This window comes from Lagenorhynchus albirostris, chromosome 11 (genome assembly GCF_949774975.1).
Source record: "Lagenorhynchus albirostris chromosome 11, mLagAlb1.1, whole genome shotgun sequence".
Taxonomy (NCBI): domain Eukaryota; kingdom Metazoa; phylum Chordata; class Mammalia; order Artiodactyla; family Delphinidae; genus Lagenorhynchus; species Lagenorhynchus albirostris.
This window is the reverse complement of record NC_083105.1, coordinates 15,808,118-16,096,475: the sequence shown is the minus strand read 5'-3', so window position 1 is coordinate 16,096,475 and position 288,358 is coordinate 15,808,118. Positions and strand designations below refer to the sequence as shown.

The window sequence follows — 288,358 nt, the reverse complement described above, 5'->3', positions numbered from 1 at the left end:
CCAGCCACTCCGTGGCATGTGGGATCTTCCCGGACCGGGGCACGAACCCATGTCCCCTCAACCACTGCGCCACCAGGGAAGCCCGGTCCTGCTTTCTTAAACCAGGCCATCGCCATACCAATTAAAAACATGCAGTTGTAATGAAGGTGTTGGTGGTTTCCCTTCCACACAGAGCTCTGACTGTCTTAACTTTGCCTCACAGTGCTCTTATCCACGTGGGCCTGAAGTGCACATACTTCCAATCCTCGTTTTCATTGTTTACTTGATGCTTCTTCCTTTGTTTCTCAAGATTTCCACCTGTGTCATTATTCTCTGTGCTTAGCACAGTGCAAAGCATCTTCCAGAGTGTCTCACACAAGTCAGTGCTTGATGAGTATTTACTTAAGATATAAATCAATTCCTCCTTCATATTCTGAGGAATGCTGCATCTCTTCCCCTGCTTTCTAGGAAGCCTGGCTCAAGACTCCATGCAAGCAAGTACTTGATAGATTAACTGCAGATGAACTGACACTCTTGAGCCCCTGTGAGCCAGGCATGGTGCTGGTGCCTCATTCATTTCTTTCTTACCCTCTCTCCTCTCAGCCCTTCCTCTTCTCTCCTCATTGATCTGCTCTTCTGTGCCAGGCACCGTCCTAAGTGTGGGGAATAAGGTACAGTCAGCTCTTAAGGAGCTTATATTATTTTTCCTAATCCTCACAGTAACCTCATGGGGTAAGTATTTTTAATATAGGAAGAAAATTGAGGTCCATGAGGTTAAGTAATTTGCCCAGGGTTGCAGAATTTACTTGGTCCCTTGTAAGGGGAGGATTAGAATTAGTGTCCTGCCGGCTCCCAAAGCCATACACCAAGAGATCCAAGAATCAAACAGAAAGAATGATAACAGGAAGGAACTAAAGAGTAATTCCTGGGAGGTGGGCATGATATAAAACTTACAATAGCTAAGACTTATTTAGTGCTTACCATGTAAACATTCTCTGTGCCTTATTCGCTTAATTCTCATAAAAACCCCATGAGGTGCTATTATTACCACTCCCATTTTGCAGATGAAAAAAAATTGAGGCTCAAGGAGGCTGAGTTGCTCACCCAAGGTCATACTTAAAGGAAGTCAGACTTGAACCTGGCAGTTGAGCTCCACGGTCTGTGTCCTTAACGACTACATTGTTATTCAAACAAACCAAAAAAGTGCCTTAGTCATAAACAGGTGCCTGGGACTCACGGCGGTTCCGTGTATGTAGAACGTGCTCTGTGCCAGGCACTGTGCTCTAAGTACTTTCCATGCATTTGTTCACTGCAATCACACCCCACTAAGATGAGGTAGGCACATCATTATTACTCACATTTTACACAAGGGGACACTGAGGTTTAGAGAATTTGCCTAAAGTCATTTCACTAGTAAGTACTAAGGCTGTAATTCAGACCATTCGTCTGTAGCTAGTTACGAAGCCCACATGCTTACTTTTCCTTCTCCTAGGTGATTCTCAGGAAATGATCCAAATGAAAGAAAACATTACATGCACCAAGTTGTCCATTAAAACATTGTAAAAAATAGGAACATTAGCTCAGTGGAACACAGGGCATGTATTAAACAATGATGAACGTGAGGACTGTAGCAACAGAGGGGAAGTCTCCATGATAGAATGGTGAGAGGAAAAGGAATAGAAATTGTACATTCCCTGAGATTACAGTTCACATATGTGCACAGGTGCGCATGAGGCTGGGGAGCAATGCAGAAAAAGGACAAGTAGTTCACACGTTAGAGGGGTGGGATTGTGGGTCAATATGTTTCTCTTTTCAACATTAAAAAGTATAATTTATTCGATAGATTAACACAGGAAAGAAAAAAGCGCTTTGCTTAAGAGAGGATATTTTGTTGATTTATCTCAAAAGTGCAGGCTAGTTTGAAGTTTCTTTGGGTCCGGCAGCCAGGAGTGCCTGACTCTTGAGTTTTCGGAGGGGGAATCCACATCCTCTAATACAGGGGGTGAGAAGAAATGCAGAAGAAGTAAACAAACAAACAAAAACCTAGGAAAGGCAGTGACGTCAAGAATCAAATAATACCAGATGATGTGCGCAGCGAGTAGCCTTGGCTCCAGTAATCTTTTTCAGATTTTCTGTGTTTTAATAATATTGTAATAATAGCAATAGAAAGAAAGAAAAAGTCTGCCAACATTGGGTAAGGGTAGGTATGCCCCCCCCACCCCGAGAAGTGGAGGGGGAATGAAATTTTTACAACCTGGTTATGCAATTATGTACATTAACTCTGGTGTTCCCAGAGATATTTTCAGAGCAGAGATTTCCTTTCACATTGAATTTATATTCGACAGGAGATGGCACTGAACACCTTAGCTTTAATTTTCTCTAGTCTCTGGAGACTGTTGGTGAGTTCATGATCTGTGAAATATCAGCACTGGTGCACCTTCAGGGTTCCCTCGCTAATTCTTGTATATTGCAAACAATGACACCTTAATTAATCTCTTTGCCCACTTTAGAGCTTTCTATATCGAGTTTTCCTGAAGTAAGAAGGAGCAGTAACATTCCTGAGCACATATTGTGTGTTTGGTGTTATTTTAGACACAGCTTAGTGCTCACAATGAGACTTTAAGGCATGTGTAATTGTGGGTATTACAGTATAAGTTAATGGTTAGGTCAGAGTCAGATTCAAACCCTGGCTCAGCTGCTTACTGGCTGTGTGATCTCGGGCAAGTCATGGCTCCCATGATGATGTTGACGAGGATGATGGTACTTCATTGAGAGGCCACGTTCCAGGGTATGTCATTAGTGGACTCACTTGCATCATGCAGTGATTGAGACCCCAGCTGATGAAGAAGAGACATGGGGGCACTGGTCACATGGATCGGCCAGAGGAGTGGATACAGTTAGCTAGAAGGAGGGCAGAGTTCTTATCTTTTCTCATCTCACTCATCTGTTCTGGTTCAAGCATCGAAGACTTAGACTCTTGCAGTGGCCTCCTACTAGGGGGACATTAAGTCCCAGTTTTGCCTGGGACAATCCTGGTTTACACATATGGTCCTGGCAAAATTATTACTCACACTGCTTTTCAGTCTCAGAAATGTCCAGGTTTAGATGATAAATGATATGGTCTCCTGCTTCCCTTTCCCTCCCCACTAAAATTGTGTTTAGTAGCCCCGGATGGAGCTGCCCACAGAGCTAATTTGTTTATGCCACACTCTACCCAAAAACTTTTAGAGGTTCTCAACAATCTACTGAATAGAATCCAGACTCCTTAACCCAGCCCTGAGTACAGAGGCAGGGCTTTTACGTGCACATGCCCCTTAGCATGTTCCAGAGTGCTAGTTATACAGGATAGTCTCAGTAAACACATGTTGAATTAACACCTGAATGAATGTGTCCATTCACGCTCAGGCTGCCTGTCAATTTCTTGGGTGTGTCATTCTTCTGCCAGCTTCAGGGACTTTGCATATGCCATTCCTTCTGCCAGGAACACTCCTCCCTCTTTTCCCTGGGGTAGTAGCACATGTCTTCTTACTCTTTAGCTGTCAGTTTAATGCTGCCTCCTCTGAGAAGCTTCCTTGACTCTCACAGATTAGGTCAGACCTTTCTTTTTTTTTCTCTCCCCTGGCTTTCTTGGTAATTATGTCTCTATTTGTGTGATTATTGAACAGCTGACTTCTGCACTAAACTCTGACCTTCCATGAAGACAGAAACTGTCTTGTTCCCTGCTATGTCCCTACTGTGTAGCTCAGTGCCTGCAACACGCTACCACATAAATAGTTGATACACGGACAGTGGGATGAATGAATGTAAGTCCCCTCACAGGCTGCCCTTTCTGAGCCAGTGCAGTTCATGTCACCTGGTTAAAGCCTTCCAATCGCGTCTTGGCACACTTGGAATAGATGTGAAGTTCTTACTCCAGCCAGCAAACTTCGGGCCCTTCCTAACTTTCTGACCTCAGTTCGCACTGCCCTCCCCCTTCCTTCCTCTCCTCCACCATACTGGTTTCCTGGCTCTTCCTCACACCCTCCAAGCCCACTCCCACCTTGGGCCTTTGCAGTTGCCTCAACATCACCTCCTCCGAGAGGCCCTCAGTGTCCCTGCCACCTAAAACAGCGCCCCAATCTCTATCCCATTCCAGGGCTTCGTTTCTTTGGAACACTCATCATGCTCTAAGTCATCTTGCTTATTTGTTTTTGTCTGTCTCCACCACAGAATATAAGCTCCCTGAGAGCAGGGACCTTGCCTGCCGTGTTCATCACTAGATCCTCAGAGCCTGGCAAACAGTTGGCGCTAAATCACGGTTTGGTGGGCGAGGGAAGGAATAAAAGCAGCGGCAGCGTAGGGCTGCCCCTTGGAGGCAGGGCAGGGACCCCTTCCTGGAACCCAGCAGCCCCTAGGGCGGGGCCTGTGGTGTCGCCATGGCAACCCACTGACCTGAGGTACCTCCTGGAGAGGCCACAGCTACCCGCCTCCTGGGCCCACTTTCCACAGCATCCTGTGTGTCACCACCACGGGGAGTCCCGGGGAGAGAGGAGAAGCAGCATCCTGGTGCATGGGGGGACGGGAGCAGGCCCCAGTGGCGTGGTTCTCCTGATAATGACCAGGGCCTGGGGGAGGGGACACCGGGGTGTGCTCCGGCACCTCCGGAGGGACCTGGGGCCCCGTCCTCCCTTGGTAGCTGCGAGTGTGGCATGTCAGCTCTTTCATGTAGCATTTCTAAAGCTGCAGGTTCCTAAAATAGGCCTCAGCACAGCGCCCCAAAAGACTGTTGATGTAAAGAGGATGAATAACGCCTTCTATTAAAACCCAGTGACACTTTGTAAGTCAGGCGGCGTTTTCTTCAGGTATTGCGTAAGTCAGAACTCCCTGTTCTCATCCAGTTCCTCAGAAACAAAGCTCATCGTGTTACTCCCCCACTGCTTAAAAATCATGGCTGGCTCCCAGCTGCCTGCAGGCTTCTTGGCCTGGTGGGTGAGGCCTTTGCAATCTGCTCCTAATGGACTCTCCCACTTGTCTCCCACCACTCTTTGGGTCACGGGTCAGTGGGCTCTTCACCTTTCTCAGAACCCATTTTGTGCCTTTGTCTGCGACGGTGGCCCTCTTCCCCAGAATGCCCTTCTCTCCTCCTTGGTCTGGCAGATGCCGACTCCTTTAAGGACCAGCTGAAATGCCTCCCCCCCACCCTCTGTGAAGCAGCCAGGCCGAGCTGGAAGCACCTTACTGTAATCTAGACGTACTCCTGGTTACCTGCTGGCTTAGCAAGGCAGGGTGCCGTGGTGACAGCAAACAGCTTTGGGGTCAGACAGACCTGTGGTGGTGACATCACCTAGCTTCTCTGAGACTTTCCTCTTCACAGATCGGAGTTGTTCAGGTCTCTGTTTCAGAGCTGCTGGAGGTGAGCAGAGGTGAAGCAGAGTGACCAGCATGGAGAGGACACTCAATAAATGCTAGATGTCACCATTGCCGTCTGTCCCCATCATGGCTGTGAGCACCTGCTGGAGAGAGACCATGCTTTCCTCATCTTCCCACAAAGCCAAGCATGCTAAGTGCCTCACCCGTATCATTTCAGTTAATCTTTGGAGAAACCTGGGAGGCAGGGCTTCAGGAAGGTTCCAGAACCATCTCAGTGTTACATAGCTAGTGAGTAGCAGGTCTGGGATTTGAAATCCAGTTGTCCTAACCCCAGGCCCCATATTCTTCCTGGCCTGTGTCTCTCTTCTCTTTCATCTTGTACTGTCTACCCCATGGCCACTCCACATCAGCCCCCGGGCCTTCTTCCAGTTCCTTAAATAGGTCACACATGACCCCACCTCAGAGCCTTTGTCTTTGTGGTCCCCGCTGTCAGAACTTTCGAAGGCCTTTTTTGCTCCCTCACCACACTCGGTCTCTGCTCAAATGCTGTTTCTTCCCAGAGGCCTTCCTGGGTAGGATCCCCCGTCCACCATTCCCTGTTCCTTCATTCTGCTTCACTTCATCACAGCCATCACCGCCAGCTCTGTGCCCAACACTGCTCCAGGCTCTTGGGAACTAAGTGCTGAACAAGATACTCCAGATTGTTAGAACTTACAGTTTTAAGAGTGGGGGAAATCAATAATAAAAAAAGAATACATAAGCAACCAGGATACTTTCAGGTCCTGAGACCCTGGTCCATCAGAGATATCCTGCTGTACTGTATTGGCTTCCTGTTAAATAGCTTTTGTCCATCTCTTCTGTTAGAACTTTGCACTGAAGACACTTGATAACTATATATTTGCAAAATGAATGGATAGAGGGATGAGAGAGAACAACTAACCTGTGCCCAGTAGGATGCAGCAGGAAGAATAAGCATAGGCTTTGGAGACTGAAGATCTGGGTTTGAATTCTGACTTTAGCACCTTTGAACTGGGTGACCTTGGCCACACCACTGCCAACAAGCCACTGCCATGTTCAGTATCCTTATCTGTAAAGTGGTGTACATTTCTGTCTCATGAGGTAGACTGTGAAGCTCAGATCAGGTTCTCCGTGTCAGTGTGCTCTGTAAACTTCAAGGATTACCTGCCTTTTGACAACTAAGTTGTCTCCTCCTGCCAGGCCAATATATGTTCATGAAGCACTGCTCTGAGTCTTGGACTGCCTTGGATATGCCATGCCTCCGATACAGCTACTTCCTGGTTGTTTTTGCTGCTGGAAAGGGAACCAAGTCTCCTAGGAAACCCAACAACCATTTATGGCTCATTCTATGAACTTGAGAAAGTCACTTCAAATTGGGGTTTCCAAATCTCCGATACGAAGTGGGGAGGAGTGAAGATTTGCCTCTGGGGAATGTGGGTTAAACTCCTTATAAGATGAAAATCTATAAGGCATTATCTGCATCCTCCTTCCTGCCCATGATCCCAGATGAGTCAGATGAGGAATGCCTCGCAGCCCAGGAGCCTATGCTCACAGCCGTCAGTAAATCCTGTTGGGCACTTAGAGCAAGCTTGGCCCTTACTAAAAGGTCAGGTGGTTTTTATGGATCAAGAATGAGGCAGTTGGGGGGCTTCCCTGGTGGCGCAGTGGTTGGGAGTCCGCCTGCCGATGCAGGGGAGACGGGTTCGTGCGCCGATCCGGGAAGATCCCACATGCCGCGGAGCGGCTGGGCCCGTGAGCCATGGCCGCTGGGCCTGCGCGTCCGGAGCCTGTGCTTCACAGTGGGAGAGGCCACAACAGTGAGAGGCCCGCGTACCGCAAAAAAAAAAAAAAAGAATGAGGCAGTTGGGAGCAGGAAGTTATCCAAGTGTGAACTGAGCTCTCTTTCTCCCGTGTTCCAGAGCACAGCGCCAATACTGCCACACGGATCACGGTATTAGAACTTTTGCTTCAAGCCTAAGTTTTCATATCAGTAAATAGAGATATTAAGACATACCACATTATATTGTTCTGAGGTTTAATTCAGACTGCATGTGCGAAAACTTGCGTGGTACCTGGCACACAGTAGGAACTTACTGTTGTTTTTTGAAGAAAGTAATACATTCAACAAACATGTCTTTACTGCACAATATCTGTGGGGCTAGGCACAGTGCCAGACACTGGGGACAGATGAACAAAGATGACAGGGTGCCTGCACTCATGAGCTGACGGAGTAGCACCTGCCTTGCTGTCTTGACGGCAACTAGAGGGCAGAAACCAGTCTTACTCATGTTTGTATCAGACTCACTTTACTACAGCTTCTTGTATCTAGACAGTACAAAATAAATTTTTGTTCAATTTTCCTTTATTTGGAAAATTGCCTTCGATGTGTTGTCCTTTTTCATGCCTTATGTGGTAAAAAAGAAAATGATTAGGAAATTCTGTAGATACGTGAATGTACCTCCTTACATGCTGTGCATTCTTTGATATCATGCGTGTCAATAAAGTAACGTCCATTGAGGCCAGACTATAGGAGAAACTTCATACCAGGCACTAGTGGAGAGTCAAAAGAAATAGAATAAAATGGACAGCATTCTTAAGATGTTTATGTTCTGAACTGAAGAGCCTGTTATGTATAACGAAGGCTTGCAAAGAAATATGTAAGTGAATTTAGCAAAAATTGTAATATGTAAGTTGAGTTTTAGCAAAAGTTGTAATGCAAGGCAGACTGTGATCAGTGCTGCAGTATTGGCACCATGTTTTGGAGATCATATGCGACACAGGACAAGGAGAGCTCAGGGTGCACTTGGAGACAGCGTTGTGGTTATGACCCGAGACTGAATGCTTGTCCTAACCCTACCTCTTACTAGCTGGGTGACTTTGGACAAGTCACCTAATCTTTCTGAGCCTTAGTTTTCTCATCTCTAAAATGTGCATATTAATAGAACCTACCTTATAGGGCTGTTATGAGGATTAAGTATGATGGTGTATGGAATGCATCTGCATAATGCTTATAAGGGCTCAGTATATGGTGGCCTTTATTAAGTCACTTAATGTATGTAATAAGTAAGATAGATGAACACAGTGCTTTATTAAAAATTCAGTATACCTGTCATTCTGGTTGAGTAATTCTTGATCTTTGCAAGACAAAAATCCATTATTAGTAGTTTTAAAGTATATAAAGTTTACTTCAGGTGACCTAAATAGAGGCCTTCCAATCCTGTGGAGCAACCTAACTTATGGGACACGAGTTTCAGATGCCACTGTTGAGGGTCCCCCTAGGGAAGAAGACAAACGTCAAAGGGCTCCAAGGCCCATGGCCTGTAGAGATATTTCAGAGTGTTGCATCCATGCAGTCTGGAATGCAAGACCTTTGAATGCACTGGAAACCCCCATGTCCAGAGCAATAGATGTGATGGTTCTGCTGTATTTGGCACTGCTCAGACCCCATCTGAACCCTCAGAGCTCATCCTGAGTGCCACATGTTCAAACAGACATAGAAGACAGCCAGAAATAGATGAACAGGATGGCAAAGAAGTGGGAACAATTTCTCCCAAGAAAGGGCTGAAACAAGTGGAGTACTTTGACTAGAAAAATGGAGACAGGGACTTCCCTGGCAGTCCAGTGGTTGGGAGTTCGCCATCCGGTGCAGGGGGTGTGGGTTCGATCCCTGGTCGGGGAGCTAGGATCCCACATGCCTCGGGGCCAAGGGACCAAAACATAGAGCAGAAGCAGTGTTGTGACAAATTCAGTAAAGACTTTAAAAATGGTCCACATCAAGGGCTTCCCTGGTGGCACAGTGGTTAAGAATCCGCCTGGTAGTTCAGGGGACACGGGTTTGAGCCCTGGTCCAGGAAGATCCCACATGCCACGGAGAAGCTAAGCCTGTGAGCCACAACTACTGAACCTGCGCTCTAGAGCCCGTGAGCCACACCTACTGAGCCCTTGTGCCACAACTACTGAAGCCCGCGCGCCTAGAGCCCGTGCTCCGCCACAAGAGAAGCCACCGCCTGCGCACCGCAACAAAGAGTAGCTCCCGCTCGCCACAACTAGAGAGAAGCCTGCGCACAGCAACAAAGACCCAACGCAGCCAAAAATAAATAAATTAAAAATAAATAAATAAATAAAAAGGAAAAAGAAAGAAAAATGGAGACATGGTGGCTTCTCCCTATATCTGCCGTCTGCAACAGAGACCAAACTTACTCTGTATTGCTCCTGGGAGCAGAGCTGGGTAGCAGAGTGGCTACGGGCATAAGCCAGGAGTCAGAGAGCCCTATGTGGGGGCAGTGGGTGGGGGAAGGGAGTACTTGGTGAGATTTCTTCTCTCTACCCTCTTTCCCTTCTGTAACCTTGCTTTCACCTTTCTCCAGGGTCGTGGCTGGGCAGTGGGGGGAGAGGTGCAGCCATCAGCAAAATTCTTTGACTTGAACTCTCGTGGGTGGGTGTTGCCTCTCTTGGCCCACATGGTGCTCAGAGCCAGCTCTTCTCTGGAATGTTGCCATGGGTTCTTCAGAGCGTGTGCCCCACCAATCGCTGGGAACTCTCACCTGCAACAGTAGGCCCTTCCAGGACTCCAGCGATGGCAGGCCTGATCTTGGCACTGGCAGATGGGTGAGAGGGAGAGTGTTGCCTTAGTTCCCTGTTTCTGATGAAAGAGGGTGGTGGTGTATGTGTGAATGTTGTGTGCCTACATGCACGTGAGAGTGCGAAGGTGTGCATACCTAGCTGGGAAGACCAGGGACTGGCCCAGAACAATAGACATTGCTTTTGGTGGTGTGCTTTGGTGGAGGGAGGGACCGCAGATTTCAGGGGACGCCATCCAAAATCAGCCATGGCTGTTGCCAGGGAAAATGTGCCAGGACTTGAAAGGGTTAGAAGATCTGAGTAGAGACATTCTAGAGAGTTCTGAAAAGAATCCCGGAGATTTGTATCCAGATGTGGTTTTGCATAAGATGTGATGAGAAACACCCATCCTGTGCCATCACAGCTTTGAAAACATTACAGACCATTTGTTTCTATGTTGTGCATTTGAAATCTGGAAGGGGGTAGCGTTTTAATGTTTTGAATCTCTCTGCAGCTCAGTGTTTCCTTAAAATACCAGATTTCCATATACTCTTTAACAATCTGGCTCCTGTTCCTCTCCTGATATTTCTCTCCTACTTATTTACAATTTTGGAAGCAGCTTTTAAAAGAGCAGTTTGTTGGGACATAAAATACAAACCGAAACCCTAACATTTCTCCTTGCTGTTGATGTTTGCTTTCCCCTCACTACACAGCTTACTCGCCAGCGTTAGCATGGCTTCCTTTTACAATATGTTACTAAGAGCCAAGGAAAAGTAATGATCTTTTCCTTGGCTGTTTGAATTACGAGGCGTCACATTACTCGATTAAGCTTCAGTTGCTCTCTAGGGAAACTGGAGATGAAAATCCTTACTTCAGAGAATTGTCCAAATTCAATGAGATAACATATGTAAAGGGCCTGGCGTGTTAAAATAAGGGTTCAGTAGATGCTAGCTCCCATATTATAAAGAAGGCAGGGGGAGACAGCACTGTTCAAAGCACACATCCATAGGTATAGTCAGTTCTGCTATAATACCACATATGCATTCCCCCAAATCACCAGCATTCTACAAAATTGCACAATAAAAAGTACAGAGATCACTGGAATAATAAGCTAGGGGCACAACACTCAAAAACTTTGTCAGTGACGCATGGGAAAAAAGATAGGAACCTAATAGAAAGGATAGCACAGTTTTACACATGTTAAATGGTTAAGAGGCGCATAAATACAATAAATATGACACTTCACCTTGGACTTGAAGTTGCTTCTGAAGCTCTACGAATCCTTAATAGTTTTTTTTTATAATACGTTTTTTAAAATTTGTTTATTTTTGGCTGTGTTGGGTCTTTGTTGCTGCACGCGGGCTTTCTCTAGTTGCAGCGAGCGGGGGCTACACTTCGTTGCGGTGCACGGGCTTCTCATTGTGGTGGCTTCTCTTGTTGCGGAGCATGGGCTCTAGGTGCGTGGGCTTCAGTAGTTGTGCCTCGTGGGTTCCAGAGTGCAGGCTCAGTAGTTGTGGTGCACGGGCTTAGTTGCTCCGCAGCACATGGGATCTTCCCGGACCAAGGCTCGAACCCGTGTCCCCTGCATTAGCCGGCGGATTCTTAACCATTCTGCCACTAGGGAAGCCCTGAAGTTTGCTTTTGGAAGTGGACTTCAGAAGGGCTGCAGCTTGTGTGTTATTGTGAAATGTTAGAACGTGGGTTATCTGGGCAGGTGTGGCTCACAACCCACACTGTAAACTCAAGTAGCTGGTAGATGTTTGAGGTGTGAACACGTGTGCATTTTTGCATATTCCTACAGGGCTCAGTTCAGCTATGTGCAGTTTTCTGCATTCATTTGATGTTTTTTAAGGAAGAAATCAAGCATAAGCAAACAGAAAGTTTGTGCTAGGCACAAATTGTTCCCTAATGTATCACTTGCATTGAACGCATTGGTGTTTTCAAAACAAGCATTATAGCAGAAATGATGTACTTAGCTGATGCTGTTGAATAAGTGAATGAATAGTGGGTGGTCTAGATCAGTGATCCCCAACCTTTTCGGCACCAGGGACCGGTTTCGTGGAAGACAGTTTTTCCACTGATGGGGGTGGCGGGGGGGTGAGGGCTGGTTTCGGGATGATTCAAGCGCATTACATTTACTGTGCTCTTTATTTCTATTATTATTACATTGTAATATATAATGAAATAATTATACAACTCACCATAATGCTGACAGGAGGCAGAGCTCAGGCCGTAATGTGAGCAACCGGGAGCAGCTGTAAATACAGATGAAGCGTCGCTCGCTTGCCCGCCTCTCACCTCCTGCTGTGCGGCCCGGTTCCTAACAGGCCATGGACCGGTACTGGTCCTTCGGCCCAGGGGTTGGGGACCCCTGGTCTAGATGATAGAATAAGCATTATGCTACATTGTGGAAAGTACATTTGTAGCCTTTGGAACTGGATTTTAAAAAATCCATGGTCTTCTGGATTTCAAAAGTAATGGATAACTATTACACAGCTTTTGATGCCTCCTCCTGCAGTGACCTTCAGTCTATGCTTGGAAGAGCCCCTTCAGGGGTCGCTGGCAAAGGGTGGGAAGCTGCAAGGTTCCCTGCCCTCTGCTTCTTCAACCAGGGCCCTCAGGGTTGTATCTGCTTTTCTTTTTTGTTTTCTTTGGAAGAAAGGGTTCTGCTGCTAATTTACAAGTCTCCAAACCACCACTAGTGATTCAGTTGACCAAATTTTGTTTTACAAACTAGTTCTCAGGAATGTATCTTCTTTTGAAAAAACATAATCCTCAGTTGGTACTATTGGGCTATGAATACTCCAGAATTAGTAGAATTTGACCAAGAAATATTCAAGTGGGGCTTCAAATTGCCATTTTGCCTCCAAACTACTCAGCCAAGTCTCATCAGCAATGGTGCACGCGGGGCTTCCTGTCAAATCCAACGCCAGTCTGGGCAGATCTCAGATGAAAGTTGATGGGCATTTAAATCTAGTGCATTGATGATGTTCTCTTCTCTTCACAGACACCAACGACATGATTTTCTTTCTTTTCATTTTTAGAGAGCTGGATTGAAAGATGTCTCAATGAAAGTGAAAACAAACGTTATTCTAGCCACACATCTCTGGGGAATGTTTCTAATGATGAAAGTAAGTGCTTGAAACTCATTCTTCCATGGTGTCCTGGATGCGGACTGTGTCCTGATGAGGAATGGTGCTTCTAGAATGCTAGACTGGGGCAAGTTACCTGAAACAAGAGGCTCTCCAGCCATTTATGAAATACCCCAGGCCCTCCCTGTAATATCCTGCAGTAAGGAGTGCAATGCAGTCAGGTGAACGTGGAAACTGAGGCCACGGCAAAAACTTGCCATTTACACATTTTTATTGTCTGAGTCCCTAAAGACCCCATCTCAGTGATGCTCCAGTGGGAAAATGTGGACCTTGAATGGGAAAGGCCGTTCCACGTAGATGTGGGTTTAAAGCGTGTCATGGGACTGTTGTTTTAGAGTCACAAATGTCCTTGGTGTTTGAAAGTAACAATTTCTCCTGGATCTTGATCTAGAGAATTGGTATTAATGGAAAGATACAAACTGCTCTGTTTACACCTTTCCCTGTGTTATGTCAGACTGGGGCTGTGGGTGCCTTATATTAAGAGCAGAAGACTACTTGGGACTTGTAATTGCTCCTAAAGCACTGCAAAAAGGGGGCAGCTTATTATAAAAGTCATTTCCAGCAGGGACAGAGTGTTTCTCTTGGTTGGTAAAGAGCATCTCCTTAGTTCAATTTTCTTGAAGATTCAGGGAATCTTCGTGGAAGATTTAGCCATACTGTTGTATGTCACAGTAGTTTTTCTTTTTCATTGCTGCATAGTACTCCACTGTATGCATATATCACAGTATACATATCAGTATAAACGTTGATGGATATTTAAATTGTTTCGAGTTTTTGACTGTTTCTTAAGCATCTCTGAACATTCTTTTTTAAGTGTATTTTATTGTGGTGGAATATACCTAACATAAAATGTATCATTTTAACCGTGTTAAGTATATAGTTCAGTGGCATTCAGTACATTCCCCTTGTTTTGCAACCATCACCACCATCCACCTCCAGAACTTTTTACATCTCCCAAACTAAAATTCTGTACCCATTAAACAATAACTCTCCATTCCCCTTTCCCCCTAGTCCCTAGCAACTACTCTTCTACTTTCTGCCTCTATGAATTTGACTACTGTAAGAATCTCATATAAGTGCAATCACATAGTATTTGTCCTTTTGTGACTGGCTAATTTCATTTAGCTTAATGTCTCCAGGGTTCATCCATGTTGTAGCATGTATCAGAATTTCCTTCCTTTTTAAGGTTGAATGACACACGCTTGTATGTATATACCACATTTTGTTTATCTGTTCATCCACTGATGGACATTTGGGCTGTTTCTACCTTTTGGCTATTGTGAATAATGCTGCTATAAACATGGGTATACAAATATCTGGTCGATTTCTGCTTTCAGTTCTTTTGGATATATAACCAGACGTGGAATTGCTGGATCATGTGGTAATTCTATGTTTAATATTTTGAGGAACTGCCATATTTTCATGGTGGCTGCACCATTTTACATTCTCACCAGCAATGTGCTAGAGTTCCAGTTTCTCGACATCCTTGCCAATACTTGTTATTTTCTGTTTTTCTGGGGGTTTTTTGTAATAGTCATTCCAGTGTATAAGGTAGTATCTAATTGTGGTTTTGATTTGTATTTCCCTAATGATTAGTGATGTTGAGCATCTTTTCATGTGCTTATTGACCATTTGTATATACACTTTGGAGAAATGCCTATTCAAGTCTTTTGACCATTTGTTAATCAGACTGTTTATTTTTGTTGTTGTTGAATTGTAGGTATTTCCCTAATGATTAGTGATGTTGAACATCTTTTCATGTGCTTATTGATTATTTGTATATATTCTTTTTAGAAATGTCTATTCAAGTCTTTTGACTGCTTTTAAATCAGATTGTTTACTTTTTTCTTGGTAAATTGTAGTTCTTTATATATTTTGCATATTAACCCCTTATCAGATATATGTTGTGCATATATTTTTTTCTCATTCTGTGGGTTGCCTTTTACTCTATTGATTGTGTTCTTTATCACAGAAGTTTTCAATTTTGATGTAGTCTAATTTATTTATTTTTTCTTTTGTTGCCTGTGCTTTGGTGTCATATCCAAGAAATCATTGACAAATCCAATGTCATGAAGGTTTTCCTCTATGTTTTTTTTCAAAAGTTTTATAGTTTTAGATCTTATGTTTTGTGCTTTGGTGTCATATCCAAGAAATCATTGACAAATCCAATGTCATGAAGATTTTCCTCTATGTTTTTTTTCAAAAGTTTTATAGTTTTAGCTGTTATGTTTAGTTCTTTGATCCATTTTGAGTTAATTTTTATACATGGTGTAAGGTAAGGATTCACATTCATTCTTTTGTTTCTGGATATCCATTTTTCCCAACACCATTTGTTGAAAAGACTGTGCTTTCCCCATTGAATGTTGACACCCTTGTCAAAAGTCATTTGACCGTGTATGTATCTGGAATCTCTATTCTGTTCATTGGTCTATATGTCTGTCTCTATGCCAGTACCACACTGTTTTAATTACTGTAGCTTTGTACTGAGTTTTGAAATCAGGAAATGTGAGATCTTTAATGTTGTTCTTTTTCAAGATTGTTTTGGCTATTCGGAGTCCCTTGAGATTCCATATGAATTTTAGGATGGATTTTTCTATTTCTGCAAAAAAGTTTGTTAGGATTTTTATAGGGATTGCATCGAATCTATAGATCTCTTTGGATAGTATTGACATCTTAACAATATTAAGTCTTCCAGTCCATAAACACAGGATGTCTTCACATTTACTGATGTTTTCTTTAATTCTTTCAGCAATGTTTTATAGTTTCAGTGTACAAGCCTTTTGCTTCCTTGGTTAAGTTTATTTCTAAGTATTTTATTCCTTTTGGTGCTATTGTAAATAGAATTGTTTTCTTTCTTTTTTAAAATATTTATTTATTTGGCTGTGTCAGGTCTTTGTTGTGGCACGCAGGCTCTTCGTTGCAGTGCGCAGGCTTCTCTCTACTTGTGGAGTGCGGGTTTTCTCTTCTCTAGTTGTGGCATGGGCTCTAGAGCATGTAGGCTCTGTAGTTTGTGGCACATGGGCTCTCTAGTTGAGGCGCGCGAGCTCAATAGTTGTGGCACTCGGGCTTTGTTGCCCCCCAGCATGTGGGATCTTAGTTCCCCGACCAGGGATCGAACCCATGTCCCCTGCATTGGAAGGCGGATTCTTTACCACTGGACCACGAGGGAAGTCCTTAGAGTTGTTTTCTTAATTTCCTTTTTGGATTGTTCATTGGTAGTGCAGAAAAATGCAGCAGACTTTGTATGTTGATTCTGTATCTTGCAACTTTGCTCAATTCATTATTAGTTCTAGCAGTGTGTGTGTGTGTTTGTGTGTGTGTGTTCTTCTTCTGGCAGTATGTTGAATAGAAGTGGCAAAAGTGTTCCTCATCTTAGAGGAAAAGCTTGTAGTCTTTCCACCGAGTATGACGTTTGCTGTGGGTTTTTCATATAGGCTTTACTCTGTTAAAATAGTTTTCTTCTCTTCCTATTTTGTTGAGTATTTTTATCATGAAAAGATTTTGAATTTTATCAAATGCTATTTCTGCATCAATTGAGATGATCATGTGGTTGTTCTGTTAATGTGGTTTATTATATGGATTGCTTTTTGTATGTTGAACTATCCTAGCATTCAAGTAATAATCCCACTTGGTCATAGTGTATAATCCTTTTAATACACTGTTGAATTATGTTAACTAGCATTTTCTTGGGGATTTTTGCATCACTGTACATAAAGGATATTGATCTGTAGTTTTCTTATAGTGTCTTCATCTGGCTTTGGTATCAGGGTAATGCTGGGCTTGTAGAATGAGTTTGGAAGTGTTCACTCCTCTTCCATCTTTTGAGTTTGAGGAGGATTGGTGCTCTGAATATTCTTGTGGACATCCTCTTTTGTGAACTACCTGTTCAGGATTTTACTTGTCAGGTTTTGTTGTTGTTGTTTGTTGTTGTTTTTTGATTGTGCTATTTGTCTTTCCCTTAATGATTTGTAAGAGTTGTTTTTATATTTTGAATAGGAGATATTTGTTAGATAAAAGTATTGAAGTTTGTGGTCTGCCTTTTCATTCTTTTAGTGGTATCTTTTGATGAACAGAAGTTCTGACTTCTAATAAAACCCAGTTATCAGTGTTTTTCTTTTATAGTTAGTGCTTTTGTGTCATATTCAGAAAATTTTGCCTACCTAAGGTCGTAAAGGTTTTCTTCATTTTATTATCTAGAATTTTTATTATTTTACTTTTTACTTTTCTGTCAACAGACATCTGGAATTTTTGTAAATGGTGTGAGGGAGGAGTCAAAATTCTTTTTTTTATTTTTAATTTTGACTGATAGAGCACCACTTTTTCTGAAAAGAATGCCCTTTACCCACTGGTCATAAATCAGGAGATCATATACATGTGGATCTATGTCTTGATCTTTATTCTGAATCATTGGTCTGATTGTTTTAGAGCCAGTACAATAACCTTTATTACTGTACCTTTTATGGTACATTGTAATACATGGTGGCATAAGACCTCTTTTTCAAGATGGTTTTGGTTAAGTTCTTAATATTTCTATATAGATTTTAGAATCAGCTTATCTATTTTCACATGCACAAAAAAAATCTGCTAGAATTTTGATTGGGATTACATTGTATCCACAGTTAATTTCAGAAGAATAACATCTTGCCGACATCAAATTTCTAATCTGTGTATGTGCTTTAAACCTCCATGTATTAGATGGCCTTTAGTTTCTCTCAACAGTATTTTGCAGATTTCAGTGTAGAGATTTTGCACATCTTTCATTAGATTTATTCCTAGGTAATTGATATTTTTCAGTACTATTGTAAGTAGTGTTATTTTTAAATGTTTTCTAATTGTCAGTTGCTAGTATATGAATATGCAATTTATTTTTTAGATAATGACTGTAACCAGGCACTTTGCTAAATTTGCCTATTATTTATGAGTTTACTATGAACATAATCATGTCACCGGATAATGATAGTTTTGCATTTTCTTTTATAGTCTTTATATTTTTATTTCTTTTCTGTGCCTTAGTGCACCTGCTGGGACCTCTACTGCAACGCTGAGTTGAAGTGGTGATAGCAGACATTCTTGCCTTGTTCCTTACCTAGGGGAAAACATTTAATGTTTCACCACTAAGCATGATGGTTGTTATGAACTTCTTGTAGGTATCATTATTGAATCCCTGGTTTGCTGAGAGACTTTTCTTAAATGAGTGTTGAACTTTATCAAATAGTTTACTGAGCTGAACATATGAGCTGATCATATGTTTTTCTCCTTTATTCTGTTAATGTTGTGAATTACATTGATTAAATTTTTGAAGTTAAACCAATCTTGCATTCCTAGAAGACACTGAACTTGGTCAAAAGTTTGATTTTTTGTATTTTTCTAGGTTAGATTGACAACTATTTTGTTAAGAATTTTGACATCTCTGTTTATTAGATTTATTGACCAATGATTTTCCTTTTATCCTCGTCAGGTTTTGGCATCAAGATTATACAGTCCTTATAAAAACATGTGGAAACTTTCTTTTTTTTCTGTTCTTTTGAAAAGTTTGTGTAAGATTGGCTTCATTTATTTCTTAAATATTAGGAAAAACTTAACACTGAAGTCATCTGGGTTTGGAGTTTTCCTTGAGGGAAAGTTTTTAATGATGGATTCAGTTTTTAAAATAGCAATAGAATTATTCATATTTTTCTATTTCTTGTTTTGTTACTTTAAGCAAATTGTTATTTTTAAGGAATTCATTTCATCTAAATTTTCAAATTTATTTACATGATATTGTTTAAACGTTCCTTTTATTACTTTTTGTCGTGCTTTTAGCATCTACAATAATGTCCTCCTTTCATTTCTGATATGTTTTCTCTATTTTTCTTGATCAGTTTTGCCAGAGTTTATCAATTGTATTAGTCTTTTCAGGTATCCAACTTTTGGCTTTTTTTTTTCCCCCTCAATTTACATCTTTTAAAAATTTCATTTACTTTTGCTCTTTTCTCTAGTTTTTCCTTCCTTATGCTTTCTTTGAGTTTAATTTTTTATCTTTTTCTATTGTGAGATAGACACCTAGATCATTGATTTTCAACCTTTTCTAAGATAGGCATTTAAAGTTATAAAATTTCCTCTAAGTACTACTTAACTGTTTCACATAATTCTTCTGGTGTCATACTTTCATTACCATACAAACTTATTTTCTAATTCCTATTGTGATTTCTTATTTTACCTATGATTCATTTAGAAATCTATTGCTTAATTTCTAAAAAGTTGGGGATTTCCTAGTTGCCTTTCTGTTACTGATTTATATTATAATCCACTGCGGTCAGAGAACATATTCTGTATGACTTCAATATTTAAAATTAGTGAGACTTGTTTTTTTGTCCAAACATATGGTCTATTGGGCAAATGCTCATGTATGCTTGTAAAGAATGTGTATTCTGCTGTTTTGGATGGAATGTTCTGTAACTATCAATTAGGTCAGGTTGGTTAATCATGTTATTCAGATGTGCCATATCCTTATGGATTTTGTTGTTGTCTATAAGGTACTGAAAGAGGTGTTATATTGTGGTTATCTATCTCTTCAGTTTTGTTAATTGCTGCTTTATGTGTTTTGAAGTGTTAATTTCTTAGAAATTTAGTATTGTTGTATCCTCTTGTTGAAATGATCCTTTTTATCATTATTAGATGTCCCTCCTTATTTCTAGTAATACTTTTTGCCTTCAAGTCTATTTTGTCTGATGTTAATATAACTACACCAGCTTTCTTTTTTTTTTTTTCTTTTGCGGTACGTGGGCCTCTCACTGTTGCGGCCTCTCCCGCTGTGGAGCACAGGCTCCGGATGCGCAGGCTCAGCGGCCATGGCTCACGGTCCCAGCCGCTCCACAGCATGTGGGATCTTCCCGGACCGGGGCACGAACCTGTGTCCTCTGCATCGGCAGGTGGACTCTCAACCACTGCACCACCAAGGAAGCCCTAGCTTTCTTTTTTATTGGGGTTGTTACGGTGTATCTTTGTCTTTTAATTTTCAACCTTTCTGAATTCAATATTAAGATTTTTATATAGTTGTTAAAAGCTAGTCAAATAATCTTTACCTTTAATTGGAATATTTAGATCATTTAAATTTAATATAGTTACTTACATTGTTGGGCTTAAAGCAACAAACTTGGTACTGTATTTAATTTTTATTTCTCCCATCTGACTTTATTTCCTTATTCCTCCCTTGTTCCTTTTTTGGGAAGGATTAATGCAATTAAATATTTTTAATGTTTTTCTCTGCTAGCTTTCCAATTAGATATTCTTTTAGAGTGTTTTCAGGGATTACACTATGTACCCTTCCTTTCACGTCTGCCTCACGTTAATCCTTCCCCCACTTCAAATACAGTGCACGAACGCTCTCATAGTTTAACCTCATTTACCGCCTTCCCACCCTCTGTGCTATTGCTTTAATGTATTTTACATCTACGTATGTTATAAGCTCTATAAGACATTATTATTATTATTATTGTTTTAAATATTAGTCATTCACATATTTTACTATGTGAATATATGTATTCACATATTTGCCCTTTCCAGGGCTCATCATTCTTGTCAGCAAGTCCATGCTTCCATCTGGGATCATTATTTCTTTAACCCAAAGAAACTCCTTTACTATTTCTGGTAGTGCAGTATAGGGTAGTGTAGATCATGAAAAACAGTATTATTTCACCTACATTTTTGAAGGACGTTTTTGCTGGATATAGAATTCTAGTCTGGTAAGATTTTTTTCCTTTCAACCCTTTAAAATTTTTATTGCATTGTCTTCTGGCTTCTAGAAGTTAGTCATCAGACTTGTTTTTTTATTTTTATTTTTTATTTTTGTGGTACACGGGCCTCTCACTGTTGTGGCCTCTCCCGCTGCGGAGCACAGGCTCCGGATGCGCAGGCTCAGTGGCCATGGCTCATGGGCCCAGCCGCTCTGCGGCATGTGGGATCTTCCCGGACCGGGGCACGAACGCGTGTCCCCTGCATCGGCAGGTGGACTCTCAACCACTGCGCCACCAGGGAAGCCCCATCAGACTTATTTTTACTCCTTTGAATACAATGTCTTTTTGTCTCAGGCAAAAGATTTTTTTCTTTCTCTTTAGTTTACAGCAGTTTGACTGTGATGTACATAAATATGGTTTTCTTATATTTTTCCTTCTTGGGGTTCACTGAGCTGCTAGCATCTGTGGGTTGTCATTCATGAAATTTGTAAAATTGTTCACCATTGTCTCTTCAGATATCTTTTCTGCCCCATTCTCCCTTATCTCCTGAATTCCAGTTACATGAATACTAGACCTTTGACTGTACCCCATATGTTTCTTAACACTCTGCTCTGGTTTGTCCATTTTTCTCTCTTCATTCTTCAGTTTGGTGTTTCCTGTTGACATCATTTTCAGTTGTCAATTCCCATGAATTGACAATTCCATGTCATGTCTAGAGTCTGCTATTAAGCCCATCCAAGTTACCTTTTTTTTAATATAGTTTTGTGGTCTATTTTCATTTATTTATTCATTCATTCATTCATCTATCTATTTATTTGGCTGCACTGGGTCTTAGTTGTGGCACGCGGGGTCTTCGTTGTGGCATAAGGGATCTTTCTTTAGTTGCAGCGTGCAGGATCTTTTAGTTGCAGCATGAGGGATCTTTAGTTGTGGCATGTGAACTCTTAACTGTGGCACATGGTATCTAGTTCCCTGACCACGGATCAATCCCGGACCCCCTGCATTAGGAGCTTGGAGTCCTAGCCACTGGACCACCAGGGAAGTCCCCTACCCAAGTTATCTTAATTTCGGATATTGTTTTCTTTCTTTTATGGTAGATGCTCAGTTGATTCTTTTTTTTTTTTTCCAAATCTCAGTTGATATTCTACATTTTTCGTCTGTTTTGTCCATCACTTCATCTAGTTTGACTGTCCTTTCCTCTATCTCCTTAATCTTATTAACCATAGTTATTTTAAAGTCCCTGTCTGATAACTCTAATATCTCAATCATCTCTGGGTCTATTTCTATTATCTGTTTTTTCCTTGGATTTCAGTGTTTTGGTCTTGTTTTTCAATGTACCTTATAGTTTTCGATTCAGTGCTCGACATTATGAATGCAAAGTTGGAGAGGTTTTGGGTGAATGATGTTAATAACATCCTCCACAGAGTGTTAAATTTTGTTCTAGCAGGCAGATAGAGAACCAGCAAGTCTCCTTGATCCTGTCAAGCCTTGGTTAAGTCCAGTCTATTTCAATTTTGTCCATACTACCAGAGTGTGGTCTTTACTCCTAGGTCATAGCTTTTCTGGGTCCACAACTGAAAGCCCTGGGTATTTACCAAGTTCCTTCTACCTTGACCCAGCTTGAACTCCAACTTCTGACACCCTAGCTAATCAATGACCAGCTCTTTAGCCTCTAAGCTGATGTTTTCTCTTTGGTTTTTTTGGTTTCTCACTCTCTGCATGTGCAGCATAGGAATGGGCTAAAGACTTGAGGGGAGTTTGAATGCAGGCATGTCTGTCTTCTTCTCTTCTTTCTGGAATGTTGCTCCTTATATCTTAGCCACTCTGTCATCTACAAACTCTGACTTCAGTCTCATCAGCCCAATAGACTACACTCTTTGCTTAGGTTCCAGTGTAGCAATTTAGAAATATCCTCAGGAACAAATCTAGGGTTGATGTGGAGCTCATGTTGGTGCCAATGCTAGATCTAAAACGTGGGCCACCTGACTTCTATCAGTCCATATTTTGTTTTTGCTTTCAAAACGCAAAAATACTACATTAAAGAAATATACCCCCTGGCTATATGAGTCATGCATGTATATATTTGAAAAATATAGGGGAAAAGATATGAGGAAGAAAAATAATTGCCTCTATCCTGCTATCCAGAGGTAACCACTCTTGATGTTTTTGTATTTCTTTCTGGTTGTTCTTCTAAGCATATATTGTTAAACAAAGTTGTATATATGTATATATTTATAGTTAATATGTATATATGGCTATCGTCTGTTAAGCAATGAGAAGTGCTTTAATTCCAATATCTCTCATTCAATTATCACAGTGGTCCTAGGAGGTAACTTATTCTTATGAGCTTCATTTTATACATAGGAAAACTGAGGCTCAAAGGTGTTACATAATTTGCCCAAAGTTACACGGCTGGTAAGTGGTAGAGCTAGGATTTCAGCCCAGGTCTGTATGTCTGCCTTTGAACATTAGGCAGTTAGTCTTTGCACTGTTCTGCCTCTCAGAAGGTAATGCTTCAAAGACTTTTGAGGATTTCATACCTTGTCCATAGGGATACCAAGGCCAGAGCTAGGAAGGCCCACCACTCCCTCTCAGTGGCTTATTGGTATGTTAATACTCGTCTGTGCCTTGTCATCTTTCACCTCGACTGAAAGCCCCATGAGGGCGGGAATGTTGTGTGGTTCACTGTTGTAACCCCAGGTCTTGGCACATAGTGGGGGCCTTAGAATATGGCTGAAGTTTCAAAAATTAATTTTTCTCTTAATTTTAGTACTTTAAGAGTGTTTTGGATTGTAAAAGAGAGTAACCTGACAGTGGTTTAAACTGTGTAAATATTTACTATCTTATTTAGCCAAAAGACGAGCGGTAGAAAGTTCCTAGGTTTATTCAAGAGCTCAGCATCATCCGGGACCCAGGCTCTGTATGTATTTCTGCTAAGTCTTCCAAAGTTGTTGGCGTTTTGTCCTCATGTTGGCTTGTGACCTCATGGTCACAAGATTGCTGCTTCAGGTCCAGGATTCAGGTCCACATTTAAAACAGCTTGATGGGGCAAGAGAAGGCACCAGGTAGCTTACCTCTTATGTGTTTTCCTTTTATCAGAAAACAAGAACAGGGACTTCCCTGGTGGTCCAGTGGTTAAGACACTGCATTTCCATTGCAGGGGCATGGGTTCAATCCCTGGTCGGGGAACTGAGATCCCTCATGGAATGCAGAGCAGCCAAATAAACAAACAAACAAACAAACAAATAAATAAAAAGAAGAATAAAACAGCTTTCCCAGAAGCCCTCTGTAGACATTTTTCTTTTACTTTGTTTATGTCCAGAACTTTATCTAATCTGTAGCTGAGAGGGAAAATAGGAGAGTGAATATGTGTCAAAATAATAGAAAAGAGTAGAATTACGATGGTTGGATTGCCACCACTTCAAATCTAGCCTGTCTCTTGTTTTTATACAGCCCATGATCTTAAAATGTTCTTTTGTTTTGTTTTTTCTTTTTCTTTTATTTTTTAAATTTTCTTTTATTTATTTATTTTTTTATACAGCAGGTTCTTATTAGTTATCCATTTTATACATATTAGTGTATACATGTTAATCCCGATCTCTCAATTCATCACACCACCCCTTCCCCCGCCACTTTCCCCCCTTGGTGTCCATACGTTTGTTCTCTACATCTGTGTCTCAGTTGCTGCTCTGCAAACCAGTTCATCTGTACCATTTTTCTAGGTTCCACATACATGCGTTAATATACGATATTTGTTTTTCTGACTTACTTCACTCTGTATGACAGTCTCTAGATCCATCCACGTCTCTACAGATGACCCAATTTCATTCCTTTTTATGGCTGAGTAATATTCCGTTGTATATATGTACCACATCTTCTTTATCCATTCATCTGTTGATGGGTATTTAGGTTGCTTCCATGACCTGGCTATTGTAAATAGTGCTGCAGTGAACACTGGGGTACATGTGACTTTTTGAATTATGGTTTTCTTTGGGTATATGCCCAGTAGTGGGATTGCAGGGTCATATGGTAATTCTATTCTTAGTTTTTTAAGGAACCTCCATACTGTTTTCCATAGTGGCTGTATCAATTTACAATCCCACCAACAGTGCAAGAGGGTTCCCTTTTCTCCACAACCTCTCCAGCATTTGTTGTTTATAGATTTCCTGATGATGCCCATTCTAACTGGTGTGAGGTGATAACTCACTGCAGTTTTGATTTGCATTTCTCTAATAATTAGTGATGTTGAGCAGTTTTTCATGTGCTTCTTGGCCATCTGTATGTCTTCTTTGGAGAAATGTCTATTTAGGTCCTCTGCCCATTTTTTGATTGGGTTGTTTGTTTTTTTAATATTGAGCTGCATGAGCTGTTTATATATTTTGGAGATTAATTCTTTCTCTGTTCATTCATTTGCAAATATTTTCTCCCATTCTGAGGGTTATCTTTTCATCTTGTTTGTAGTTTCCTTTGCTGTGCAAAAGCTTTTAAGTTTCATTAGGTCCCATTTGTTTATTTTTGTTTTTATTTACATTACTACAGGAGGTGGATCAAAGATCTTGCTGTGATTTATGTCAAAGAGTGTTCTTCCTATGTTTTCCTCTAAGAGTTTTTTAGTGTCCAGGCTTACATTTAGGTCTCTAGTCCATTTTGAGTTTATTTTTGTGTATGGTGTTAGGGAGTATTCTAAATTCATTCTTTTACATGCCTCTGTCCACCTTTTCCAGCACCACTTATTGAAGAGACTGTAGTTTCTCCATTGTATATCCTTGCCTCCTTCTTATAGATTAGTTGACCATAGGTGTGTGGGTTTATCTCTGTGATTTCTATCCTGTTCCATTGATCTGTATTTCTGTTTTTGTGTCAGTACCATACTGTCTTGATTATGGTAGCTTTGTAGTATAGTGTGAAGTCAGGGAGTCTTATTTCTCCAGCTCTGTTTCTTTCCCTCAAGACTGGTTTGGCTATTCAGGGTCTTTAGTGTCTTCATAAAAATTTTAGGATTTTTTGCTGTAGTTCTGTAAAAAAGGCCATTGGTAATTTGATAGGGATTGCACTGAATCTGTAGATTGCAGTGGGTAGTATAGTCATTTTCACAATGTTGATTCTTCCAATCCAAGAACATGGTATATCTCTCCATCTGTTGGTATCATCTTCAATTTCTTTCATCAGTGTCTTATGGTTTTCTGTATACAGGTCTTTTGTCTCCCTCAGTAGGTTTATTCTTAGGTATTTTATTCTTTTTGTTGCAATGGTAAATGGGAATGTTTCCTTAATATCTCTTTCAGATTTTTCATCATTAGTTTATAGGAATGCAAGAGATTTCTGTGCTTTAATTTTGTATCCTGCAACTTTACCAAATTCATTGATTAGCTCTAGTAGTTTTCTGCTGGCATCTTTAGGATTCTTTACGTATAGTGTCATGTCATCTGCAAACAGTGACAGTTTTGCTTCTTCTTTTCCAATTCGTATTCCATTTCTTTCTTTTTCTTTTCTGATTGCCGTAGCTCAGACTTCCAAAACTATGTTGAATAACAGTGGTGAGAGTGGTCATCCTTGTCTTTTTCCTGATCTTAGAGGAAATGCTTTCAGGTTTTCACCATTGAGAATGATGTTTGCTGTGGGTTTGTCATATATGGCCTTTATTATGTTGAAGTAGGTTCCCTCTATGCCCACTTTCTGGAGAGTCGTTTTCATAAATGGGTGTTGAATTTTGTCAAAAGCTTTTTCTGCATCTATTGAGATGATCATATGGTTTTTCTCCTTCAATTTTTTAATATGGTGTATCACATTGATTGATTTGTGTATATTGAAGAATCCTTCCATCCCTGGGATAAATCCCACTTGATCATGGTGTATGATCCTTTTAATGTGTTGTTGGATTCGGTTTGTCAGTATTTTGTTGAGGATTTTTGCATCTATATTCATCAGTGATATTGGTCTGTAATTTTCTTTTTTTTGTAGTATCTTTGTCTGGTTTTGGTATCAGGGTGATGGTGGCCTCATAGAATGAGTTTTGGAGTGTTCCTTCCTCTGCAGTTTTTTGGAAGAGTTTGAGAATGATGGGTGTTAACTCTTCTCTAAATGTTTGATAGAATTCACCTGTGAAGCCATCTGGTCCTGGACTTTTGTTTGTTGGAAGATTTTTAATCACAGTTTCAGTTTCATGCCTTGTGATTGGTCTGTTCATATTTTCTATTTCTTCCTGGTTCAGTCTTGGAAGCTTATACCTTTTTAAGAATTTGTCCATATCTTCCGGATTGTCCATTTTATTGGCATAGAGTTGCTTGTAGTAGTCTCTTAGGATGCTTTGTATTTCTGCGGTGTCTTTTGTAACTTCTCCTTTTTCATTTCTATTTTTATTGATTTGAATCCTCTCCCTCTTTTTCTTGATGAGTCTGGCCAATGGTTTATCAATTTTGTTTACCTTCTCAAAGAACCAGCTTTTACTTCTATTTATCTTTGCTATTGTTTTCTTTGTTTCTGTTTCATTTATTTCTGCTCTAATCTTTATGATTTCTCTCCTTCTGCTAACCTTGGGCTTTGTTTGTTCTTCTTTCTCCAGTTCATTTATGCGTAAGGTTAGAATGTTTATTTGAGAATTTTCTTGTTTCTTGAGGTAGGCTTGTATAGCTATAAACTTCCCTCTTAGAACTGCTTTTGCTGCATCCCATAGGTTTTTGTTTGTTTGTTTGTTTTGTGGTACGTGGGCCTCTCACTGCTGCAGCCTCTCTCATTGTGGAGCACAGGCTCCGGATGCGCAGCCCCAACAGTAATGGCTCACTGGCCCAGCCATTCTGCGGCATGTATGATCCTCCTGGACCGGGGCACGAACCCGTGTCCCCTGCAGCGGCAGGCGGACTCTCAACCACTGCGCCACCAGGGAAGCCCAATCACATAGGTTTTGGATTGTCGTGTTTTCATTGTCATTTGTCTCTAGGTATTTCCTGATTTCCTCTTTGATTTCTTCAGTGATCTCTTGGTTATTTGATAAAGTATTGTTTAGCCTCCATGTGTTTGTGTTTTTTACATTTTTCCCCTGTAATTGATTCCTAGTCTCATAGCATTGTGGTCAGAAAAGATGCTTGATATGATTTCAGTTTTCTTAAATTTACTGAGGCTTGATTTGTGACCCAAGATGTGATCTATCCTGGAGAATGTTCCGTGCACACTTGAGAAGAAAGTGTAATCTGCTGTTTTTGAATGGAATGTCCTATAAATATCCATTAAATCTATCTGGTCTGTTGTGTCATTTAAAGTTTGTGTTTCATTATTAATTTTCTGTTTGGATGATCTGTCCATTGGTGTAAGTGAGGTGTTAAAGTCCCCCACTATTATTGTGTTGCTGTCGATTTCCTCTTTTATAGCTGTTAGCATTTGCCTTATGTATTCAGGTGCTCCTATTGTTGGGTGCATATATATTTATAATTGTATATCTTCTTTTTGGATTGATCCCTTGATCATTATTTAGTGTCCTTCTTTGTCCCTTGTAACATTCTTTATTTTAAAGTCTAGTTTATATGTTATGAGTATTGCTACTCCACCTTTCTTTTGATTTCCATTTGCACAGAATATCTTTTTCCATCCCTTCACTTTCAGTCTGTATGTGTCCCTAGGTCTGAAGTGGGTCTCTTGTAGACAGCAAATATATGGGTCTTGTTTTTGTATCCATTCAATGAGCCTTTGTCTTTTGGTTGGATCATTCAATGCATTCACATTTAAGGTAATTATCGATATGTATGTTCCTATTACCATTTTCTTACTTGTAATGGGTTTGTTTTTGTAGGTCCTTTTCTTCTCTTGTTTTTCCCACTTAGAAAAGTTCCTTTAGCATTTGTTGTAGTGCTGGTTTGGTGGTGCTGAATTCCCTTAGCTTTGCTTGTCTGTAAAGCTTTTGATTTCTCTATCAAATCTGAATGAGTTCCTTGCTGGGTAGCATAATCTTGGTTGTAGGTTCTTTCCTTTCATCACTTTGTATATGTCATGCAACTCCCTTCTGGCTTGTAGAGTTTCTGCTGAGATATCAGCTCTTAACCTTATGGGAGTTCCCTTGTATGTTATTTATTGTTTTTCCCTTGTTGCTTTCAATAATTTTTCTTTGTCTTTAATTTTTATCCATTTGATTACTATGTGTCTTGGCATGTTTCTCCCTGGGTTTATCATGCCTGGTACTCTCTGGGCTTCCTGGACTTGGGTGGCTATTTCCATTCCCATGTTTGGGAAGTTTTCGACTATAATCTCTTCAAATATTTTCTTGGGTCATTTCTCTCTCTTTTCTCCTTCTGGGACCCCCTATAATGTGAATTTTGTTGCGTTTAATGTTGTCCCAGAGATCTCTTAGGCTGTCTTCATTTCTTTTCATTCTTTTTTCTTTATTCTGTTCTGCGGCAGTGAATTCCACCATTTTGTCTTACAGGTCACTTATCCATTCTTCTGCCTCAGTTATTCTGCTACTGATTCCTTCTGGTGTATTTTTCATTTCAGTTATTGTATTGTTCGTCTCTGTTTGTTTGTTCTTTAATTCTTCTAGGTGTTTGTTCTTTAATTCTTCTAGGTCTTTGTTAAACATTTCTTGCATCTTCTTGATCTTTGCCTCCATTCTTTTTCCGAGGTCCTGGATCATCTTCACTATGATTATTCTGAATTCGTTTTCTGGAATGTTGCCTATCTCCACTTCATTTAGTTATTTTTCTGGGGTTTTATCTTTTTCCTTCATCTGGTACATAGCCCTCTGCCTTTTCATCTTGTCTATGTTTCTGTGAATGTGGTTTTTGTTCCACAGGCTGCAGGATTGTAGTTCTTCTTGCTTCTGCTGTCTGCCCTCTGGTGGATGAGGCTATCTAAGAGGCTTGTGCAACTTTCCTGATGGGAGGGACTGGTGGTCGGTAGAGCTGGGTGTTACTCTGGTGGGCAGAGCTCAGTAAAACTTTAATCCACTTGTCTGCTGATTGGTGGGACTGAGTTTCCTCCCTGTTGATTGTTTGGCCTGAGGCGACCCAACAGTGGAGCCTACCCAGGCTCTTTGGTGGGCTAATGGCAGACTGTGGGAGGGCTCATGCCAAGGAGTACTTCCCTGAACTTCTGCTGCCAGTGTCCTTGTCCTCATCGTGAGCCACAGACACCCCCGCCTCTGTAGGAGACCCTCTAACACTAGTAAGTAGGTCTGGTTCAGTCTCCTATGGGGTCACCGCTCCTTCCCCTGGGTCTCGATGCGTACACTTTGTCTGTGCCCTCCAAGAGTGGAGTCTCTGTTTCCCTAGTCCTGTCGAAATCCTGCAATCAAATCCTGCTAGCCTTTAAAGTCTAATTCTCTGGGAATTCCTCCTCCCAATGCTGGACCCCAGGTTAGGAAGCCTGACGTGGGGCTCAGAACCTTCACTCCAGTGGGTGGACTTCTGTGGTATAAGTGTTCTCCAGTTTGTGAGTCACCCACCCTGCAGTTATGGGATTTGATTTTATTGTGATTGTGCTCCTCTTACTGTCTCACTGTGGCTTCTCCTTTGTCTTTGGATTTGGAGTATCTTTTCTGGTGAGTTCCAGTGTCTTCCTGTCAATGATTGTTCAGCAGTTAGTTGTGATTCTGGTGCTCTAGCAAGAGGGGGCGAGAGCACATCCTTCTACTCTGCCATCTTGCTCTCTCTTGTTTTTTATTATTATTTATTTATTTATTTATTTTGTGGTACGCGGGCCTCTCACTGTTGTTGCCTCTCCCGTTGTGGATCACAGGCTCCGGACGCGCAGGCTCAGCGGCCATGGCTCACGGGCCCAGCCGCTCTGCTGCATGTGGGATCTTCCCGGACCAGGGCACGAACCTGTGTCCCCTGCATCGGCAGGCGGACTCTCTACCACTGCGCCACCAGGGAAGCCCTCTTGTTTTTTAAAGAGTAGAGAAGAAAAGGAGAAGCATATGTGACAGTGACCATATGCCTGCAATATTTACTCTTTGGATCTTTACAGAACTTGTTTGCTGACCCCTGGAAGAGACGAATCATGAGTCCCTCTTAGGCTGTCACGTTACTACCTTGAATAAAACTGGTGTTTGATTAGCAAGCAGAAAAAATGGAATACTAGCTATTGAGTTGCAAGCTAAATGGTGTGCTGTAGAGTTTATCTCTGAGCCACACCAAGGAGGTAAAAATGCCTTCGCAGGGTGATTTGAGAGAGGTCAAAATTCCAGCTGCTGAAAAATATTTCTTCCACAGGCCTGAGTAAGAGCTGAGCATTAGCACCAGGAGGGTGCTGGTTCTAATGAAGTCGAGTGGGAGGATAATCAGTTTATTAGCCTAGAAGAGACTGTGAGCCTTTATAGATCATGTTAGCCCACTCTCCAGTTTTATGGATGAGGAAACTGAGGCTCAGAGAAGGGAAGTATTTGTCTAAAATCATACTCTTGGATACTGCTAAAATCAAAATTGTAAACCCAGGTCTTCTGATTTCTATCTAATGGTCTTCCTGTTATGTCCCTTTTAGCAGCTCAGAAAAGATCAGTTTAATTGAGTAACTAGAGCTTCAGGGAGCATGAAAAAAATGGGACATGGGACATTTTGATGGAATACAGTTGGGAAGAAAACCTTGGACCAGTGAGGTCAAGCCCTGAATGCCTGATGAGTGGGAGTCTGAACAAGAGTGGATGGGTTATTTACCATAGTTAGGGTCAAATAAATTTTCATTCCCAACCTGAATAAGTTGCAGTTTATCCCTGGCAGATGTCAGCAGGTCTTTATGTTTAGAAACATATGGCATGCCTACCAACAAATAGGGAGACTGTGACTGTAAAATATTATCAGGTTCATGACTGGTTAGAGCATTCTGTCTAGAGAGGAAAGCTTAGCAGTGTGGATTGACAAGAATTGTACAGGTTAGAACAGAAGTTTCTGCAGAAATTGGGCCCAGAAGATTCCCTGCGCACTTACTGCATATAAGACTCTGTGGAAAGCCCAAAGTTATACATGCAAGGAAAGAGCAGGGAGCCAAAATTAAAATATATTCAGCGTCAGGCAGCGTGCTAGGCATAAGCACAGCCACTCTTTCCTCTAATACTCTGGGAGGAAGGTTTTTTTTAATCTCCATTTTACAGATGAGGAAACTGAGAATCAGAGGTTATATAACTTATAGCCTAGCAAGTAAGTGGTAAAGAGTCAAACTTAGAGCTGTCTGATTTTATAGCTGGTTCTCTGTCTACTGTATAAACTCTCTCTTCTGTGGGTCCCTGCTCTCAAAGAATTTTCATTCCAGAAGGGAAGCTAAGGCACATGCTTGAGTATTAATAATGCAAGACTGTATGTGATAAATTCAACTTGAATTATGCAAGGTGTTCTACCTTGCCATACCAGGTATGTTCCTGGACTCCAGCACGACCTCACTGGAACCTTGTTAGACATGCAGAATCTTGGGCCCACTGCAGACCCACTGAGGCACACTCTGCATTGAACAAACTCCCATGTGATCAGATTGCTTGCTAAAGTTTGGGAGCAGTCACAAGGTTGGAAGGTGACCAGGGAAGGCATCTCAGAGAAGGTGGCATTTGCATTGGGCCTCATAGGATCCATGTGGTTCCTTTAAGTAAAGGGCTGGGAGGCAAAAGGCCACAAGGCAGGTTTTGAGCTTGGAGAGTTTTCTACATTGTCTGGAGCAGAGAGATTGAAGAATCATGGGAAACAGGGCTGAGAAGGGGAGTTTGGGCCATATTGTTGAGGGATTTGGATTCCCACAAGTGGTTTGGAGTTTGATAGTTAAGGTGCCACTCAAGGAGTTGGGTGGAAGAGTGACAGGTCAAAGTGGAGTTTTCAGGAGGCTAGTGTGGAGGTTCTCTGCAGGTGGGTTAAAGCCATGAAGGCACTTAAGGGGCTTCCGCCTGGTCCAGGTGAGGAGATGAGGCTGTAGACCAGCATGGTATCAGTGGGATGGAGAGAATTGGAGATACTGGGGTGATAGGATGGGTCCAAAGAGCAGGAACCCCGTGGGATTCCTTGGGATTCCTGTTTCCCTCCTTGGGAAACAGAACAAATTAAATGTAAGCCCAAGCCCGCTAGTCTTCAGGTCATCGTTTCCTTAATATCTAAATCAAATGACTTCAGCCTCTATCTTATATCCTAGGCAGGAGTCCAGAGTTTTCCCTTTATCATCAAGAGTTATCAGGCTCCGTGTGTGTGTGTGTGTGTGTGTGTGTGTGTGTGTGAGAGAGAGAGAGAGAGAGAGTGTGAGTGACAGTCCATACTGAGTCCCGTTCCCTCTGTTCTTTGACAGCTCCTAACAACTGCCTGCCTGCCCCACTGGAATGTCCCTGCTTCCTTTATTGTCCCCAACCCTTCACCAGCTCATCGTGGCACTTACTGATAGACTGGTGGTGACAGAGGATATTTATAACACAGGGACAGGAAAAGTTGGAATTCATCAGCACGGTGGCATAGAACTGGGGTCACAGTGAGTCACAACCTAATGTGACTCATCATTAACATATTAAAATCTCATCACATTTCAGGGCGATATATGTGAAAGTCACATATCTCTCTCACTCCACTGAGCATGTCAGGTTATTATTCCAGTTTGGGATCTTATAACTCCATAAGAAGGGGTTCCAGAGAAATGTGGTTAAACTCATCCATAGTCCCGTCAAGTTGTGGACAAAAGCCTCCATCCCCGCCAACAGCAGAAAGGTTCTCAGACAGCTCCTAGAGCAAGGGCAGTGCCTTAGAGTGGGAAGTCTGGGGTGGGGAAGTTCACAGAGAGTCCTCCCATGATGGCTTTTAAAAGCTGAATTGTCCTCGTGGGGTGAACGCTGCAGTTTTAGTCGTGGCTGGGAACTGAGGTAAAACAGTGCTGGAGAGCTCAGGAGGCCCAGTGGTTAGGTTATGATTTAAGACAACCCACCGACTCTTCCCCTTTCTCAGCCTCCATATCTATCACGGGCTGCCCTTCCTGCTCCCTGAGTATCTATCTGTCCCCTCCTTGAGGAGAATTAGGCTCCCTCCTCTGTGTGTGGAGCACACTGCCAGGGCCCTTCTGCACCTCCCCTCCCTCCCTCCACGGGCCCTCAATCCCTGAGGGGAAGGGAGCCTGTCTGATTGACTGTGTCTTGCCAGCACTTAATATGGAAGGCCTGGTACATAGTAGGTGCTCAGTGAGTGTTTATTAAGTAATGGATGTTAGCAAAGCAAAATACTATAAAGCCACGCTAGATTACAAGTAATAGTTGTAATTCACTTTCAGTTTTTGGCACTCCAGGACCATTTAACCATTTGAAGAGGTTCTTCCTTCTGACGTTCCCTCCTTAATAGAGTCTTTTAATTTGTTCAAAATTAGAGTATTTTTGAATGGATAATACGTTCATACAGTCCAAAAATCAAAATGCTGTAAAGGTACTCACTGAGAAGTCTTGCTCTGTCCTTGCCCTGTCGTCCCTCCTGAGCTCCCTAGTGGGAAGCATTTTTATTTGTTTTTTATGCATTCTTTGAGTATTTCCAATGTTTATTGTGTATTCTTCCAGCATTTGACTTTTTTATGCAAATAAAAATTCAAATATATGTTCTTTTTCTGCCACTTTCTTACACAAAAAAAGTAGCACCCTATATGCATTTTACTGTGACTTGCTTTTTTCACTTAATAATAAACCCTGGCGTGTTCCATATGAGTAAGAACAGAGAGAGCATTCTCATTCTTTTCTTGCTTTTAATCTTCTTTTTTCACAGCTGTGTAGTATTCCACTGTGAGCATGTATTGTAATTTAGTTAACTAGATGAGCGCTGGGCTGTTTCCAACACTTTTGCTGTTACAGCCAAGTTGCAGTGAATAACCTCGTGTGCGGTTGTTTCCCATGTTTCCGGGAGTAGCGGTAGGATCTGTTCACAGACATGGGACTGCTGGATAAAGGGCATATAGGATTTCAGTAGATTCTGTGAAATGTCTTTCCATGTGGGGAGGCACCATTTTGCACTCCCCCTGCAAGATAGGAGGCACCTGTTTCCCTATGGCAGAAAACTTCAGGGCAGAGTTGTGTCGTTGTGGTTTGGATTTTTGCCCATCCGATACGTGAGAAATGGTACTGTAGTGTAGCTTTCATTTTCATTGATTGAGATTGTCTTTTCACATTTCAGGAACATTTGCATTTTTTCCACCGTGTATCTTGGTCTTTTTCCTTATGGTTTTATTGTAGCTGTTTCTACAGCGGGGAGGTGAGACCATTGTCTGTGGTTGCAGTTTTCCCAAGCGGGTCATTTTATTTGTACTTACAGTGTGTTTTTTTCCCCCACATAGAAGCTTTAGATTTTTTTATGTAGCAAAATTTCTCAATATTTTCTTGTATGGCTTTGGGTTTTGTATCAAAGTTAGAAAGGCCCCTTCCTACTCCAAGATTATGAAGGAATTCACCCAGAGGAGGTGAAAGGAAGCAGGTGTGGGCCCCCTCAGAGCAATGCTGCCAACATCACAGTTTTGTTTGGGACTTAGCCCTGTTCCCACGGAGAGAAGGGTTTGCTGCCAGGGGCTGATGCACACTGCCAAAGGCCTAGTCCAGGCACCCTGAGCATCAGCTGATGCTCTTTGCAGGGGCTGGAAAGGAGGTAGATAAGGGGAAATGAAATGTTTGGCAGCCCCGTGTTCCCAACAGGTGAGGTCTGGCCAGGTGCAGCCTTGATTAGGATAATGAAAGGAAATAGAATTAGAACTTTGAAGTGAAACTTGAGATTCACATAAATTTGAACCGTTCTTGGGATTTGAAAAGAAGTAATTAATTTAGAAATGTTCCCCGTCAATGTTAAACTCTGCCACATTGGCTCTAGGCAGGAAATATTCTAGAATAGGTTACCAAATATCACGAATTCAATCAGCATAGAGGCAGAAAATAAATGATTAGGTAGATAGTTCCCTAAAAATCTCTAGCTCAGTGCCACAGGTTTAAAGAGAGAATGAGGCTCGTAAGTGTTTGGATTCGGGGAGGTTGAGCTGTCAACTAGCCTGGGTCCCTTTCCTGGCTCCATTGCTAAACTGTGTGACCTCAGACAAATTGCTTCCCTTCTCTGAGCCTCAGTTTCTTCCTCTATGAAAGGGGATAATACTCATAATTAAACCTAACATTGATTAAGCACTAAGTATATATCAAGCACCATATTTGATGTCTCAGGAAGCTATGAAAATGAAATGCAGTAATGTGAAGAGCTTTGCCCAGTGCCTAGCACTTTATAAGACCCCAATGAACGTTCCCTGATGGTGTTGTTATTTTATATGCTTACTGCAATCAGATGGGTAGGCTCAGCATTTGACTGCGGTTTTGTCTTAGCCATTCATTCATTCCACAAATACTTTCATGTGTGGGTGCTGGAGACACAATGGCAAATGTGGTCTATGCCCTACAGAGCTTACAAACCAGCAAGGCTGATGCACTGGTCAGCACATAGCGACCACACGCCGTGACGAGGGCTTCGCCAGGGACCAGCCAAGGTGCTGTGGGAGCACAGGAGAGGAGTGGATGACTCTGGCCCAGGTGCAGGACTTGACAAACCCAGGCCTACGGGCAGGACAGGGATCCAGGTACACGACCTCTCTGGAGGAATGATGACTGTCGCGAACACTTAGATAGCACATGCCTTGTGCCAGGAGTGGTTTAGTTAACCCTCACGATTAGGGCTTGGTACTATTATTACCCCTGTTTTACAAATAAGTGAACTAAGACACCAAAAGTTTGTTTGAGGTCACACAGCCAGCAAGTGAAGGATCCAGGATTTGAGCCTGGAAATGTGGCCCCAAAGTTAATATTAGGAAACAGATCCAGAAAAGGGAGTAGAGATGCTCACCACTGGGAATTGGACCAGGATTCCCTGGGCGGGGGCGTATTAGGAATCATAATTGAAAAGTGGGAGGGAACAGAGCGTCAGGGAGAAGTCCAGGCACTGGGCAGCATCTCGGTGGGAGGAATTTTAAACAGATGCTGCTTTGGTAGGACGAGCAGGGTGGGCCTGGAGGATGGATGGCTCAGTGTGTGCCGTGAATGGCTCCAGGAGTCTTGTCAGCCTGGAATTCGGCCTTACAGGATGATTCTTGTTTGGTTTGAGGCATTTCCGCCTGTTAAAATGAAGAGGCATTTGGGAAGGCCAATTCCTAAAGTCTCTGTCAACCATGTCTATTTCCATCTTCCTAACACGTGCCCTCCTGTCCTCTTTGTCTAGCTGGCTTCTGCCTCTCCTTCACATCCCAAGCCTGGGCTCGCACCCCACACTTGGTGCTGCCATAGCATCTTGGGCCTGCCCTTCTCAGCTCTTGCCCAGGACTTGCATTTTATTTGCTGACAATTTGAGCTCAAGAGAGCAGAGACCATGTCTGCTTTTTCTCCCCTATTAGCCCCTGGCATAGGGCTGGAACATACTAGACACTCAATAAATATTTGATGAATGAGTGCATGAGTTACCAGCACTTCTGGTGAATTAGGATGGAGAGCCATCAGACAGGAGGGTCAGGTCTGGGTGTGACACACAGCCTCTTTGGGGAAAAAAGGCTGGGAATGAAGTCACCAGTGTCTGGAGGGAGGCGCCTGTTTGATGACTCAGTGGAGGGTCCCTGTTGGCTCCGGGTAGACCAGTTCTTATCTAAATACTATCAGTAGCTGCCACATGCCCATCACTGAGTGAGGTCCAGCCTCCACTCACGGGCCGCATGGCTTCCTGCAGATTTTTTAGCCTCACGCAAAGCTCGATTTCCTTACTTATAAAATAGGGATATAGGAGACTTCTCTGGTGGCTCAGTGGTTAAGAATCTGCCTGCCAATGCAGGGGACACGGGTTCGAGCCCTGGTCCGGGAAGATCCCACATGCTGCAGAGCAACTAAGCCCGTGCGCCACAGCTACTGAAGCCCACATGCCTAGAGCCTGTGCTTCGCAAGAGAAGCCACCACAATGAGAAGACCACGCACCACAACGAAGAGTAGCCCCTGCTCACCGCAACTAGAGAAAGCCCATGCACAGCAACAAAGACCCAGCGCAGCCAAATGAAATGAAATGAAATGAAAATAAAACTAATTAATAGCACTGTTGGGAGGAATAAAATGAGATGGCATATGAAAAGTGATGCACAGTGCCTGGCTTAAGTACTTGGCCCGTGAAGGCTATTAGTATTGTTCTGGTATTCTTTTTAAATGTATCTAGTTTTTAACATATTTTATGATATTTAATCTTCAAACCATCCTTGTAACGTAAGTTATGATTCTCATGTTTTAGGTGAGGGCCCTCCAACTTGGATGTGTCAAGTGACTGCTTAGGCTCCCACAGAGTTAGGGGCAAAGCTGGAATTCAAAGCCAGGTCGGCCTGCCCTCAAAGCTAGTTCTCTTACCAGCGGTTGGTAGCAGAAATGGGCCCTAACAAAGTTTCGTTGGGAAAAAAAAATCTGACACAGTAGAGACGGGTATCCCCTGAATGGGAGACACTGTGGTGGAATCCCAGAAGGGGGAACTTTTCTGGCTCCAGGCAACGGACCATTTGCCTTTTCCCTCTGCTAGGAGTTTTCTCATGCTGCTTGCTCCCCCTGGAGTACCCCTGCCCTCAGCATCCTTCTCTCAAAGTCTGACCTGTCCTTGTAAAGGTGACTGAGTAAAACAGGTTACAAGCCAGGATGTGCTATGTGACCCTCACTTATTTTAAGTTAGGGGTGTGTGTGTGTGTGTGCTTGGTTGTGAAAGAGAACATTGAAAAAAAGGCTGGAGGTAAATAGGATAAAGAGTTGACAATAGTTTGTTCTATTGAGAGGGGCTTGTATTTCCAGAGATTTCTATTTTCCCTATGTATACTACTATGTATAAATAGATAATGAGAACCTACTGTATAGCACAGGAACTCTACTCAATGCTCTGTGGTGACCTAAGTGGGAAGTACATCGAAAAAAGAGGGGATGTATGTGTACGTATAGCTGATTCACTTTGCTGTATAGCAGAAACTAACACAACACTGTAAAGCAATTATACTCCAATAAAACTTGAAAAAAATATTTTCCAAATTAAAAAGCAAATGAACATGTATTATCTTTGCAAACAGTAAACAAGGTTGTCTTTTAAATTCTGACCATCTCTTCAAGGCCAGCTCAAATGCCACCTCCTGTTTGGAGCCCTGATGTCCCCTGCTGTGTGTTTGCCTTGCAGAGTCCCTGTCGATGCCGTTGTGTTTGCCCCTGTAAACCTTCCCGAGCAGAGAGGCGGCCTCCCTTGCCTGCTTCCCACAGTAGATCCCAGCTGAACAGAGTCGCTCCAAGGCCTCCCAGCCAGAGCAGCCCAGGGCAGCCTTTGCCATGCAGCTCCTGCACTGATGTTTTCCAGCTCTTAGCTCTTAAGTTCATTTCACTCAATCCTCCCGAATATCTTTCCAGGTAGGCATTATTATTACTGTCAGTTTAGAGACCAGAGACTGTCTTAAAGATTGAACGGGATTACTAGATGTCACACAGCACCGCTTCAGTGCCCTCACTCCACTCCACCGCTTGACCAGGACCCCTGCTGCGGCCACCTTGCTTCTGGGAAGGCTGCCTGATCTTTCAGGTCCCCATGGCTTTATCTGTCCCCCACCTTCTCCACCCTACCCCTGACTTCATCCCACCTTCCTTGACACCTGGTTCCCATCTCTGGCCCACTCAGGGCTCATCTTACTTGTGGCTTCTTCTCGGAAGCCTGTCTTGACAGGCGCTGCTTTTTCATGCAGTCTGGGTTGGCAGGATCCTCCTTGCCTACCCACAGGACAGCATTTATCACTTCTTACTGAACTTGGCCTCTCTCTCTACTGTTTGTCTTTCTCCTTCCCCAACCAGACTAAAGGACAAGAGCTTAATTTCTTTAGTCTCAGTGTCTAGCTGGCATACATTAGGTATTCAATGAATTTTTGTTGAATTAATTAATATGATCCCTTCAATAGCCCTTTAAAATGACCAGTTTTACAAGTGAAGAAACATGAAGCTCAGACGTTGAGGGGTTTTCTCAGTCATGGCCAGTAAGGTTTTAAATTGATTTTAGAATATAGATCTTCTGACATGTAGCCCACGTTGACTGATGTGTTGAAATTTGAAAAAGCAGAGAAAAAAAATAACCTGCCAATTCTGGGGGGGGGGACAAAAATATAAATCATGGGCCAGCATAAGCTGGAAAGAGATATATTTAGGTTGTTTATGTGTTTTTCCTTGTTTAAAAAAATGCAATTGATCTTGTTTTTTAACATAGCCTTTCAATTATTTACTTAGTGTAATTCCTAGGAGTTGGGCTTGTTAGGCCAAGTGACTGGATATTGTAGATAGCTCTCAGTATCATTGCAGAATTACTTACCAAACCACTGTAGCAGTTAACACTACCTTCAGAGAAATGAGAGAATGTCAGTTTTTCCATTTACGCACCAGCACTGGAGATGATTATTTAAAATTTTTGTTGTTCTCAGAGGTATAAAGTTGTACCTCATTATTATCTACTTTTTATTTCTTGGTGAAAGCTGAGGTTGAGTATTGTTCTCTGTGTCTGTCTACCTACATTCTTATGGGACTCATGCTCCTTTTCGTGCTTTTATTTTTAAGATTGTTGAAGACAGTTGTGGAAGGCAGACTCAGCTATTTAATTAAGTGTGAATGGAAGGCATTGGCTGGAGGGAACACAAAGATGACTAAGATACCATCCCTGCTTTCTTCTTTTTTTTTAAGTTGAGATATAATTGGCATACAAGACACTATATTAGTTTCAGGTGTACAACATAATAATTTGATATTTGTACGTATAGCAAAATGATCACCACAGTAGTCTAGTTAACATCCATCACCACACATACAGAATTTTTTTTCTGGTGATGAGAACTTGTAAGATCTACTCTCTTAGCAACTTCCAAATATGCGGTTCAGTGTTGTTAACTAGTCACCATGCTGTCTACAGCATTCCCGTGACTTATTTATTTTATAATTGGAAGTATATACCTTTTGACTCCCTTCATCTGTTTCACCCCCACTTCCCCACCCCCTGGCAACCACCAGTCTGTATCTGTTCTTTTTATCTATGAGCTTTTTTTTTTGTTCCACATGTAAATGAAATCATATGGTATTTGTATTTCTCTTACTTAATTTCACTTAGCATAATGCCCTGAATATCCATCATTATTGTTGCAAATGGCAAGATTTCATTCTTTTTTATGGCTGAATAATATTCATATATATATATATAAAATATTTTCTTTATCTATTCATCTGTCATTGGATGCTTAGGTTGTTTCCATATCTTGGCTATTGTAAATAGTGCTACAGTGAACATGGGATGAAGATATCTTTTCTTATTAGTGTTTTCATTTTCTTCAAATAAATACCCAGAAGTGGAATTGCTTGATCATGTAATAGTTCTATTTTGAATTTTTTTTTTTTTATTTGCGGTACGCGGGCCTCTCACTATTGTGGCCTCTCCCATTGCAGAGCACAGGCTCCAGACGCGCAGGCTCAGCGGCCATGGCTCACGGGCCCAGCTGCTCCGCGGCATGTGGGATCTTCCCGGACCGGGGCACGAACCCGTGTCCCCTGCATCGACAGGCGGACTCTCAACCACTGCGCCACCAGGGAAGCCCCTCTATTTTGAATTTTTTTTTTTTTTTTTTTTTGCTGTACATGGGCCTCTCACTGTTGTGGCCTCTCCCGTTGCGGAGCACAGGCTCCGGACACGCAGGCTCAGTGGCCATGGCTCACGGGCCCAGCCACTCCGCGGCATTTGGGATCCTCCCAGGCCGGGGAACGAACCCATGTCCCCTGCATTGACAGGCGGACTCTCAAGCACTGCGCCACCAGGGAAGCCCTATTTTGAATTTTTTGATGAACCTCCATGCTGTTTTCCATAGTGGCTGCACCAATTTACGTTCCCACCAATAGTGCGTGAGGGTTCTCTTTTCTCCTCATCCTCACCAGCACTTATTTCTTGTCTTTTTGATAATAGCCATTCTAAAAAGTGTGAGGTGATATCTCATTGTGGTTTTGATTTGCATTTCCCTGATGATTAGTAATGTTGAGCATCTTTTCATGTACCTATTGGCCATCTGTATAACTTCTTTGGAAAAATGTCTATTCAGATCTTCTGTGCATTTTTCAGTTGGATTATTTGGCGGGGGCAGGGGGTTTGCTATTGAGTTGTATGAGTTCTTTATATATTTTGAATATTAACCCCTCATCAGATACATGATTTGCGAATATTTTCTCCCATTCAGTAGGTTGCCTTTTTGTTGTTGTCGCTGATTTCCTTTGCTGTGCAGAAGATTTTAAGTTTGATGTAATCCCACATGTTTATTTTTTGCTTTTGTTGCCTTTGCTTTTGGTATCAAATCCAAAAAGTCATCACCAAGATGAATGTCAAGGAGCTTACTGCCTGTGTTTTCTTCTAGGACTTTTATGGTTTCAGGTTTTACATTCAAGTCTTTAATTGGTTTTCAGTTAATTTTTGTGTATGGTGTAAGATAGTGGTCCAGCTTAATTGTTTTGCAAGTTGCTGTCCAGTTTTCCCAACACCATTTATTGAAGAGACTGTCCTTTCCCCATTGCATATTCTTGGCTCCTATGTTATAAATTAGTTGACTGTGTGTGGGGGTTTATTTCTGGGCTCTCTATTTTGTTCCATTGATCTATGTGTCTGTTTTTATGCCAGTATTTTACTCTTTTGATTACTATAGCTTTGTAATATAGTTTGAAAACAGGCCTCCTTGCCTTCTTAAGTAGGATCTTCTTAAGTAGGATATGCAAGTCAAAGAGATGGATATGGATATGCATAGAAATAATGATCCAGATGGCTAAACCATTCGACTGAAAGACAAGTAATGGGGTACGGAAGAACAGAGTTAGGATTAATGATTCCTGACTTGGAGGCTTCGAAGAGGTGGTGTTGTATATTCTAAACTGGAAAGGATGACAAACATTTAGAAGTAACTCCAGGTTGACAAAGCAGCATGAACAGGTGTTGAGCCCAATGATGTATTGGGACATTTTGTCCCTGAGAACATTTAGTTTTCGTGTTGTACCAGTTAACATGGTTTTGGAGGCAAGGAAGTGAATACCCAATGAAAAGAGGATTTATTAACTCAGAAAATTGTATTATCTCATAAAGAGGCAGCAGTTTTTAGGGTTGGTTAGTCAGAGGCACATCATGACATTCAGAATCCCCAGGTTTTCCCCCTTTTTCTCTCTGCCTTGCTTGGCATTGACTTTGTCCTCAGGCTGCTCTTTTCCCAGTTGAAAGTTTGCTGCTTCACTCCAATTATCTACTCACAGCTGTGTTCAAAAGCAGACCAGACCAGTGTGTCTCTTCTGTTTCTTCCCCTCCTCCCTGCTCCTTCCTTCCTTCCTTCCTTCCTTCCTTCCTTCCTTCCTTCCTCCCTTCCTCCCTCCCTCCCTCCCTTCCTTCAGTTTTGGAGGCCAGAAATTCGACATCAAGGCCCCCATTCCTTTTTGTTACAGAAAAATAACTTTCCCAGAAGCACCCAGAGGGCTCCTTCTTAATCTGATAGGCCACATCACCATGTCACATGCCCCACCTAATCCATCAGGGGCTAGATGACATAAAATTACCGTGATAGATTTAAATTAATCAACAGTCATCTCTCTAGGATTTGAGAGGGGATAACCCTCCCTGAACACATGGTCCCCTTTAAATTGGGATTCTATTAATAAGGAAGAAGGTGAGTCTGTACAGTTGTTGAATGAGCAACAGCAATATCTTCACAGTTTTTATGAGCAGACATTGTAATCAGACTTATACCAATACAGATAAGCTTTCATCAAGAAAATATTTTCTGAGGGCAACTTTATTAAGCTACTTCATTGGCAGTATATTTTACTTTCTTCCACTTTCATTTTAGTTTTACTTAAATTATTTTCACAAGTACAGATTCTTTCCCATATAAATCTTATACCACAAATTTATTTCGTTGACTGTTTTACATGTTCTTATTAAATTTTGTTGATTATATTTGTAGGTTTTGACATTATTTTCTTTTGAGACTGTTATTTGTACCAGTTTTCTTGGATCAGATTTTGTGGGTCAAGAAATTTTACTATTTTTTAATTTATTATTATTTTTTTGCTGCGCCATGCAGCTTGTAGGATCTTAGTTCCCCTACCAGGAATCAAACCTGCGCCCTTGAGGTGTAAGCATGGAGTCCTAACCACTGGACCATCAGGGAATTCCCTAGAAATTTAATTTTATGTTGATTATTTCTATCAATAATCTTCATTAAGAATTGAATGCAACTAATTAAATCTATTTCTCAGTTAATTCATGAAAAACTGTGAGCAGTTCTTCTTAAGTATGCAAAGATTGATCTGTTGTTCAGATTGCTGTGTTGCAGAGGTCTGCAAACTAGAACCCCACAGACCAAACCTGGCCTGACACCTATTTTCGTAGGGCTGTAAACTAAGAATGATTTTGTAGATGGATATTTGTAATCTGTTGGATGAAAGGGAATGTGAGCTTTGAACCCCAGTTAAGAAAAATGTTACCCGCTCCCCCAAATTAATTTCATTTTTAATTAATAGACCTGTATTACAAAAATTATAATCAACTAGTATTATATTTTGAATTTTGTCAATATGGAAATGGAATTTGTTTTCTCTCTTGTTATATAAATATTACATAATATTTTTGATTTTGCCTCTTGGCTCCCAAATCCTAAAATATTTACTAACTGGCTCTTTACAGGAAAAGTTTGCCAACCCCTGTTCTATTGTATTGCTAACCTGATTCTTCTGAACACTTACACTCTCCGTTCCCTACACTAACTGTCTGTTCCATTGGAGTTACAAGAAACAAATAGTGGCGAAGTCAGTGTGTTCTTAGGGTCAAAATCATCGTATCAAATGTCCAGCTTCAGTTGCGAACATAGCATGTTGGGGGAGTGCAGTCATATTGTTCAGTGATGAAGAGAGATAGCTCTTCAAACTGTAACGTATTATGTCAAATAAAAATACAAATTGATATAAGAGTTTTCCGTAAAAGTCAGTTTCTCCTTTTTTTTTTTATTAAAGTGTGATAAATCTAACATGTTAGAAAAACCAAAATATCATTGCTTTCAAAGCATCAACCTTTGAGGGCAACGTAGTCTTTTGAGACTTGGGAGAGCTGAAAGGCCTTGTATGTTTTCTTACTGAAGTTCACTCCTTTTTCTTTCATTTAACAGATGAGGAAAAAGAAAATAATAGAGCATCCAAGCCCCACTCCACTCCTGCTACTCTGCAATGGTAAGTTCCATTCTGAGCAAGTTCTCTCTTGATGGGAAGCTCATATAACTATGTCTTCCTACAGACAGGACAGCATATTACTTGGGTATTTTGACATTGTCATAATAACTTGACATCCAATAGTCCATATGCAATCAGTTTAATTTGTAATTATGCATAAAATACTCAACTTAGATATAGACAGGAGATTTGAATTTTCATATTTATTTTATTTGGGAATAGATTTTTTTTTCCATCATCAAAACACTGGCAAGGACTGGATTCTACATGGATGTTATTAATTGATTTTAATAGAGTCTATTATTTTAATAAATAATGTTGCAGCCAATTATAGAAACATAGGTCTGTTCACCCCTACCAATGAACTCTTAATAAATTAATAATTTATTGCAACTATACTACATTTATTTTAACATTAATACAAATTATCTACTTGAGTGGCTCTCCCTTTAATATTTGGAATTCCTGGACTTGATGTTATAGTTAATGATGTTGTTTAAGTGTTTGCACCCATGTTTGGTATTTACAGGTAAATTCTCCTCTAAGAGTTTTACTTAGAAATTATGTTGTAGCTTTGAACACCAAAGCTATTCTATACCTGAGACTCACCTCTCAGAAGAACTTGTCAGTTAAGGGCTATTACCACTCTAGTTCAGCCCAGCAAAGCTGAAGGAAGTAAGGAACAAAGGGGAAGGAGAGAGAAGTGGGGAGGGGAAAGGAATGAGTCTACTGTGTGCCAGCCTGCATGCTAGGCACTTTGTATACATGCCTCATTTCATTCTCACAATTCTGTGAAGTTGGTATTGTTATGCCCATTTTACAGATGAGGAAAATAAAGCTTAGACAGTTAAATCATTTGCCTGAATATACACATAGCCATGAAGTGGCAGAGGCAGGAACCTGGCTGGGTCACTTTAATTGCAAAGCCTATGCTTTTGAAGAAAGGAAGAGAAAAATCAGGAAGGATGGAGAAGAGAGACTAGATCAGAAGAGGAAGCAGATTGGCTTTAATGAGCAAATCATATTAGATTCTTCTGACTAATCCACCCACAGGTGAGAGGAAAACAACATTGGGAGAAAGCATTCACAAATGTAACTCAATCTTCTCTAACAAGAGTCTCAGTAGTCAACTTGTTTTGCTACAAGGATAGCAGAGGTTGTGTTCAAGAGCTCCATTTCCAGCCTTTTGGCTTGTTTCCATCAGTTTGTCCCTACATTCTTTTTCTCATTGCATTTGCTGCTTCTTGCTTTATTTAAAATTCTACTTTACTTCCCTGGTCAAATCTCTCCCTGCACTCCTTACCCCCAAATTATGGTCACACAGATTCTCATAATGCTAGCGCATTGAATGAGGCATCAACATAAAAGAGTTTGGGGGTGAGAGTTTCTAGAAATGCTAGGAATCAACAGACACTCTTGCTTTAATAACCTGAACATGTCATACATTTCAGAATAAAAAATTTGAAAGGGACTAGAAGAAAATCACCTTGTTCATGTCTGTTTTTCTGTGATTCTCTGACATTTGCCTGGCAACAGCAAGGCTGTAGATAGAGTAATCTCTTAAATCGCACTGCCAGGAATTAACTCCCAGCTCTGCTTTTCTAGCTGTGTGACCTTGGGCAAGGTCCTTCACCTCTCTGTGCCTCAGTCTACCTGTAAAATAGAGATGGCAGTAGTATTTACCTGATATCAGGGGTCCCCAACACCCGGGCCGTGGACCGGTACTGGTCTGCAGCCTGTTAGGAACCGGGCCACCAAGCAGGAGGTGAGCGGCAGGTGAAGCTTTTTGTGCCGCTCCCATCGCTCGCATTACCACCTGAACCATCCCCCTGCCGCCCGCCCATCCATGCAAAAATTGTCTTCCATGAAACGGGTCCCTGGTGCCAAAAAGGTTGGGGACCACTGCCTTCTGGGGTAGTCACAAAGAGGAAGTGAGTTCGTATATACAGAGTGCTTGAACAGTGTCTGGTGTAGGGTGGGTGCTAGGTAAATCTTAGCCATGGATTGCTCAGCAGACCTCTTCCTTCTGAGTCCCACAAGGACATCCCAGAATAGGGCTTTCCTCCTTCCTGACATATGCATTGCCAGTTCTCCTTCTACTGTACGTAATTCTATACAAAATATCGGTTTTTCTAAATAAAAGGTCACATAGATCATTCAGGAAGAAATTTCATCCTCCAATTCACAGAGTTAGGCAGTGGATTTGTTTTGATGAAAAAAATCTGTTTTCAGAGTCAGATCAGGTTTGAAAATGTATAAATTTGAGTATTATTATCAAAAGGCAACAAGTTGTTCAAACATCAAATTGTCCTCTAATTCCTTTTATATTATATTTTTAAGATAGAATTTTAGTTATTAACTCATTTAAGAAATGTTTACTGAGCACCTACTGTTTGCTAGGCCCTATTCTAGGCCCTGGGAATGCAGTAGTGGATAAGACAGACCAAGAATAGGGGCCGATGAGAGAAAAAGTTGGGTGATAATTTAAAAAATTATTATATTAATGATAAATAAATAAACAAGGAATGTATTAGATACGGATAAGTGCTGTGTGGAGAATTAGAACTGGCTGATATGATCATATCTCAGAGGCTATTTTAGGTTGAATGGTGAGGGAAAGCTTCCTTTAGGAGGTGATATTTAAGTGAATATTTGTATGACAAGAAGCCCTCAGACACCATGACGATGTTAAAATCAGGGAAACGTTCTAGGCAGAGGGAACATTGCAGGTCAAGCTCTCCCAGAGGCAGACTCTGAGCTGTGCCTACAGGTGGCCTATTATGTAAGGCACCCAGTATTGACACCATGAGGGTACGAGGGGATGGGCAGAGGGGGTCTCGGGCTGGGAGGAGGCTACGAGAGGCTTCAGCGATCTCACAGGGAGTTCTGAAGCCAGGGTGGGCCTCAGAGATGAACTGAGGCAATGGATTCAGGTTTTTATTCCCCCATCTTGCTCATCACTGCAGGTAGTTTGCCCCGAGGGAGAGGGGATATAACTTTGGTGTTTTTTTTTTAATTGGAGTATAATTGTTTTACAATGTTGTGTTAGTATCTGCTGTACAGTGAAGTGAATTGGCTATATGTATACCTATATCCCCTCCCTGTTGGACCTCCCTCCCACCCCCCATCCCACCCATCTAGGTCATCACAGAGCACCGAGCTGAGCTCCCCGTGCTACACAGCATGTTCCCACTAGCTATCTGCTTTACACATGGTAGTGCACTTATGTCAAACCTAATCTCCCAGTTCATCCCATCTCCCCTTCCAGCCCTGTGAGGGGGCATAACGTTGGGCGAGGCAGTTCCCATTCTGCTGAGGACAACTCCCCAGGAAGGATTCAGCCTCAGCAATCAACGTCTCAGCGGTGGGGAAGAACGCCTCAGTCCTGAAAGGTAACCTGGGCACAGACCACAGTATCCTCCACTCTCTCCAGGCTGGAAGCAGGCTGGGCTTGTTCAAGGAGCTGCAGAAGGTGGCCCGTGTGGTTGGAGCATAGCCAGCAAGGAAGACAGCAGTACAGATGAGGTGGGGGAAGGAGGCAGGAGAGTATGTAAATAGCAGGGAAGAAAAAGTAGGACATTTCTCTAAACTTAGGGATAGAGCCATGCTTAAAACCATGGTGGAGGACATGTGACATCCTATATCAAGTTCCACATGAGTAAACTTTTTTAGACTAGACTTTCAGTATAAAAACTTTGTCTCTCAACAGGAACTGGATGCACCCTCCACTCTACAAGGGAAAGTGATATAATTTATACCACATGGCCCCTCTTTGCTCTGGCTGCCAGGGAGTTCAGAGCTAAGTCTGATATTTATATACTTTTTTTTGTTTTTGTTTTTGTTTTTGCATTACACGGGCCTCTCACTGTTGTGGCCTCTCCCATTGCGGAGCACAGGCTCCGGACGCGCAGGCTCAGCGGCTATGGCCCATGGGCCCTGCCGCTCCGCGGCATGTGGGATCTTCCTGGACCAGGGCACGAACCTGTGTCCCCTGCATCAGCAGGCAGACTCTCAACCACTGCGCCACCAGGGAAGCCCTATATATTTTTTAATCTCTTTCCTTTGTCTAATTTTCTTCTTTTTGTGTTTATTTTGTTAGCTTTTTAGAAAACGGCAAGGTGCAAATAAATTCAACAAATACACATTTACATTTAAATTTTATTTTATTTACGCAAAATGCATTTCCTTATTTTAAAACGAAAACATTACAGATAAGGTTAAAGTCCACCTCCTCCAGAGCAGCGCTGTTACCAGTGAGAAATATGTATGTGTGTGGGTGTGTATACATGCGTGTGTGTGTGTGTGTGTGTGTGTATATATATATATATATTTTTTTTTTTTTTTTTTTACTGTCCGTTGCCTGTGCATTTACATGCATATGTATTGATAGAAGTTTCTGAATTGTGGTTTTTTATTTAGTATTTTCTCCTTTATAAAAAGAATACAGACATAGAACACTAAAAATATTGTTCCACAACCTGTCACACTATCTTGATCCACAGCTTGCTTTCTCCCCTTAGTCGAATACCCTGAAGCTATACCCAGATTAGTCCCCAGAGAACAACCTCATTTTAACTGCTGCACAGACTTTCATGTAAGACAGCGGCAGAATTCAGTTCGCCATTTCCCTCTTTGACCTACATTTAGGTTGTGTCCAAATCTCATCTTTGCCTTTACACATAAAGTCCCAAAGAACATCTTCATATGTCCCCTCACACACCTGCTGAAGTGTTTCTTCTGTCTGGGTATCAGGCAGTGGAAGTGCTGGGCGCACAGAAAATGTTAACAGGATTGCAAAATCGCCCACTCTAATGGCCTTACCATTTTATATTCAGCCGAAGTATACAAAACGCTGTTTTTTAAAAAATGGGAACCTAGCTCCGCAACATGGCATCTCATCCTCCGAGGCGTCTGTATCCTTCATGTTGTCCCCTCTCTCCAGGGGTAGCAGGCAGCCCCAGGAAAGGACCTTGGCCTCACCGCCAAGGTGGTAGCCACTGGCCTGATAGTGCCCAGTTCTCCCGGGACGCTTGGCTTGTTCCTGGAATTGGTTTAGGAGCTATTTGCCTCTCTGCCTTCTCCCACCTTGCTGAGAGCCCCTCCCCATCACCCTAGAGACCATCCCCACTCTAAGAACAAATAATACAACAGCCAAGCAGCTGAAAATAAGCAGGGCCACGTGATCTGGAGGCAGTTCCCAGCAGAAAACAGGCAAATATTGTCAAATGCCTTGCGCCAAACACTTTCCAGCATCCTTGGTCATGAGGTTAGTAAGGCCCAACCCACTGGGGATGGTGAGCCCTGCTGGAATCCTGGCCACACAATAACCTCTATTCACAAAGAGGATTTCGGCAGGGAAAGCAGCCTGTCTGCTGTCCTGGCCTACTCGCTGCCAGCACGTGTCCACCTCCACTGCCCCGCCCTCTCACACACCTCTCTTGTTGCCAGTGTCACTCTGAGCTCCTGTGTGCCATCAGGGGGGAGACACTTCCCTGTCTGCAGTTTCCAGGGAAAGGGAGGCCCTTCCCCAAAGGAAGAGGATTGAAGACCAAATTGTCACTTTCGTGGGAGACATTTTCCTTTCTTTTGAAAAAATAAAAATGAGGCTTGGGTGATTGCTAGGCTTTCAATATTTCAAATCAATATGAAACAAAATAAATTCGGTGTTTCTCTTTAAAATGTTCTCGGAGGCCAGAGGTAGAAAATTGGGCTGGGTACTGTGCCAAAGAAGTACGGTGACGTTTTAGACCCAGCCACAGCTGCTAGGCCAGACCCATGGGATGTCACCAATACCTGACGTTGTGCACCCATTTCTGATTTAATTCTTTATTCAACGGTGGCATAACCTGATTTGCTTTCATAGTGTGAGTTAGTCCACCTCACTCCAGAAAGGGAGGCTAAACATTTTTAGCTCTGAATGTAACCAGAAGTGACATACAGTGCCAATAGGTGTGACTATGTCCCGCTAGAAGTCCTCAGCCAGAGATGGAGAAAGGTAGCTTAAGCAGGACAACGGGAAGGGTGTAAATGTCTCAGAGAATGAGACGCTATGTTGTAGAGCTAGGTTCTTATTTTTAGAAAATAGTTTGTGCTGTGAGTGAAGGTATAAGATGGTAAAGCCATGTGAATGGGCAATTTTGCATCCCATTAACATTGTAATATGTGCCTCCACTCCTGGATACTGACATGGAGAAACACTCCCCCAGGTGTGCAGGGGGACACACATGAAGATGTTCTTTGCAGCCCTATTTGTAACGGTGAAGTGGAGATGAGTAGAGGCAGGGAAGAGATGGAAAGGGAAGATTGAAGGGGGTGGTTTATGGTAGAGGATGGTGCCAAAATCCCCTCCACTGCCATTCGGGGCCACCAGCGCTCTGGCTGCCAACCTGTAGCCTAGGCCCCGACAGGGGGGTTAGCAGCAGCACAGAACTTGTGACACTCTGCTACTGTACTGCCTAGTTTTTGTCCAAAAAAAAAAGAAAAAAAGAAAAGGACTTGATTAATCAAAAAGTGAACAGAGGAATGCCAGAAGCTGGCTAATCCCAGGCCTTTCTGGAGCACCAGTTTGGTAGCTCGTAGGCAAAGCACAAGATTTGGATTAGACTACTGTAGATTCTGGTCCAGTTGAGTCAATACAATGGCAGAAATAAATCCCTGACTCAGTCCATGGCTGAGCAGGGACCAAACTTACAGGTTGGGCCAATACCCCTGGTGTGCCAGGCTTACCCCAGCTGATGTTGCTGGCTGAGCTCACTGGATCTCACGAAAACCGGGTAGAGGAGGCAGGATTATTACCCCTATTGGAAGAGGGCAACTCAACACAGCAGATGGTCCCAGTCTCACTCCACCCACGTGGGGGAGATGCCTGACTCCTTATAAGAAGACCCTCAAGCAAGGGGAGGCGGGGCCGGCGAGGTCCCAGGAGAAACACCAGGGACCCACCTGAACTCGTGTTTGTCTACCCAGCAGCGAACTGTGGGCTTAATTGTTGCAGTTTAATAAAATAGATTGGGTGGGTTTTGTTTATTTGTTTTGGCCTTCTGTAGAATCCGAGCCCACAGGAGCCAAATGCCACCATTTTGTACTTATTTATCATCTGGTGGTGGTCTCTCCTTGGTTCCCATCTTCCTCCTGAGAAACCGTCGGCTTCCTAAAGGCGACGGTAGGGATTGCGTCTTCTCGTTCACTGCTGTATTCTGCGGTGCCTGGCGCATAGTAGGTGCTCAATAGGTAATGCTGACTCACTGAGCACATGGATGCCGGTCCCTAGCACAGAGTGAGAGCTTTAGAAGCATCGTCCCGGAGTTCATACTCCAAGGCGGGCTTTTCCCAGCCAAGCAGTTTGGGGCAAGTCACTTAGCCTCCCCAACTCTCCATTTCTTCCTCCATGTCATGGAGATAAAGTTACCCATTTGTGGGAGTAGTGATAGCAAATATGAACATCTCTGGCACGAGAGTAGGCGCTTGAAAATATAAATCAGATCTGTTAATATAAACAGGCTTTTCCTTTAACCCCCCAGGTGTTAAGATTTTTTTAAACTTTTTTTTGATCTGTGCAAAAGCCTGCTTTCCTTCCTTGCCCCCAGCCCTTGCCACACACACACACCCCCACCCCGCCTCCTTCCTTCCACACTGTTACTGACTGTGTTCAGGTCACAGTGCTAGGAACTATGCTGGCATAAATAGCAGTGGTCCCTGCCTTCAAAGGACTTTCAGTCTAAGATGTGAAGTGTTACCTGAATATTCTGCGCTAATATAGAATGATACCAATAGTTACCCTCCATTGAGTGATGTGCATATGCCAGCTGGAGGGCTGAGGGCTGTGCTTGGATTCTTGTTTAACCCTCACAGCAACCTTGGGAGATGGGTGTTGGGTATCGTTTCCCTCATTTTACAGATGAAGGAAGCAAGAGTCTGAGAGCTCAGGTAATATACCTGAGACTGTAGTGCTTGCAAGTGGTGGAGGAAGATTCAGACTCAGTGATCCCTGACTGTAAAACCGCTGTCTCTCAGTGAAGCTGTTCGGAAGAGCTGTGGAAATCCCCAGGAGGCAGTGAGAGCTCTAGGAGGAGAAGATGTGTCTGCTCAGTCAAGGTGTTTTCCTCTACAGACATAACTCAGCACTCTACATGTTATCAAATGAATGAATACGTGAATTTGTCAAGGAAGAAATGATTAAGGAGTGATCAGCAGTTGGGGCTGGGTGGAAATTAAGCACAGTTTGGTGGAAGAGAAATTTGAGCTGAGCCTTGAAGGGTGAGGCCCAGCAGAGGGGGTCCCCTACCATGGTGGGAAGGCCAGGGAACGTGTACCGTAGCGGGGAGCGTGGCAAGATATGTTTGAGGAACAGCAGACAGTCCCGCCGGCTGGAGAGAAGTGTATGTGTAGGGGAGTGAGGCCAGAGAAGCCTGGAGAAGGAGAAGTAGTCAGGGTCAGAGAGATAGGGGGCCTTGGGTGCCAAGGTAAGGAATTTGAACTTCTGTGAGAGGCAGAGGGGAGCCACTGAAGGGTTTAGACTATTGTCTGGCTCTGATTGTTTGGCCAGATTTTTTTTTCTCACATATTTTGCAGTCTCAGATCTCTCTGATAACCTCAGTAATAAATTATGATGTTTAGCAAGTAAAAAAAAAAATCCTGTTTTCTTTTCTTTGGGTAAAATAGAAGAAAAAAGTTTCTGTCCCAGACATGTCTACAAGGACTCGAGAAGTGGAGGCTGGACTGAAAACCCATGTGAACATATAAGAAAACATAAGTTTAAAATGAGAGCAGAGGGAGAAATTATGCTACGCGCTGAGACATCTGCTCTTCACCGTAAAGCGCTAATACTAAGCTTCCACCATGTGCCCCCGGACGCTGCATGCTGAAACCTTGCGAGGAGGTCTTTTAAAAACGTATACTGCAGATAATGACTCATGTTGGCTAGTGGACCGAAGTCATTATCTCTCCATAATAGGATAGGCTCAATTCAAATATGATCAGGTTGTTAAATAGAAGATCAGAAAATGGAAGACGTGGAGAATGTTTTGGTGATCATTAAAAAAAATATATCCAGGTATAATGGAGTATTGTTCACCATGTCAGACTAATGATGTCCTGTAAAAGTGAGGAGGAAAAGGGGAAATTTCATCAGATATGAAGAGAAATAATTAACTGCCTTTCTGCCATGCCTTGGTCAGGAAGCTGGCATTTCAATTAGCAACCTCGGTACATGCACGGACCCTCTGGAGTTTGTAAGAAGGTTTGGGGAAAGGTGTCATGATGCTATTCCTGTAGAAACTCATCAAGCATCAAAGTTGCCCTTGACTCCAATTACGTGTCTTCACTCACAGAGCTTATTAAAATGCTTCATAGTCATAAGCCACCTAGATACCTTGAGGCAAAGAAGCTCCAGTAAGAGAAACAAAACGTGGATAAGAATGTAGTTATTTAGAAGGCTCTGGCCTTTGGCAGGTACCTGCTTAATTAGCTCAGCCTGTGTGAACTGTGACTTCCACCCGTACGGCTCAAACATTGATAGTTTGTTGCCGCTATGGATTCATTTAATGGCATGTATTTTAAACTTGACCTTGTAGTTAATCCTGATTTCTTGACCAGATTTAGTGAGCAAACGAACCATACAAACAACAAATAGAAACTGAGGCACAGGGGGCTTAAGTAAAGTAACCAATGAGGGGGGAGCCAGGAATTTATCTGGGAACCCATGCCCTTTAGCACAACATTTGGAAGCATTATTCCCGCCCCTGTAACTCACCTCCTCAGCTTTTCTTAATCGTGGGGATGGAGCCCCTTTGCACCCATTCAACCCAGTTATGAACTTGAGGGCTTCCTTGGTTGCTCCCACCCTCCTCACATCTGGCAGCATGAGACCCACAGCCTAGGGGTTATCTCTGCCCTGACAGCCACTCCTTCAGTCCATGCTCCATCATTTCCTGCCCTGACTATTAACGTGGCTCCAAACCGATCTCATTTGTTCGTTCATTCGCTCATTCATTCTACAAGTACTACCTAGTCAGCCACTACGTGCCAGTCTTCACTAGTACTCCTTGTCCACTCACCATAGAGGTGCCGAGGTGACCTTTCCAGAGAATAAATTTGATCCTGGCACTCCTATGCTTTAAAAACTTAACTGGCTCCCTATAATTTAAAGGATCATATGCTTTTTTTTTTTTTTTTTTTTGCGGTACGCGGGCCTCTCACTGCTGTGGCCTCTCCCGTTGCGGAGCACAGGCTCCGGACGCGCCGGCTCAGCGGCCATGGCTCACGGGCCCAGCCGCTCCGCGGCACGTGGGATCTTCCCGGACTGGGGCACGAACCCACGTCCCCTGCATCAGCAGGGGGACTCTCAACCACTGCGCCACCAGGGAAGCCCCATATGCTTTTTATAAGATGCATTCTGAATGGTTTGAAATGCATGTTTGTTGAATGTGTCCATGGATTTTTCTGGCCAAAATCAATTTTAGAAAATCATTAGTAAATATAAGCAAAAAGCACACAGCTGGTTATGCACAAAGTTCCAGCTTCCCAGATTGTTCTTGTCTATGAATTAAACTGGAAAATATCCCACAACACAGTAGCCTAAAGAGCTGAAGTTAAGCTTTCTAAGGAAATTGCTTAGTGGCACTCTCAGTTGTCTAAGAGGAAACCTATGAGACTTGGGGGTTTTTTTGTTTTTGTTTTCTTTAAACGTTCTTTTAGTCTCAATCCATTGCTGGCAAATACAACATATTAAACTTTAAATTAATGCTAGTTACTGTTGTTGATTACATTCTAAAATTGAAGTATAGTTGATTGACAATGTTGTGTTAGTTTCTGGTGTACAGCAAAGTGATTCAGTTACATATATATTAGTTTTCACATTTTTTCATTATGATTTGTTACAGGACATTGAATATAGTTCCCTGTGCTATACAGTAGGACCTTCTTCTTTATCTACTTTATGTATAGTAGTTAGCATCTGCTAATCCCAAACTCCTAATTTATCTGTCCCTCACCCCCTTACCCCTTTGGTTAACCATAAGTTTTCTATGTCTGTGAGTCTGTTTTGTAAATAAGTTAATTTGTATAATATTTTAGATTCCACATATAAGTGGTATCATATGGTATTTGTCTTTCTCTTTCTGACTTACTTCACTTAGTATGATAATCTCTAGGTCCATCTATGTTGCTGAAAATGGCATTATTTCATTCCTTCTTATGGCTGAGCAGTATTCTATTGTATTTGATTACATTATTATTATTCCTACAGCATCCTGGAAACACTCGGGTCTTCCTGTCTCTGAATATTTTTTTCAATCCTGTCTGAGTAACACTCCATTACCTTCTGAAAATAAGACTTTCATAGTAACTCTTCAACTCTGGAGGTTGCTAAACTCTTAGGCCAAGCCATATTCGCTTATGCGGCATGCCCCTCCCCCATGGTTCTTTCCTTTCAGATACTCCATTACAAGCCCTCTTCTCCACTCAGACCAGTGTCTCCATCATCCAAAGCTCGAGCCACATTTGTCTCTTAGCCTTGCTGTTCTCCTTGCCTGGAACCCCCTCCGTCTCCCATGGCAGAATACCACAGTGGTTCACAGTGAGACAAACTCTCCCATTTACCAGCTGCATGACCATGGGCAAATGAATTTCGCTCTCTGTGCCTCAGTTTCCTCATCTAAAATATGGGCATCAAATGGTTATTGTGAGATAATGTATACCCCATGCCTGGCACCTAGTAAGAGCTCAACAGATGCTAGCTGTTGTTGTTGTTACAAAGTTCTAATTCCAGTTCATCATGAAACCTTAATCATCTGTTCCCATCTACACAGTAATCTCTCTGTCTTCCCACATTCCTCTGCACCTGTGGTTGGGAGTTTGTAGTATTTAAATATTCTTATTTCTGTGCATTATTCTCCCCACAATAAACTGCAAAGTGAACTAGGGCATAGATAGATTGTGTCTTATGTCAACACAAGAGCCTACAGGAGGCAGACAAGGAACAGAAAATAGATTGGGTGTAAGAAAAATAGGGAGGAGTGAGGACTCTGGCCAACCTGAGGGCACATGTAACTCTGCCCAATTGTCACGCGGGAATATGGGCCCAGTGTTGCCAGATCTCAGCCTTTTCAAAAGAAGCCAGAAATCCAGATTCTTATGTGAAATGTCCTGAATTTTAAGAGTTGGGCCAACACTGTTCAGGCCAAACAAAGAATGTTTGTGAGACCCCATTCTGTGAAAGCTGCATTTTTCAGGTGACCCCCACGAGTTTGTGCATAAGCTGGTTATTTGGACCTTTGAACTCACTTTTATAGGGAAACAATACTGTGAATGGCATTTAGGGGTCCAGGCTAAACTAGACGGCTGATCCCCATTCACACCAGCCCCGAGGCTTAGGACAGTCCTAAGAAACCTAATCTCTACGTGAAACCATTTTCCCACAGGGAAATACATTTAGAGTTCCAATGTATGATGTTGGGGACACATAGAATGTAAGCCCTTTCAGGACAGGGCCTTTGTTTTGTTCACCACTGTTTCCTTAAAGTCTAGAACACTGCCTGGCACTCAATAAATATTTGTTGAATTGAAGATTACCTGTGTCTTTATCCACCTGTCCACCATTAATCTGTTCTCCATGTGCAAACAAGGGCTATCTTGCACACCATGGTATCCCCAGCACCTGTTGGGTGATAAGAGATCAGTAAATATTTGTTGAATGAATATATGACTGACACAATCTATCCATCAAACATTTACTGAATACCTGCTGTGTGCCACGGAGGCTGTTGGACTTTAAAAATGCAGAAGTGAATCAGACACCACCCCAGCCTCAAGGAATTAGGCTGCCTAGAATGGGTTGCATAAACTATTTCCTGGCACACTTATAAAAATTGTCAGGCGTTACTCAGTGTTCCCCTTCCCAGAAGAGGGGGGAGTGGGTGCGACTACCTGGGATGGCTCAGCACAGGCATCTTCATTTGTCCGAGCGTTCCTCGGGTTGCTTGGGCGTCATCTGTGGGGTTTGGATATGAAATGATTGAACTGATTTTCTTTCAACCACATGTTGCAATGAGCCGAATGAGCACTGCCCTTTCAAGTGGGCACCTCGGGAGGCCGTGTCCTCATTCCACTTCAGTTACAACAGCGCTGGACCACTTCTTTGGCAAGTGCCCTCAGAGAAAGTTAGAAGCCACTTGAGGACATTCAATTCATTGTTTTAGCATCATGCCTTATTTTTGAACCCCTAGAAAAACAGTTGGGAGAAAAAGGTTATTCCAGTCATTTTAGCCCTCAAACTTGGTTCCAAATGACTTGGGGTTGTTTCCTAATATCCAGTTCACAGTCAGAGGAGAAATATTTTCTATTGGTGAGTTTATTGAACAGTGTGTGCCCCACACTCTGAAGGCAGCGGGGCCCAAAGAGAAGTCCCCAAACTGTCACGTGCCCCAGCAGTTTTGTTAGAAGAGATGTTTAACCTTCCAAAGTGTCCATGACAAAGGAGCCTGATTCTTTTGGACGCCTACATTCTTTTCTTTCTTTTTTTTTTTTTTGTGCAGTACGTGGGCCTCTCACTGTTGTGGCCTCTCCCGTTGTGGAGCACAGGCTCCGGACATGCAGGCCCAGCGGCCATGGCTCACGGGCCCAGCCGCTCCGCAGCATGTAGGATCTTCCTGGACCGGGGCACGAACCCGTGTCCCCTGCATCGGCAGGCAGACTCTCAACCACTGCGCTACCAGAGAAGCCCTCTTTTCTTTTTAACAGTGAAAACTTTTATATTTAGAAGTAGCCAGCTGGACTCAGTGTAGATGATCCCAACTTTGTTGGCAACATCCAAAGCCTCATAGTCAGGCCAGTCAAACATATGCCTTCTTCTCTCCATCAGACCTGATCAGGGCGTTGACCTTAGCCATGTCAATGTCATAGAGCTTCTTCACAGCCTGTTTAATTTGGTGCTTGTTGGCCTTGACATCCACAATGAACACCAGTGTGTTGTTTGTTGTCTTCTGTTTTCTTCACGGCTGACATGGTAGTGAGGGGGAACTTGATGATTGGATGCCTACATTCTGGTGTTTGGGTTAAAGAGGGAAAAAAAAAAAAAACTGTATCAAGTTTACTTTTATGTTCCCAGTATCAAGCACAAATTCTGGACATCTTGAGTGCCCAAAAATGTTTTATGGAGCAGAAAAGTGGATGATAATGAGGTCTAACACCTACTAAGCTCTCACCATGTGCCAGGCCCCATGCTGATGCATGTCACACGTTACATGTGATTGTCATGACAACCTTGAGAGGCGGTTACAGTCAGTACCTCCAAAATGAAACTGAGGGCTGAGGTTAAGTAACCTACTTACCCGAGGTCACCAAGCCATCAAGTAGTAAGGCTGGGATTTGAATCCAGATGGAAAAGTTCCTACCCTGAAACCCTAACCTATAGTCATTAAGAAGATAATGGGTGTAGAATCATATAATCCCAGTACAGCAGGGAAGGTGAGCCTAAAGGAAACAAGCAGTTCAGCTCCCTGCTGTGGTCATATAACCTCCCTCAGCAGTGGGTTAGTGGCCGTCTAGCTGTCCAGCCTGTGCCGGGGCATTTGTTTTCCCAGGCTGTCTCACTCTGCTGCTCTTGTTAGCCAAGAAGCCCCAAGATTCTAACACCTATCAGGAACGGCTACACAGTGGGTACCTAGGCTGAGGGGGGCACCTGCAATATCCTCTATCATTTTTTGGAGTTTGGGGGAATCTGATTCACCCAGAATGTGGTCAGGCCAATGACAACACAGAGGAAAGGGACTGGGAATTTGGACCGGAAAAGTGACCTGAGGTCATACCCAAAGGGACCAGGGGTCTGATCCTGCTAACCTGCTAACTCCGTTCCTGATCTTAGGCAGACTGTTTTGTCTTTGTGGGCCTTGGTTTCCCCATCTGTAAGAAAAGAGTTATTTCTCAGGTCTGCCCAGCTCTGGAGGAGGACTAGAAAGAGCAGATCCTTCTTTCTTGGGTTTATTCACTGGGCTTTTATTTCCCCAGGCTGGAGGAGAACTATGAGATTGCAGAAGGGGTCTGCATCCCTCGCAGTGCCCTCTACATGCATTACCTGGACTTCTGTGAGAAGAATGACACCCAGCCCGTCAACGCTGCCAGCTTTGGAAAGGTGAGTCCAACTTTACCAGGCTTTTTCCTTTTCTTCCCTACTTCTAAGTAATTTATGCACAGTTCCTAATCATGTTTTAAATCATTTAATTTTTTTTTTTAGGTTACCAAAGTAAATACGTTGGTTACTTTGCTGTAAAAATTTCAAACAGTTGTTAACAGAGTAATACCAAACCAAATACCAAAACAGAGTAATACCAAAGTATTAAATATTTCAAACAACTCAGACACGTTGTAAAGTAAAAGTGAATGTCTACCTTGAATTTCCTTGGTACTTAATTTGCAGACAGTAACTTCTTTTCTCTGAGCGGCAAATATTGAACTTGCAAGTGTGTTATGTATACGTCAGTGAGCCTGGGACGGGCTCATCACCATTGGTCATTCACATTCAGCTGGCCAAGGAAGGCTATTGGAACTCAATTTAAGACTCATCATGTGTTTATTTGATAAAGATCTAGATTTTTTTACACCCCAAAAATGTTCAATTTAATTTGAGTCAATACATCTAAACTCTTTCTCCTTTTATTAGCTTCTCTTTCCTGTGTGTAACTATTTTTCCACATTGGCTAATAAAAAATAGGCAAGCTTGTCCTGTACCACTATTCCTTACCAGTTTTCTGAGTGCAAGCGTCACAAGGACTGAAATGGCAGGAAGGGGGTCAATGTTTCAGAAATTCACTTTTCAGATCCTCAACAGATAAATCATCAGCAAGAAAAAACAAAGGGCAATGTTAGCCCTGAGCCAACCACCCCGGAGAGTCTGAAACTGAGTGGCTGAGAATTGGCTCCACTCAGTACATGGGAAGATGCTCTGTGGTGACTTAGGAAGGGAAAAATGCTTGTGTGATGGGTTAGTGTTCCTTCTCCAAAGTGAAAAGAATTTTTAAAAAAATCAGTGGCGAAACCACCTTTGCTGTTTCTTTCGTTCATTTCTTCAGCCGGGCAGTGTTGGCTGAGACTGGCTGTGTGGCGTGCACTGTGTCAGGCAGTGGAGACTCAGAGGGATCCCGGTATGAGTCCTGCTGTGGAGGGGCTCCCAGTCTAGAGAGGGGCACTGAGAGCCTCTCAGCAGTGGGAGAAGGAAGAGCACAGCAGGAGTGCATCCCTGTCCTGTGTCTGGGATCCTGGAACATTCTCTTGCATCTACACGCTCCCTCCCAGAGGCCGAAATGGAGAGTCAGGTTGGGTGAACCAAAAGACCAGGAATCCTAGCTCTCCTGGACTTATCCCTTAACCTCTCTGAGACTCAGTCCTCTCAGCTGTGAAATGGGAATTAACCCCTGCCTTCTTCCTGGGATGTTGCAAGGTTCACCCGAGAGGGTGGCGGGCTGATGTAGGGTACTGTGCACTCAGTCATCTGGTCGCTCAGGTATTTGGTAACACCTACCATGTGCCATTACAACTGTTATTATGACTTTTCCATGAGATGCTTGTGCACAGATACAGATAGCCATTTGTTAACTTAGATTCTGAAACAAAAACAAAACCAAAAAACAAAAAAATCCAGCATTTCTAGAAACTCCAATTTGCCTGTGTAAGGACCTTCTATTCCTTTTTTTCTCAAATTCTTTTGTAACTCTGTTGTCAGCTCAGGGTTTCCTTGACCTTGTGATCTAGGTAAAATCGATTTAACTCTTCCTCTCCTCCCAGCATCCCAGTTCCATTGCTATTTCAAGTCTCAAATCTGCCACCAAGATTTCAGCAAGTCCCAGGGTGTTTGCATCCTCAGGGTCACCTTGACTGGGGACTCCTCTTTCTGCATATACCCCCTCTCTCCACACCTGTGCTATCAGTGCAGTAGCCTCTGGCCACACCCAGTTGTTTAACTTAAACAAAATTAAAATTCAGTTCCTCAGTCACACTAGCCATATTTCAGATGCTCAGTAGCCACATGGAACTAGAGTCTACCATATTGGACAGTGCAAATAAAACATTTCCATCTCCACAGACAGTTCTAGTGGACAGCCCTGTTCTGTACCATCATGAGCTAGGGATGAAACTCGGGGTCCTCTTTGCTTTGCACAAGGCAGTCCACAGAAAGCATCCATGTAGACTAAAGTGTCCTAGGAGACTGAAGTGTGCAGCGGTAGTTTACATCCCAAATGTGGTCCCATGGAACAGACATCCCCATCCCAAAACGCTCCCTGGCCCTCCTGCCAGTTCCCCACAGCTGGTCCTGCCCTCTCTGCTCTGCTGCCTCTCCTGTCCTCCTCTACCGCCTCCTGCTGCCCCCTGCACTCTCCCTCTCCTTCCTTCTTGGGACAACCTCCACCAAATTTCCTCTATTCTCTAGTCCTCGCTTCCTGCTGGCATCTATGCCCACAAGTCTCATTTAATCCAAATGGCTTTTCAGAGTATTTTCCCAAATAATAAGTTTCCTCTCTAAGAAGAATTACAGTGCCAGGTGCTTCCAAAATAGTCATTTAAAAAGGCATCCAAGGGCTTCCCTGGTGGTGCAGCGGTTGAGAGTCCGACTGCCGATGCAGGGGACACGGGTTCGTGCCCCGGTCCGGGAGGATCCCACATGCCACAGGGCGGCTGGGCCCGTGAGCCATGGCCACTGAGCCTGCACGTCTGGAGCCTGTGCTCCGCAATGGGAGAGGCCACAACAGTGAGAGGCCCACGTACCGCAAAAAATAAATAAAAGGCATCCAAGGGTAAGCTGGGACGAAGTGAGAGAGTGGCATGGACATATATACACTACCAAACATAAAACAGATAGCTAGTGGGAAGCAGCCGCGTAGCACAGGGAGATCAGCTGGGTGCTTTGTGACCACCTAGAAGGATGGGTTAGGGAGGGTGGGAGGGAGACGCAAGAGGGAGGGGCTATGGGGATATATGTATATGTATAGCTGATTCACTTTGTGATAAAGCAGAAACGAACACACCATTGTAAAGCAATTATACTCCAACAAAGATGTTAAAAAAAAAAAAAAGCATCTGAACTCTGTCTTATCTCCAGTCCCCAAACAAGGAAATACTCTAACTGAAATTAAAGCACAAATGCAAAAGCTCTCTGCAGCTGCCTTGCCATCAGCTTCAAGTACACTGGAAATTGGGGCTGTCCTTCCAGCCACAGAGGACAGAAGGTGCCTGCTGAGGGTTTTTGCATTGAGCTCGTTGAATTGAAATCCCAGACACATTGCCCCTTCCTGAGGGCTCCTGGCACACTGCCGCTGCCACCTCCTTGAGAGAAAGGGACTAGTTCTGTAAAACCTTGGAGTGCAACCGTGGACAGTCTTCCTTTGAGCCGAGCCGTCCACACTTATGATTCATCTCTGAACTTTTAGCTTAGAGCAGGCGAAGTTCACTATTTCAGCTTAGGTTTTAGAGAAAAATTAGATTGGTGGTCGTCCTCCCACCTGGCTTGCAAGTGGGCTGAGGTGAAACAGACCTCAGTGGTAAAGCTGTCCCCATGTCACCTGGCTGGGATCCTGTTCTTGGTAAAGTGGGTGGCAGCGATCGCTTTGCTGCAATTAAGATCTGAAATAAAAATCCCCTCTCCAACACCGTGGGCAAGCTCCAAAAGCACTAGCTTCCAGTAGTGTATTGACTTCGGGTCCTGGAATTAATTTCGGAACTGCAGAGCGTCCTGAGGCTGCTAGCTGAACGGACTTCTTGTGCCTGCTTTTGCTGTTGGCTGGGGTGATGAAAGGTCATCCAACTTGGAGTCACTTCACTTTTCTGAGCTCCCGTTTCTTTACCTTTAGATGGGAAGTGTCCCAGATTACTCCAGGGATAAAATGAGACAGTGCTTATGAGAATGTTTTTTTAAAACTGTAAAGTTCTCTATCAATGGAAGAAATCACTATTTTCTAAAATTGGCTGCATTCCGTTCTAACTCCTCTATCTTCTTACCATACTTTATTTTTCTTTATAGCACTTATCACTGTCTGAACTACTATATATATATGATGTTACTAATATATATGTATAGTTATCTATATATTGTAGTATTATCTATATATTTTATTACATATAATATATAATTATTAATACATGTAACTAATAAATATGTAACATATATATTTTTTAGTTGCTTGTGTTTTGTCCATCTCTTTTTCTAGAATAGACGCTCCATGAGGACCTTTTTGTTCACTATGCATCCCTAGCCCCCAGAATAGTGCCTGGCACATAATAGATCTTCAGATATTTGAAGATTGAATGATTTACATTATTGCTGTGTGCTAAGAACACCATGAATCGTTTGACATGTGGCAGTTTGCTTAAGCCTTATGGTCACCATACGAAATTGGCATTGTATCCACTTTCCATTAGTCCATTTACTGAGTAGGGATGAACTTGTTGAGGTACCAATGGAAACTGGTTGTATTTTCACTTACTTTAAAGAGCTGCCTTCAGAGTCCTCTGTCCGTCATTCCTGCTCTGCCCTCTGACAGCATTGCAGGGCAATCCCACAGCATCAGCCATCATATCAGTCTTGGCTGGATAATTAAAACTCATTCTCAGCTATGAAAAAGCCCAGTTCTGTCCAATTTAAAACTTCCATCTCACATGGAAGGCAGACCTCCCCCAACGATGCCTCCGAATTTGCTCTGTGAAAGGGAAGGGGGGGACTCTTTCTCTCCTCTTCTGACTCCTCCAGGGTCGGGGGAGGGGGACAGAGGGGGAGGGTATCTAGAGGAAAGGCAACAGGAGTCTTTTTGACCAGCTGGTGCTCTCTGAAGGCTCCTCCCAGCTATCAGTGTCCTGTGCTGTGATTGTCATCCATACGCTGGGGGAAAGGGGTCTGGTGGTGGGTTTGGGGGGAGACCCCCTGGATCTCTGTCCACACTGGCTGAAGGGCTGTGCTCTCCAGCTGACCTCCCACTGCCCACCGCTCTTGCTTCTCCACTGAGGATTCACCCTATGGCTCTGGCCTTATGCTGGAGGGTTCTGACCAGCTCTCTGAATGCCTCGTGTTATGCTTTTATTCTTAGAGAAGCCCAGAGGAGCCCCCACGAGTGTGACGGGTATGGAACAGGCCCACCTTGGTGATGTGCAAACAGAAAATGGCTTTGCTTTGTTTCTCAACCATGTTACGGCCAAACTCCCTTCCCTGACCCCTGATGGTTTTGTGGCAGGTTTAACAGCTTTTCGGTTATTGATTATAAAAACAAGCCTCAGCAGACGTAGAGAATGGACTTGAGGACACGGGGAGGGGGAAGGGTAAGCTGGGACGAAGTGAGAGAGTGGCATGGACATATAGACACTACCAAACGTAAAATCGACAGCTAGTGGGAAGCAGCCGCATCACACGGGGAGATCAGCTCGGTGCTCTGTGACCACCTAGAGGGGTGGGATAGGGAGGGTGGGAGGGAGACGCAAGAGGGAGGAGATATGGGGATATATGTATATGTACAGCTGATTCACTTTATTATACAGCAGAAATTAACACGCCATTGTAAAGCAGTTATACTCCAATATACTGTAAAGCAGTTTATACTCCAATAAAACAAAAAACAAGCCTCTTTTCAATAATTTAGGTGCTCTTGTAGACACTAAAGTCCAGTGCAGTGCTCTACTTGAAACCTACAGTCTCTCATCCATTTGAAAACTCCTCCCCTCCCCCCTCACCTCAGGACTGACCACGTGTGGCCTGGGGACCTGCAGTGGGGGAGGGGAGAGTGGTCTGACCTTCTGCTCTTCCCTAACCTTTCCTTCCTGCTACTGGTGCCTCCAGGCTTGTCAGGGTGAGAAAAAACACTTCCAAAATGATACCCCTAGTTCTCCAGCAAAAGCAGTGAAATAAATGTTTAGAGAGCAACATAACTGTAAATTGAAACAAACACAAGGTAATATCAGAATTGGCCTACACATGACATCATACTCACATAAATTACCCAAGCTTATTAAAGACAATTCTTTTTAACAGATATTAGAAGTGTCTAGCTATATCTAATTATGAATGCAGCATTCACAGATGTTTAATAAAATTAATAAAAATAGCGAACACTTACATAGTGCTTTCTATTACCTGGCACTGTTCTAAGCACTTGACATATGTCAACCTTGTCTAATCCCCCAAACAACTCTATGAGGTAGAAACTATTATCCCCATTTCATACAAGGGTAAACTGAGTCCCAGAGAAGTTAGGTAATTTGCCCAAGGTCAAACAGCCAGTAAGTAGATGTGTGATTCAGAATGTGACCCTGAGAAGTCTGGCTGTAGAGTCCCTGTACTTAACTGTCTCATTTACACAGAGCAACTTATTTTGGGGGTACGGTCCATATGTGTAGAGGCAGGTTTTGTGTAAACAGTTGTCCTTTTGACTTTGGTGTTGTCATTAGCAGTCACTTGGACACCTCCATATGATCAAATTTGGGAGTGAAGTCTCAGCCTGTCTCTCAGGGTCAAGTGCACTGGTCACTGCAATTGAGAAATTTCCCCTCAGATCTTCCCCCCAGGGTGGTCCAGGCACTGGGAACCCCCCTGCCAGTATTTCCCATTCTGCTTCCCCCTCAACACTTGGGTTCACCCAAGTGAACCTTAGGTATGTATTTATTAGGTATGCATTTATCTCAGGAGATGGGAAATGGAGTCCTCTAGGGGAGGAGGCTGCAAACGGACATATGCATGGGAGAAACTGCAAAGCAAGATGGCAGATGTGCCCCCTGAGCTATGAACACCCAGCATCGGAGGGACGCAGAGGAGGAAACTGCTGCCTCCTCGGGGTGGGGAGTGAGGGCAGCCTGAGAACCAGGTCAATCCCGGAGTACCTCTAGGTACCTAGTATTGCCTTCTCCTAACCTGCAGACTTGCGGGATCCATGGAAGCTGAAGCGAGTGTTTCAGTTTCACCAAATGCTTCTTTCTCCTGCTTTTCCACTGGTCTTTTGGAAGCTAAAAACTCCACCTGCCCAGAGATGGAGCATAACTGTGCTTAGCAAGAGCTAAGCTTTTTCGGAAAGAAAAACTGGACCTCAGATTTCTGAGCTAAGAGAATATCTCTTCCTAATTGGATTGCTTTCCACGCATTTGTAACAGGCATTCTGGTGGAGGATTAAAGGCAAAAGAATGTCTTCTTCCACAGACTTTTACTGAGGGTCCACCATGTGCAGTAGGCGAGGAGTTTCCAATAACGCCAGGTTTTGGGCCCTGAATTTGAGGATCTGTCACTCTCACTCTTTGTATTACCCTGGACAGGTCCCATTTCCCTGTCTGAACCTCAGTCCCTCCATCTATCACGTGGGGAAGTTAGTCTACAAAGGTGTGAGGATCTTTACCATATGAACTGGAAACACTTTTCAATGAGAAATCATAATGACAATAACACTGACACTCTTTGCCAGGCACTGGGCCAAGCCCTCTGCACATATTAGCTTATTTAATCCTCACACAGCCCTGTGAACTAGATGCCGGTTTTTGTTCCTGTTTAAAGATGAGATAGCTGATTCCAGGGTCCCTGGAACCTTTCCTATGAGGTAAATCCTGGGTGGAAATCAGAAGGTGTATCAGTTAGGAATTGTATTGGGGCTGTGTGTGAAAGATGCCTCTCCTCATTCCCAAACAATGGCTTAAATAAATTTGTGGTTTTACTTTTCTTCACATAGAATAAGTTTAAAAGAAGGTAACCTATGCTAGTATAACAGCTCTATAAGAGCATCAGGGACCTGGGCTCCTTCTCTCTCTGTGCTCTGCCATTCTTAGCAGATAGCTTCTAATTTCTAGGTCACCTCATGGTCCAAAGTGACTGCTGGACAACAAAGCCTAAATTCCAGGCAAGAAGTAGAAAACAGGGTGTAGGGAGAGAAAGGTCAAAACTCCAGCTGAGTCAGCTGTCTTTAGAAGCTTTCCCAGAGCCCTGCCCAGTGATTTCCCCTTTTGTCTCACTGTCTGCCCTTGGCTGTCAGGGAGGCGGGAGAATGTAGTCCATCGCCTCCTGGAATAAAAAATTAGAGTTTGGTTAGAAAGGGAAAGGGGCAGACAACTAGCCATTTTATCCACATAAGGGCATTTCAGAAATCCATGTATCCTTTTTCTTTTAAAAAAATGAGATCTAATTGACATCTAACATCGTATTAGATTTACGTGTACAACGTAGTGATTTGATGTATGTATGTACTGCAAAATGATCAACGCAATAAATTTAGTTAACATCCATCACCACACAGAGTTACACATTTTTTTTTTCTTGTGATGAGAACTTTTGAGATCTATTCTCCTGACAACTTTCGATCATACGGTACAATAATGTTAACTATAGTCAGCATGCTGTACACGATGGTTGTACATGACAACCCAGGACTTATTTATCTTATAACTGGAAGTTTGTACCTTTTGATCACCTTCACCCATTTCTCTCCATGTGTCCTTTTATGTGTCACGACTATAAAATGGAACCCAGGATCCTAAGAGAGTGCAGGGTGTACTCTCAAATGTGGAGCCCACGGGAGGAAACATAAGTGCACCAAGTGAGTAGCTTAGACTGTGGGGGGTAACATGATTTATGGTCAAAGATTTGTTGAGCTTGTCAGGAAGAGGCTGTTTCATGGATAGGCAACTAGACAGCTGTGACACAGTGCGACTTGAATACGTCGGGAGACCCTTTAACCTCGCAAATACACCTCCCCCGAAGGCTGGCCGATATCTCAATATCCTCAGTTCCTTTCGTTTAAGTCTGTGGAAATGCAACTACAAAAGAGCAGGGTAATTCATTAATACTTACCAGTTACTAACACCTCAATGTAAAGAAGTTTAATCTGTTAAGGGAACTTAAAGATCTATTGGTGAGACCTTCTCATTTTCCAGACAAGGACATTAAAAGTCAAAGAGATTGAGTGGGCTTCCCAAGGTCCGATGTGTAGTGGCAGGGCTGGATCTGAGGGGAAGGGGGGAGACCAGTGGATGCCACCTGCTGGGCAGGGACCCCCCCCCCCACCTCCAGTAAGAGGTAGGGAGACAGGAGGAAGGGAATCTGGGGCGGCAGATGTACTTGTATGAATTGAATTTATTTATATCCTGCCTTTTCCCCGTGAGGGCTTGAGGTACTTAGCCATTTGGGCTGTAGGTGTTGCTTCCTTGAATATGTGGCTTCTTCCTCCCCGCCGCCCATGCTTGAGCAATGCAAGAAACAAACAGACAGACAGACAACAGTGTTCTGGGGACCTATGCTTCTCTCAGCCACATATGCCTGGAACAGAGATAAGGCTAGAGGTTCCTCTCGTTTTACATGACTGCCCTCTTCCTCAAGAGCGCTCACAATCTGCCCTGACCCCAGGTTGCTTGCGCACCTGTGGAGGGACACAGAGGGAGATAAAGGTACTCTTGAGGCATCTTTAGGATTCTTCAGGGATGGTCTTTTTTCAATTTGCAAAGGAAAAAAATTAAGCACATGGACAGTTTTTCTTCTACTTTAAATTCTTGCATATGTTTCTCTTAACCCTTAGTATCTGCTGTGATGTCAGAATGTCTGATTTCACACCAGATTCCGTATTTTGTTATTTCACACGTCTTTACTGATGTGCAGTGTAAAAGCTCAGAAATCAAATTGTGTGGGTTTGAATCCCAGCTCCACCATTTACCAGCTGTGTGAACTCAGGAGCTTTCTTAATAGCTATGAGCCTCAATTTTCTCCTCTGTAAAATGGGGACATGGCACCAACCACCTGAGGACTGTTGAGATAATGACTGTTAAAAGGGCTGCCTTAGCACAGTGCCTGGTAAGTATAAACACTCAGTGCACTTTAGCTCTAATTATGATTTCAGTTTACCATCGCAACATTTCATGAGTTTAATACATCATGTTTTTAATATATCATCACTTAACATATGAATGTTTCAACCTTCCTAGCTGCTCTTCCTTCTGAACAATTTTGAGAACAATTGTTCTAAAAATTTCCCACATCACACACATGCTACCATCACCACCCTCACCCTCTCGTATTATCATCTTCAGAATTATTCCCTTTTTGACTTAACCTCTATCTTATGTAACTCACCACATTCTAGCTAAATGGGTGTATGATGACTGTCTCTTCTCACACTCACAGACATGACACACCATCCCAACATCCCAAGGACAATACTGGGCTCACATATAGATTTTTGGACTTCTTGGAATTGTTACCCACGGTACTTATCACGAGCAACAGATCGTTGCCTCTCTAGCCATGGGTGTTTGCTCGGAATCCTTCATCAATCCGTATGCATAATCTGAAATTCCATTTCTGTCTCATTGCTCTAGATGTAAATTTCTTGTAATTTTTAAAAATTTCTTTTGTGGGATTTCCTGTGGAACCTGCAGCCGGGTAGAACCCACCTCAGCCTCCAGTGCCTGGCACCCAGTAGGTGTTACTCCTCCCAAAATTGTTAAATGGATAGAGTTATCCCAGCATAGTAAAATTACTCTGGCAAGCACCCATTTCAAGATGGTAGCATTGATGGAAAGTGTTTAGGAAAACTTATTCATACTACCAGGCTTAATTATTTTTTCTTCTCTGAAAAAGGCTCAAGGTCTATTGCCAGCAAAGAGAGTACCCCACTTTCAGACTTAAAGTTGTGACAATTAGAATCCCTTTAACCTCTTTCCCTAACCATTTCTCTCTCTTGTTCAAAAAATCGTTGTGTGTGTTTTTTAAGAGAAGGCACAAGTACTTGCCATTGTACTGAATTTATAATTTCTTGCTGCTTGAAAAGCCCCTTTTCTTTTTCCCACACCCAGATGACCTCTGAAATAAGACCGGGAGCTCTTGTTTTAAAACCGTCTTAAGCATACTTGATTCTTTGTACACACGAGTTTGTCTCCCTCGGGGTGGGGGAGAATATCCACTGATTCCATTACACTGGAACTTCTTTTGGATCAGTTCCTGTTGGTGGCAAATCCTTGCCTACTGAGGGTGGATTGAATTTTGGGGAACAACCAAAAGCCTTTTTTCAGAGCGTCCCTGATGACTAAGTTGGGAGATCAAGCTGGATCAAGCAAGACCATAGAACTTGGGGTCAAAGCCAAACAAGGCCTCTCTGTAGAGTAATGAGGCCAAGTGGCTTTGCTATGTGGCTCTGAAGGTGTCTCTTGAGGTGACACCCACAGAGAATGCTGAGGGTTTCGTGCACAGTCAGTGGACCCTTGCTGGCTCCCTTGGGTGTCGGTGAAAGTGATGAACAGGAGACAGTGGAACTGGATCCCTGCTGCTTCTGCTCGCTGGCGTCTGTGAATCCGAGCAGCCTGTATCACCCTAGACCCCGGTTCCTCATTTGTGAAACGAGGACCATCATATTCTCCTCCAGTGTGGTTTTTAGGATAAATTTAATACCGAGAGTAAAATACTTTGTCTAGCGCATGGTGCCTGCTGATGCCCAATGGGTGTCAGTTCCTCTTCTCACTCTTCCCCTTCCTTATCTTAAATGAGGCCTGTGGTTTGAAGATGCCATTTCAGGAACGTTTGCCCCAAACTCACTCATGTTTCTTAAAAAACTACAACCACAAAATTATGTCAGGGTACCCTGCGTGCTGAGTTTCCTTCCACCTGGAGCCATGTGTATAATGGAGAGAAGAACGGACGGAAGAGATGAATAACCTGACCACCACCTAAAAAAGGATGCCAGCAGCCCCGGAGAGACTGGTTCGCCAGAGCTTCTCCGCATCCCACCCCTGCCTGGCCCATGGAGACCCCAGCCCCGTCTGCCCAGGCTGAAAGAGCAGAGGGTGGGATTCCTGAGTAATTAAAGGGAATTTGGAAGGCTGGGATGTTGCGGAATGTTAGATCAGTAGCTAGAACAGCATGTGGTGTTCTTTAGGCAGGCTTCATTGAATCCATACAAAAAAAGAAAGAGGGGCTGCCTGCCGTCTGCCCATTTATCAAACAGTGAAGCTCAACTCTCACAGCTCCACAAAAGTGTTTGACTGTTTGCTGAGTCTTGCTCCAGAAATTAAAAGCTGAACAGCCTTAGCAGGGCTGAACCGACCCTGCATTTTGAGACTCAAACTAAATTGTGCTGGGCTTTCAGATTCAGGGACCAGCTGATTATTTGGTGAAAGGAAAGGAGAATAATTTGTAATTTGCAGCCCATAAGAAACACTTAAAAAAAAAGCAAACTCCCTTCCCACAGGTTTTTGTTGCGGCTGGAAGGAGGAGGTGCTGTCTGCGACAGCTTTCTTTGCTCAGAGTGGGAAAAGTCTTGACCTCCAGTTGGGCAGAGAGCGATGTGGTGCAGCAGGGCCTCCACCCATCCCCCACCCCCAACTCCTAACAGGCTTCCTTTCCTCTTCGTGCTTTATTTGAAATGACCTTTCTCTCTTTTTGGAGGAGGAGGAGAGGATTTGGCCATCACATATTTTTAGAGAAAAAGTATTTTCACAAATGGAATTAAAGATTCTAACCATGCAAATATATTGCTTGGGAGACCATAAGATAACCACAAAAGCCTGGAAACTGGGTTTTCTGAGAATCCTCTGAAGAGCCATCAAAGGATTTGAAGGATACGTCTGTCGATGAAGAGAATGTGCTAGAAAAGGGTGATGCTCCTGGAGGACATCAAGCGGGGGGCAGAGCCTGGACGATAGGTTGAAACAGTGTCGCTATCCCCATTTGATAGATGAAAAAGCCTGATGCTCAAATGGAAGAAAGAGGCACAGGTCATTTTTTGGCTCTCCAATTTAGCACATTTTTAAAAAGTGGTAATACCCTTCAATACTTGATGGGATTGGGAGAGGAAGAGGACGACGAGAGGTGAGCTGGAATGAAGGCAGAACCTGGTGGGTTTGGACTTTGTCTGGAGTCTTCATGAAGGAGTGGTTGAGGTGAGGCATGCCTGGCAGCAGGGGCAGTGAGGCCATTGCAGCAATCCAGGTGTGAGATTATGGCCCTGGGGCCGATGGAGATGGAGATGCGGGGAGAATCAGGATATATTCACAATAGAGGGAGGATGGAACTTGGTCACAGACTGGAAGTAGCAGGTGCACCGGTTTGGAGAAGGAAGAGCTCTTACCTGGTCAGGGGATCAGGAAAGGCTTGGAAGAGGGTGTAAGTGGATCAGTAGAGATTCATCCGCACCTCTGAGAAGGTGCTCATAGTTCGTGCCCTGCCAGTGGGAAATGAGCAGCAGCATCTCTTTTTTTTTTTTTTTTTTTTTTTTTGTGGTACGTGGGCCTCTTACCGCTGTGGCCTCTCCCGCCACGGAGCAACAGGCTCCGGACGCGCAGGCTCAGCGGCCATGGCTCACGGGCCCAGCCGCTCTGCGGCACGTGGGATCTTCCCCGACCGGGGCACGAACCGCGTCCCCTGCATCGGCAGGGGGACTCTCAACCACTGCGCCACCAGGGAAGCCTGTGCAGCAGCATCTCTTATGAAGGACAGTGTGCAGGCTCCCTCTGTCTGACCACACCTGCCTGCTCGATGCTGTATTAGAAGAGAAGGGAGTTAGAAGAAATGTGGCTAGACTTAAACATCCCTGGTAATAAAAGAGAATGAATGAGTCATCAGGATAATCACTGGTCATAATGGGCAATGTTTATTGAACCCTTACTAAGTGCCAGGCACTGTTGCTAATTATTTACATATGTTTACTGTTTAAATTTTCACAAAAATTCTCTGAGGTAGGGGTTGGTATCATTCCCATTTTACAAATGAGGAAGCTGAGTCATTTGAATGTTAAATAACTTGCCCAAGGGCCCCAGAATAACAAATGGCTGAGCTTGGATCTAATCCAGGTAATCTAGCTCCAAAGCCCTTGCACAGAACCCCTCTACGTACTGCCTCTTCACAAACACCATCGCTGTACACACCAAGAAAGAGGCCCATTGGTTGTGTTTTCACCTTGGCAGAAGGCCCCTCCTCCTAGGTTTCTGGCAGATCTATGTGGTTGTCCTGGGAAGCAGCACTTAGCCTCGTCCACTTGTCAAATGAGTAAAGGGTACTCTCCAGGCCAGGGGTCGGGCTTCATGCCTTCATTCGACAAACATGGACTGAGCTCTTCGCATGTGCCCTGGGCCAGGTCCCTGCTCTCGTGGAGCTTATGTTCAAGTGGGGGGAGATGTGAAATAAGCCCTCAGAGAGTAAGCGAGCGAGACAACTGCGGAGAGTGCCGAGAGGAGGACAGAAAGCAGGGTCGCATGCTGGGGTGCTGCATGTGTTACTCTGCACCCGCTGGTCAGAGAAGGCCTCTGGGCAGAGGGACCTTGCCCAGAGGCCCGAATGTTGTAGGAGAAGGAGCTAATCTGGTGACGACCTGGGTGAGATTGCATTCCTGATGGAGAGAGCTGCAGTACAAAGACCCCCAGTGGGGGGAGGAAGCCTGGCATGTTTCAGGAACAGGGAAAAAATAAAATAAAAAGCAAGCCAGTGTGGCTGGGATGCAGTGAGGAAGGGCGAGAGTCGGAGGAGAGGAAGGCCAGGAGGCAAGCAGGGACCGGGTTACAGAGGCTGAGGTGGGGGTGAGTACCAGGTGCAGCGGAAGCCTTTGGAGGGCTGTAAACGGGGGTAACAGGTTCTGGATGAAAGCGTACACTGCCTACGTTGTGAGGAGGGGGGTGAAGCCCAGAGCGGCCAAGTGAGAACCCCCTGAGGATCCAGAGCCCCACCGTCACTCAGGTGCTCCCCCCCCCCGGCGTCCCCAGCACCAGTGGTCTTCTCGGGTTCCTCTTGGACTCCTAATAAGTCATCTCAACCAAGGGTCTGTGTTTTCCTTCATTCTTTAGATTGCTGTTTGTAAACTCCGGCACTGTGCTCCCAGCTTTTCCCAGCGCGTAACTGATTCTTGTGTTGACTTACAGATCATAAGGCAGCAGTTTCCTCAGTTAACCACCAGAAGACTCGGGACCCGAGGACAGTCAAAGTAAGCACCGACAGCCCTTCCACCTGCAGAGTGCATGTCCACGGGCCTCCAGTCAGGTCGGGACCCCAGGCCTTTCATCCTGAGCTCAGTCCACAGGCCTGGGGGGGAAGTCTGTGGCTGGCGGGAGTGGCCCCCTCTCCCAGGAGCCCCGAGAGCAAGGCCGTCCAAAAGTCCAGCTGCTTTAAGGAATCCGACATGGTGCCACCCTGCCTTCAGTTGTTTTTGTGAAAGAGTCTTGGGCGTTCTTTAAAAGGAGCGCCTTGTGGTTTCTTGACCAATCTCCAGGTTACTTGGATTGTTTTGGTCAACAAACTCTCTACTCTGACAGTATCCAGTCTGCCAGAGAAGCAACCCTGTACCAATCCCTGCAAGGGAGATGGGGTGGAAAGCTCCAGCCATGCTGTGGTACCCAGGATGTACTGCTTCCCATTCATCCATTCGGAACCAACCAACCAACCAATGTTTGCTTCACATTTTCTGCATGTCAGATAAATGGTGCTAAGTGCTGGGGACACACGAGCAAACAGGTTTCCGTCCTCCTGGATGGAACATGTATTCTCCAGGGGAAGACAGACAAAAATGATCATCAGATTGTGAAGAGGGTTGTCCTAGAGAATAACAAAAGGTTGGTCTGGTTTAGAGAGGGTAGCCCTGGAAGGGCTTACTGAGGAGGTGACCCGAGGAGTGAGAGGCTGTGTGGATGCCTGTCTGCCAGGTGAGAGTCAACGGGAAGGGACTCTGCCTATTTAGCCCAGGCTTCACTAAAATCTGGATTTATAGAGACTTGCCTCGAAGGGTGTTTCAAAAGACTGTTGTAAGTGACTAGGTGTTCCATGAAGAAGGTCTGTTGGCCATGTAAGTTTGGTAAGCACTGCGCTAAACAGGGTCCTTTATGCAGGACTTGTCAGAACCTTTATTATACTACTGTACACCGTGATTCCACTAGAGGGTGCCTTATTATGCAGCATTTCTAAACGTTTTTACCATGCTGAGTAGCAGATCAACACATACTGACTTATAAAATAATGAAACTTTTTGTTAAAAAACAACCACCACATAGGACTTGTAAGACTTGTCACTAAAAATGTTTCAAAAGCAGCAATGTCCAATACTGCCCCCTGACTCTACCCCTGGCCATCCCCAGGCAGCACATTCCCATCCTCCAAGGGTGGGTTTAACTTTGGAGCCAAATTAGGTAAAGAAAGTGGAAAGTGGACAGTCAAACTGGGGAAAACCCTTTGTAGTAAAGTTCTGAAAATAAACGAGGCTCATTTTTTTCATGTGGCTCAGAAGCTCTGGGGGCAATTTCCAAAGAGACTTACAGAAAATTTTTGAGCAAGGGACATTTTGGAATAAATTTCTAATAATTTTTCAGGGTGACTCCTCTCATGAACAAATCTCATTCATAATGAAAAATTCCAGTATTTGTTTAAAAATGAGCTTTCAGCCCTGGTAAGAGTATAGAGTAGAAAACCCAGATTCTTCCTTATTTGTTTGCTGGTGAGCGCGGTGGTTGGCACACAAGGGCAAATCAATCCACAGAGAAGCGGATGGTTGGAAGACTCTTGAATGAATGGAAAGGAATTATTTTTCTCCAGCTTATGGTCTTTTTAGAGTCACTGGCTCCAATACATTGTTGCCATTTCTGAGATAAAAGTGTACAAATAGATAGTAAAGATAGATAGATAGTAAAGACAGGCAGTAAAAGTAGTAAAGATAGAACAGCATGGTTTCCCATCCTGCATAAGTTTGGAGAAAGTTTCCTTCGGTCTACATGTAAGAGCCTGCTTTTGTTTTTTTGTTTTCTTTTTCTTTAACCTAGAGGTTGGCAAATTGGGCAATATCTTCTTTAAAAATTCAGTTTCATTGTATCCTCTCCATAAGGATCCTCCAAGGTTGGTCTCACCTTCAACCAATTGAAAGGTAATAAGAAGCTCTAGTCTCCAACATGCCATTTGGCCTTTTAGAGAAAATCCCTCAGCAAATTTACTTGGACAGAATAAATTGGGGGGGCAGGGGGCTGATGGAGAGTGTGTTGACGTGCCTTACAGACCTGAAATAGAAACCTGAGAGGTGGTCAGAGCACTAGCTTCGCTGCAGTTGCCAATTCTAGCAACATACAGTCTGAAAAATCAAGAAGCAGTCTGATCTGAACATGTTATTACTAGCTTGATCTTAAGAAAGTGTAAGGGGGGACTTTGTAAAGTTAGGGAGGCGTGTCATAACTGCCCTCCCGCCTGGAGGGGCTTCGAGAGCAAATGGAACCCGCCCCCACCCCCACTACCAAAGGAGTGCCCTCCAGGTGGAAAGGCAGTTATGACAGTTGGGAAGTAGAAGGCGTAGAAGACAGAGATCAGCTCAACACAAAGAGGAACTTTCTGATCACTGCACCAACCTAAAATGAACTGGGCTACCTTCGGAGGGTCTGAGTGCTTCATCCCAGGAGGCATTCAGATAGAGGCGAGATGCCCACTGAGCAGAAGTATCACAGAATGGTATCAGGAGTGAAGGGGGAGCGGGGAAAGGGGAGGTTACCTGTGCTCAGCTCTCCTCTCCCTGGGAAGCCTCTCCCAGAACTCAGACTGCTTTCTCTGTTGTATTATCTCGTGACTGTCACCACCATATCTCCATGAGTAGAAAAGAGTAGTTAATACGTTGTACAGCATTTCTGAAAGTGAGGTCCATGAATTACTTACATTAGTATTGCCATGTGATCGTAAAAATCCACTCTGGATCTGCTAAATCAGAATCTTTGGAAGCAGGGCCTGGGGGTCTGTATTTTAATATGTTTTGTAGGTGATTCTTAGTAGTAGTAAAATTTGACAGTCACTGGCTCAGCGCTTAAAAGCACTTTTAGAGGTTCAAATCCTGCCTCTACTGCTTACTCACTATATGATCTTGGGTGTGTTACTTAAATTCTCTGGGTCTTAGTTTCCTAGTCTGTAATATGGGGATAATAATTAGTTCTAGCCTCCCAGGGGTTTTGTGAGATGAAACCGGGCAATGTGTGTAAAGCACTTAGTACCTTGTTAGCTGCTGTGTTAGAATAGTAGGTAATGGCGGTCTCATAGAGCCAGGAACGTACTGCAGGGGCCTAACCCAGCAGGCTTGCTGATCTCAAATGGATGTGCCTCAGAATTATCTGTGGTGCTCATTTCAGTGCTGATTCTCAGCCCTTATTCCCTGTCCTGAATCCTTAGGTCTGGGAAGGGGCCTTGGAATCTGTATTTTTATTACAGTCCATAAGTGGCTCTGACAAACATTAAAGTTTGTAACACCACCATGTGGTGTGTTTTCTTAGTGTAGCACAGTGGCTCTGTAGTCAAACCTGCTTCCTCCCCTAAACAGCTGTATGACCTTGAACAAATTACTTAAGCTTTCTTGCCTCCATTTTCTCATCTGTAGAAAGATTATAATAATCCCCGTTTCATAGAATTATTTTACAAATTAATGTATGTAAAGCACTTTCCAAAGTGCCCAGCACATAGCAAGTGTTCAATAGATTGTAGCTAAAACCCAAACAAAATGCAACCTCCATCCCTCATTAGTCTTAATTGAAAACATTGCTGTTATTAAGCCCATTCTGAGTTAATAAAAGGTCCTGGTCTTTGTCTTACATTCAGTGTCAACTGAGACACTGAGTTTATCCTTTTTAAGATATAGTTCTTTAAGACTGCCATTTATTGATTAAGAAAAACATAGACCAAATGAATTTTTGTTGGTGGTACAGTTAACAGTCATAAACACACTCTTCTTCTTGGGTCCGTGTATATAAGAGATTAAGTACAAATGGAAATTTTTTTATCCCACTTTCTGCTTTGCAAAGTATTTGACTTAACATTTTCTGTAGGAGGCAATTTTGGTTATTTTTACCTGTCTGATTGATGGCTGGCAACACGGAACTTTGGTTTAATTCTAGACTTCCAACATGTTGAGCCTTGCAGAGGAGTTAACTCTTCTAGCTCAGGGAGGATGGGTCCAGCCGTCTTTGGCCTTGGGCTCCCGCGGCTCAGGAACCTCCACCTGATGAGGGTGCATGTGGGTCTCTCTCTCTTCCTTTGTGGCCCAGGTATCATTACTACGGCATTGCGGTGAAGGAAAGCTCCCAATATTATGATGTGATGTATTCCAAGAAAGGAGCCGCCTGGGTGAGCGAGACGGGCAAGAAAGAAGTGAGCAAACAGACGGTGGCATATTCACCCCGGTCCAAACTTGGAACATTGCTGCCAGAGTTTCCAAATGTCAAAGATCTAAATCTGCCGGCCAGTCTGCCAGAGGAGAAGGTGACCACGTCTGAAGTGTTGCTGGGAGTGGGTGGTTTCTCTCTCTCTCTCTCTCTCTCTCTCTCTCTTTTTCTCTCACACACCACAGCACACACACACACACACACACACACACACACACACACACTTTTATTACAAAATGGTGAGTTTAAAAATATAAAGATAGAAATCAGATTCAAGTATGGACTTTAGTTGACAATAACAATGTATCCGTGTTGGTCCATTAGTTGTGACAAATGTTCCATCCTAATGCAAGATGTTAACGGTAGCGGTAACTGGGTTTGAGCTATAAGGGAACTGCCTGAACTATCTTCAAAACTGTACTACAACCCAGTACTATTCTAAAATTAAAAGTTTCTATCTCTCTACCTATCTATCTTACTTACCTTCCTGCCCATCAATGATGTTGCACTGTCTCATTTCACAAAGGGCCCCCTCCTCTGGATTGCTTTTATATAGGATAAAGTTTATTTTCCCATGTGCTGCAGAGGATGTGGTGAAATTATAGTCCCATAGACAAAGAAGATTTTATAGGTATAGTGAATCGGATAGTTTGGGCCATAGGGTATTGGGAAGAAATAATTGGAAACACAAATTTGGAGACTTTCCCCTGGGTGGTCACATCCTAATGCACCTACCTTGTGCTGCCCAGTGTGCCGGTAGGTGACGACTTTCTACGTATCGCACTGGGTTGCAGTGGTGAATGAGACTTGAGTCCTGCTCTCAGGAAGCTTACAGTTGAGCAGGGAGACAGATGCTTGCACGAGCAAACTAAGTTTATAGAAAGCATATATCTGGGTTCTAAAACAAAAAGAATACCTGAAAAGAATGCTTTAAATCTAAGAACTAGATAAATCCTTATTTTTTCTCAAATTTGCTTTCTTGCTCAACAAACTGCCTGTACCATTGCTTTAAAATTCTTAGTTAAATGGAGCTGGAGATGCAATTCTTCTGCTAAGCAGATGCTAGAGAATTTCCAAATGTCTTTTTGTGATTTGGGCAAAAGCACCTCTTCTTATGAGTACATGCTGGGTTTTAACTTTTCAGTATCTCAGCTGATGAGAATTTAATTCGGTAGGCCTCTGCTATGTGCCAGGTACTGTACTAAATGCTGGATACACAAGCATGAATAATACGCTATTTTTATTTTCCCAGAGTCCACAGTTTCAGGGGGTGGAGATGGGGCAGAGAGAGAAACCCATGCTTTCCATACCACAGGGTGAGTGCTCTGAGGGAGAAACACACTCAGGTGTTATGGGAGCACAGAGGAGGGAGCTGAGAGTCAGCAGGCCCCACCTAGTGAAAATGAGTTTTGTCTGGGTCTTGCAGGATGAGTAGGAATTAGGCGAATTTCCTCCCCTCCACATAGAATAAATGACTTGAAATTGAAATTCCAAGGGCAGAAGTAACACGTATTAATGTATGCCTTTATTGTTGATCCCTCCTCACCCCTCACAGGTTTCTACCTTTATTATGATGTACAGAACACACTGTCAGAGAATACTGGACACTGTAATAAGAGCCAACTTTGATGAGGTAGGTCAACAAGTGTTGAGCTGTGAATACTCTGCATTAAAATATTATGATAACACGAACTTCTATTTCATGAGCTCCCTGCTAGTTGCCAGGCCTCTGGAAGCCCTTGATGTACATTAGCTCATTTAATCCTCACAGTGATCCTAGGAAGCAGGCATTGTTACTATCCCATTTTACAGATTCTCTGTGTGAACAGCAGTTGGCATGGCTTTTTACTTGCTCTGTCTAGTGAACTGCATCCTGCCCAGTTGGCCTCCTGGGAACACAGTTTTGCCAAGGTATCATTACACCCAGAATTATACATTCAGAAAAACGAAAGGAAAGCTGTTCTTTATTTTTGATTTAACCTTTTCCTGAGGCTCTTCCGCTTCAGTGCATTTGGAGCTGGTTACCCTCCATTCTCAAGGTCTGGTCCCCGTGTCCATCTCACACTGCCGGTAGGGCCATCTTTGAATACAAACAATCTAAGAATTTCATTTCATATTTAGTTAAAAATATTACAGTTAAGGAATGGGGAGGAGAAATAAGGGAGGATTGAAGCACTGGTTATATAACCAAAGAGACAATAAAATCTTCTTGCCTAAAATGCCATCCAAAAGAATCTTCCAACAGGATGGCAGGAAACCGCACATTTCACCCCATAAACCTGAGGCCTTTCTGTTGAAAGAAAATGGCTTTCAGGCAGGAAAAAAAAAAAACTAAACTAAACCAAAGACACCACCCTGAGATCAGGTGTGGGCATTCAATTTCAGGGAAGATAACCCAGGCTCTACAGGGGCTATAAAAATCAGTAGTTATTGGTGAAAAAGATGCTGGAGATTCCCTTTTTGTGTGTTTTAGGGGGGCATGTGCTGTTGGAGATGGAGGGGAAGAGGATGAGGTAAGGCAGTGAATGCTTGTTGAGCACTTGCCGGTACTTGCGCACCTTGTTTACTGTTCCCTCAGGAGCCCAGTGTAGCAGCGGTACCACCGTATGTGAGCTGTCGCTTGGTTCTTAGACATGGCTCCAGGAGAGGTGGCAGCGTGTTGGCAGAGAAGGACTATTCTTCCTGCTCTTGACTTTCATCCACTAGATTCTTAAATTCCCCAAATTCCTTGAGTGACCGTTTACGTGGAATTATTTTCTTTTTAAAGAAAGCAAACTCACTGCTTTCTCTCGTATTGTAGTTTGGCTATGTCTCACAAATCAAAGACAGTGCACTGAGATCTGGGCAAACCATGACTCATGTCTGGTTAAGACAACACTGGCTTCTGTAACAGATAAGCCCCAAGTCTTAACACAGTGAGACAATACGTGTCACAATCCAACGTGGACGCCCTTGGTTGGAAGGCTGGTTTCTGGGGGTGGTTCAGGGACCCAGGCTTCTTCTACCTTGTGGCCACACCCTGCCCTAGAGCCTTGGAGTCCCCTGTTCAGCTGATGGATGGGGAAAAGGATTACAGGGACGACATCCCCTTTCTTAACCTTGTCAGCCCAGAAATAAAATGCATCACTTTTGCCCATAGTCTATTGGCAAGAGCTGGTCTCACAGCCCCACCTTGAGGTAAGGGGAGCTGGGAAGTGTGGCCCCTCACTGGGCGGCAGCTTACACTACTGGAGAAGAGGAGCTCTGGTGGATAGCTGTCCCTCTCTGCCACAAAAGTACTAACAACAAAACTGGTGACAGTCCTCCCTTATGTTCATATCTAGCTTTATACATCTCAAAACTTGATCATCATCTCACTTCACTGAATTCCATTCATCAGTTCCAACACTTGTTGGGCATCTAATGGTGCCATATGCTGCTCTAGCCCCCAGAAATGGGGTGACAGGACACGGTCTTGAGGGAAAAAAAAGGCACGCACACCAGCAATTAGGATGCAGAATACATGGTCCAGAAACCTTGTGAGGGCTTGAGTGCTCCTGCAGGAAAAGTGCTAGACTCGGAGCTTAGGCTTGGATTCAAGACGTGGCTCAATTCCTCATCCTAGAAACGAAGATAAAAATATCATCCCTGCCTATCCAGTTCACAGGATTACTGGAAGGAGGAGATGAGACAATGCCTGGTAAAAGGTCATACAAATGCTTGCTCTCGTCAGATACGTCAACCAGAGAGTTAAGAGAGGTCGCACAGTTGGTTAGATCTTTGTCACCTAACACTGCTGGTCCAGTATTTCTTTCTACCCCTGGGCAGGGGTATTTGGTGGCCGTTTTTGAGATGGCTGATCGAGATGTTGTTCATTCTACCCAAACACGAAAGAATGAAGGGGGGTATTTTACCTCTGATGGGCATGGCTTTCTCTTACAGCTGAGAAAAGTCATTGGTAAATAAATGGTGGATGCATCTGGTACACTTTGATGGTGTAGTTTGTTTCAGGTCTTCAAGATCTTTAATATCCATTGAGGTCACAATGTAGACTAGTATTACAATCTTACATTATCTTATTGTTTGCTTGTTCATTGTTTGTCTCCTACCACCACCATGGAAGCCCTTGAGGGCAGGGACCTTGTTTGTCTTGCTTACTACTGTATCCAGGTCAATTATACTCTCAGGCTCTCAGTAAATGTTTCTTGGGTGGGTGAGTGGATGGATGGATGGATGGATGGGTGGATGGGTGGATGGATGGAAAACCGCCACAGACTTATAGCATTGTCAGGCAAGCACAAAGAGTCCAAGTCTGCATGTAGGGGACTTGCTGCAAAGCCTTCTCCAAACTACATTGCACAGAGAGCTGTAAAATCCAGATAGTCCTGTGTTTGATCCCAAATTCACCACTTTCTAGCCTGTGACCTTGAGCAAGGTACTTAACCTCTCTGAGCCTCAATTTCTTTTTCTGTAAAATGGAGATAATAACTATATCTACCTCACAGTAAAATTGTGATGATTACATGGAAATTGTATAGATAAAGTGTCTGATTTCAAACTCAGAGCATAATACGTGGTAGGTATTTTGGTAGTTATTGTTTTGTCAAGTTCCTTTTAACACTGTAGCAATTAAGTACCCATGACTGGAAGTCATCAGATATGTTTCCACAAGGTGCCAATATATTAGGAATGAACTAAACATAGGCATGGAAAAGAAATAGAAAACTTACTTAGGTATTCTTAAGGAAATCATCTCCTGATACTTCATTGAACAGAGAGAAAAAGGGCTGGGAGTTCAAGGGACTAAAGTAGATAATCCAGGAAACTTGGTTTAAATAATCATTTTCAATCATTTACCCCTGATTCGCCCACCATTTATGCTTGCAAGGAGTGAGGAGAACTTTTCCCTTCTGTCTAATTATGTTTCCATTTGTTAAATGCCTTCATCATGCCAGGCATCTTACAAGTTATCTTATTTCATCCTACTGATAGGCAGACACCATCTCCATTTTGTAAAGGCTGGTAACTCTCATATTTGTATATTCGTTTAGTCCGAGCTCCAGATTCAAATGACTTGCCGTCTAACTTACGGTGGTCTAATCAGAGCTCTGATTTTCACTCCCAGATTTGTTCTTCCCAAGTCTTAGATTGCCACTACCACACACAATTGCTCAAACCACAAACCTCGGTTCTTCTTTTCCCCTCACGCTTCATATCTAGTCTGTCAGGAGGTCCTGTTGGCTCAGCCTGCTGATATGAACACTGTGTCTGTCCATTTCACCCCTGACTTCCAAGTATCAGCCCTTGAGCTTTACACTGTTCTCCCTCCTTTTTTTTCCTTCTCACTCTGAGGAACTAGTCCACTGGACATTAAATGCTCTTAAATGCAGAGTAGGAAGGGAGGTCAAAACTGGATAATATGCCCTCTACAAAGGCTGCCCTGGTACCAGGACTGATCAGGGCTCCCTGTGCCACTTGAACAGACTTGAAAAAGACAGATGGCTGCTAATGAGAGTGACTTTCTACAGATTTGTTTTAATGTACACAGCAGCTAATGTTTGCCAGAATTTCTGCTGGAAATTGACTACTCATAAAAAAAAAAAAAAAAAAGAGTAGGGCTACATGCAAGGAGAGCTTAGAAAGGCAGATGAATTCAGAATCTACCAAATACTAGGAATCAACTGGGCAATGCTTATTCAGAGTTGGAAGGACAGGCAGGGAGGTCCAGGACCTGGCCAGAGGCCAGTGCCCAGGGATGAGATGGGATCCGGAGACAGCAGAGGGTTGTCTGGAGGGTAAGCACCTTGTCTAAGAGATGTGGCCACCTCCAGGCCCAAGGCGGCCAGCAGTCAGCCACCAGGTGTCCCAATAAGAACAGGAACCTTGACAGGTGAGCAGAGCCACCATGGGGATCCTGGCTGGGTGACGCTCAGAAACGTAGGCAAGGGTGTCTCAAATGTCTTAGGGCAGTGCACTGATTTCTTGGGCCTCATGGTTGTAGTGCCTCCATGATACAAATAATAATAATAGTAATAATAATAGCAGCTAACCTTTATTGAGCATTTACTATGTGCCAACCACTGTAATAAGTACTTTTTAGGAATCTTTACCAAAATCTAGTAAATACTACTTTTATTCCCATTTCACAGGTAAAGAAACTGAGGCATAGAGATATTATACCCCTAGTTGGTAGTGGTGACAGGATTAGAACCCTGGAAGGCAGGCTTTACTCATTTGGATTTTTTTTGTTGGTTTTAATTTTCAATCTCATTGTAAACTTTGCAATATTTTCACTCTCGTGGAATTAACAGAACTGTGACTTTGAGTTTCATAATTTACAAACCTGACCTCCTTTACCACTTTGATCCTGTTTTTGGAAATTGCCATTTTCCCTCTAGGAAGTCAGGGGGCATGCTTTTCTCCTCATTCCTCACCCCCAAAGGCTCCCATCCAGTGTTTACGCTGGGAATTCCAGCCTGGCCGTGGGGATCAGGGAATTCTGTCCATCCGAGACTGAGCTCAGGTCACCAAGCTGGGGTCAGAGGAAGCCTGGTCAAAGGAAAGTAAGACCCTACTTCTAAGAGGGGCTTGGAGGACAACTGCAGGTCCCCAGGCTGGGGCAGAAAGCTGGGATGTGGGCAGCAGTCCAAGAAGAGGCATAGGTCTCAGGAATGGGGAAGAAGCCCACGTGAAGAGCAAACTAGCCACTAGACTGATTTGTGAAAAGACAAATTCATCCATTCCCTGACTTGCTGTCTGGCTTTGGACAAATAAGTTAATGTCTCTACACAATGGGAGCAGTGATCCTAAGCTGTAGTATTAACTGAGAGAACCTGTGCTAAGTTCCTGACGTATAGTAGCACTCAATAAATACATAACGCTGACACCATTAACAATACCACCTCCAAAGTGTTAGACTTGGGTACTAAATGACCTCCTGCCTTGGGTCAGGATCGTTTTGGGGAACCAGGGATGTGGGAAGTGCTGTACACAAGGGTTCAGGAGTGCCCATCTGTGGAGGAAAGAAAGATACATAGTACAGGAACCAAGTTGAGCTTGTAAGAATTCACAAAACTTCAATTATTTGTGCCCTAACTTTAAGATGGGTCACTCCTCAGTGTTAGCCAAAGTCTAGGTATCTTTAGTGTTATTATATGTACCAGATACCCATCTTCTACCGTGTCACTTCCCTTCCCTTATCTTGTCCCACCCCCCACCCGCTCTCTCCCTCACCTCCAACTCAGACCCTGGAAGATACAGGGGTAGGGGGCCTGCTCTCCTCGTATTAATAACAATAACTCCATTTTGAGTGCCCGCTAGATTTCTGTCCTGTGCTAGTGGTTGGGCTTGGGTGTCCTCGTACCTTACTGTCCAGATGGCACCGTCTAGCGTCCCATAATGACGCTAGCCAGCCAAGGCTGCACCAAGGGCTCTTTGAGAAAGTGCTCGAATTTGGCCACGAAGAGGCCTTTGCACTTTATCCGTTTTGGGGGCGCACAAGATTGTATCAGGAGACTTCTGTCTGTGACACCTACTCTTCTTCCTCCTAGACACAGTCCTCTTACCAGCAACTCGCACAATGTTCCCTTCCTTTCCAGAACACCCTGGGGTCCCCGAGGCACCAACAGGCCCAAAGAATAGTTGTAGTGCTCTGAGCTTTTTAGAAGCAACATCCCACCTTCCCTTTCTTAAACTTTTTACCCAGACCACGCTCAGCATGAAGGGGCAGATGGGTTAACTTGCTACTGCTCTCTCCCAGGGCAGGATAGACCCCAGGCTGCCAGGCCAAGTGCTTCTCTAGCAGGGGGCATGCACCCAGACGGGCAGGGTGAGGACTTGGGACAGGAGGACCTTCCGGGGCCTCGTAAGCCACCCAGGCTGGGACGGCCTCTGCTGCTGCAAGGGGAGAAGGGAATAGCGCTGTGGACTGGGCTGGCCTTGGCTGAGTCCCGGGGCTCTGCTCGGAGGGCCTTGTGTAACCTCAACGGTTCTTCTCTCTGTGGGTTGATACAGGTTCAAAGTTTCCTTCTGCACTTTTGGCAAGGAATGCCGCCCCACATGCTGCCCGTGCTGGGCTCCTCCACGGTGGTGAACATCGTCGGCGTGTGTGACTCCATCCTCTACAAAGCTATCTCTGGAGTGCTGATGCCCACTGTGCTGCAGGCATTACCTGACAGGTGGGCACGCTTCTTCTCATATCCCCTCATGGCTGGTCCTCAGCAGGTATTGTTCCTGCTTCTCATTTATTGAATAGAACCATGTACTGTCTGGGGGCCTCCCTTGTAAAGACCATTAATATTGGACTTTAAAATATTAAATTTTATTTATATTTTTGAATATAAATAAAATTTAGTATTTCCAGTATAAATAAAATTTAACATTTTGAACCTCTTGTATCACTCAAAATTCAAAAAGGATGATATGTTACACAGTGAAAAGTCTCCTAATCTTCTTCCCCACATACCCAGGTCCTCTCCCCAGAGCATCAAATACAGTCATTTTCTTAGGGCCCCGTCCGGATCTGCTATGCACATGTAGCCAGTGCATGACATATACTTTTTCTTACTCAAATGATGACATACTACATGTGCTGTTCTATACCTTGTTTCAAAAAAACAAGTCTTGGAGATTGTGTTGGGCAGCTTCTGTGCCCCTTCAGATGCAGGCTCCGCTGTGTTCTGCTGCCTTCTGCCCGGTGAGGGGTAGGTGGGGAGGGTGGACTGCATGGAACTCCTTACGGGGCTCCCTTTCCCTCTGGCTTCCAGCCCTGATCAGCTGGTGGTGGGGAGGGGGTCAGAAGGGACATCAAAGGGAGGGAGGAGAGTGAAGTCAGGAGATTGCCTCCCTACCTCCCTCCCTATGAGGTCACCCCCCGCTGGCCACGTACCTCCACTGGGCTCTGCTGCCTTCCAGGCCGCCTCTCTCCCTCCAGGTTGTCCTTTCGTCATGAGGTGGATGAGAGCCTGCTGACCCTAACCCCTGGTTGCAGCGGTCACCTTTATGGGTTCTCCTATGCCTATCCACGCCTTTATGACTTGTCCCTTATAAACAAACTCTAGTGTTTTGAGTGGCATCTGTTTCCTGTTGGGACTGCTACAGAGAGCATTTTACATCAGTCTATAAAGAGGTGTTTTTTTTCTTTTTCACACCTGCATATTGTTCCTCTGTGTTGAGTCAAATTATTTGTCTTGATGTTTCCAGTCTTGTCCTATTACAATGCTGTGATGAATGATGTTTTTAGTACATTCTTTTCCGTGGTGCAGTTTGTTAGTTTCCTAGGGCTGCAATAACCAAGTACCACAAACTGGGTGGCTGAAAACAACAAACGTATTCCCTCACAGTTCTGGAGGCCACAAGTCTAAAATCAAGTGGTTGTCAGGGTTGGTTCTTTGCAGAGACTTTGAGGGAGGATCTGATCTGTGCCTCTCTCACAGCTTCTCATGGGTGCCGTCTATCCTTGGCTTGTAGCTGCATCACTCCAGTCTCTGCCTCCCATCTTCACATTGATTCCCACTCTGTGTCTTGCTGTCTCCCGTAAGGACACTTGTCACTGGATTTGAGGCCCACCCAGTTAATCCAAGGTTTCATCTCAAGATCCTTAATTTAAGCATATCCACAAAGGCCCTTTTATCATATAAGGTCAACTTCACGGGTTCCAATTGGACGTATTATGGGGGGGAACAACCCTTCATCCTACTACATAGAGTATATGTGCAGGATAAATTCCTAAAGGGCTGAATTCCTGGTTCAAAGGGTCTGTGACTTAAACTTGTCTCAGTGAGGTTTTAATTTGCATTTATCTTATTACGAATGGAGTTGAATATCTCTTCATGTCTCTAAGAGTGATTTCTATTTCTTTCCCATGAACTCTCTGTTCTTATCCTTTGACTATTTTTCTATTTGATGTTTTTCTCATTGATTTCTTTTTTTAAATTTTATTTTATTTATTTTTTTATACACCAGGTTCTTATTAGTTATCCACTTTATACATATTAGTGTATATATGTCAATCCCAATCTCCCAATTCATCACACCACCACCACCACCACTTTCCCCACTTGGTGTCCGTACGTTTCTTCTCTGCATCTGTGTCTCAATTTCTGCCCTGCAGACGAGTTCATCTGTACCATTTTTCTAGGTTCCACATATATGCGTTAATATACGATATTTGTTTTTCTCTTTCTGACTTACTTCACTCTGTATGACAGTCTCTAGATCCATCCACGTCTCTACAAATGACCCAATTTCGTTCTCTTTTATGGCTGAGTAATATTCCATTGTATATATGTACCACAACTTCTTTATCCATTCGTCTGTGGACGGGCATTTAGGTTGCTTCCATGACCTGGCTATTGTAAACAGTGCTGCAATGAACATTGGGGTACATATGTCATTTTGAATTGTGGTTTTCTCTGGGTATAGGCCAAGTAGTGGAATTGCTGGGTCATATGGTAATTCTATTTTTAGTTTTTTAAGGAACCTCCATACTGTTCTCCATAATGGCCGTATCAATTTACATTCCCACCAACAGTGCAAGAAGTTTCCCTTTTCTCCCCACCCTCTCCAGCATTTGTTGTTTGTATATTTCCTGATGATGCCCATTCTAACTGGTGTGAGGTGATACCTCATTGTGGTTTTGATTTGCATTTCTCTAATTATTAGTGATGTTGAGCAGCTTTTCATGTGCTTCTTGGACATTTGTATATCTTCTTTGGAGAAATGTCTATTTAGGTCTTCTCCTCACTTTTGGATTGGGTTGTTTGTTTTTTTCATGTTGAGCTGCATGAGCTTTTTATATATATTGGAGATTAATCCTTTGTACGTTGATTCGTGTGCAAATATTTTCTCCCATTATGAGGGTTGTTTTCTTTTTTTTTTTGCTTTTTTTTTTGTGGTATGCGGGCCTCTCACTGTTCTGGCCTCTCCCATTGCGGAGCACAGGCTCCGGACACGCAGGCTCAGCGGCCATGGATCACGGGCCTAGCCGCTCCACGGCACGTGGGATCTTCCCGGGCTGGGGCACGAACCCGTGTCCCCTGCATCGGCAGGCAGACTCTCAACCACTGCGCCACCAGGGAAACCCGAGGGTTGTTTTTTTGTCTTATTTGTAGTTTCCTTAGCTGTGCAAAAACTTTTAAGTTTCATTAGGTCCCATTTGTTTATTTTTGTTTTTATTTCCATTACTCTAGGAGGTGGATCAAAAAAAGATCTTTCTGTGATTTATGTCAAAGAGTGTTTGTTCTTCCTATGTTTTCCTCTCAGAGTTTTATAGTATCCGGTCTTACATTTAGGTCTCTAATCCATTTTGAGTTTATTTTTGTGTATGGTGTTAGGGAGTGTTCTAATTTCACTCTTTTACATGTAGCTGTCCAGTTCTCCCAGCACCACTTACTGAAGAGACTGTCGTTTCTCCATTGTATATCCTTGCCACCTTTGTCATAGATTAGTTGACCATAGTTGCATGGGTTTACCTCTGGGCTCTCTATCCTATTCCATTGATCTATATTTCTGGTTTTGTGTCAGTACCATACTGTCTTGATTATGGTAGCTTTGTAGTATAGTCCGAAGTCCGGGAGCCCAATTCCTCCAGCTCCATTTTCTTCCTTCAAGACTGCTTTGGCTATTTGGGGTCTTTTGTGTCTCCATACAAATTTTAAGATCTTTTGTTCTAGTTCTGTAAAAAATGCCATTGGTAATTTGATAGGGATTACACTGAATCTGTAGATTGCTTTGGTAGTATAGTCATTTTCACAGTATTGCTTCTTCCAGTCCGAGAACATGGTATATCTCTCCATCTGTTTGTATCATCTTTAATTTATTTCATCACTGTCTTATAGTTTTCTGCATACAGGCCATCTGTCTCCCTAGGTAGGTTTATTCCTAGGTATTTTATTCTTTTTGTTGCAATGGTAAATGGGAGTGTTTCCTTAATATCTCTTTCAGATTTTTTGTCATTAGTGTATAGGAATGCAAGAGGTTTCTGTGCATTAATTTTGTATCCTGCAACTTTACCAAATTCATTGATTAGCTCTAGTAGTTTTCTGCTGGCATCTTTAGGATTCTCTATGTATAGTATCATGTCATCTGCAAACAGTGACAGTTTTACTTCTTCTTTTCCAATTTGTATTCCTTTTATTTCTTTTTCTTCTCTGATTGCCATGGCTAGGACTTCCAAAACTATGTTGAATAATAGTGGTGAGAGTGGACATCCTTGTCCTGTTACTGATCTTAGAGGAAATGCTTTCAGGTTATCACCATTGAGAATGACATTTGCTGTGGGTTTGTCGTATATGGCCTTTATTATGTTGAAGTAGGTTCCCTCTATGCACACTTCCTGGAGAGTTTTTATCATAAATGGGTGTTGAATTTTGTCAAAAGCTTTTTCTGCATCTATTGAGATGATCATACGGTTTTTATTCTTCAGTTTGTTATTATGGTGTATCACATTGATTGATTTGCGTATATTGAAGAATCCTTGCATCCCTGGGATAAATCCCACTTGACCATGGTGCATGATCCTTTTAAGGTGTTGTTGGATGCAGTTTACTAGTATTTTGTTAAGGATTTTTGCATCTATATTCATGAGTGATATTGGTCTGTAATTTTCCTTTTTTGTAGTATCTTTGTCTGGTTTTGGTATCAGGGTGATGGTGGCCTCATAGAATGAGTTTGGGAGTGTTCCTTCCTCCGCAATTGTTTGGAAGATTTTGAGAAGGATGGGTGTTAGCTCTTCCCTAAATGTTGGATAGAATTCACCTGTGAAGCTATCTGGTCCTGGGCTTTTGTTTGTTGGAAGATTTTTAATCACAGTTTCAATTTCATGCCTTGTGATTGGTCTGTTCGTATTTCCTATTTCTTCCTGGTTCAGTCTTGGAAGATTATACTTTTCTAAGAATTTGTCCATTTCTTCCAGGTTGTCCATTTTATTGCCACAGAGTTGCTTATAGTAGTCTCTCAGGATGCTTTGTATTTCTGCGATGTCTGTTGTAACATCTCCTATTTCACTTCTAGTTTTAATGATTTGAGTCCTCTCCCTCTTTTTCTTGATGAGTCTGGCTAATGGTTTATCAATTTTATCTTCTCAAAGAACCAGCTTTTAGTTTTATTGATCTTTGCTATTGTTTTCTTTGTGTCTATTTCGTTTATTTCTGCTCTGATCTTTATGATTTCTTTCCTTCTACTAACTTTGGGTTTTGTTTTTTTTTCTTTCTCTATTTCTTTTACGTGTAAGGTTAGATTGTTTATTTGAGATGTTTTTTGTTTCTTAGGTAGGATTGTATTGCTGTAAACTTCCCTCTTAGAACTGCTTTTGCTGCATCCCATAGGTTTTGGATCGTCGTGTTTTCATTGTCATTTGTCTCTAGGTATTTCCTGATTTCCTCTTTGATTTCTTCAGTGATCTCTTGGTTATTTAGTACGTATTGTGTAGCCTCCATGTGTTTATGTTTTTTACATTTTTTTCCCTGTGATTGATTTCTAATCTCATAGCATTGTGGTCAGAAAAGATGCTTGATATGATTTCAGTTTTCTTAAATTTACTGAGGCTTGATTTGTGACCCAAGATGTGATCTATCCTGGAGAATGTTCAGTGCACACTTGAGTAGAAAGTGTAATCTGCTGTTTTTGAATGGAATGTCCTATAAATATCAATTAAATCTATCTGGTCTGTTGTGTCATTTAAAGTTTGTGTTTTGTTATTAATTTTCTGTTTGGATGATCTGTCCATTGGTGTAAGTGAGGTGTTAAAGTCCCCCACTATTATTGTGTTACTGTCGATTTCCTCTTTTATAGCTGTTAGCAGTTGCCTTATGTATTGAGGTGCTCCTATGTTGGGTGTATATATATTTATAATTGTTATATCTTCTTCTTGGATTGATCCCTTGATCATTATGAAGTGTCCTTCCTTGTCTCTTGTAACATTCTTTATTTTAAAGTCTATTTTATCTGATATGAGTATTGCTACTCCAGCTTTCTTTTGATTTCCATTTGCACGGAATATCTTTTACCATCCCCTCACTTTCAGTCTGTATGTGTCCCTATGCCTGAAGTGGGTCTCTTGTAGACAGCATATATATGGGTCTTGTTTTTGTATCCATTCAGCAAGCCTGTGTCTCTTGGTTGGAGCATTTAATCCATTCACATTTAAGGTAATTATTGATATGTATGTTCCTATTACCATTTTCTTACTTGTAATGGGTTTGTTTTTGTAGGTCCTTTTCTTCTCTTGTGTTTCCCACTTAGAGAAGTTCCTTTAGCATTTGTTGTCGAGCTGGTTTGCTGGTGCTGAATTCTCTTAGCTTTTGCTTGTCTGAAAAGCTTTTGATTTCTCCATTGAATCTGAATGAGATGCCTGCCGGGTAGAGTAATCTTGGTTGTAGTTTCTTCTCTTTCATCACTTTAAGTATATCATGCCACTCCCTTCTGGCTTGTAGAGTTTCTGCTGAGAAATCAGCTGTTAACCTTATGGGAGTTCCCTTGTATGTTATTTGTCATTTTTCCCTTGCTGCTTTCAAGAATTTTTCTTTGTCTTTAATTTTTGTTAATTTGATTACTATGTGTCTTGGCATGTTTCTCCTTGGGTTTATCCTGTATGGGACTCTCTGGGCTTCCTGGACTTGGGTGGCTATTTCCTTTCCCATATTAAGGAAGTTTTCGACTATAATCTCTTCAAATATTTTATTGGGTTCTTTCTCTCTCTCTTCTCCTTCTGGGACCCCTATAATGCAAATGTTGTTGCGTTTAATGTTGTCCCAGAGGTCTCTTAGGCTGTCTTCATTTCTTTTCTTTTCTTTTTTCTTTATTCTGTTCTGCAGCAGTGAATTCCACCATTCTGTCTTCCAAGTCACTTATCCGTTCTTCTGCCTCAGTTATTCTGCTATTGATTCCTTCTAGTGTAGTTTTCATTTCACTTATTGGATTGTTCATCTCTGTTTGTTTGTTCTTTAATTCTTCTAGGTCTTTGTTAAACATTTCTTGTATCTTCTCGATCTTTGCCTCCATTGTTTTTCCGAGGTCCTGGATCATCTTCACTCTCATTATTCTGAATTCTTTTTCTGGAAGATTGCCTATTTACACTTCATTTAGTTGTTTTTCTGGGGTTTTATCTTGTTCCTTCATCTGGTACATAGCCCTTGCCTTTTCATCTTGTCTTTCTGTGAATGTGGTTTTTGTTCCACAGGCTGCAGGATTGTAGTTCTTCTTGCTTCTGCTGTCTGCCCTCTGGTATATGAGGCTATCTCATTGATTTTTAAGAGCTCTTTATTTTTTAGAAATATTAACCATTTATCTGTAATAAGAGTTGCAAATCTTTTCTCATTTTATTCCTTTGTTTTTGCCATACAGAAAATATATTTGTGTAGTTGAATTTATCAGTCCTTGTTTTTATGGCTTCTGGATTTTGTTTCATTGTTTTAGAAGTCTTTCCCACTCTGGTTACAAAATAATTTTCCCTTGGTTTATGCTACAAACTTTATGCTTTGATTCTGTACTTTTGAACTTTTATACAATTTGGAATTCATCCTTGTGTAAGATGTAAAGTATGGCTTCATTTTTTCCCCAACAGCTCTCCCTATCCTCATATATATGTTAACTATTCCATTTTTTCGTCACAGATTTGAGGTGCCTCCTATTTAATGTAGTAAATGTTATATGTATTGGTGCTATTTCTAGACTTGCTAGGCTATACCATAGATATTTGTATATATTCATGTTCCAGGGTCATGCTGTCTTTAAGTTTTGCGCTTTTAAACATATTTTAATATTTGATAGGCTAGCTTCTCATACTTACTTCTGTTTGTAGAATTTTCCTATTATTGTCTCTTATTTTTCCATATTAACTACTTTAGCGTCAGTTTGTCTATTTAAGTATTTATATACATATAAAAATTTATATATAAATATATGTACATTCATTGGGATTACATTACACTTATAGATTAATTTAGGGAGAATTATATCTTTATGGTATTGAGAATTTCTAGAAAAGAACACTGTTTGCCTTGCCATTTATTCTGGTCTTAAATTTTGTGGCCTTCAGGAATGTTGTAAATATTTTTTCATATAAATCATATATATTTTTAAAATTAAATTCATTCTTACTTTTTTTTGTTGCTATTGTAAATGCAGTCTTTTCCTCCTTATCTCTTGACTGGTGGTTGTTTATATATATGAAAGCTATTGGTTTCTGTGTGTTCTATTTGGACCTGACTGTTTTAAATTTAACTATCTTAATGTTGTATTCCTTTTGGGGGCTTCTCTTAAATTTTCCAGGTTTAGAATTATATTATCTAAAAATGTCTTTCTAATTTATTTATCTTATCTAATTATGTTGGCTTATTCCTCAAGAACATGTTAAAAGCTCTTGACTTTAATGAGAATGCATCTATTGTTTCTCGGTTAAACATGATGCTGGCTTTGGATAAGAATGAGATATTCTATCATGCTAAGGAATATCTGTATTTTCTTATTTCATTAAACTTTTGATGAAGAATGGTTGTTGCATATTATCCAATGCTTTCCATCATCTATAGAAGTGATCATATTACCCATATCCTAATATTGAACCATTCTTGAATTCCTAGAATACACCCACTTACTCATAGTCTATTATTTTCTTTAATGTGTTGCAGGATTTTATTTTCTATTTTATTTAGGATTTCTGCATCAGGAGTCAGAAGTGAGATTGGTTTGCACTTTTCTTTTTTGTTGAATCTTTGTCAGTTGTTGGTATCAACGTTATTTTTGCTTCATAAAAGGAATCTGGAAGGTTCCCTCTGCCCCTACTTTTTTTTCCTAAGGTCTGAAACAGTTTAAATAGCATTGAAATTATTTATTCTTGAAGATTACACAGAATTAATTTCTCTTTGAAGGCATCTGGGCCGAGTGTTTTGTGGGAGTAAATCTTTGAAATTTTTCTTCTTTTTTTCCTATAGTAATTGGTCAGTTTAGGTTTTCTATCTTCTCTGAGGTAAGTTTTGGTAAATTATATTTTCCTAGAAAATTATCAATTTCTTCCAGATCTTTAAATTTACTTGCTTAGGGTTGAACAAAGTGGGTTTGTAGATTCATTGAGTTCCCTTTGTGTCTGTGATTACTTCTGTTTTACTGCATTTTTGTTTGCATAGTTGTGTTTTCTGCCATTTCTTTGTGAATAGGTTACCTAATTTGTTTAATTTTTTTCAAGGAAAAAGCTCTTGGATGTATTTATTGGTATTATTATTATTTCTTTTTCTCTAACATTAATTTCTACCTTTATTTAATTAATTTATATTTTAATAAATTTATTTATTTATTTTGGCTGCGTGGGGTCTTTGTTGCTGCGTGCAGCCTTTCTCTAGTTGCAGTGAGCGTGGGCTACTATTCGTTGCAGTGCGCAGGCTTCTCATTGTGGTGGCTTCTCTTGTTGCGGAGCATGGGCTTCAGGCACGGGGCCTCAGTAGTTGCGGCATGCAGGCTCAGTAGTTGTGGCTCACGGGCTCTAGAGTGCAGGCTCAGTAGTTGTGGTGCATGGGCTTAGTTGCTCCGCGGCATGTGGGGTCTTCCTGGACCAGGGATCAAACCCGTGTCCCCTGCATTGGCAGGCGGATTCTCAACCACTGTGCCACCACGGAAGCCCTGCCTTTATTTTTTTAACTCCTTTTCCTTTCTTAAGTTTACTCTGTTACTCATTTATTCAACACATATTTATTGAGTGTCTCCTATGTGTCTGACTCAGATCTAGGAAGTTGGGTTATATCAGTGACCAAAAAAATTGACCAAAAAATAGATGTTTGATGTATTTACTTTCTTTTTCTTTCTGAATTTTTTTGCTTTTTTTTTTTTTTTTTGGCTATATTGGGTCTTCGTTGCTGTGCATGGGCTTTCTCTAGTTGCGGCGAGCAGGGGCTACTCTTCATTGTGGTGCACAGGCTTCTCATCATAGTGGCTTCTCTTGAGGAGCACAGGCTCTAGGCGCATGGGCTTCAGTAGTTGCAGCACACAGGCTCAGTAGTTGCAGCACGTGGGCTCAGTAGTTGTGGCTCACTGGCTTAATTGCTCCGCAGCTGTGGGATCTTCCTAGACCAGGGCTTGAACCCATGTCCCCTGCATTGGCAGGTGGATTCCTAACCACTGCACCACCAAGGAAGTCTGGCAGGTGGATTCTTAACCACAACATCCCCAGGGAAGTCCCTATGTACTTTCTTTTAGTTTGGGTTAGTAACATAAGTATTTCAGGCTCGGCTTTTTCCTTTGAGCACTATTTTAGCTTTATCTCATAGGTTTTTTAGGGTTTTTTGTTTGTTTGTTTGTTTGTTTTTGTTTGTTTTGCGTTATGCGGGCCTCTCACTGTTGTGGCCTCTCCCGTTGCGGAGCACAGGCTCTGGACGCACAGGCTCAGCGGCCATGGCTCACAGGCCCAGCCGCTCCGCGGCATGTGTGACCTTCCCAGACCGGGGCACGAACCCGTGTCCCCTGCATCAGCAGGCAGACTCTCAACCACTGCGCCACCAGGGAAGCCCTATCTCATAGGTTTTGATATGTAGTATTTTAATACTGTTATTTTCTAGATATTTTGCAACATTGATTTGGAGTTCCTTCTTGTCCTAAGAATTTAAATAGAGCATTTAAAAATATCCAGTTGTTTGGAGCTATTATTTCCTGGTTATGTTATTCATTTTAACTTTACTGCTTTGTGATTAGACTGTTTTCTGAACTATTTCTTCTTTTGAGACTATGCTTAGATTTTGTTGTCTAATATATGGTCAGTTTTGTTACATTTGAAGAAGCTTTCTGTATCTTCATACAGACTTTTTGACATATATGTATTTGGACCAAATTTATTGTTATTTAGTTCTTGTGTTGTCCTAGTGTTTGTCCACTTAGACTGTTATGGACTGAGAAAGGTTAGTAAGTTAAAGACTGATTTCTAATGTGTGCCAATCTATTTCACCTTGTATTTCCTATTATTTTGTTTTTGAATGTTAGTGCTTTGATATTTCTAATTGCTTTGTCTTCAGTGTGAGTTGTAATGCCTTCCTTATGAATTACAACATCTTCATTGTAAATTGTACTCTTAGCATTATAAAGTCTCATTTAATTTTTTTTGGCCCAAAATTCAATTTGTCTGATATTGAAATCATGACCTCTATTTTCTTTTTGTTTTCATCTGAGGGAATACATTTGCCCACTCTTTTATTTTTAGCCTTTATAACTCACTTGTATACAGAACCATTAGAATTTGTTTTATTATCCAATCTGATTTTTCTCTTATAAGGTAAGTCCAGCCCATATACATTTATTGATACAACAGATACTTTTGTTCTTAGTTCTATCAGTTTATTTTATATTATTATTTATATTTTATAGCTTTTAATTTAATTTTATTTTTTAAATTCAAGTTTATTGAAGTATACCTTATATTCATTAACATTCATCATTTTTAGTGTATACAACAAAATATAAAATAGTTTCATCACTTCAAAAACTTCGCCTATTTTGTCAGTGCCTCTCCCCACTGGCAGCCCCTGGCAATCACTCATTTATTTTCTGTGCTTATACTTTCACCTTTTCCAGAATCTTATATAAATGGAATCATATGGTAAGTAGCCTTTTGAGTATGACTCACCTCACTTAGCATAATCCATGTTGTTGTGTGTAACAGTAATTTGTTCTTTTTTTAAATTGAAGTATAGTTGATTTACAATGTTGTGTTAATTTCTGCTGTACAACAAAGTGACTCAGTTATACACATATATACATTCTTTTTTTATATTCTTTTCCATTATGGTTTATCCCAGGATATCGAGTATAGTTCCCTGTGCTATACAGTAGGACCTTGTTGTTTATCCATTCTATATGTAATAGTTTGCATCTACTAAGTCCAAACTCCAGTCCATCCCTCTCCTACTCCTCCTCTCTCTTGGCAACTTCTATGTCTGTGCATCTGTTTCTGTTTTGTAGGTAGGTTCATTTGTACCATATTTCAGATTCCACATATACATGATATCATATGGCATTTGTCTTTGTCTGGCTTAATTCACTTAGTATGATAATCTCTAGTTGCATCCATGTTGCTGCAAATGGTATTATTTCAATATTTTTTTATGGCTGAGTAGTATTCCATTGTGTATATGTACCACATCTTCTTTATCCATTCATCTGTCAGTGGACATGTAGGTTGTTTCCATGTCTTGGCTATTGTAAATAGTGCTGCTGTGAACATAGGGGTGCATATATCTTTGCGAATTATAGTTTTGTCTGAATATATGCCCAGGAGTGGGATTGCTGGATCATACGGTAATTCTATTTTTAGTTTTCTGAGGAACCTCCATACTGTTTTCCGTAGTGGCTGCACCAATTTACATTCTCATCAACAGTGTAGGAGGGTTCCCTTTTCTCCACACCTTATCCAGCATTTGTTATCTGTAGGCTTTTTAATGATGGCCATTCTGACTGTTGTGAGGTGGTACCTCACTGTAGTTTTGATTTGAATTTCTCTAATAATTAGTGATGTTGAGCATCTTTTCATGTGCCTATTTGGCCATCTGTATGTCTTCTTTGGAGAAATGTCTCTTTAGGTCTTCTGCCCATTTTTTGATTGGGTTGTTTATTTTTTTGTTGTTGTTGAGCTATATGAGCTGTTTGTATGTTTTGGAAATCAAGCCCTGTTGGTTGCATCGTTTGCAAATATTTTCTCCCATTTCATAGGTTGTCTTTTCATTTTCTTTATGGTTTCCTTTGCTGTGCAAAAGCTTTTAAGTTTAATTGGATCCCATTTATTTATTTTTGCTTTTGTTTCCATTACTCTAGGAGACACATCAAAAAAAATGTTTTGCCATTTATGTCACAATATTCTGCCTATGTTTTTGTAGTAGTTTTATAGTATCTGTCTTACATTTAGGTCTTTAATCCATTTTGAGTCTATTTTTGTATATGGTGTTAGAGAATGTTCTAATTTCATTACATGTAGCTATCCAGTTTTCCCAGCACCACTTACTGAAGAGACCATCTTTTCTCCAATGTATATTCTTGCCTCCTTTGTTGTAGATTAATTGATCATAAGTGCATAGGTTTATTTCTGGCTTTCTATCCTGTTCTGTTGAACTATGTGTCTGTTTTTGTGCCAGTACCCTACTGCTTTGATTACTGTAGCTTTGTAGTATAGTCTGAAATCTGGAAGGGTTACACCTCTAGCTTTTTTCTTTTTTCTCAAGTTTACTTTGACAATTCTGGATCTTTTTCAGTTCCATATAAACTTTAGGATTATTTGTTCTAGTTCTGTGAAAAATGTCATGGGTATTTTGATAGGAATTGCATTGAATCTGTAGATTACCTTGGGTAGTATGGCCATGTTAACATTATTAATTCTTCCAGTCCAAGAACACAGTAAATCTTTCCACCTCTTTGTGTCATCTTCAATTTCTTTCATCAGCATCTTATAGTTTTCAGAGTACAGGTTTTTTGCCTCCTTAGGTAGGTTTATTCCTAGGTATTTTATTCTTTTTGTTGTGATGGTAAATGGGATTGTTTTCTTTATTTCTCTTCATGCTATTTTGTTGTTAGTGTATAGGAATGCAAGAGACTTCTGTGCATTAATTTTGTATCCTGCAACTTTACCAAATTCATTGATGACCTCTAGGAGTTTTCCGGTGTTGTCTTTAGGATTTTCTATGTATAGTACCATGTCATCTGCAAAATGACAGTTTTACTCTTCCTTTTCAATTTGGATTCCTTTTATTTCTTTTCCTTGTATGATTGCTGTGGCTAGGACTTCCAAAACTGTGTTGAATAGAAGTGGCAAGAATGGGCATCCTTGTCTTGTTCCTGATCTTAGAGGAAATGCTTTCAGCTTTTCACCATTGAGTATGATATTAGCTATGGGTTTGTCGTATATGACCTTTATTATGTTGAGGTATGTACCCTCTATGCCCACCTTCCAGAGAGTTTTTATCATAAATGGATGTTGCAGAATTCTTTATATATTCTGGGTACAAGTTCTTTTCCAGAGTTGTGTTTTGAAACTATTTTCTTTCAATTTTTGCTTGGCTTTTCACGTTATACACAATTATCACTTGAGGAGCAGAATTTTCAACTTTTGGTGAAGTCCAGTTTATCAATATTTTATGATGTGGATTTTGCTTTTGGTGTTATATCTAATAATCATTTGCCAAGAAAGGTCACAGTTTTTTCCTGGATTATGTTGTAGATGTTTTAGGTTTTACAATTTTTACATTTTATAATTTTTTAGACTTTACATTGGTTCATTTTGAGTTTTCCATATGGTGTAAGGTGTAGGGATAAAGGTTCATTTCTGCTTTTTGCAGATGAAAGTCCAAATATTCTAGCACCAGTTGTTAAAAAGGCTTAACTTTTATTTATTGAATTACATTGAAGTTTTGTGGGAACTTACTTGGCCGTGTGTGTGTGTGTGTGTGTGTGTCTGTGTATTTCTGGACTCTCAATTCTGTTCCTTTCCTTTATATGTCCTCCTTTCACCAATATCACACGTTCTGATGACTGTGGCTTTGTAGTAAGTCTTAAAGTCAGTTAGAATGGGTGCTCCAACTTTGTTCTTCTTTTTCAAAACTGTTCCTTTGCTTCTGCATATTAAGTTCATAGAATCTGCAAAAAGTTCTGTGAAATTTTGTTTAGGATTATATTGAATCTATAGATAAATTTTGAAAGAATTGACATCCTAACTATATTGTGTCTTCCAATCCATGAATGTGGTATATCTCTCCATCTATTTAGGTCCTCTTTAATATTCTTCATTGGTGTTTCATAGTTTTGGAGTTTTTAGCAAATAGATTTTGTACATATCTTGCTAGGTTTATATCTAATTATTTTGTGGGTTTTGGTGCTATTGTAAATGCTACTATTTTTTATGTTCAGTTTCCAGTTATTCATTGATAGTTGGAGAAAAATGATTGATTTTTGTTTGTTGATCTTGTATGAGATCCTATTAAACTCACTGACTAATAGCTTTTTTGTAGATTCTTTGGGATTTTCTATGAGTATAATCATGTACTCTAGGAATAAAGACACTTTTATGTCTTGATTTGCAATATGTGTACTCTTTTCTCCCCCTGTCTTATTGCACCTCTCAAATGATGTCCCCATTTAAGTAGGGGTGGCATTTTGGCATTTTCCCTGATCTTGAGGAAAAGCATTCAGTATTCATTATAAAAATGATGCTAGCCATAGGTTTTTTTATGGATGCACTTTATCAGGTTGGAGAAATTCCTTTCCATTTCTAGTTTGTTGAGAATTTTTATCATGAAAAGATTTTGAATTTTGTTAAAAGCTTTTTTGTACCAAGATCATCATATGGTTTTTCTTCTTTAGTTTGTTAATAAGGTGGGTTACATTGTTTGACTTTCAAATATTGAAACAGGCTTTCATCCCCAGGGTAAACTCACTTGGTCATGATAGTTTCATACATATGTATAATTGCTACATCTGAATGGCTGATATTTTGTTGAGGATTTACATTCATGAGAGTTATTGATCTTTAGTTTTATTTTCCTTTAGTGTCTTCTGGTTTAGGTATCAGGGTAATCCTGGCCTCATAAAATGAGTCCCTCTCTTCCTTTTTCTGTAAGAGTTTGTATAGAATTTTATCTAAAATTTTAAATCCATGAGCTTAAACGTGTTCATAGTGTTTCCTTATTATCCTTTGAATATCTGTAGGCTCTGTAGTGATGTCCCTTTTTTCATTCCTGATGTGGGTAGTTTATATCATGTTTTCTTTTTCTTGGTCAGTGTCCCAAGAGGTTTATCAATGTTATTAATCTTCTCCAAAAGCCATCATTTAGTTTCTCTGATTTCTTTGGTTTCTTACTGTTTTCAATATTATCGATATATGCTTTTATCTTTTGTTCTTGCTTTGAGTTTAATATACTCTTCTTTTTTAATTTTCTTTAAGTGGAAGCTTAGGTCATGGATTATAAATCTTTCTACTTTCCTAATAAAGCATTTAATGCTATAAATTTTCCTCTAATCACTGCTTAGCTGCATCCCACAAATTTTGATGTTATGTTTTCATTTTAATTCAATTAAAATATTTTCCCTTGTGACTTTCTTTTTGACTCATGTGTTATTTAGAAGTGAGTTGTTTAATTTCCAAATATTTCAGGATTTTCGACATATCTTTCTGTTATTTCTAGTTTAATTTTCTTATAGTCAGGTTACATATGTTGTATTGTATCAGTTCTTTCACATTTTTTTGAGACTTGTCTGGTGGCCCAGAATATGTTGGTGAATATTCCATGTGTACTTGAAAAGACTGTATATTCTGCTCTCATATGGTGGAATGTTCTATAAATGTCAATTAGGTCAAGTTTATTGTTAGCATTTTTTATGTTTTCTATGCCCTTGTTGATTTTCTGTCCATTTGTTCTATTGTTTACCAAGAGAGGAATATAGATGTCTCTAACAATAATTGTGGATTTGTCTATTTCTTTTTTTACTTCTATCAGTTTTTGCTTCATGTATTTTGAAGCTCTATTAAGTACATACACATTAGGACTGTTGTGACTTCTTGATGAATTGCCTGCTTTTCATAATGTAAAACCTTTCTTTATCACTGGTAATATTTCTTGTTCAGAAGTTTACTTTGATTGGTAAGATAGCTACTCCAGCTTTTTTTTTTTTTTTGGCGGTACACGGACCTCTCACTGTTGTGGCTCCTCCCACCACGGAGCATAGACTCCGGACATGCAGGTTCAGCGGCCATGGCTCACGGGCCCAGCTGCTGTGTGGCATGTGGGATCCTCCCGGACCGGGGCACGAACCCGCGTCCCCTGCATTGGCAGGCGGACTCTCAACCACTGCGCCACCAGGGAAGCCCCTCCAGCTTTTTTTTTTAATTAGTGTTTGCATGGTATATCTTTTTTCCACTCCGTTACTCTATGTCTTCATACTTAAAGTAGATTTCATATTCTCAACATATAATGAGGTCTTGCTTTTTTATCCAATATGACAGTTTCTAATTTTTAGTTGCTATGTCTAGACCTTTATATTTAATGTAATTAATTTACATGGTTGGATTAAAATCTTCTCTCTTGCTAGTTGTTTTCTGTTAGTTCCTTCAGCTTTTGTTTCTTTTTTTCCTCCTTTTGTGCCCGGTTTATAGGAAGCACACAGGATAAATGAACAGTTAAGTGTCACTACAAGGAAGAAATCAACCAAATCAGAATGTGGGGCATTCCATGGAACAAATAACATGATGTTGCCAATAAACAAATGGCATGAAATAGAATTTTTTTTAAAGGCTTAAGAAATAGAACAAGGCAATTATATCTTTTATGCAATGTGTGGAACTTGTTTGGATCCTGATTCAGACAAACTAGAAGATGTCTTTGAGAGGAATAGAGAAATTTGAGTACAGACCGAGTGTTAGATAATATGAAGGAACTACTATTCATTCTGTTGGGTATAACAATGGCATGGTGGTTTTAAGTGTTTGTGCATGTATGTACATATATAAATACATATTTAAAACTTGTCAGTTAGAAATGCATAACATCTTGAATTCACTTAAAACACTCTAGAAAAGAAAAAGAAGCATGTGATAAATTAAACTGGCAAAATGTTGCTAATTATTGATGCTGGGTCATGGGTATTTGAAGGTTTGAAGTTTTTCTTAATAAAAATGTTAAAAACAAAACTCAACAAAGTAGAGTGCACACTGAAATAGAGACCACAGAAAAGAACCAGGTCTGATGGGGAAATGATGAATTCTGTTTGGACATGTTTAGTTCGATGGACCTTTTGGGGCTTTGAAATGGACGTGTCCTGCATGCAGTTGGTCCAGAGTTCTAGAGATGGTGACTGAAGCTGTGGGCATGGAGAAACTATCCAAGGAAGGAATACAGTGTGATAAGAGAGGGCCCAGGACTAGACTTGGAAGAACTGGACGATGTAATGGCCAGGTAGGGGGGGCTGAGCTTTGTGACTGGGGAGAAGTAGCCAGAAGATGGAGGGGTCACAAATGCCAAGTGAAGTAAACGTTTCCAAAAGGAGGAAGGGCTAACGGAGCCGAATGCTGCCAGATGTCAAGCAACGTGAGGACCAGAATGAGTCTATGGGTTTGTGTCATGGATGGAGGTTGCTGCCTGGGTGGGAGCTTTGTAGGCGGAGGTACAGGAGTGAGGTGAGGAGTGAATGGGAGGTGAAGAAGAGGAGACGGAGAGTCTAGACAACTCTGAAGAAGTATGTCTGTGAAGTGGAAGAAAGAGGATAGTAACTTGAGGAGATAGAGTGAGGAAAGAAGACGGTCTTTTGTTTTTAAGGTGAGACATTTTTGAACATGTTAAAATGACAAGAGGAATGATCAAGAGAGAGGAAAAGGTGAATATGCAGGAGAAGGAGCAGTCAGCAGTGGAAGGTTCCTGAGAAGGCAGGAGGGGAAGAGATGGGGCTGGCTCCTTGATTCTGTCAGGTAGGCTGACTTCTTTGGGGTGTTTTCCCTGAGAAGTAGGAGGTGATGCCACCTGCTGGTGGAGAGGGGGGAGGTGGGGGTTTGGAAGTGTGAGGAACACGGAGAAGATTGTAGTAAGTCATGGAAAAGGAAAGAGTGAGTGAGCAGAGGAACACAGTTAGGACTGCTTATCTAGGGGGAGAATCTGACGGGGACTGAATGAGAGCAGGGTAGGCAGTGTTGGTGGAAGGCAAGGATGGTGTGGATGGTGAGGGTGGGGAGAGGTCCTTGTGGCAGGCATGACTAAGGAGGACCTCATGGAGGACACCGGACCTATGGTGATGAGCAGATGATTTTGATGGTGAGAGCCTGAAAATGGTGCTTAATGTCTCCTCGACTCCAGATTCCCATCTCATATTGCAACCGACTGCCCCCTCAACCCTTCACCCCTCTAGCCCCACCCCACCCCACCTCCTGCCCCCAAACAGTCCTTGACTTTCCAAATCTGACATGGCTTCCAGGTCTGTGTCAGGGTTGTTGGTCAGTTTAAAAATGTACTCTTGCTTCCCAGTTCCTACCAAGAGGCAAACATTTTAGTAAGCCTGAGTCCCGGCTGTGTGGGCAGGCGTGGCGGTGTGCTGCAGATGGGGTTCCTGCCCGCCTGGGGAGCTTCAACAAGACTGAACAGCATGAAGAGGAGAGGCCAGTTGCAAACGGTGCTCTCAGGTCCACTGTCCACTGTCATTACCCCTCCCACAAGCCTCTTCAAAAACACGAAGGATGGTGTCTTACTCGCAGACAGGGTTCTGGATGATGCCAAGCATTGCAGTGGGCTTTTCCCCACACCTGTGTATGCTGTGTCTCCCTCGTCGACCAGCGTGGGCACCAGAGCACATTCTGTCCATGCCCTTCTCAGACCCACCAGCTCTCCACAGGGCATGGACTGCTGACCCTGTCCCTGAGGTTACTGCTTTCAGTGGCGCCTAATGGTTGCAGTCAAAACACCATCAGAGGAAATAAGACTCTGTAGGGGCCTGTGGGGAGGACTGGGCAACACACAAGGCACTTAGCATGTGTCATTTCTCTTTCTAGCTTAACTCAGGTGATCAGAAAGTTTGCCAAACAGCTGGATGAGTGGCTAAAAGTGGCTCTCCATGACCTCCCAGAAAATTTACGAAACATCAAGTTTGAATGTAAGTATGAAGTTTGGGAGCAGAGGGGAAGGGAGGGTAACATTTTAGTGCCAGATATTTTACATAGGTTGTTAATAAAATAATAATAATAGCTAAGAATTTACTGATGCCTATAAAGCACCAACTATCATGCTCAGCACTTTCCATGCGTTAACTTCGTTAATCCTCACAAAATGTTTATTATGGGTGGCACACCTCTCCTTTACAGAAAATGAAACAGATTTAGAGAGGAAGTAAGCAGCAGAGGCAGGATTAGCCCCTAGGTCTGTTTGATGCCAGAGTTTCTGCTGTCACCACCACACTCCTTATCCCATTTAATCCTCACCCATCCCTGCAATGTAGGAAACAGTATCCCTCTTCTACAGGTGAAGCGCCAAGAGGCAAAGAAACTTCGCCAAAGCCGCACAGACACGCAGATGGTAATTAGGGGCCAGGAGTCAAACTCACGCCTATCTGACCCTAAAATGGAGATTTCCCCGAAGCTCCTGTCCACAAAGTGGGGGTAATAGGAGACAGACAAGAGCTTCAGGGCTTCATCTATTTAATTCTCTGCCTAATGAGAAAGCAAAATTAATATTTCTCATGGGGGATTCGGACTGTGAATCTTTTCTCTGCTGAGCATCACCACTCATTCCCCAGCATTCATGTTGCCTGAGAAAACTGGTCCTCTTTCTCTGTGTCGATGTGTCTTTACTTGTGGGAAGTCTCACGTGCTATTAAGCCAAGGTGAGATGATGTTAAGCCAAATAAAGTTTTAAGATATGTGTTTCTTAAAACCCCATTTGAATACAGCTGGCCGTGCTTGCCCGAAATAAGTACCAGCAAGGAAAATGAAGGAGATCCAATTACCCTCTCTCCACAGGCAAAGGGGGCCCTTTCAGACGTGCTTTGAGGCCGCCTGCCGTGCCCATCACCTATTGATAAAGCCTGCTTTATTTCACGGCTCTCAGCTCTTTTCTTTTCATGAGCACTAAATTCCACATCACAAAGTTAAAGAAAAAGTAATTAAGGAGAAGGATTAACGATTGATCGGCCTGGAAAATTAGAAGTTCATCTGTCCCCCGACTCCACCTGCCCCCCCCTTCCTCCACCCCATGCCCTATTTTTCCAACCAAGCTGGTTCTGAGTACAAATTAGAATAATCCCAGGGAAATTTCTGATTGTTTCTTGACCAGTTCAGAAATTAATGAGAAGAATGCCCCGTGCCCATTTTAATTACGCTGGCAAAGCAAATCTCTTGAAAGTCCGAAGCCAGGAGGTTTGTCGGACCTGCCACCTATGGGAGCCTGGAGGCGCCCACTCTCCCCAGGGAGCCTTGGGGGTGCACTTCGAGAAGGTGCAAGGAGTGGAGACACACACCTCTCCAAAGGACTCTGTAAGGATGAAGACCTTGGGCTGGCACATGACTTGTCTGCTTCGAAACCTACAGATATAAGATCACCCCACTTCAAAGCATCAGCCTATTATGTCAGCATAGGACCCAGGATCATCCATACAAATAGGTCGCGGAGACTGTTGGATGAAAACGACAGATGATGAATGCAAAGCCACATTCAAGGTGCCGCCCAAGGTTCTATCCTAGAAGCAACCCTGCTCAATCAAGGTTTCCTAGTAGACATACTACTTTTTAAAGGGCCTTCTTCAAAGCTTCCACTTGATTCCTGCAACTATTTATGGGGAGAAGTGATTGAGCTTGCAATTAGCGAAATGAAAGACAAGTAAATAATTGCTTTTACTCACGGTTGATTGACGCCACAGTTTCTCACACCTGCCAGTGTGGAGTGTGGGCAACTTTGAAATATGTACCCCAAATATCGTCATCTTAGGAAATAGTTGTCCATATGGGAGAACAAAGAAGCAAATGCAGGGTTTTGCCAGTGGGTGCAGAAAACAGGATTGGACAGTGACAAAGTTAGGCAAACAAGGAAGCTACTTTTTGAAATCGGCCTGCGGAAAATCCAAGGTCGGACCATAAAGCATAAAATGTGTCATACTCACTCTTTTCTTCTTGCAGTGTCGAGAAGATTTTCCCAAATTCTGAGACGGCAAACATCACTAAATCACCTTTGCCAGGTAGCTGTCCTGTGTTATGTGTTCTAACTACTGCTAAGTCATTGAAAATGAACGGCAAATCCACAATAACTCTGGAGAGGATCTGTCAGGGTGTGGTTGTTTAATAGTACACTCTCACCATTATCTTAAATTTCTACAGATAAGGAATTGAAACGCTAGCCAATCACTAAATAGTTTCAAGTAACATACAGAATAATTTCTGACATCATTTCCCCATTAACCTTTCATATATTCTAGGTCCACAAGTTTTGTGTTTTGCTTAAGTACATTGGGGTTTCTCAGCCACTGTTGCCTTTTTGGGCTGGGTAATTCTTTGTTGTGGGGAGTTGCTTTGTGTATTGTAGATGCTTAGTGGTATCCCTGGCCTCTACCCACTAGATGCCAGTAAGACCACCCACCCCCAAGTACCACTTTGGTTGCGACAGTCAAGAATGTCTCCAGCCATTGCCACGTGTAGCCTGGGGGGTGCAAAATCACCCCAATTTTGTTTTTTCCCCAGGTTTCTGTTCTTTTTAGCACAAAAGTGACATTTGCTTACTATTAAAAATTTTTTTTTAATTAGTGAAAGTATATACGTACAGTAAAAAGTGAAAGATCCCGCTGTAGCTCTGTAGTTCTAACTGATGGCATAAAGTTTTGCATTTCTGTTAATTTTGAACCTCAAGGAAGGGAATCTAAGTCTGTTAAGGCAGGCCATTAACATTCATTAAACTGTTAATGACCTTAAAGCCCAGGGGACAAACTGGTGGCTGCAGGTCAAATCTGGCCCGAAGATGTGTGGGGTTATTTTTGTTTGATTGGCATATGTTCAAAAAATTTTTTTTACTTAGTCACTAACAGTTGAAACTAGGAGATGACAACTAAACACCCACCTATTCTGTAGAAAAATTGTAAGAGCTGGCAACCCCAGAGCTAATTTCCCCGGGGCAATAACCAGCTGGATGGGCCGAGCTTTTCTCTAGCAGGCAGCGTCCTCTCATCACCTCCGCTTTCTCTTACACTTGGCCCACCTCACTCATGCACTTCACCTGCCTGCCTTGTTTATGTGTTCGGGTTTGTAACCTCTCCCTTACATTGTTGGTTTTGGGTTGGTGTTGGTTACTCAAGGTCAAAGTGGGAGGGGGAGGGGTCTCTAGTTAGAGTGGCCTGAAGGAAGGCTCCAGGCCAGGAACCAGAAAGTGTAAAACTACCGCCACCCACCCACCGCCCCCCCCCCCACACACACCTCACTGTTCCAGCCCTGCCCCTGGCATAAATGGCACAGAGGGAAACCTTCCACATTTGTACTGTTTCAGAGGCCACACCTGGGCACTGTTCTGGGGTAGGGCAGAGCCTCACAGGTTAATGGGATTCAGGAAATAAAATGAATAGTAACAAAATAAAGAAACACTGCCAGGGTTAGTTTTCAAATCCTACCTCTGTCCATCAAAAGGTTTTAGGAGGGACTCAACACAAGCCTGAGGGTTCTATTAATATCACTAAACATATAGTATCTACACATAAAGATCAAACATTTCTTGTTTAATTTTTTATATTAAATTTCAATTGCATAAATATGTGTATCTTTTTAAAACAAAAACAATAATAATTTTACAATAACAAAAACAGTGATTAGATGGAAGCAAATATTTCCAGACCTTAATGATGGTAAATTCTGGGTCAGGGAAACTCATATTCATCATGGGTATTGGGTCTTGGGAATTGTCATTTTTGTCTTTGTATCTTACACATTTATTAAATATAAAAGATTTTAATGTGTATATAAAATAAATTGATTTGAGATATTCTTTATAAAAAAAAAAAAGGAAAGACTGCATTGTTTCTGAGGGTGCATGCCGTCTGGTTCTTCTTCCCAGCTTGGAAGAGCCGGTTTTGGGTCATATCAGGAAACTAGATACGGTTTTAGGACATAGTTAAAAGTAGACATTTAGGAAGTTTAGAAAGGCCTTTGACCCTTTAATGTACCATGTAGGTAAAAGCATCCACACCCACGCCTACAACCACCTGCATGCTCACGGGCATGCGCACACACACACTCGCCACTTCTCACATAGACAGTTCGTACTTTAATCAGCAATTGCTACCTTTCCATCTTCACTGGACAGCTATCAGACACATTTCTGGATCAGCGAAAGGACTAGGGTTAGTGCTGGGAATGAAACACCATGGAGCATCTTAGCTAATATCCCAGCAAGTTTTCCTAAACACACACAAGGCAAGTCAGACTAAACAACATCCAGCCAAAAACTCACCCCCAGATACTTAAACCCAAGAGCCAACTATTCAGGCCCTTTTGGATATACACTGAGCAAGCAACTTGGCATTCATATCTCAGCCATTCATCCCACAAAATCTTTTGAGTGCCTACTGTGTGCCAGACATTTACACTTAGTGGTACTTGCCCAACAAAAAATAGTGAAAAGTGATAAGCATTATGAAGGAAAGAGAATGGAAATAGAGAATAACGGGGCATTTTAGATCCTATTGAGATAATGTGGTTAGAGGAGCCCTCTCCATGGGTACTGCATTTAATTTTGAGCACACATGATGGCAGGGTGGCCGGGGCAGGGTGAGAGAAGAACATTTCAGCAGCAGGAGCACCCTGTGCAAAGGTCCTGGGGTGTCAGAGCGATCACAACAAAGAGAGTCGACCTGCATGAGAGGAGCCTCATTTATTGAGCTCTTACTCCCTGAACTGTGCACCTTGCAAGCATTATCCCAAGGAGTCTTCAACAGTGGCCCTCCTGAAGAGATAGGTACTAGTACATCTTCATTTTATAGATCAGGAAACTGAGGTTAATCTGCTTGCCTGCCCCCAATCAATCAGCTGGTCTGTAGCAAGGTCAGGATTTGCACTAAGTATATTTGAATCCAGAATCCTAGACCTTCACATTCAATTATCATTAGAAACCAACCCAACTCACTTTTCATATATTCTAGGCCTCTGTGTTGTGCAAAGACTTCTACAATGATTTAAGTAAGATTTTATTTTACCTTTGCTCGGACAGTCTACATGTAAAAGGGTTGTCAGTATTTACATTTGATTGGAAATTCATAAGCATTAGGCGACTTATAATGTCCATGTGTCTTTGAAATCTTGTTTTGTTTTATTAAAGACATTTTTGAAAACATGCAAGTAAAGGAAATGATTCTGGAAGTGTTTTCCTTTGCTTTTATCAGTATTGTTACAACTTGGTAGTTCCAAGTATTGTTGTTCCGAGTATTGTTCCAGCTTACAAATTTAAGTTCTACTATGAGGGTTGCTGAGGAAGCCACAGATTATACACACACACTCACACAGTCACACACTCACAGACACACACACACTCACACACTCTCACATTCACACAGACCACATTAAAAGACCACTGAGTCGTAAGGTATAGTTTCCTTTTCTTCCATCTCAATTGTTCATATTTGTTTTAATTATTATAGTTACATAAAAAGCAAAAGCAGAAAGCTAGACCATAAACTGCTTCAGAATGCACTTAGATGAAAAATACACCTTGTAAAATTTCTGGGGTTGAATCTATCATAGGCCCAAGGGTAGCAGGACCCTTCCTAGATCTGAGCCTGTTGCTTCTCACACGCTAGAGACACGGGTTATTAAACACAGAGCTCTCGCCCACAAGCTCACATCAGGAGGCTGACAGATCTCTGGGCTTCATCCCATTGTTCCACGGGGTCAAGACCAAAGGGGCTGGGAACAGCAGGTTTGGTCTGGCCTAGGCCACCATGGGGTAGTTTCTTATAAAGAGAGATGTGAAGAGAGAGCCACAGAGAAAATGGTATACGGATCTCCTGAGTTATAGACTCATCATCTGAGTTTTCTTGAATTTCAGAGTACTTTGCAAAGTACCATAAACAGATTCATTAAAAAGAACCAAAAGGAAATAAAGGAAGGGGTTTTAACCTAACAACCCATGAGCTAATGAGTTGATTGTATTGGATTCCAGGCATCTCGAACAGTGATCCACAGTGCAGACATCACATTCCAAATGCTGGAAGACTGGAGGAACGTGGACCTCAACAGCATCACCAAGCAAACCCTCTACACCATGGAAGACACTCGAGATGAGCACCGGAAGCTCATAATCCAGTGTAAGATGCTCTACCAGGGCGTGTGTCTTTTTATTTGTTTACAAAGAAAGAAAGAAAGAGTATCTTGGTACATAATTAGGTGGCATTCCCACCCTGTCCTTCTCCCTGGGATCCCATCCCCTCTCTTGTCCCTGTTGAATGGGTCGGCCTAGATGGAGGGGCTAGCTGATTTTCAAGGACATGGGTCAACCTTGCTGGAGAAAATGGGTGCTGGGGCATTGGGCAGCACACAGTGTCAGGCAAAAGGCCCCACCCGTGACCCTCGATGCCAGGTGCTGTTCCCTAGGTGGCATCAACAAATGAGGGCAAAAGCTTGCTGCCTCTCTCAGTGTATGTCATTATGTCAGCCTGGAGGAAGCTGGAAATCCCGCCTACTTTTCTGTGGAGGGTCACGGGCGTCAGCCCACCTATTTACTGGCAGGTGAACCTCTCAATCGTAGTAGATGTTTGAGAAGGGGATGGAAGGTGATTCACTTCTGTGAATACATGTTCATGCCCCTGTGGATAAAGATGGTGAGAGTACCGCTCCAGGTATTATCCTGATGTGGTCGGGTTGCTCTTCTTAGCAGCAGAGGACACGGAAGGCCAGAGAACACCACCATTCTTAGCACATCCGTGCTGTTCCTCAACAGCCCATCACAGCCTCTGCCCAGGGAATCCCCTGGACCAGGGTCTGTTGGCTCCTTCCTTATTTTACTCAGCCGTTGCTTCTTGTGCCTCGGGGGAAGGGAGCGTGAGGACAGAGGGTGAGTCCATCCGCCCCCATCAGCTCTTGGAAAGCTTGGTGCTGAGGCTGTGCTGGGTGTGGGGGATACAGCAGCAGCTGTGCCTTCTGGATGGGGTGAGGCCCAAGGCCCTAATAGTGACATTCAGGAAGCTGCAGAGTGGCTGTCCCCCGCCCCGAGAAGAGGGGCCTAGTCTTCTGAGAGCCCCAAGCCCCTTAGGTTTCTACTACGCCCCCTCAACACTGTTGCCCTGAAGGAAAACTTTCTTCATCCAGCCTAAGCATGTCATGTTTATAAACAGAGTTCTCTAAGATGTTCCTATTAGAGACCTCTTTTCAAAAACAAATGGAGCAGCTGAAGCACTGGATCACGTGGACCTTCCCTGGGGCTTCTTCTTTCCTAGTGACCCCAGAGCTCCTCTCAGGCTCTTATTTCTTCCTGTGCAACAGCCTCCAGCCTGCTTTCCCCTGTTAAGAATTTTAGAGATTGTGACAAATAATAATTCAGCTGATAGAGTGCCTAGTTTATGCCAGGTCCTGTGTCATGATCTCAATCTCCACATCAACCCTTTGGGGAGGATTCACTTATCAGCCCCATATTACAGATGAGAAAACTGAGCCCCAGAGAGGTGGTGAACCTTTCCCAAGTTAGCAGAGCTAGACCTGGAACCCAGGTCTAGTTTTGGTGTCACCGCCATGCACTTGTGCATGCCAGAGGAGAAAAAAATAACGAGATGTGGGCAAGCTTTAGAGGTTCCAGGATCTTTCCAAGTGCTTACAGTCATGCTTCCTGTTGTGTTTTTCCTTCTGGAAGGCAACGGAAAGCATGGCTAAGAGCCCCCTAACAGTGCTAGCTATACTCCTGATGGCCATGTCCCCAGGGCCTCACACAGGGCCAGGGGTAGAGGCGGGGGCCAGCAATGTTTGTAGAGGACCAAATAGATGGGTGGAAGCCCACAATGATCCAACTTCCTGGTTCTGCCAACCACTGCTAGCAGCATTAGACTCAGCTCTCTTCTCCCCTCAGCACCTTTCATGGGGGGAAGAAAATGTGACCCAGACTCATAAGGAAAACTACAATCACCATTGCTTGTTTTAGGGACCAGGCTCTGAGCCTTTGCTGGAGCAGCACGAAGGTCACTGCTGCTTCTCCAAGAAAGAACCTTTTGGGGCTTTCTCTTCTGGCTTTCTTAGGCTGGGGGCAGAATATTGTCCTTTATTTTTTATTTTTGCGGTACGCGGGCCTCTCACTGTTGTGGCCTCTCCCGTTGCGGAGCACAGCCTCCAGACGCGCAGGCTCAGCAGCCATGGCTCACGGGCTCAGCCGCTCCGCGGCATGTGGGATCTTCCCGGACCGGGGCACGAACCCGTGTCCCCTGCATCGGCAGGCGGACTCTCAACCACTGCGCCACCAGGGAAGCCAAGAATGTTGTCCTTTAAATCTGTGATTGTATTCTTCTAGAGGAAGGGAGTCATAATGAGGTTCAGTGCAACCCACCTGCCTGTCCTGGGTCTAGCACTGTGTTAATACGCTGAGCAAAGAGCAGTGAATAAGATGGACACTGCCCTTGCCACGTGGAGCTTAGAGCTAATGGCAAATCAGAAGTTGAACAAGTAATTTCCAAATGGTTGCGTTTTACCAAAGAGGACATACTACGTGATGCAGTGCCGGGATGAGGGGGATTGAGGAAGCCTGAAGGCAGGTGGCCTGGCACGCGGGTGTCATCCTTGCTCCTTCCAGACAGCTGGGAAGTAAGTCCCTGAACACAATGAGCTGGACCAAAGGTCAGTTTGAATAGGACTAGGGGCACCTGTGTGCTGCACCCTCCTTTCCTTACAACCGGTTGACAAGTCTGCGGATTCTTGCTTTAGGGGGTTACCATCACATCCATGATGTAGATGCTGGCTGGGGATGCCTGACTTACCTTAAATTAAAAAGTACACATTGGGACTTGAGCATGATGATTAGAATGAGCCTTAAGTGGTGCTGTGGTAAGAGCATGTGGTTGGGATGCCCGACAGACCTTGATTCAAACCCTGGTTCTGGTGTGCTGTGACCTCGGCTTCCAAATCTGTAAAATGGGGATAATGCAGAAGGATGAAATGGGACAATGTGTGCCACATACATGGTACACAGCGTAGAGCTAGTGTAGAGAAGAGGTTGGGAGGCAAGCACTTGAGGCAGGCTGTGTTTGCAACTTGCCTCTGCCATTAACCAGCTGCGGAAGTCACTCATCTCTGTGTGCCTCTTCTGCCTCATTTGTCAAAAGGCTGGGTGTGTGTGTGGGGGTAATAATAGTACCTACCTCCGTGGGCCGTTCATCCTTTCGACAAACATTCGAGCAACTACTGTGTACCAGGCACTGTTCTAGGTCCTGGCCTCATGACATTCACATTCTAGGGGTAGTCTAAGGTCAGAGTGTGCCCGTAGAAAACATTTTAGGAGAGTGCCTGGCATGCGGCAAGCACTCAGTAAATGTTGGCAGTTAGCACTTTCATTGCCATCTCGATCATTATCATCACGGATTGAAGCACAGTGGCTCAGACGCACAGGCAGTGCCGTGAAGAGCGAAGGAACACCAGAGGGAAAGTCAGAGACTGGGTTCCAGTTCCTGCTCTGCCACCAACTCACCCTCTGACTCTGAGGGGGTCATCTGATCTCTAAGACATAGCTTCCTCACCTATAAAATGAGACAGATCAACTAAATGGGTTTTGTAAAGTCCTTTCTCATTCTAAAGTATATGTTTTCGGGTCCTGGAAGCTGACCTCTTGCAGCAGTTATCAGTTAAGTAAAATAGAGCAGATTGGCCAGTCCTGGAAAATGGGACAACAAAAGCTGCTCAGACAAATGAAAACTGTAGGAACATGTGAATCCTGAATCGTGGTTTGATTTATTGAGCTTCACATACAAAAACACAAAGAAATGTAGTAAGAGGAGATGTTGCGGATTGGAGATCACCACAGCAATGTTTCTACTTTCTGCAGTGCTTCACTGATTACAGAATCCTTCTATACTCAATGATTTGACTTGTACCTGAAGACAGGTTGTAAAGTGATATGATGATCCTCCTTTGACCAGTATGGAAACTGGAGGGCACAGTGATGGTTTCCTTTACACCAACGTTTATTAAGCGTCTGCTATGTGTCAAGCACTGAGAGGCTGGTTAGGCTGCTTGTCCAGTATGGTTGTGGTTCAGAAACATTTGAATGGTCAAATGTGCCTTACCATGGGGCAGAGAGCAAGAGAGCAGCAGTGCATCTCCCCTGTCATGCAAGCAAGCGCATACTGGATAAGAGCTATAGCACAGGTAATGTGCCAGGTAATAAAGCTATCAGGCAAAGAAGTAGCAGGGGGACACGCCCATGCACACCCCTAACTATAGCAGTGTTCTTAGCGATACAGTGAAGGTAGAATGCAAATAGTAAAGTGCTGTGGAAGTACAGAGGGAGAGTGATCAGTTCTGCCGGCGAGGGGCATGGGAGGGTAAATAGGATTTCATCGGAGGATCATTTCAGCTGTTTCATGACAGACTAAACAGTCTAAGCAGAGGGAACTGCCTGAGAAAAGCGGGGATGGCAAGTAACCCGGGGTGGCCAGGGCTTAAAGTGTTCACAGGCACGGAGGATGAGCCTGGAAAGGTAAGTTGGGGTGTATTCTCTAAATCCTTGAATACCCTGCTAAGACTTTGGAGTTTTTTATTTTATTCCGTTGTATTCCTTTGTTCTTTTAACACCTGTGTGTGTTTAAACACAACTGCATGGTGTGTGGGGTCTCCTCTGTTTGACAGTGTATCAGGAGTTCGACCATCTCCTGGAGGAGCAGTCTCCCATCGAGTCCTACATCGAGTGGCTGGACACCATGGTGGACCGGTGTGTTGTGAAGGTTGGTAAGCTGAAGCGGAAGGTGCAGGCCCGGGTGTGGCAGCCCATCACTCGCCTTGATGGCGCTTGGGTAATACAGAGCCCCGCAGTGAGCTAGCTGAGTGTTTCCTCGGCAGCCTCGGAGCCCTAGGGATGCAAGGAGAGGCCTGGGCCCCCCTCAGGAGTGGGGGAGGGGTGTGTCACGAGGCAGGACTCTTAGAGTCTCCCTCCCCTGGTTCAACCAGGTCAGCATCTCTCCTAGCGGTTGTACCTGTTGAGTCTCGACATAAGATTTCATTTCTTAAAGTGTGTTTTTGCTGTTAAAAATAAAAAGTCTATAACATTGAACTTAGAGACCCGAAGCCTTCCTGTCATTTCAATAAGAGACGGTAATAAATGAAGGTCAAATCAACCACGCATACAGCCGTTCACTCTCTTGTAGGTGGCTGCCAAGAGGCAAGGGTCCTTGAAGAAGGTGGCCCAGCAGTTCCTCTTGATGTGGTCCTGTTTCGGCACAAGGGTGATCCGGGACATGACCTTGCACAGTGCCCCCAGCTTCGGTAAGGCCACCCCAGCCCTCCCCACATCCAAACACGTCTTCTCCGGGCTCCATGTACCAAGTCCATCTCTCCGGAGTCAGGCATGGTCTTGCTGTCTCTGAGACCACAAGGACGTCACCCGGAAACATTCTCTATTCTGGGGGGACACGATATTGTTAGGACTTTCAGGGAGAAAGATGGCATTGCACGCTAAAGGAGAAGTATACGTATCTGAAAATGAGAGGCTTGCACACAGATAACATTATTTGAGTTTAAAGAGGAGTAAATAACAGTGGCTGTGCTCCCCTTTTTCTGGAAGTCCCCAGTCATGGCTGCTTCCACTGGTCTATTTTGCCAAATTTCATAGTGTGAATTTGCCAAGACTGGGCACATGAAGAAGCCTCCGAGTGCAAAATTTGCAAACGGCTGATTGACAGGCCAGTGGTGAGTAAAGTTTTCTTTGATAACGTGCCCCAGTGTGATCCCCAGTAAACGACTTTTGCATTCATTTTCCCTTTTGTTTCACTGACCCCTTGGGTTTTCATCACCTCCAGGACACATCCCTACCCCAAGTCCTTGTCTCCTGTTTTCCAGTTTAACGGGACTTGAAATCTCTGACCGGAGGTGCTTACGGTAGTCTCTGCGGGCAGGGACCTAATCACCGACTTGGGGTGAATGCCATTTTTCACTGGAAAGAATGGCATACGCATTGAGTCCAGGTCATCATTAGCAAAGTGAGGTGGAACTTTAAGGCATTATCCAGACATTTGAAATCTCAAAACACTTTGGCCTCAGTTTTCTAGGCATTTCGGCAAAGGGCTGTTTGTGAATTTTCTGGGTAATTGCTTCAGTTCTCTGTTTTACTTTGCAAGTAGAGATGTGGTTTTGCTTCTCATTATCTCCAATTAAGCCAATCAGCTCTGGGTTTTGCTCTGGGTTTAATTTGACACTTTTCCATCTAGCTTTTTATGGTCTTGTCACTATTTCCCAGTTGTGCTATACAATGCAGTGAATATGTGGTGAAACAAAGAAGGCACTATTTTTTCTAAACAGCTCTGTCCATGAAAGACTGTGTTTACCCAATTGGAGAAGCGTTTTGTTGTGGATTTCTTTAATCTCAGCGTTGGGAAGTTCTCTGAACCTGCCTGCACCATGGCTACAGATGGAAATTCTCTTTGAGCTGTATATGGAAATGCTCCGGTGACTGCTACCTGGGCAGTGCCACCAGGCATGGCATTTTGATGACTTCCAGTTCAGCATAGTTAGTGTTAGCGCATGTTACCTGTGGCTCTGGGGAAGATCATTTGTGCATAACTGCTTTCAGTTAAGCTGATGGGTGAAAAATATTCGAGATTTTTTTCATTGCTTCAGAAATCAAAGAAGAACGATACCGCACAAAGAAGTATATATACATCCACAAAGCAAGCACCCTTTCCTTGTTTTATATCCTATTCTTCAAGTTGCTGATTCTTATACTGACTGTATATTATCAAACACCCTTCATTAGACAGGGAAAGTAGTCTATGTTGTAATAGCCTTTGAAATCCATTTGTATGTACTAAGTTAACGGTCAATGTTATGGAAAGTAGAACAATTAGAATAGGTTGCATTTATTACTAAGAAATATTATTCCTTAAAATGTGTTTATTTCTTTTTGAACCACACACATTCTAGGATACACTGGAAACTCAGGCAAATGGCAAAAATGGTCACAAATCTTTTAGAAAAGGAAAGAAAAAAGATATTAACCCAATTTCACTTTTACAGTATTTTTCAACCCTGAACAGATGGAAATAATACCTGTCTCCAAGTCCATTTAGCAAACTATCTGAAATGGTCCTGCTCATCCGACTCATTGTTGAGTTTTACAGCTTGGGGTGACAGGCAAGTTGAAAGAATTTGCGGCAGACAAAAGCCCAGCTCCCCCTTTCTGCCTGTATATGTCAAAGACACAGTTGGTGGTTGTGTTTGGGTCATGTGTTCCCTGTATAAAAACAGCTAATTAGGAAAAAGAGCCCTCTGTTCCCTGGCCCCTCCCCCAACCACAGGGGCCAGCTCTATATATCTTATAACTCCCACACGATCCTGGTAGCTGTGAATGGTCCGGGGTTTGTATGTCCGAGTCGCAGGCTGACCGTCACAATGATCGTGTGGAATATCACAGTGATCCTGCGGGGGGACTCTATCACCTCTTCGCAGAACAGCCTCTTTCAAAGGTAGTTGACTCCTTTCTTCTCCTTAATTCCTTTTCACTCTTTTCTCCCTAATTCCTTTTCACTGAAAGAGCCTATGCGGTGAACTAAAGTAGCCAGGCTTTCTTTCTCTGCTGCAGCAGCACTTTCTAGCAAAATTAGTCAGCAAAGGTAGGGTAGCAGGCAATGAACTTTTCATCCTAATGGGGCTGAGGAAATTAGAGGTTCTATTTAAAAAAAGCAACAACAACATATTTTCAGTTGACTGCTCTGATTTTAGTTCGTAGGATACCTGGATCCCAAGTCAGTGCAGGTGCCTTTACCTTTCACTATGGGTTTTTACCAGATGCCCCTGTTTCACTGTTAGGAACATCCGGAAGGCAACAATAGTTCCTGGAAGTGCTTCAGCGAAATGCTGTGAAAGGCTGCCTCGGGTTTGACGGCCAAGGGGGCAGGGCTGCATATCATTTCCCAGGTTTTCACCTTTTTACACGCTTGTTTTCTGGCCTAGCATCAAAGCTCACCCACTCGGGCGGGGCCGGGGAGGCCACATGGGATCAACTCCCAGGCCAAGTGGCCATGACGGACGGAGCCTCCAGACTGCTTCTCAATGTTTAGATGTCCTGGCCTGGCTCTCTTACCCAGAACCTGCTAAATTGCAGAATCTTGACATTCAAAATGTCTCTCAGGCCCCCTCCAAGCACCAGGAGGCAGGAATTGCTTTCCCTGTATTCGGGAGAAGAAGCAAGAGACCCAGAGAGGAGAGGGGGCTTGCCCAGGATGCACAGCAAACTAAGCTGAGCTCCCCTGGGGATCTATCCCATGCTAGAGCCACACTGCCAAGGCCTCTTTAACTTCCTCCAGCTGAATAGTAATAAGAAAAGCAAAGTAACATTTATTCAGGGACTAGTGTACACTAGACATAACAGTAGGCACTTTCCCATTTAATTCTCACAACAACTTATGAGGTCCACTATTACTGCCCTCAATATAACAGACAAGGAAGTCGTGATAGAACATGAAGCAAAGGCAGGATAATGCTACTCTTTATAACAAATGTGTAGGAAGCACATAGAACCATTTAATTCTCACATCAACTCTGCAAGGCAGATAATAATAGGTACCTTTTTACTGAGTTGGAGAATTTTCTTGCCCAAAATCAGTATGGCAAGTGGCAGAGCCCTGTTTCAAAATCAGATGTGCATGACCGCAAAACCCATGCTTTTTCAATTCCCACAACTGAGACAAATATCCTGGGCTCAGATGCATGGCACAAAAAGGCTAGACAAATTTGTTTACCCCTCATTGATGGATTTTCTAAAACCATATTGATAGAGTAAAAATTTTTTTAAGCTATGAGAGAAAAGAACAATAATTAGACAATCATGAGTAATAAGAGATGCCAGGAGACAATGGAATAATATCTTTTAAGTGCTGAGAACAAAGAACTGTCAACCATTATTCAAGAGTGAGGGCAAAGCACAGACATATTCAGTTATACAAAAACTAAGAGAACTATATGGCACCCATAGAACTTCACTTAAATAAAATTAAAGGATGGGGGCTTCCCTGGTGGCGCAGTGGTTGAGAGTCCGCCTGCCAATGCAGGGGACACGGGTTCGTGCCCCGGTCCAGGAAGATCCCACATGCCGCGGAGCGGCTGGGCCCATGAGCCATGGCCGCTGAGCCTGTGCGTCCGGAACCTGTGCTCCGCAACGGGAGAGGCCACAACAGTGAGAGGCCCACGAAAAAAAAAAAAATTAAAGAATGGATTTCAATAAGAAGAAAAATAAAACCATAGCTAAGGTCTGGGATACAAGAAACAACAATATTCTAGTTATTGTTGTTGTTTAACAAAAGTGTAGTGGTTTAAAACAGTATTATGCTTACAGATTCTATGGGTCAGGAATTTGGGCAGGGTCCAGCGGGGATGGCTTGTCTCTGTTCTATGATGTCTGGGACCTCAGAGGGGAAGACTCAAAAGCTGGAGTTCATCGACGGCTGGAGGCTGGCATCCTCTGGAAGCTTTTTCCCTCACGTGTCTGGTGCCTGAGCTGGGATGACTTGAACACTAGGACTGCCGATTGGAGTGTGTTCAGGTGGCCTCTCCATGTGGCTCAGTTTCCTCACCACACAGTGGCCTCTGGCCAGTTGAACCTCTCAACTGGCCTCTGGCCAGTTGAACCTCTCACCACACAGTGGCCTCTGGAAGTTGAACCCCATGAGTGAGTGTGCCGAGGGGGGAGCCGCATTGCCTTTATGACCCAATCTCAGAAGTGAAAGTTTCACTCCCCCTTACTCTGTTGATCAAAGCAGTCACAAACCTACCAAGATTGAAGGAAGTGCATAGACACCCCCCCACAATTTTCCCAGGAAGGAGTGTCAAAGAATTTGGGAGCCCTGTTTTAAGATGAGAGAAATTTTAAAATATATAAGCAAATTTAATTAACTTTTGGTTGTAATTTAAAAACTAATTTGTGTGTGTTTCAAGAAAGTAAAACCGAATTCCAGGAAACAATAAAACACAGGGTAGCTGGGAGAGAATCTTTAAGGAATAGTTAACGCATGCTAAGGTCTTTGTCTTGAAATACTAAATAACTGTAGACTTTGTTGAAAAAAATTTATAGTTTGGATTTAATAGATGTTTGGATATATGATCATCACTAAAAGAATAGAATCATAAGTTACCAAAGAAAAATGGAAAAATGTGAAAACTTAAATGGCAAGAATTGAGAAGATAAAAGAAGCTTAGAAAAAGGATCGTAAACTCAAAATATGAAACAGGATGCTAGAAATAAGATCAAATAATAACCACAGTAAATGAAAAGGTCTCTTCCCTCAAAAAACATCAGGCATAAATTGCAACGTTTACTAAACTTTTAAGAAGCATAAAATCCTTAGTTTATGAAAATGAACATGAAAACAAAAGAAGGAAAGCTGTACAGTTAATTTTATGAAGCTAATATAATCTCAGTTTCAAAATCTTGGAAGAGCTGTAGAAGAAAAGAATATTATGACTCAACCACACATAAATATAGATGAAAACATTCTAAATAAAATACTAGCAGATCAAATCCAGGGCAAATTTTTTTTTAAATCATGGTTAATGAGGCCTATGCCAAGAATTCAAGTATGATTCAAAGTCAGAAAATTACTATTTAACATACTGCATTAACAAATTAAAAGAGAAAAGTCATATGTTCATCTCTATAGATACAAAGGAAAAAATGTATTTGATACAGTTCAGCTTTCAAGTATAATTTTTAAAAACTCTTGGCAAACTCGGAATAGAAGGGAATTTATTTAATATGTTAAAGAACATTCAAAAATCTGCAGAAAACAATATACCAAATGGTGAAACTTTAGAAGTTTTCCCATTCCCGTCATGAATAAGACACAAATGCCTTCTAATGCTGTTTCTGATAGATATGTACTGGAGGTCCTAGCCAATGCAATAAGAAAAGGAAATGAAATATAAGAATTGAAAAGGAAAACACAAAATTGTCTTTATTTCTAGACATGTCATGATGGCTGACAAGAAAAAGAGAATCTACAAACTAATAGAACCAATAAGAATTCAGGCAGGTTACTGAATTCAGTTTTTTAAAAATCATTGACATTCTTACCATTAACTAGAAAATATCTGTCTCTGTGTATCTATAGATCTATATCTATATATCCCATTCACAATAGCAATAGAAATGTGCCCAGAAAAAAATTCTAACAAAAATTATTTTAAGACCTTCAAGGAAAAAAATTTTTAAATATTACTGAAATATACCCTGTTCATATCTGGAAAAGGATATGCCCTTCAAATATATAAATCAATTGGAATTTCCATCTGGTTCTTAACTTTTTCTTCCTTTGATTTTGAAAATCTGATGTTAAAATTCATATAGAAAAGCAAAAGCCTGAGAATAGTAAAGGCATTTTGAAAGTAATAAAGAACAGGTATAGGGACTTGCTTACCTGACGTTCAGGTTTATTAAGGAGTAAGACAATGTGGTCATCTAACAGTGCTAGACAAAGAGTAGTGAAACAGCAGAGATGCCCAAGACAGACTGACATGAAACTTGTCTTTGCCTCATCAAATTCTTGCCTTTCTGTCTCAACAAGAGGACTGTACAGATGATCTGTGTGACAGAGATATGGCATTAAAAATCAGTGGACAAAGGTTCTGGGACACGCATTTTAGGATAAATAAAATAAAATTAGACCCCTTCCCTAGAAACAATTTTCCCCTTCTGAAAAGAAACATCTAAATGAAAAAAAAACAACCAAAACTTAAAACCTTTTAGAAGAAAATATGGATGATAAGTTTATGACTTTGGAATAGGAAATTATTTCTTTAAAAAAGTACCAAAAAGGATAAATCATAAGGAAAATATTGGCAAAGTTGACTGCACTCGGATTTTAAATTTCTGTTTAATAAGCACAACATAGGCGAAATTAAAAGATAAAAGCCACAGAGGGAATTCCCTGGCGATCCAGTGGTTAGGACTCCACACTTTCACTGTTGAGGGCCTGGGTTCGATCCCTGGTCAGGGAACTAAGATCCCACAAGTCGCATGGTGTGGCCAAAAAAAAAAAAAAGCCACAGAAAGGGGGAAGATATTTTGCAATGCATATAACGAACAAAGTATTAATATCCAGAATATATGATAAATCCCTCTAAATACATTTTTAAAAGACAAATACCCCAGTAGAAAAATGGGCAAAGAATATGAATAGACAGTTCACAGAAGAGGAAATTCAAATGGGCAATATCATATGAAAAGAGGTGGACCTTTCTAGTAATTAGGGTACTGCAACTTATAAAGACAATAACATTTCATACCCTTCAGATGGCAAATACTGTATTTCCTATGCTACCAGTAAGGATGTAGAAGATTTTGGTGAGCAGTGTGGCACTATCTCATTAAGACTTAAGATGGGGCTTCCCTGGTGGCGCAGTGGTTGGAAGTCCGCCTGCTGATGCTGGGGACAGGGGTTCGTGCCCCGGTCTGGGAGGATCGCACATGCCGCGGACCAGCTGGGCCCGTGAGCCATGGCCGCTGGGCCTGCGCGTCCGGAGCCTGTGCTCCGCAGCGGGAGAGGCCACAACAGTGAGAGGCCCATGTACCGCAAAAACAAAAACAAAAACAAACAAACAAACAAAAAAAAAAAACAAAAAAAAGACTTAAGATGCAGGTGCTCTTGGACCCATTGATTCCACCTCTGGTCCTAGAGCCAGGTATTTTTTGTACCTAGGCAACAGGTACAAAAAATATTCATTAGAGCCAGTTTCCAATAGTGAAAACTGTAAATAACCTAAATTTCATCGACAGGAGAATGGACAAATAAATCGTGGCATAGTCACACAATGGCCATTAAACAAGACCTACATGTGTCAGTGTGGATAGACCTAAAAACACCCAAAGTATCAAGTGCAGGTTGTAGAATACTCTGTAAAGTATGATACCATTTCTATCAAGTTTGAAAATAAAAAACAATATCATGTGTTTTTATGGATATATAAATATAGGCAGTAAGAGTATAGAAATGCATGTAAACAGTAAATACCAGATTCGAGGCAGTGATTACATCAGGGCATGAACACAGGAAGCAGAGAAGTAGGATTAAGGAAGGGAACACAGGGGGTTCATTTTTATCTTCAATTTAAAAATATGATTCAAATATGGTAAAATGTTAAAATATTATAAAGCTTGGTGTTGAGTACACTGGCGTTCATTTTAAAATTCTTTTTTTTTTTTTTGGCCGTGCTGTGCAGCACGCGGGATCTTAGTTCCCCAACCAGGGATCAAACCCCTGCCCCCTGCATTGGAAGTACAGAGTCCTAACCCCTGACCACCAGGGAATTCCCTTAAAATTCTTTATACTTTTCCATATGTTTGAAACTTTTCATAAGAAAAAAGAAATGCTTTGATTCTATAAGGTGCCATTAACTATGTTACCATATAACAACAACAATCTCCTTTTGTCTCTATCCTAGTACCTTTTTCCATAACGGGCTCTGATGCTCAATAGCTCTGTAACTTTAGGCAAGTGGTTTAAAATCCTCTGAGACTTCATTTCCCCCATGTCTTAACTGAAGATAATAATACCTCCTTGGGACTTCCCTGGTGGCGCAATGGTTAAGAATCTGCCTGCCAGTGCAGGGGACATGGGTTCGAGCCCTGGTTCAGGGAGATCCCACATGCTGCAGAGCAACTAAGCCCGCAAGCCACAACTACTGAGCCTGCGTGCCACCACTCCTGAAGCCCATGCACCTAGACCCCGTGCTCCACGACAAGAGAAGCCACCGCAATGAGAAGCCCGCGCACTGCAACGAAGAGTATCCCCCGGTCGCCCCAACTAGAGAAAGCCCACACACAGCAACAAAGACCCAATGCAGCCAAAATATAAATAAATAAAAATAAATAAATTTAAAAAATACCCTTCATAGTGTTGTTGGAAAATTAAAAGGGCTTAGCACAGAGCATATGGTAAGTGGTCAGTGCTTGCTCATTTGATTCATTCATCCAACAAATAACCATTGAGCCTCTACTGTGCCTGGCACTGTTCTAGACACCGGGTATAGAACAGTGGGGAAAAAAAAAAGATAAAAATCCCTGCATTTATGGAGCTTACAATCTAGTGTAGGGAGGCACATGATAAAGATAATTTCAATATATAGTATAGCAGATGGTGTTAAGTGCTAAGGGAAGAAATAAAGCAGGAATGTTAGCTATAATTGCCTCTCTCCTGTCTGTCTTTGATGTTTCTCTTTTCCTCTCCCTCTTTCCCTCCCCTGCCTCCTTCCCCTCTCCCTCTCATCAGTCTTTGTGTACCCTGGCACTGAACTGTTTGTTACCTAATAATCTTAAGGATTGATTTTTGCTAAGGACACTGTAGCTTTTGTGGAGTCAGTGACTGAACTTTAAGTTTCCTTTGTACTAAGAGCACTTTGCACAATAGTAATAAGCAAGAAGCAGTAGCTCTACAAACTCTCCTTGTTTGAAAGATGATTGAAAATTATCAGACCAATTGGGTAAATGATGAGAGTCATTAGGAAGAGAGCTTGAAACCCCAAATCAACACTTCGCCTGGAGTACTGGCCTCCAAACCCAGCTCTGATGTTTTCTAACAGTGTGGTCTTAGGCAAGTGTCTTCACCTCAGATCTTGTTTCTTTATCTATTAGACAGGGGTGCTGTATAGATGATCCAAGGTGCCTGCCTGTGCTAAAACTACTAAAGCCATTTTTATTATCTAGGGTTTTCCATTCTAATTCGGTTTCATAGTGTCTTTCTCTCTTTCTATCCTTATTGACTTAGAGCCACATCTCAGCAAATACTTCTTCATTTTGGAGACCTTTTCCTTTTAGGTATTTGATGCTATCTTTTGACTTCTTTGACTCTATGAACAAAACAGTCACATCACAGGGTGTTAGAACATTAATAGCAAAAGCGACCTTAGTTACTATTTATTAAGCATCTAGTATATACTTTTCCTCATTATGGTACTTCTGTAAAATAGGTTTGACTGTTTCCCTTTTAGAGAGCCATATTGCACGATTGAAGAACAACTTCAGAATCAGACAGTCTTGGATTCAAATCCCATGTCTGCCACTTAATAATTGTGTGACATTGGACAGTTACTTTACTCCTCTAAGTCTCAGTTTCCTCCTTTGCAGAAGGAGGGTATCGCTCATTTCAAATGGTTGTGATGAGAATTAAATGCAATAATAAATCTGCAGCAGTTAACCCAGTGGCTGCCACAGCGCAAGGGCTCAGTAAACGGCTGGTTTTATTTTTAACATTTTCGAGGAGCAGCTCATCCAAGGTCCCAGTTACTAAGTGGCAGAGTTGGAGCTCAACCTGGGCAGTTTGATCCAGACCCATGCAGTTACCCACAATGCTGTACCTCCTCAGCGGTTCACAGGACTCATTTTGGGGAAGTAGATGGGAAGTTTAGTCTTGGAAGTCTGCATTTCACCATGACTCAAAAAAACCCTGAACCTTGCTGAATTCCAAGTGGGGTCGAAAAACAGACACAGCACCCTGGAGATGGAGGAAAAATGTGAAGAAAGTGCAGGACAGGGGACGTGGACGTGGAGCTCTGTGGGCACAAGGATCATAGGTGGTGGCAGGCTCTGGAGAGACGGGGTATTGGTGTAGATGTGCATGACCTGCAGGGCATCCAGTGGCCTCAGAGTTAAGCCGGGGATTTTCTTCTGTAACATTTCTGGAGCAAAAGAATCAATCTATCTGAAATGTGTGTGTGTGTGTGTGTGTGTGCGCGCGCGCACGCGCACACATGTACAAACAAGCCAGGTGCAACTAAAAAGGAGAAAATAAATTCCACCAAAGAGGAGTCATCCGAAAGCCCCCAACTGGCCCTCATCACCTTATTTCTGAGACCTGAAAAGGCATAGAGCCCAACTCAAATGGCCCTTCTGGGGACCATGTTCTTTATTTTCCCCATCTGTGCTATGAGGAGACTGGACCAGATGATCTGTAGGGGAAATGGGAACGGATTTTCGGAGCCAGAGCAAACTGAGGCCAATCCCTACTTAATTCCAATGAAGAGACTCATTTCCTTGTGTGTAAGAGGATAATACCACCTATCTCACAGTTTGGTGAAAGGATGAGACCTGTGTTAAGTGCTCAGCAGAGTTCTTGGCACATAGTAAGCATTCAATAAATGGGAGGTGCGATGACAATGATGATGATGACAGTAATAGTGGTGTTGATGATGATGCTAGGATCACAAGATAATAAATAATGCCAGAGTCTCATAAGGCTTCTAAAAAAAGCAAACTCAAGGGAAATAGGAAGAGGAGGGCAGCTTGTAAATAGTCGGTGAGACGTTTTGGACACTTCATGGGACAGCAGGATGTCCATGTGGAGATGTCCCTTGAGAGGTGGAAACATGGGACTAGAGAAGGCTTGGCCTCTCTGACGCTGGCATCCCTGAGGTCTTCATGACAGCAGACATGAAGGCCCCTTCCGTATGTGGATCTTCCACTGTCCATGCAGCATGACGTGCAAGAAAAGATGGTTTGGGGGACTTCCCTGGTGGTCCAGTGGCTAAGACTGCACTCCCAATGCAGGGGGCCCGGGTTCGATCCCTGGTCAGGCAACTAGATCCCACATGCCTTAAGAGTTTGCCTGCCACAACTAAAGATCCCGCATGCCACAACGAAGATCCCGCAGGCTGCAACTAAGACCCGCAACAGCCAAATAAATAAATAAATATTTAAAAAAAAGATGGTTTTGAAGTAATGTACTGTGTTATCTTGCACAAGTACTTGACTTTGCAAAACAGGAGTAAGAGCACCTGCCTCACAAGGTGGTGGTAGATATTAAATTAGAGAATATAATACTTTGAGCACAAAGGCTGGCACATGGGAAAAATCTTTTAAAATGATTGTTCACATCCCTTTTTATGAAGTAATCTACTCTAAATTTAAAATGAAGAATACTGCTTGAGGATACCAAATCTTTTCCATTATAATACCTTTTGTAACAACCATGTGCTAAACGGAAGTCTCAGAAACATTTAAGGAAATAATTCCGTTGTTGCTAATGTAAAGTGTCAGTTATGCTCCTGGAATTATGTTGTGTACATTGGTAGACACCAGTGAGTTAGAAGGCAAAGTCCCTGCCGTGAATATCCTTAAGTCCAGTCGGGGAAATAAGATAAACTTGTGGAAGAGAGAAAAATGCAAGGCACTATGTCAAGCAATGCTGAACAAAGTGAGGGGTGCCCAGACGAGGATGACGCCAGTGCGAATGTGAGAGCTCAGGCACGTTTTGACAGATGGCTCAATAGGTGTCATTTTTGATGATGTCCTATTAATAAATCGAGCAAGGAAAAGACTCGCTTGCCGCAGTGTTAATGACACTTACCTTATGCTAAACACCAGGCTAGGTGAGGAGACGACAAAGGAGAGCATCCTCTGACCGCAAGGTGATCCGTAACTGAGAGGGAATGAGGGTCCAGGACAGAGGGTCAGAGCACCGTGTGACGTGTTATCGACCAGGCTGAGGGGCACACCCGAGCCGACATGACTTACCTTTCTGTTTGGATCTTCTCTCACCAGGGTCTTTTCACCTAATTCACTTGATGTTTGATGACTATGTGCTCTACCTGTTAGAATCCCTGCACTGCCAGGAGCGCGCCAGTGAGCTCATGCGAGCCATGAAGGGAGAAGGAAGCACCGGTAAGCCGGCATTTCACTGGGAATCGTCCTCCTTGTCAATCTGATTTGTATCTTTACTTCTGTGCTCTGTGTTTCTTTAGCTCCGCATCCCAAAGAATTTAGTTATGGTGAACAAGTCAAATGGTGGGAAACCAATAATGTCTTCTTCTTCTTGAGAGCGGGCATGTGTGTACGTGGGAATTCCCTTGCATGCCACCACGGTGATGGGAAACCATCAGAGGTTTTAAGCAGAGGAGTGACATGACACAGATTAGAAAGAATATTTGCTTTTTAAAAGTCCCTGAAAGACAACTTGCCTTGACCTTTGGCTCTAAGAACCCACCCTTTCTCTACCCATAGCAGAAGTCCGAGAGGAGATTATCTTGACGGAGGCTGCCCCACCAACCCCTTCACCAGTGCCATCGTTTTCTCCAGCAAAATCTGCCACGTCCGTGGAAGTGCCACCTCCCTCCTCCCCTGTCAGCAACCCATCCCCTGAGTACACTGGCCTCAGCACTACAGGTAATGAACAGCCCCTCAAAGGCTCTGAGTGGGGAGTTGATGTTTAAAGCCAGAGCTATCTGGAAAAACATTCTCCCTCCAGCCCCCTCCCAAAACAATACCAAAATCTGAGTATCCTCCTGGATTTATGGATGACTTGCAGTTATCCATTTATTAGTTTGTATGTATTCCTTATGCTTCTGTTTTCAAGTTGGCAGATCAAGTCCATGATAAAATCTCCACCCACTGCCCCCCCCAAAAAAGATAAGTCACTAAAATGATATAAAACACAGCCATTCTTGAAAACAAGAAAGGGAGCCCTCCATGAGCCAGAAACTGAGAGGCATCTCTGGAAAGTGGGGAGACAGGAAGTCATATGCTAAGCCATGGTAGCCAGAATCAAGGCAGGGGCAATAATGGAGGTTCAAGCTAATGCTGCAGGGTCCCCAAGGAAGGGGAGAGTCCATCTGGTTGGAGACCTCACAAAAGAGGGGATTTGAGCTGAAACTTGATTTTAACTGACAAAGGTATTACAGAAGGGCCTCTGGGGAGAGGACAGTGTGTGCAAACGCACGGGGCAGGAAGTATGGGGCCTTTTCGGGGAATGGTAAAGTGGTTAAAATGTAGGTGGTCATGAAGAAGTGTTACAAGCCTGGAAAGGTAAGTCGGAGTCACATCCTGCAGGATCTTTCATGCCAAGACAAGGTTTGAAAATGGAAGAAATGTTACAAGGGTAATAATAGCTAGTTACTAGTGTCTAAATGTTGCTTTACCATGCACAAAGGGCCCTTGCATAATTGTCTCACTTGATATTCACAGTAACACTGCAAGGTAATTATTGTTCCATTTTATGGAGGAGGAAAAGTAAAGGGTGGAGAAGGGTTAAACTCCTGGTCCCAGGCACCACAGTCAGCAGTTACCGTAAACAAACTGATTCATTCAGTCATTCAGCAAATGTCCTTGCTCTCAAGACTTGTGGAAATGATACACTGGATGTGGAATCTGCAGTAAGTGTTAGCTAATATAATAAATAGAGTGCGTGTGTGCACACGTGTGTGTGTGTGCACGCACATGTGTGTTTGTGTGCACCTCCACGTTTTTACACATGGTTGCTGTGGGGATTAGATGAGGTAAGAAAAGCCAAAGTGCTTTGTTAACAGTGCACTGCTATCCAGATAGCAGGGGTTACTGTTAGGAGTGCCTACAAGATGAGGGCTGCAGCCAAGAGGGGTATAGGAGTTCAGGGAGGAGCAGACCCTGTCCATCCCACCGGAACCTGGGCAGGCGGAGGAGAGTCTTCAGGAGAGAGGTGAGTCTCAAAGGCAGCCTTAAAAGACGAGAAGGACTCAGCTAACAGAGGAGTGAGCACACAGGAACCAAAGGCAGAAACAACCTTCTGCTAGATGGCCCTGGGTGAGGGTGGGGCAGGTGAACAGACCAGAGTGGAGTGGAGAGCTTGGTTAAGACTGTGCTAATTAAATTCATTATCTTCTACTCCCTCATTTACCCAAGTACCAAATCCGGAAATCAGCTCTCCTCTCCCTCAGCTCTTCCTGTATTAGCTAGGATAGGCTAAGTTACTGTAACAGATAGACCCAAACATGGATGGCGTTAACACAGTGGAAATCTATTTCATGCAGGGTGTTTCAGTCAGAGAGGAGGCTCTCTTTAATGCAACCATTTAGAGACACGTGTTCCTTCAATATGAGGCTCCACCGTACCCCAGGGCAGTGGTTCTCAAAGTGTGGTCCATGGACCAGAAGTATCAGCATCACCTGAGAACTTGTTGGAAATGCTCATTACCAGAGCCCACTGCAGGCCTACTGAATCAGAAACTGTAGGGTGGGGCCCAGCCATTTGCTCAAGAAGCCTCCAGGTGATTCTGAGGCTGACTAGTTTGAGGACCACTGACTTAGGGCTTTGTCAAGTCTGCAACCAGCTAATGGAAATGGTGAGTGGGTCTGGAGGAGGAAGACCGACTCGGAAAAGCCCTGGCCTGAAGCTGGCGGATGTCACTTCCACTTAGATTCCATCAGCGAGGACTTAGTCACATGGCCTCATGTAACTGTAAAGAGAGGCGGGGAAGTGTAGGATAGGGTTCCCAGGCAGGGAAGGGGAAACAGATATGGGAGAGACAGCTGGCATTCTCCTCCACACCTCCCAAGGCCAGTTGTTCTAACACAAATCTTGACCCACCCTTTCCTTCCCAGCCCACTGCTGCCATCTGGTTCAGGCCTTCCCCACCTCTCATGGACATCCACAGTGATTCTCAAGCTGGGTATCCTCCCGGTTAGAATCTTCCTCCAGCCCCTCATAGCGTGGGCTTAGTTATATCCCAGTTCTAACTAGAATACACTGGGAACTAAATTATGTATTTTTGAAGATCAAATAGGATGAGATTGTCGTATTTAGGTGCTATCTTTTATCTGCTCGTTCACTCACACGTCCATCCATTTATTCATTTATCTAATAAATATTTCTCAAGTGGTTTCTGTGAGCTAAACACTTCAAAAGCTGGTGATACAAACAAGTGAGTCGTGGTCCCTGCCCCTGGGAGTTTATTGTGAGAGGTTAGGGTTCTGATGAGCAAGACAGCAGTTACAATATAATGTCACGAGTGCTGAGTTGGGAGAAAGGTCAGAGTGTTAGGGAGCACAAAGCAGGGCTTCCAGCCTCTATTTGGATGGTCTGGTCGGGGGCCAAATAATAGAGAAAAGGTATTCCAAGCAGAGGAAGTAAGTAGTACAGAGGCCTGGAGGCAAGAGAGCATGTCATTTTCCAGGAGTCTTTTGATTAATTCTTTCACTAAAGTTTCCAGAACCAGAGCTACTCAGAGAGGGAATGAACAGATGCTTAAGAGCCTTTAAGGTGCCTGCCCTCTTTTGCACGTTGCCAGGGGCAGAAACGTGCCAACAAACCCAGTGGCCCTTTGTCAGAGACAGCTCAGGAGACTGGGTTCTTCAGAGCAGTGATGAAAAAAAGCAGGGTTGTCAACAACTGGCATTAGATGGAGTGATGATTTCACTTTGGGTCCACAGCTGGAGAGTCTTCCTCTTCTGTGGAAATTCAGATGTGAGCATCCCTGCATTTGTTTACATAGATGCACTTCAAGTCGCATTTAGTTTTCTACTTGGAGCAGAAAGAACTTGACCGCCTCCCACCTCCCTCCCATGTTCTCTCCCTAGTGGGTTGTTGTAGTTCCTGTTTAGAAGGCTCCAGAAGAAAAGTACAGAACGATGTTATTCGCTGAAAATAAAAAGGGAAAAGAACTTAAGCACTGTTCACAGCTCTGCAGCTGCTCAGGGGTCCATCGGAGACTGGAGTTGGGGGGTCTCCTGCCTCACTAAGGAAGGAAGGGCAGTGAGAGCATCTAGGAGCCACTTACCTGAATAATCCTGCCCACGTACTCCCACCACCGCCCAGCAGACACACATGTCAGTCAGTGAGTGATAACATCCTCACTTCTAAAATAAACAGGGAAAATATGCAAATGAAACAGTTCTGCATTATGAAGCAGAAACAATTTGAGTGGAACCTTTCTTCCAGTGTAGCAACAGATCAAACAAGAGGACAATAAGGAAATAAGGGGAAGGAGGAGTGCGAAGGAAAGATTTCTAGGATCTCGTGATCATTCTCAGCCAGCTAGTGAGTCTGCTGCTGGCTTTCTTTGTAGCAATTTGGAGGCCTCACGCTATGGCAGGTGTGATAGTCAGAGGCACAGGAATATCATAAATGTGTACAGAGATTTCTGTGCAATGTGTTCAGGAGTCGTAAAAGCAGCTTCTTAGAAATACAAATGTGAACCAGGTTCTCTTCAGATGAGTGTAGCCTTTGAAGATTTTGGCACATTCCAGCTTTGTTCTCAGATATCTCCAGGGGGCATTAAACATGTTATCCTGTATAAAACTATCTGTAATATTTTTCTCAAGTACCACCTTTGAAATACTCCATTGCTAAATTGGACTGGACCTTGGCATGCATTGTGGGTCATGGTCTTGGAGGGAACATAAACATAATTTCCTAACAACATGTATGGTTTTATAGCTATTACAATATAAAGCACAAATTATCCATGATATACACCTAAATCTTAGGAAATCTATTATAGTAGGCTTCTTAAGTTTGGGAATTTGTACAGTTTTTTATTGAATAATGTTGTAAATTGGAGAACAATTATTATAAATTTTATAAAATGCATTTGCCATGTTTTTTTTAAGTTAACTCAGCATATGGTTTTCATGACCAGCTAATTTTTATTTCCATCTTTAAATTACTGCTTGATTTGTATACCATTACTTTCCAAGAAGTATCTAAAGTGGTTAACAATTAAAAAAAAAAAAGCAAAACCAATTTTTTTAAAAGGACCCAGGCCAGGAAGCAAGAAATGAAGAAGTAGTAGAGAAAATTAAACAAAACAAAACAACTCTTGGCTGAAACAGCTTATTAACGCCTTAAATGAAATTTTATGTGATCTAGTGACTTTGTTGGGCTTCTAGGACTCTGAATATCATTGCTCAGATGATACACGTGTCATCAAGTTTAGCTCATTGAGAGTCAGGGCCAATCAGGTATCTGCAGCTCTTCCACATAGCAGTGTCTCACTGTTGATGGACACTTCCCCATTTTTCAGCTGTGAAAAAGAGGACAGTATTATGTCTGTCTGGTGAGCACAAAGAGAAAATTAATTCATTGCACATAACCTTTTGGGAACCTTTGACACAAGGACTAGTGAATACAAAGTAGTGTGAGAATGAGTTATGACTCACTAGGAAAACAGCCACCCATCTATATCTGTATCTAGTTCTCTGTCCATACCTGTATGTATTTCTAAATATGTTTTAGGATGGTATTTATTAATTGTTCTGAAAAGTCAGAGGGAAAAGGAAAGGCATATCAAGCACCCCAAACCACCTGATGCATGGCCAGTTTTGGTTGGGTATGTCAGAGTCTGTGGCAATGCCGTGAGAAGAGACTGGGTAAAAGGTTCCATTTCAACAGATTTCCACAAGGTAGAATCTGGCCCATTTATCCTTTTTTTTCCTAATGTTGTGGGCTTGCCACCTTCCTCCTGGCCCAGCAAGTTCAGAAACCTTAGCTTTCTTTTTTTAAATTGTTTTTATTTTTATTTTTTTGCGGTACACGGGCCTCTCACTGCCGTGGCCTCTCCCGTTGCGGAGCACAGGCTCCGGACACGCAGGCTCAGCGGCCACGGCTCACGGGCCCTGCCGCTCCGTGGCTTGTGGGATCTTCCCGGACCGGGGCATGAACCCGTGTCCCCTGCATCGGCAGGCGGACTCTCAATCACTGCGCCACCAGGGAAGCCCCTTAGCTTTCTTTAAGGAAAACGGGTGCTCCTCCTCTTCAGGAGCATGGCAGGTGGTTCCAAACGGAGCAACCCACTTCACAGGACACTGGGCTGTAATTCTTTAATGTCTTTTAAAGCAAAACGTTAAGATCCCGCTCTGTGCAAGTCAGGCCCCCGAAGGGTTCTAAGACCTCGTTTATGATGTCATTTTAAGTATTCCCTCCTTCAGCAATGACAATAAAAGTTAACTATTAAACTTATGTTTTCAACTTCCCACCATGGGTTCCCTGCAACACAAAACCAGCAAATTAAATCATTGAGATGCTAGGATGCCTAAAGAAATATAAAGGCAAATTCCTCATAAATAGCCCTAACTGTAGAACATCTGGCCTGCCCAGCTGCGTTTTCTCTGCATCAGTTGAGGATGTAACAAAGATAACTGGTGGCTAGTCTTTCCAAGTAACAAAAGCTCAGTTATTCTGAGGGCAGCTGAAGTGAGTGGGAGTTGGTGGACACTGCGGCCCCGCCACAGAGCCGCAGTGACTCACTCACAGAGCCCCAGAGTTGTCCCTGCCAGTGAATTCCTCCTCGTCCATCCCTGCTGCCTCCTTTTCTCCAAAGGAATGAAATTAGGCAATAAAAGCTGGGGTTGAAAATAGATTGTTTAATCTGCCCCTGACTTCACACCACCAGGGGTTTGGCTTCATGTTGGAACCTCTGGATTTGTTCATTCATTCATCTGTTCATTCATCCCGCAAAAAGTAATTCCACGTCTAATCTGTGCCATGCCCTGGGGTACACAAGCGAGAAAAACAGGCGCAGTTGCTGTCCTCATGATCCTTACATTCTAGTGGGTAAGAGAGTCAATACAGAAGTAAAGCACCAGGTAAATATATAATTTTGAATGGTCATAAGTGCTATGGGGACCCATCATAGATGGTGGTCAGAGGAGGCCTCTCTGAGGACGTGACATTTATCTGAGACCTGGAGTATGACAAGGGGCCAGCCACATAAAGCCTGGGGAGAAGAAAAGATCATTTTAGGTAGTGGGGATCAGCATGTGTACAGGCTTGAGGCAGAAAAGAGCCTGGCATAGTGAGGACTTGACTGATGTATATCAACAAGGGAGAGGGTGCAGGAGAGGAAGCTGCAGAGGTGGACAGGGGCCAGGTCATGCCATATCAGCTTATCTCTCTGAGAACCTGATGCATTTGCTGCCCCTGGTCAGTTTTGTCAGTCAGATTTTGGCCATGGAACTGTTGGTAAAGTGTAACTCAAACAGATGAGGTTTTCAGCTTCAGCAAATATTCTCCTTAAGCACAGCCACCTTTAGGATAGATGATAGCCAGTGGGTGTGGAGATAGATATAAAATCTTCTTTCTCTTCTCAGTTTTGAAGGTTACAGGAAATGTTTGTTTAGTAACAAATACTCCGAAACAAAGCTGTTCAAATGGAACTTTCTGTGACGATGGAAACGTTTTTATGTTTTTTTGTGAATCTGAGCTGTCCAAAACAGTAGATACCAGCCACTTGAGGCTACTGAGTACTTGAAATGGGGTTAGTGTGACTAAGGAGCTGAATTTTTAATTGTATTTAACTTTAGTTAATTTAAATTTATACTGGCTAATGTATAGGGAAAGACAGCTCTAGAATCTAGACGTACTTAAAGGAGCTTATTTCTCAGGAAGGTACTAAGAAAGGCTTAGGCTGGCCCAAAACCTGAGCAACATCTCTGATGGTCCATAGAATCCTAGTGGGGAAAAGGTTCAAATGATTTAGTCCAAAATCTGACAGAAGGGTATGGCCAGGTAGGCTAGGAAGCAGTTTAAATGTTCACAAGTCTGTACCAGAGTCTCACAGCTTGTGATCTGTAATGGCCCTGAACATACACGATGCACGACAGGAGGCAGTGTTTCCTAGAGGCTTGCTACTCAAAGCGTACTCCATGGACCAACAGCATCGTCATCATTTAGAAGCTTGTTATACATGCAGAATCGCTGGCTCAACTCCCAATCTCCCACTGAATCAGATCTGCATTTTAACAAAATCCCCAGCGATGCAAATGCACATGCAAGTGTGAGAAGCAACTGTTATTGTGGAAAGGTTATGGAGTTGGGCAGATCTGGGTTCAAATCCCAACTCTGCCACTTACCTGACCAAGTTTTGGGCCTCAATTTTCTCACCTGAAAAAGGAGGTAATACTACTTACCTCAAAAGGATTATTGTGAAGATCCAATGCGTCAATATATAAAAAGAAACTAGTATGAGAACTGGTTTATGTTGGATGATCATTCGTTCATTTACTTGTTTAACAAATCATTATTGATTGCCTCTTATATTCTAAGCATCCTCCCTGTCCTGAGGCACCCCTTTCAAGAAAAGAAGAAAAATAAACACCACCAACAACAAAAACTCAGGGAAGAAGAATGTTTTACTGGGGATGGGAAGGAAAGAAAATATTCCTCTCTAGCAGTTTCAATACTATAACATGGACAACAACTTTATAGGATTCTCAAATCCTATAGGATCTTTAGAGGATTCTCAGAGATCAGGGACTCTCACCACTATTCTCAGACTTTTAATTAGATGTGGGGGAATGGGGAGGGGAGAATAAGAGAAAGATGGGAATTAGACAAACATGGAAGGTTTGTTATTGTTTTACCAACAAATAAAAAGCATTAGAGCTGTCTTAAAAATTAAGCACAAACTATTAACTGCACAGATTTTCTTTTATTAGTTTCCTTAAAAACGAAGACGCAGCAGTCCTCACTGGAGGTCCCACCGGTAGGAAAGGGAATGCAAGGGGTGTTCTTTTCTGCTCCCCAGGGAGAGAGCGTTTCTCACCCAAGCCAGTAGGTGTTAATCTGCTTAAGCCTGCCTGAGTGGATCTGTTAGGTTGCTGGCACATGGCCATTTAGGGGTTTTGTTTCCCAGACCACAGGAGCCCATTTTTCCGAGAGTTCCACTAGCTTTTTGTTTGATAACGTCTATTTCTAGCAGCATTTACTCCTTCAACAACAAATTCAATGGAACAAAAATTTACTGAACACCTACTATTTGGCAAACCCTCTGTTGGGGATACAGAGATGAATAAGGAACCGTTGCTGTGCTCCAGGAACTCACACAAAAGTAACTTGTGCTGCATTCTCTCAGGTGATGGCTATTCTCACTGTGTCTTCCTACTGCTTGCGGAGCTGGGGGAAGAAAATCCTTTGGCTTCCCCGACTGCCCCTTTTAAAATACCCACTGACCTCGCTGTGCTCTCCTGAGGTCCCAGGGCCTTGAAGGGTTAATTACTTGCTTGCTGTGGCTGGTTCATTGTTTTCCCAAACTTCCCACCCCCTCCAATTCCATTTCTAATTGTGAAATTTGTTTAATACATTTTAATAATGTTTTTCTTTTCACAGAGGCAATACACATTCTTTACATAAAAATACAGATAAGCAAAATGAAAAAAATGTTAAAACCATCCTCAGCAATAACCTGTTTTAATAAAAAAAGGGTATTTTTAAAAATTACAACAGTTACGTAATTTCATATGAAGTTCAAAATATAGAGGAGAGCAGTCAGGCATAATCCAGTCCTCTGAGACATGATCATTTTGGGGTTTTTTTTTTTCCCTTCTAGTCTTCTTGCATTTATTATAAATGACACCTAGCACACAGCCTGCTAAAGTCATTATCTTTGGGGGGAAAATAATGGTGTAGATATCCAAACCAAGAAGGAGTGCTTTTAGCCATACTGCTGGATAAGGATATTTGTGATTTTGCAGAAGAACATGGGTTTAGAAGTTTGCTGTAATTAGTTAAATCACTGTGGCTATTCAAACGTTTCACCCCTGGTGACAGAATCTGACCCAAGAAACTTGTCTTTTCTTCCTTGGAATCTGAAATGGGAAATAAAGAAATTTCTACTTTAAGGAAGTCTGATGTAAGAATACCTGAATTCATAATGAAGAGTGCTTGAACATCATTAAAAGCCTACCACGTGCCAGGCTTTTTGACATATATTATCTCAGTTAATCCTCACAACAGTCATACAAGGTATGACTTACATGACTTATATGACTTACATGATATAATAGGCGTAATTATCCCTATTTTACAGCTTATGAAAGAAAGGCAGATAAAATTTAAGAGGCTGGCTCAAGATCTTACAGCCAGTGCATGGCAGAATTAGGACCCAGAGCAAAGAGACACTATGGTAGAGTTCCACTTTTAAATGAAAACCTTTCCTTTATCTTCCCACAAGAATTTCAAGATTAAACATGGTCTGCGTAGAAGGTATAGGATTGGAGGACCAAAGTTTTCTCTTTTAGTTCACCTTAAAAATGACCTCCCTTGACCAGTTCTTCAGTCTTCCATGTGCCTACAAGGAAGTGCTGAATCCTATTCCCGCTACCTTTTAAAATAGGTTTAATCCTTTCCATTATATCAACATTCTAAATTTATCAGAAATTAAGTGGAGGACTTTATTATCACTATTAGTGATTTCTTAAATCACCATTTTTTATTCTATCTCAGAAAGCTCCTAAGCCTCTTGAAGGTTCTAAATTTTGTCAGTTTCTTTTCCTAGTCCCTAGCACTTTCAAGGTATCCAATTAAAAAGTAAATTAATGGAATTAATAATATGTATGGAATAGGTCACCGTTAAGGTCACTGTCTAATAATCTTCAAAAAGACCTGGGCAGGCAGAGTCCAATAATCTACTTATCTTTGCTTAAAGCAATTTGTTGGATCCCTAACACCTGTTTAGTTGAGTGCTGAGAAGTTATTTGGGGAGCCCGTCTGAGCTACATCGCCCTGAGCTTGCTTTTGTCCTCTCTCCTTCCCTCCCTCTTTTTCTTTCTTCCTGTCTTCCCTTTCCCTTTTCTTCCTTTTAAAATTTTGATTGAAAATCTTTTGGCCGCCAGTCTCTGCACTAAGCACCAGGGACCTCATGGTGGGCAAAATAGACAAGACTCCTACCCTCATGGAACTTACAGTCTGGTGTGGGGAATTAGGCATTAATTCTATCACATTCATGAATGGGTGTAAGATTACAAATTGTGGTGGGCACCACCATGCAGTAAGGGATCTGACTTAGTCTGGGGTTGGGAGACAGCTTCTTTGCATTGAGATATGAAGAACGAGTGGGTACTAAGGGAAAACTGAGGATTCCAGGCAGCAGAAACAGCATGTGCCAAGGCCCTGTGTTGCCGGGAATCATGGTACGCTGGAAAACGTGGCTGGATCAGATAGCACAAAGGCAGAGGGTAGGGGATGCTTCTTGTGAGATCAGCAAGGACCAAGACACATGCTTTATAAAGATTTTGGCTTTCAGCTGAAGAGCAATGGGAAGCCACTAGCATTCTAAGGAAGAACTGGGGGTGTGAGAACTGTTACTGACTGATGCACCTTCGTTTGTCTCTGCAGGAGCGATGCAGTCATACACGTGGTCTCTAACATACACAGTGACAACGGCGGCAGGATCTCCAGCTGAAAACTCCCAACAGCTGCCCTGTATGAGGAGTACACACGTACCTTCCTCCTCGGTCACACACAGGATCCCAGTTTATCCCCACAGAGATGAGCACGGGTAGGTGACTTTCCTGGGATGTTGCCTTGCTTTTACGTTTGATTTGAAAGGGGAGGGTTTACTCGGTAGTGGTTTTCTGAGGACAGGAAGGTTGCGCCCTCTGTTGAGTTCTCAGCGTGCTCTTGCCCCTGTACAACTGTCTCATGCAGTCCCCACAATGACCAGGGGAGGTAGGCGGGTCACCCCCGCTTGACAGATGAGGAAGTTGAGGCTGCACCGAGTCCAGTTCCCCAAGGCCACACAGCTGGCGAGGGTCAGGCTGACAGCCTGTGTCTGCCTCCTTTAGGAAGGAAAACTGAATACTCCCTCTCCGCAGCTCCCCTGGATGGTCCTCGTGCACTTTGTAGCCTTATAACACAGCTTCATGGTGGGTCCAAGTCTTTTATGACTCGACAGGAGGAGGGCTTCCTCACCCGAGGCTGGAGGTCCCTGGAGGGCAGCAGTCATTCATGGGGTTCAGAGAATCCCCCTGGGTTCCAGTGGCGCTTTGGAGCCTGAATAAATCAATCATTGATTTTGCCCATATTTTTTCCCCTAATCTGTAGTGATGTTACTGTGATGAATAAGCTACAGATCCATTTAAAAGGGTAACAGCTTTTTGCCACTTTGCATTGTCTTTATTAAAAGACATTCCTCACACAGTGTCTAATGTGCAGTTATCTGAAAAACACTTATGATGTTAAAAAGGGCCCTTCTTGTCACGAGACTCTGCCATGTAGGCACAGTAAGCCTCCCAAGCCAGGTTCCAACAGACCAGCTCTGGGGGACACAGGAGGGGACGGAGGAGGACCGCTCAGGTCCCTTCCACGTGGTAGCCTGAGGCCTGGCTGTGGGCATACTTGAGGTTAATTCCATAGGCTCAGGTGCCCCTGACCCATCAGTGGGGCAGCCACCATTTCCTCACGGGGCCTCCTAGAGTAGTTCCCCACACATTTAAAATCGACTTCGACATTGTTTCAGAGAGCTTCCGACTCTGCAGAAATGGCACAACAGACACCCGCATGGTCATATGTCAGCGTCTTTGCTGTAAAGATGTTATTAAGAATAGTGGTAATAGTATCCTATGTTTCCACAAGACTATTTTATAATAGAAAGTGACCCTCGGGGTCACGTGCAGCATTTTTAGTACAGATGTGAGAAACAAGGGTGCGAGTAGCCCAAGGTCCCACAGCTGGGAAGTGGTGGAGCCAGGCTTAGAACCGGAGGCTGACGCCTGGTTGGCCGTGGTGTTTCCCCCCTGCACCAGAGACATGGGAAAGCAAAGGCCTGAACAATACAAAAACAGAAGTCCCAAAGTAATTTCTTCTTTTTTTCCTATTTGACTTCAGGCTATAATATGGGGCTTTTTACCACAACAGGAGAAGAGGTTTCCATCACTAATGATGTTTTGCTCAGGGCTAGTTTTCATTCCCTGCGCATCCGCCGGGTGGTGAGGGAGGTATGCTGAGGGGAGGAGGAAAACCCACCTGGGAGTTTAAAACTATCACAGCAAAGCCGCAGAGTGGAGATGGTAGGAAACAGAAAGAAGAAAAATGGAAAACAAAAAGGAAGAAAAGAACAAAAAGGAACAAAAGTAGATGAGGTTGATTTTTAAAGGTGTCAAACTGATTTGTTCTCCCTGCTGTTACTCACAATATTCAACATGCCTAATGCGTTTTAGATACACGGGAAGCTATAACTATGGGAGCTATGGCAACCAGCATCCTCCCCCAATGCAGAGCCAGTACCCGGCCCTCCCGCACGACACAGCCATCTCGGGACCGCTCCACTACTCCCCGTACCACAGGAGCTCTGCACAGGTGAGTCGGTGGCCCCACTTGTTGTCCAGGCCTTGGTGTGCGTGGTGCCAGGTCTAGTCAATTCAACACAATTAATAAGCGCTTTCTGCATACTGTGTGTCTCCAAGGAAAGGACAGTCTTTTCCTCAGTGTCATCTCTTCCCTCCAGTGGCTGCCCACAGTGGGTGCTCAGCCAGAGTTCACCCCTACTTGCTTTCACGTACATGGGTGCCGACCACATGTCTTTAGTTCTGTCCTCCCTTTGACCTCTCTCCCAGGAGCCAAGCAGCCGCAATGTCTGTTGTCCTTTTTTTCGGGCAGCCACTCTCAGACTGAATCTTTTGTGTCCTCTCCCACCACCCACTCCTGGTGCAGTCAGACCCTTATGGAGTCCTGTCAGGACTGTCATGCCAGCATCATCCTGACTGGTCTCTTGGTTTCACATCTGTTCCTTTTCAGTCCAACCCACACACACAACCTTACCAGAAGAGTCCTCCTGAAATGGACCCTTATCCGATCATTCTCAGGCCTTTGGCCCTTCACTGTCTAACAAACCACATTGCTCCTCTGTGGCCTTGGTGAGTGGGGATAGTGGCTGCACCTGTCGCACCAGTGTTGGGTGCTCCACTTGTCTCAGACGTGTTCCTGTGCACTGGGCCCCAAACACAACTGGTCACCAGTTCCATCCTATTCTGCATCCTCGTTGTCTCTGCACACTCCCTGTCCTTGTCTCAGATCAGGTCTTTATCCAACCTGGATGATGACAAAAGCCTTCCCATCTGTTGCCATGCCACTGAACTTGCCCCATCTCTGGTCCATCCCCAATACTGCAGCTGGAGGAATCTTTTGGGAAAAAAAAGCCAACTGGCCATAACACCCTCCCTCTTTTGCATGTCATCGCTTTCAAAGTCAAGTTCAACTCCTTAGCACGTCTCTCAAGACTCATGATCATCTGGGCTCTGCCTGCCTTTCTGGCCTACCAGCCATACCCCACCTTTGCCCCAGCCATGCCAGCCCACGTGCAGTTCCCCCAGGTCTTCGCAGATACTGTTGCCTCAGGCTGGGATTCTCTTCCTCAACCTCTTCTGCTTGTTGTTCAGGACAAGCATCCTACTGTCTGTGTGGCACTTGCTGACACCGCCCTCATCCTTCCTCCAGGACCGTATTCGGTGCCACTCCTCTGTACTCACATGGTGCGTTGGGCTTCCTTCTGTTGGCATACTTCTCATCACTGACTTTCCTGACACCCACAGGAGACCCCAGAGCTCCTTGAAGGCAGAAATTAAGTCTAGGATCTCCGGGTCACAGCACCCATCAAAAAGAACAGCTAGCTTTTACTGAATGCTGTCCCGTGCCAAGCATAGTGCCGAGCCCTTTCCACACCTCCATGGTAACTCTTGCAGAAAGGAAGCGAGGATAACTTGCCCGAGGACTTGAACCCAGGCAGTGTGACCCTGGCTGCCCAGGCTCTTAAGCAGCAGCCTCCGTCACCTCTCATAGAGGGCATCCACTGTTTATTGAACAGAGGAGTGAACAGGAGGTGGGGCAGCATAAACAACTGTGGTGTGCGGCAGGCAGGGCGGCAGGTTTGGGAGGCAAGATGAGAGCTATGCTTAGGAAAGAGCTCCTGCAGCAAGGGCCAAAGGACGATGAAGCAGAGAGGAAGGGGCCTGACAGAACAGGGAGCGCTGCCAGGAAGCACTTGCAGGAGTCCAGAACAGAGGTGGCAGGACGTGAGCTGGGATGCAGGCTGCAGTTACATCAGCTGTCAGCACAGACCTGCCTCCGGGGGCGGGCACCGAGCAGAGTGTACCCACGGTCCACGGGCCCTCGGGGCAAACAGGCGTCTGTTTTGATTTCCATCGGCAGTACCAGGGGGAGCCCTGGTATAATCCCCGGACAAGCCAAGAAGTGGATTCCTCGAAATCATCACCTGGGGCATTCAGTATAGGTCCCAACTGTGTCACACAGAGAGGCCTTTTCCCTAGGGACTGCTTCTCTTGGGAGCAGAGTCTGTGCTCCCCCACGGTGATCCCCTAAGGGACTTAGAGCTGCTGCCATAGACTGGGTCACACACAGTCTAAGCAGCCCACTCATTCATTCATTCAGTCGCTCTCCCACGACTGTCGAGTGCCCACTCTGCGGCAAGCACTGCTTAGCCTCTGAGAATACGGGGAGAATGAGACGGAAGCGTGCCTGCTTTGGGAGAGCTTCGGCTCCAGTAAGGAGACACTGGCAAGATCAAGCGAAAATCCCAGCCACAGCTCCTGGCATTACCTTCCCTCTTTCTTCACTCCCTCATTCCTCCTCATGAAATTTCTGGAGCTGGTTTTTCTGGGCTGTTATTTTTAAAGCCTTTAGCTACAGAAAGAAGCCAAAGGCTCCTAAAGGCCCGTGCGGTCCCTGGTGATCAAAGACAGGTCGAAGCATCCACCCCGGAAACCACAACGGTCCCCAGCTGGAGCATCATCATTTAATCGCTGGTCCTAATCCAAGGGCTGAGGACTAAACGAACGCCTGTGGAGGAGCCCGCTGAACCCAGACTAGGCGTGGGAGGTGAAAGGGTCCTGCAGCGTCGTCACCACTGTGTCCTGTGGCTTTCAGGCAAGGTCCTTTCACGACCTCTGACCCCCACCACCCGCTCATGCCCTCCACTTGGTGCTTAATGCCTTTGTCTCCATTTGTAAAGTGGGGTGGGGAGCCGTTAGTTATAAAACATCTCTGCCCAGGTCGATGGGTTAGGGTTAGGGTTAGAAGGGTGAGATCAGCACTTCTCCTGGGGAGGGTACTGTCTAAAGACGAAGAATCCTTCGTTTTGTTTTTCATTAACATTTATGGGTCAAGCACTGTTTTAGGCACTTTCAAATACAGAGGCTCACTTAATTCTCAGAGCAACCTCAGGAAGAAGGCATTTTCTCCAGGTGTTAAAGACGAGGAAAACCTCAGAATGTAATTTGCCCCAGGTCATGCATCCAGTAAGTGACAAAGCGGACTCAAAGGCAAATTCTCCAAATCTCAACCCCAGGCCGGTGGCACTGAACACTACATGGTGTGTGTTTTGGAGGGTGGGAGGTAAATTGGAGAGGTTACTGCAGCTGTTCTTAATAAGTTTCAAGTTCCCAAAGAGAAGAATCACACACTCAAGATACTGTGTTTCTTTCCTTTCCTGGTACTTTGGTTTAAGGTTGAGCACATAGGGGAAAATCCACTGCAGGGCTAATTAGTTTTAGCTTTCCAGAGCAGAGGTCAAGCCGTTCTACTCCTGAATACTGAATATCACACTTCATTACATCAGACTCAGTGGGGAAAAGATTAGTCTGAATGGAAGAAGAATCACAACCATAGAATATGGTTAAAGAATGCAGTTGGTCATTAGCACAAGAAACTAACTTCTGCAAGTAAATGCCTACCAGGTTTGCCTTAAAGAATGGATACAACACCTCTGTGAAGTTCAGTAATCGCAGACATCCCAGCATTTATATACACAAAATAACGTGAAGTCATTTGTTTTTTGAAATAGGGCATTGTGTGCCCTTGTTTATACTACTCATTTATACAAGACATGCTTTCTTCATGGTACTACAAAGGTAAACCTCCAGTCCTGTTTGAATCCTCGTAATTTCTCAGTTAGTGAGTCCAGATGAATCAGGTTGCACAGGGTAAGGTTTGAATTATTTCAGAAAAACACCCTTCTTTCAGCTATACTGCACTTGTCCACACCAAAATAAGTGAACAAGGGATGGTATCAGCTGCCCTTTCCCAGGTTCCCCATTCTCATGCCCAACCAGAAAGAGAAAACAAACCAAACACATGGCCACAAAGTATTTCTGAGCCTCATTCAACACACATTCATGGAACCTCTACCCTGTCAGCAGCCATGAATGTGAAGTGGGCCCTTGAGCTTAAAAGCCATTTGATCAACCAGAAGCAAACTGGCTAGAAAGACACTTAAGGTGAACCAGAAAGTTGTTGCACATTTCTCGTCTGTATGGCCAAGGCCCAGCCTTGCCAGCCGGTCACACAGCTCTCACGGCAACTCCAGTGGACCAGCCCAGGGCCAGTGGGTCCTCGATCTCAGTGGCCCAGTGACTGCTACAAAGTTTGCTTAGCGTGCTCCACTTTGGGATAGCATCTTGGGCCGAAGGGAATAAAAGAAGCCCACCATAGCGGTATAAAATCTCTGACTGTAGAGCCAGGCTTCCTGAGTTCAAATCTCAGCTCTGCCTCTGATTAGCTCTGTGCCTCAGTCTCCTCATCTGAAAAATGGAGATAATTCTAGTACCTATTTCATAGGGTTGTTGTGAGGTTTGAGTGAGTTAATAAAGGTTAGAACAGGGCCTAGCTCATAGTTAACACTCTGTGTGGATATTTTCATCATTATCCTTTGTAACACCACTGTTATTATATTTTCATAATTATAGAATTAATTTCTGTCTTCCTCAACTCTACTAGCTCTGTGAAGGCAGGGACCAGGTCCTTTTTTTCTGACCATTTTATTCCCAAGACCCAGAACAGACCTGGCCCTTGGTGGGTCCTCAGGACATACTCATCAATGAATGAAGGGATGAATGGATCCTTACTCTGGTAGTAAGTTGCTGTGTGACCTCACGTAGATCATTTCCCCTCTCTTGCCCTCAGTTCCCTCATCTGTAAAGTGAGAGGTAGGACCAGGTGGTCAGTCACTAAGGCTCTTCCTTTCATTAGTGGACCACGATGCTGTGACCTGAAGAAGACGAATATCCATAATAGTTACCACGTTTTGAAAACTTACTGTGTGGAAGCTCGAAGTGTTTCACATGTATTAACTCAATTAATCCTGACCCGCAGAGCTCAGCATATGTGGACCGTCTGGCACAGTCTTGGGGGAGCTGCGTCCTGGGTGGGGGGTGCCTGTTGAAAGAACTTTGGTCAGTGAGAGCCGCCTTTCATAGGAAAACAGTTTGTGCGCCCGATGGGGGCCACCTTTCACCCGTGCTCAAGTAGCAGTCCATTTGGCGAGGGTCAGGGATAAAGGGCTCATTCTTCCCTCTCCAAGTGCAGGAAAGTCAGCCCTCGGTGTGAGTAGTCACTTCTCAAAATAGCACTTCCTAAAATGGTTCCAGAGAGGCCCGGGGTCAGTCTCAGCTGAGATGGACTCATGTCACGGCCCCTTGAGGGAACCTTTGCCCACTTGTGCACACACACGTGCACCTACACGTGCCCACAGACACCCCTCGCACACCTCTCACAGGGTGGGGACTGGTGACTCATCTCCATTTTCACATCAGTAGCAACAGTGTGGGATTTGACCTAGAAAAGGCTAACTTCTGGTTAGGGGCCCTCAACAAAAAGTGCCTTTATCCTGAGCAGAGCTCTCAGGACCTCAGGGTTTGTGCCCAGTGGGCCCGAGGAGCCCGCGTGAACCCGGATGTGAAGTGTGAAAGGTGAGGCGGGTGCTCCCACCAGACTAAAGAGAGGCCTCACTGGCGGCTTTAATGGCCAGGCCGGGCAGCGGCACTCCAGCCTCTCAGCTCTCAATGGTCTCTTCACCACAGGGAAGACGAGTCACTGACTCATTTGCAATTAGCTGACCTAACGGGACAGAATTTTCCAGGCCGGATTCTGTGGTAACAGAATTTTATTGTCACATTGGAGATATTTTGAGCCAGTCTCATTTCCAGGCAATTACTCTTTTGAGCCTGTGACACAACCCCTGGGCACAGCTGCATCTAGGGTCCTTGCTTCGGCACAAAAGACACGCTCTCTTGGGTTCTGTGGGGAGGAGCCTCCAAGTCCACACGGTGACATGGTACCTACACAAGCCAGGCAAGTAGGACTCTGTCAGAAGCATCAAGCTGAGGCCTGGTCAGGGTTGTAAGACCCTGTGGTCTGTTGGGGAGGGGGGAGCTTAAAGGAAGAGTGACAGAGAGATTCGAGTTTAATGGGCTGTGTTCCAGGAAAGGAGTGTCTTCCTCTCTGAATTCTCTGCAGTTCAGTTGTGGTGGGTCATGCCTCGTTTGGGCCAGTCAGATTGATGTGGAGGAAAGTCACCAGCTCAGGACCGGGCCTTTCTGCCAGCTCTCCCACTAGCTTGCCATGTGGCGCCTCACTTTATGGATCCTAGTTTTCTGTACAACATCTGTACAACGTGGGGTTGGATTATATGATCCCTAACGTTCTTTCTAGCGGTAACGTCCAGGTGTTCATTCACCAGATAAGTTATGTAGCACCTGCTAGGTGCCAGGCATCATTTCAGATGTTGGGCATATGGTAGAGAACATGACAAAGCCCCACCAGGAGCTTAGGAATATAAGCCAGTGGAAGGAGACAGCTGACAAGCAGGATGCTAAGATCCCGACCTGAGAGATGGGGGGTGAGGCACTTAGCTTGGAGAGAGAGGATGTCCAGAAACGTCTCTCTGAAGAGGTGACATTTGAGCTGAGGTCTGAAGAATGATGAAAAGGCAAGCATGGAAGGAGCTTGGGGGTAGCGGTGGGGAAGAAGTGTTCTAGGCAGAGGCAACAGGTGGGACAAAATTCTCTGAGGTGGGAACCAGCTGGGCAGGCCAGAGGACCAGAGAGGAGGCCTCTGTGCCAGGGAAGGGACATGCATCCGGGGAGCTTACCTGAGAGACTGTCAGGAGGGGGAAGCCACCTTTTGGAAAAAATTAGAGACCATTTTGTAATAATACTTCTTAATATTACCTGTTTAACACCCGGGATCTTGATATCTTGGGCAGGGCCCAATCTCAGTACGGTCTCTTTGGGGTTTAGAATGGGTCCTAGGCTAGAATCCCACCGCCCAGGCCTGAGGGTCCACCGTGGCTGCCGTACACGCAGCTGATTTGGGGATTATGAAAGGCTCCGTGCGCTCTCCCTGGTCTCCTTGGCAACACCCCTGGGTGCCTCGTCCCCCCAGATCCCAGATACCAGCTACGCCCTTCTCCCTCTTGCCTACCTGTTCTTCTGACTGCGGAAGGCGTGGTGTCTGTCCTAGGTAGGACAAAACCCTCACTACTAGAACTTGGCGCCCTCTTCCTTGACCTGTGCATAGCTGGTTCTCTTTGCATGCTTTGGGCCTAACAGCCTTCCCCTGCTGCCCCTCGGGCTGCCACTCAAAGAGGCAGAACAGTTCCCCTCTGGCCCGCTCGACTACAGGGGGCACCACTGTTGTCATAACCCCTTCTCCTGGCTGTCTAGGCTTCAGCCTGTCTGTCTCCCTCACAGGGGGCAGCTTCCCACCGAATCCCTCGGGGCTCCACTCTCCAACTGTCAGGGAAGACAGATGGGGAGCAGAAGAATTCCGACATTAGCACATATAGGCGCTCTCCCTACTCGTTGCCCTTGCCACCCTTGTTGACTGGCTCCTGCTCTTGTTGGGGTGGCCCTTAGCACAGCAAGGAAATCTTTGTGCTGCCTGGCCTGCAGACCCCGGAGCTCGCAAAGGGAGCCCAGAGCTCCTCCCCTTCCTCCCCTCTGATTGTCCTAAAAGCGGCTTATTTGCATAGCTGTCTCGGTAACTGAAAAGAATGTAAAAGAAGCAGCACTTCAGGGGCCCTCCTCTTATTCCCGATTCTTTCCAGAACAGCTCCCCCTCTTCTTGTAGCTATTAACAACCTGTTTTCCTGGCCTGCACAAAAGCACCTCCCCTCCCATTTGGCTTATCTTGACTCCTTCTTCCACATTCACACCAAGCCCAATAATTTACCATTTCCTGCTTGTATATCTTCTAGGACTTCAGTGAATGTGAACCAAAAAGAGAGATGTTCTCTGAATGATAGGCACTAATAATAACCTTTGAAGCTGTTGACTTGCTTCCTCTTCAAAAGCCTGCTTTTAGGTTGCAGTTCATAATTGAATTCAACTGTAAAATGCTATTTTTAATGATGTCATTGCGTTTTTCTTGGCAGTATTGTTCTCTTGGGTTGATGGAGTGGGACCTATCACATCTCCTAAAATGATAAAGCTCAAAACCATCCATCCATATATCCGTATCTATTTGGACATGCTGTTCCTCCTGTACACACACACACACACACACACACACACTCTCTCTCTCTCTCTCTCTCTCTCTCTCTCTCTCTTTCTCTCTCTCTCTCTCTCTCTCTCTCTCTCTCTCCCTCTCCCCCTCTCTCCTGTATTCCCAGTGGGGTTATTCCTTCTTTTGGGTTTGACTTCCCCAAATATTGCAGATTAAGAGCACAAAAAGTCAGTATTTTTGGTTGAGTGGCTATCAGCCTAGCTCTGGCTGTGAAATCCTTTGCATTTCTCCTGTTATATACTTCCTAGACCAAGAGTCAGTCTTTCAGAATTTCACTGATTACTTCCCATCAACTTTCATTAACAGCGTCTTAAGAAATTTAACTTAAACTGTGAACATGACTGATATTGTGTATGTGCAACTTCAAGCTAATTTTAACTTTGTGGAATTTCTTTCCCCTCAACAAGTACCCGTTTAATAGCCCCACTTCCCGGATGGAACCTTGTTTGATGAGCAGTACTCCCAGACTGCATCCTACCCCAGTCACCCCCCGATGGCCAGAGGTGCCCACAGCCAACACGTGCTACACAAGCCCGTCTGTGCATTCCACGAGGTATGGAAACTCTAGTGACATGTACACACCCCTGACCACGCGCAGGAATTCTGAGTATGAGCACATGCAACACTTTCCTGGCTTTGCTTACATCAACGGAGAGGCCTCCACAGGATGGGCTAAGTGACTGCTTTCATAGAAATCCATATTTAATATTAATAATAATTAATAATAATAATAATAAACTCAACACCCACCCCCCAGAAGAATTTTATCTCAATACATCATAACTCCTGGACTATTCCTAGGCATCCATCTTCCTAATGAATATGAGGCTGGGATTCAGTGTGGGATGATAAACTTTAGTTCAGAAATGGGACTCACTAAAAGTCAGTGAGGTTGGGTTCCTGTAGCCAAGCCAGACTTGACTGTTTGTATAGAGCACTATCTCGGGCAGGCCGACCTGTCCCTTTTCCCTCTGTTCCATGCCTTCACTTTATGTTGGCAACCATTGCCAGTAAATTACCTATTTTCCTGTTGACAGAAGCTCTTTAGTCTTGAAGGGTGGATACTAGAGACGGAATCTGGTTTGTGCTTTTGGATGGGCACATAATTTAACCAAGAGCATTCACCTTTCCATCTGGCTGTCATCTTACTGTACAACAGACAGCCCCCTCAGATATGTCCTAAGCATCCCTTCTTCCTGGTGGTGTCGTCACTGCTTCCTGGAGCACCAGGGCTAAGTGGAGGTATCTGGAAACTCTAGATTCCCTGTTACACTTATGTCTGTCACAGTACCTGCATTGCCTTGGAATGTAAGCACTGTTTAGGGGGAAGGAAGAGGCCTGTTCTGTATGCCTTAAGTTGAGTGAGGTTTGTAGGGGACCGGTTCTTCTACATGCAAGTATTTGTCCTAAGTTTGCACAATGGCTAGTGTCAGCAAAAGGCAGGAAAGGGGTTTTTAAAGTTCTGAGAGAATGTGGATTTATGGCATTGAGTATCATACTCAGCTCTGCTATATTAACTCTGTGAAACTGAATGGACCAAACTTTTAACTTACCAAGCACCAAGTGTGAAAATGACTTTCATGGTTCCTTCATAAGACTATAATAATTTCCGACACTTTGATAGAAAAAAATCAAAGCTGTGCCTTTGAACCTATACTATACTGTGTATGTGTGGAAATAAAAATGTATTGTACTTTTGGAAAATCTTTTCGTAGGCATTTTTCTGTTAGATTTGTAGCAATTTGTGAGGTTTGTTAGAGATTAACATAGGTTTTCTTTCTGTATTATAAAAAACACCAAGAAATTATGGTGGACCTATTACCCTATGGGTAAGAAATAAATGGAAACATGACATCGGATGTTTTAGCAGTTGTTCTGTAAATAAAACATTTGATCACACCACTCAGTGTGATAATCATGTCTACAGCTAAAATGGACATAGTTTTATCTGTACAGTTGTGCAAGATATGAATGGTTTCACACTCAAATAAAAAGTATTGGAATGACCTGCTTTCTTCATTTTCATTTTGTATTTGATAATGATCTGTGTGTGTGTGTAATATAAATGACATTCTGAATACTTAGGGTATAAGTAGGCGAAACAAAACTAAGTGGTCTTCTGTGGTTGTGCTTATCCAGCTCCCTGTGATCTTGTCATCATTAAAATGTGGATAGGCCACACATGCAGTCCTTAAACGACGATTTAGCACCCACAGCCTGATGTAGGGAACCAGTTCTACATACAAGGATTTACCTGAAGTTTTCATGATGGCTAGCGTCAGCAAAGGGCAGGAGGCTTTCAGCTCTTGCAGGGAATATTATTCTTCAATACCAGCATCATTAAGAGGTCCCCTGGTACTTAGTTCATTATGCTTTAATGATCACTGGTTGTAAAGATATTTCAAGCACAGTGCTTTAAATGCCAATAAACTTGTGGAAAAGAACAGTAACAGTACTAAATACTTAGTAAGTACCAACAAATTCTTCTCCAAAACTGCATTTTGATTCTAGGGTTGGGAAGTGAGGACACAAGAGGGAAAATGATTAAATGTTTTGCCCAAATGTTAAGAGTCTAGGATCTATGAGAAATTCAGAGCCACAGATTTCCAGAAATGGCAGTAGTGACTATTTTAACTAAAAGGCATGAGAATTTGACAACTCAATTTGCATTTTGAAAGATTTATTTTTAAAGCCAAGCTCTTACTTGCTATTACATAACATACTTATACCTGAAATTTTAATTTTAGGATTAAAATTATACATTTTACATAGCATCCCCTTTAAAAAAAATTAGCTATGTTGTTCTACCAAAAGGAAGCAGATGTTGGATTTCACTCTCTGATGGTAAATTAGTTTGCTCTTTCAGCCAAGGTCCATTAGTTGGTTTTATATGAGGCAAATAAGGGAGAGGACGAATAAAATTTCATATTTAGTCACTGAAAATAAGCCTGAGAATAACCAGACCTATTGCTCTCCTGCAATCCAAAGCTCGTGCTCCACAAACGAATGGGTGTAGTAAGTCTGACTTTCGACCTACTAAGCACAAAAAAACTAAGCAATTGCCAGATTCTCTAGCCAGGTAGCAGCAGCGCAGAATAAACAACACCCATGTACAAGTAACAACCACAAGCTCTTTAAATGCACAGATGTTTAGGCAAAAATAGTCACAATCAACAAGAGCCTGAATCCCAGAAAATAGAGCGGTTGCTCGAGGAACTCTGCAGAGGAGAGAACAAGGGCCTCCTCGTCACAGCACAGCGGAGAACCGGGAGTCATCGGCGCCGTAGGAGGAAGGAGGCAGCTTCAGATGAGGCGAGTGGCCACTGGACGCTCTCTCCAGAGCACAAGGTCCCCATGTCTTGGGAGTTTAGCATACTGCTTATGTTCCCAATTGTTCTAAAGCTTCCACTTCAGAACACAGAGGGATCTGATTAGAAGAAGACAACAGCTGCTGTGAGCTCATGACTCAGCTGCATCTTCTCTCCCTCTGGTGGCCCCTAGCCAGCCACCAGGAAGGGAATGGGCAAGGCCGGCAGCTGGGAGCAGGGCCAGCCGCTTGTCAGAGGGTGCACAGAGGAGTCTTGGCAATAAAGGGACCCTGCCCTCTTCAGGACTCTCTCTGAAAAGGACTTGGCCAGCTTGAAGCTGGCTGAAGTCATGAACAGCAGCCAGGATGGCTCGCCCACGTCACAGGCCTGTGGCGTCCTAGGCACCCATCCTGCTGTGTCCTTGTCAGGCCTCTAGTGTAGCCCAGGTCTGGAAAGAAAGGGGATCTGTGGCCCCTCGGAGACAGCAACCCAGTTACAGACCAATCAAAACTGTCTGCCATCGAGTGAGCCCAACCTCACTGAGGAGAGGGGCCGAAATCATGGAAAGAGAACTGAAAGGGAGCCGTGGCTTTGCCACCATGTGACCTTGGAGGGGTCACCTCCCCACTGGACCTCGAGCGGACCTCCTCTATGACTGTGACATCCTGAATTATAGTCTGTGTGCTGATGGACCAGGGCGGGCAGATCTGGGTGAGGAGGGTGGACAGCTTAGGGAAAACAAAGAACAGACTGGCAGCTGGGCAGTGATTCAGGAAGGCAGCAATGAGAGAGAAGGCGACGGCTCCACCAGCTGGTGCTAAAGAAACGGACTGCGGTTCATGCCCAGGAGCTGAGTCCCATATACCTGCACCACCATCACCAAGCAACACCTCTTCCTCGTATCCAACCCCAGCCTCTCTTACACGACTCCACTGGGGATGGCAGTCTCCTGCTATTTCCCCCTCCCTCCAGACTTGTCCTGAATATTTGCTTTAAAGTGACATCAATCAAAATGTCTGAAGTGAATCTGGAGAAGGAAAGAGCAAAAACAAACAGGCTATTTGTCCCAGCTTCTCATACCCCTTAAAGGCAGAATCGAAAGATTTTTAAAAAAATCATGGGAAGGGGCTAGTCTCCCTTTATTACAGGGGAAAGAGTGTGGGGAGGGGCAGCTGTAGATCTCTTGAAGCTCAGAGCTCAGACTTAGTCAAGAGTCTGAAGTATGCACATCATCATCATAGGAAGCTTAAAAGAAAAAAGGTGGATGTACTTACTGGCTTCAAAGTGAGGTAGAACTGAGATTAAATCTTGGTTCCACCAGAGATGTTACAGAAGGGACATTCCTGCTCTAAGTAGGACTGGACTTCAGCAGTTCTCAACCCTGGCTGCCCGTCAGAGTTATTCTGTCAACTTTATAAAAATACTGATAGGTAGGATCCACCCACAGTCAATACTAGACCTGGAATGTGATGAGGAATCAGTAGCCTTTTAAGCTCCCCAGATGATTCTAATATGCAGCCAGGGTTGAGAAACACCACCGCTTCCACCTTGAAGTTCTAAGATCCAGGGACTGCTCTTCCCCGAATAGGCACCCCAAGTTTCTTTTTTACAGACTGGCAGATGCCAGTCATCCACACTGTTCACAGTGTCCCCACAGCTGACAAACCTTTCCCTGACTGTACTGTTTTGTTTGTCCTTCAGCCCAGCCCACCTCCCTACCACTCTGCCGCCTGCCCTCCTAACCTGGCCCTTCTCTGCTTCAGTTCCTTGGCAGCCTCCCAAGCTAAGCCAGCCCTTGTGGTTTCCTCTTCTTCCAAGGAGGTCAGAACCTTTTGTGCTTCATCAGCCTCCTCCCTGAAGCTCTTCCCCCATTCCTCCTCCTGCACCTCGACCACCCCCCACTCCAGCCTTCTCACCCCCATATTTTGCTGCTACTGGTGTAGGTGGGACGGAAGACGTAGGCCCAAGAGTTGAGAAAAGAGCTGTTGCTAGGAAAAGAGTGTGGGTGACGAGAGAGGGTGGGTGGGAGAAATAGGGCTCCCCAGTTTTATTCCTCCGTTTGTCATCATAAATGCCTCCAGAGCTAAAACCAGTTGTTTTAAGAGCTATTATGAAAAATAACGAGGTCTGACCGAGACAGCAGGGGTGAGAGCATCAGCCTCAGAAGCAGCTGCAGTGCTGATCCTTGATATTTAAAATAGTCTCCTGATAGAAGGGAAAGCCACTGAAAGAAGTTCAGAAGAGTGAATTCTCAAAGAACTGCCAAACGATGCCCCCACCAGAGATGGAATCCGAAATGTCTTGGCCCGGGCTACACCTCTCGGAAACAAACTGCAAGATGTCTTCTTAAGAACCGAAATGTAATCAAGACAGAAGGACAAGCTTTAAATGAGACACGCTTTCCTCATCTCACACTGAGTGACATATGGTCCATTCCTGAAACAGCTCTGCCTCACTCCATAGAGGTTTCCGTTTCTGGGGGTCTGCTGCGTGCCAGGCCCGTCAGAGGCATCATTTCCACTTCTCAAAACCTCCTTGAGAAGTGTCAGTGGTATAATCATTTCTCTTTACAGGTGGAGAGACAGAGGCTCTGAGCAGTTTAGTGCCCTGCCAGAGTCATACACAGTAAATGGCAGAGCTGGGATGTGGAAACTACGTTGCCCCACTCCCAGAGCCTGTGCTCTTTCTGCTATAGCGCCCTGCCTTCTTCCTCCTTCCTACTTTTGTTCCTGCCCCACCCCACCCCCATTCCTCTCTCCTAAGCGGCTTTGCAGTTTTTAAATCAACCTTGACCGTGGTAAGAGAATCTGCTGGGGTTGACGAGAGTTTCAGAAGTTCTGGGAAAGTTTTGTGTGTTAAATGAAGGCAGATTGTAAGCTGCACCTGAGGTGGCATCCACTCACTGTAAGTTAACAGCAGACCAGTTTTCCCTCCATCACTTCCCAGGGTACATACAAACCAATACGTTATCAAGGACCAAGACTTGGTCATTCTATAGAGAAACAGGAACAAAAGAAAATAATAATGTAAAAAAAAATACCAGGTCACAGGAGGATTTTTATTACTAGGTCAAAAAAAAGCTCTGCAGGGGAGGTGCAATGAGCCAAGTATTCACTAGAATGAAGTCACTGGAGGGGGTGGAGGGGGGCGCTGGCTCCCTCTTGCTGTTCAGGTCACTACCCTTTGACAGCAGTGGCCTCTGACCTCAACAACCCTACAATTCTGTTTTGACTGACCCTGAAACCCATGAAAGTCAGATGCAGGCACTGCCCAAAAGTTGCGATAGAGCTGACTAATATGGGAAAAGCTCCCGGTATGTGCCCCCAGCTGAAAGGAGCCGGCAGTTCTTTGGCGGGAGATGCAATTTATTCTGTCCTCCTCCTTTCAGGGAAATGCTAATCCTTCATAGGCAACTGGAGGGGAAGACTAAAGTGTGTTGATGATGAATGACAATAATCCTTTGTCCACTGCCACCTCCTCCTAGGGTTGAACCTTAAGAGTTTAGTCAAATGTTGGTAAGTAAATTAACGCTTTACTGCATACAGAGCTAAAAAGGAAGTGACTGGAAGAAGGGCTGTGAGAATATATTTCCTCTGACATGTGAATCTCAAAAGCTTAATTGCAAAGACATTGATATGGGGTGTGTGTGTGTGTGCGTGTGTGTGTGCGTGTGTGTGTGTGTGTGTGTGTGTGTGTGTGTGTGTGTAGTGTTTTAGGCTCCTTACTTACCTACACACATATATGACAGTCACTATCCCCAAACTGTCTTATGTCAAAGCGTGTCAGTGTTAAAGACATTAACTACAAGGTTTAAAGATCAAAGCAGTGTGTTGGAATTACTTTTGTGTTCTTAAAAACAACATCAGCAACAACAAAATTCAAACATTTGTGCATCGATAGGAATAACATGACCTTTGTCCCCACATCTTCCAACATCATTGTGAGGGAGGTTGCATTTTGTATTCCAGTTCAGCTAACATTTGAGTGGCTATTCCATGCCAGGTCTGCTGTGCTGGCCACTCTGACAGCCATCTCCTTTAACCCTAAAGACATCCTGCAAAGTAGATATTATTATGTTCATCACAGTTGAGAAAATCAATGCTCAAAGAGGGCAAGTAGAGTCCTTTGGCTTTCAAATCTTCCTCTGAGATACAAAAAACTGGTTGCCAGAAGGGTTTTAAGGAATTTGACAAATGATGGGCTTCTGAGACTCACACAGTGAGTTTGGACTAAAAACCAGGTTTTCCAATTCCCAGTCCAACTTCTTTCGCCACATTACAGCATTGCCACCCAAAGCGCTGGGTTTTCCCAAGAGGTGTTTGGATGGGATTCCAAGCCAGCGAGATGCAAATAGGTCTGACCCACATTCCAGCTCTTGGATAAATAAAAACTCCTAAAGGGCAGCGCCCATTTTGTGTGCTTAATTTGAGAGCCCCACTGTGGATAGTCAATCAGTATTGAACAACTATAGGTAATTTGCCAAGGACTAACAGCATGGGCTCAATTTTAGCAATTAGAATACTGGGAATACTGTGGAGGAACCTCATAAAGGTGCTGAAAACCTGGATCAAGTAGTCATAAATTTCTAAGAGTTAAAAAAAAAGCTCTGAAGTCATCTAATTAAACTCTAATTTTATAAATAAGATCCTGAGAAATTAAAATAACGTGCACAAGGGTTTGACACCAGTCGGCAACAGACCCTTTTCTGTCTCCCAGTTCTATTTGTGTCGTATGGTATTGTGAGATAGTTTCTAGGAATGTAACACGTTGTAAGCTCAAGTTGGATTGGCTGGTTATAGAGTCAAAAGTGATAATTAAATGTCTCTCAGATTTAATTTTTCCTTATCCTGCTGACCAGCTGACCTCTAAGGAAATCTCCCTTGCTGGCTTTCAAATTCAACCAAGTTGATTATTATTTCTCAACAAGTGTTTCATTAGTTTTGGGCTCCTGAACTTCTCTCCTGGCATTTCTCCCTATCTGCTAGCCCTCGAAGCTCTCTGTACTATTCTCTATATAGTTCTCCTCCTCCAAGAAGGCTTCTCTGATTACTCTTCTTCCATCAATGTTTATCTTACTTTGATTTGCATAATATTTACATTTAATTTGTTCCTACCTATCAGTAGAAATGATTTGCTGATTGCCTGGATGTTTTTTATATCCCCAAAGAACAGGATCAATTGATTTTACTGTTTTTCTTTTTTATGGTACCTAAGACAATGCTGTGCTCCAATGAGCACCAAATATTTGTTAAAGGTACAAATCATGTTAATTAACTTTGCTACAAAAGGGAGACTTCATTCTTGATAGAAAATGAAATTAAGATAACTTTTACCTTGCTTTATTTTTCTGATTTCTCAAAGACTAATTAGTGAGTCACGTGCACCTAAGCTTGGTAGTCTAGCAAAAAATTAGTTTAGTGGTGGATATTCTACCAGAATATTAGTCCAGTGGTTCTCAACCCTGGCTGTTCATTTGAATCCACCGGGAAGCTTTTAAAACTATCAATACCCAGGCCTCACCACAGATCAACTGAATCAGAATCCTTGCAGGTATGCCCAAGCAATGATTTGCATGTATCATATTGATATTTTGATTTGCACACATTGATATGTACAAACTCACTCTCATTAACAGATTTGTCTAAAGAATGAGCGTGTTCAAATGTGGTTTTGTTGTTGTCCTTAGAATCACAAAATTTTAGAACTGAGAGACAACCAAGATTCTTTCTGGATCAGTTCCTTTATTTTACAGCTGAGGACACCATGGCTTAAGAGACATTGAGAGAGTAGCCTCACATAGTGGCACAGTGGTTGTTGAGTGACAGTTTGTATCTTGAATTAGCAAAATTCTCTGAACTCCAGTTCTGGAGCTGTAGCAACTAGACCAAGCTGTTTAGTTTTTTAATTTCTGCTTTCTTCTAAAGAAAATGTATAAAAAGTATTACATGTGAAAGATTTGGATTCTAAAAGCTGTTAGCACCAGGTGCTCCTTTAAGACCCTCAATTTGGCACATTCCAACTAGTCCATTGTCACGGCAGAGGAAATGCCACCGCAGGATATATCAAAGTCGAAAATAAATGACTAGTAACTATTTGCAGGGTTTTTTCATTGGCCCTGACCTGTAAGTTCATAACATTTTATGCTATCAGAGCCCAGTGTTTCTAGCCCTTAACTATACCACTTACTAGCACACTTATTGCTTATGAGCAAGCTAATCAACACACTGAACTTCCCTTTTCTTTATAAAAAGGAAGATAGTGCCTGTCCTACTGACCTTGCATTTTTCAGCTATTACAAGGATTAAATCAGATGATCTACGTGGAGATATTTTGAGAACAGTAAATCACTATTCATATATATGTACAGAATTATATTGCTACATCTCAGAGCAGTGACTTGTGAATAAATATTTGTTGCTTTGATTACCCAGGCTCTAAATCCTAATTCCTTGGCACCAAGCCATGCAAGAATCAACAGGAACTGGAGTTACCGCTGGACCAGAGACTCTAGTCACTGAAAGTATCACATAACTAAATATTCAGGGAGGTAAAGTGATGTAGTGACCCAGGATTTAGCTAGTCTAGGCTCTAGTCCCGGAGTCTGCTTTTAACTATTGATTTTGGACAAGTCATTTAATTTTTCTGGGACCAGAGTCTCGTCAGTGGTCAAAGGATGACTTGAATTAGAGTCAAAGATCCTTTTGATTTATAAAATCAGAATATTGGTGCTTAATTAAGATTTACTAAAGTACAATTTCCCATTAATTCATGTGGTTTCACATTTTTTAAATCTCTTTTTGGAAGTACAGGGTTGGAGCCTAAAAACATAGCCTATTTCTGGTAAACAGGCATTTCAAACACATGTGTATAAGACCCTCTTTAAAAGAAACCTCTACTCAGATACTTTATGCTTGTTAGTATCCTGCGCAGGAGCCCTTGCTCCAAAAATAAATATATGGTTACCCAAAAAGCACGTAGTACAGTACTGGACAGAGAGTAAGCACCCGAATATTTTACGTTACAGCTCTCAGTGTGAGTCCCAGTTGGTGTAATCTAACTAATCTGAGCCTGATTTCCTATATGTAAATGGGAACAATACCTTCCTCAATGATCCACTGAGACGGTGTATATTAAAATGTTTTGTAAATGATTAAAAAAATAACTGGAAGATATTACTATTACCTAAGGAATACAGCTTACTATACCGTGACCTTTCCATGAACGTGCTTTGTAAAGAGATAGATTAAAATCTTTCTGACTTTATTATGGACACAGCACTTACCCCAATACCTGGCTCAACAAATATGCTCAATAAAGGTTTGCTGTGTGAAAAGTCTAATCCACAGAAAGACCAAAAGCTCCATGAGCTCAGATTGCATACTTGTTTTTATTTCTAAGTTCTCAGAGCCTAGCACAATGTCTGACACATAGAAAAAAAAACCCTCTAATTCCTCTTTAGCACAGCTCAAGAGGGAGAGGCAAGCAGGGCTGGCATGAAAGATGATTCTGGTAAAGGCTGCTTGGAATGGAAAACTGAAAGTTACTTGGAGAATTCATCCACTCTCTAGCAACTAGCTTGGGAGAGCAGAAAGAGCATAGATAGGTTCCAAGTTCAAATTCAGTTTCCAAATTCTGCAACCTCGGTAAATTAATCTATTAACCTCTCCAATACTCAGTTTCCTCATATTAAAATGAGAATAGTACCTCCCTCATAGGGTTAAGCACTAAAATGGAAGCTCCACAACAGCAGGGGCTTCATTTTCAGGCACTGTAAACATACTGAACAGTTTTGAATGGTATTGAACAGTGCCTGGCACAGCATAGATGCTCAAATATTTGTTGACTTTATTTGTGAGAAACTGACTGAGATAACACAGGTAAAGTATTTAACAGAATGTCTGCATGTAGCGAACACTGAGCAAATGTGAGCCTCCATCATCATCACCATCACCATCATTACTAGTATATCCGTATTATCACATTTACCGGCGGTTGTAGAGCAGCTGCCTTTGGGGAAAGACGCTGATACAAATCTCGAATTCCCCATTTACTGGCTGTGTGACTTAGGACAAATTACTTAACCTATTCGGGTTCCTACGGTTCCACAAAAATCTCAAGTGTCGTGAGAAATCACCTAACTCTGAGTCTGCAGTCCCGGCGGCACGCGATACAAGGCGGCTATTATTATTAAGGCAAAAAACCGCCGAGTCCCCTTTTTATCCGAGAACTGCCTGCAATTTCCCACATTATTGTAGCTGAATACATAGCATGACCGCAAACAAGGAAGGAAGGAAAGAATTTCAAAGAGACCGAAACCGCTGAACGAGAAAAGAGGGAATTAAACCGGTGCATGACAGTTCCCACCAAGGGGTGCCAGTCTCCGCGGCTGTCAACCAGTCCAACCAGCAAAGGCTCGAGCAGGACGGTCAGCTCCGTAAGGAACAAAAAGGAGGCAGAGCCGACGCTTAGGCCCTCCCCCTAACGGTCTCTGGGCCGCTGGCCTCAGGCGGCCGCCGGACTCCGGTTTCCGGCCTTCGCAGGACCACACTTCCCAGCATGCCTTTGGAGGGAAGTCTTTCCCGCTGGATGACTACTAATCCCGACATGCCATTCGGCACTCCGGTAAGTTAGATGGAAGAGTGGAATGACCCCATTGCACGCAGGGAATTGTAGTCCATTTAGCTGCTGGCTCTTAGAGGGGCGGGGAAGAACCGGGTCGCTCTCGTCAGCTGAGGAAAATGATTCATAGAAGAGGGTCAGGAGAGAACAGTTCTGTCTGTGAAAGCACATTTAAAAGGCTGGACTCTTCTCCGAGGGAGGGAGAGGCAGGAGAGCTAGCAGGGCCTCGGGCCTGACTGCCCCCTCAGGCCGTTCGCCAGGCCTCTACCGAGTCCTGGGCCTTGTCGGGGGTGGCCGCGGGGCGCCGGTTGCTGGGGGACCAGTGACGTCGCGGGGTGAAAGTTGAGGGGCGGTGACGTCGGGCCTGCCCGGGCGGAGGCTGGCGGGTTGGAGGCAGAGGGAGGGAGGGAAGGAGGGAAGGAAGGAAGCTGGGAAGAAGCGAGCGAGCGAGTGGGGGCGCGAGGCGTTTACCTGGAGGCAGCGGCTTGGGCGCGCAGAGCGGCCGCGGCTCCCCCGCACCTGCGGCCATGGATGAGGAGCGCGCCCTCTACATCGTCCGGGCCGGCGAGGCGGGGGCTATCGAGCGGGTCCTGAGGGATTACAGCGATAAGGTAAAGAGCCCTGGCCCCGGGCGTGCGGTATAGCACCCTCGGGCCGCCCCCCGGGCTTGCACATCGCATCCCTCCCAACCCCCCTCATTCCGGGGATGCGCATTGCTCTCCCCTGAAAACGTTTCCGGCTTGGGCATGCGTGTTTGTGCCCCCAGCCTTTTCCATCCGTGCATCCTGTATCCCCACCCCCTGCCCCCACCCTCGCGCCCACCCCTCTGATTCCGGCCCAGCAGTGTGTCCCACGGTCCTCTTCCCAAGCGTGCAAGTCACACCCCCGGAATCCGTGAGCGTGCGTCTGTGCCCCTCTCATGGATGCATAAATGCACGCGAGTCCTCCTCACCTGCATAGCTTAAAAATAACGTGTTTCTGTGTATAAACACGGGCCTTGACATGCATAAAACGTATCGGCCACGATGGCAGTTCCTTATATACGTACAGGACTGTACAGTTTTCAAAGCGTGATGTCTCATATATATGGTCCAACTTGATTCTCAGAGAGTTTACAGGGTAGATAGCATCATCCTCCCCATTTTATAGATGAGAAAACGGAGGCACTAGGAACTGAAATCACGCCAAGGTCATGGACATACTATGTTGTAACTGGGGGCAGACTAACTCCTAATAATACCTGTTGTTTGTATCACATTAACAGCTTTCCCATCCATTATCTCCTTTAATCTTGACAGCAATCCTGTGAGGTTTTATCTGCATTTTGCAATTGAGATTCTAGATCGGTTAAGTAACTTGCCCAAGGTCATACTTCTGAGCTGGGATTCCAACCTAGGTGTTATTCTTTCCACTTTACAACTCTGCATGAAAAAGGTATCTTATATATCCCAGTCACTTCTCTGAATGTCTCTTCAAGCAAGACCCGTTAGCTCTCCATTACTTTACCTTCCAGGAGTTTTATATGCTCACTCTTGAAGGTAACATACCACACCTTTATTCTTCCATTTAGAAGATCACTTTATAGAAATAACTGACTTCTGTGAAAACACACCCAACACCACGTCACACCCTAGATATAACATCTTTCTTCCTTTCATTTGCCTCCATTCATAATTTCCCTTTCTGTGTTTGCTGTGTGCCCACCACTGCACTTCCATACACTTTGTATTGTTGAGCTGCCAGTATGCCATTTCTGCTCCATGTGGAGAAGATAAAAAAAATAAGGCACCTTCACTCCCATTTAATCTTCCCAACAATCCTATGAGGAAAGTGGTGGTATTCCCATTTCACAAACGATAAAATTTAGGATGATGTCACCTCAAGTCCACACAGTCATTGAGAGATGGGGCTGAGATTTGAATCTGGGTTTTCTGACTGCTCTTTTACAGTACCATGCTGCTTTCTTTGGGAGGATGCATGGATTCAGTTCTATTCATATCTTAGCTTCCTCACTTTCTGATACGCTTTACTGTTGCATATCTGCGTAATTTAGGAGAAATTGATTTAATGCACAGATGTACATATTGTGGAGATTACAGTCATCCCTTGGTATCTGCAGGGGATTGGTTCCAGGACCCTATACCTCCCCCATGGATACCAAAATCCATGGATGCTTAAGTCCCTTATATAAAATGGCATAATATTTGCATATAACCTACACACATCCTCCCTTATAGTTTAAATCATCTCTAGATTACTAATAATACAATGTAAATGCTATGTAAATAGTTGTAAATACAATGCAAATGCTTTGTAGCTAGTTGCCAGTTAATTCAAGTTTTGCTTTTTGGAACTTTCTCCAATTTTTTCTCCAAATATTTTTGATCCATGGTTGGTTGAATTCACGGTTGTGAAACCTGCAGATATGGAGGCCCGACTGTATATTCATTCAACTTGATTTATAATTGCCTTCCAAAAAAGATTTGAGGCAGCTACAAACTGATTTTCAAAAGAAAGAAATACAACAGAAAACTTGGCCATTGTGTTGAATCAAGTAGTGTTTGTTTAGCACTTATTATATCCCAGGTATCCAGCAATAAATAGGAACTTTCTTCTATGCAGAAGGGAGGAGGAAAAAACCTCGAACTGGATCTTATCTCCTCCTTCAATATTTTCTCCTTCCCTTCATGGCTAAACTAATTAGAAGTACAGATTTGCTTCCTCCAGTTTATCTCTTCCTCTCCTTGATCTCCCTCCAGGTTGGTTTCCATTTACCACTCCTGGCCAAGTGCTGTCAGAGCTTAAGTTCTGGACATCCCCAGCTCTCCTTTCACATTGGGAATGGCTTTAAAGTTGTAATGCCCAGTGTGTATCATCTGGGGTGGTATTTTGGGGACCACGCTTGAGAATGCTGTGTCTTGACGTGGACCGGCGCGGCCAGCTCCTTCAGAGAAGAGCTCTCATGTTTAATGCTGATTATAGTAGGTCCAGAGTACAAAGAAAATAGCTGAGTTTTATGTTGGCAGTAGGGCTTTGCCCCTCAAGGCAGGAGACACTAGAGGCAGATGAAGAAGAAGGGGAAGCATGATTGCAGTGGTCTGGCAATAAGAATGGGGAGGTGGAATTAAATTGCCCTGCTCTATGGGAAATGGAGTCTGAAACCCTGAAAAAGCACCTGGTTATTACCATGTGCCTCATTTTCCTTATCTGGAAGCATGGATTTGGGAAATGTTTAGAGTGAAGTGATTATGGGGCATTGAGGAGTCTAACCAAGAAGGGAAATGAATGATGTAGAGAGAATGATTGGTTCGTCGTTCTCAAAAGAAGGCAGCAAGTATAATGGAAAGAAGGTGGAATTTGGAGTCAGATAAATCTTGGTTCAGATCTGCCATTTATTAGTGTCATGACTATGGACAAGTTATTTTAAGGCTGAGTCCCAGTTTCCTTATCTGTAACATAGGGTTCTATCACCTAAGTTATTATGAGACCTGAATTAAGTGAAGTATAATGCTGAATGCTGTGCATAATGCATGTAGGAGGCATTCACTAATGGTCAAGGTGCTCAAGAGGTCCTGCGGCAAGAGCACGGGTTCTGGAGCCAGACTGCCTGAACTCTGATCCCCGCCTTACCATCCGCGTGGCATAGAGCAAGGTACTTAACTTTGCTGTGTCTCAGTTTCCCCATCTGCCAAACAGAGATAATAATAGTACCCACATCATAGATTTGTTGTCAGGATTAAATCACTTATATGTGTAAATCATTTAGAACAGTGCCTGGCACTGAAGAAAAACCCATAACTGTTAGTTTTGAACAGAAAAAGTCAGGAATTAAGCATGTGGCATGGAGTTGACATAGCCTGATAAAAAAAAAATTAGAGAATATACTCCATTCTTTCTCTTTTTCCTTGACCCGTGCACTTTTTAATGGTTAGCAAAATACCTTGTACCATGTTTAAAGTAACATTTACCCGTCTGGCTCCAGGTAACATCTAATTTCTACTGTGTTAAGGAGATTCTAATTTTCAAGATTTCTTCCTTCATTTACTGACCCTTCTTTTCTTGGGGAGAAGGAAGATCTATCTATCCTAGAAAAAAATGAAACTTGTCTGTTTCTCAAGGGCATAATGCAAGTTGACTCAGCATAGGAAAGTATTTTTTAAAAATAGGAAGAGTGGTTGTCCTTTTTCACTTTCAATTCATCTAACAGCATTTATTGAGTGCCTGCTATGTACTATGTATTATCCTACGTGCTTTCACATGTCATCACATATTAAAACTTACGAGGGTGACTGAAGTATTCTCCCTTTTTTTCGGGACTAGGAAATTGAGGTTCAGAAAGACAAAGTAACTGTCTACAGGCCTTAGGGCACATAGATAGAAGTGGCAGACCTAGTCTTTGATTCAATATCCAGGGCTCTTTTTGCAAGGCCCTGTTGGCTTTCCACTGTCTATTCTGTGTTATTGAGCACAGAAGAGAAAGGGTTTTCAGGACTATTTCCTTTGGCTACTGTTGGGTCCCAGTCACCCCACTCCAGTAATAGAATGAGCTATTAATGTGGGAAGTATATATTGCTCTAGTCTAGGCTGTCCAAGCTTCTTCTCCTCTCCTAGGGCTTGTTCTGCTAACAGATTTAGTAGAGAGATTGGTTGGCATCATTATGATTATCAACAACAAACAGTGATCAAGAGCCTTGAGGGTGCATAGTAGTATCTTAGTTCCTTGAATCCAGGGTATTTAGACAGGAAGGAACCTCAAAGATAATTGGGTCCAACACTCTCAATTAATAGGAGAAGAAACTGAGGCCTAGCATCATCATCAATGTTGATAACCAGAGAGGTGGCTTGGTGGCCATAGAGGCCACCTAGACATATGATTACCCCTTAGCAAGCTCCAGTAGGATTCCATTATGGAAGTGTGGCAAGTTTATGGCCAAATGAAAGGTAAAAGTTATTTAAGATACAGACAGACATGTAGGTCTCTGAGAGTAGTCCTCATAAGAGAGGAAAACAACACTGATAGCAGTGAGGTCTTTATTTATGTGCTAGAAGAACCTGATTGATAGGGACCTAATATTGGGACAGTTCTAGAAGTACAGCCTCCACATTTGAATAGGATATATAAATATCCTGGACTATGTAAGAGGACTTTTTGTTTTACACTTTGAGGTTGCTTCTGAATGGATTGGCATATTCTAAATTCACTTTGTACTGCCTCACAATACCAGTATATTTGCTAATTAAATTAAGCCTTCATGTTAGTTAGGGCTTTTGAAAGCTTGCTTTCCTTTCTTCCTTTATTTCTTTTTTTTTTTAAATGTTGCGGTTTTGTAACAGGATCAGCCTTGCATTTAAAAAGAAAAATAAAAATTAGTCCTTGATACTATTCTAAATTATCACCTTGAGAGATATAATTCTATTTAGAAACCTTTTAAAAGATATTTTTATAACTTAACAAGGGGCTTTCCAAAAGACGATTTCTTTTTCTGTTCCCTTACCATAAATGCAAAAAAAAAAAAAGTTTAGGAAAACTATTACATTGGCAACTAGGTACATTTATTCCAGATAATGTGTGGAATTAATATTTCACATATAATGGCAAAAATTAAGTTTCTTGTTTCTAAGTGCAATTATGTGTTTTCATTTGTAGTGAACCTTTACTAAGCTTCAGTTTATAACCATACAATCTAATAATTCTTGATCTTTTATTCAATGTTAGTTTTTACTAAACCTTGGGTCTGTAGATTCCTAAGTTATAGTCTTTGTTGTTTCTTCCTTCCTTTTCTTCTTTTCTTTCTTTCTTTCCTTGCTCATTCATTAGTCTATTTACCTTTTATATAAAATTTTTCTTTTAATTATAAAAATAATATACCAACAATGAGTTTTGTCAAAGGAATCACCAGCAATTCCACCAACCCTATATAGTTGTTTTTATTTTTGCATTTTAACACTCAAGCCTTTGTTTGAAATCATCCATACATTTATGTAGGTACTGTCATCATAGACATACAATTTGATGTTTTACTATTTTTCCACTTACTGCCATCATAAATAATTTTTCATGTTGTTATAGAACTTTTTAACCTTTTTTTTTTTTTGCGGTACGTGGGCCTCTCACTGTTGTGGCTTCTCCCGTTGCGGAGCACAGGCTCCGGACACGCAGGCTCAGCGGCCATGGCTCACGGGCCCAGCCGCTCCGCGGCATGTGGGATCTTCCTGGACCGGGGCACGAACCCGTGTCCCCTGCATTGGCAGGCGGACTCTCAACCACTGCGCCACCAGGGAAGCCCTAGCCATATTTTTTAAAAAATGGCAGTATAATACTCTCTCAGATGAATGCACAGTGATTTATTTCATCAGTCTTCTGTTGTTGGATATTCAGGTTGTCTCTTTTTTTTCTTCCATAATACTCGATAGCACTGCAGTAAATATGATTACATATATAATTTTTCTCTCCCCTGGATGATCTCATTAGGATAAATTTCTAGCAGTAAAAGTTCTGGGTTAAAGGCTGTGAATATTTTTATGGTTTCTATTAGGTGCTGCCAAATCACTTTCATTTTTGAAGTTGGTGTCAATTTGTACTGCCTCCAGCAATATCACTCCTGGATTATTGATGCCCATTTCTCAGAGGGCTTTATGTCCTCAGTCTTGCTCTTCTTTGATCTGGCCTGTAAACTACCACCCAAAATATTCTTCCAGAATGAGTTCACACCTCCTTCAGAGTCTTCCCCTGGTTGCCTGTCACCTATATGCCAATTCAGGTATAAATTTTTAAATCCAAGGCCTTACCACCTGACATCCATTTTAATTGTTTTGCAAACGGTATGTGAGGCAGCTTCTCTTAGGTTTCCTCAAATGGCCCTTCTCTGTTACCTCTAAGTCTTCCCTCTGACCATTTCTTACTTTCAGAACTGGTTCTCTGTCAACATTTCTCCATCTCATTTAATTTCAAAAATTGCTTCTTCTGCGAAGCTGTCAATGCAGAGCCACCTGTAATGATGATATCTTTAGTACTTACTGTGTTTAACTCCTGGTGGGTTGCCATGTTGCCAATGAGAAATACAAAGGAAAGGCAGAGAGATGTTCAGTAAAGATTTTTTCTAAATGAAAACTTAGGATCCGTAAGAGCACTTGGTTCTCTTGAATAAAACTTGAGAAGAGATTGAGGAACTTTATGCTCTATTTTTTGGGTACCATCACTCTCTGGCAGTGGACAACTCAACTTACTCCATTCTCTATTTCAGCTACAGAGTGGAAAATATAGTGTTGCCAGTCATTTCAGGAGAGTCATGACATTCTTTTCTTTCAAATATTTTTCCTCAATATCATTGGCATCATCATTATTATCATCCTAATAGTTACTGAGTGTTTACTATCTTCCAGGCACTGAGATGGTACATTATATGTCGTAGCTGTTTTAACCCTCATGGCAGCTTTGTGAACTAGGTACCCCCTCTTTTCACATGGGAAATACAGTTATAATTTGTTACTTGCTTAACTAATAAGTGGTGGAGCCATGATTTAAACCCTCATTCTTACAGAATTACTTTTATGAAATGCCAGTCTATCAATTTCTTCCCTATCTACAATTCTCTGGTGATTTCTTATTGCATATGATAAAGAAAGTACAAACTCCTCAGCAACATTGGAAGATCCTTCCAAATCTCTGTCCAGTCTACTTTCCCATTCTCATCTTTCTCCACTCCTCTCATCCCCTAACATGTGTCCTGTGTTTCTCTCTGACAGAGCTGCTTATTTTACAAATACATCATACCACTTCACAGATGAGCCTTTGTTTCCATCCCTAGAATGCTTTCCATTTGCCTGGCAAACTCCTATTCATCCCTCAAGGTCCAGCTCAAATGTTCTGTACTATATGCAAAGAATTCCAGATTTCCCTCGGTAGTTAGTGGCTCAGTACTATGTCTCTTCTGTATACATTTTTGCTTTAGTCTTTTGCACTGCTTTACAATTATTTGCTTACATGCCTCTCTTACTTTAATAAGAACTTTGAGACATGATATGGGAAGACAACTTTTTTATAGACATTAGGTATTTTTAAACATAGCAAAATCAAAAATCTGTGTATTTAAAATGACACTGTTTCCCTTTTTTCCCTTCAGCATAGGGCTACTTTCAAATTTGAATCAACAGATGAAGATAAAAGAAAGGTAAGCCTTGGTGTTACTGTGTGTGTGTGTGTGTGTGTGTGTGTGTGTGTGTCTGTATGTGTATGTATTTCATTCATGGACTTGATAAACAGTGGACTTGATTTCATCTCATAGTTTACTTTTCAGTTCCCCTTCAGTTTGGTTTTTAGAAACTCTGAGAATAAAGACAAGTGCCAGGTTTAGTATGGATTACACATAACACCCTCCTGCTCCATCCCCATAGGACCATTACATTTGCATAAATCAGGGGAATGGGAAGGGTTCAGAGGGGACTCTCATCCATATCTTCTCATCTCCAGCGATTAACTTTGTTTGGTGGCAGGACTGCAGGCTGCCAAAAATGCATTGCTAATATTGTAATATTGGGTTTATAGTAAAGCTTGGCTTTGGGTTAAGTTTTGGAAAAACAGCTATTCATGCAGCTGCCCCTCAACCACATACTGTTTGTTCCCTGCACTGGCAGTTATTTATGTTGTCAGCAGTTGTCTTGGTCACTGACTTCATGGGCAAAGAGGAAAATGGGGTCAAGAGGCTTAGGAATAGAGCAGTTATTATGAGAGGGTGCATCAGGGATAGAGCTATGAAATGTCATGTTGGCCTGTTGGGGTCGCCTGTGGTTGCTTTACTTAGTTGATTAGAGCATGATGCTCAAGGAGAAGCTCACCAGTTCTGCCTGTCTGTTTGCTGGGCCCTATACTGCTATCCCTGGCCTCACAAATGCTAAGACCGGGTAAGAGCATGACTGAATCTGTGTAAACGTATTGTTGCTGCTAGAGAAATAGCTTGAATCCGGTGCTTTGCTGGTAGTGGTTTGATCATACCTTGAAATCATCCCTCTATTCACCTCCACCCCCATATTTACTGTCTACATCCTGCTCACTTTGCCTCTTAAGATTTCTCAGTACATTCTCTCCTTAACCCCGGCTCTAGTTCAGTCCTTCATCTGGATTACTGTACCAGTTTCCTAACTATCCCTGCTTTTTCCAGTTATATGCCCTTTCAGTCTGTTGTCCATAATTCTGTAACAACAATCTGACTGTGTGAAGCCCAGCCTTAAAACCCTTGAGTAACTTTCTTTGTCTATAGAATAAAGTTCAAGCTTCTTAACATGACCTAGATGCTCAGTGATCTGAAGTTTGCCTACTTTTTGCAGCCTATTGGTTGATTCTCTCCCTTGTAATTTATGCTCTAGCAATATGAAATATTTCCAGTTACATACACATACACATCCCTTCTGTTTCCTACTTCCTACCTTTGCATATACTGGCGGTATGTACCAAAATTACAGATGTGTTTTGCCCTTTGACCAGGCAGTGTCACTTTTAGATCTATTCTGTGGACAGATTGAAATAAAGTAAACAAAGTTATTCACTGAAGCATTGTACATAGTAGCAGACGATTGGAAACAATAAAGCCTCCAGCAATTAGGGAATATTTGCAGAAACTTGTATACATTTGCATAATGGAATATTGTGCTGTGGTAAAGAGGGAGGAAGAGGGAGAAGGAGAAAGACTGTTATGTGCTAATGGGAGAGATAGTTACATGAAAAGAAAAAAGAAACAAGGTGTTAAAAAGAACATGTTTTTAATATACTCATGATAGGTATTCAGGCTAGGAAGGCAGCTGCTATTTGGTTTAGTTGGGAGGATCCGTACTGTATAGATTCTGTGGTGCCTTGTAAATCTGACACTAGAATCTTTGGTAGTGCTTTTACTGGTCAAAATAAGTGCATGAAGACAGAGATCCCCCCCACGCCATATGACTTTCAGTTAAGGGGAAAAAAATTTCCCACACAGTTATTAATAAAGCATGTTTGTTTCCTGTAGGATAGTAGCAAAACCTAACATTTTCCAAGTATTTTACTGCCTTTTAAATCTTTGGTGACAGTAACTACTGTACTAGTGTTACTTTCAGTATTACGTGTAGATTGCTGCTTCCTGGGAGGTCTGATATAAACAAATGTCATTAGGGACCTAGCTAGGTAATCTTCATTAATGGAAAAACATTGGCAAACAAAACTATTTCAGTCTCCAAGGGTTAAAACCATTAGAGACTCTTCATGCCTAAGTCCCTAAAAAGACTTTGAAATCAAAATTACTGGACTTCTCTAAAGGCTCTACATCCTAACAGCCTTTTAAGTTCTCAGTGTAGAGAGGCATGGAATAGTAGGCATGTCTCCAACATTAAACCCAATCTTAAAATAAGAGGAACTCAAATTACCATCCAGTTTGTTTTGCTGCCCTAGTTCTCTTTTTCTCTTTCCTAAACATGTCTCTGGAGCCTTCTACCAGCAGCTCCTCGGTAACAGCAGCGCCCCTTTCAATAAACTACAGGTGCTGTTGCTCTGAAAAACACACCTTTCTTATGTAAAACCTTGTGGCAACCTATAAGTAAATGTAAGGAAATAGAGCCTTTCAAAAAATAAAACTTGATTATACGAACTTTGTAGGAATTGGTTATAAAGTAATGATCCTTAGACCTAAGTCCTAACACGTAGCATTTTGCATTTTTAGAAAGATTTGCTTTTCATTAGTAATACAGTAATGTTGTAAGTATGGTGAGAATATCACCATCCCAGTTTTATGGATAAGAAAACTAAGGCTTATGTTAATGACAACTTGTTAACACTCATATCACTCGTAAGTGGTGGAGCCTCGAATAGAGAACAGGTTTTCTGGCTATTGTGTGCAGCTCCTTCACTGCTCAGTGCTCCATGGCTCCCACTCATTACCACTTGAGGTATATCTCAGAAGGTTTGAAATTATGACTCAGTACCTTGTTTTATCTCTTATTTCATACCTTGAGACACCATTTAGGCAACTAGACTTAAACTGGAAAATATCAAAGGAAATTACCAACTAGGAATGCTTAAATTTTTCCAGAGAAGTAAAGTCAGATACAATTGCTAATGTTTGTGCATAGAATGCAAATAGTTCCAGGTGCATGTGGCTCATGATATATTTGGGTATAAGCACCTGTGCTTATTGAAGCGTTTGCTTTACATCTTCTCTACCTCAGTTGGTGGCTGTGATTATCTACCAACACATAAACACATATACCATGCAAATATGTAGGATGGAGGGAGGTATGATGAATAATCTGAAAATTTACAGCTTGAGGAAATGAAAGCTCTTATATTGGTTTCTAAAATACAACTGATCTCAAGGCCAATAAAGAGAACTAATTGCAATAAATGTTGAAAAATACTGTCATAAAATGATTAAAAGAATTGCAGCTCTTTCACCTGTAAGATAAGAATACAACCATATTAAATGCAGAAAACTTCACTTGTTGTCTGAGATAAATCTTTATGTATTTAGTAATTTTCCTCAAAAGAGTGAAGTTAAAAATAAATTTCAAGCGTTTATTTCATTAACTTCAAACTCACATAGGTAAGCTCATACTTCTGTGAAGGCAGAGAGTAATTACTGAGTTGAGAACTCTTTGAGGACAAAAATTCTGGCTTACTTTTCTTTGTATTTTCAGTCCCCAGCACTGCATGTGGCACAAAATAGGCACCTGTTAAATGAATAAAGGGGACTTGGAGCTTGAGTGGAGGCCAGAATTCCTATAACTTGTACATACGGTTTGGTTTTGAGTTTGATATTATCTTAACTAGAGAGCAGAATCTCAAGCACATTTCATAATGTTATTTACTGAAAAAGCAGAATACAAAAGTATTCATACAGAATGATCACAACCATGTAAAACTAATAAAAACTATGCAAAGAAGAATGTCTACAAGGAAATTCACTAAAACAGTGGCTTAGTATTATTACTGTGGATGATATTTTAATTTCTCTTTTCTGTATTTTGAACTTTTCTGTTATAGTAAATGATAATGATATAAGAATATGCTAATTACATATTATATGTGATAATATATTCTTTTATAGTAGTGTGATTGGGGGCATAAGCAAAGACCAATATACTTTTTAATCATTTATTTTCTTTAAAATTGGGCCTTTGTGATTATCTTACACATTCCTTTTGGGGGAACATAAAAATGTTACTAGGTTTGGAGGTAGTATCACTTGTGGAGCCAGTTTATGGAGTGAAATAAATTTATTTGAACACAAAAGTCCATTCTACCATTTGAAATATTTCTTCTTTTTACTTTTTTTCCCCAAAGTTGGATGTACTTGGCATATTAGTAGAGATCTCTGTAGTCCACAAATATTTTTTCAGTAATTCCTGTGTGCCAGGTCCTGCGTTAGGTCTTAGTTCCTAAGTTGGCTATTTTCCTATGGTGTTTGGTTTGGTGCTTTCTCAGCTATGGATGCATGCTGAGGGTTGCCATTGTGGACTATAGAAAATGAACGGGTAATTTTCCATATTAGAGTCCCCCAAGGAAAATGTGCCAAGATAGAACCATCAATCCTATACTGTGAATCCATGCTTAGGAATAGCTTGAGGCATGGATGCTTGTTCTGAAAGCCTTTTACACTTAGTTTAGTTATTTGAAATTGTTAAACTCCAGTTTTCACTAAAACAAAATGAGCTTTGTGTGTCTTGCAAATTTGACTCAAATTTTATTTGATGTCTTCACCTTAGGGAATACTTTGATATATGATGCAAGTACAATTCTCATTTAGAAACCAATAACTTTAAAAGATAATCCTTTTTAACATCTTGATTTCTTTAAAACACACAAACACACACACTACCAAAAGCGTTCTAAAACTTTTACTTTTTAAAGCTTCTGTCCAGCTGGATCTGGCATAAAACTTGACTAGAAGGCTGAATTATATCATAGGCCAGGATGAATGCCTCACAGTAGTTCAAAAATGAAACAATTTAAACTTCATTTCAGACTCCATTTTTTATTTTAGATGTTTTGCCAAGGTATTGAAGGACTAAATGTGGGAAGAAAACAGAACAGCTCTTCTGATTTAGTAAGCCATAGATGTGGCAGTCCATACATGATCTCTGTATGGATCACTTTTTAGGATTTCTGCCTGGGAATGTTAAGAGTAGTATCTCTGATTTACACTTTAGAGTTTCGGATCCTTTTTCTCATATAAAAAACTCATCAAGAAGTTCTGCTTCCAGCCGTGACAGTGTGAGAGCTTTAGGGACCTGCTCCTCAATGAAACTGGTTATTTTTAAAAAACAGCCATTTAAAGTCTCTGGAAATAGTCCTAAGAGCATGCAGTCAATAAAGTAACACTTATTCAGGACAATCTACTAAAACTCAGTCAGAAGAGTGAAAGTCTGTGGGATTTGAACCGAGACCTGCTCCCTGTCTTCCCACTCTCAATGGAAACTCTCCTCCAAACTGATGGAGCCAAGAACACGGAGCTCCCACTTCCCTCAGCTCTCAGTTGGAAGGCTGTCTACCCAGTAGAGACAGGGGTAAGGTCAGCATTTCTCATCCTGCCTGAGCTACATGTCGCTGGCACAAAATTCTGGGTGAATATAGCCGAGAGATGGGGTCTCCTTCCTTTCACCCAATCCCCACTCATGGGACAGAGGCTCTACCTTGGGTAGGGCACCATTGAGAATATTAGGGCCCCAGTTGCACTCGCCCTGGCTGGTGGGACACAGGTTCCACCCTGGAAGAGGCCAGCTGAGGAGTTCTGGGTCTGCTGCTCCCCTGTCCTCTCCAGTTGAGCTCTCAAGGAGGTGTCGCTCAGAAAGAAGCATGCTGTTGTCTCCGCCCTCAGCATCAGAACCAGGCTCAGGAATTTTGCCCAGAGGAACATGCAGAGCTTATAACAGTGAGCTCTGAATCTCTCCCCAAAGGAACCAACTTAATTTGCAACAGTGTGAAGTTCCTGCCTGAAAGTACAGGTTGTGGTGAAAGGAAATTGGGAGGAGATTGACAGATTCATTGGAAATATAAGGCTAACCAGACGGCTAGGTAGTTTGCTAGAAAGAAAGTAGGAAAGACAGCTGGGAGGAACCCTCCTGTAGTTAGAACAAATCTTAAATACTTACCTCAGGAACTATCTCTTCAAAGGAGCCCTAATAAATTGGCTCAGTTTGTAGAGCAGTTTATGCCCCAAGACATTGTTGAAGACAATAGATCAATCAGCCTGCAGTTAGTGGAGCTTAACAGCTGGGTGTGGTCAGGGAAAGAAAGTCAAAGAGAGGCCTGCCAAAGCCACTGTTATCCCAGGATGACTGTGGCATACAAAAGGGTGAGCCCTATGAGGAGGAGCCCTATACATCTGCAGGGAGGAGGAGGAAAATATACTTAACTAAAATAATTCAGCCAGTCACTGAGCAAATAAAAAAATAACAATAGCAAATCTTGGAGGGTATAAGCATTACCCAATGTTAATATAATATATTATCTAAAATGTCCAGTTTCAAAAAAAAAAAAAAGTCATGCAGAGAAACAGGAAAGAATGAGCTGTGCACTGGGGAAAAAGCAGGCAATGGAAACTGCCTGTGAGAATGACTAGATGTTGGATTTAACAGACAGACTTCAAAGTAGTCATAAATATATTCAGAAAACTGAAGGAAACCATATTTAAAGAAGTAATGCAAGGTTTGGCGACAATGTCACATCAAATGAAGAATATCAATACAAAGATAGAAATTATTAAAAAGAACCAAATGGAAATTTTGGAAGTGAAAAGTACAGTAACTGAAAAAAAAAATCAGTAAAGAGGCCCAACACTGGGTTCACACTGGCAGAAGAAGGAATAAGCAAACTTGAAGATAAATCAATAGTGTAAACAAGGTAAAGAACTGAGGAAAAAGAATAAAGAAAATGAACACCTCAGAGAAATATGAGACAACATTAATATACCAACATACACATAACTGGAGTACCAGAAGGAGCGGAGAGAGAAAAGAGAAGAAAAAATATTTGAAGAAATGTTGTCTAGGGACTTCCCTGGTGGTGCAGTGGTTAAGAATTTGCCTGCCAATGCAGGGGACACAGGTTTGAGCCCTGGTCCGGGAAGATCCCACATGCTGTGGAGCAACTTAAGTCAGTGCGCCACAACTACTGAGCCTGTGCTCTAGAGCCCGTGAGCCACAACTACTGAGCATGCGTGATTCAACTGCTAAAGCCTGCGAGCCTAGAGCCCGTGCTCTGCAGCAAAAGAAGCCACTGCAATAAGAAGCCTGTGCACCACAATGAAGAGTAGCCCCTGCTCACCGCAACTAGAGAAAGTCCATGCGTAGCAACAAAGACCCAACACAGCCAAAAATAAATAAATAAATTTATAAGTGCACCCATTCTTTTAAAAAAAACAAGTCTAAAGTCTTTCCAAATTTATTGGAAAACACCTACATATCCAGAGAACTCAATAATGACTGAGTAGAATAACCTCAAGAGATCCACAGCCACACTAGAGTAAAAATGCTGAAACTCAAAGACAATGAGAAAATCTTAAAAGCAGGGAAAGAAAAATGACTCACCACTTACAAGGGAAGCTCAGTGATATACACAGCTTACTTCTCATCAGAAATGTAGGCTAGAGGCAGTGGAATAATATATTCAAAGAGCTCAAAGAAAAAATTCAGCCAAGAATCTTACATCCAGCAGAGCTATCTTTCAACATTACAGGGGAGATAAAGACATTTTTTAGGTAAATGAAAAAATGAATTTGTTCTAGATTCACCTTACAAGAAATACTAAAAGTTCTTCAGACAGAAAGCACATCACCCCAAACAGCAATTTGAACGCACAAAAAAACCCAAAAGAGAACTAGTAAAGGTAATTATGTAATTATAAAATATAATATAAATGCATGTTTCTTCTCCTTTATTCTCTTAATTGATTTTAAAAGCATCTGTGTAAAACAACATGTGTATGATATGTTGTTCAGCCAATAACATATAGAAATGTGATATATTTACCAAAAATAGCACAAAGGTTGATGAGAGCAAAGCTGTACTGGACTAAAGACGTTACTCTAGATAGTAACTCTAATCCTCAAGAACAAATCAAGAGAACCAGAAATTATAAATAAAAAGGCTAATATAACAAAAGTTATACATATATACTTGCTGTCCTTTCTCCTTCGTGTCTTCAAATTATATATCAAGTAATAATTGTTGTTATACTATGAATAACAATAATGCCACAAAAAGAGGGGAAAGGAATAGCATCATATAGAAGTAATGTTTCTATATCTCACTGGAATTAAATTAATCTAAATCTGGAGCTAATTCTGGTAAGTTAAGAGATACGTGTGTGTGTGTGTGTACACATACATATACTAATTAAGCCCTAGAGCAACAACTAAGGAAATAACTCAGAAAGTAACTCTGTTTTGTAGAAAATTACAAAATATTGTTGAAAGAAATTAAAGAAGATCTAAAGAAATGGGAAAACATCCCATGTTCATAGATTGGAAGACATTATTGCTTAGATGGCACCACTTCCCACTTGATCTACAGATTTAATGAGATACCTTTTAGAATCCTGGGTAGCTTCTTTGTAGAAATTGACAAGCCAGTTCTAAGATTCATATGGAATTGCAAGGGATGCAGAAGAGCCAAAACAATCTTGAAAAGAACAAACTTGGAATATTCATAATTCCCAACATCAAAACTTATTACAAAGCAACAATAATCAAGACAGTGTGGTGTTGACATGAGGATAGGTAAACATAAATATGGCTGATTCTTGAGCAACTCAGGGGTTAGGGGCACTGATTCCCTGAGTAGTCAAAAACCCAGGTATAACTTTATAGTTGGCCCTCCATATCCATGGTTCTGCATCTGCAGACTCAACTAACTGTGGATCTTGTAATACGTATTTACTGGAAAAAACCTGCATATAGTTATAGATGTAGATCAGTGGAATAGTACTGAGAGTCCAGAAATAAACCAACGTGTCTGTGGTCAACTAATTTTTGACAGGGGTGCCAAGACCATTCAGTGGGGAAAGAATAGGCTTTTAACAAATGGCACTGAGACACTTAGCCACGTATAACAGAATGTATTGAACCTTTACCTTACACTGTATGCAGAAATTTGCAAAAATTAACTCAAAATGGATCAGACCCAAATGTAAGATCTAGAACCATAAAACTCTTAGCAGGAGCATAGGATAAGCCTTCATGACCTGGATTTGGCAGTGGAGTCTTAGATAGGACACCAAAAGCACAAGCAACCAAAGGAAAATAAATAAATTGGACTTCATCAAAGTTAACGTTTGTGTTTCAAAGGACGCTATCAAGAAAGTGAAAAGACAGCCCACAGAATGGAAGACACTATTTGCAAATCATATATCTGATAAGAGACTTGTATCTAGAATATATAAAGAACTCAATGATAAAAAGACAACCGAATTTAAAAATGGGCAAAGGATCTGAATAGACATTTTTCCAAAGAAGATAATACAAATAGCCAATAAACAGATGAAAAGATAACATCATTAATCATCAGGGAAATACAAATCAAAACCACAATGAGATACCAGTTTACATTCACTAGTATGGCTAAAATCAAAAAGTCAGATAATAACAAGTATTGACAGGGATGTGGAGAAAATAGAACCCTCATACATTACTGATAGGTTACTGCATGTACAGTGGTGCAGCCACTTTGGAAAACAGTCTGGGAATTCCTCAAAGGATTAAACGGAGTTACTATATGACTCAACAATTGTACTCCTAGGTATCTACCCCAAAGAAATGAAGATATATGTCCACACAAAACCATGTCCTTGAATGTTCATAGCAGTATTATTCATAACAGCCAAAAGATGGAAATAGCCCAAATGTCCATCAGTTGTGAATAGATAAATGAAATGTGTTATATCTATACAATGGAATATTATTTAGCCATAAAAAAGAACAAAGTAACTGATAAGTACTTACAACATGGATGAACCTTGAACACATTATGCTAAGTGAAAGAAGCAAGACACAAAAGGCCACATAATGTATGATTCCATTCATATGAAATGTCTATAATAGGCAGATCTGTAGTGACAGAAAGTAGATCATTGGTTTCCCAGGATCTAGGGACAGGGGAATGGGGATTTACTGGTAATGGGTATTGGGTTTCCTTTTAGGGTAATGAAAATATTCTAAAATTAAACAGTGATGATGGTTGCACAAGTGTGAATATACTGAAAACCAATGAACTATGTACTTTAATAGGGTAAACTTTATGATATGTAAATTATATATTGATAAAGCTGTTATTAAATACTACATGCCCATCATTCCAAGCACTGTATGAATATTAACACATTTAATACTTAACAACAAAGCTATAAAGTAGGTACTGTTATCTTACTTGTTTTACAGATGAGGAAACTAAGGCACACAAAGAAATTACTTGCCTATCTAGTGAAGTAAATTACATGCCTAAACTAGTGAAGTAGGAGGACATTATTTAAGCCTGTGCAGTCTGGCTCCACAGCCCTTGTGCTGCACCATACTGCCACTGATTAATAATTGAATTGACCTGTTTTTAGTTTATGAATTGATTCTATTTTCTGATTGTAGGCATCCAAAATTTGAGACATGATGCAGAGCATAAACAAAGCTTTGACATTGAACTAATTAAGACCATTGACAGGAAACAGAAGCACATGATTTGCAGTATGACTGGATATGATAACTAGTAAGGATATCTAGTGTCAGCCCTCCCCATTAGTAGTACAGAAATTGAACTATAGGAGTTAGGCATGCTGCAGATTTTTTTTTTACTATTATTATTATTTTTCCTGCTTAAAATGTAGGGGTTTTTTCCTCAGCAATTAGCTCTTCCTTACAAAGTTTGACCATGTACTAAGGAAAGTGGAGAGCGTGTACATCTTTGGCTAATTAAAAACTCTTAGGACCTGAAAGAGTTCTTGGCTGAACAGACATTTCCAGTGTTCCTAACTTCCCCATTTATAAATGAAGAATTGAGAAGTTGACTTACCTAAGGTTACGGTTAATGAGTGGAAAATCTGGGACTCAAACTAGGTCCTCTGCCTCCTTTTCTCCCTTCAGTGATCATTGTTGTAAGGCGGCTCCTCAGGGAACTTACAGTATAGTAAGGGACCCAGAATATCTTCCAGTGCAGTGATTCCTTCTAAGGTATCTTGCACTGAGGGTAATCACACTCTGACTGAATACTTTCAGTAATGGGAACCGCACAGCAGCCACTCTGCTGTTAGATAACTGTACTTGTTAGAAAGCTTTTACTTGTATGAACTCTAAATCTGCTTTAGTTGATCCTCCTACTTCATACCTCTCTGCTTCTGCCTTTGTCCACCATTTAGCTTGTCTTCTATCTTCTTTTTCCTGCTCCATTTCTTTCATTTTTTTCTCCCTACTAAAGTATTGCCCAGCACTTGCATTTATCAAGAAGCTTTCTCTGGCTAAATTCTCTATGTGTAGTTTATTCCTTTAATCTTTGAATACACAGCTTAAACTGCTATGCATTGAAATACATTTACATTCCTTATTCATTCATTTTACATATGTTTATTCTCTCTAATATTATAAATAACTTGAGTCATGTTTTTATAGCTCCCCAACCCAAAATAAACTTTTTGTCACTAGTTTAGAATTTATTTCTCTTAAATAGTTTGCATGTACTTGAATTTTAAATTGGGAGCATTTTAAGTTATGTGCCTGTAACAGGGCTATGCACATAAGTGCTCAGTAATGAACTCTATAGATTCTAAATGAACACTATAGAATCTATAAAATTAATACAAAATTGCAATGTTATAACATCAGCACTTTCCTTTTCAAGGGGCTTTGTCATTAAATGGAAAATATAGATAAAAATTTCCTAGCCCTATTGTGCTTGTGCAGAGTGTGCTTGTTAATGTTACTTGATCTGTTTGTCCACCTGGCCATCTTTATGATGTAATGTGCATGGGCCTCCATTCTACCCCAAGCACTATGCTAAAGATTTTTAACTATATCATCTCATTTAATATTTATAAGCCTTAGATGTTATCCCTATTTTTAAAGGTGAGGAAATGAGGGACATTGATTTCCAAAAATTTGCCAGGATCACATAGCTACAAACTAGTGTTTGAATCCAGGTGCTTTCTTTACTTCAGTTGTACTGTTTCCCAATAAATAACTTGTAGATGCCTTACACCTTACAGTATGTTGTCTCAGATGCTATCCATATTAAATAATATAATAATATTAATAATATAGATAGATCTTTCACAATAACCATGTGAAATAGATATTTTTCTATCTTACACATGAGGAAATTTAGCTTCAGCTAGAATAAGTAAATTGCTCCAGATCCAAGTTCAGAAAATAATAGAACTGGGAATTAGAAAGAACCCAAACTGTTTCTGTGCTTTTTTGTTTTTTCTGCTACACCACTAGTGTTCTTGTGCCTTTGAAGACCTCTAACATCACAACTGTCTCATTGAGACAACTTCACTCTTGTCCGTATTCTCAGCTGCCTTAGTCTGCTCATGCTACCGTGACAAAATACCAAAAACTAGGTTGCATAAACAAAAGAAACTTACGTCTGACAGTTTTGGAGGCTGGGAAGTCCAAAATCAAGGTATTGGCAAGGTAGATTTCCTTCTGAGACCTCTTCTCTTGGCTTGTTGTCAACTACCATCTCACTGTGTACTCATTTGACCTCTTTGTGCAGAGAAGGGAAGGGGGTGGAGAATGAGTGAGCTAGCTCTCTGGTGTCTCTTGTTAAAAGGGTACTAATCCCATAGGACCAGGGCCTCTCCATCATGGCCCCATCTCCAAATACCATCACATTGGGCTTAGAGCTTCAACACATGAACTTAATGGGAATACAAACAGTCCATAACTTCAGCTTACCATCAGAGCCCTTGACTATCTGCTATACATGCCTGGGCTACTAGAGCTGAGAACTAGGGATTTAGAGATAGAGTAACTAGTTCAGAGTGAAGAGTTGAGTGTTGTGGAGTAGACGGCACTGGAGACAAAGTAAGGAAATTCCAAAGAGACTGTATATCGCAAAGACTTTGATACACTGAAAAAGGCAAAAAGCTGTGGAAATCCATGGGACCAGGATCTATATCAACCACCAAAATATGGCATATACGTTGTGACAGAATATACATCATCCAGCCTTGTTAGTGTACTGTGTAGTCAAACTATAATTTGGCATGTCATCCCACCCGGAGGGACGTGAATCACCCTTGGTCCAGCGCATTCTGCCCGCTCGTGAGTCACTTGGTGGCTGTCTGGGTTATCAGACTGACTCGGGTGTCGCAGGACTTGAGCTCAAATGACCCTTATTTTACTTAATAACTACTCCAAAGCAAGAGAAGTGAAGCTGGCAATTCGGACACACCAGAGAGAGGACATAAAGTGCTTCATTTGAGTGAAAAGGTGAAAGTTCTGGACTTAATCAGGAAAGAAAAAAAGGGCTTAGTCAATACAAGACTAGCACTTTCTTCTGGATAGCTTGAAATATTTACAAGACTGCGTCTGCTTTAGGAAGAAACTAGAGCAGTGTGGCTGACTGAGTCTTGGTGCTCCGGCCAGGTGTTAGGCCTGAGCCTCTGAGGTGGGAGAGCCGAGTTCAAGACATTGGTCCACCGGAGACCTCTGGGTCCCATGTAATATCAAACTGCAAAAGCTCTACCAGAGGTCTCCATCTCAACGCTAAGACCCAGCTCCACTCAGTGACCAGCAAGCTACAGTGCTGGATACCCTATGCCAAACAACTAGCAAGACATGAACACAACCCCACTCATTAGCAGAGAGGCTGCCTAAAAACATAATAAGATCACAGACACCCGAAAACACACCACTGGATGCGGTCCTACCCACCAGAAAGACAAGATCCGGCCTCATCCACCAGAATGCAGGCACCAGTCCCCTCCACCAGGAAGCCTGCACAACCCACTGAACCAACCTTACCCACTGGGGGCAGACATCAAAAACAACGGGAACTACGAACCTGCAGCCTACAAAAAGGAGACCCCAAACACAGTAAGTTAAGCAAAATGAGAAGACAGAGTAACACACAGCAGATGAAGAAGCAAGGTAAAAACCCACCAGACCAAACAAATGAAGAGGAAAGAGGCAGTCTACCTGAAAAAGAATTCAGAGTAATGATAGCAAAGATGATACAAAATCTTGGAAGTAGAATGGAGAAAATACAAGGAATGCTTAACAAGGACCTAGAAGAACTAAAGAGCAAACAAACAATGATGAACAGCATAATAAAATTTAAAATTCTCTAGAAGGAATCAATAGCAGAATAACTGAGGCAGCAGAACGGATAAGTGACCTGGAAGATAAAATATTGGAAATAACTACCACAGAGCAGAATAAAGAAAAAAGACTGAAAAGAATTGAGGAAAGTCTCAGAGACCTGTGGGACAACATTAAATGCACCAACATTCGAATTATAGGTGTCCCAGAAGAAGAAGAGAAAAGAAAGGGTCTGAGAAAATATTTGAAGAGATTATAGTTGAAACCTTCTCTAATATGGGAAAGGAAATAGTCAATCAAGTCCAGGAAGTGCAGAGAGTTCCATACAGGATAAATCCAAGGAGAAACATGCCAAGACACATGTTAATCAAGCTATCAAAAATTAAATACAAAGAAAAAATATTAAGAGCAGTGAGGGAAAAGCAACAAATAACATATCAGGGAATCCCCATAAGGTTAACGGCTGATCTTTCAGCAGAAACTCTGCAAGCCAGAAGGGAATGGCAGGATATATTTTAAGTGCTGAAAGGGGAAAACCTACAACCAAGATGACTCTACCCAGCAAGGATCTTATTCAGATTTGACAGAGAAATTAAAACCTTTACAGACAAGCAAAAGCTAAGAGAATTCAGCACCACCAACCAGCTCTACAACAAATGCTTAAGGAACTTCTCTAGGCAGGAAACACAAGAGAAGAAAAAGACCTACAATAACAAACCCCAAACAATTAAGAAAATGGTAATAGGAACATACATATGGATAACTACCTTAAATGTAAATGGATTAAATGTTCCAACCAAAAGACATAGACTGGCTGAATGGATACAAAAACAAGACCCATCTATATGCTGTCTACAAGAGACCCACTTCAGACTTAGGGACACATACAGACTGAAAGTGAGGGGATGGAAAAAGATATTCCATGCAAATGGAAATCAAAAGAAAGCTGGAGGAGCAATTCTCACATCAGAAAAAATAGACTTTAAAATAAAGACTATTACAAGAGACAAAGAAGGACACTACATAATGATCAAGGGATCAATCCAAGAAGAAGATATAACAATTGTAAATACTTATGCACCCAACATAGGAGCACCTCAATAGATAAGGCAAATGCTAACAGCCATAAAAGGGGAAATCGACAGTAACTCAATAACAGTAGGGGACTTTAGCACCCCACTTTCACCAATGGACAGATCATCCAAAATGAAAATAAATAAGGAAACACAAGCTTAAAATGATACATTAAACAAAATGGACTTAATTATATTTATAGGACATTCCATCCAAAGACAACAGAATACACTTTCTTCTCAAGTGCTCATGGAACATTCTCCGGATAGATCGTATCTTTTCCGACCACAGCGCTATGAGACTAGATATCAATTATAGGAAAAAAAGATCTGTAAAAAATACAAACACATGGAGAGTAAACAGTACACTGCTAAATAACGAAGAGATCACTGAAGAAATCAGAGGAAATCAAAAAATACCTAGAAACAAATGACAGTGAATACATGACGACCCAAATCCTATGGGATGCAGCAAAAGCAGTTCTAAGAGGGAAGTTTATAGCAATACACTCCTACCTCAAGAGACAAGAAACGGGACTGCCCTGGTGGCGCAGTGGTTGAGAATCCGCGTGCCAATTCAGGGGACGTGGGTTCGAGCCCTGGTCCGGGAAGACCCCACAAGCTGCGGAGCAACTAATAAGCCTGTGCGCCACAACTACTGAGCCTGCTGTCTAGAGCCCGAAAGCCACAAGTACTGAAGCCCATGCACCTAGAGTCTGTACTTCACAACAAGAGAAGCCACCGCAATTAGAAGCTCGTGCACCACAACAAAGAGTAGCTCCCGCTCTCCACAACTAGAAAAAGCCCGCATGGAGCAATGAGGACCCAACACAGCCAAAAATAAATAAATAAATAAAGAAACAAGAAACATCTCAAATAAACAACCTAACCTTACACCTAAAGCAATTAGAGAAAGAAGAACAAAAAACCCCCAAAGTTAGCAAAAGGAAAGAAATCATACAGATCAGATCAGAAGTAAATGAAAAAGAAATGAAGGAAACGATAGCAAAGATCAATAAAACTAAAAGCTGGTTCTTTGAGAAGATAACCGAAATTGATAAACCATTAGCCAGATTCATCAAGAAAAAAAGGGAGAAGACTCAAATCAACAGAATTAGAAATGAAAAAGAAGTAACAACTGACAATGCAGAAATACAAAGGATCATGAGAGATTACTACAAGCAATTATATGCCAATAAAATGGACAACCTGGAAGAAATGGACACATTCTTAGAAAAGCACAACCTTCCAAGACTGAACCAGGAAGAAATAGAAAATATAAACAGACCAATAATCACAAGTACTGAAATTGAAACTGATTAAAAATCTTCCAAACAAACAAAAGCTCAGGACCAGATGGCTTCACAGGTGAATTCTATCAAACATTTAGAGAAGGGCTAACAGCTATCCTTCTCAAACTCTTCCAAAATATTGCAGAGGGAGGAACACTCCCAAACTCATTCTACGAGGCCACCATCACCATACCAATACCACCATTTGGTATTGGTATTGGTATACCAATACCAGACAAAGATGTCACAAAGAAAGAAAACTACAGGCCAATATCACTGATGAACATAGATGCAAAAATCCTCAACAAAATACTAGCAAACAGAATCCAACAGCACATTAAAAGGATCATACACCATGATCAAGTGGGATTTTTCCCAGGAATGCAAGTATTCTTCATTATACACAAATCAGTCAGTGTGATAAACCATATTAACAAATTGAAGGAGAAAAACCATATGATCATCTCAATAGATGCAAAAAAAGCTTTTGACAAAATTCAACACCCATTTATGATAAAAACCCTCCAGAAAGTAGGCATAGAGGGAACTTACCTCTACATAAGAAAGGCCATATATGACAAACCACAGCCCACATAGTTTTCAGTGGTGAAAAACTGAAACCATTTCCACTAAGATCAGGAAAAAGACAAGGTTGCCCACTCTCACCACTATTATTCAACATAGTTTTGGAAGTTTTAGCCACAGCAATCAGAGAAGAAAAAGGAATAAAAGGTATCCAAATCGGAAAAGAAGAAGTAAAGCTGTCACTGTTTGCAGAGGACATGATACTATACATAGAGAATCCTAAAGATGCCAGCAGAAAACTACTAGAGCTAATCAATGAATCTGGTAAAGTAGCAGGATACAAAATTAATGCACAGAAATCTCTTGCATTCCTATACACTAATGGTGAAAAATCTGAAAGAGAAATTAAGGAAACATTCCCATTTACCATTGCAACAAAAAGAATAAAATATCTAGGAATAAACCTACCTAAGGAGACAAAAGACCTGTATGCAGGAAACTGTAAGACACTGATGAAAGAAAGTAAACAGATGGAGAGATATACCATGTTCTTGGATTGGAAGAATCAACATTGTGAAAATGACTGTACTACCCAACAATCTACAGATTCAGTGCAATCCCTATCAAAATACCAATGGCACTTTTCAGAGAACTAGAACAAAAAATTTCACAATTTGTATGGAAACACAAAAGACCCCAAATAGCAATCTTGAAAAGGAAAAATGGAGCTGGAGGAATCAGGCTCCCTGACTTCAGACTATATGGCAAAGCTACAGTTATCAAGACAGTTGTGGTACTGGCAGAAAAACAAATATAGATCAATGGAACAGGATAGAAAGCCCAGAGATAAACCCACGCACATATGGTCACTTTATCTTTGATAAAGGAGGCAAGAATATACAGTGGAGAAAAGACAGCCTCTTCAATAAGTGGTGCTGGGAAAACTGGACAGCTACATGTAAAAGAATGAAATTAGAACACTCCCTAACACCATACACAAAAATAAACTCCAAATGGATTAAAGACCTAAATATAAGGCCAGACACTATAAAACTCTTAGAGGAAAACATAGGCAGAACACTCTTATGTCATAAATCACAGCAAGATCTTTTTTGACCCACCTCCTAGAGAAATGGAAATAAAAACAAAAATAAACAAATGGGACCTAATGAAATGTAAAAGCTTTTGCACAGCAAAGGAAACCATAGACAAGATGAAAAGACAACCCTCAGAATGGGAGAAAATATTTGCAAACGAAGCAACTGACAAAGGATTAATCTCCAAAATATACAAGCAGCTCATGCAGCTCAATATAAAAAAAAAACAAACAACACAATCCAAAAATGGGCAGAAGACCTAAATAGACATTTCTCCAAAGAAGATATACAGATTGCCAACAAATACGTGAAAGGATGCTCAGCATCACTAATCATTAGAGAAATGCAAAACTATAATGAGGTTTCATCTCAAACCAGTCAGAATGGCCATCATCAAAAAGTCTACAAACAGGGGCTTCCCTGGTGGCGCAGTGGTTGAGAGTCCGCCTGCCGATGCAGGGGACGTGGGTTCGTGCCCCGGTCCAGGAAGATCCCACATGCCACGGAGCGGCTGGGCCCGTGAGCCATGGCCGCTGAGCCTGCGCGTCCAGAGCCTGTGCTCCGCAACGGGAGAGGCCACAACAGTGAGAGGCCCGCGTACCGCAAAAAAAAAAAAAAAAAAAAAAAGTCTACAAACAAATGCTGGAGAGGGTGTGGAGAAAAGGGAACCCTCTTGCGCTGTTGGTGGGAATGTAAATTGATACAGCCACTATAGAGAACAGTATGGAGGTTCCCTAAAAAACTGAAAATAGGGGCTTCCCTGGTGGCGCAGTGATTGAGAGTCCGCCTGCCGATGCAGGGGACACGGGTTCGTGCCCCGGTCTGGGAAGATCCCACATGCCACGGAGTGGCTAGGCCCGTGAGCCATGGCCGCTGAGCCTGCGTGTCCAGAGCCTGTGCTCCGCAACGGGAGAGGCCACAACAGTGAGAGGCCCACGTACCACAAAAAAAAAAAAACTGAAAATAGAACTACCATATGACCCAGCAATCCCACTGCTGGGCATATACCCTGAGAAAACCATAATTCAAAAAGAGTCATGTATCACAGTGTTCATTGCAGCTCTATTTACAATAGCCAGGACATGGAAGCAACCTAAATGTCCATCGACAGATGAATGGATAAAGAAGGTGTGGCACATATATACAATGGAATGTTACTCAGCCATAAAAAGAAACGAAATTGAGTTACTTGTAGTGAGGTGGGTGGACCTAGAGACTGTCATACAGAGTGAAGTTAGTCAGAATGAGAAAAACAAATACTGTATGCTAACACATATATATAGAATCTAAAAAACAAAAGTTTCTGAAGAACCTAGGGGCAGGACAGGAATAATGATACAGATGTAGAGAATGGACCTGAGGACACGGTGAGGGGGAAGGGTAAGCTGGGACGAAGTGAGACAGTGGCGTGGACACATATACACTACCAAATGTAAAGTAGATAGCTAGTGGGAAGCAGCTGCATAGCGCAGGGAGATCAGCTCAGTGCTCTGTGATCCCTTAGAGTGGTGGGTTAGGGAGGGTGGGTGGGAGATGCAAGAGGGAGGGGATATGAGGATATATGTATACGTATAGCTGATTCACTTTGTGATTGATCAGAAACTAACACATCATTGTAAAGCAATTATACTCCAATAAAGATGTTAAAAAAATATGTATGTGTAAAGTAAAATTAATAGAACTAAGAAAAAACTATAACTTGACTAAGAACTCAGTAAAATTAAATGAGATAATTTCCCTCATTTGGCTAATTAAAATGCAAGAAATGGTAATACTTATGTATTTGTCAGTATTAACTTAATATATGTTTTGCATAGGTAGTGGAGAAGAGGGCTTTCTGAAAATAAAGGCTCCTGCTTAAGTAGTAAGAGAAGCAGATTTGGCTGGTACTATGTTTGAGGAGAAATTAAAAGTTTTGACATGCCCATTTTTGCCCTCAGTCAAGAAAGGAAGGGTAGCTGATTGGTTTTTAAGTTTTCATTTACACCTAAGCTGTCTTTTCCATCTGTTAATGAACTCTTGATGATGCATCATGTCTTTCTCAGGATTGCTAATTAGCAAAGAAACTTGAGCCAAACTTACATAATTGTTGTTACTCTGAACTCTCTTTTCAGTCTTTTGGCAGGATCACCATGATATAGAACATAGCCAGAAGGATTGTATTACTGAAAAAAATGTACATGTGCAAGAAGGGGAGCTAAAGGTGAAATAAAAAAAACCCCATTCACAAGCACAGTATTCATTAAATAAAAAGGGACAATTACTGTTGCCTCCCATACTACAAGTAGGAATAAAACCCCCAAAGTGTATAGATATAATATTAAACTAAATATAAATGAAACCAGCTGCATGAATATTCATTTAGAAAATCTCATCATTAGATTTTTATAAAGAAATTCTAAATTTGACCTCCAGAATCCTCTCTAACCTTTCTTAAAAGCGCATTGTAGATCCTGGCAGTAAGTCATTAATTGTTTAACATTTTTGTAAAATACAATTTTTTTGATAGGTCTTTCTTCTGGAACTCATAGCATTGTTCTGTTGATTATAGTAAGCTTATTTTAGAATTTCATACCTCTGTCTTTTTCTGTCTTGTGCGAGTGTGCACACGCGCGCACACACACTCAATATTGCTGTACGCAGAGGGCAAAAGTTTAGAACTATCAGATTTAGGTGGTTGACCTTCAGCTCCAGTTAAGAACTAAAATTAGATCCATGTGGACTATATATCCAGTGACATCCATCAGAGAAGAATGTAGGCATAACCTTGAGAAGCCAGGGAGGCATCATTCAAGGGATCCTGCCTTAACTGTAAAATTGCTTTCACATTTGAATTTTTATCTTAAAAATTCATGTGACTTTTGTATTGTGAGTTTTAACACATTTGTTTATTTTTATGTAGAAACTTCCCCACCCCCACCTTTGATAAATCTTTCCATAAAACAGTGGTTAAAGAGGATGCATAGGATTGTCCTGTGACTTTAAGTATACCTGGCACTGTGCCATATCTCCCGGATGTGCCTATTTTAAGAGCAGGGTCCTTATCCCATCACTATAGGAGCACTGGTTGATTGCAGTGAGAGCATAAATCAAGCATGTGGCTAACCTTGTAGACATAATGGACAACAAAGTGGGGGTGGGATGGGGAATCCATTCTTACTAAAGAGAAAGTGGTAGACTCTAAGGATAGGTATTTCACTCCCTCTACAGTAGAAGAACAGAAACATTAAATCATAAGAAGAAGAAGTAGAACCATGTTTAAGGACTTAAGTCTGTTTATTTAAGGAGAAAAAAAATCAGTCCTCAGTAATTCCTTTCACAGACCTAGCTTATCCAGAATTGCTTTGAATGTTGGAACACTCGTTTTTTATTTATTTCATCACCAGATATCAGTACAATGAAAAGAGAGTAGGACTGGGAGTCAAATAATAATCTTAGTCCCCTTTCCAATTGTAACTTTCCGTGCTACCTTAAGCAAATCATTTAGCCTCCATGGTAGTTAGTTTTCATATCTATAAAATAAATATCCCCTAATGCTGTGTATGTTATTAGGTATTGTTTTCTGAAAGGATTCAAATAAATAAAGGAAATATCAGCTTTTAAAAGTTAAACAGGTTTCTTTTTCATAGTTCATCTGAGAATCTTTAATATTTTAATTAGTTTCCCAGACTTATTCTCTCACAAAACCCATTTTTTTAGTAGAACCTTTTGCACTGCTAGTGTTTGTCGATATTAAGTAGTCATTACATCCCTTTATAACTCTTAATATTCTGATTCTGGAAATTACACTCATTTTTTTTCTTGGCTCTTTGACTCTTTTCTGGCCTGTAGTTATGGTAGGGTTACTGCCAAGTTGAACTCACTGCCTGTGCTATGTGTGTACTCTGCCCCTCTTTCCAACTTGAACTAGAAAGTTATTGCATTTTCCTGTTTCTTATAAATAAAACAGACACTAGTTTAGTCCTTGTCTTTTGCAGTGTTCACTTTCTCTGTGCACTGTTGTTTCATTTTTTATTTGGTTGTTCAGTCATTGGCCCTTTTTTTTTTTTGTTTTTTTTTTTGGCTGCATCAGGTCTTAGTTGCGGCTCAGGTCTTACTTGCGGCACGCAGGGTCTTCATTGAAGCGTGCGAGCTTCTCTCTAGTTGTGGTGCGTGGGCTCCAGGGCGCGTGGGCTCTGTAGTTGTGGCACACAGGGTCCAGAGCGCATGGGCTCTGTAGTTTGAGGCACATGGGCTCTCTTCATTGAGGCACATGAGCTCAGTAGTTGTGGCACGCGGGCTTAGTTGCCCCGTGGCATGTGGGATCTTAGTTCCCTGACCAGGGATCGAACCTGCGTCCCTTACACTAGAAGGTGGATTCTTTACCATTGGTCCACCAGGGAAGTCCCTAGTCATTGGCCCATTTTTATTCTAAGTTAAATTATGAATCTTTACCTGAATTTCACCAACTAATAATAAAGATTTTTGAAAACCTCTGTACATTAAATCCTTTTGGTAAGCACTGTTGTTGGAGAGAGAACTAGATGTCAGATGTACATGTAGGCTTATTATTTCAATCAGAAAACAAGCCTCTTTCAAGACACTGCTATTGGCTGAGATGTTTAATTCGAGGTCTTGTTCTTAGAAATGTACGATTTTGCCTGTTACTGTGTACCATCCTCTCATTTAATAAACAACACTGTAACACATAGGGTATTATCCCATTTCACACGTAACAAACCTTATCCTCAGAAAAAACAAATAACTTGCCCAGATCTCACAGGTAATAAATAGCAAAGTGAAGTCTGTCTCACTTGGCAACTCATATTCTCTATTATACCACGTAGCATCTTACTAAAGTGTATGGTGATACTATATATATAGCACCTACATTGTAGTTACAATGTATGTGCACATACATTTATTTAGTATTTATTTTATTCTAAGGTAGCACATACACATTATCTCATTTAATTCCCCCAACAATCCTATGAAGTAGATACTATCATACCCATTTTATCTTGGCTTTATTAAATAGACACTTGGTGAGTTCTTAATGAGCGAATAGATGAACAACTGAACAATGAGCAAATGAACAACTTGGCATGACCAGGCCAAGTTGGTCTAACTCTTGGTATTAGATATAGAGAGTAGTTGCTTAATCATTGAGGCAAAATATAATTTCTGTTACTTATGGAATGATGGTATAAGAGGTTCTGGATGGGGCATCGATGGGGCATATTTCAAAAGTGCATTCTTATTTAAATTTAAAGCTAAGTTGTTGCAACAAAGGGACCCCAAGAAAGAAGTGATTTAAGGACTGTAGGTGTTTATTACCTTTCCAAGTAACAGTCCTGAGGTGATCAACCATGCAGATGAGTAGCTCTGCTCCAGGAGTTTATTCAGTGACCCAGTTTCTTTACAAGTTTGTCAAGTCATTCTTTGCCATTCAGCGTTGTTCTAGCCTATATTGGGGCTGCCACTTCCAGGTTCTGGGCGCAGAAGGGGACAAGAAAAGGGAGAAGGCATGCCTGCTGTCTTAATGACACAAACCTGAAAAGGGCATACAATGTGTCCACACACATTCTGGCAAGAGCTCAGTCATATGGTCATGAAGAAGAGCTGAGGAGCGTGCTGTAGCTAGGCAGCCGTGAGACTTGCCACAGTTCTGTTACTATTTAAGAAAGGGAGAATGGATTTTGATGAACATCTATCACTTTTCACCACAATGCCTAACAATTAAACAAACTCTTAGGAAGTATATTTATGAGGCTTTATATTATTTCCTCATTAGTCTGGGATCTTAGTTAGTTTTTCTGCCTTGATTATATACTAGAAGAAAACTTATACAGGATAAAATGCATTCGCTAGAACAGTGCTTCTCACATTATTTGTGATGAAGGACCAAGTTGTTTGTTTGTTTGTTAATTTTTCCCTATTTTGTGGTAGACCAGTACTTTAAAAAATACAATGAAAATGAATCATTAAAGAAATAATCACATCCTTGGATGTCATAGCAAAGTCAAATCACTATAAAGGTTTCTGAATACATACTTTCAACTTTTTACACCTATCTCAACTTACGAACCTATCTCAGCATGGTCTGGGAACAAACAGTATGTGAACTGGTACCAATCTGCAGATACTTTTCAGTAGTACTCGTCTCAAAAGTGTTTTCTGGGAACTTCCCTGGTGGCACAGTGGTTAAGAATCTGCCTGCCAATGCATGGGACACAGGTTTAAGCCCTGGTCCTGGAAGATCCCACAGGCTGCGGAGCAGCTAAGCCCATACGCCACAGCTACTGAAGCCTGCGCACCTAGAGCCTGTGCTCCGCAACAAGAGGAGCCACTGCAATGAGAAGCCCACACACCACAACGAAGAGTAGCCCCTGCTGGCCACAACTAGAGAAAGCCCACACACAGCAATGAAGACCCAACGCAGCCAAAATTAATTAATTAATTAGTTATTTTTTAAAGGTGTTTTCTAACTTTTGGTTGCCAGAGTACAGTAGACTAACTATGTCTGTATTGTAAGCAAAGACATTTTCTTTGTAAAACTTGGCTTTCAAGGAAACCTGCACAAGCCTGTTAGATAGCCTTATCCACCAGAGGGCAGACAGCAGAAGCAAGAAGAACTACAATCCTGCAGCCTGTGGAACAAAAATCACATTCACAGAAAGGTAGACAAGATGAAAAGGCAGAGGGCTATGTACCAGATGAAGGAACAAGAGAAAACCCCAGAAAAACAACTAAATGAAGTGGGGGTAGGCAACCTTCCAGAAAAAGAATTCAGAATAATGAGAGTGAAGATGATCCAGGACCTCGGAAAAACAATGGAGGCAGAGATCGAGAAGATGCAATAAAAGTTTAACAAAGACCTAGAAGAATTAAAGAACAAACAAACAGAGATGAACAATACAATAACTGAAATGAAAAATACACTAGAAGGAATCAATATCAGAAAAACTGAGGCAGAAGAATGGATAAGTGACCTGGAAGACAGAATGGTGGAATTCACTGCTGCAGAACAGAATAAAGAAAAAAGAATGAAAAGAAATGAAGACAGCCTAAGAGACCTCTGGGACAACATTAAACACAACAACATTTGCATTATAGGGGTCCCAGAAGGAGAAGAGACAGAGAAAGGACCGGAGAAAATATTTGAAGAGATTATAGTTGAAAACTTCCCTAATATGGGAAAGGAAATAGCCACCCAAGTCCAGGAAGCACAGCAAGTCCCATACAGGATAAACCCAAGGAGAAACACACCGTGACACATAGTAATCAAATTGACAAAAATTAAAGACAAAGAAAAATTATTGAAAGCAGCAAGGGAAAAACGATAAATAACATACAAGGGAACTCCCATAAAGTTAACAGCTGATTTCTCAGCAGAAACTCTACAAGCCAGAAGGGAGTGGCATGATATACTTAAAGTGATAAAAGGGAAGAACCTACCAGCAAGATTACTCTACCCAGCAAGGATCTCATTCAGATTCGATGGAGAAATCAAAAGCTTTACAGACAAGCAAAAGCTAAGAGAATTCAGCACCACCAAACCAGCTCTACAACATATGCTAAAGGAACTTTTCTAAGTGGGAAACAGAAGAGAAGAAAAGGACCTACAAAAACAAACCCTAAACAATTACGAAAATGGTAATTGGGGGCTTCCCTGGTGGCACAGTGGTTGAGAGTCCGCCTGCCGATGCAGGGGACACGTGTTTGTGCCCCGGTCCGGGAAGATCCCACATGCCGCGGAGCAGCTAGGCCCGTGAGCCATGGCCGCTAAGCCTGCGCGTCCAGAGCCTGTGCTCTGCAACGGGAGAGGCCACAACAGTGAGAGGCCCGTGTACTGCAAAAAAAAAGAAAAAAGAAAATGGTAATAGGAACATACATATCAATAATTACCTTAAATGTGAATGGATTAAATGCTCCAACCAAAAGACACAGGCTTGCTGAATGGATACAAAAACAAGACCCATATATATATGCTGTCTACAAGAGACCCACTTCAGACCTAGGGACACATACAGACTGAAAGTGAGGGGATGGAAAAAGATATTCCATACAAATGGAAATCAAAAGAAAGCTGGAGTCACAATACTCGTATCAGATAAAATAGACTTTAAAATAAAGAATGTTACAAGAGACAAGGAAGGACACTACATAATGATCAAGGGATCAATCCAAGAAAAAGATGTAACAATTATAAATATATATGCACCCAACATAGTAGCACCTCAATACAAAAGGCAACTGCTAACAGCTGTAAAAGAGGAAATCGACAGTAACACAGTAATAGTGGGGGACTTTAACACCTCACTTACACCAATGGACAGATCATCCAAAATGAAAATAAATAAGGAAACAGAAGTTTTAAATGATACAATAGACCAGATAGATTTAACTGATATTTATAGGACATTCCATCCAAAAACGGCAGATTACACTTTCTTCTCAAGTGCACACGGAACATTCTCCAGGATAGATCACATCTTGGGTCACAAATCAAGCCTCGGTAAAGTTAAGAAAATTGAAATCAGATCAAGCATCTTTTCTGACCACAAAGCTATGAGTTTAGAAATGAATTACAGGGGAAAAAACGTAAAAAACATGAACTCATGGAGGCTAAACAATACGTTACTAAATAACCAGGAGATCACTGAAGAAATCAAAGAGGAAATGACAAAATATCTAGACAAATGACAATGAAAACACAACAATCCAAAACCTATGGGATGCAGCAAAAGCAGTTCTAAGAGGGAAGTTTATAGCTATACAAGCCTACCTCAAGAAACAAGAAAAATCTCAAATAAATAATCTAACCTTACACCTAAAGGAACTATAGAAAGAAGAACAAACGAAACCCAAAGTTAGCAGAAGGAAAGAAATCATAACGATCAGAGCAGGAATAAATGAAATAGAAACAAAGAAAACAATAGCAAAGATCAATAAAACTAAAAGCTGGTTCTTTGAGAAGATAAACAAAATTGATAAACCATTAGCCAGACTCATCAAGAAAAAGAGGGAGAGGACTCAAATCAATAAAATATGGGAAAAAAACAAAACAAAACAAAAATGACTTTTCTCTTTTTATAAATATTTTTAGAAATCAATATTATTTCTATACATCAATTATATACTTTTAGGACAATATATAAATCATGATAGATCATTTGAATCCTCACATACACATCATAGCATATTTTGCTTGTTTCATAGTTAAAGCGAAAGCTAATCCTGGTTTTACAGATTCATAGTGAAAAGCCTACCATTCTGGAGCTGGAAGAAGATTGCCTTAAAGAGTTTTAATGCGTGTTATAGAGGAAGAAGAAAACCTAATAAAGTGACATGCTGAAGGTCACAGTTAACAAATGAGAGACAGCTATATTATGATCATGGACTTACAGTGGAAATCATACTGGAGTCAGATGATCTCAGTTGAGTCCTGGCCTTCTACTTCTTAGTTGTGTCCTTAGGCAGTCATTTAAAGAATAATATAGTAAATGTTCAGTAAGCATTCCTTAGGTTGAGGAACATATATGAAAGTTTTTTTGTAAACTATAAAGCACATAAGCAAATAATATTACTATAATTATTAAAATTAGGAAGTCATCCCTTCTGATGCTAAGTCCACTGCTTTTTCTGAACTCTGCTGTATTTCATGCTAAAGACTTATTGAGAGCAGGAGTCGTATTTAATATTGCATCAAGTTAAAATTATGTTTATAAGGGCTCTATAGAAATGTGGAAAATGCTTATAATTACATTAAAAATTAAATTTAAGACAGAAAACAAGATTATATACACATGATGATTGTGACTGTGTAGGCTGAAGTAATATGCATGTTACTGATACTCAAATAGATTGACTAAGGATAAATCCTTCTGTCAGCTGCATATAAAATATACTAGGTAGTATAATTATGAATGTTTTTTCTATTTTCTTCAGTAGTTTGATGCATTTTACATTTTAAAGAACATATATATTTAAGTAATTTAAACTCTTCAGAAAAAAGAACTTTATATGAAGACAAATAATTTCTGCTGCTTGTATGAAAAGACTATTTTATGCCATGGGGCAAACCATCCAACCAGTACAATCACAAGAATAGCCTTTACTACTTCTCTGTTTCCTTCTTAGAAAGGAGAAGTGTCAAGACAACATTAATAGACTTCTACTAATGCTTTAAATTCAGGGAACTTCTTAGTACAGTCAGTTTATATTTTGGGTGCTTACTGTGTTCTAATTTCTCTGCTGAGGGCTACAAGGATTATGAAGAAATAAAACAAAAATAGTCACAATTCAAAGAGCGCTTATTACATCCCAGAGTCTATTTCACAACAGCCCTCTGAGAAGTAAGTGATATTATTCCCATTTTACAAATGAGAAAGTGAGACTCAGAGAAGTAAAATAATGTCTGAATCACACAGTGGTGAAGCTGGGAATTAAAACCAGGTTTTTCTGATTCAGAAGCCACTATAGTACGTTTTCTTCTCTCATAAAAGAAAGTTGTGCTTTCCACCTTCAGAGAGCTTTTAGTAGTTGAGGCAAACTCATAAAAAGAAAACAGGAAGAATGTACTAAGCACCAATGATTGCTACAAATTTTGGTTTGGGTGTTCCTTGGAGGGGAAGAACGTTGGGGGCTGAAGTGGTTAGGAAGAACTTTATATCAAAAGTTAATTTTAAGCTTAGCTTTGGAGAATGGTTAAAACTTAAATAGTCAAAGAGGGAGAAAGACTCATGCAGGTAGAGGGGAGATGGTAAGAAAGCAAAAAAGCTCTATATGAGATAATTCGAAAGGAATACAACTAGAGAGGAGGGTTTGATTGGTGAATAATATGAAAAAGAAAACTCAAAAAGCAGGGTGGAGGATCTTAAAAGCTAAACTGAGGACTTTGAGATTTTTACCTTATAATAATATATAAATGATAACCAGTACTGAGCACTTAACACATTCCGGGCACTGTTGTAAATACTATACATGTGTGATGTCATTTAAGTCTTAAAGTAGGTGAGACCTAGAGAAGTCAGTAACTTGCCAAGGTCACACCATTAGAAGACGGTAGAAGAGCCAGCCTTTGAACACAAGAAATTTAAATCCAGAACACCTGGTCTTAATCACAACACTGTTCTGGTTCTAGAATCCGTGGTAAGTTGAACAAGTTTTAGGCCCAGGACCACTGATCTTAAGTAATACACTTCACACCTCTAGTGATTTTTAACATTTAAGAAAGGTAATGTGACCAGATAATGACATCCCATTCCTGTTCCTGCCACGCTTATACATCTTTAGGACAGTTGAGGAGAAGTTAAGGTATTTGTGTTAATGGCTTTCAGCTCTGCCTACTTTTCTGTGCTTATCTGGTCAGCTACTGTCAGTTAACCCCTGGCCCCGAACATCCAAGTTATGTCAGTCCATTGTTGGTTGTAGTTTAGTGGTTTTCAGAGTGTGGCTCCTGAACCAGCAGTGACAGCATCAACTGGGAACTTGTTAAAAGTCCCAATTCTGGCCTCACTCCAGACCCACTGAATCAGAAACTCTGGAGGTGAGTACAACAATCTGTGTTTCAACAGTCCTCACCTAAAGATTATCATACTAAGTGAAGTAAGTCAGAAAGAGAATGACAAATACCATATGACATCACTTACATGTGGAATCTAAAGTACGACACAAAAGAACATATCTACGAAACAGAAACAGACTCACAGACACAGAGGACAGACTGTGGTTGCCAAGGGGGAGGGTGGTGGGGAGGGAAGGACTGAGAACTTGAGATTAGCAGACAAACTATTATATACAGGATGGATAAACAACAAGGTCTGTTGTATGACACAGAGACCTATGTTCAGTATCCTGTGATAAACCGTAATGGAAGAGAATATGAAAAAGAATATATATATACACATATATATATATATATATATAAAAAACGGAATCACTTTGCTGTACAGCAGAAATTAACACTGTAAATCAACTGTACTTCAATAAAATTAACAACAACAACAAGTAATCCTTTAGGTGATTATCATGCGTGCTGAAGTTTGAGAACCATTACTGTAGTATACTCTAGGGTTTCCATTCCGGAGCAAACTACCAAAAAGTTTTTTTTTTTTTGCGGTACGTGGGCCTTTCACTGCTGTGGCCTCTCCCGCTGCGGAGCACAGGCTCTGGATGCGCAGGCCCAGCAGCCATGGCTCACGGGCCCAGCCGCTCCGCGGCACGTGGGATCTTCCCGGAACTGGGCATGAACCCGTGTCCCCTGCATCGGCAGGCGGACTCTCAACCACTGCGCCACCAGGGAAGCCCAAAACTACCAAAAATTTTTGACAATACCTGGTATTAACACTGAGAATCTCAATCTTGAGTCTCTGCTGCTGGGTCTTGCAGTCTAACTTTTTGGAAATAGCCATGGCTCCTAAGCTAACGAGCATTTTAAAAGGGCTTTTCCTCAGCCTCTCTGAAGTAATTATACTTTGTAAGCACACCTAAGCTTTGCTTTATGACTTTAGTTCATTCCTGAAAACCTACCTCTAAGGGAAAAGTTTTTAACTCAGAAGGTATTTCCATCCATTCTAATGGAAAAAAAAATTATGTGTTCCATGGTTATCTAAGATACCAAAATAGTTTCAGATTTAAAAATATATCAGTTGAACAATGATAACAAGTTTGTATAAATAAATACTTTGAAAGTAAATAAAAACAGTTTGCACTTAAAATGTTATGTAATGATGAGTTATTGTACTTGCAAAATGAGGAAGAGAAGACTTGATAGTGAGAGGTGGCTGGTGGTGGAATACAAAGGAGTTATTCTTTGGAAGGGGCTGGAGAGTCAGATGGTAGACTTTAAAGCTGGTAATCTTTGGGAGTTTGTGGTTATCTTGCACTTAAAAACAGCTGTAGCACACCTGGGCCAGCCACTGGGATACAGATGAAACATAGCCTCTGTTCTCAAGGAGCCTGGAAAAGGAGTGAGATGCCCCAACAGCTCACTCTGTAAAAAGGAACTAACTGCTTGTTGGAACTAAGTGCTATATAGAAAGAAAGCAAAGGAGGGAGTGGCTGCGGAGTCTTCTAGACCCCTTAGTCCTCAAATTAAACCTTAGAAAAAGAGTGGGGTCCTGACTGGTGGAAATGGGGACAGGGTAGGCCATGCTGAGAGAATGGAAGGAGAAAGGTTCAGGACATATGGTCAGGGGATTGGGAGTCCCTTTGGAGCACTTGGAAAAGAAAGGAGAAGGAGGGTATGTGTGTGACGGAGACAGCAGTAGGAAAGGGGGCACTGAGCTTATTTCAGCTGCATTCTGCGGGCAACAGGGAGCTATGGAAAGTGTTTGAAGAGAACAGAGCATGTTTTAGGAAGAATAAAATCAACTGAAAAAAAATTATAGCACAGGAAAATAACATTAGGGCAAAATAAAGGTGAAACAGGAGCACCTTTGAAACATAGAAGTCGCGCATGCACTCAACAGATGGAGTAATCGTAAAGAATGCTACCTCGTCTTGCTTGGTGTTCATATGCAAAGCAAAACTTTCTGATTCATCCAGATGTGTTACGTGGTTTATTTGTTCTTTGTAATATTCTCTGAATAGAAATGATCGTATGGAGTATAGCGATGAGTGTGTCTGTTAACTATTCCTTTGTTATATTATTTTTTTTTTTTTGCGTGTTATATTTTTATGTCTGATTTTTTTTAAGTTGTAATACAAAAAAGGGAGAGGTCATTGTCCAAGAAGTGGCATTACTTTTCAAGGGACATTACAGCAAAAAGCTACCTAACTGTTGTCATGTGGGGCAAGTCTGTGATGAGAAATGACATCAACTATGATGAGTTTAAAACAACTATGATTGAAAACTGTGCTTAAAACAGTCTCGGTTGCTGATCTCCTGCAAGCCTTTAGATGAGGCAATTTTTAACTATAAATTTTATAGGCCTCTCTAATTTCTTTTATGTAGCCTTCTTATGTCCCAGAGTTTAACAGTCCATTTGGCTAATAGCCTTGGCTATGCCAGTTTGTATTCATATTTTGCTTTTTTTCTTTCTTGAGTCTGAAGGTGGAGGAAGAAAGAAGCCATATTACCCACACATTTTTTTTGTTTTTGGATTTTATTGTTGCTCTTGTTTTTGGTTTAGAAAGAAAAGAGCTAAAGATTTCTGTGTTTTAGGGGCTTCCCTGGTGGTGCAGTGGTTGAGAGTCCGCCTGCCGATGCAGGGGACATGGGTTTGTGCCCCGGTCCGGGAAGATCCCACGTGCCGCGGAGCGGCTGGGCCCATGAGCCATGGCCGCTGAGCCTGTGCGTCCGGAGCCTGTGCTCCGCAACCGGAGAGGCCACAACAGTGAGAGGCCCGCGTACCGCAAAAAAAAAAAAAAAAAAAAAAGATTTCTGTGTTTTATTAGATATGTAGAACTCCAAATTCACATATACAGTATTTTATAATATCATATTTATTATGTATTTCTTAACTAGGAATGTAGATAATTTCCCTGTTGGGTAAAATTGTATGGGAGCAAAGGTTATTTAACTCCACCACCCAGGAATATACCACATAGGAAATAGTATGTAGAAGGTACTTTTTTTTTGTCTTGGGTGTGAAATATCTGAAATTGGAGAAAATTTCCCATTTTTTATATTTTTAATAATAGGCACATTATACTTTCCTCCACCACAAAACTGCATTCATGAAAAAAATGCTTTAACAATGATATTAAAACATTAAATGGAAGTCCCTTCCAGTTATCAGGTATGTTAAAGGATAGAGTGCCTTTTTTTTTTTTTCTTTGGGCTGCCCCGAGCCTTAGTTGTGCCCTGCAAGATCTAGTTCCCTGACCAGGGATCGAACCCAGGCCCCCTGCATTGGAAGCGCAGAGTCTGGACTGGACCACCAGCGAAGTCCCAGGGATAGTTTTTTTTAGCTTGTTAGGTTAATTTCCTTCCCACCTCCATCTGGAGAGCATAGTACATTTAAAATGGACATTTCTGGGTTTCCCTGGTGGCGCAGTGGTTAAGAATCCGCCTGCCAATGCAGGGGACATGGGTTCGAGCCCTGGTTCAGGAAGATCCCACATGCCGTGGAGCAACTAAGTCCGTGCACCACAACTACTGAGCCTGTACTCTAGAGCCCATGTGCCACAACTACTGAGCCTGCATGCCACAACTACTGAAGCCTGCGTGCCGAGAGCCTGTGCTCTGCAACAAGAGAAGCCACCGCAATGAGAAGCCCGTGTACCACAACGAAGAATAGCCCCTGCTCACCGCACCTAGAGAAAGCCCGTGCACAGCAACGAAGACCCAATGCAGCCAAAACTAAATAAATAAAATAAATAAATTTATAAAAAAATAAAATTGACATTTCCATAGCTGTTTGACTCAGATGTACTGAGAAGATGCACATGGCCTAGGATTCCTGCCAAGATCATAATGCTTGACCCACAGATAGCCTCTTTTTAAAAAAGTTAAAGTCTGATGGTAGGTTAATAGAAACTTTGTAAAACCTTGTATTGGTCATAGTTGTTGTTGCTGTTATTTTTATAAAATGTAACGGGTATAGAAATGGTCAGCAGTGGAATGGTTATATCTGCTTGCTGCACATATAAGGTTTGAGCTTCAGAGACCCAGATCTGCAGTTTATGGAGAAGAAAGCTGGACATTGAATTTTGAGAGAATTATCAATGGTTCTTAAATTTGGCAATGACAGAAATAACTATTTTTCAAAAAATTCAAGATAGAGCACACTTTGGGTCCAAATAAAGAGTTGTTTCTGAGATAGTGGTAGCAAAATTTGGAACCAGGACTACTGCATATATTTGTGTAATCTGTGCCCTACACCAAGAGAACAAAGGGAAGCTTAAGATCCTGCCCACACTCTGAGCTTCCCAAGCCATGTGTCCTGGCACAGGGCTGCCCAGAGGAAGAGGGCTGTTTTGTAATTTGTCCACCCAGTAGGAACATTTTTTGCAGTTAGCCTGGAGAGGGGCACCTTTTTGCAGTTGACTCAAAGGCATCATATATGCTAGCTGAGCCCTCTTTGGAACCCAACACTTGGAATAATTTTTATCAGTGTTGTCAGCAAAAGATCTCTGGGGTAATTTGATGATTAAATGTTATTACACGTTAGCTAAAGAGAGTTCTAAGGTTTATAAAACATGGGACTACTGCAGTAGTACTACTCAGAAGAAATAGCACAGCTGAAACTGGGCAGAAATGCAGACTTCTTTAAGTCTTTTTATGAGAGCCTATACTTGTAGCCAATTGTGAACCAATTCTCAAGGCACTAATCTTTATTTCCAGGAAGGAAACAGCTATGATTCAGATGATTACCTTCTATCCTGATAGTATGTGTAGTCTGATGTTAAAAATTCATTGAGAACAAAGCCATATAAGACATTTGAAACTAGTCAGTTTAAAAGAGAATAAGTGATTTTATAGAAAGAATATTGGGCTGGAAATTAGGAAACCTATACTCTATCTTTTGCAGCCCCACTAATTCACTCTGGCCCCATACAAGTAACTTAACCTTTCTAGCCCTCAGTTTCCATATCTGTAAAGTAAAAGAAGTACACCAAATATAAGGTCTCTTTCAGTTCTAACATTCTGTGACTTTAAAAAAGTAAAAACCTTTTCTAGCCAGATCTTGAACTGCAGTTAAATACATTGATAGAGAAACATTCTGTTTTAAATCACTTAAGCCAAATAATGATTTTTTCATACTCATTCTTGTTTTCCAGAAACTCTGTGAAGGCATATTTAAAGTCCTTTTAAAGGACATCCCAACAACATGTCAAGTGTCCTGCCTTGAAGTTCTCCGCATTCTCTCCAGAGACAAAAAGGTTTTAGTTCCTGTAACAACTAAGGAAAATATGCAGATACTGCTGCGACTAGCCAAGCTAAATGAGTCGGATGATTCTTTGGAGAAGGTGTCAGAGTTCCCAGTTATTGTGGAGTCATTAAAATGTCTTTGTAACATAGTGTTCAACAGTCAGATGGCACAGCAGCTCAGCCTGGAACTTAACCTTGCTGCAAAGCTCTGTAACCTCCTGAGAAAGTGCAAGGACCGAAAGTTTATCAATGACATTAAGTGCTTTGACTTGCGCTTGCTCTTCGTCCTGTCACTTTTGCACACCGACATCAGGTCACAATTGCGCTATGAGCTCCAAGGACTACCGCTGCTAACCCAGATCTTGGAAAGTGCCTTTAGCATCAAGTGGACCGATGAATATGAATCGGCCATAGACCGTAATGGACCTCCTCTCTCACCTCAGGAGACAGACTGTGCCATTGAGGCCCTCAAAGCTCTCTTCAATGTGACGGTAGACAGTTGGAAGGTGCATAAAGAGGTAAGGTTGAGAAGAATATTCTTATCTACTTGGAATTTCATTGGTTTGGGGTGTCCTTAGAGCTGCCTGCCAGAGACGAATGCTAAGTAGGGAAATGGAAAAAGTTTCCAGTTCCCTCATTAATCAGTTAAATGACTCAAGATACATTTCTTAACCATTATAACTCTTATTCTTCCCATTTGTGTAACACTTATCAGAAGAATAGGGTGAAGATTGACTACTGTTTTGTAAGATGCCAAATACAGTTCCTTTTCTGAGTTGTACTATCATGTGTCTTTTTTTTTTAAGTGCCTCTTTCAGGAACAAGGTTTAAATGATGGATTTAAAGGGAAACAAAACAATGTGATTCATAAAGGTATAGGCATTTTCATTGCCTGCAGTCTTAAAGAAACATAAAGATATTCAGGCAAGTTGAAATTGATCAATCAGAATTGATGTCTGCTCAGTAGAGTAAAAGACACTGTTTATCACCTATCATCCTAGTCTCCTAACCCGTTACTCTGTAGTGTTAGATAACTATCAGAAGTGTAGGACAACTAGATAGCCATGCTTATAACAGAGTCCTAGAAAACAAGTATAATTATACCAGAATATGGGAAAGTTTATTTTAAACCACTTGACTTATTGCTAGACTAAGATCCTTCTCTGTGGCTTGGACCTTCTAGCAACCCAAAGTGAGGCAGATTTGATAGTTTAAATTTGAGTACCCACAAGAACAATATGCTAAACAAGAAGCTTAGTTTAAGGAAGTCAATAATTTTAAGTAAACTGGACATAAACTTTTTCCCTTGCTTCTAGAATCTTAACATTTCACATTTATCCTCTCTCTTTAACCTTAAATAACTCATAAAATTTAGTCTCTGCCTTAAAATAGAAAGAAAAGAAAAGTATTTTGGTGCCAGAGCAAATTATCTTTTCTGACAATTGACTTTAGGACTTAGGCTAACATTTTGCTGTGTCCATTTGAAGCAGTTCTTACCATGAATAAAGATCTGTTTTTGCCAGCAGCCTACTTTGAAAGGATTATCTCAGTGCAGTGCTATAGTAGGAGTATGCAGGCATCTGGGTTTTAAAGTGCAAATAGGTCTGTATTTTGAAACCAAATATTTGAAGATCAGTCCTAACAGCTGTTTTAGATGACTGTAGTATGGTCAGTTTTTCCTGGGACTTGGCAGAAAAAGATGTGGAAAGCCCACATGCTCCATTTATGCTTTGAAACCAAATATTTGGAAGTATTTAAAATGTTATGTCTCTATGCTTATTTGGTACCTTCTATGGTTATTTTTCTTACACTGTTTGTTTTGGTGTTTTTAAGTTCTCCATTTAGTTGCAAGAGCTCTTCTGAGACTGTTGGTTTGCCATTGTTGGAGCCCCTGTTATTTAAATTGTGCCCCAAATAGTAGCTTATGCTCTTCAGATTCCTGACAGAAAGGGTTTATAGTTCAGTGGCCACACATCAGCATATGTATGGAATGATATGTAATAAATATCAGTATATTGAGATTAGCCCTAATTAGTGTGCTTCAATTATAATTTATAGCAGGGCTGGAAGAAGCTTTAGAAAATGTTGAAGTGGCAAATACTTATTCTGTATTGTAGAATGTTTATTTTCCAAAAGATACATGATAAAGGATCAGTAGTCGTGAAGCAGGCATCTCAACAGAACTCTCGTGAGTCATGGATCACTTTATACAAGCATTATAAAATGTGCCTAGTTAATATGACTCTGGGCTATTATTGAAGTTATCAGAAATTGTGAACAGTATTGAAAACAGGACCTTGCCAACCCACTTAGGCAAGAGTGTGGGAAAGCTTATTTTAAACCACTTGAGTCTCCATAAGTCTCTAAATTCAAATTTTAGCAAGCATTTAGTAAATCAGTCAACAAATATTTATGAACAATTGCCAGGTATTATGCTAGGCGTTGTGTAATATATTGGCAAATAATACACATAGTCTCTGCAGACTTCAGTTTTATTGGTGATATAGGTAATAAGTAAACAAATATATAATTTAAATTGTGTTAAGTACTAGGAGAGAAACAGTACAATGATGGAGAATACTTAGTATAGTTAGAGAAGACCCCTGAAAGTCTCTCCTGAGATCTGAAGACTGAGAATGATTTGGCCATTTGAATGGGAGTATGAAACATTTCACAGAAATTGAACAGCATGTGAAAAGACACAGAAATCAGAACATAGAGTACTTTTTACTGAGGTATACATAACTTAGCATAAGGGAAATCTGTAGTAAGGATGTAGAGAAACTTGCCAGTAAGGGTCCATTTACCTGAATTTTAATATCTCCTTGATTGTCAGATAAAAGACATCTTTCTCTAGTTGAGCAAGCATCTAAAGAATTGTTAATACCTTAAAATACCAGCTGAAATAAAGGGATATGGAAAGCTTACTGTACAGAAGAATCCAACTTTAAAATATAGATTTAAAAATAATATTTTCCTTATGAAAATAATACATGCTAAATAATACTGCAGATCTAAGGGAAAAAAGCATACGAGCAATAAGAAAATACAAATTACCTATAAACCTACCATTCAAAGATAATATATATATATTTTTTTTTTACAAAAAATGCAGTCATTTTATCATCTTGCTCTTTTTCCCACAATAAATGTTCTTGAAGAGTAGTGGATTACACAGTGTGTTCCTTGAAGCCATAATGTTCCTAGGAGTAACCTCTGGGGATGAGTGGACAGTGTTTCAAGTTCCCCACCCTTTCTTTAAAAAGAGCGCCTTTGGGGACTTCCCTGGCTGTCCAGTGGTTAAGACTCTGCGCTCCCACTCCAGGGGGGTAGGGGTTCGATCACTGGTAGGAGAACTAAGATGTCACATGCCCCACAGGCTGCACAGCGTGGCCAAAAAAACCCAGCACCTTTGATTGTTGCTGTTGCTATTGTTTTTCTTTAAATTTAGGTCATAACTGGATTTCATTTGGGGTATAAAAAGAGTTCTGCAACAAAAAAAAATTTTTAACAACCACTTTCTTCTCGTAAAGATAATAAATCTTTATGAAAGAATACTCATAAGTATATGTATAAAAATACTTAAGAGTATTCCTTCATAAGGATCTATCAACCTTTAACAAATCCCCTATGTGTAAAGATTTGTATTGTTTGCAGTTGTTTGCTGTTTTACATAGTAATACATGGTGAATTTTCTTGTTGTAAAATCTTTGTAGATAAATTCCTGAAATTCATGGGCCAAAGGGTTTTTCAAAACTTTAGGGTTTTTTGTGTATATCATATGTATTTAAATTTATATGTATTACCAAACTGACCTTCAGAAGAATAGTGCTAGTTTACACCTCTCAAACCCCTGGCATTTCACTTTTTAAAATCTTTACCTACTTTACAACTCAGTTGTCACAGAAAATGCAGATGTTTGGTTTTGGTTTTAACTGTTTCAGTAGGTATTTTTATGACTTCATTTACAATTTACAAAAAAACAGAAAATTAGGGTTTTTTTGAGGTTTAGCAAATTAGTGTGATTTGTTCATTTTAGGTTCATCCCTCAATGCTAAATTCCTGCCTGGAAGCCAATGCCATCAAGCATATTAATTCAGAGATTCCTTTCCATTCATTAGGAAATGTAGCTGGCCTTATTTCCATATGTGGTGTCAGTCTGTCTCCCTGCCTTCCTCCGTCTTTCTCTCCCTTTCCTGAAGGTAGTATGTTTTAAAAAGTCAAATTATTCCTTTTATAGGACCCCAAATCAGTTCTAGAAAAGTTAATGGGAATGGTCTTGTCGTCTTCTTGCTTCAGCACTTTGCTAAATCTCCCTGTTCATGGAGGAAAGCATGTTATTCTAGAGATCCCTTACTTGGCACACATTCCCTTCTGCAGTGCTTCCTAGGTATCAATGCAATGTAATGAGAAAATACAAGGACCAACACACATGTTAGAGCCAGACAGCCAAGTGCAAACAGAGAAGTAGTACAAGTATCTGAGTAGTCAAAGGATGCTATCTGAGTGAGATAAGACAGTGAGTATCTATAGGAGTTAATTGGGAATGTCACATCGTAACAGAAGAGATTAGCCCCATAATGATTTTAGAGACTTTGAAGGAAGTGTGAAAAAAGGACTTGACATTATTTAATTAAAAATAAAGCTTCACGCTGTACCATGTTTTTTAACTGAGTCATTTTTTAAACAAACATTTATTATTGAGTGCCCAATATGTGCAAAGTTCTGTATTAGGCACACAAGATGCAATATAAAGCATCTCTGCCCTCAGAGAACTAACAGTCTCATAGGAAAAACAGACATGTAAACAGATGGATATATAACTGTTTGTCACATTATTTACTATTCTTCTCTATATTTTCTATATGTTTGAAAATAAAAAAGAATCAACTCAGAAGTGCACAGATGCTACAAATGCCATATATTCTTGATCTTTGGGGGTATGTCTGACCTCACTGGCATAGTCTTTCTGCTAAGCAACATACCTAGCACAGAGTAGGTGTTCAATGAATATTTGTTTTATGAGAAATAAAATGTGATACAGTTTGCTATCTGTATAGTGGAAGTATATAAGAGAAATAGCCAAAGTGACAGGGAGGAGGGAAAGTTTATGATACCTTTTAAATTTTCAAAACTACTAATTTTTCTAGAAACCTAAAACATTTAATAACGTTGTTTAGAGGGCAGATTCTAGCCTTTTTGGAGATACAGCACACTATTTTATAACATTTATATTTCCTTTTGTAAGTTAATTCAAAAAGCATTTATTACTTTATGCCCGGCACCATGTTAAATGTAAAAGATGTGGAGGTGGAATACTTAATCTTTGCCTGTAAGGAACATACGCAATTTAGTAGGACAAATAACTGCAAAATGGCAAGGGTAAGACATAGGGTGAAATACTACCTGATGTATAGCTATATTTCCAAGTAAGAGTGCATGTGTACGTTTGTGGTTGAGTGTGTATTTGTGTTTCACTTTGTGTAGAATTGAAATTGAATTTTCATAGGACAAGTTTCCTAAACCTTCTTGAAGTAGTGAGAACTACCCTGGGATAACAAAACCAGTTTAGGACTCATTGGTGTGAGGTATTCTCCTTTCAGACTTTTTTCTCAGGCATTGATTAGATTGGTTGAAGTGTTGAATGAAAAAGGTATGAGGATATTGATACCTTTACCAAACAAACGTGAAAATCTTCCACAGGTTGCACAGGAGAAGAAAGCAATAGTACAGTAGTGGAATCTATGAATAAGAAACAAAGCCTGTATAAAAAGATTCCCTCCTCCCCAACAAAGATCCCAAAGAGTTTCATGAGTTTTTACCTCTCTTTTAGTGTTATCTCATTTTGATTTCTACTGTCACAACAAGCCTGCTTGCTTTCTCTTTCTTCCTCCTCTGTCTTAGGGATTTTTTTGCCTTCTCAACCTTTGGAGATAGTAGGATTACAGAGGAGAGACTGTTGACGCCCTAAAGATACCAAAACTAAGCTCATGGGCTTCCCTGGTGGCGCAGTGGTTGACTCTGCCTGCCGATGCAGGGCACACGGGTTCATGTCCCGGTCCGGGAAGATCCCACATGCCGCAGAGCGGCTAGGCCCGTGAGCCATGGCCGCTGAGCCTGCGCGTCCAGAGCCTGTGCTCCGCAATGGGAGAGGCCACAACAGTGAGAGGCCCGCGTACCGCAAAAAAAAAAAAAAACAACTTAGCTCATGAAGAAGTAAATGACAGTTGTATAAACTGTGTATATTGTTTTAAAAAGAGCAATTATATTTACTCTTTCAAGCATCTGTATAAGATAGGAGGAGCATTAATCTCATTTGACAAATGAGGACACTAAAGATCAAAGAGTTCAAATTGTTTATGTAAAGTCACCCAGCAGAACAACCAATAATAGGAAATAGTGTACACTCTGACCTTTGTTAAGTAAGACATTTTAAATGATAGCTCTCATTCAACAAATATTTATTGAGGCAGACTAATAGAATAAAGAATCTAGAAATAAACCTACACATATACAGTCAACTGACTTATGATACAGGTAACACTGAATTGCAGTGGGGAAAAGGTGGGCTTTTTAATCAGTTAAAAATGAATTTAAATCCCTACCTTATTACCATACAGAAAAATTAATTTGAGATGGATAAGAGACTTAAATGTAAAAGGTAAAATGATAAAGCTTTTGGAAAGAAACAGAAGATTATCTTCATGACTTTTTTTTTTTCCGGTATGCGGGCCTCTCACTGTTGTGGCCTCTCCCATTGAGGAGCACAGGTTGCAGACGCGCAGACCCAGCGGGCATGGCTCACAGGCCCAGCCGCTTCACCACAATGTGGTATCTTCCCGGACTGGGGCACGAACCCGTGTCCCCTGCATTGGCAGGCAGACTCTCAACGACTGCGCCACCAGGGAAGCCCCATGACTTTATTTTAAACAAGTCAAAAATTTCTTAAATAGGCAAAGATTTTTAAAACAGGACAAAATAAAGATCAAACCATAAAGGAAAAATTGACAAATTGGTCTTAAAATTAAAATTAGTTCATCAAGAGAAGAAAGTAAAAAACAGGCCACCAAATGGGAGATGATATTTTCAACACATATGCAATAAAGGACTCTACTAGAATATATTCAAGTCCTACAAATAATATCAATTAACCCTATAGAAAAATATGCAAAAGGCTTGAACAGGCACTTCATAAAAGAGCTATCCAAATGACCAGTAGACATAAGAAAAGGTGTTCAACTTTATCAGTCATCAGGAAAATGCATAATAAAATCTCTGCACATCCATGAGAATGACAAATTTAAAAGGCTGACAATACCAAGTGTTGGCGCAGCTGTAGAGCAACTGGTGGGAGTGTAAGCTGGTATAAACACTTTGAAACACTGTTTGGCAGTACCTTCTAAAGTCTGTCATATGTATATGCCCTACGACCCAGCATACCAAATGACATATAAGAAAGTATGTACATAGCAGCACTCTTCAGTATAGTCCAAGTGTCCATCAAGAGTAGAATGGATAAGTGAATTGTAATATACTCACAGTATTCAGCAGTGCTTGCTTTTTTTTTTTAACATCTTTATTGGAGTATAATTGCTTTACAATAGTGTGTTAGTTTCTGCTTTATAACAAAGTGAATCAGCTATACATATACATACATCCCCATATCTCCTCCCTCTTGTGTCTCCCTCCCACCCTCCCTATCCCATCCCTCTAGGTGGACACAAAGCACCGAGCTGATCTCCCTGTGCTATGTGGCCAGCAGTGCTTTCCTAACCTAAGTGTGAGGGGCCAGATTTCTTTCCTTAGCTGTCAGAATGGAACTCTTGTATAATACAATATTACACACAATGTCAGACTGCTTGAAAAGTTTCTAAATGTTCAGGTGTACCTTCTGTACTCATGACTTTGCAGATCAGTGGCAAACAGGGTGTGGACCAGTAGTGGTCCACAAACTGCACTTTGAATAGCACCACTCTCAAGCAGTGAAAATGAACAAACTGCACCTGTACACAACAACATGGATGAATCTCACAACCAGATACAGAAGGGTCTATATTTTATGATTCCATTCACTTAAAATTTGTGACAACAAAAATCACTAACCCATGATGTTAAATGTTAGAATTACAATTGAAGAGCAGATCTGTCATTTGAAGGGGTCATGAGGGCAATTCTGGGGTTCTCAATCTTGGTGTTGCTTTGTTTTCATGCTGGTTGTATGGGCGTGCTCATTTTGTGAAAATTTATCTAGCTGTACACTTATGATTTGAGCACTTTTTTGTTTGTTTTACTTTTCATTTACATTAAAAATTATTGAACACTTTGTTAAACACATGCCCTCTAAAACTTGTGAAGGTACTAGATGAATGGAGAAAACAATGCATATGTAAGTATGTAAACAAATGTGGAATTACAGATTATGATTTCCTGAAAGAAATCATAGCAAGATACAATGATAGAGATAATGAAAAAAGGAATCTACCTAAATAAGGTGGTCAAAGAAGGGGCTTCTCTGAGACCTGGAGGATGAAAAGGAGTCATTGATACTAAAAGTAGAGGCACACAATCCCGGGACTTCAGTAGTTGTTTTGAGTAAAGAAATAGAATTTAGTGGACAGTAAAAGAGGACAGGCAGACCTACAGGGTACAACTGGGGAATTGGTGTCATGAAAATTGGGACAGGAGGAAAGGGGATGGAAGGAAGTAGGATTTTCACTTACAGTTGCAAATAGTGGAAGGACCAAAATGGAGTTTTGCAAGGGGCTTGTCAACATCAGCATGAGAGGAAAATGATTGTGATATTTAAAATAAAGGAAAATCTAGTTTAAAAGGAAGTGCATTCCTAGTTAATTATCAAAACCAAGGAAAATATGAACTTTTTAAGAGTTAAGTAATGGGTGAGTTTCACATGCATTTCAGTGTGGTTCATATAATGTGGGATATGTAAAAGTATATTTGCATATTAGAGAATTTTGATTCAGGCATCTGAAGATAGATGGCAAGTGGAACAGTGTTCGTTCCAAACCCTTAGTGTCTCTAGCATTCCACCGGTCCCCCTCCCCAACACGCAATAATTTCGTTATCACTCATTTCAGCTCTATCAGTCTTACCTTTTGTTTCCTTCCTGCCTCATCCTTCCCCTCACCCTCAAATATTTCACTGAAAGTACTAAGCATTTTCATGTGTATCATCTTCTTTAATTCTTTTACAACCCTAACAATCTCATGTTTGTGGAGATGCATATGGGGAAACTTTGGCTTAGAGAAGCCATATGACTTGCCTAAGGTCACAACCTAGACTCTTGACTCTAAGTAAAGTGCTTTTTCTGTTATGCCACTGAGACCTTCATCTCTTCCAAATCTACACATGATGGTGTTATTTTAAAATATTGTTATCCACATTATGAGTAATGAAACTGTGCTATTGTTTGTTAGATTTTATAAAAGACATCTTCCTAGAAGGGCTGTGTTATATATATAAATATAGGCTATATATGTATAATATGTGAATATATTTCACTTTTTACAGACTTGAAATCAATTATGTATATACAGAGCTTTAAAAATTTTAATAGCTTTTGAAGTAATTGGAACCTTCCTGAAATATAACATATCCAAGATCTGATTATAATAGATAATTATCACTAATTTCATGTCTTCTTAATTACTAAAAATTTGGAAGAAGAAAGGTACAACCTTGATTCAGATGATTAAAAAAATTGTAGTGGCCCAAGATCTCATGATAAATTAGGAGGTAAACCAAGTGATTATTCAGAGCTCAGCTTATTTCCTATTATTTGCCTTCCCTCTGACTCTATGTGTGTCTAATACCACTACCAATGAGTAAACATTGGGAAAATAGGAGATTAAACTCAAGAGTGCTTATTTTTCATCACTTGCTGGTCGCTTTGGAGAAACTAGGAATAAGATTTGGAGGAACTAGGAGATTAAGAAGATTCATTAAAATGAAGTTGATAGATTATAGATTTTAATGCATTGTTTTTGAAAGTTAAGAGATAAGACATTTTTATTAAGGATGTACAACCCGCTTCTAAAATACTGATAGTATTATATCTGTTTGAATTTTTATAATGACTCGTAAACTGGAACAGTATACTATCCAACAAAAGAATCTAGACTTTCTGGAAATGGAAAAGATCCCTAGTTGAATTAAATCTTATGGACAGGTAAAACAGAGTAGGTAATAATATATGGATGCTGATCATATTTCTCTTTGCCTGACATGTCATAAGGGGAAGGATAGATCAATAACTTATGGTTTCAGCCATTTCTGGCAGTGGCTGTAGCTGTTCATATGAGATGATGACAATTCACTTAGTTAATACTTTGTTAATACTTGGGAATTCTTCCTAGAATATACTGACTTCTATTATGTATGGCATAAGAATAACTGTTTTGGGTGTTAGATGGGCCATAGGATGACTCCCAGGGTTGTAGTAATGTACCGGACTTCTTCATTAAGGCATTCATTCAATCCCCAATTTTTCCTCACCTCTCTTTTATTTGCCATAGGGTGATTCTCATCAGTTTCGTGTCATGGCAGCTGTTCTTCGCCATTGTTTACTAATCGTAGGTCCAACTGAAGACAAAACAGAAGAGCTACACAGGTAGGTAACCTCTACTGATATTTCAGTGAAAGACATAATAAGTTCTTATTGTTTTTATGCATCTAATTTTAATTGTTATAAACACAAGAAAGTGAAAATATTACAGTAAACTGGGTAGCTGGTAGGTCAGAAATCATTACTATGCCCTGATGAGAAATTTTCATTCTTTGACTTTGTTGTATTAAGCCCCAACAAGAGAAGAGAATTTGGCATTTGTTGCATTCAACAATAAAACCCAGAATGATAATAATAGCACACAGTTATTGAATACTGTGTGTGGCATTATGCTAAGTGCTTTATAAAGATTAACTTCTTTTAATCATCACACCAACCTTATGAGGTAGGTACTATTTTTCCCTTTCAATACATGATGAAACTGAGTCATAGAAAACTCAAGCAGTTTCTCCAAGATTGTTCAACCCTAATAAGTGAAAGAGCTTGGGGTTGAACCCTGATTTTAATTACTACACTTAAACTAATAATCTCACTATTTTCATTGTAAGAGTATTTACCAAAAAGTATATCTTAAGCAACATGAATTAAATTTTTAAAACTTATTATAAGATTTGGGCCACAGTCTCAAGTATTAATATATAAAAAATAGTTCAATTTTTGTGACTTGCCTATTAGAGCTATTATGGAATGCTTTTAAAAGTTATCATTCTCGGGGCTTCCCTGGTGGCACAGTGGTTAAGAATCCACCTACCAATGCAGGGCACATGGGTTCGAGCCCTGGTCTGGGAAGATCCCACATGCCACAGAGCAACTAAGCCCATGCACCACAACTACTGAGCCTGCACTCTAGAGCCCACGAGCCACAACTACTGAGCCTGGGCTCTAGAGCCCACGTGTCACAACTACTGAGCCTGTGCTCTAGAGCCGAGAGCCACAACTACTGAAGCCCCTGCACACAGAGCCCGTGCTCCACAACAAGAGAAGCCACTGCAACGAGAAGACTGTGCACAGCAACGAAGAGTAGCACACACTCGCAGCAACTAGAGAAAGCCCACGCGCAGCAATGAAGACCCGATGCAGCCAAAAATAAACAAATAAATAAATAAATTCTTTTTTTTAAATTATCATTCTCTGAGAACAGCTGAAGCAGTATTAATGCATCTTTCTAGTTCTCTTACTATTTTGTATCAGGTTTCTAGTAACAAGTCCTCTGACTTTAACATGAGATTGATTGCTCGTGGCACTTTATTCTATAAGAACCCAAATGGCATTTTAAACAATTCAAATAAATTTCAAATCTGCAAACAAATAACTTTGGCATTAAGTCTGCTTTACAAATAATTTAAAACTGAGTTCTTAGTAGAAATTACCTTTTGAGCATTTATAGTATTCTGTTTTCCACAATATGGCTTAAATAAAACTATAGAAATACAACCAGAGTGTAAAGTGAAACATACCCTTGTTCTTTTTTCAGTCATACCCATATTATTTTAGTTATGATTGGCAGTTTATTATTTGATATTGTACTGAGTTTGTTGGTAGGTTATCTTTATGTACTCTGCCCTGCAAGTCTTCAAAAGATTGTTTTCTTCAAAATTAAAAAGTATACTTCTTTCTGCAGCTACAGATCAAAATTTCCTTTAATTTTCTTGAAGCTGTGTCTTTAAAAATAATCAGATTAACTGCAATAAATCATATCCTCTAAAAAGATTTTATTAAGCATTTTTGTCTGACTAATTTTTTATAATCAAGAGACACTAGAAATCTAGCTATTCAAACTTAAAACTACAAGAAAATGGGTTTATAAGCCCAGGTATAAATGTATATATGTATGTATTTATTTATTTATTTTGGAAATTACATATCACAAGTTAAATGGCATTCATACAAGGATGTGAGAAGAAAGTGTTTTGATGGGAATTGTTACAGTAGTCACAAAAACATTGTTAAGGCTTTCTCTGAAGAGTGAATTTAATATTTTAAAACAGTACCCAGTATTCGTAAAAGGAGAGCAAAACTGTAAAGAGGTTTTAACACTCAGATTTCTTTAAAGTATAGATTTCTTTATTTTACTTTCTGATGATATTTGCTTTAAATATTTATTTTTCTTAAATAAATTTAAAAGATATTTTTCTTTAAATTTACTTCTATAAGTTGCTCTGATAAAATATCTGTTAGCTACATTGTAAATAAGAAGGAATACCCCTAGAGCCATAGACAAGATTTATATGTATTGCTAAAAGGCTTTCCTGGGAGATTGAGGTTGCTGCTGACATGACAGTTTATCTGGACTGGCCCTGCATGTCCCTTAAATCAGAATTAAAGTGATTAGTATCATTTGAGCAGTAATGACTCTAAGCTAATCCATTTAAATGCAGAAAAAATACTATACCAACCTCAAAGGGCTATTTTAAGAACCTTACTAGAATTGTAATATCTACTAAATTCTGCCCATTTGTAGTGACTCTGAAAAGAGTTTGTGTGTGTGTGTGTGTGTGTGTGTGTGTGTTTAAGGCATCATTTTAAAAATAATCAGAATGTTTCAAGGTAACATCTCATTCTATTTTTTTTTTTTTTTTTTTGCGGTACGCGGGCCTCTCACTGTTGTGGCCTCTCCCGTTGTGGAGCACAGGCTCCAGACGCGCAGGCTCAGCGGCCATGGCTCATGGGCACAGCAGTTTCACAGCCTGTGGGATCTTCCCGGACCGGGGCACAAACCCGTGTCCCCTGCATTGGCAGGCGGACTCTCAACCACTGCGCCACCAGGGAAGCCCCATTCCATTTTTTAAAGTTAATATCTAAGTTTGTTTTTTGCTTTTTTTTTTTAAGGAAAAATGTAATGAAAGAGGTAAACCTAGATAGTGTGGTGTATGGTTATGCATTGTCATCAAACTCAGAGGGTTGTAATATGATTAAATGAGAAATTAGTAAAGCCATCTGTCCCTGGCACTGAGTAAAGCTCTCAGTAAATGGGGGAGGAGCTGCTACTGCCACTGCCACAACACTGCAGCCACTGCTACTTCTGTTACTATTATTATAATGAGCATATTAGCTTTTAGATCCAATGTTTAGTTCTAAAGCTCCTTTTTAAGGTTTATTGAATTTTTTTAAACATCTTTATTACAGTATAATTGCTTTACAGTGGTATGTTAGTTTCTGCTTTATAACAAAGTGAATCAGCTATATATATATACATATATCCCCATATCTCTCCCCTCTTGTGTCTCCCTCCCACCCTCCCTATCCCACCCCTCTAGGTGGTCACAAAGCACCGAGCTGATCTCCCTGTGCTATGCACCTGCTTCCCATTTGCTATCTATTTTACATTTGGTAGTATATATAAGTCCATGCCACTCTCTAACTTCGTCCCAGCTTACCCTTCCCCCTCTCCATGTCCTCAACTCTGTTCTCTACATCTGCATATTTATTCCTGTCTTGCCCCTAGGTTCTTCAGAACCATTTTTATGTTGTTTTAGATTCCATATATATGTGTTAGCACACAGTACTTGTTTTTCACTTTTTGACTTACTTCACTCTGTATGACAGACTCTAGGTCCATCCACCTCCCTACAAATAACTCAATTTCATTTCTTTTTATGGCTGAGTAATATTCCATTGTATATGTGTGCCATATCTTCTTTATCCATTCATCTGTTGATGGACACTTAGGTTGCTTCTATGTCCTGGCTATTGTAAATAGAGCTGCAGTGAACATTGTGGAAGTTTATTGAATTTTCATGTTTTGTTTAGGAAGCTATTTCTTTGTATATATTGCGATTGTGTAGTGAAGTCTGTTTTCTGTTAATCTAAGATTTTCTCAAGCCAGATGCTTGGTAGGCATGTCAGGAGCCTGTTAAGGTACTCTAGGAGATGAGTGGGTCAAAAAATGGCTTAGCAGCAGTTTTTCTGATATGTTGTCTGTGTAAGACAGTGCCTTTTTCTTTTTTCCCTAGAGAAATCAGGAGAACATGGACATAGAGATAAAATGAGTTAGTTCACAAAGACAGCTGACCTTGATGTCGACTTCCTTTCCACTAATCAGCATCTTATATAGTTTCTACAATCTATTTGTTCTATTTCATTTCCTTTTGTCTATACTTATCGTAATAAGTAAATTGTTGGTATGATCCACCCTTTTGGCTCCATTAAAGGACATCCTAATTCTGTCCAATTCTAATATCTGCCTGAGAGTATTTTGAGCCCTCTTGTCCATAATCAGTAAGCTTATGCATAAGCACTTAGCCAAAAAAAAGTTGCATGTGGATGTGGTTGTGATTTTGTTTTATTTGGAGAGAAGGGGAAAGATGGGGATGGCCTATACACTAGAGAAGAAAGGAGAGGGGAGGACCAGATCTGATTTAATTTCTTGCAGCTTTTCAGCATAATTTCTTTCATGCAACACATTGGCATCTACAAAGCTTTTTTTTGTTTTGTTTTGTTTTTACCCAAAAGAGCCAGTGTTATTTAAAAAGTACTTACCTCCCTGAAGATTGGTTCAAGATGGTGGAGTAGAAGGACGTGTGCTCACTCCCTCTTGTGAGAGCATGGGAATCACAACTAACTGCTGAACAGTCATTGATAGGAAGACACTGGAACTCACCAAAAAAGATACCACACATCCAAAAACAAAGGAGAAGCCACAATGAGACGGTAGGAGCGGCGCAATCACAATAAAATCAAATCCCATAACTGCTGGGTGGGTGACTCACAAACTGGAGAACACTTATACCACAGAAGTCCACTCACTGGAGTGAAGGTTCTGAGCCCCACGTCAGGCTTCCCAGCCTGGGGGTCCGGCAACGGGAGGAGGAATTCCTAGAGAATCAGATTTTGAAGGCTAGCGGGATTTGATTGCAGGACTTCAACAGGACAGGGGAAACAGAGACTCCATTCTTGGAGGGCACACACAACGTAGTGTGCGCATTAGGACCTGGAGAAGGAGCAGTAACCCCATAGGAGACTGAACCAGACCTACCTGCTAGTGTTGGAGGGTCTCCTGCAGAGGTGGGGGGTGGCTGTGGCTCACCAGGAGGACAAGGACACTGGCAGCAGAAGTTCTGGGAAGTACTCCTTGGCGTGAGCCCTCCCACAGTCCACCATTACCCCACCAAAGAGCCGGGTAGGCTCCAGTGTTGGGTCGGATCAGGCCAAACAACCAACAGGGAAGGAACCTAGCCCCACCCATCAGCAGACAAGCAGATTAAAGTTTTACTGAGCTCTGCCCACCAGAGCAACACCCAGCTTTACCACCACCAGTCCCTCCCGTCAGGAAACCTGCGCAAGCCTCTTAGATAGCCTCATCCATCAGAGGGCAGAAGCAGGCAGAACTACAGTCCTACAGCCTGTGGAACAAAAACCACATTCACAGAAAGACAAGATAAAAAGGCAGAGGGCTATGTACCAGATGAAGAAACAAGATAAAACCCCAGAAAAACAACTAAATGAAGTGGAGATAGGCAAACTTCCAGAAAAAGAATTCAGAATAATGATAGTGAAGATGATCCAGGACCTTGGAAAAAGAATGGAGGCCAAGACGGAGAAGATGCAAGAAATGTTTAACAAAGACCTAGAAGAATTAAAGAACAAACAAACAGAGATGAACAATACAATAACTGAAATGAAAATACACTAGAAGGAATCAATAGTAGAATAGCTGAGGCAGAAGAACAGATAAAAGACCTGGAAGACAGAACGGTGGAATTCACTATTGTGGAACAGAATGAAGAAAAAAGAATGAAAAGAAATGAAGACAGCCTAAGGGACCTCTGGGACACCATTAAATGCACCAACATTCACATTAAAGGGGTCCCAGAAGGAGAAGAGAGAGAGGACCTGAGAAAATATTTGAAGAGAGAGATTATAGTTGAAAACTTCCCTAACATGGGCAAGGAAATAGCCACCCAAGTCTAGGAAGTGCAGAGAGTCCCAGACAGGATAAACCCAATGAGAAACACGCCAAAACACACAGTAATCAAATTGACAAAAATTAAAGACAAAGAAGAATTATTGAAAGCAACAAGGGAAAAATGACAACATACAAGGGAACTCCTATAAGGTTAACAGCTGATTTCTCAGCAGAAACTCTACAAGCCAGAAGGGAGTGGCATGACATATTTAAAGTGATGAAAGGGAAGAAATTACACCCAAGATTACTCTACCCAGCAAGGATCTCTATCAGATTCGATGGAGAAATCAAAAGCTTTACAGACAAGCAAAAGCTAAGAGAATTCAGTACCACCAAACCAGCTTGACAACAAATGCTAAAGAAACTTCTCTAGGCGGGAAACACAAGAGAAGAAAAGGACCTACAAAAACAAACCCAAAACAATTAAGAAAATGGTAACAGGAACATACATATCGATAATTACCTTAAACGTGAATGGATTAAATGCTCCAGCCAAAAGACACAAGCTTGCTGAATGGATACAAAAACAAGACCCATCTATATGCTGTCTACAAGAGACCCACTTCAGACCTAGGGACACATGCAGACTGAAAGTGAGGGGATGGAAAAAGATATTCTGTGCAAATGGAAATCAAAAGAAAGCTGGAGTTGCAATACTCATATCAGATAAAATAGACTTTAAAATAAAGAATGTTACAAGAGACAAGGAAGGACACTTCATAATGATCAAGGGATCAATCCAAGAAGAAGATATAACAATTATAAATATATATGCTCCCAACATAGGAGCACTTCAATACATAAGGCAACTGCTAACAGCTATAAAAGAGGAAATCGACAGTAACACAATAATAGTGGGGGACTTTAACACCTCACTTACACCAATGGACCGATTTTCCAAACAGAAAATAAATAAGGAAACACAACTTTAAGTGACACAATAGACCAGTTAGACTTAATTGATATTTGTAGGACATTCCATCCAAAAACAGCAGATTACACTTTCTTCTCAAGTGCACACGGAACGTTCTCCATGATAGATCATATCTTGGGTCACAAATCAAGCCTAAGTAAATTTAAGAAAATTGGACTCATATCAAGCATCTTTTCTGACCACTGCACGCAGAGTTGTTTTTCAAAAAGTAACTCTGCTTAGAATCCTCTTGTGGCTCCCCTCTGTCTTTATGATTAAGAGCAAACTTATTTTGTCACTATGCGTTTATTAATGATCCGCAAATGCATCTGGGAAATTTGTTTTTCTGGCTTCTGCACCTACTCCTTTGCCAGCACAACTCTGGTTTAAGGTCATCAGTAACCCATTTGGCCATAACATGTATCTCATCATGGCAATCCCCTTTATAATCCCCCTTCCCCACTCTACACACTCATACACACACTTTTTTTGTCTTATGCCTACTAAGGCCCTGTCCTTTAGAGGCCTTGTCCTTTGCTTTAGACTTAGGAACCTGTTTTCATTTCCCCACAGATACCATATTCTCTCATTCTTCCAGATATTTGCTGTTCCTTCCTATAGTATAGTATGTCTCCTGTTCAAAAGCTCCTTAATAGCTGCCATTTACTATGTACCAGGCAGAGTGCTTTGCATGCCTTTTTTCATTTAATCCTCACATCAACCTGATGGGATAAATTTATTTCCCTTTACTTTAGAATTAAGGACACCAAGGCCTAGAATAGGTCATGTAATTTGCCCAAGGCACACATTTCTAGGAGGCAACTTAGAATTCAACCCATTGCTCTACAAATTATGTTATGCTGTCTTCTCTTAGGAAAAGGAGCATATTTTATTTATTTTTGTATACTTAGCATCTAGTACAAGGCATAGTAAATATTTGTTGAGAATAAAGTGAGACTTGAGCTAATCTTAAAGAATGAGACCATTCTAAACAGGAGAAAACATGGACAAATACAGAAATGAGACTATGTCTACAGCATACTTAGAGAACAATGACCAGGTCCCTATGGGTTAACACTTTGCCACCTGGATTTGCTGTTCCAGTCTTCTTTTGCCCTTTGCAGTAAACCTCCTCTAGGTATCGACTATCTGATTCTTCTACTATTCTCTCTTGAATCTAGTCTACTCAGGTTTTAGTCCCACTACACCAGAATGGCTATTATTAAGGTCACTTCTGTGTTTCTAAATCTAGTCACTTGATCTGTCCACCTCATTTGACCACATGTGATCACTCCATTCTTACTGATATACTTTCTTCCAGGATACCATCCTATCTTGGTTTCCCTCCTACCTCACTAGTTGTAATTTCTTCCTCTCCCACTCAGCCTCTGGATGGTAGAGTGCCCCAGGCCTATCTCTCATAGTCTGTCAATCCACACTCACTCCTTTACTGATCTAATCCAGTTTTGGTCTTTAAATACCATCTACATGCTAATGACTCCTCAGTTTATATCTCTAGTCCAGATCTCCCTCCCTGATCTCTCTGACTCTTACAGTTAACTTCCTGTTAACATCTCCATTTGGAAGTATAACAGACATTCCAAACTTAACATATCCAAGATTACACTCTTACTCTTCCCCTAAAATGTTGCTTCTCCTGCAGTGTTGCCCATTTCAATTTATGGCAACTCTAGCTTTCCACTTGCTAAGGCTAGAACCTTGGATTCTCACACCCCACAACTAGCCTATCAGGAAATCTTCAAAATGTATCCAGATCTAACCACTGCACTGTTACCACCGTGTTCATTCACCTGAGTTATTATAATAACACCCTAACTGGTTGGCCTTCCTCACCTTTGACATCCTACTAGTTGTTCTCAACACAGTAGCCAGAGTGATCCTTTTAACATAAGGATAGAGTATATTACTATGCCAAGCCCTGTAGTGGTTCCCCATTTCATTCAGGATAAAAACTAAAGTAATAATAGCCTGTAAAACCAATCTGGCTCCCTCTTACCCAGCTGAGCTCCTGTCCCACTCCTCGCCCTGTGTGTGGTGGTTCAGCCACACCAACTTCATTGCAGTTCTTCATATATGCCACTACTCCTGCCCTGGGGCCTTTGCTCCTGCCCTTCTTCCTGGAACGCCCTTTCCATATGTAGTCACAGGGCTTACTCCCTAACTTCCTTTAAGTCTTTGCTTAAATGACACCATCTCAGTGAGGTTGTTCAGACTACCCTATTCAAAATTACAACTCACATGTCCTGTTTACCTCCTGAATTTTACCCTCAGACCATTTATCACCTTCTATTCAATTAACTTCTTTTGTTTGTTTACTTTTTTTTTTTTTTTTTTTGCGGTACGCGCGGGCCTCTCACTGTTGTGGCCTCTCCTGTTGCGGGACGCGCAGGCTCAGCGGCCATGGCTCACGGGCCCAGCCGCTCTGCGGCATGTGGGATCTTCCCGGACCGGGGCACGAACCCGTGTCCTCTGCATCGGCAGGCGGACTCTCAACCACTGCGCCGTCAGGGAAGCCCTGTTTGTTTACTTTTAATTGACTGTTCTCTACATGCTAGAAAATAAGCTCCAGAAGGGCAGGGATTTATTTCTATTTTCTTCGTAATACCTGCCTAAAAAATTCCTGGCATAAGTAATCAATAAATAATTACTGAACTGAGTTAGACTAAAGTAAACTTAGGTATTTACATGTGAAAATCTTTTGGAGATCTTGAGGTTCATTTAAGTAGATTTTCCAGCCATGAAAAACGATATGTGAGCCCCAAATGTAAAGAAGATACATTTGACCAGGAAAGTTTGCCAACAGCTGTAGGTCTGCTTGTACTGTTATCATGCTCCTTAGTGTCATCTGGTATTAAATTGTTTAGCCCCTCGATTGATACAGGCTTGGATTTTAGGTTGCCTTCCTTCTCCCACAGCTATCAAGGCTTTAATCAGAGCATTAAGGAGCTCTAAATAGGCCCTGCTTTTGAATCTGCATATCAGGAGGGGGCTGGGAGTATGAGTGGGAGGATGTCATGTCCCAGTGATTAATGATCTCGAGGAAGCTGAAAAGGGGAGAGTAATATACACAGTACTTCTACCCCCTGGAGTAGGAATGCAAACACCATTGTGCAGATCTGTGCATAGTCACTGACTTCCTGGTAGCTGGAGAATTTCATACACTCTTCTACCACAAATAAAACTGTCAGAGAAGTGACAGCTCAAAAAGCTGGCTTTCCTTACTTAAAAAGAATAGCTCAAACACAGTGAGCCAGAAAATTAATTTTGTAGTTGTTTGGGAACCCAGTTGTTTAATAAGAAACGAGAAAATGGGAACTTTTCTTGAAAAGCCTAAAACCTCCAAATATTTGTTGAATCAAACTCTACATTTGGTTTCTTAAATTTACGAAATTCCTGGAAACTGCTTATTTTAAATGAATTTAAAGGGAAGCATTCCTTTGTAATGAAATGCATTGCCTTAAACTTTTCAGTGTGGTCTCTATGGTAGACTCAGAGAATCATACTACTGGTGGACTCCAGCCTATTGCTCTATGTGTTGAAAAACACCTAACATTTCAAAGTGGCTTTTACAGTTTTAGAAAGTAATTCTAAAGTAGAGTTCTATTTTTTTTTTCTTTTAACCCCAGTGAATCTATGATATTTAATAACAGTTTCCAAATGCTTAAGTCAGAAGTGCAATATATTTATCTATAGATAAGGAACTACAGATGTTTGCAAAAATTTTAAAAGGAAAGTTTGAGGGAAAAGCATCGTATTTCAGCCAATTGCAATTATTTACAAATAATCAAAATTAGAAACATTGTTGAATAGTAGTAGTAGTAATAGCAGCAGCAGCAGCAGTAGAGATTCTTAGTGGGGACAACCAAATAACTTGTATTTTACCAGGAACCTTTCATTTATAGGACTTGTTAAATTATTTTTGTTCTTGGTTCTGATTTTTTGGTGCCCTTTACATTACCAGTTATTGTTCTCCATTGTCTACTTTTTCAACTTTGAGTTCTTACGAATATTTTTTCCCGTAATATAAAAAGAAAAAAAAGAAATATTCATTCTTGGGGAAATGCAGCCACACTTCAGGGTAAAGGAGAGAAAATATTTTGTATTTTATTTCTGTTTTGTTGTTGTTTATTTTGTTTTATATTTGAGGGTATCACTATAATCTAAATTAAAAGGAACTACTATGGGCTAAATTAAGACAGCATCAGTTAGATTAAGCCCTGAATTTGGTTTCCAAGTGGTTAGACTTTTAAATTGTATTTGCAAGAGTTTATTTTTAGTCAGGATGCAGTTATTTTTAGATCTGCTTCTCTGTCACTAGGAAATGTAATGCCTGTCTCTCCATTGTTGTTTATCAGGAAGTTCTGAGGCACAGGCTTTTAAGATCCAGTTAGCACAGAACACCACCTCTCCTTTTAAAAGAAAAAATATGAAATAATGCATGAAGGAAAATATATGAATTGAGAGCATGTCTAATTTTTAAATTGTTAGTGTCAAACACTAACAATTTTAATTTTAATCTCTTATACACTGAGCAATGAATGGAACAAGATTTTTAGGGAAAAAAAATACAAGGTTTGGGTTCCCCCTACTGGTGTGCATCCCAGGCTCATTATTTCATTAATACATAGAAAGAAAGGCCTAGGGGGATAGAGATTTGAAGTAGCTATGTTGGCCTCTTTTAAAGAAATCTGGGGACGAGAGGAGAAAAAGCACCATTTACCATTTTCTGCAAATGTCTTATGAAATAAGGGATGATCTAAAAATTGTATTTCTGTATCTAGAAAGGACAAAATTTAATCCTACAATATTTGGTTTTTAATGTTGTTGCCTCTGTGATAAGCTGCTTATATACAGTGTTCCTCAAATGCTTTATGTTGTAATCTAAGGAATAATAAGACATCAGTGAATCCACAAAAGGATTTAAAATCCCAAGGAAAAACTGCAAATCTAGTATTGTATCATAATAAAATTAAAGAGCTAGTGTTAAAGCTCACTAATTCCTATTTTAGCATTTCAGAAAGTGACATGACATCATATGATTGTGTGTCCATTTAACATCTGTTCTTTCTAATTTGTCATGTGCGTATTTGAAACAGTTCTCTTTATTTTCTGTTAGTCAGTAAATGCCAAATAATATTAAAGGCTCATTTTGAAAAAGAAGAATTTTAATTGACTCCTAAAAGTCACTTCTGAACTTATTATGTTTGTGTTTTAAAGGACTAGTCAGTCAAATTAAAATATTGTCTTTTTAAATTGCTTTTCAGCAATGCAGTCAACCTTTTAAGCAATGTTCCAGTCTCTTGTTTGGATGTTCTCATTTGTCCATTAACCCATGAAGAAACAGCCCCAGAAGCAAGGACGCTAGATGAACTGCCCAGTGATAAAACAGCTGAGAAAGAAACAGTTTTGAAAAATAATACCATGGTATACAATGGTATGAATATGGAGGCCATTCATGTTTTACTTAGTTTTATGGAGAAGAGAATAGACAAGGTAAGACTGATAAAATTGAGAAGATGCTTCTAAAGAATGTAATTGTACACACATACAGGCATCACAGGATGTGATTTTTGAATCTAAGCTTTTTTTTTATAGCTGACATCTTGAACAATTATTTATACTCCAGAAAGCATTTTACTGTAGTAAATGATAAATTGCTGAAACCAAGTGAATTTATTTGTTTAAAGCTGAAAATTGTGTTGATGCGACACCAAAATTGTGACTAGTGCCTGAAAACAAAGGAAAAAGTAATTACTTTTCTATGTAGGTATTTTGTAAGTTCTAGAAGTAAAAATATCTCCCCCCCAAAATTTGATGATAACTACTTTCCATAACACCTAAAAGACATCTTTAAAAGAAATTTGTCAACTTTCCATTTGTTGTAAGCTGCTTATTTTCTCTTTTCTGTCACTTGCTTTGTCGAGTATCTGTATTAAAAGGCAGCAAGTTAGGATGGGTTGGTCATCAAAACCTTCGCCTTGTTTAAGCCCATTTGCTGAGCCAGTGAGGACCCTAAAAAATGTAGAAAAATCCAGGAAGGATAAAAATGGGCATTAGTAAACATGAAGATAACTAATGAAATGGAAATATTTTTAGGAAAATAATTTTTAAAATAGTTTGTACAGCTTTGGTAACATAAAGGTGTCTCCCTCTCAAAAAAAGAGTATTAATATACTCAGTTATATGAAGAAAAGTAAACTGTTAGAAACTAAACTAATGCAGCATGTATGGTTTTCTTTGTAGGGAAGCAGCTATAGAGAGGGTCTAACTCCAGTTCTCAGCTTATTAACAGAATGTTCCCGAGCCCATCGAAACATCAGAAAATTTCTCAAAGATCAGGTAACTGTTTAATGCATATTAACATCTCAAAGTTAATCTTATATGTGTTTTTTTAACATAAAATTAATGAGTCAAATTCTATCACAGTCATTTTCTTTCAGAATGTCAGAAACTCAAAAAAGTTAGTGTTAAATCTTTGAAATCTTCCTAATCCAGAAATAAGTGACCCGGTCTATTTTTTTGAGTCATTCATTCATTTACTCAACAAATGTTTATTGAGATCTGTGCACTGTATTCTAAGCATTGAAATACAAATGAAGTCTTTGCTTTGTGGAGTTTCCCTTATTGTAGGAGGACAAAAAGTAAATAAATATATGATACAATGGCAAGTAGTGATAACTGTTCAGAAGAAAGATACAGGGGAAGGGAAAACTTAAGGGAATAAGGAAGAACCTCTCTGAGGAAATGACATTTGAGCAGAAACTTGGATAAGTAAGGAAAGGATCTTTGAGAATATCTGGAAGAGGATATTCTCTGAGAATAGTTCTGAGAATATTCTGGAAGAGGAATGTACCAGACAGAACGAATTCAAAGTCCCTGGATGAGAGGATGCTTTGGTATGCTTAAGGAAAAGCAAGAAGGCTGGAGAACATTGTGCGAGGGGGAGAGTGGTAGATGAAGTAAAAGAGGTAAGCAAGAACCAAATAATGTAAGGTTGTACAGGAATTTTGATTTTCTTCTAAGTGAGAAGGGAAAGCATTGGACTGTTCTGAGAAGGGACGTGATGTGACCTCATTTATATTTAAAGATATTCTGGCTACTATATATAAGATAGACTAAAGTAGTGTGAGTAGATGTGAGGAGACCAGCCCAAAAGAGAGCTGATGATGAAGGTTCGGAGTAAGATGGTAGTAGTTGGAGTTCATGGTAAGAAGTCATCTTTCTACCTCTGCATCTACTGTCTGTCTGCATCTATCTGTACCCCCATGTCCTATGTCTCCCCGCTCTGTCACAAGGGATGAATTGTCCCTGCTTCCTTCTGTGGCCAGCCTCTGCACTCATATCCTGGATACCTTTCCCTCTCACCTCAAGAACTTTGCTCCTGCATTTACTCCCTCTCTTTCTCCTTATATTAATCTTTTTTTTTTAATGTACTGGATCATTTTTGTCTGCACCCAAACACATCTTCCATCTTAAAAGCAGAAAAACCTTCCCTTAATCCCACTTCTCAAGCTGCCTCTCCATTTCTCTTCTCTTCTTTATGCAGTGTTCCTCAGGAGAGTTTTCTGTGCTCACCCACTCTCTTCCTTTTACTCATTTTGATTCTCTTCTGAACCCACCGTAATTAGGTTTTCATGCTTTTCACTCTACTACAAAGGTGTTTGTCAAACATCATCAACCCGATATTGCCAAATCTAATAGTTCTCAAATCTTTTTTTTATTCCCTGGTAACATTTTGATGTAATTAAGTATTCTCTCCTACTTGAAGTACCTTCTTCACTTGGTGTCTAGGACACAACAGGGAACTTCTTCTTTGCAGTGTTTGAGCTCCCCAAGGCAATATTATCTTTGTCTCCATTTCTACTCTCTTGTTGGTCTCATTCAACAGCCATGGTTTTGAAAGTCATCTATTCACTGATGACTCGCAAATTTCTGTCTCTACCCTTGACCTGTCCCCTAAGCTCCAGACTTATATAACATACTGCCTACTCATCTCCTCCCCTTGGATGTGTAGTAGGTATCTTAAGTTAACGTATCCCAAACTAATCTCTTGATTTCCCATCCCTCCCCACCCTGTCTTCCCCTTCTTTCCTCATTCACTACATGGTACCACCATTCACCCCATTGTTCACTTATTGCCATATAGAATTTCTCTTAATAAATTAACTAGGTTCATTTTCCCCCATATGTTTATGGTCAAGATTTAATAAGCACTTTACTGTGTGTAGAGCACATTAATAGATATTGCTGATAAGGAGAAATTAGAAAGTAGGGACTCTTATCTTTGAAGAATTTATAGTCTATTGGAAGACTAGCTACCATCAAAGCATGAATAATCATTTAAGCAAAATAAATTAGTTAATTGATGAGTTAAGGTCATTTCCAAGTTTGATTATTTTAAGACATTCTATCATGACTAGGAGGACTTGGTGGAGAATAATAAATGAAAATACTTTGTGTTCTATATTTTAGCTTTTTCACAGAGGAGATCCACGTTCAAGTAAACTGTTTAGATTTTGCCATCTCTAACCAGGATAGCCCCCCTAAAATCTGTTTGTTAAACAGATTATTTATATGAAGGTCTTGGACTATACATTATGTAGATACAAAAGATTGTGAGACCCACTCCTTATCCTCAAAGAAATACTACAGTACAGATAAAGAAGGAGACATGACAAGTAAAAGATAACTAAAGAAAGATACAAGGCACGATACAGAAATCCACTTTCTTTCTGAGGAAGATGCACTATAGACTATGAGGATCAAGAAGGGCAGAACTTAAAGTAACAGATGATTAACTTTGATAATAGTGTAAATGGAACCATGGCTAATTAATTATTGTGCCCCATAGTTAATTCCTGATTAAATCCAAGTCGTGCATACCCAAAGTAAATTGGTCTTGAGTATTCAGTATTTGGGCAGGTAGAAAGAGAACAGATGGTAGAAATTACTGATTCAGATTGGATTCATCTGGAGAGGCTAATAGAAGAGATGAAGATGCTATGGATTTGAAAGAGGAACTGGACAAGATTTCTCAAAGAAAAGAAAAAATTTAATGGAGGGTAGTATTTGGGGGGAAATAGAAATGCTCCATACATATGCAGTTAGGGCGTGATATGTAACAATGAAGACTATAAAATTTCACTTCAAAAACTTGTTAAGGAACCCAAAACATAGCTAAGAAAATTTTTGTGTGATAACCTTTATTAATAGATACTATACTCTGGAACTGTAGGTACATACCACATGAAATCATTTGTTACATGTCTCATTCCTCTAGAAATGGGAGATAATCACAAAGAGCATTTTGCTCTATCCTACCAGAGATATTGAAACACGGATTCTATAAACACTTTGGGTAGATTAGTCAGTTTTCTGAGATTTAGTTTCCGGGTTTTTTTCACAGCTGTATCTCCAGGGCCTCCAGTACCTCCTGATACATGGTAGGTGCTCCGTATAGAAAGAGATAAGGAAGGAAGGAAGTCAGCTGAATGGATTAAATAAAAAATAATATACACATAAAGAGTCTGGTATAGTAAATTATAATTTGACTTTGTGTCTATCTTCATTTCCTAGCATAGTGCCTAGCTTATAGAAGGCACTTTTAAAAAGTTACTTGAATTAATTCATTCTTCCTTCAATCATCAAATATTTGTCGAAACCTGTAATATGCCGGGCACTGAGAGCAGTACACAAAAGAGAAAGAAATCCCTGCCCCCATGGAACTGACTTGTGGAAGAAGGCAGACAATAAAGAAAGAAATATATACTGTGTTAGGTGGTGATAAGTGCTGTGAGGAGGATTAAAGCAGAGGTAGGGGGATTAAAAAAAGAGAATGCTGAAGGTTAATTATATAGGGTGGTCAGGGAATGTCTTCCTATAAATAACATTTGAACAGAGACCTGAAGAAAGTAAGGGAATGAGCCAAGCCAGTTTCCAGAAAAAGAGTTTCTGGGCAGAGGGAACAGCAAATGCAAAGACCATGAGGTAGGAAAGTGCTCGGTGAGTATAAAGAGTTCCATGGAGGTTTGTGAGACTATAGCAGTGTAAGCAAGGAATATAATAGAAATTAAGTCAGAAAAGAAGCAGGAAGCCACATTATGTGAAACTTAAGGAATTTGGAAGGACCTCATCTTTTACTATGAGTGAGATGAGAAGCCATGGGAACTGGAGGACTTTGTGAAGAGGAGTGACATGATCTGACTTTCAAAGGATCATCCTAGCTGCTATGTAATAGATCATAGAAGGACCAGGATGGAAGCAGGGATGACTTAGGAGACGGTGGTAATAGTTCAGATGAGAAATATTGGTAGCTTGAATTTGGTAATACTAGAGGAGATAGTGAGAAGTTGTTGGGTTATGGATATAATTCAAAGGTAGAGCCAGAATAATTTGCTGATGGATTGGATGTGGGATGTGAAAGAGAGGAATCAAGGCTGTTTCCAAGGTGTTTGCAGTAAACAGTTGGAAGAACAGACTTGCTATTTAATGAGATGGAAAACTGTAGAAGGAACAGCTTTGTTGGGAGCTTCAATATTCTGCTTAGGACATGCTAAATTTGAGAAGCCTATAAAAGTCTGGAGGTCATGGAAGAAATCAAGATAGACATATACTTTAGGGAGTTATCAGTAAATAGAGACCATACAAAGCCATAAAACTGGATGAGATCACCAATAGAGAGTGAAAATAGTAAAGAAATGTTGCCCAAGAACTTAACCCTTGAATATTCCAGCACTTAAACACAAAAGGATAAAAGAGAACTGGCACAGAGGCTAAGATGAAGCAACCAGTGTGGAGAACCAAAAGAGGAGGGGTCTGGGTGGATGCATGGATGGGTGAGTGAGTGAGCAAACAAACAGATAAACCAAGCAAGTTATGTAATTCCTCTGCGGATCAGTCTATAAAATAGGGGTGATAGTGATGTTACTACCTCGTTTGCAAGGTTCCTGTGAGGGTTGATTATAGAGAATGTATGCATATCATCTGTTACAGCAACTAGCACATAAGAAGTACTCAATAATTAATAACCATTTTATTATAAAATAAAACAACTAGAAAACATATGTACAGGGTTTTTGGTAGTAAACAATGAAAATGCTGCAGGAATTAAAAGAAGGGAAAAATCAATATGAGTCAGGGTATTAAGGAAGAAAGAGAAATTTGACCCAGACTTTAACATGGATTTTGATAGAGGCAGCAGGGGCATTCCAGGTGCTGAGATGAGTAAAAACTCAGGAATGGGTTTGAATATATCATGGTGGTACAGTGAAGAGATGTTTCACTTCAAATGAAATTTCATTACAGGCATGAAATTATTTGAGGTTTGTTTTTTGTTTAGCTTTATTCTATTTGGAAGCAAACCTATTTAGTTTTTAATGTTTTTTCTACTCTTAAAAAACTAAGCTCGGTTGGTACCATTCTCGCTTACTCTAATACTTAAACGATTGATGATGGTTTTGCATTTGTGCCATTAGGTTTTACCACCATTAAGGGATGTGACAAATCGACCTGAAGTTGGCTCAACTGTGAGAAATAAGCTGGTGCGCCTCATGACACATGTTGACCTGGGAGTCAAGCAAATTGCTGCTGAATTCCTTTTTGTCCTTTGCAAAGAGAGAGGTAGGTTAAACTCTATTTGCCCTCTACTTTTTCATCTTTCTGAGGGAATTTGAGAAATGTTTCTGTTATTAGTGGCCATCTCATTCCACTCTTTTCAGAGCTTATTCTCTTATGTGTTCCATTAGAGGGCTTGAGCAGATAATAAAAAGTAATAATTTAAAAACATTTTCTATATGCTTCTGAATTCATTGAGACATGCAGGCAGATACACTACCAAACACACTCACGTTTAAACTTTGCCTTCTGTCTCCTTAACCCAGGCTTCTTAATCTTGATGAGTCAGGACCTGGAGCCATTCTGAAAAATCTGCTTAAATAATTCAGGTGCTAATATCCTGATAACCAGGCAAAGGCCTGAGTTAGTTCCACTTTTTAATTCCTCTTGGAATTAAAGCTATGGAGTTTTGGTTTCTTCATTAAGTTCTTTAATCAATAAATGCATAAGATATACCTCTTACCCTTGAGATGAGGGTAAGACAGAAGTAGAGAGAAACTAAAAAGTAACTATACTATAATAAATACTATTTTACAAGTATGTATAAAGTGATTGTCTTCTGAGATACATCTAACAATTTAAAATATTTCCTTAAATTATATGGATTAGGGCTTCCCTGGTAGTGGTTGAGGGTCCGCCTGCCGATGAAGGGGACACGGGTTTGTGCCCCAGTCCGGGAGGATTCCACATGCCGCGGAGCGGCTGGGCCTGTGAGCCATGGCCGCTGAGCCTGCACGTCCGGAGCCTGTGCTCCGTGGCGGGAGAGGCCACAGCAGTGAGAGGCCCGCGTAACGCCAAAAAAAAAAAAAAAAAATTATATGGATTATTTTGCTCTACAAAAGTTCTCTAAACAAGGAACTTTAACCAAGTTATTCAGATATTCTTACTATTTCTTTCTTCATCTCCTAGTTTATAAAAGTGCTAGTGTAAAAGTCCCAAATAAGCAGATTTTATATTATACTTTTTTAAGTACCCTAGTTTTGTGAGAGAGATAACTTAGAAATGAAAAACTTCACTCACTTCTCTCAAAATCTTCAGTCAGTTGAATTTTTTTCTCCCCTGCCAGTTTTATTGAGGTATGATTGACAAATAAGATTATATATATTTAAAATATACAACATGATGATTTGATACACATATACATTGTGAAATGATTACCACAGTCAGGTTAATTAACACATTCACCACCTCACATAGTTACGTGTGTTTGTGTGTGTGTGTGTGTGTGTGTGTGTGTGTGTGTGTGGGGTGTGAGAACACTTAATATTTACTCTCTTAGCAAATTTCAAGTGTATAATAAAGTATTATTAACTATAGTCATCATGCTGTATATTAGATCCCCAGAACTTATTAATCTTACAACTGAACTTACTCATCTTATAACTTGTACCCTTTGACCAGATCTCCCTGTTTCCCTACCCTCTATTCCCCGGTAACCACTGTTCTACTCTCTGTTTCTCTGAGTTTGATGTTTTTTTTCAGATTCTACATATAAGTGAGATCTACAGTATTTGCCTTTCTCTGTCTGGCTTATTCACTTAGCATAATGTTCTCTAGGTTCATCCATGTTGTTGCAAATAGTAGGATTTCCTTTGTCATGGCTGAATAATATTCATTTTATATACAGTTGACCCTTGACCAACACAAGTTTGAACTGCTCGGGTTCACTTAGATGTGGATATTTTTCTGTAAATACACACTACAGTATGACATGATCCATAGTAGGTTGGACCCACAGTTAGTTTGATCTGTGGATGTGGAACCACAAAATCAGAGATCAGACTATCAAATTATACACAGATTTTTGACTGCGTGAAGGGTAGGCGTCCCTAACCCTAGCGTTCCTTAAGGGTCAACTGTGTGTGTGTGTGTGTGTGTGTGTGTGTGTGTGTGCGCGCGCGCGTGCATACACGTGCATGCATATACACACACACACACCTCCTTTATTCATCTGTTGATAGGCACTTAGCTTGTTTCCATATCTTGGCTATTGTAAATAATGCTGCAATGAACATGAGAGTTGAGATATCTCATAGGGATTCTGATTTCATTTCCTTTGGATATATACCCAGAAGTGGGATGCTGGATTATATTGTAGTTCTATATTTAATTTTTTTAGTAACCTCCATAGTGTTTTCCATAGTAGCTGCACCAATTTACCTTTCCACTAACAGTGCACAAGGGTTCCATCTTTGCCACATCCTCGCCAGCACTTGTTATCTCTTGTTTTTTGATAAAAGCCATCCTAATAGATGTGAGGTGATCTCTCATTGTGGTTTTGACTTACATTTCCCTGATGATTAGTGATGCCGAGCACCTTTTCACGTACCTGTTGGCCATCTGTATGCCTTTGGAAAAGTGTCTATTCAGGTCCTTTGTCTAATTTTTAATCGAATTATTTGGGGATTTTTGTTATTGAGTTGCATTCATTGAATTTTTTTTTTTTTTTTTTGTGGTATGCGGGCCTCTCACTGTTGTGGCCTCTCCCGTTGCGGAGCACAGGCTCCTGACGCGCAGGCTCAGCGGCCATGGCTCATGGGCCTAGCCGCTCCGCGGCATGTGGGATCTTCCCAGACTGGGGCACGAACCTGTGTCCCCTTCATCGGCAGATGGACTCTCAACCACTGCGCCAACAGGGAAGTCCACATTCATTGAATTCTTAAACTTCATTTCTGATTAACTGGTACAACCACTTCAGTTACTGTTAAGATGGTATATTAGCAACATAATTTGATCAATATCATTACAATGATAATAAACACAACTATTATGTATTCATGTGCCAAACATTCTATGCCATAATCTCATTTAATTCTCATAAGGACTCTCTAAGGTAAACATTATTATTATTTCAATGTCATAAGTGAGGGAAGGGTCTTATCCAAGCTCATGCAGTAGAGCTGTCTTTCCATTCTGCCATATTTCCTCTCATAATACAATTGACCCTTGAACAACATGGGTTTGAACTGCCCAGGTCCACTTATATGCAGATTCTTTTTTTAAAAATTTTATTTATTTATTATTATTATTTTGGCTGCCGTTGGGTCTTTGTTGCACACGGGCTTTCTCTAGTTGCAGCAAGCAGGGGCTACTCTTTGTTGCGGTGCTCAGGCTTCTCATTGTGGTGGCTTTTCTTGTTGTGGAACACGGGCTCTAGACGCGTGAGCTTCATTAGTTGCAGCACGCAGGCTCAGTAGTTGTGGGTCACGGGCTCTAGAGCACAGGCTCAGTAGTTGTGGCGCACAGGCTTAGTTGCTCCGTGGCATGTGGGATCTTCCCAGACCGGGGCTGGAACCCGTGTCCCCTGCATTGGCAGGCGGATTCTTAACCACTGTGCCACCAGGGAAGCCCTGCAGATTCTTTTTTGATAAATATGTACTACAGTACTACACAATCCATAGTCAGTTGAGTCCACGGATGTGGAGCTGAAAATATGGAGGGCCAACTGTAAAGTTATAGGAGGATATTCAACTGCACGGAGGGCCATCACCCCTAACCCCTGTGTTGTTCAAGGGTCAACCGTAATTATCTTCAGCTGTTCTCATAGACTAGTTTATTTAACAGCTGCTCTTTTAAACAATTCAGTTATTTCATGACTATGAAAAAAGATATTACATCTTGACATTGACTGGAATAATGCCTTGCATATAGTAGTCTGCAAATACTGGCTGAATTAAATCGATTTTTCTGAGATCAGAAATTAGCTGTATTTAAAGTATGATCATATATACACACACATACATGTAAATCTAAACCACACATATGTATCCATTCATCAAAAAGTATTTATCAAAATATACATACATCAAAATCTTATCCATTGTTACCTCTAAGTGGTAGAATGACTGGTGACTTTTTTTAGTTCTCTGTATTGTATAATTTTTCTACAATGAGCATGCATTTCTTGTGTACATGTAAAATTTTTAAGAGGGGAAAAATGAAGTTTATTTCTTCCATAATTACATATCTAAATATATATTACATACCTAAATACATAAATTACATATCTAAATAATTTTACATATCTAAATACATAAATTATATATATAAATATAATCAATCACCTTACTAATGAGTTGGTGTTATAACAAGTATGGTATATACATTGATAAATGAATCTGTTAATTGTTTTTAATTTGAAATGGTTAGCTTTGTTCCCCCTGGGACCCAGTATTTGAGGAGTCATAGTCCTAACTTTGAGCCCCAAACCCATATTAGCAAAATTGTATCTTTTTCATTTGATCTTTAACAATTCTATATATATTCAACTTCTTTTCCTTCTAGTTTGATTTTAATAGTAAAAGTATTCTTCTGAAATAAAAGCTTGCTTATTCAACAAATACTTTTTGAGCTAGACCCTGGGAATACAAAGGTATACAAGATAAGCAAGGTCTCTGCCCTCCTATTATTTACTTTCTTTATCAAGGATTACAAACTCAGATGCCTACAAAGTGCCAGGCTGGTAATAAAGTAAGTCAAATGAACAGAACATAAGATGATAAATGAAAACTGACACTTAGCTAATTGTTGGGGAGATCGTGGGTTGGGAGTGGAGGAACAAGGGGAATGTGGGAGACTGGAAAAGGGACCTTGCTGCTCTTTAGCTCCAGCTGATTGTTACCATGAAGGAGCATGTGGCCAATGTTACCAAATCACCTGGATTTTTCAGGAGAGTTTTTAAATGCTGTCAACTAATTCTAATTTAAAACCTTCTGCCCCCCACCCGCCAAAAAATTTTATAGTCCATATTCAACTCATAAGTCATCAGATTTTAGAGTTTGGGTTGGGTTTGGAGGCAGATTATATCAAAATGAAATAAATTTAAGGTAATTTATCAGAGTGACTGAACTTTCCTCTTAAAGATATTCAAAGCTGAGTTTGAAAGTTAAGGTACCATGACCAAGGCACAAAGTTCAGACCACTAAGTAGAGACAGCAAATAGCAATCAAATTGGGTTAGGAACACAGAGACAAGATTAAAAAGGAAAATTGAAATGGGGCAAGATACAAAGACCAAAATTTTATGGAAGACTTGGCACAGAAAAAGCCATCCAAGTGCCATCTGTGCCAGGCTAAACTACATCTCCAACTGATAGCAACCCACAGGTTAACTTGTGCTCATGCTACCGACTTGTTTTGTTGAGCGCTGACAAAACTAAATTCTTATTACCTGCCCTGCAAATTGTGTACTTTATAAGGGGTCCTAAAGACAAGCCTTACATAGTTTAATAAAAGAAAATAATTTGTAAAACAACCCCCTGCCTTTTTGGGGTATTCCCCTCCTCCCTAGCCCCCGCCTTTTAACACATTTATTAACTCCCAGTGTGTGCTAGGCGTTGTGGTAGGGAAGGAGCTGAGTTGAAGAGATAAATAGCCCCACACCGTTACACACTTACTTTTGTCTCATTTATTTCAGTCTCAGAGGAATAAGCGTCTCTTTAGCTTGGAGCTAAGCAGTCTCCCTCTCCTGATGATCTTTTCCCTTCCTGTCTTCTCAGAAGACTTGCTTCATCAGTTGTTACCCTCTGTTCTTTTGTTTGTTAACTCCCTATGTTTTCCTCAATCTATATACATCTTCATGTCACTGCCTTCACATGTTAGCATCTTGAAAGACTGATTTGTTCTTCTTTTCAGTATCTTCATTACCCACTCAGGCTTCAACTTGCTGCAAGTAAGGCTTTTCCACCATTCCCCACTCCCCAGATGCCACTGAAAATGCTTTCAGGAAGGTCACAAATTAACTACTTTTCAAAAGGAATGTGTATTTTTTAGTCTTTATTGTATAACATCTCTCATAACGATTGACACTATTGACCACTGTCATTTTTTCGGTGCTACAACACACTCTTAGATTTCCTTTGAGCTTACCTCTCTGTTCATTCTTTTCAGTCTGAGTTGCTAACTCGTATCTTTGTCCACATCGACTTGCCAGCATTCCATAAAGCTCTCTCTGGCCCCATCTTCACTTTGCATTGCTTCCTGAGCCGTCTCTTCCCCTCACTTGGCTTCTGCTTCACCCTGCTTTGGGGGGATTTCCAAATCTGTGTCTCTCTTAATAAACTACTAAAATAATCCTATCCTTCTGTTTCTGGTCAGGTTTTGTTCATTCTGTCTTACACAGGGCTAAGAAAAGGACTGTTCTAAAATACATGTATAATATTGTCATTCCCCCTTATAAAACTTGCAGTGACTCCCTGTCACCTACATGGTAAAATCTAAATTTTACCTCCATGGCCTACCTCTATAGTGTATCCGAAATCCACTCCCTACCCTGCACTTTCTGCTTAATCACACTAAATTCTTTACTCTTGCATGATTATACTGCACTGTTCCTTGGCATATCTCCATAGCTTTGCAGATGCTGTTCCTTTTGCATGGAATGCCTCTCCCATCTTTGTTAGCATAGTGAGCTTTATGTATTCTTGAAGATCACCTTAAGCAACATCTGTGTGAAGATCATCTGAGGTAGAGTTCATCATTCTCTGCTTTGTACCATTGTTACTTATCTCTGTTAATACTTTTGACATTTGCTATGTTGTAACTTTTTGTTTATCAAACTTTTATTCTAGACATTGAGTTTCTTTAGGTCAGAAATCTTGTCTTCATCTTTGGATCCCCAGTGTTTCAACAAAGTACCTTACAGATAGTAGGTACCCCATAAATGTTTAATGGAAGGCCAAATATTTGTGTTGTCTATGAATTCAGTATGGTGAATACACTGTCTTGTGGACTTCTCCATACAAAGGAATAATTGTAGGATACTATGGTAAGCACCATATGAGAGGAATGTGCCAGGTACTGCAGCAACCTGAAGAGTGATTGGTTGGTGTGGAGAAAGTCAGAGAAAGTCTTTACCTAAGACAACAGAGGAGTGGGAAGCAGCGTTGGTATGTACAGAAAAGAGACTAGTTCAAAGTGTGAGGAACCCACAATGCACAGGAGTAATAGGAGATGAATTTGGGAAAGAAGGCAGGTGCGACAAAATGAAGATTCCTTTAGGCCCTGTTTTAGAACTTGAGCTTTAGCCTTTGGGGGAGATTTTAGAGGTTTTATCCAGGAAGGTGGTAACATCATATTTTTTGCTTTACAAAGGTATAACAGCAGGACTTTCCTGGCGGTCCCCAATGCAGGGAACACGGGTTCAATCCCTGGTTGGGGAACTAAGATCCCACATGCTTTGCAGCGTGGCCAAATAAAATAAAATTAAAAAAAAAAGAATATCAAAGATATAACAGGCAGTTGTGTGGAACCAGGAATGGAGGGGGTGTAGACTAGTTAGAGGAAGTAGGAAGTAGGAAGTAGGAAGACTAGTTAGAGGAAGCTTCTAGTATAGGATTTCAAAGAGTCACAGCATTTAACTGAATGGAAAATGATTGTAAATCCTTCTCTGTGTAACAGAGAAGGGGGAATGGTTTCTGGGTAGAATCTGGCTCTGCCATTCTTTCTCCATAGTAAAAGAGCAAAACCCCTTTTTTTGGTTTTCATGGTAGAGTATGATAAAACCCACGTCTACATAAGCAATAATGCCATTACTACCGGCGCAGTTCTGACTTTGCAGTGTGCTGCTGTGGTTGCTTTCCTCTGTTCATAGTGCCTTCTAGCATCTTGATAAAATAATGGTGAAATATTTCTTGCAACTTTCTGACTGAATGCTGTTTTGTTCATTTCTGCGGCAGTTTCATCTAATTGCATGGATGAGTACTGTGACAAAGAACAAATATATTTGTGTTTCTTTTTTTTTAAGGACCACTCAGAAGATCTTTTGTTTGCCTAAGCAACTCATCTTAACATCCAAATTCAGTCCATTTTCCTCTTACTACCTTCACAATATCAAACAGGATGTTACACAGTATATATGAAAATAGACTAAAAAGTAACTAAAAACACTCCACCAAATAATATAAATAAGAACTTCACAAAGAAAATGCCTCTCACTGTGTGGATTTTGTAGTCCATTCGTCTCCTCTTCCCCAACCCCCATTTTTAAGTATTTTATCTCATTAGCAAATGTTCATTTGATTTTTAAACTATTGGCTATAGCCTTGTCTACTATTCTGAAAGCAAGGTATGTCTGAAAGTCTTTGTAACCCAAGCTGTCACAGAGTTGACACAGAATGTTTGTTCCAGTGAATGAGCAGTAAGCACTATTTTCATAAAAGTGCTAGAGATTTTTACTATTGATTAGCTTCCAGGAGGATTTTCTGCATAAGAAAGCAGGTTATTTAGTGTTCTGTTGACTTCTTTTTAACCTATTTTGGCCTTTCATAAACTGTATTCTTAAGCTGTTTTAATGTCTGGCCACTGTAGGTGGTTATTTACATTTTGTGTCTTTCTTACTGTTATTTTTTAAGTATATTTATTTAAACCATTTATTTATATCATCTCAGTTTAGACTTTCACATTTTCAGTGAATATTTCTTTTCTGGAAGTGCTAAACATCATATTTGTTAAAAAAATAAACCTTATCCAAAAACTTAGTGAGAGTATTATTGTCATGTGGGTTCAGATACATGATCCTTCAGCCTCAGTGACTTTGTATCTGACCATGTGGTTAAGGTCATGAATATTAAGAATATCTGTATATACTGGATATTCACTTCTCCTAATAACCCATCAAGAATCCATTAACTTATGTAAAATCACTCCGTCTTGTGGAGGCAAGAGGGAGCATATCAGATTTATTCAGAGTTTTCAGATTACACCACCATGATCCCTCATTAAATTCTAATATGACTCTACCCAGCACCCATTGAGAATTATTACCAAAGAGACCATGGTTACCAGTAGATTTTAATGTAGAAAATAGTTAAAAGTGACTAGTGTAAAACTTTATTTAGTCTACGTATATTATTAATCTGTATTTCCTTTTGCACAAATTTCACTAGTTTGCTGTGTCCTTTGAAAGCAGGACTTCCTTTTATTTGCCCCCAAATTACCTATTTTCAGTGTCAAGGGAGGTACCCTTTTGTTCAAGTATTTGAAAATTTAATGAACAACTCTATCCTGGACTATTCATCCTACATCCTATCCATGCCCTTCATGGTTTCATACTCATTATATATATCCCCTTTCCTTAACCACTTAGTTCCTTATCCACTGCCCCTTTCAGGTCCCCAAAGTCATTTTAATTGCCCTCTTCTGAATCTTCTCCAGCTTTATTTTTTCTTTTTTGAGGTAAGTTATATGAATTACAGTAGTATTTCAGATGTAGATTTCACTAACACTTTATATGTGAATAAAATACGTAGTGTTATGTTTTGTTTCCTACAGTTGTCTTTAGAATGACATTTTATTGAAAGCCTTAAGTAAATTTTGCCATTTTTTATGTTTTGATTGAATAGTGTTCACCTTGAAACTGTACCTGAAGAGTTTCTAAATAAAGCTGCTAAATATTCCTTAGTATTTTCCTTAAAGGTACTTAGAAATCAAAAAAATTCCTACAATTCAGGGTTCCCCTTACATTGATGAACTGATGACAAGTTGATACTTACACAGGACCTGCACCAAGTGCTTCACTGGGCTTTTTTTTTCTTGTTGTTAAGATAAGTCTAAAATGATCATTTTAGGGACTTCCCTGGTGGTCCAGTGGTAAAGAATCTGCCTTACAATGCAGGGGACGCTGGTTCGATCCCTGGTCAGGGAACCAAGATCCCACATGCTGCGGGGCAACTAAGCCCATGTGTCACAACTACTGAGCTCACGTGCCTCAACTAGAGCCTGCGTGCTGCAAAACTACAGAGCCCACACGCTCTGGAACCCATGTGCCACAACTACCGAGCCAACGCGCCATGGAGCCTGTGCGCCACAACTAGAGAAGAGAAAACCCACATGCCACAACTAGAGAGAAGCCCGCGCGCCGCAACAAAAGATCCCGCATGCCTCAGTGAAGATCCCGCGTGCCGCAACTAAGACCCACGCAGCCAAAAATAAATAAATAAATCTTTAAAAAATAAAATAATCATTTTACATATTACTAGGGGAAAAAAACACATTTAGTTTGTACCAGATACTTTCCTAAGCACCTTGCATGTGTTAACCAGTGAGGTAGATATTATTCTAATTGTCTGTATCTGAAAACTGGAGTAAAGAGCCTGCTAGTAAGTGATAGAGCCATTATTAAGGTCCAGCAATTCCTGGCCTGCCTTTCAGTGGGTATAATGTGCTTACATATTGTTGCTGACTTCTTTGAAAAAGGAGTAACTTAGCCTATCCTATTTGCTAATATCCTTAGGTTTTCTTATTTCTTATTCTCTTTCCCTCTAATTCCTATAAAAGGAATAAGAAAGATTTACATTATGTGCTATATTGGTAAAATGTCAGTCTGGCTTTCATTAACTTTCTAATCATCATTTTTCTGAAACTGAATAAAGAAATCAAATTTGTGATCAAAAACTTAAAACACCACCCTTCCCAATGGCCTGGCGGTCACAGAAGCCCCACTCCTGCCACAAACTATATTCAAAACAGCTTCATTTGAATTTCTGATACCTGAAAAAAGGTTTTTGGTCCTCAGAGCATGTAGGATCACTACTACCACACTTTGGAAACCCCTCAATTTTAAGATTTACTACCATGGCATATATCTCTAGCCTCCCTGTGTTGGTGAGTAGTTGGTGATGATAGTGAGGACTCAAGGATTCCTGTCTAAAAACCTATTCTGTTTTTGCAGTGGATAGCCTGCTGAAATACACTGGCTATGGGAATGCTGCAGGACTGTTGGCGGCCAGGGGCCTCTTGGCTGGAGGAAGAGGAGATAATTGGTACTCAGAGGACGAGGACACAGACACTGAAGAATACAAAAATGCAAAACCAAAGTATAGTATCATGTTTCTTTTCACCTAACTATGTCTGCCTTTCAATTGATTATTTGCCTTTCACTTCCTTTGGCTTTCATTTTCCAAGTATTTCTCTTCTTTTGTGGATTTGGAAGCTTTCTGTTTAATAGTTTTAGAGGCAGTTTCATAGCTAGTGCCTTAGAGGGTGACTTCAAGTGATTGAGGAAGGATAATATTGCAAGAAATGTTCTGCTGCATGTGCTCATTACCCTCTCCTAAGTATTAAGAGAGGTAGTGTTTTTAGATGTCTACCATCATATATTTAAAGGATATTGTTGCTTATTTTGTGCTCTCCTTTCCATAAGTTGAGATTTTATAAGGTATAACCAAGACCAAGTATTTAAGTTGGTTATTTGATACTTCAGTCTTTCTCAGAAATCTAAATGTAGGTTCCATACATTCTGATAGTTCCTCTTGTGTAAAAGCCCTTATGAGTCAATAAAGTAAAGCAACAGGGCACATTACTAGCAAAAGGAAAGAAAACTGGCTCTATGGTAAATTTTAATCAAACACTTATGGAATCATCTTTTAACAGAGGCATTAGTACACTTGGATAGGCAAACCAGAGACTCTATCAAGTTTTCCCTGAGTCAGTGCTTACAAGTCAAAGACACTAATCGTCTCTTATCCCGAAACAAACCACCTCTACTTTTCTACTCCCCATCCTTTTCATCCCCCTCTCAACTCCAATCCCAGGTAAATTTCTTAGTTTCCACTTATTAGGAGTTATTTGAGCTCAGTTTTCTGGTTTTCATTACTGAATATTAAAAGGGTGTGCCCTTCCCTATTGATGATGATATTGACATATGCTATTTTCTATCCACAGTCTTCTAGAGTGTGATGTGGAAAATGTAGTAGTTGATCAGGGATAGAAAAATCATTATCTGCAAAATTAGACCCTTTTTTTTAAAGTATAGATTGTGCTTTGTTGAGATGAAAATAATAGGTTGTCAGAAGGTAAAAGAAAAGATCATTCCCTAATCAGACAGGACTTATATGGCCTGTATTCTTGGCAAATCAGGTCTGAGTAGGTGGTGTTACTTGTGGCATCCCCAGGGCTATCAGCCTTAACAGGATCTAGGAGTGTGTCCTAGAAGAAAAAGACTTTGGAGGAAAAAAAGCTAGCAGTGGCTCTAAGCAGTAAGTTCTCAAGACTGCCACCATGTAGATATTATAAGTTGGGCACCTCTATCAGGTATTTGAAGCTAAGATAGAAAAATAATACATTAATCTTTCCATAATTATAGAAGTCATCATTCTAAATTATTCTTGCTAGCTCTTGATTTTTCCATCCCATAAACTATATTTCCATATCAGTTTAATATTTTCTGCCTCTCCATTTGAGACATTAAAATATAGCATTTAAGGAGTCTCATATTTTTAAATGAAGGTAGAAATTACATTAGGCATTCATTGTGTCCCAGGGTATGTGAATACAGTCAACTAACATAGAAAACTCTTGAGTACTCATGAGTGGTTGATATCATTGCATCTCAATGTGTGTTGTTGATTTTATTTGGTAAATGACTTCTAAAATGGTATTGGTCATATATCTGGCAAACACAAGAATGCTACTATAATAAGAAAAACCTCAGAAAAAATACAAGAACACACTGGGTCTCTCCCAATAGTACGGGAAATAGAAATACATTACATTATGGAAGTGATACTAGATTTCAGGAAAGCACTGTTTGTTTAAATCAAGGACCATGATGTTTGATATTATTATTGTTTTGGCTTTCTGTCAGAAAGATTCTGTACTTAGGCTTATTACATCCCTGGTTGGAATCTTCTTCAGCCTTTGGACCTGGCCTATATCATTAATAGGAATGGTGCGTTAGTGTGGCCAGAATAGTCACCATTGTGAGATCTTGTTGTGTTTCTTAAACATTGCTCATTGTAAGTATAAATATGTTTTTCTCACATAGCATCACATCTTCCCTCTTTAGATAGATTTGCATCTGCTTTTTTCTTACATCTTCCCTCTTTCAGGTGCAGCAGTGTAGTGGGATGTTTCATTTGTTAATTTAAAATACTTATTAAAATGGTCCCCATGGAAGGGGTGGTGAAAAAGTACTTTGCAAGCAAGACAATCCTTTGTGTTCTGGGCAGTGATCCACAAGCTCAAGGAAAGGAAACTTCTTACCAATCTAGTCAAGTTTATAAAGTCAGCATTTGAAAGGATGACTTAGTCCCCTACCCCCTTATTACTCTTCACCAGTCAGTGTTCTCAGGATCACAGTCTGCTTCTCTTATGATGCATTTATTCACAAACAGTGCTAGCATTGGCAGAAGCAGAGAAATTACCCGTCATCCAGTTGACCCTCGTCCCATTGTCAAAAATGTAAGTGGATTCCGATTAATGCACCAAGGTAACCTATAATCCTTTAGTGGAATCTGAAACTAAGAATTGTATGGAGCTTACATTCAGGCTATGAAAGACAGTTAATATCACAACAGCCCTTTTTGTGTCAAAATAAATGTATTTAACGGACTGGAAATGGCTTTCTGCAATTAACACACTTAGACAAAATACACTCATAGAATCAAGTACATGCCACACAGGTTTTTGGTGTATGTCTAGCCATGTTTGTAAAAAGTTTTCAGATAAGCTTTGGTCCTGTATCAAAAAGAAACCAAATTTCTAAATTCTGGCTTAATACCCATTTCTTTTATGCCTCTGAGCATGGAGGCCCCTTGACTGAATAGGTGGTATAACATAACTGATTACCGTGGTTTGTACATCATTCGAAACATCAGTTGAAAAATGTGTACGTAATGACATTTGGCTCATTTTAGACCAGTTGCTTTCAGGCTAGGTGTGGTATATAGGAGCCTGTGGGTCCAAAAAGGTGTATTTAAAGGGCCACTGTATGGAGGGGAGAAGGACGGAATGGCCAAAGTGGGCAGAACTCTAGGATGTCCCATTGTATTCTTAATACCCCACACTAGTTCGTAAACACACCCAGCAGATTAAAATTATTCTACTAAGCAACTCAGGGGTGTTTCCTTCTTGACCATATATCTCTCAGCAGTAGCTGTGGCAGCAGCTGTACAGTTTCTTCAGCACAAAAGATTTTATTTTCTTTTGTCAAAATTTTGTTATGCTGCTTTAAGTCAAGTCCCATTATAATTGTGTCCATATGTTGGGGCTATACAAATGAAGAGATAGCTTTGTTTTTAATATTTCTTGAAGTACATGAATCAGAAACAGGACTTGAAGATTTTTCTTTTTGCCTAGTTTAGACTGTGATGGTATACTTATGTATAATAGGATGTAACTAGCCTTTCTAGGAACTGAAATTTATTTACTGTAGGCAATCATGAAACAAAATCTAAATTCAGATCTCTAAAGACCGGAATCAAAAATAAAATTTTGCCACTTCTGCCATGGTTAACCAACCTTTGTGATGTTTGCAATCACACCAGTTTTGCACTTTCAAAATTGAGTTCTCTAATTTTTCTTTTGTATTTTAATTTGGGTAAATGGCCAGAAAAAGGTGTGTTACCTGAACCTACAATATTGAGCTTTGCTTCAGGTTTCATTTCCTACAGATTCACAACCATAGTTTTCTATATCCTTTATATCAAGGATATCACTCTTAATCCAACAGCCCAAGGTAGGAAACATTATAAAGCACTATAATTTAAAAAGGTATTTTGGAGCTTTTTTAATTGCCTAGGTGCAACTTGGTGGATCTATATGTATTCAGTATGTCTATTTATATGGATGATACATGGTACTTAATAGTTGATAAATAAGTGAAAGAATTACACCACATTACCCTATTTCTTTACATTGCTAATAGAATGCAAAAACTTGGATTAAGATGTTGTTTCATAATTTACCCTACTCTTCTAATGTGGAATCAGTTTTATATTTATATGGTAATTCTCAAATTACTTGAGACATTTTCACCTCAGTCACCATTATTAACTGGTGTCTCTTCAGAATACCTTGTATCTGAATTTAACCATAGCAAACTCCACGAAACACCTAGTGTTGCGTGGCTTCTTTAGCACATGCAGCTCCATAGTGGCAATTTAACTTAATAGACTAACTCACTGGATCCAAGGCCTTCTGGCTGGCTTACTTACCAAGTAGCTCACTTATGCTAATAATAGCTGGTATTTATTATCTAATATGTGTCAGGTACTGTTCTAAGAACTTTCCTGATATTATCTCATTTAATCTTTACAGCAAACCTTTGGGCTAGGGTTATCTCATTTAATCTTTACAGCAAACCTTTGGGCTAGGGTTATCCCCATCTTACAGATGAGGAAACTAAAGCTCAGTGGTTTCCAGAACTTGTCTAAGGCACACAGTTCATGAGTGGTCAGGTGGCCTAACTCCAGAGCTGGTGTTTTTTGAGATTTTTGTTGTTGTTTTTGAGGTAGACAAAGCAGGTTTTACTGTGCTTTTCACTTTGCCTTCTTATGTTGGGGGTAAAATATACATAAAATTTACCATTTTAAGCATACATATCTGTGGCATTATATACATTAATGTGCAACCATCACCACCATCCATCTCCAGAACTTTTCATCTTCCCCAACTGAAACTCTGTATCCATTCCCTCTCCCCACAACCCCTGGTAACTACCATTCTACTTTCTTTCTCTATGAATGTGACTAGGAACCTCATATAAGAGAAATCATATACTTGTCCTTCTATGACTGAGTTCACTTGGAATGTCTTTAAGACTCATCCATATTGTAGCATGTGTCAAAATTTCCTTCCTTTTTGAGGCTGAATAACATTCTATTTAATGTATTTACCACATTTTGTTTATCCATTCTTCCATCATTGGACACCTGTGTTGTTTCCACCTTTTGGCTGTTGTGAATAATGCTGCTATGAACACGAGTGTACAACTATCTGTCCCTGCTTCAAGAGTCCCTGCTTTAACTTCTTTTGGGTATATAGCCAGAAGTGGAATTGCTGGATCATGTGGTAGTTCTATGTTTAATTTTTTGAGGAACTGCCATACCATTTTACATTCCCACCAGCAATGCACAAGGGTTCCAGTTTTTCTGCATCCTCTCCGATACTTATTTTTCTGGCTTTTTTTTTTTAATCTAATAGCCATCCTAACAGGTGTGAAGTCAAAGCTTGTGTTTTAACTGCTACCATATTCTTCAAAGCCAATCAAAGGGAGAGATGATTTGCCTCTCCCATAATTTCCCTGTTCTTAGAGCATCTATTATCTTTCTTTGATATAACCAAAATAGAAAATGAGAAAATGTTTTTTTATAAACCCTGATATCCCTGAAAGCTAAAAGTTCTATTCAGTTCATTCTAGTTCACAAAAATCTGTTAGGTAATTCTGGCTCTGCCTTCATAATACATTCAGAATCTAATCACCCCTTACTGCCATCACTGCTACCTACTCCAGTCCAAGCTAAACTTTTCTCTCCCTCCAGGATCATTTTAAATAGCTTCCTAACTGGTCTTGTTGCTTCTATCCTTGTCACTCTTCAGTCTGTTCTCAACTCAGTAGCCAACGTGATCCTTATAAAATGTAAGTCAGACGTCACTGCTCAAAAACTCTACAATGGCTAAACACCAAAAGTCCCTGTAGTGATGTACAGGCACCCTTTCTCACTGTACTGTCACCACACTGGGCTTTTCACTGTTTGTCACGCTCCAGACACACTCTTGCCTGAGGCTCTGCATCACTGACTGCTCCTTCTGCCTGGAATGCCTATTCTCCAGATAGCTGCATGTCTTATTCCCTCACCTCCTTCATGTCTTTACTCAATTATCATCTTCCTAGTAAAGTCTGTCCTGTCCCCATATTAAAAATTGCCACACTCCTACCTTTACCCCTCTACCTTGCACTTCCTCTTTTTCCTTCATAGCACTTTTTACCTTCTAACATACCATATAATTTACTTATTCATTTAGTCTTTTTTCCCCACTAGAAGATAGACTCCATGAGAGAAATTTTTATATTCATTGAGAGGGCCCCAAAATAGTGCCTCACATACTGTAGGCACTCAGTAAATTTTTGTTGAATAAATTAATTTTTTTGAGTTGTTGAATAAATTTAAGTTGGTCAGCCCCTTCTCAACATTAGGATACCAAGACATTTGAGGTCCCTGCCCTCATCAAGCTTCACATCTAGTTGGGGAGTGGGGCCAGGGAATGGAATTCAAGAAAACAGGATATGGTAAATTTCCACTCTGCTCTTTTGTTTTTGTGGAGTGGCAGATATTATGGAGAGTTTTTCCTGGAAAGACATTTCTAATTTCATGTGCATATAGCGTCTCCTTTCCCACCCCACCTGCCCCCTTCTTCCATGATCTGGCACACAAATGCCTTTTCCTAAAAACCCTGATCCCTTTGCTAGAGGTTACAAATTGTCAGTCCATAGGCTACATTTAGCCCACAAGTAGGTTTTGCTTCACTTGCCTGATGTTGTGTTGGTTATTTGGTTTTATGTTTTTAATTTTTGTTTTATATAGGGCTTCTTAAAATAATTTAGAATTCAGATATTTCAGATGAAGATCTGAATTTCTAACTTCTTTTGAAAAAGTGGAAGTTCTGATAACATTAAGCCTGCATTCTCACATGGTAACTGACTGATGGAGTTGAGTGACTGTGACCCCTGTCATACCAGGCATAAGCTCCTTTGATTTGATAATGTATCTTTTTTCCTTTTTGAATTTTATTTTTTTATACAGCAGGTTCTTATTAGTTATCCATCTTATACATTATTAGTGTATATATGTCAATCCCAATCTCCCAATTCATCACACCACCACCACCACCCGCCACTTTCCCGCCTTGGTGTCCATACGTTTGTTCTCTACATCTGTGTCTCAGTTTCTTCCCTGCAAACCAGTTCATCTGTACCATTTTTCTAGATTCCTATATGCGTTAATATACGATATTTGTTTTTCTCTTTCTGACTTACTTCACTCTGTATGACAGTCTCTAGATTCATCCACATCTCTACAAATGACCCAATTTCATTCCCTTTTATGGCTGAGTCATATTCCATTGTATAAATGTTCTTTATCCACATCTTCTTTATCCATTCATCTGTCAATGGGCATTTAGATTGCTTCCCTGACCTGGCTATTGTAAATAGTGAACATTGGGGTGCAGGTGTCTTTTTGATTTACGGTTTTCTCAGATATAGGCCCAGTAGTGGGATTGCTGGGCTGTATAGTAGTTCTATTTTTATTTTCTTAAGGAACCTCCATACTGTTCTCCATAGTGGCTGTGTCAATTTACATTCCCCCCAACAGTGCAAGAGGGTTCCCTTTTCTCCACACCCTGTCCAGCATTTGTCATTTGTAGATTGTCTGATGATGCCCATTCTAACTGGTGTGAGGTGATACCTCATTGTAGTTTTGATTTGCATTTCTCTAATAATTAGTGATGTTGAGCAGCTTTTCATGTGCCTCTTGGCCATCTGTATGTCTTTTTTGGAGAAATGTCTGTTTACGTCTTCTGTCCATTTTTGGATTGGGTTTTGTTTTTTTGGTATTGAGCTGCATGAGCTGTTTATATATTTTGGAGATTAATCCTGTGTCCGTTGATTCATTTGCAAATATTTCCTCCCATTCTGAGGGTTGTCTTTTGGTCTTATTTGTAGTTTTCTTTGCTGTACAAAAGCTTTTAAGTTTCATGAGGTCCCATTCGTTTATTTTTGTTTTTATTTCCATTACACTAGGAGGTGGATCAAAAAAGATCTTGCTGTGATTTATGTCAAAGAGTGTTCTTGCTCTGTTTTCCTCTAAGAGTTTTATAGTGTCTGGTCTTACATTTAGGTCTCTAATCCATTTTGAGTTTATTTTTGTGTATGGTGTTAGGGAGTGTTCTAATTTCATTCTTTTACATGTAGCTGTCCAGTTTTCCCAGCACCACTTATTGAAGAGACTGTCCTTTCTCCATTGTGTATCCTTGCCTCCTTTGTCATAGATTAGTTGACCACAGGTACGTGGGTTTATCTCTGGGCTTTCTATCCTGTTCCGTTGATCTATATTTCTGTTTTTGTGCCAGTACCATATCATCTGATTACTGTGGCTTTGTAGTATAGTCTGAAGTCAGGGAGTCTGATTCCTTCAACCTCATTTTTTTCCCTCAAGACTACTTTGGCTATTCGGTGTCTTTTGTGTCTCCATACAAATTTTAAGATTTTTTGTTCTAGTTCTATAAAAAATGCTATTGGTAATTTGATAGGGATTGCATTGAATCTGTAGATTGCTTTGGGTAGTATAGTCATTTTCACAATATTGATTCTTCCAAACCAAGAACATGGTATATCTCTTCATCTGTTTCTATCATCTTTAATTTCTTTCATCAGTGTCTTATACTTTTCTGCATAAAGGCCTTTTGTCTCCCTAGGTAGGTTTATTCCTAGGTATTTTATTCTTTTTGTTGCAGTGGTAAATGGGAGTGATTTCTTAATTTCCCTTTCAGATTTTTCATCACTACTGCATAGGAATGCAAGAGATTTCTGTGTATTAATTTGTATCATGCTACTTTACCAAATTCATTGATTAGCTCTAGTAGTTTTCTGCTGGCATCTTTAGGATTCTCCATGTATAGTATCATGTCATCTGCAAACAGTGACGGTTTTACGTCTTCTTTTCCAATTTTTATTCATTTCTTTTTCTACTCTGATTGCCATGGCTAGGACTTCCAAAACTATGTTGAATAATAGTGGTGAGAGTGGTCATCCTTGTCTTGTTCCTGATCTTAGAGGAAATGCTTTCAGGTTTTCACCATTGAGAATGATGTTTGCTGTGGGTTTATTGTATATGACCTTTATTATGTTGTGGTAGGTTCCCTCTGTGCCCAGTTTCTGGAGAGTTTTTATCATAAATCGGTGTTGAATTTTGTCAAAAGCTTTGTCTGCATCTATTGAGATGATCATATGGTTTTTATTCTTCAGTTTGTTAATATGGTATATCACATTGATTGTTTTGCGTATATTGAAGAATCCTTGCATCCCTAGGATAAATCCCACTTGATCATGGTGTATGGTCCTTTTAATGTGCTGTTGCATTCTGTTTGCTAGTATTTTGTTGAGGATTTCTGCATCTATATTCATCAGTGATATTGGCCTGTAATTTTCTTTTTTTGTAGTATCTTTGTCTGGTTTCGGTATCAGGGTGATGGTGGCCTCATAGAATGAGTTTGGGAGTGTTCCTTCCTCTGCCATTGTTTGGAAGAGTTTGAGAAGGATAGGTGTTAGCTATTCTCTAAATGTTTGATAGAATACACCTGTGAAGCCATGTGTTCCTGGACTTTTGTTTGTTGGAAGATTTTTAATCACAGTTTCAATTTCATTACTTGTGATTGGTCTGTTCATATTTCGTATTTCTTTCTGGTTCAGTCTTAGAAGGTTATACCTTTCTAAGAATTTGTCCATTTCTTCCAGGTCGTCCATTTTACTGGCATAGAGTTGCTTGTAATAGTCTCTTAGGGTGATTTGTATTTCTGCGGTGTCTGTTGTAACTTCTCCTTTTTCATTTCTAATTATACATATATATATTTTTTTGTTTGTTTTGTTTTTTGCGGTACGCGGGCTTCTCACTGTTGTGGCCTCTCCCGTTGCAGAGCACAGGCTCCGGATGCGCAGGCTCAGCGGCCATGGCTCACGGGCCCAGCCGCTCCACGGCATGTGGGATCTTCCCAGACCAGGGCACGAACCTGTGTCCCCTGCATCAGCAGGCGGACTCTCAACCACTGCGCCACCAGGGAAGCACTCTAATTATATTGATTTGAGTCCTCTCCCTCTTTTTCTTGATGAGTCTGGCTAATGGTTTATCAATTTTGTTTATCTTCCCAAAGAACCAGCTTTTAGTTTTATGGATCTTTGCTATTGTTTTCTTTGTTTCATTTATTTCTGCTCTGATCTTTATGATTGCTTTCCTTCTACTAACTTTGGGTTTTGTTTTTTCTTTTTTCTCTAGTTCTTTTATGTGTAAGATTAGATTGTTTATTTGAGATGTTTGTTGTTTCTTGAGGTAGGATTGTATTGCTATAAACTTCCCTCTTAGAACTGCTTTTGCTGCGTCCCATAGGTTTTGGATCGTCGTGTTTTCATTGTCATTTGTCTCTAGGTATTTTCTGATTTCCTCTTTGATTTCTTCAGTGATCTCTTGGTTATTTAGTAACGTATTGTTTAGCCTCCATGTCTTTGTGTTTTTTACGTTTTTTCCCCTGTAATTGATGTCTAATCTCATAGCGTTGTGGTCAGAAAAGATGCTTGATATGATTTCAATTTTCTTAAGTTTACTGAGGCTTGATTTGTGAAGCAAGATGTGATCTATCCTGGAGAATGTCCCATGAGCACTTGAGAAGAAAGTGTAATCTGCTGTTTTTGGATGGAATGTCGTATAAATGTCAATTAAATCTATCTGGTCTATTGTGTCATTTAAAGCTTCTGTTTCCTTATTTATGTTCTGTTTGGATGATCTGTCCATTGGTGTTAGTGAGGTGTCAAAGTACCCCACTATTATTGTGTTACTGTCGATTTCCTCTTTTATAGCTGTTAGCAGTTGCCTTATGTATTGAGGTGCTCCTATGTTGGGTGCATATATATTTATAATTGTTATATCTTGTTCTTGGATTGATCCCTTGATCATTATGTAGTGTCCTTTTTCTTGTCTCTTGTAACATTCTTTATTTTAAAGTTTATTTTATCTGACATGAGTATCGCTACTCCAGCTTTCTTTTGATTTCCATTTGCATGGAATATCTTTTTCCATCCCCTCACTTTCAGTCTGTATGTGTCCCTAGGTCTGAAGTGGGTCTCTTGTAGACAGCATATATATGGGTCTTGTTTTTGTATCCATTCAGCAAGCCTGTGTCTTTTGGTTGGAGCACTTAATCCATTCACATTTAAGGTAATTATCAATATGTATGTTCCTGTTACCATTTTCTTAATTGTTTCGGGTTTTTTTTTTTTTTTTTTGCGGAACACGGGCCTCTCACTGTTGTGGCCTCTCCCGTTGTGGAGCACAGGCTCCGGACGCGCAGGCTCAGCGGCCATGGCTCACGGGCCCAGCCGCTCCGCGGCATGCGGGATCCTCCCGGACCGGGGCACGAACCCGTGTCCCCTGCATCGGCAGGCGGACTCTCAACCACTGCGCCACCAGGGAAGCCCCGGGTTTGTTTTTGTAGGTCCTTTTCTTCTCTTGTGTTTCCTACTTAGAGAAGTTCCTTTAGCGTTTGTTGTAGAGCTGGTTTGGTGGTGCTGAATTCTCTTAGCTTTTGCTTGTGTGAAAATCTGTTGACTTCACCATCAAATCTGAATGAGATCCTTGCTGGGTAGAGTAATCTTGGGTGTAATTTCTTCCCTTTCATCACTTTAAATATGTCATGCCACTCCCTTCTGGCTTGTAGAGTTTCTGCTGAGAAATCAGCTGTTAACCTTATGGGAGTTCCCTTGTATGTTATTTGTCGTTTTTCCCTTGCTTCTTTCAAGAATTTTTCTTTGTCTTTAATTTTTGCCAATTTGATTACTATGTGTCTCGGTGTGTTTCTCCTTGGGTTTACTCTGCCTGGGGCTCTCTGGGCTTCCTGGACTTGGGTGGCTATTTCCTTTCCCATGTTAGGGAAGTTTTCGACTATAATCTGTTCAAATATTTTCTCGGGTCCTTTCTCTGTCTTTTCTCCTCCTGGGACCCCTATAATGCAAATGTTGTTACGTTTAATGTTGTCCCAGAGGTCTCTTAGGCTGTCTTCATTTCTTTTCATTCTTTTTTCTTTATTCTGTTCCGCAACAGTGAATTCCACCATTCTTTCTTCCAGCTCACTTATCCGTTCTTCCGCCTCAGTTATTGTGCCATTGATTCCTTCTAGTGTAGTTTTCATTTCAGTTACTGTATTGTTCATCTCTGTTTGTTTGTTCTTTAATTCTTCTAGGTCTTTGTTAAACATTTCTTGTATCTTCTCAATCTTTGCCTCCATTGTTTTTCCGAGGTCCTGGATCATCTTCACTATCATTATTCTGAATTCTTTTTCTGGAAGGTTGCCTATTTACACTTCATTTAGTTGTTTTTCTGGGGTTTTCTCTTGTTCCTTCATCTGGTACTTAGCCCTCTGCCTTTTTATCTTGTCTTTCTGTGAATGTGGTTTTTGTTCCACAGGCTGCAGGATTGTAGTTCTTCTTGCTTCTGTCTGCCCTCTGGTGGATGAGGCTATTCTAAGAGGCTTGTGCAGGTTTCCTTATGGGAGGGACTGGTAGTGGGTAGAGCTGGATGTTGCTCCGGTGGGCAGAGCTCAGCAAAACTTTAATCCACTTGACTGCTGATGGGTGGGGCTGGGTTCCCTCCCTGTTGGTTGTTTGGCCTGACATGACCCAACACTGGAGTCTAGCTGGGCTCTCTGGTGGGGCTAATGGCAGACTGTGGGAGGGCTCATGCCAAGGAGTACTTCCCAGAACTTCTGCTGCCAGTGTCCTTGTCCTCACAATGAGACACAGCCACCCCCGCCTCTGCAGGAGACCCTCCAACACTAGCAGGTAGGTCTGGTTCAGTCTCCTATGGGGTCACTGCTCCTTCTCCTGGGTCCCAATGCGCACACTACTTTGTGTGTGCCCTCCAAGAGTGGAGTCTCTGTTTCCCCCAGTCCTGTTGAAGTCCTGCAATCAAATCCCACTAGCCTTCAGAGTCTGATTCTCTAGGAATTCCTCCTCCTGTTGCCGGACCCCCAGGCTGGGAAGCCTGACGTGGGGCTCAGAACCTTCACTCCAGTGGGTGGACTTCTCTGGTATTAAGTGTTCTCCAGTTTGTGAGTCACCCACCCAGCCGTTATGGGATTTGATTTTATTGTGATTGCATCCCTCCTACCGTCTCATTGTGGCTTCTCCTTTGTCTTTGGATGTGGGGTATCTTTTCTGGTGAGTTCCAGGGGCTTCCTGTCTATGATTGTTCAGCAGTTAGTTGTGCTTCCCATGCTCTCACAAGAGGGAGTGAGAGCACGTCCTTCTACTCGACCATCTTGAACCAATCCCCTGATAATGTATCTTTTTCGTTCATCTTATCTGCCTTAGCCTCTGTAGGGACTTGACTTTATAGCCTCTTCGTTAACCAGGGTGCTTTGAGCAAAATTTAATCCACATTTTTTAGAGATAGATGTTAACTTTCATATAGCTCAGGGAACATTTAATAGCTTTTTTTCTTCAGTGAACTAGTAGTACTGTTGATGTTGGCCAAATGTAGCAACATTTTGAAGAGCAAGTCTTAATCCTTTTGTCTCCAGCTGCTGTCATATAATGACCTTATATAATACAAAAGTCTTGGTGACATATCACACATAAGAGTTTGGATACTTGTCACCTAATTGGAAGACATAAAACAGGATTGGAGTGCTGAGAAGATGGGGAGGGGAGCAGAGACAGGGTGGGAAAAATTATGATAAGTATAAAATTATCCAATAAAATATCCACCATAGTTAACAGTTAGTATACTTAAAGTATCTTAGGACTCAGAGTCTTGGAACAAAAAACCAATCCCAGAATTTCAGTGTTAAGATCCTGAAACCTGGAAAGTTAAATCTCAGACTATACTGTTCAAGGTTATAAAGGTGGCAAGTGTTTTTTCAACCAAAAATAGTCTTTTTTTTTTTTCAAAAGTAGTTTTTTATGAAACCTCACTCTGTTGCTGTGGTGGTGACTATTTATTTTCTCTTCCTCTGGGTAGAAGCTACATGAGATTGGTTTGAAGTGGGGAGCTGGAGGGGAGACAGTGTCCAAGTCTGCCTCCTGCCCCCAGAACACTGGCATTTTTCCCATAGGAGAGTAGCATGGTTCAGCAACTTGTGTTTGCTGTGGCTTTGTTTACGTTCTTCTGAGTACTGGGGTGGAGGTAGGGGTAGGGGGTGTTTTTTCAAGGAAAAAAGATGAAACCTCAATCCCTGGAGTGATTTTGGGGGGTTGGAATGTTTTACTACATGGGTAAAGGATGGTAAGTTCTTACTCTGTAAGAGTGAATTTCTGGCTGCTGCTTTCATGCTCAGTGAGCAAAGGATTTTGTGACTTTAGTAGCTAATTTCACAGCAAGACATTAAATCATTTTAGCAGCAGTGGACTTGAGGTCAGCTTATGGAAAACAGACATCATTTCCACTAAGCCCTTAAAAGAACCAAGAAAAGAATCAAATATGCCCTGATCCAGGAATGCATGTCCTGACTTTGTGTGCTGTGGTATCCACAATACCACAGAGCTGACCAGTGTGTCCTCCTGACCAATTTTTTCCCTGAGGCACATGATGGGTTGTGCTAATTTCATTATATTCTAAAACAGTGTGTGGATCTGATTTAAGTCACCCTTCCATTGAGCTTGAGGAGAGAAGCCTTCTCTCAAGAGACAGATGAGCATGGTCTAAATAGTTAATACATCTACCTTCCCTTATACTTTCTTCTAAGGCCTTATTGCCTTTGTCTGCTTGGTAAGTGGTATGTGCCTATAATAAGTACCTTTACTTACTTATTTATAAGACTATATGTTTTTTTCTAATTTAGCAGGCAGCAGAAGAGAAACCAGTGAAAATATGTCCTGTCGTTATACACCTAAGCAAATAATAGATGAGTGGTGAAATTACATTTTCACTGTGGCATCTGGATACTTCTTAAAAACTCCATAGTTCTCAGAAGCCTCGTCTGGGTCCTCTTTGTTCTTGACTTTTGGTGATGACCCCGTTTGGCATTTTTGTTAATGGCCACCAACTAGACGCCTTTTTCTTTTTTTTTATGAGCACCTGAAAAAAGGGAGAGACTAAGTAGCACACAATGAATGTCTCAAGTAGGCACTCTATCCCAGTGGTTCTTAACCTCAAGGTGCATCACAATCACCTGGAAAAAAACCAAAACAGATTTAGTTGGTTTCAGGTGAGGCCTGTCTTTCAAGTTTCTCAAGTGATTCCAATGTATAGCCAAGGCTAAGAATCACTGAGAAGCCTATGGGTTTTCAGACTGTTTCCCCAGAGTTCCTGAAAGTGCCTTAGGGGCTGCCTTAAGAGGAAGCAAGTGAGTGCAGACAAATAGAAGGGATTCTAGGCCTGCACTCTCCTTGGCCATCCCTATCCCCTCTTCTGCCTGAGCAGTTCCACTTTCATCTATTTCATAAATCAGCTTTCTATGTAGATTTCATTTGTTAAAATAAAAAGGGTGAGGGGTTCCACTACTTCAAAGGAAAAAGTTTTTTAACCATGGCTATAGACATAGGTCTTATGAAAGAATGGCGAAACAGATGTTTTAGATCCGGTTTTTAAGGATGGTGAGCATTGAGTCCTTCTGTAAGAATCTGTATGTCAGGCAGCCTCTGAGGAATGTAGAAAAATAAATATTTTTTTGTAACAGATTATAGTACCTAGCCCTTGCTCCAAGTGAGAAAAGCCCTGCTCTGTAAAGAAAGTTAACTTGCCCAAGTAAAAGTCTAAAGCAGGGCTGGCAAACTAGCCACCAGATGATGTAATTAATCGTGGTGTCTTGGTTTTGGCCTGCATGATTTTTTTTTCCCTGTTTAGACTAGCACTGTTCTCCATTTTACCCTAGTCCCCAATACTCCATGTTATTTATACTTGACCAATTTTGCATATCCTTAAGGCCTGGCCCCTGAAACCATTTGTGTTTGTAGACCCTAGAAAGTAACTTATCAGCGATTTGCCTTTTGCAGGGATATTTCATTTGATCATTAAAAACATACTGTGTGTACGTGGCTGGTACAAAATGCTGTAACCTCTTGTCTGCTTCTCCAGAAAGATGCTTAAGCTGTAAATATTTGGCAGCCGTTGAAAGAATTAGCTTTTATTTCACCTCGTCAAAAAAAATAATAATAATGTGGCTTTTAATTAAGAGGATAGTTTTGTTTGGTATTAGAACTTCATACAAAGTTTATGGAACGTATTCATCTTAAGTACTTTATTAAATCTATTTCCAGAAAGCTAGATGGTATACCTGTCTTTTGGTAGGCTAGATTTCATTCCTTTTTTTAATCTAGGTCAGATCAAATCTAATTAAAATTGTTCTTTTGCTTTATCTTTTATTATTTAAACACTCATTGCCTTCTGTGGTCTCACTAATGGACTAATTTCCTGAGATTATAAATGGGCATGCTTTCATTTTCAGATTCCAGCCTCTCTGTCATCATTTTTCCAATTTTTTGACATATTTGTTTTATGCTGTATCACAGAATAGATTTCTCCTTCTCTGAAATCATTTGTCCCTTATATAATTAATGAAGAAGCTGTGCATCCAAGGATATTTATCCTAACGGCACCAATCAAATTTCATATTTTTAAAAAGCAGCCATGCCTTTAAAAAAAAGTTGGCAAGTTTGCTATCACCCATTTCCCAAAGCAAATTAGCAGGAAAAGTCAATTAAAAAAAATTCCTATAGCAGTTCTATATCATAAAATTGCTATTGCCAATTTTTTGGCTATTATACTCTTTCTTATTATAACTTACAACTTGGACCAGAAAAGTATAGAAAGAGCATAATTTGAAAACATACAGCATAACTTTTTTTTCTTTTTGTAGCATTAATCTTATCACTGGTCATTTAGAGGAACCAATGCCAAACCCCATAGATGAAATGACAGAAGAACAAAAAGAATATGAAGCCATGAAACTTGTCAACATGCTTGATAAACTTTCCAGGTATTGTATTCCCATCCATTTTTTGCTTGGTTTCTAAAAATGTTCTATTTCTTTGTCTCTCTCACTGAGAGTTACCATAGAACAGCAACTCTGGAAATCCATGTTGATTGGAACAGGATGGCCCAGGCAGCAGTAGTTCAGATCTCTCTTGGCTACCATGGTTCTTCTACATGTGCCGCTTATGGATGTGCATTCTTAAACATTTAAACTCTCAAAGCTAGGATAGTAACTACTAGGTCATTGTGATATTTAACCAACTAACCTCCCTGTCTTCAAAAAGATGCTGTGAATTAGGTTCAATGATTTTGCTGCTGCTTGTATTTTTTGTTTTAGTCTGTTTTGGTTTTTGTTCCAAATCATGATGCTTTTTTTTTTTTTCTCCCATTTTTGATGTGCAAGTTTGCAGTTCTTTCTTTTTGGATTGCTGCTAAAACCAAGAATTCTAAAATGTCACGCACCCAATAGGAAAAAGTGAAAAGGAATAGCTCAAATGAAGGATTTTCTGAAAGCAGGCACTTGTATTAATTAGGGATTCTAAAAACAATCTCCCCTTCCCTTCTTGCTTCACACCTCCTTCCCCTCCCCAGATAGCCAGTTTTGAAAATAATTAAATATATACTAATAAGCAACTAGTCATCTTGGAGGAGTTATTAGAAAGTATTAATTCCTTTCATACTTGCCTGAATTGCTCAATTTTCTAGTCGTACATTGAGTCACTGTCTCCTTTAAGCCATCTTGAGTGAGTGCTTCTGTGTGTTGGTGGCAGCTGCCACCGGAAGGTGAATTTCTTCTGGTCATCTCCTTTTTCACAACAGCTACACAAAGGCTAGTATCCCTCAATCAAGAGGAGTAGCAACTAGAATGGGAAAGCCAGAAAGCCAACCATTAAAGGGAAAGGTGTAATAAAGAAACAAGCAGAGGCTAAGAGCACAGCAGGAGGCTTAGAGTAGAAGTGTTCAAAAATAAGAAGAGGGTGACATGGGGAGTGTGACAAGTTAGGGTATTTAGACCCTTTGCAGAGTCTGAGTTTTCACATGATGCTGGTAATGTGGTGGAAGTTACATAGAAGTAAGTAGCTTCATCATCTACAAAGCTAATATGACTAGAATTTAGTTGACTTCCAGTTAGTCCTTTTAAATTTCCATCATTTTCCCAAGAAGGTTAGAATTTACAGCTCACTATGCTCACAGTCTTCAAAAGACATTGTTATCTGTTTGCATATGACATTCTCCATACCTTTGGATAGAATATACATGTTCCTTCCCTGAATGAATTTACAATAAAAGAGAAGATGCTGATAGGACAAACCTATAGGAGGCAGGGTAAAAGGTTCTGAATGAGTATATAAAAGTAAGATTTGTACTTCCAAAAGGATCTGAGGTAGCTAATGAAACAGTGCTGTACGTACAGCAGTTGGGATGAGAACCAACAGAGTCCATCTGGTAGAAGCTGGAGGGGGAAATGTTAACAAGGACCTGAGTAGAGCATATTAGTGTGAAGACAGTGAACTAGTTAGGTTGAATAAATTTCATTTCAATAATATGAGTTCTTAAAAGATAACACAGATGCTATCCAACTGGCCCATTTGCCCTAGATGAGTAAACACCCAGCAGATGCCCAGCTCAATCTGAAGGTGATACTGATTTTCACATGTATAAAGCAGAGCAAATATGTCTTGTGTTGGCTTTGATGGTATGAATTTTGCCATTAAAGTTGAAGCTAAGGGAACTTTGAGAATAGTCCTAAATCACAGACTTTTTTCATGACTTGTGGTGGGATTTTTACATTGTCTGCCTTTATGTGCTTTCTAACATTTGCTCTCACTAATAACAATCAGTGACAAAACTGTATGGAGATCAGCAGTGGGCATTCCAAAGCAGGAATGCAAAGAATGAAGCCATTCTTTATGTGTCTTATGTGTTTGTCTTAAGTTTCTTCTCACTTTTCACTGTCATTTTTGGTTTGGTTTTTTGAGGTTAAAAAGATGCCATAAAGCCAAAGTAGACTAAATTCAGTAAATTCAGGGAACATTTATTAAGCAGCTGCTCTGTGCAAGGCACTGTGCTAGGAAGATGAGGGAGATTCAGAGGTGAATGTGGTAGTCCGTATCTTTGGAAATGATTACTTCTTATTACTGTGGGATATGGCTGTAATCTGTTCTAGAATAGAAGGAAGTAATGACAAAATAAGGTCTGTGTTGAACTGTGAGCACCCAGGAGAAGGAGCAGTTCATTCTGTTGGGATAAATCAGGGACTTTCACAGGGAAGGTAGCATTTGTGCTGATCCTTGAAGTTTAAGAGGTATTGAATTGACAAATGGAGAAATGACCATTCATTCTAGGTAGAGGGAAACTTACTCTTGTTAATAAGATAAATCTTTTTTATTCACATACTGCATCTTTCTTCCAAAGAGCTCAGGTTATTTTATCATTATTTGAGTAATATGTTATCAGATTTATCATTGGGGAAAGCAAGGCCCAAAGAATTGCCCCAAACATTTCCAAGCTAATGACTGGTGAAAATCCATTTCCTTTCACAGTTTACAAAACACTTTCACATACATTGTCTTTCTAGTTAAAGTAAGGCTAAGAACTTCATTTTCCAGAACTCAAGACCTTTGCTCTGTCCACTGTGCTACTGTGTCTGTCTGTTAGAGTCAGTGTTTGCCAGAACATTTCCTAATCATCCTCTTCAGCAGTGTGCTATTGGTTAGTTCCTTCAACTGTCACTCCAAGGATGTTCCGCATCCCACCAAGTCTTGCTGTGCCAAGAGTGTACTGTAGCTTTGTCTGATTAACTTTCTTTCCAAAAGTGAAATCATTTTCTCCTGGGCCTGATTTGAAAGGCGTGAGAGTAAAGGATAGGATTGGAGGTGATGTGGCCAATGAATGGACGCTAGACACTTCCTTTTTTCCATCCATAGGAGAGCAGATGTGAACGACCTGCACCAGGATGGTGGTTAGCAACAGTGGCCCGTGCCAAAGCACTTACCAAAGTGATGACTAAGGTTGGTCATGCCAAGTACTGTTACTGAGCCTGGTGTAGGGTACAGATGTTATTTACCACCAAAACTGTAAAACCACCAATGCAAAAATTAAAATGACATTTCCATTTTGCCTCCATGCTGGACATAGCCACTGCCTCAAGTTGCTCACCACCTTAGCAGCTTTATCTCAGCTAGATTTTTAAGGATACTGGAGAGATTAGCACTCAAACATTTTCTTCCCATTGACCACCAACTGACAGTATATTCCAAGTGATTTTTTTTTTTTAGTAAGGATTGTATTTGTGACAGATGTAGGTAAGGGGATTGGCAATGGACCTAGAGGTCTTAAGAGTTTGAGAATAATTTGAACCCCATAAATCCCATCATGTCTAGCTAGTACAGTGCCTTGTACCCTGTGGTTTCCCCAGTGTGTGATGATGAAATAATGTATAAAGCAGATCCCCAAATCGAAGGTTAATTTTTTGCTCAATAAAATAGCCTACATGGTTTAAAGACTTGAAAGTATACTTTTGTCAGTTCCATTTCTTGGCCAGATGTCATAAAATTCAGGTCTGGAAAGGAATTCTATAAGGTACTTTGGCCCACGACTGGCTAATTTAAATATTGGGGTACCTAACTTCTTTAATATAGAATAATTGTAATATTTATCAGACATAAGCATTAAGGCCTGAGGCATAAGATTATAGAAAGCTTCCTTTGACATTTTTTTTTAATGTGAGAACAGAGGTGGAAAAGGGGATGAAATTTGCCTGCCTCTCCACCTCCTCTTTCCTTTTCTGAATTGGAAAAAAAATAAGCCCCTGCAATTTAAGCGGGAGATTAGAACGGGGATTGTATGTGGTTAAGCAAGTCCAGTGTGGCTAAGACAACTGCATTCACCTCAGCTACAGCATACGATCCTCATGTAGTGACGCGGCCTCCTCCACAAAAGGGGAGAGAGGATTGACTGGCTTAAGCCTAAGCTAACCAAGGGAAATAATATTTCAAGTTTCGACTTTTCTAATCCCCTTTAGTTTCTTAATTGGAACCAGGACTGATTAATCTTCTACTCTACCCTTACCCCATCACTGTTTAACAAGGTACATTGCCTTTATTGCTTATATATTCTATCAAAATCTTCTAAAATTTACATTTATATAAATAATTGTTTTCCATTTCTTCCTTTTCTTATCTCCTCCTTATCCAATATATATATTTTGCCAGCCTTTGTGTAGTATTTGGGACATGGCTTTCTTAATAAATGCAAGTATCAAATATAGTAATAGTTCCCCTTTAATCCAAAGGTTATTTTTAAACTTACGGAAGCTGGGACAGGTAATTTATGACTGAAAAGTAATAACTACATAATTTTTTTCTTGTAACTAAATTACTTTACTCTACTTACAAAAATAACTGTGATTACTCCCACCTTTATGATGAGTTAATCAAGGAAATGCTTTTTAGGTACATTTCAGAAATATGATCCAGTCTTTATAGCATTGTGAGATCTATTTAGGTACGAAAGTGTCAAGATCTTAATTGTTTACATCAGAAAATCCTTTAGATCTGCACTGTCCAATATGGTAACCACTACCCATATATAACTATGGCTAGTCTGAATTGGGATGTCCTGTAAGTGTTAAATACTCAGACTTTCAAAGACTCAGTACAAAAAGAGAATGTAAAATAAATATCTCAGTTGTTTAATATGGATTTTATATTGAAATAATTTTTGATATATTGGATTAAACATTATTTTAAAATTAATTTTACCTATTTTTTCTATGTGGCTACTAGAACATTTAAGATTACATATATGGCTTACATTATATTTGTATTAGATAGCACTGTTCTACATCATTAAAATACACTGCAGTGTTGCTTAGAAGCTTAATTAAGGGAACTTGGATCCAGTTAAACTAATATACCCTTAAAAGTGGTAGGGGAGGATTAACTTGAGAAACTGGCTAGACATCTCTTAGTAGGACGTCATGCAAACTTTGTATTGCCTATCGGTAGTCATTGTCCTTTAACTCTGTAGTAGGAATGCCTACTTGGAGCTCTTGGTTTAAGCACTAGGTGAAATGACTTCTGTTTATTAGAGAAACATCAAATAAGAATAATCTCCATTGACTATTTGCTCTGAGTCACCCTCCTCCTTTAACTTTTAAGACTTTCTGATTGAGAAGAGCATGTACAAACTTCCATTTCTACTGCTTTATTCAACAGTGTCAGCTGGCATGCTGACCTCTTATTAATATTTATTTTGCTAATTCTGGACAACAGGAAAGAAAGGTTCTGTAGAGAAATTACCAAGAAATAAAGATCACCTTAAGGACAAAACTGAGTTTTATTTTTCTAGCACTATCCCTAACCTCTTTCTCTATATTTTCTTAACCATGCTCTTTAATGTGAGGTGGATAGCAAATTTTTAGAAGCTTTGCATGTGATCTTCTAACAGAAATGAGAATAATGAAAGACTAATATTTATATAGTGCTTTAAAGTTTAAAAAGTACTTCCACTGACTGTTAAAACAGCCCTGTGAATTTTAGATAGGGCAAGAGATATTTTATTGAGGAGTAAATGGGACCAATGATGAAGTGACTGAACCAAAATCAGGCATCTGGTTAATGACATAGTCAGGATTTGGTTCTTAGTCTTCATATTCCAGATCTTATGTTATTTTGAAAAATTACCAACAAACAGCTCTCAGATTTGTCAGTCTGATTATTTTTAATAATACGCTCTAAATTTTAAGTAGATGCAAAGCACGAAGACAAAGAGTAAGCATATTTACCTGACAAAAAAATTAAGATTTGGAGGCCATTCATTCCTGCTTTTTCATTCCATAGTTGAGCTTTTCTCAAATATCAAGTCAGGTCCTATGTAGCTTATATCAAAAACAGAAAATAAACAGAAACAACTTCATATGAAGGAAACCAGTAAAACTGCTATGATTCTATGTTAATAAAGTCTTTTAATTATTTTGAAAATAGAATGATTATAGGTATTCTAACAAATTCTTACATTCAGTGTGATCATATCAAGAAAATTAACTTTAGAAAGACTTCCTTATTTACAGGACTGTTGCCTGTTTAGGCAACTCCCAAAGTGGAAGGACATGGTGTAGATAACATGCCATATCCATTTGTCTTGGGATTGATATTTTTATGTTACGTATTTTACCTTCCCAACTGTACCCAATCCCAAAGCATAATGGTGAGGCTGAGGGAAGGATCTCAGAAATGCTTTTGAAAAATGCAGCTTGAAGACCTCGAATTTGGTATAGAAAAGTCACCACACCTCTCCTGCCTACTGGGTTAGTGGCTTAGTGAAAGAACAGTAAAACCAACCAGTCAGCACTAGGAAGCCATTAGATGAAAGATTAACTGAAAGATGAAGGACCAGCAAAGGACACTCTTCCATAGTATATAACTGAACATGTTAACCAGTGCCAAAGGTTGTTTTAATTTCTGTGAGGAAAAAAGCGTTAAAAACACTTAAGAATATCACAAGTTATTGGGAAATCCATTGTACTTCAGTGGATATGGACTGTTTCATTGATGCTGAAATCTTGAAATAAGATGCACTCTCAGACTTGGAATTATAGCAAAGATTACAGAGCTGCTTTCTCTGGGCTCTCACAGGCTCCATTACTGCAGGCACTTCTGGAAAAGCTCTGTTAATTAAAATGCTTTATTTATATACTAATTTTCATCCTATCTTTCAAATGTGAAAGGGAATTAAATATGAAATGGCTAATTTTAAATGCCAGGGTTCTTTTTTTTCCAAGCCAACCTTACATTAAGAACAGGAATCCCTGTGCCAAAGAAATGGTTCCCAATTATCCCATCATGGGTTTTGTTATACATTGTACAGAAGTCAACAAAACAAGTAGGTAACAGGACCTGCCTAAATAGCAGCCACCCTCATTAAAATCAGAGAATTAATCAGGGGGTGATTGGAGGAAGCAATGCTTCATAGGCTCCCCCTTTTTCTTCTTTTCTAATCATAGAACAAAATATGTTACATAAAAGGATCGGAACTATTATGCAGTACTCAATTAGAGGGAGGTGAATAGGTCTCTAACATGCTGTTTTATCAAAAGAGCAGACTGGTGTTTGCATGACTGTTGTTTCATTACAGACCCTGTCATTAATTCCATGTGTCAATACTGCCCTGTAGTACACAGAGCAGACAAGAAAGAAGAGCCCTTGAAAACAAGGGAATGATTTTTGAGTCGTTATCAAGCTAAGTGGCAAGCGGGAAGCTGAAACTCGTATAGGTAAATTCGAAGGGACTCTTGGGAGATCTGCAAGTGGGAAACAAGAATGCATTTTACCAACTGCTTAATTATGTCCTGTTTTTCAACAAGTACACTTGAATTGAATGCTTTGTTTGTATTGCACAAAAACATGTGCTGTGGGCAAGAGTATTCTCTTGTTTCCAGGTCAAGTAAGGTGTTTTATACACATACACATCTGGCCTATTCTATAATGTGCTATTGGGTATGTTAGTATCTGAGCCCCAATATTGCACTGTCATTTCTGGGAGAAAGAGTTATGTAGGAACCAGAAGCCTAAAAAGTGGAACCTTCTCTAAGGTCCTGAGAGGTTACATAAGCCCAGGCATCCCAGAGGACCATACTTACAGGGAAATGGTGGCTCAGGAAAATGTTGAACTATATCTGGGGAAAAAAAAGACAGACTATAAAATTTTAAATATGGTATAAATCCCATAATCTCCCACCCCTAAATCTTTAAGAAAGTACTTTTTGGTTTCCATTAGCAGTCCTAAGGGTTAGGCTGGGGCAAAATAAGGTTTCCTTTCTTGGACGTGCTTTATCTGTGTCCTCGTGCCTGGCCAAGCCCTTATAGATTATGGTTCCTTATCGTTTAGTAAGATCAAATTTCTAAATGATGTTTCGTTCCAGTTGAACATTCTTGGAGGCTTATCTCTTCCCTGGCCAGATGCCTGATCAGATGAGAAGCCCGCCATGATACTGTCACAGTGCCTAGAATGGGCTCTTTATCCAGTAGACATCACTGTACTTTTTGATGATAACGAGGGCAGTCTTAACTTGTGTTAAGGCCTGTGTATAGCATTGAAGGTAAGTATGAAGGAGTTATTGCTATGTGAATATCTTAATCCTGATGCACATTTCAATATACAGTATCTTCGTTTAACCATGATCTACATATATCTGACACCTAGCCATCCTTTTTAGATGAGACCTTCATAATTTAGGACCAGTAACTCTTCATGAAATGGCCTGTTTATTGAGGGCCATGAATGAATTTAGATCCTTCCTTGTAACATTTGCCATTGCTTTGATTTACTTTCGGAATCATTCTAATCATTTGCTGGTAGTTTTGCAGGAAGGACTTGTGGTCTTGGTGTATGTCAGTGACAATGAGGTAGGATGCTGTGTTTGACTTCTAGATTTAGAAGATCTTGATTAGAAACAAAAGTTTAGCAGTATTGAGTTTTAGTGTCTTAAAAAACCTAGCAGCTTTTTAAGTAGATCAAAATTATTTAGCGGCCTAATATTTAGACTCCTAGAATTAGAATCTTGGGGATCATCTTGTCCAACCCCTTCATTTTATATAGATGGGGAGACTCAAGCCCAGAGAAGGAAATGACTTGCCCAAGGACACCCAGCAAGTCAGTGGAAAATCGGACACTAGAATCTAGACCCACTGATGCCCCATATATAAGCAGCTGAGTCTATACTAATTAGTGGTTGGAAATTCCAGGTTGTATGGTACAAAGAAGGCTTTGACTTCGGGACTGTCAGAATGTCTGATGACACTGACTCATCAGGGAAATAATTGCAGTTAAAATAATATGAGGATGTTTCCTGGCAAATGGTTCTCTACCATTGTCCATTTATGCTATGACCCATGTATTATATTCTTTCAATAAACATTTACTGAGCACCTACTATGCGCCCATCCTATACTAGATACTGCAAATCACAGCCAGGTAAGACATGGACTCTGCCCTCAAGTTGCTCACAGTCCAGTAGAGAACGAGAAATCCCTGGAAAGCATTATGCAGAATTTCCTGTAGAATGCTAATACTTTTCCTAACTGTAAATCTTGGTGATGAACGTGAACCTTCTACCCAAAGATCCAGCTTTTCTCTTGGTCAGGGTTTGTTTATTAGGAGTCCCATAAAACACCATACCTCTTCTTTCTGTGAAAATGCAAGATAATACCAACTGCAGCAAAATTGAGTTCATAAACACTTATTGAGGATCTACTATCTGCAAGGCACTGTGCTAGACACATAGGGATATGAAAATGAATAAAGCATAGAACATTTTCTTTTTAATATGTCAAAGGAATATTGTTTTATAGCCTTCAATGTTTGTAATGAGAATTACTTTTTAATAAATATTCTTAAATATGGGACCCTTGAACTAGAAGATAAAAATACCTCTGTACTATAATCCAGACTTGTCAGCCCAGGATTTCAAAGTCTCCATCCAAATCCTCTTTTGTACCCCATATCTGTTTTGAGCTTTCTTTTTCCTTTACCTCTGCCAAGCCAGCCTGCTTGCCAATCCCTGCACACAACTAACTCTTGCTTCTGTGCCTTTGCTTGACTAATCTTCTGCTTCTGGGATGCCTTTCTCCCCATGAATCCATGTCCATCACTGCCATTACAGTCTGGCCCTGAGTCCATCTCCTGCCGGGAGCCTGTGATCAGCATCCCCGTCTCCTCCGCGTCCCTCCCACGTGTACATAGCCCATATGACTGGTGGAATAACGGTTCTGTGGTATTCATGAATGCTTCCCATTCTCTGTCCACATCTTGCTGATCTAGATACAACAGATCTTATTAAATGAAACAGTTTAGTATAACCAGGTCATTTATCAGACCTTTTAGGAGTAAGTCTCTATATCAAAGACTTCATTTTGGTATTTGTGGGCTGTTATATGATAGAGAGGAAGATCAGAATCGTTAAGCTGGGGGTTTGAAAAGTAAGCCCGGAGTCCATAAGCAAAAAACAGTAACATATCTGTAAGTCATCCTCTCTCCTTCCACTCCCAAACAAACAGTATGAGAAATCACCTTTGAACACATTTCAGATACAGTAAGGGTGTACAGAACTGTCAAGCGAGGGAAAGCAGGGCTCTGCCTGTTAATCATCTCAAGCTTGTTGATCTGCTGTTCTGTAATTCCTTTAATATTGTTTAATGTGTGTGTGTTTTACCTTCTGAACTGACTAAAAGCTTCTTGAGGACAGGGACCATGTCTTTTATTTGCTTCTGCATATTCTTCTCCCACTTATTCCCAAAGAGTACCCTAACAATCTTGTGGAAACCTTCCTTCCATAAACACATAAGGGACAGGAAACGCATCTTGTGGGTTCCAACTACATTTCGGCCATTGCACTATGCACTTTTTATGTAGAATGACCTTTCACCCTCATGACAACTCAGTGAACTGGGTATTCCTATCCCAATTCTACAGATAAGGAAATTGAAGTTCAGAGAGTTCAAGGTCTTACTGCTAGTGAGTGGTAGATCCAGGATTAGAACTTAGGTCTGTCTGATTCCAAAACCTATATATGCCTTTCACTATACCACAATAATGATAACTAATATTTAGGACTCCTTTACAGTTCATAGAGCTCTTTCATCTGCACTATTATTATTGCAATTACTACTACCACTGCTAGTACTATTACCCCTTAAGTCATCACTAGGAAGTAGGTAGTGCTAGTATCATTATCCCCATTTCACAGATGGGAATACAGAGACTCAGAGACTTGCCCAAGATCACACAACTGGTAAGTGGAAGAGCCAGGACTTCAGCCAGACTTCCTGACTCTAGATCTTTTTGTTCTTTCCACTATATCACATTGCTGCCTTAATTTATTTGCACGAATGCATGATTATGTGGCCAGTTACCACTGACACCTCTCCTACAGGAATGTCAGTAAGACCAAGCATCGCATGGAGCCATGTGGAAAAGACAATTCATACCCTCAGAGGAGCTTCTATGTTAGTAGAGGGGTGATACAGAAGACCTAAAAAATAAAGCCTTGAGAAGAATAGTTCACAAATGAGAATTAAAATATGAGCCCCTTTATTCTATAGATGAATTCCCATAATTTGGCCATAAAATTTTTGTAATGTTCTTAATTATTTCTATTATAAAATTGGATTAGGGAGTAGGGGTGAAATCGATGGACTTGATTTGAAAATATTCCTCCTGGGTTTGGATGAGAAAGTGCTAGCTACTTTGTGCAAGCTGGCAGCTAGCTCCAATATCATCCTGTTACCAAAGAAATGCTGGAGTGTTAGGAGTGATGGCATATCCACCCAGCAATTCACTATCTTGGTAGAATTCCTATAGTCTCATCTGCTGATCAGACTTCTACCTACCCAAACCCTTCAACCCCACCCCCACCTTACTGTACCCTCAGTCCACCAGCCCCTTCAGACCTTTGAACTTTCTGATCCCTTAATGTTTCACCCCAGAAGGTGATCCCCTTCTCCTTTGGTATCGATTATTAGTAAACAGTGTCCAGTATCACAGAGTCCTTCAGCACCATCAGAACTAGGAAACTGTTACTGAAGTATAGATATGTATAGTATGTATGCGTGCTGAAGAGAAGTTTCAGTGGAAGCAGATTGTTTTCTGGTTCCTCTAAGCATTTCTCCCTGGTTGTCATGCAGAGCTGTTTGCTGTCCTGAAAGATGTCAGTGTCTGCCCCCCGCCCCCGAGCTGCTGCACCTGCTGTGCTCTTGCCGCAGCGAGCGGGTCGCCACCCACGTGGTCATCAGAGCGAGGCCACAGCCACGCTCTGCTCCTCACCCCCTACCTCCACCCTTCCAGCGGACCACAGCTCTGCCCTGGAAGGAAGGCCTTTCCTTCCTACAGCCACAGCCATGATCCAGCTCTCTGTCTCCTCTCATGCCATTACTGTTACAGTGACATCCTCATGGCTCGTCTCCCCGCCGCAGTTTCCCCTATTCCAGTGTGTCTTTTGCACTGCTGCCAGAGATAGTTCCCTATAAAGCAAACCTGATAGGGCATTCCTTACAGGCTAAGACTCGAGCTCCTTGCTTTGGCATTCAAGACACCTGACCACTAGACCCCCACTACCCTTTTTGCAGCCTTGCCTCCTCCTGCTCCTTCATTGAACCTCACCACTCCCCAAACACTGGGCCCTGTCCCAGCTTCATGGGAGCCGAGAAAGAAATTGACACAATCCAAAGAGGTCTACAGAAAAAATCACAAGTAGTTGGGACTATACAGAGCCCTCCACACAGACTCCTTTGCCTGAAAAGTTCTGTACTATCTTCGCATGGCATAGGACACCTCGTTGGAGGTGCCGTTCCCACCTTCTCCAGGCAATTTGGTTGATGCTTCATCTCAGGAGCTGTTATTTCTTTTGTTCATGATTCTGTTACAGCATTTACCCCATTATGTTCTAAGTTATTTTTCATGTATATGTTTCACTCACTCCTCAAGGGCAGCAGCTGTGCCTAGTCTTCCTTTTCTTCCCAGTATATGACACAGTTCCTGGCACATAGTCCTTGAACAGCTGAACTCAGAGTGTGTTCCTTCAGTACAGTTATAGCAGTTAATCCAGATGTGTGTGCTGCAAAGAGCACTGGACTGGGATTCAGAGGCCTATGTCCCAGGTCCAACTTTGCCACTAGATATGTGACCTTGGGTAAGTCACTCAGTCTCCTTTATTAAACAAGGGGGTTGGACTAAATGATCTCTAAGGCCCCTTCAACTTTAAGTTCTATGATTCTGACCCCATTTCTTGGATCAGGAAACACATTTCCTACTTTATAATATTTAGCAGCCTCAACCAGTCAACCATCCACATTACTCAAAGAGAGTTTTCAGACTCCCAGCAATAGTCTTCTGGTACCAGCCAGAGCTGCTTGATTAGGTTCCTGTTGACTTATCCAGTGACCACTGAGCTGTTCCTCCCCTTCCCCAGGAAGTTTCTCTGCAGCTATAACACCGTCACACTGCTATGTGGCCGGCCCTTCCGAGGGGAGCCCTTCTGGCCTAAGGGACAACAGCAAGGAAGCAGAGGGAGAGGAGGTTTTATCATTTTCCTTCACTCCAACTCCCACCAGCATTACAACTGCTGCCATGTTGGTTCTTGTTGTAGACATGTTTTTAGGGGGTGATGCCCGTTTCTGTGAGAAGTAAGTTTTAAGCAGTTCATGTGCCTCTTCAAGGCTCCTTTTAAAGTACACTGCTGACTTATTGGGGTGGGAGGAGGACTAGAGTTAGCATCTCAACATGTACATTTGACATAATCTCTACACAATAAATAAGAGCCTATGAAAAGATTAAATAAATCTTTCTTAATGCTTTTTGATTGGCTTAATCAATAATTAATCATCTTTAGATGAGGCTGTAACTTGTGGAGTAGATATAATTGGATTAGCTGAAAAGAGGCAGTTGGGGAGCTTTGAAGAGATTAAAATGGCTGTCAATCCCATAATTAAACTGCCACAAACAAAAGCAATGGTGTTTTTTAAAAAAGAAGAAGAATAAGAGAGAGAGGAAAGAAAAGGGAGGGAGAAAGTTGGGGAAGGCCAAATGATTTGAAATCAATAAGTACTTACGTATCACTAGAGATTGGAGAGGCAAAAATCAAATGATGATTTATTCCATTAAACGAAATCCATACATATCAAATTAGCCATTAATTATATGCCTGGTCCACTGGGACAGGTGAAATTTTGGCAGCTTCAACTTCACTAAAACAAATCCACAAAAGGAAAAAAATTATTAAAAACAGAAGAGACCAGCTCCTTGTCCTGAGCCCATTTAGACCTTGACTTTTCATACTTTTAATTGGCTTAGTAGGTTTGGCCTGTGTGAATGAAGTCTTTTATCTCCCTCTTTTTCTTTCCATACCTCTTTCATCTTTCCTGTTACAAACACACAGAGAGAGCTTGAGGAAAAATACTTTGGTTTTTAAAGACTTTTCTTTTTTTTAAAGGAAGTGGATTTGGGTGGGGGGAGGGGGTGTGTGTGATGCTGGTGAATACTTTTTTTTTCTTTCTTTTCTCTCTTTTTTCCAGAGAGGAGTTGCTTAAACCAATGGGACTAAAACCTGATGGGACAATAACGCCTTTGGAGGAAGCACTCAACCAGTACTCTGTCATCGAGGAGACCAGCTCTGACACAGACTAAAAGCATCACCTGCTCAACTCTCAGTATTGCTTTTATCAGCATCTTTTCTCTGTAGCTCCAGGGGAATCTTTTCTCTAAAACATTTATGCCCTTGCTTTGGCTAGAAACACATTAACTGGTTTACTCATTGAGAATCCAGCATATTTAAGAAGTGATCCTGTGTTTTGCGATATTGAGGCATTCATACAGAGCTGCAGTTAGACGGAGTTGCAGAGACTAGGAACAGGAAAAAAAAAATTCCATTTTGTCAAGATGGAACTGAAGGACTTCACTCTATAAAGCAGCCCTGGTTGAATCTGGCAGTTCTGTTTGCCAAGATTCTAAAGAAGATTTAGCCGTGTCCTTCCTCTCACTTGTGTGAGCTGCCCTTTCTGAATCTCTCCAGAGACAGAGGCATGTGAGAAGCAGAACGAGCTGCTAAAAAGGGGCTGAGGCAAGTGACTTGTTAGATCAGGACTGAGTGAATGGAAGCCAAGCAGCAGCTGCTCCATAAACATAGCCCCACTCTTCATTTCAATTTTGTATAAATCTATAGAAATGCACACACACGCACACACACACAACAGCCCCAGACTTGCAAACTGATTACATTCAAAAAGTTTGTATGTCAGTTATCTAGAACTTCAGAATACATTTCTCCCTATAAAGTTATAAATGATGGTTTAGTTCTGAGGCAGCTACAAATGCCTATTTATTCCCTAATAACCTGAACACTAGTACCATAGAACTGAACCCCCATCTGTATCACTGCATGGGGAACATGCATTCTGAGGTCTAACATAGGGGTGCCTCCAACCTGGTAGAGGGAATGGGGACCCCCTGGGTACGGGGGGGCCTTTTGAGCCCTCTGCTGAGGGTGGGGGAGTCAGCAGCACCCATTTGTACATATAGGTCACTCATATGTCACATGTTTTAAATTGGGGACTGTGTGTGCTTGTGTGTGTGTCCTACCTTTCTACCATATGTGATCAGTTTAATGGTAACTTTATTTATTTAAAAAAGAAACACAAATAGTTACTGTTAAACTGATTAAGCCTGTTTATTTTTACTTTTAGAATTGGTCATATGACGAAGTAGAAAATGAATCATGCAAATAGACAGTGGGCCTAGTTAATCAATGGCTAAAGTTGAAAAGGGGTTGGTTTCCTTTTATATATATATATGTATGTATATACATATATATATATATACACACATAATGTGCTTAACCACTGCCTTTTAAAACTTTAAATTAAATAAAACATTGGGGTTGATTCAATTTAGCTATCTGTGTGTGTTTCTTTATAGATACGTGGGGTAAACAATCCTATTTCACAGTTTATGCTTTTTTAAAGTGCTTTTACATCTGTTATCTCACTTATAATAAATAGCCTTTCTAAGGATAAAGTACATGAAGTATTAGTGAAAATGTCATTTATCCAGAAGTCACTTCTCTGGCAAAAGTACAAATCAGGAATTCAGTTTTAAAAAGCCTTAGAGCTGCCAAAAGAGATGGCAAAGTTTCTTACAATTTATTTATAGGAGAGATCCTCAAGAATCTCACCTTGTGCCTCTTTACTAAAATTTGCATATACTTCTAACATGTTTAGTTATCTGACTTCCAAGCCCACAAAAAAATGGCAAAGGAGGCGGCTGTTAGATGGAAAGCAGACCTACTGAAAGCAGCAAAAAGCCAACTGAAAACCGGATAGGAATGTGGGGAGAATGAAAACTACTCAAGGCGTCATAAGTCTGGGACCATCTGTTTCCTAAAGGACATTCTAGTTGACCCAGAAAGTATCTGTACAACAGTATGGCCTATAAACTATTCTCATAACGATGACCTTGTGTTTCTTTTAAAAAATAAGAATACTCTATAAAAAGACTAGGAAGAATACATTTTAGGATTTTTTATCCAAAATAGTTGGGAGTATAAGTTATGTGTGACCCATGTTTTAACAGTAAATAAAATGAAACTTGGTAATTCATAATTTTAGATTAAATGAAAAAAAGTTTAGAAAAAAGAATTTAAGTATTTTTGTTACTTCATTCTACAAATGCATTTTTAAAGTATTTTTATAATTTCTGCAATTAAATAGCTTTGGCATGAGTGTCGGCTTACCTAAATGAAGACATGTTTAATGAAATACCATCTTGCCAGCTTTATGCAGAGTGTTTGAACAGTCCTGTTTAAGTAGCTGTGCTCTTCTGCTTTCAATGAGTTCTGTTTCATTTTGAGTTTCCCCATACTGGGCACTAAGCTTTGTTTTGAAGAGAGAATTTGCAGAGGGAGAAGATGAAAGTGACCTCATCTTGCACACGGAAAAGAGAACTAACATCTGTTGATTGCTTGCTCTGTGCTGGGCTTTTTATGTATCTTATCTTGTGTAAAGTCATCACATCTCATATTAAGAGATCATCTCTGGAAAGCAGAGTAAGTTACCTAACATCACAGAGCAAGTAAAAATCCAACTCTGGCCGGCCTGACCCCCAGCACCTCTCCTTACCCTTCATGCTGCCCACCTGGGTCCATGTTGTGCCCCCTTATGACTCTGGAATGCTGGGAGAGTGGTAATTCTCAGGCCATTTTAAGCAATAACTATTTCAGCAGAACTGGTTTAAAGAACTTATTAAACAGGGAGGTGACCTGAATGAAGTTGAAGTGTGAGTAGGAAACTTGCTCAGTTAGTACTGGATTTCAAATAAGGAAGGACCTGGAATCCTTTAGGTCAGAGATGAGGGCTGCAGGCTCTCCCCCAGCCCCCGTGCCCCAACCACCCTGACCCTCGACATCTACCTGGCTCGGTGGCCTGCAGTGGGGATGGTGAGAATATACTGGCCAACTGCACTCTGCAGGCCCCTGTGTCCACATCCCTCCCAACCTTTAAAACAGGGTATGGAGGAGCGGGTTCTAAAATAAGGCACTTGAGCTGCTGCTTTAGAGTAACAGTCAACAGACACTTGAGGCCCCTTCACACACCGGGTGGTCCTAGCAAGTGCACAGGATGGGTGTTATTGTCCCTCCTTTATAAATGAAGACATAGGCAGAGGCAGTACAAGTACTCAACATCCCCTTACTACCATCAGTCTTGCCGCCTCCCAGTACTAGGTGTCTCTTATATTGACCTCCCTTCCCCTCCCCCCCATTATAAAAGTAATATATGTTCATTGTGGAAAGTTTGGAGAATACAGGAAATAATAAAGTTAATAATTCACCCCAAAACCCACCACCTGAGATAATCTCTGTTAATGTTTTGGTGTATTTCCGTCCTGTGTTTTTTCTATGCATATATAATTTATTTTACTACAAGATTGGGATCATGCTGTATTTACAGATTTGTACCCTGCTTTCTTCTTTAACATATTGTAAGCATTTTCCCATGTCAATAAATATTATTCAAAAATTAATGGCTATATGATATTCCATTATATAAATTGTGGTAAACACTAGTAATTGCTTACCCAGTATTCTTCTTCCTTGCTAACAGAGGAGACATCATGACCTATCCCTCCTCCCCACAAAAAAGGTGCCCGCTGCCTTCCTGGGAGGCAGCATGAGCCTTGTCAGCACTGAAGAGCAGCAGGAAATGGAATGGCACCAGGAAGAGCAGACTTGCTCTGCCATACACAGTCTAGCAGGAGCTTCGGCAGCACAAATATGACACAGCTAGATTAAGTGACTAGATAATTCTATAATTTTTGTTAAGGAGAGGCGTTTGACAATAGCAAGGGATCTAGATGACTTTAAAAAGTGCATGTGAAGAAAAGAGATGTCAGTCATGTTTACTACTCTGTAATCCAGTTACTGGCATTAATTTTCTTGGAGGTATTCTTCACTGCAATTCCAGAGGTGAAAGAGGGTACACAGGGATGGGGAGAGCCATGTTAGTCTTTCAAAAGACGTTAAGGGGACACCTGTCAGAAACTACTGGGTATGTGGCGAGCACAATATGGAGAAGGAACAAATGAATGGTGTTCTAGGAACAAATCATATGGGTGAGGGAGGAAGGAGGGAGAGATTTCTAACAACTGCCATAAGTGAGAAGATTCAAGGAAAGGGAGAGGTTTCTAGAGAGGACTTAGGAGGATGTGACTCTGATGCACTCTGCCGAGTCCCTGCACCAAGTCTTCAAGAAGCATCAGAGCAGCCTTTCTTAAAGAAGGGTGGGGAGGTTGAGCCTCAGTTCCTACATCATGCATTGTACATAATGAATTAACTTTCCTGTGCATCTAGAATAGTGTTAGCTACATAGCATCCTCGATGGAGAGAAAAAATAGTCACTCCAGTGCAGAGTTTTGTGGTTCAGGTGAACCCTGGTTGAGAAAGGCTATCTTAAAAGGTCAAAATTATTCTGCAAGGCTTCTACAGTCAGATTTGTGTTTTCTTTTAATGTAACACAGGGAAGATCCTGGGCCCTAGGGCTCCAGCTGTATCCAGGTCTCACGGACCTGTACCTTTTCTGCATTGAACATAACAATTACAGCTGTGTATACTTACTGAGCAATTACCGTGCCAGACACTGTGCTAAGCACTTTGCGTGCACTTTCCAATTGCATCTTCATGACAATCTTATGAGGTAAGTACTATTAGAATAACTCCCACTTTTCAGATGAGAAAACTAAGGCATAAAGATGTTAGGTACTATGTGCAAGGCACACAGCCAATAAGTAGCAAAATTTGAATTCAAACCTGTATGATGTCTTTGTAAATACTATGCTATGTGTTGCTTTTGCGATCAGAAAAATTCAATAAAGTCTTATTTGAGAGAAAAAATTTCAGAAGAGATTGAAATGGGAAAAACAGAATTGGGAAATAACTAACACATTTTTCCTCACTCCATTTCCATATCTCCCCACTACATAGAATCCCGTACTCCTGCTAGTCTCAAAGAAAGGCCCATGCTCACAAGCATACCAATCCACATCAGTGTGTTCAGTAAACATTCACTGGGCATTTACCATGTACCAGGCACTGTTCAAGGTGGTTGGGGATACAAACACAACTTGAAAGTCCCTATCCCCAAAGTGCCCGCAGTGTGAGAAGTCCATAACCAAAGCCTGTACAAAGTGCTACAGGATGCCAGGAGGAATATGGGGGTTGAGTAACAAAGCTTCGTAAGGGACATCTGAGCTGAGCTTGAGTTCGCCATGTACAGGAGAAAGACTGTTCCCACCAAAAGAACTGGCTCCAACAAAAGCTCGTGCATTTGATGTGTTTACAGAACACAAACATGTCTCATGATAGGACACATGAGTAGCAGAATTTCAGGCGAGCAAAGGACACAACCAGAAAGATCACTCTGGCTGCAGTACGGAGAATGGAGTGGAGAAGGGACAGACAGTAAGAAAAGAGACCAGACAAGGCTGCTGCATCAGTACATGAGGGGTAAGCAGGGCCTGGACTGGAGTAGTGGCAGGAGGTGTAAAAAAAGAGGGGAGGGAGTCAAGAAATGCTTAGAAGCTGGAATAAACACAATTTGGCATTGTGGAAAGGCAAGAAAGAGCTCATTTAAAAACTCAGATGGGAATGACTTTGGGAAAAAGATAATCTGAAATACTGGCTCGGCCAAACCGTGAACTAAGCAACTTTGGGTTTGGGAGCAGGAGGGTGAAGCTAAGAATTATTTCAAGGAATCTGCAAATTTGTAGGGCCACCAAGCATCATTTACATAATGAATGAAAAAATGTCTTGGATATCAAGTACATCTATTTTACAAATACTGTATCACATGTTGATGTGATAAAAGTTCATTCATAAGCATTCCTCAATTCATAATATCCCTTTGAGCATCTGTATTTTCTCAGTCAAAATATATTAATGATAAACAGCTATCATGCGTGGAAACGAGATCCACAGAGTTCAGGTTTAAAAAAAACCCTCAAAATTGAAAAGACTTAGAACTATTGGCAACTAGTTTCAGAAAGTCAAATTGAACTATCTTGGTCATGAAAGAATACTGGGATCTCTCTTATAAGGGAAGGAGATGAACCACCAAGTTGTGCAAAGATGGAGACATCATGGGGTCTTAGTTACAACCAAAACCTGAGTCTTGTTGTATTACAGGGGTAAGATAAAGGAATTTATAAAATCCTTTTTTTCCCCACAATGAATTATGACTTTCAAGCCTATATTTTGTCTTCAAAGTTAAACAAACTAAACAATTTTTCTTGCTATTTTTCTTTCCTACTGTAATAATTCCCTCCTCCTCCACCCCTCTACCTCAAGACAGATGATAAGCTCACCAGGAATAAAGTCATGAACTAACTCAGTAAAGAAAAATACATGTTGATAGATGTAAAACACTACTACCTTATTTTACCCAAAACAAACACTCTTGAAACTAAAACTTTTACTATGTTTTAATGTCTGTGACTTATTTGTGGTTATAAGTTATTATTGTGGTATTAAATGAATCAATTTTCATACCAAAAGTACATTATGCAATAGAAATAAATGAAGTTAATTTTATACTAAAATTTTATGTGAGCCATACAAAGTCACCAACTATTCAATAGTAAAAATGAAAAAAAAGAAGAGAATCTATATAGGCCAAAGAATGTAGTCACAATGTACATTTTCAAGCACGTACATGCAAGAAGAAATTAAAAGTAATTCTAATTGGAGACACTTCTGGTTAAACAAAGCAGTCTGATCACATGCATTTACCTTGACCACCTCCTGAAAACCTATTAAAATGGCATTAAATGGATGTTTTGGAGTAAAGCTTAAGCCCAATAAGACAATGCAAATGAGAAAGAAGATGACAGCAGAAAAGAGCTATCAACAAAATTTGGAAACTGGAAATTAGATGAGCAAGAGATAATTAATGGAGAAAGAAGACACAAGGTATCGAAAAATTAAGCCTACAAGAGGCAAGGGAAGCCAAAAGCAAGATGACATGTGCTGGAACCAGCTTATAGCAGCTCTCAAGAGCATACTGTTAAATTTTTAAGAATTTTACAAGCTGGTTAAAATTAATCATTATTAAACATTAAATTATATAAATTTCAATTAATAAGTTATATTTAAAACAAAAGTAATAAATGCTCAAAATTCCTCACTTCCTGGGACTTCCCTGGTGGTCCAGTGGTAAAGAATCCACCTTCCAATGCAGGGGACGCAGGTTCAATCCCTGGTCGGGGAACTAAGATCCCACATGCCGCAAGGCAACTAAGCCTGCACGCAACGAGAGAGCCCGTGTGCCACAAACTACAGAGCCCACGCGCCCTGGAGCCTGCACGCCACAACTAGAGAGGGAAAACCTGCAGGCCACAACTAGATAGAAGCCCACGAGCTGCAATGAAAGATCCCAAATGCCTCAAGAAGATCCTGCGTGCTGCAACTAAGGCCCGATACAGCCAAAAAAACAAAACAAAAACAAAAAAAACTCCTCATTCCTAATTATTTTACTACATTTTATTATTATCTATGCTCTTGAAGTTATTAACATCTCGTATCTGTAAGGTAAGAAGAATGGTGTGCTGCTGCTCAACCCTTCCCAACTCTGTATTCAGTGAGGTTGTGATGGTAGCTTGAATTCAGCTATGGTGGGAATATTTACATCATGGGAATGAACAAACACTACCAATCAGGACTTTTTCCACCAGAGAGCCAATTAAACATTTACCAGCACATCACAGTGAAATACCCTACAGAACCCCATAATGGCTTAGGAATCAGATACCTAGTACATCTAAGAATAAGGGTGTGGGTGGGGTTTAAAACAGGCAACCGGGTTCCCCTCCATCACCTGCCCCTACACAACCAGGTGATTCCTATTCTACCTCACCAGAATAAACCAGGAATTTCCCTCCAAAGAAGTTATTTCAAAGGTCTCTGCACATGAGGACTCAAGCACTGAAGATGACTGGGATATCTTGCTGAAAACAGAAGGATGAGGTGAAAGATCTGCTTCCCCCAGTCAATCCCAAGAACACTAGCAGCTAGGACCCTTCTGGCAGGGAAAATGGCCCAGAAGAAGGATCTGAAGAGAATGAAAGTTAGGTATCTTCCAACACAATGGCCAGATACCGGCCTATTCATGCTCAGTGAGGCCACCGTTCATTCATTCATTCATTCAAGAGATATGCACTGAATACATGCTAGTGTCCCAGCCCTGCTTCAGGTACAACAGACAAATTAGTGAACAAAATAAAGATCCTGACCTTATGGAGCTTTAATTCTTCTGGATAAAGATAGACAATAAATAAATACAGTATACTGGTGAACCTAACAAAGCATATGATCCCTGATGCCATGTCAGGTGGCAATAATACCAATGGAAACTAAAGCAGAGTTAGGCCCAGGTAGAAGTTTTATAGAAGGTCATTGGGGAAGGCCTCTCTGACAAAGTGTTACTTGAGCAGAGACCTGAAAGAAGTGAAGAAATAAGCTGAGTGAACATCTAGGAGTTATTCTTTCTAGAGAGAGGGAATAGCAAGTAAGTACAAAGGACCCAAAGTGATAACAATCTTGATATTAGTTCACCTTGGGAACTACAACGTGTAGTTTAGCTGGAGGAAGAAATGTGGAGAGCAGTAGGAGATGAGGTCAGAGAGATACGGTGAGGCCAGATCACAAAGGCCTTGGAGGGTAAACACAGTAAGCCCACACAGAGTCTGCAATGAGGTTTTCAGTGTCTCATTCTTAAATATGAAGGCACAGTCAGTGGTCAATAGATGTTTGAGGAAACCCTCTCATAATGAAAAAAAGAGACCTGGGCTCTCTATTCTGTTCCATTAACCTATGTGTCTGTTTTTGTACCAATATCACAGTTTTGATTATGGCAGCTTTGTAGTATAGCCTGAAGTCTGGGAAGGGTATACCTCCAGTTTTGTTCTTTTTTCCTCAGGATTGCTTTGGCAGTTTGAGGTCTTCTGTGATTCCATATAAATTTTAGGATTATTTGTTCTAGTTCTGTGAAAAATGATGTGGTTATTTTGACAGACAGGGTTTGCATTAAATCTGTAGATTGTTTTGGGTAATATGACCATTTTAGTAATATTAATTCTTCCAATCCAAGAGCATGGATATCTTTCCAGTTCTTTGAATCATCTTCAATTTCCTTCATCAATGTTTTATAGTTTTCAGCATCTATGTCTTTAATCTCCTTGGTTCAGTTTATTCCTAGTTATTTTTTTGATGCAATTTTAAATGGGATTTTTTTTTTACTTTCTCTTTTTGATCATTCATTATTAGCATATATAAAGCCAAAACATTTCTGTATATTAATCTTGAATCCTGAAACCTTGCTGAATTTGTTATTAGTTTAACAGTTTTGGGGAGGTGACTTTAGGGCTCATTATATAGAGTATCATCGTCATTTGCAAATAGTGACAGTTTTCCCTCTTTGCATCCAATTTGGATACTTTTATTTCTTTTTCTTGTCTGATTGCTGTAACCTTCCAATACTAGGTTGAATAGAAGTGATGAGAGTGGACATCACTGTCTTGTTCCTGAATTTAGTGGGAAGGCTTTCAGCTTTTCACTGTTGAGTATTATGTTGGCTGTGGGTTTGTATTACGTGGCTGTTTAATAAAATGGCTTTTATTGTGTTGAGATATGTTTCCTCTATACTCATTTTGATGAGAGTTTTTATCAGAAAGAAACCCACATACATACAGTCAATTAATCTACGACAAAGGAGGCAAGAATTACAATGGAGAAAAGACAGTCTCTCCAACAAGTGGTGCTGGGAAAACTGGACATATAGAACAATGAGATTAGAATATTCCCTCACACATATACAGAAATAAAATCAAAATGGTTTAAAGACCTAAATGTAAGACCTGAAATCATAAAACTCCTGGAAGAGAATATAGGTGGAAAACTCTTTGAAATAAACCATAGCAATATTTTCTTGGATCAGTCCCCTAAGGCAAAAGAAATAAAAGCAAAAATAAACAAATGGGGCCTAATTAAACTTAAAAGCTTTTGCATACCAAAGGAAATCTTCAACAAAATGAAAAGACAATCTAGAGAATGGGAGAAAATATTTGCAAATGATGCAACCAACAAGAGGTTAATATCTAAAATATACAAACAGCTCATACAACTCAATATCAAAAAAAGGAACAATCCAATTAAAAATGCACAGAAGACTTGTATATACATTTTTCCAAAGAAGACATACAAATGGCCAACAGGTACATGAAAAGATGATCAAACATCACTAATTATTAGAGAAATGTAAATCAAAACCACAATGAGTTATCACCTCACACCTGTCAGAATGGCTATCATCAAAAAGTCTACAAATAACAAATGTTGGTGAGGATGTGGAGAAAAGGGAACCCTCCTACACTGTTGGTAGAAATGTAAATTGGTTCAGTCACTATGGAAAACAGTAGGCAGGTTCCTTAAAAAAATTAAAATAGAACTACTACATAAGCCAGCAATTCCACTCCTGGATAGTTATTGGAAAAAAAGAAAACATTAATTTGAAAAGATACATGTACCCCAATGTTCCTAGAAGCACTAATTAAAATAACCAAGACATGGGAACTGCCCATCAACAGACAACTGGATTAATCAAAATGTGGTATACATACACACACACACAATGGAATATTACTCAGCCATAAGAAAGGATGTAATACTGCCATTTGCAGCAACATGGATAGACCTAAAGAATATTATGCTTAGTGAATAAGTCAGACAGAGAAAGACAAATACTACATGGTATCACTTACACATGGAATCAAAAAAAATAATACAAATGAATGTATATGCAAAACAGAATCAGACTCAGAAAAAACAAACTTGTGGTTACCAAAGGAAACAGAAAAGTAGGGAGGGACAAATTAGGGGTACAGGATTAACACATACAAACTACTATATATAAAATAGATAAGCAGTAAGGACATACTGTATAGCATAGGAAATTATATGCATTATCTTATAACAACCTATAACAATATAATCTGCAAAAGTACTGAATCACTCTGCTGTACACCTGAAACTAACACAGTATTTTACATCAATTATACTTCAATTTAAAAAGAAAAACAGAGACCAAAGCAAACAGAAAAGCAGAGAGCCAAGGAAAACTTCTACAAAACTATAATTAATTATAATTGTAGACATCAACTCCATTATTAGGATAGAGCAGATTAAGTAAACAATAACCCAAAATAAGTAAGTCTAGAGCTGAACAATATAGCTAAGTAAAATAGAAATTAACTGATAGCAGTAGGCTTGGTAGCTGGACACTTTGTTTTAAAGTATACTTAGGTTACTTAGAAAAA

At 41.1% G+C, this 288,358-nt stretch overlaps 2 protein-coding genes and 1 long non-coding RNA gene across 10 annotated transcripts; 2 read left to right on the top strand and 1 right to left on the bottom strand.

Moving 5' to 3' along the window:
- The first annotated feature begins 60,018 nt into the window (after positions 1–60,018).
- On the top strand, positions 60,019–153,415 carry RFX4 (regulatory factor X4). 2 transcript variants are annotated; one of them, XM_060164702.1, is made up of 15 exons: positions 60,019–60,099; positions 74,811–74,872; positions 78,942–79,155; positions 80,614–80,691; positions 87,051–87,214; positions 106,528–106,628; positions 108,643–108,701; positions 112,658–112,802; positions 117,316–117,410; positions 117,831–117,948; positions 130,205–130,324; positions 130,664–130,825; positions 141,524–141,686; positions 143,347–143,485; positions 151,891–153,415. In XM_060164702.1, the coding sequence occupies exons 1-15, from the start codon at positions 60,034–60,036 to the stop codon at positions 152,161–152,163; spliced, it is 1,959 nt and encodes a 652-aa protein (XP_060020685.1). In that variant the 5' UTR covers positions 60,019–60,033; the 3' UTR covers positions 152,164–153,415. The 2 variants fall into 2 exon arrangements, with proteins under 2 accessions (XP_060020685.1, XP_060020684.1); XM_060164701.1 differs by lacking the exons at positions 60,019–60,099; positions 74,811–74,872 and adding an exon at positions 77,273–77,367.
- LOC132528693 (uncharacterized) lies at positions 135,300–164,023 on the bottom strand. Its single transcript, XR_009543269.1, has 3 exons — positions 163,882–164,023; positions 138,262–138,292; positions 135,300–135,434 (listed from the first exon to the last, which is right to left on the bottom strand). It is a non-coding gene; the product is annotated as an uncharacterized LOC132528693 (long non-coding RNA).
- Positions 163,841–280,339, top strand: RIC8B (RIC8 guanine nucleotide exchange factor B). Of its 7 annotated transcripts, none has more exons than XR_009543265.1 (13): positions 163,841–164,021; positions 171,534–171,581; positions 206,373–206,981; positions 216,996–217,090; positions 229,149–229,377; positions 230,128–230,223; positions 235,359–235,503; positions 246,166–246,310; positions 262,836–262,955; positions 265,879–265,962; positions 270,089–270,227; positions 270,913–271,052; positions 277,021–280,339. XR_009543265.1 is itself a non-coding variant. In XM_060164703.1 (10 exons), exons 1-10 carry the CDS (start codon positions 163,938–163,940, stop codon positions 277,130–277,132), a joined length of 1,683 nt encoding a protein of 560 aa, XP_060020686.1. In that variant the 5' UTR covers positions 163,841–163,937; the 3' UTR covers positions 277,133–280,339. The 7 variants fall into 7 exon arrangements, 2 of the variants coding, with proteins under 2 accessions (XP_060020686.1, XP_060020687.1); XR_009543264.1 differs by having other exon boundaries at positions 270,876–271,052; XR_009543267.1 differs by lacking the exon at positions 265,879–265,962 and having other exon boundaries at positions 270,876–271,052.
- The last annotated feature ends 8,019 nt before the right edge of the window (positions 280,340–288,358 follow it).

Coding starts and splice junctions, on each gene's coding strand:
- RFX4 (XM_060164702.1), top strand. CDS start 60,034: ATGCATTACCTGGACTTCTGTGAGAAGAATGACACCCAGCCCGTCAAC. Junction 87,215..106,527: donor CTGCAGGCATTACCTGACAG/GTGGGCACGCTT, acceptor TTCTCTTTCTAG/CTTAACTCAGGTGATCAGAA. Junction 130,325..130,663: donor GAAGGGAGAAGGAAGCACCG/GTAAGCCGGCAT, acceptor CTCTACCCATAG/CAGAAGTCCGAGAGGAGATT.
- RIC8B (XM_060164703.1), top strand. CDS start 163,938: ATGGATGAGGAGCGCGCCCTCTACATCGTCCGGGCCGGCGAGGCGGGG. Junction 206,982..216,995: donor GTTGGAAGGTGCATAAAGAG/GTAAGGTTGAGA, acceptor TATTTGCCATAG/GGTGATTCTCATCAGTTTCG. Junction 229,378..230,127: donor TGGAGAAGAGAATAGACAAG/GTAAGACTGATA, acceptor TTTTCTTTGTAG/GGAAGCAGCTATAGAGAGGG.